The 284,509-nt window shown below is 50.6% G+C and overlaps 5 protein-coding genes and 1 long non-coding RNA gene across 17 annotated transcripts in view; 1 reads left to right on the top strand and 5 right to left on the bottom strand.

Moving 5' to 3' along the window:
* The window catches only part of CACNA1E (calcium voltage-gated channel subunit alpha1 E), a 134,784-nt gene extending 32,444 nt beyond the window's left edge, over positions 1–102,340 (bottom strand). For 2 of the 9 annotated variants that reach the window (XM_039730257.1, XM_039730254.1), the window contains exons 1-24: positions 79,296–79,658; positions 60,753–61,019; positions 52,445–52,550; positions 51,899–52,038; positions 40,804–40,907; positions 39,874–40,026; positions 39,177–39,358; positions 24,404–24,507; positions 13,198–13,313; positions 12,200–12,253; positions 11,738–11,863; positions 11,288–11,497; positions 9,920–10,032; positions 9,565–9,677; positions 9,321–9,452; positions 8,940–9,012; positions 8,464–8,581; positions 8,144–8,211; positions 6,438–6,535; positions 3,495–3,551; positions 2,093–2,677; positions 1,712–1,986; positions 930–1,089; positions 275–404 (exon numbers count right to left, since the gene is read on the bottom strand). In XM_039730257.1, the coding sequence (XP_039586191.1) occupies positions 275–404; positions 930–1,089; positions 1,712–1,986; positions 2,093–2,677; positions 3,495–3,551; positions 6,438–6,535; positions 8,144–8,211; positions 8,464–8,581; positions 8,940–9,012; positions 9,321–9,452; positions 9,565–9,677; positions 9,920–10,032; positions 11,288–11,497; positions 11,738–11,863; positions 12,200–12,253; positions 13,198–13,313; positions 24,404–24,507; positions 39,177–39,358; positions 39,874–40,026; positions 40,804–40,907; positions 51,899–52,038; positions 52,445–52,550; positions 60,753–61,019; positions 79,296–79,570 (3,759 nt within the window). In that variant the 5' untranslated portion in view covers positions 79,571–79,658. Of the gene's footprint in view, positions 1–274; positions 405–929; positions 1,090–1,711; positions 1,987–2,092; positions 2,678–3,494; positions 3,552–6,437; positions 6,536–8,143; positions 8,212–8,463; positions 8,582–8,939; positions 9,013–9,320; positions 9,453–9,564; positions 9,678–9,919; positions 10,033–11,287; positions 11,498–11,737; positions 11,864–12,199; positions 12,254–13,197; positions 13,314–24,403; positions 24,508–39,176; positions 39,359–39,873; positions 40,027–40,803; positions 40,908–51,898; positions 52,039–52,444; positions 52,551–60,752; positions 61,020–61,452; positions 61,934–63,270; positions 63,300–79,295; positions 79,726–102,256 lie in introns of those variants that run through there. The other 7 variants (XR_005629963.1, XM_039730262.1, XM_039730263.1 and 4 more) reach the window with 7 other exon arrangements.
* A 30,848-nt stretch (positions 102,341–133,188) lies between these two features.
* On the bottom strand, positions 133,189–134,516 carry IER5 (immediate early response 5). The gene is given in 2 exon segments (XM_039730253.1): positions 133,189–134,159; positions 134,162–134,516. Coding segments are annotated over 2 exon segments (585 nt in total). The 5' UTR covers positions 134,385–134,516; the 3' UTR covers positions 133,189–133,797.
* Positions 134,517–144,097: 9,581 nt separating this feature from the next.
* Positions 144,098–156,988, top strand: STX6 (syntaxin 6). The gene is made up of 8 exons (XM_039730323.1): positions 144,098–144,193; positions 146,415–146,584; positions 147,127–147,221; positions 148,909–148,971; positions 151,008–151,130; positions 152,364–152,470; positions 153,951–154,045; positions 155,530–156,988. Exons 1-8 carry the CDS (start codon positions 144,159–144,161, stop codon positions 155,604–155,606), a joined length of 765 nt encoding a protein of 254 aa, XP_039586257.1. The 5' UTR covers positions 144,098–144,158; the 3' UTR covers positions 155,607–156,988.
* Positions 148,615–152,349, bottom strand: LOC120512252. 2 transcript variants are annotated; one of them, XR_005629976.1, is made up of 3 exons: positions 152,028–152,349; positions 149,181–150,465; positions 148,615–148,951 (listed from the first exon to the last, which is right to left on the bottom strand). It is a non-coding gene; the product is annotated as an uncharacterized LOC120512252 (long non-coding RNA). The 2 variants fall into 2 exon arrangements; XR_005629975.1 differs by having other exon boundaries at positions 149,181–149,420.
* Positions 156,989–157,316: 328 nt separating the features above from the next.
* KIAA1614 (KIAA1614 ortholog) lies at positions 157,317–167,890 on the bottom strand. 2 transcript variants are annotated; one of them, XM_039730320.1, is made up of 10 exons: positions 166,042–167,890; positions 164,405–164,992; positions 163,851–163,914; positions 162,632–162,781; positions 160,858–162,080; positions 160,653–160,782; positions 159,863–160,067; positions 159,394–159,506; positions 159,102–159,286; positions 157,317–158,821 (listed from the first exon to the last, which is right to left on the bottom strand). In XM_039730320.1, exons 2-10 carry the CDS (start codon positions 164,985–164,987, stop codon positions 158,628–158,630), a joined length of 2,847 nt encoding a protein of 948 aa, XP_039586254.1. In that variant the 5' UTR covers positions 164,988–164,992; positions 166,042–167,890; the 3' UTR covers positions 157,317–158,627. The 2 variants fall into 2 exon arrangements, with proteins under 2 accessions (XP_039586254.1, XP_039586253.1); XM_039730319.1 differs by lacking the exon at positions 166,042–167,890 and having other exon boundaries at positions 164,405–165,300.
* A 5,161-nt stretch (positions 167,891–173,051) lies between these two features.
* XPR1 (xenotropic and polytropic retrovirus receptor 1) lies at positions 173,052–282,842 on the bottom strand. Of its 2 annotated transcripts, XM_039730322.1 has the most exons (16): positions 282,736–282,842; positions 275,644–275,695; positions 211,754–211,855; positions 205,423–205,646; positions 201,194–201,343; positions 200,579–200,662; positions 200,017–200,098; positions 196,967–197,154; positions 196,558–196,737; positions 191,893–192,058; positions 190,066–190,257; positions 177,125–177,291; positions 176,715–176,854; positions 175,028–175,249; positions 173,381–173,402; positions 173,055–173,279 (listed from the first exon to the last, which is right to left on the bottom strand). In XM_039730322.1, the coding sequence occupies exons 1-16, from the start codon at positions 282,802–282,804 to the stop codon at positions 173,277–173,279; spliced, it is 2,043 nt and encodes a 680-aa protein (XP_039586256.1). In that variant the 5' UTR covers positions 282,805–282,842; the 3' UTR covers positions 173,055–173,276. The 2 variants fall into 2 exon arrangements, with proteins under 2 accessions (XP_039586255.1, XP_039586256.1); XM_039730321.1 differs by having other exon boundaries at positions 173,052–173,402.
* Between the last annotated feature and the right edge of the window lie 1,667 nt (positions 282,843–284,509).

Genomic DNA, 284,509 nt, shown 5'->3' with positions numbered 1-284,509 from the left:
CTGCTAGCCAGGATCACCTGCCCCACACCAGCACCAGCATCTCCTCAGTCCCAGCCATTTTACAGCTGACCAGGCATCCTGGTCTCTCCCCAGGCTCCAACCCCCACGTGTGGGAATCTGGGAGTGACTCCCACAGTTCACAACAGAAGGTGATGGGGGAGAAGCCAGATTCCACAGCACGGTGCAAGTGCCACCACCAGCTGCCCTGATCCTACAGAACTAAAACCCTGCAGGAGCTCTGCCTGCACTGGCAGTGGGAGGGGGTTGCAATCACTTTGTTGCGGTCGGAGTTGGTGAGGACGGGATCCTCGGCGGCGAGGGCGATGCTGCTGGCAGCGATCACCAGGAGGATGCACATCTCGAAGTAGCGCAGGTTCACGATGTAGTGGCAGGCCCTCCTCACCCTGCAGGGACACAGCCCACACCCCACCTGTGAGCCCCTGGCAGGCCACAGCCACAGACAGCCCTTGTGCAAAGCCCACCCCATAATGCCACCTTCCAGGGTGGGGAGGTGGGCAGGAAAGCCTGAGGAGCAGAAGAAGGGAGCCCAAGGGGTGTCTGGGCTTGTTGATCCCTCTTCTCAGCTGCCTCAGCCCCACAGCCAGGCAGGGAGAGTCCCTAAGAAATTGGGGGGCTTACTCTTCCAGGCTGCTGGATCTGGGGAAGAGCTACAGAGTAGCAGAAAACTGCAGGTAAATATAACAAAGAAGGAATAAAAATCCCAGCTTAGCAATCGGCAGCTGAGAGAGCAAGCCATGTGCCATGCCACAGAGAGAGAGCTATGTGGGGCTTGGGGAACTCTGTGGCTGCTTATTAAGCCTGTTTGGGAGACACTCAGCTCCCTTCTCACAGGGATTCCCCGGTTTTGGTGATATCTGGGGTCCTTCCCCTTGCAGCCCTCCCCAGCCCCAACATGAAACACATCTCACGGGTTGGTGGTGCTGAAGATGAACATGGAGCTGTGCGGCACCATGGCTTTGCCCGTCTCGCTCTTTTCCTTCTTCCTCTTCTTCTTCTCCATTTCTTCCTCATCCTCTTTGGTCTCGGCCTCCTTTAAGGGGCTGGCTTCACCATCTGTCTTGTTGCTAACTGCAGGAAAGCGAGAGCCTTTGCCCGACCTTGCACCCAGACAACACCCTGGGGTGTCCCTGCCACCCAGGCAACCCCCCTCTGGATTCCTGCTCTGAACCCCTGTGCTGTCACAGGGAGAGGGACTAGGCAGGAAGAAAACACACCAGCTGCTGGGATGGAGCAGATGAAATGGGTTTAACAAGGCCAGTTTTCACCTTGCTGCTTAATTAATAACACTGTTTAAAGCAGCTCACCTTGACAGCTAGGATGCCGCTAAGGGGTTTGAGTGACAGTGAGCTGCCGGAGGCTACAGATGTTCCAGGGAAAACAGGGAATGCCAGAGTTTTGCCCAGGCAGAGAGGAAGGAGAAATGATGGATCCGAAGAAGAGGTGGTGGGAAATGATGGATCAGATGAAGGGGTGGATGGGAAGAGGTGAGAAAGGGACAAACATCCCAGGGGATGCTGGTGCATCAGCGCTTGGGCTCCCTGCAAAACAGGGGTGAGGCGCTGCAAGGAGCAGCACGGAGATCCCCCCAGCTGATGGATGCAGACAGGAAAAGCCATGCAAGCAGCTTTCCACCCCCACAGGGTCCCCGAGGGCTGGGAGGGGGGCTCAGGAAAGAGAGACGGGTCCTCACTCTGTACCACAGCGGAGTCGTGGACATCGATCATGATGGCCGTGCTCTCGGTGGCCTTCTCGGTGTTGGGGGTGATGGAGGAGAGGTCGGGCTCGCTGCGGCTCACGCTGCGGCTGGGCTCCAGCAGCGCCTGCTCGCTCGTGTCCGGGCTGCTGCAGTCCTGCTCCGTCAGGGTGCCCGTCTTCCCCTGGGAGAGCTCGGGCACGACGTGCGGGGGGCTGCCCTTCTTGGTGCTCCCAATCAGATCGGCGTCACCGGCAGGGACCCCGTTTGTCCTGCAGTAGGGACAGGGGGGAAAAGGAGGTGTGAGGAGCTATGGAGATAGGAGAAGAGAATACAAGGAGCTGTGGGGACGGCAAGGTGCCCTCTGCAGGTACCAACCTGATGGACTCCCCGCTCGCCTCTGGCTCCCCCGGAATCAGCGCCTCTGCCGCAGCCACGTCCCCACGCCGGTCCCCATCCTGTGTCCCCTCTGCGGCGCTGGCCTCCTCCAAACCCATCTCCTGGCTGGCCGAGCGGCTGCCCAGGATGCCAGCCGTGTCCTTGCCCTCCACGCGGGCTCTGCGGTGCCGGCTGCGCCGCTGGCTCTGCCTCATCCTCGCCCTGTCCTCCATGCTGCCTCCTGCCCCGTCCTGCTCTCCTGGCTCACAGTTCCCATGGCAAGACTTCTGCTGCCACACGTCCCGCTTGGCCCGGGGCGATGTCCTGTCCTCCCCACCGCCGGGGTTGGCCCCCGGGACCGGCTGCTCGGGTCCCTCGCGCTCTCCCTTGCCCTGCTCCTCGGCGCATTTCTCCAGGGTGACACCCTCCCCGGGTCTCTTCCTGCGGAAGATGCTGGCGTGGGGATTGATGAGGGGCGGCTCGTCCTTGTTGATGCCCTCCTGGCTGGACATCTGCATGTGCCGGCGCAGCTGGCTGGTGCGCTGCTCCCACACCGACATGTGGTGCCGCCGGCGACGCTCCCGCCTGCAACGGGGTGGGGACAGCGAGGGGTCACCATCCCGGCTGCCCACAGCATCCCCCCGGTGAACCACCCACCCCGGATTTCATCTGGGAATCCCAGGCAGAAGGAAGTGCCACCGCCTGGCTTACAGGCTGTGCTAAGGCTTCGTCAGTGTCATTCTGGTGCTGGGAGTGCGCTTGTGTCCCTTCAGAAAGCATCAGGCTGATGGGTGACCAGCCCCAGCAGCCTCGCTGCTGCCCTGAAGCTTTCAGGCAGCACGTCCAGCTTCTGGGAGCAGCCAGCATCCTGGTTTGCCCTATCCCAGACAGGCTGAGACCACCTTCTTCTTGTGTGACTGCCTGGGGACACCTTAAACGTGGATGGCCAAGCCCTCTTGCTGCATCCAGGGACCTCTCCTCGCCTCTCTCCCAGCACATCCCGGGTAGAAAGCCTGCCCTGAGGCTTGAGGAGCAGCGACTTTGAGGGGAAGGAGCTGCACTGGGCTTCTGGGCCCCGCCACGGAACCTTTGCAGCGTGGTGAAACAACACTTTGGAGAAGACAAGACGTGCCCTTCCCGACACCCCCGCGGCACAGGGAAACACCCAGGAGCACACAGGGGCACGGGCACTGCTCACACCCCACGGCACACCCACGGGCACAGCCGGGGGAGCACGGGGCACACGGATACAGCACACACACACACACACACACACAATGAATTCCCACTCCCGTCCCTGCCGGCCGGGCCGGAGGGGAGCGGGGTGTGCCCCGGCCCCGCGGACGGACGCACAGACAGCACAGGAGGCACAGACGGACACGCGCCCCCGCCGCCCACATACAGGTGGCTGCTGCGTGGCTCCCACATCGACATGTGGTGTCTCCTCCGCCTGTCTCTTCTGCGGAGGAAAAACAAACGGGTTCAATCCCCTCCTTCCACTGGTGTGGGCAGCGCACAGAGCTGTCCCCCCTCCCTGGGCAGGGCTCATCCTGGCCCTGTGCTTCCACAGCGAGCCCCCACGGGCACGCTGGTCATGGGCTGCCCACACTCACACTGGCACTCTGATCCCTGGGAGCCTTCCCCACAGGGAGAGCAGTGCAGGCTCCAGTCCTTCAGAACCTCCGAGACATCCTTGGACATTTAACCGCTGTCTCAAACTGCTCCAAATTCACTTCTCCCAAGAAACACGTGGCAATTGGAAAGAGGAAGCAATGCATCAGGCCAGCCCTGAGCTGCTCAGAGCCACCACCGTGAGCTGATGCTGCCCTGGGAGCACAGAGGGGAACGTGAACTTCCCCAGCAAACACAAGGCACAAGGCCAGGTTGTGATGCCACAGAGCTGCTGTCACCTGAGCAGCCCCCACACAGAGCAAGTTAACAGGGCTGGCAGGGTGAGATTCCAGGCTTTAACCTTTGCCTCAGCATAGAAAAGATTCAGATACACACAGCTCCAAGAACGCTGCCCTGAGGTTGTGCAGTCATAGAAACACAGAATATCCTGAGTTCGAAGGGACCCACAAGGATCACTGAATCCAGCTCCTGACCCTGCACAGGAGAACCCCAAGAATGCCACCATGTGCCTGAGAGCACTGTCCAAATGCTTCTCAAGCTCTGGCAGGCTCGCTGTCATGACCACTTCCCAACAGTTTGAAGGCATTCCCCCTTGTCCTATCATTTATCAAAAAACACCTTGTCAGAAGTCCCTCCTCAGCTCTCTCAAGGTGCTCCAAGGTCTCCAAGTTTAACAACTCCCAGCTCACAGGAGAAGTGCTCTCTTCATGCTGGTCCTCATAGTCTCCATAGATCCCCATGCAAGGGGAGGCCTCAGTGCCACCCTGGAGGCAGGGCTGGAGCTGCCAGCACCCACAGCATTCCCACAACAAGGCTGCTGAGCCTGCAGACGCATCCGCGCAGCGCATCCAGCACCAATGCATGTTGGTGCATTGCTCAACACACGCCACCTGCACCCAGGTGCAAACACAGAGCTCCCACGGGCACCAGGGCCACCCTGGCCACGTGGGAACACCCATCCATGCCCACGCTGCTGGCAGGAATGCCCCTGCCAGCCTGCATGCACCAGGTACCCGCGGGGAAATGGAGCCACAAAGGCAGGGCCTGGCTCTGAGCTCCCTGCTGGGCCAGCTCTGCTCTGCCTTGGCCACCACTGTGCTGTCCCTCCACAAGCTCAGCACCACCAAAAGCTGACCACACCATCAAGCCTAACCCGTGGCATCTACTGCCTGGGCCTGACCCCAATCCATCCTGGTGAGTGGGAGGAGCTGGAAAAAAGCCCCATGAATATCAATACCTCCCCTTTCAATGCCGCCAGAACAACAAGGAATGGTTGGAAAGATCTGTTTTCCCAACCAGCTCTATCTGGCGATGACTAGAGAGCTCTATCAGGGATGTGCAGTGTGGGCAAATCCTTCACTGCGCTAATATATTCCATCTCCCCCTCTTCCTCTCTCCTATCTGTCCATTCCTCAGCCTCTCCCGCAGCCTAAAGCTCTCTATTCCCTCACTTTATCCAACACATTCCCACTGGCATCCAGAAACAGAGCCAGCATACAGACTCCACCACCTCTGCCCTAAACCCCCCTCGTACTTGGGCAGACAGATTTATTACAAACACCCCATCAGCCCCAATCCAGGGTAAAATCTGTGGCTGCTGGGGGCATCAGACAGGTCTTTCAAGCACACCCCGTTCCTGCTGGCCCTAAAGCCATGCAGGGTGCAGGACCACAGCTTCCCACCACTGCCAAACCAGGGAGGGGGCCGTTCCCAAGGCTGCCTCTGACCCCCCCAGATCAGCACTCGCCTGAAGACAGCAGTTTCTCTCAGCAAATCTGCAAGAGATTCTGCCGTGCACAAGCTTGGCTGGGTTTCAAAGCATAACGAAACCTAAAATTCCCTGGGAAGGGATTCTATTTAAAAAAAAAAAAAAAATAAGAGGGGAAAAAAAATAAAATAATCCCTTCAGCTGTACTGAAATGTACTGTTTTGGGAAACAAATCAAAACGCCTCGTTCCAATGTTGACTTTGAAAGTTTTATGTGATTTAGACCATATGACACCGCAAAATAAAGAGAAAAAAGGCAGCTAGGAAGGAAAAAACAGAAATTTCTCCTGCTGAAATGCAGAGACAAGGCTTCTTAACACCATGCTGGAGGTTTATGTGGTTTGGGGCTTTTTTTTTCTCACCCAAATCAAATTTTTGAACAATCAAACATGGTTTCACAAACCCGCTCCATCTTTCCTAACTGCATTCGCTCCCAAGGAAGGAGCCCGAGGGAGATTTGTGACACCACGGCTCCCTTCTCCCCCAGCCCTGGCTGCTCTCCTGCAGCTCTGCCATGAAGAAACACTCCCCAGGAACAAATATCACCCCTCCTCAAGAATAACTTGAGATACCTTCCTCCTCCCCAGCCTCCTACCATCAGCCCTGAGTGCTTGAGCTCTATATTTGGGGCAGAAAGCCTCTTTTAGCATATTTTTGCCATGCCCAAGCACCGAGACTGCAGCTTGGTGTAGAGGTTGGCAATTTCAGGACCTCCCTGGAGAGCTGTCACCTCTCCAAAAGCACTGCTGCTCATGGGGAGCACACTCCTAGACCTCCATCCATCTTCAGGAAGATGCCCAGAGGGGGAGTCACCCCATGTGGGGACCCCTTTTTTCTTGTTGGCAGCCCCCCAGCCAGCCAGGCCAGGCTGTGCTGCAGCTCTGTGCCCTTCTAAGCCTGGCTGAGCTCGGGGGGGTCACCAGGGTGGTGTTGGGGAGTCACTCACTCGATAGCAGGCATGTTTGGGGCAGACATGGGGCTGACTTCTTTGGCTTTCTGAAGGGCGTGCTTCTGGTTAAAGGCCTCCTCTTCCTCCTGCTCGTCCTGCAGAGAAAAGAGGGCACTGCTCAGTGGGGTGTTGGGGCTCTGAGGGAGAGCTCAGCCACTGGGAGAAGTGCAGGGCAACCCTTGATGCCAAGGCTCGAGGGATTGAGGGGGACCTGTACTTCTGATGCCTTGGAATGGCTGCCTAGAACAGAAGCTAGATCAGGTTAAGAGGATAAAGTGGGTATTTATTGAAGGCCTTCAATAGGCACAGCTTGGGCAGTCAAAGCCTCCCAGAGGGGCTACACCCAAGAGGGACAATGGTCATGAGTTTTTCAGATAATTATCAGTTTAGTCCATTTACATATCAGGGGTTAATCCTCCAATTACAGCTTCAGGTAATGAAGACATTTACCCCCAGTTTGCTCCCCCCCAATTCACTTTTGTTCATACTTTTTGGTGCCTGAGGCTGTAGGGTATCCTTGAGTTTCAGGCCCAGAGGGATTATTTTATCTGACCAAAACGTGAAGACAGAAGCTAACATTCTGTATGGAGTTCAGAGTTATAACTAAAGCATTACAGGATTTGAAAAAAATATCCAATTTTAAGGCATCACTTCCAGAGACACTATTTCCTTTGTGCTGTGGGGATGCAGGTTCCCCACTACACCAGATCTTCCCCAAGGCATCAGTGCTGCTCAAATAAGTGAACCCAGCCCACTCCAGGCAAGAGCTGGGCTGAGCACGGTGGGACAACCCCAGACAACGCAGACCAGCTCAGCCCTCCTTCTTCACAGCCACAGGGGCCAGACAGGCATGCCCCAAACCGAGTGGGAGGGAAGGCATCCATGAATGACCCCGGTAGAGACCGGGTTGATTTAATGAGTATGGTTGTGTCTCCGGAGCAAAGAATGTCATTAGGAGTCATTAGCGAGCATTCAGCCTTTTCAAAAACTCAGCGCTCTCTTAATTGATGCTGCTGACACCCGTGGGGCTCTCCCATCCCTCGCACCCCAGCGGCAGCCGGCAGCCCCTGGAAGTGCCTTCTGCACCCTCCCAGCGTGGGAGGACCCCCGCACACAGCCCTCAGGCAAACCAGCACCGTGCCAGGGTCAGATTTACACCGGTGTGGAAGCCTCCCAGGGAGCCCCAGGGATGTGAGTAATAGCACGGGCTCCACAAAAATCTGGGCACCACAGGATCATTGGTCTGCTCCAGAGAGTGGCACTGACCCTTGCAGCTCTCTCCTGCTCACCGTTATGCAGATGGTGCCCCAACAATTTCGAGTTCCCCAAATATTCCCCAGCATGGTCTTGAAAGCAGCTGAGCACCAGCCTAAATTGCATCCTAAATCACATCTGCTGCCCTATAGGCAGATGGGGAATAAATATTGACACCACTGGAAAATGCTTCCCACTCCACATCTCCAGAGTGCTCGGGCAGATAAGAGTCCCCACATCAGGTCCCACCCAACAGATGAGGGTTATCTCCATCTGACTGATGGCAAACAGGACTGGGAACTTTACATGGAGAAATAGTTAAAGCCATGCTTGAAGTGTGGGTGTTCCTGGAAAGACCAGCAGGTTTAAGCGTTTCCCTAAATCAAAGCCTAAATGGCTTTGCCCCCCCTCTCTCCACGGGAGAAGGAAAAGGAGCAGCAGGAACGTACCTTGGTGAGCTCCTGAGCGTTGGCCAGGTTGTCCACGGCAATGGCCAAGAAGACATTCAGCAGAGTATCTGAGAGCAGCTAAGGATGCACAAGCCGTGTGTTAAGGACATGTGTATCTGCAGCTCCCAAGGAGCCCAGCCAAAGGCACAAACTCCTCACCCATCCCACAGCCCTCAGTGCCCCTCCCCACAGCTCCTCCTCTGCCTTTGGGGCACCCGCAGGCGCGTGGTGGGTGTCCCTCAGCTGGGAGGGGAAGAAGGGATGCCCCCAGAGAGGGTGAGGAGGTGTCAGCACCGTCAGCACGGCAGCCCAGTGGATACAGTTCCCAAACAAGGTGAGGACGATGAAGTAGATGGAGGACCACATCCCTGAGCGCACGCCTCCCTGGGAGCGGATGCCGTTGTACATCACCTCGTTCCAGTCCTCGCCTGTCAGGATCTGCGGGGACACGGGGCAGCAGCTCTGTCACCTGCACTGCCCGTCTGTGCCACCAACACGCAGGCACCATGTACAGGGACCCCCTGCAGTGGATAACCCAGCTCTGAAGCACCTCCGGGAGATCCCACTGCACACTGATGAGGATTTAAAGCCTCCTCAGAAGAGTTTTGAAACTCTTCTGTAACAGAAGTGGAATAGTTTCCACCTCCTTCCATGCACTTTGTTGTGTAGGAAAGGGAGGAAGTAACAGCGGATAGAGGGGAACTTGTGTGGTGCAAAGAGCCCCTCCCAGCCATGGGCGAGAAACCAGGTGGTGCCAAGTGCCTTTGCTTGGGTCTCCTGGCAGCCCAGCCCCTACCTGAAACACCGTCATGATGGCTGCAGGGAAGGTGTCAAAGTTGGCCGAGGGAGTCCCATCCATGAAGTTAAACCTGGAAAGGGAACCAGCTGGGTGAAATACCAAGGTCACCAAACCCTGGCTGCTGTGCTACCAGTTCTCTTGAGTTTAGGAGGACCTTTCCCCACTCTAGAAAAGGTCTCCCTGAGCATTTGGTGCCAGAAAACAGAAGGTCTCCTGGCTGGAAGGACCCGCACAGCCCAAAGGCAGCCCTCGAGCAGGGATTTTTGTCTGGGAGGAGACTGAGGGGGAAAGTACAGTCTTGCTGGGCCCCTGAAGAGGGTGTCATCACTTGGCTTTAACGCCAAGAAACTCCGGTTCCTCAGCCTTGAAATGACATACCTGCCTCCAAACAGCTGCATTCCCAGCAGGGCAAAGACCACAATGAAGAGGAAAAGGAGGAAGAGCAGACTGATAATAGATTTCATGGAGCTCATCAGCGAGACCACCAAATTCCTCAGGGATGCCCAGTACCTAGAAAACAGATATTGCTGGAGCACTGCCAGTGATGCTGGAGAGCAGGAGTGACTGGATCTGGGCTGCAGCCACAGTCTGAGGGTAACAGGCACTGCTGCTGGGTACGCACTTGGTTATTTTAAATATCCGCAGGAGACGAAGAGCTCGTAGCACACTGATCCCAAAAGAGGTTCCTGGTCTGAATATAGCCCAAACCACTTCGAAAATGCTTCCCACTGTGACCTGAGAAGCAGACACAGCCACAAGTCAAAGACAGGCTCAGGATGGGCTGCTGCAGGGAACCTTAACATCTCCAAAGACAAGGCACCCACCACCCCATCCAGGACCTGGTGTCTCAGGCTGTCCTAGCAGAAAGTGCTCCCTGCCCACTGCGAGGGCCATCCTGATCCCCCCTTGGTGCCTTGCATTGCAGAGCCCTGCCAAGCATCTCCCCCCACACCCACAGCATCCCTGGGGCCGCTCACCCCACAGTCGAAGCAGTTGAAGGAAGAGTGGAAGTAAAGGCGTGGCCCCATCCCGTACATCTTTAAGGACATCTCCAGAAGGAAGAGCCCAAGAAACAGGAACTCTGCATAGTCTGGAAGACAAAACCCAGGCGTGCTTGAGGCACTGAGCTGTGTGGAGCACACTGCTTGCGTGCACCAGGTGAGCATCCAGCACACCACAGAGATGGGACAAGTCAAGGACCACGCTGCATCCCCAAACTCTCAGGGTTTGGGATGAGGGAATTTGATCTGTGAGGAGCAAAACCGTATGTAATAGAGCATCAGGCCCATGAGTTAATCATTATGGGGAGATGCACCAGTGTCCCAGGGGACTGAGAGGACCAGACATGGCCAGCACAGAGCAGAGCAGTTCTTTGGCATTAAACCACAGTGGCTGAGGAGCCTACAAAGGCATTAACCACATGAAACTGTAAGGGAATACTATCAACCTGGATTAAAATCATTGCATGGCTGGAATTTGGCCAGGGAAACAGAGCCAAACAGCCAAGAGCCAGTGAAAAGCCTTTCCAGCTATTTGATGAACATTTAGCAGGCAAGAGCTGGCTCTTCACCTTTCCCAGAAGATGCTTCTCACCACGACCAGCTGCCACACCACGCTGCAGCGTGCTGGGAGCTCAGCAGGCCTGAGCCTACTACTGCAGATTTGGGTAGAGCTGGGGCTTGACAGGGACATTTTCAAGGTGAGGAAGAATAACATGTCTGAGAAAGCAGCACTGTCCCCATTGCAGCAGCTCAGGAGTGACACATGTGGGGCTGACCATGCTGCTCTGCAATAGCCCACACTGCAGTGCTTCCAGGACCTGACCTTGTGCCCTGGCCAATGCTGGGCTCAGGGAGGCTCCATAACTGGGAACCTCCAAGCCTGGGATTCCCTCACCATGCTCTGCACAAGTATTTTAACCAGGGTGTTCTGCCACGACCAGTCCCATCCCTGCAAATTTACACCTTTCCATCAATGGCTTGTGCACATTCAGAGGTGGTTCTCCAGCAAGCTTTCCATCACCACTGTTCATAATTTTGGGATAAACTCCACTGAGGCTGTCAGTGTTTCTCTCGCATGACTAACACACCAGACCTGAAGGACACAGAGCCTCCGTGTTTGCTCACAAGGCTGAGACAGCCCTCAGTGGCCATGAGGCCAAGGGCAAAGCTGAATTAAACACCTCTACATGGTCTTTTGTTATCAACAGTGGATAGAGCTGAGGTTATTCCCCATCCAGCTCCACACCAGCACGACTGTGGTGGGATTTATCCCTGTGCACATCAAGGCAAGCAGGGAGGGTGTGCTGCAACACTCTCCCACCTACACCAAGCCCAGGGACTCACAGAGGAAGTGGGTGAGCCAGGCTGGCTGGTTGTGATGGACGATGGCCACGCAGGCAGTGTTGAGAGCCACGAGGCTCAGGACGATCCAGTAGAAGACCTGGGATTTGACCATGTGGCGGACAGAGATGCGCAGGAGTCGCTCCTTGTGCCTTAAATAGGAGGCACCGTCCACCCTGGCACCTTTGAGGCCAGAGTGACTCGAGGGGTTGCCTAAAGGAAAAAGAAGGGGAACAAGGAGTTGGATGCTCCAGCCTCTCCTGTGATATGAGACAGGACAGATGGCTCACGGACATTGCTCTTATGGGGCACAACTCATCCGGAGAATTTTTATGTGGCAGCAGGAGGTTTGCTGCTAAACTAGCAGAGACGTCTGGTTTGTGATGGGTGGGATTCTGGGAACCCAACCTGCTGACAGAGGTTTGGGGGAAGCAAGCTGCAGACTGCACTGACCCAAGGTTGGATGGAGAGGTCTCCTCTGTGCCAGCCTCCGCTCGCCCACGGAGGAGATGTCGACACAGTGCTCGTCACCCGACATGGCATCCGTGCGGTTTCGCTTGATGGTGGCTCGCCTGAGCACTGGGAAGGCAAGAGGAACAGCTGCTGGAGTCTCAGTGGCCCAACTCTGCCAGTAGCCAGCCCACTGGATCAGGACCTGGTGGTCAGTACTCAGGTCTGGTAAAGGATGAAGACACCCAGGTGATCCTAGTCCAGAGCTATCCCTTGTGTGGGATCAGACACCTCCCAGCCTCCACGCTGTCTCAGGAGTTAGGGTGCCAATCCACCTCTCCTCACCCCTCTCTTGGGCTGCAGACCCCACTGGGGCCTCCCCATCACAGCTGGAGGGTCTGAGCCTCCAGCTCTAGCCAGGCAGAGGGAAGGGCAGGCAGATTTTAATGGCATTGCTGGTCTTACCTTCTAAGGCTGAGGTCCCCGAATTTTTGTTCTCTTCAGCCAGCATGACTTCCTCTACGCAAAACACACAGTTCAGCATCAGGAGACAAGGCACTGGCACATGTCACTGCCTGGTACTTAAGAACTTCCCCCAGCCCAGAGGCTGGCTCTAGGTTGCAAACTCTTACCAAGTATTGGTTAAGGGCCCAAAAGCAAATTCGGGAGGGTAACTAGTGGCAGCTACCAAACATCACATCAGAAAGAAGAATTACTTGTGATCAGCCCTTCTCCCTCCACTGTCATTAAGCTCATTAGAGAAGTTGAAAACTGTAAGCAGGTTGCTCAAGCAACCCAGCCCAGGGCTAAAACTGAGGTCTGGTGCTCAGGACTCATTTGAAGACACCCATCTTTTACAAGTCTGAATGTTGGATGAAAGTGTAAATCTTCTCTTCCTGAGCTGAATGCACTGGCCTCATTCCTAGGAGGAGCAAGCAAGGACATGGGCTGTGGCAGTTTGGGAACCAACACCCATGGGCTGTCATGCCTGGTGTCAGGAGGAAGCCTGGAACCTCCACCACCCCCAGCCCAGGTCCAGGAGTCCTGAGGTAGGAACCAGTAAGTTCATCCCCTCCAGATGGCTCCGGGAGCAAATTTAACTGGAAAACCCTTTTCCCTATTGACTGCTCTTCTTTCCCACTGCCCACCACTGCAGGGGACTCCAGCAAACACCGGGAGAGAGGAAACCATGGCAGAGCACAGCTGACAGCCGTGTTGCTCACAGCCTCCCTGGAGGTGTGGTGTGCTTTGTGCACAGAATGTGACAATTTCATGCCACAGAACACGAGGACACACCGGAGATTGGTGATGTCCTTGGTGGGACCAAGCTCACCCATTCACTCAACATCACCACGTGAGCACCTTGGACACTTCAGGACTCAGGGATTCCTTTCTACCCCCACCACCCCACACGACCAGCAGTGTGTTGTCCCCCCAGACGTCCCCTGGCCACCATCCTTTACCCGCTTTGTCTATCCACGCCCGGTAGCCGTTGAGCTCCCGCTCGATCTGCTGCTGCCGCCGCAGCTTCATGAAGGCTCGGCGGTTCTCCACGCGCTCTCTCTCTTTGGCAAACTCCCTGGTGAAGGGCAGAAGGGAGGGCTGAGAGCAGGCCCAAGGGGCAGCAGGATGCCCAGGGGGCTGGGGAGCCACGGCACAGAAAGCAGGGACCAAGGTGGTTGTTGGGGACGTGCACGGCTACCCCCAGCCAAAGTGTGGCCAGAGGATGGGTGAACAATCAGGGAGGAGAAAAGCAGGACTGGATGGATGTGAGCAGATGCTCTGCTGGATTGCTCAGTCCTGCATGCTCCAGCTGGGAGCTGCTGCCACTCAGGGAGGATGATCCCAGTGCCACCCAACTCCAGAGCCAGCTCAGCTTCAGGGAATAAAAGCTGGGCACTGTGAGGAGGCACTGAGGGGATGGAGGAGGGAAGGTCCTGTCCCTTGCCTTCACCTCCTCCTCTTAATCCTTTTCCTTTCCAGCCTCTCCTTGGAGTATTTTCCCAGAACTTGAGACATGGCTGTCCTCCTCTGGATCTCAGGGTCTCACAAGAGCTGTCCAGGTGTGATGACCAGCACAGAAACTCCCTGCACCTACAGAACTCCAACCCACACCCTCAGCCCCTTCCCAGTTCCAGGATGCTCCAAGGGAAGCGTGATTACAAAGAGCAAATGGCACTGTTCTCTCTGTGAGAGGAACATCTCTCTCCCCAGAGACCAGCAGCAATCTCGGGCCTCAGAAAAATAAAAACTATTCCAAAGAACGGAAAGAGCTGGTCTGTCTGCTGCAGAGAGCGTTCAAGTGCATTACCCCAGCTGAGCTATTACACCCTGATGCTGTGTGGGCTTTTGCATGTGTGTGTGTGAGTGTGTTTGTGTGGAAAGCCCGGAATGTTCCCTGCATCTCTTGTTTAAGATCCCCAGACAATTCAAGCGCTTTTAATTCCACCCCAGGAAGGTGAAGTTTCCTGCCGCTCTGGCATTAAGTGTCAAATGACTCCCCCTCCAGCCCTGGCTTTCAGACTGAAATGAGACTTTCTTCCTGGGGCAGGGAAGCGGGGCGGGGAAACAAAAGGCAAGGAAGAGAAAAGCAGCCTAAGTGAAGGGAAGGAGGGTGGGAGGAGATGGGGGAGAAGGAAGGACCTCCCCAGCCAGGAGTGAAATGCGCTCGCAGTTTTGGGCATGCCATGCCAAAGCACCTCCTTGCTCTAGCTGGAGGAAAGGCAGGAGCATTTTGGCTGTGCAATCACCCCCACCACCCTTTGTCTGGAAATTTGGGATGCCAAGGAATGAGAAAATGCTGTTTAGAGTCAGAGTTGGAGGGGAAGTTTCCTGTCCTCTGGAAACTCTGCCCCACAGGCCATAATTCCATGGCAGCCTTGGCAGCACTTTTCCCAGACCCCATAATACCAAATCCTAGAATGATTTGTGTTGGAAGGGACCTTAAAGACCATCTCATTCCTTGCCATGGACAGGGACACCTTCCACTACCCCAGGCTGCTGAGAGTCCCATCCATCCTGGCCTTGAACACTCCAAGGATGGGGAAGCCACAGCTTCTCTGGGCACCCTGTGCCAGGGCCCCACCACCCTCACAGGGAGGAATTTGTCTCTCATATCTAATCCAACCCTGCTCTCTGTCAGTGAGTAGCCATTCCTCCTTGTCTTATAACTACATGGCCTTGTCCAAAGTCCCTCTCCAGCTCTCTTGAAGCCTCTTTAGGCACTGGAAGTGGCTCTCAGGTCTCCCCAGAGCCTTCTCCACTCCAGGTTGAACAATCCCAGCTCTCTCAGCTTATGGGCAACTGGGAGAACTTGGGAAGCACCTCCTGATGTGTATCAGCTGGGAACGTGGCCACTCTCTGCTGCCTCCTGCTTGTCTACCCCTCTGTCCTCCAGCTCCTTTTGCTGCATGGCAAGAGAAACCATCAACACGTGCCCACAGTGGAAGCCACCCAGTGGAGCCTCAATCACCTCTTCCTGCAAAGGGAAATGGGGGCACTGGAAAAGGTGCTCATCAAGCAACGCTTCCCCCCTTTTCCTAAGGCAGCCCTTTTGCTCGTGGAGCACTAATTTACAGGAGGCTGGTGCCACACACACTCAGGGACAAGGTCCGTGCGGCTGCGGCAGCGTCTCCGAGGGAGCCACTTCCCACTCACTTGATCCCTAATGGAGCTTAATTGCTTTTGTCCATTAGAAGGAGGAAAGGGTGGCAGAAAGGGGAGGGGGGAAATAAAAAAAAGTTAATCTGAACTTAATGAATTATTACATTTCAGAGAGACACGTTCCCGAGCAGGGCAGCAGCGGGGGCTGGTGACATCTGAGAGTGGGTAGGCGATGCTGACAGATCAAGGATTGCTCAGAGCCAATTTGCAGCAGCGGGTAGAGATAATACTGTGTGTGAGTGAGAACAGGGCCAGCCATGGTGACTGACAACGCTTGGGAAGGCTCCAAGTCACAGGCAGGGCAGCCTGGCATTGCCCAGAGAGCGGGTGATGTCTCCCATTGAAGGGCTCTGCTCCGGCTTTCTTGGGGTTACATCACCAGGGACGGCCAAATTCTGCCCTGTAAAGAGCCCAGGGGTCCCTGCCCAAGATCCCAAAGCATCCCAGCAGATTGCACAGTCTCCACCAGCAGCACCTCTGCTTGTCCACCTGGGTCTTCTGGCCCCAAATCCCGATGGCTCCAGCTCAAAAACATCCACCCTGACAGCCAAGATCCGTGATGCCAACCTTGTGTCACTGCAGCCCCTCTCTGCCCAGCCTCGTGAAGCCAAAGACACCCAGAGAGCTCTAGAGGTGACTGCTGAAGGCCCTAGTGGGGTTTGGGGACCAATGTGCCATCGGTCCTCCTGCCCCCAAAGGCACCATTCCCCCACAGCCCGTGCCCAGCCTGCTGGGGCAATGGAGCACAGATGCTTCACTCCTCCTCTGCCTGCAAATTCTCCTCCACAGCCTTGGCATTCCCCTCATGTGGCCTGAGAGCATCTCTGCTCCTGGCAGGAGACCCTTGGGACACCACCATGCTCAGCCACATTCCTCTCCAGGCCCCCCCAGCCACCCTCACACCAGGAAAGAGATGGTTTTAGTCTGGAAAGCCCAGGCCTTTCAATGGGAGAACCGCTTGTGGAAGCATCCAGCTTGAAAACAGGTCCCCTCTTGAAGAAAACAAAAGCAAAACACAAGAAAACAGGAAAAAATCCCAAACAACCAATTACAAGAAAACCAAGAACCAAAAACAAGGTAAGAGAAAAGAGCATCACAGCCACTGTAATCCAATTTTTTCTACATTTTAGACCATTTTTGAGTTCAAAGCAGGTAAATAGTGCTGTTCACATCAATGTTGTGGCCTCCATGCTTTGCAACAACAAACCATCTATCTTCAAAGCCATCAATTCATCACCTCTTGCCTCTATTATAAAGATGATTCCAGCAAACCAGTTATCAAATCAGCCCTAAAACAGCTTGAGGCAGCAGAAAGGAGAGGATGGAAATCAGAGAAATACTGGATTACACACTGAGGATGTGGCAGCAGCACCACTCTGCTATGAAAAAACCCCAAATATAATGGGATGCATAACAAGAGAGACCATCTGTAAGACATCAGGTAACACTACTGCTCTCCTCGGGTCTTGGCTCGTGGCTCCACTTCAGGTCTGAGCGCCACAATCTGAGGAACACTGCCTCTGAGCTCCAGGAGGGTGTCAGAGGTGGTTATGGGACTGAACTGACAACAGACGGTGTGGCAAACACAGCTGAGACAGTTGCAAACGGGGGGATCAGATGGTATTTACCCAAGAGGTGTGCAGGAACTGAAGTGAGAGTGTTGAACTGACTGAGCAGTCTGTAACCTGGAGCCTCAGCTTAAACAGACGGTGACAGCAGAACTGGCGCTGCAGACTGGGATTATTGCACTGAACCCACGGCAGAGGCAGCAGCAGGGTGTCCAAAAGGCACCAAAACCTCTGCAGGGGTTAGGTGCCTGCTTTGAAGGAGACCACAAGTTTTCCTGTGAGGGTAATTGCTTGATTTAAGTTCACTTGAACTGCCAGAGCCAGAGAAGATCCAAGGCCAGGCTGGATGGAACTCTGAGCAACCTGGTCTAGTTGAAGATGTCTCTGCTCATTGCAGGGGGTTAGACCAGATGGCCTTTAAAGGTCCCTTCCAACCCAAACCATTCTGTGATTCCTTAATAAAGCTGTGCTGTCTCAAGTCTTCTCTGACCTTGAAGGACAAGGAACACAAAAAGAAAGACAAACAGCATCACCCCGTTTCTTGTACTGTCCACCAGCTCTGATCAGCCCCATGCACTTGGGCAGGAGCTCCTGTGTCACCAGGTGTCACCGTGATGTTTTCTGGAAAAATCCCTTTGCCAGGATTTCTTCTCCTGGGAAGCTGAGAAGCCTCAGAGAAAAATGAAAACTATAATTATCTGATTTGCTTTCCCTGTGTTTTGCTGCTTTGGGATGTGGTTTGGACAACATTTACCAACAGATGCATGTTTCATTGGTTGCATGTGAATTGTTTTTACTTATTGGCCAGTTATGGCCAGGTGTGTCAAGGCTCTGGCGAGAGAGTCACAGGTTTTTCATTAGTATCTTTCTAGCTTTCTCTCTGTATCTTTTATTCTTTAGTGTAGTTTAGTATAGCATTCTTTAACATAATATAATATAATATCATAAATTCTAAGAACACGGAATCAGATTCATCTTTCCTCCCTTTGACAGGGGACCCCGAAAATACCACAGCCAGGGTGTGACAGAGCTGCAGTGGGAGCGCACAGCTGACGCTGCTGAGGAGAGCACATTTATAGAGCGCTGGCAGTCACACGAGCTGGGGAAGGGAAAGCTGACAAGCTGTTGGTGACATGGGAGGGTAAAATGGGAAGGAGCTGGGAGATACCAGCCCTGAGATGACCCATTACATCACTGTCCCAGTTAAGAAGGGGCAGATGTTGATGGGTGCCTTCTACCTTGCGGAAAGTTTGTGGTTGTCCACCTGGATTTCTCCAAGGCCAAGTGGGCTGATACCAAACCGAGTGGGGAAGTGGAGACTTCAGAAGGGAGAGCAATCCTGCAGGAAGATCTGGGCAGGCTGGAAGAGTGGGCTACTGAGAACCTTATGAAGAGAAGCTGTGGCTGCCCCATCCCTGAAGTGTTCAAGCTGGATGGGGCTTGGAACAACCTGGTCTAGGGGAAGTGTCCCTCTCCATGGCAGGAGGGTTGGAATGAGACAACCTTCACAACGTCCTTTCAACTCCAGGCCATTCTCTGATTCAATTGTAAGGTTTTGGAGATGGGAAAACAAAATCCAGGAGGGCAGCACAGGCTGGGATCTACCCAGGTGGGGAGCAGCTCTGTGGAAAGGGACCTGCAGGTCCCGGGGACGAATTCAGTATGAGTGAGCAGTGTGCTGCTGCAGCAAAGAAAGCCAGGAGGGTTCTGGGCTACATCAACCACAGCAGAGAAGAGAGCCACAAACATTCTAGCTGTAGACTCTCAATTTCATCATTTTGCCAAGGATAACACCGCTGAGGTTTGCATCGCTGTCCCACTGCCCAGAGAACTCTGTCTGCAATGCTGCACCAAAGGCAGCAATAGCACGCTCAGCCCACGCTGCAAAGGAGCTGCAGAAGGGTGGCAGAGGGTCTGGCAGCCCCAGCAGCAAGGAGCAGAGATGGCAGCTCGAGATTGTGCTTCACTCTTATCAGGCAGGACTGGCATAAGCAGCACAGCTTCAATGCTTCAAGAGCCCCGGGCTTTGTTCACAATCACTCCCACTGGCTCATGCAGTGCTGGGAAAATGTCACTCCTCCCTTTCCCTCCTGTGCTCCAGTTTTTATCCCCTCTGTAAGCAGAGAACATCTTTATAGTCTCCTTTTGCATGCGACAGCAATCCGCAGATGAAAGGTGTGTGGTCAGTACTGCAGGTGAGATGTAGTACGGAAAGAAAACCCCACTTCAATTTCCAGCCTTTCATCACATTCACTTCCCAGGAGCTTCCAGCACTCCAGTCAACACCTTCTTCACCCAACAGCAGTGCCCAGCACCCCTTGCCAGGGTGGAGCTGCTCCTGGAGGAACTGGGCATCTCCAAAGCCATCCACTGGCTCAAATCGCTGGAGCCACGCGATTGCTGCCATCAACCAGGAGGACAGAAATTACCATAATCTGGAACAAACAGCTCCGAAAGCAATCTGTAAGCAAGCACTATCTGCTGAATGCCTTGTTGAGAGGATCAAAACGGAGCCTTTTCACCCACAGCCTGCAGACCACAGGCAGTCCACGGAGCAGATTTGCAAGGAGGCAGGAATAAGAGCAATTTTGAAGCAGCGGAGACATGCTGGCAAATAATTTGCCAGGACAAATCAAAGGGGAAAGTCAGCAAGTCATCTTTTTGTTGTGGATTTTTTTATTTTTTTTTCCTTCTCACCCAGCTGGCTGTAAGAGGAGTCATTATTCCCTGTAACAGCAGAGGATCCAGCACAGCAGCCACGCACGCCTCTTGTCAGGCAGCTTGTTTGCATGGGGCTTGGAGCCCTCAGCAGAAAGGTGGCCCAGCGAGCACGGCAGAGAGGCATGAATATGGATGCCCACCTGCCTGCTGAATAGAGATGAAGGTCCCCAAGGCTGCTGTGCCTGGCCTGTGCTCAAAGACCACGGTGATGACAAGGAGCTTCCCCAGAACCAAGTGACGAGCGTGGACGTCGCTCGTGGTGGTGCATCACTGCCCCTCCCTGTGACACCCACTCCTCCCTTAAAAAGGGGTCTCAGCTGCTGAGTTCCCAAGCACAACACAATTGCAGACATCTCACATCTCATCCCAGCCACGCCCTGAGATCCTACAACCATTCCAGGAAAAAGCCAACGTGATGCTTCCAAGCTTTCATACTTCCAACTCTGTATTTCTTGAACGTAGAAACACAGAGTCATTCAAGTTGGAAAAGCTGCAGATCCTCAAATCCACCATGTTCACCACTACAGAACATCCCTAAAAGTCACATCCACATGTTTTTTGAGCACTCCCAAGGACGGTGATCCCACTACTTCCCTGGGCAGCCTGGTCCAATGCCTGATCATTCTGATGGCGTAGAATTTTGTTTACTGAATCTTGTTGGGACTTTATGGTCTCCCCACAAGCTTTCCTGCATTCCTTGCATGTCCCCCACTTCTCCCTCCAGGAATCTTTGAGACATTGATCCTCTTCTCAACACTTTTGGCTTCAAAGCACCAGATCCCGGTCGAGCGTGTGGGGCCATTTTTTGTGTGGAGCTGGCAAAAAGAACCCTCTCTCCATTGAAAATGTACACTTGTTCCCTTAACACCCTTATTATTAATTGCTACAAAACTTAATTTTATTCATCGTTTGTTATGCATCCAAATTGGATGGGGAAAAAAATTCAAATTAACTGAAGTGAAAAGATTTCAGAAGATGGTACAGAAGGCTCCTGAAGGAACTGAAGAAAACTCTCCGGAGACTGGGAACGCAGTGCTAACCCAACCTGAAAGAAAGATCTTAAGACAAAGAAATCTTGCCAATTTGATCCTTTAATTATAACATTAGTCGTTTCTTTCAAAGGCTTAGTGTAAGAGCTGGGGGTGGGGGGCAGAAAAGACTTAAAGGGAGAAAAGACTTAACATCACCGGGATGAGTGGAAGCAATTAGGAGGATTTAAATTACTCTCTTGTTTGGTACAAGGCAGATAGATTTCATTTTTCTTGCCATCCTGCTCGACTTCTTGCTCTGCCATTGGCTTCCAGAGATCTTCTCCTTGGCTGGCCTGAGGGCCCAGTCTTCCCAGGTCAGGCAGCATCTCCTTCCACTCTGCACCCACTCTGCTGTTTCTGCAGACCAGTGACTAGAACAGCTCTGACACCCTGGAAAGGGGCTGGATGCACAAGACTGGGGATGGGGATGGAATCTCCCAGCTCTCAGCAGAAGGATGATGCTGCAATGAATGGAGGAGGGTGATTGCAAACCAAATTTTTTCTGCAGAGGCTGTGGAAAGGGAGGTGGGAAAGAGTCAGAACGCAGCCTGTTCGGTACTGAAGCTCTGTATGAGTCCTCAGGCTGTGGCCACTCCTGGGGTGGCACTGCTGCCACTGGCACATGACACCAGCAGCAGGGACAGAGCACTGTGGTTCTCGTCAGGTCTCTGCTGCTCCAGAGACAGAGCCCAAACACACACATTCAAATTGTTTTATGTGAGAAACAGCTGAGGGGGAAAAAAACCCCAAAACTTAACGATTTCACCAAAAAAAAGAGAGAGCAGATCTTTGCAAATTGTCAGCACATGCAATTCCTCAGGCCACAAGGCAGCTTCAGGTAGAAAATGGCATTCCAGTGGATGCTCCATCCTCACTGACTCTCCTCTGCCAGGATTATCTCAGTAGCTTGTGTAGCTTTAAAAGCTGAGCAGTCACATCTCCTTGGGCTCCGTACCTGCTCCCGAGGAGGAACGGGGCCAATTTTTTTTTCTTTTCCTGCTTTCAGTCAGAATTAATTGATCCGTAATTGCACCCATAGAGGGGGGAAGTTAATAGACACGGTGATAAATGCCAAAGCCACAGCAGAACTGGCTCTCCCAGACCCTGCCTGGAGGAGCTCCATCTCCTCTTAATAGAGTCTGCATGCGATTCCAGTGCGTGTGTGCCTGTTCGTATTTAGGGAGAAAAACTGAGGAGCCTGCTTATGATGAAAATCATTTCTTTTCCTCTCCCACATACTTTGTGCTTAAGGAGCAGATGGATCCAGGCTGTTTACATCACAGAGGTCATGCCTCAGCTTAACAGTTGGGGAACTGACTGTTGGGAGAGATGCTCATCGCAACCAGGAGACTGCTAAATCTGGGCTCCGGCAAACTTCTGCTGGTGGCAAGTGAAACACACAAATGTCCTCCTGCAGCCTCTTCTCGTTGGGGACCCACCCCGGCTGGTGGGCTGTTTCACCAAAGGGAGCCTCTGCTGAGACGAGGTGAGGGCAGAGGCAGCTCCTGAGCGTGAACCTTGAGGAGAAGGCTGGAAATCCCGAGTGGACCTTGTTATCCAGCGATGCAGATGGTGCAGTTTGCAAGATACATGGGACCAGCTTTCTGCAAGGAGGCTCCCAGTGGCCATGATTTCAGCTGAGCATGGCCTGGCTTCCCCAAAAGCTCTGGTGTAACTTCCAAGGAAAGAATTCCGTCAGTGGAGGTGTTTCCATGGAGCTCATTCCCAAAGTGACCATCTCTTCTCAGTTCAGCACAGCCACAAGTGGGGGAATCTGGCCAGGCCCTGCCTGTTCATTCAGCTGAGAGCTGGCAATGGAAAGGTCACACCTCCCATCCCCCAGCAGAGCCAAGTACTCTCTCCCAGCACAAGAGGATTGTGGTGAGTGCTAAAACAAGAAGAGCTCAGCAAACAGAGCAGGGAGCGGGGCCCTTCCTGCTGCACTCAAGCACTGGTGTGCACAAGCACCTTCTCCTGCCCTTAGGTCCTACTCCCCCACGGCTCCAGCAGCACCTCTGGGTGATTCACCCAGCCAAGGTGCTGCATCCACTGAGCCACAAGGATGTGGCCGTGTCCAGGGGACACCCACAGTGTCACAGGGTGGCAGAGCCCAGCTGGCCACCTGAGCCCACCTCCCTCAGCCCTCCGGGAAGCTGAGCAGTCCTGCTTTACCCTGGATATCTGCCACGCCACGAGAGCATCTCTGTTGCCAATTAGGCCACCCACCCACTTGCATCTTTCCCCAGTACAAACCCTACTAGCAATAAACAAACAGTGGAGATGCCAGCCGCTGCCTGGGAAGAGTGCATCCAACTCAGCGGGCATGGCAGCGGCTGCCTCGGGCAGCCCTGGTGCAGGGAAGCACCAAGGTGGGCCAGGCCATGGCCAGCCATTCCACCAGCCCCGCCGTGGTCCTCTGGCCAGAGTCTGGCTGGTGTCCCCAAGCTGCTTCCAGCATCGCCCCAGCACCAAAAGCACCACACAACACACAACACTGACACGATCCAACGTTGTAATAATGTTGTTCCCATCTTCCTAACTTTCCTTCTCCAGGCTTTTCTAGGAAAGCTCCTGCTTGACATCGAGACCCAGCTAGACTTTGCCCCAATGCCCAAGCTGGATGTGGCATAAGAAGTACAAATTCCACCCAATGCTGCTTGGATATCTTCATCCCCCACAAGAATTCCCTCTCTGCAAGGCAAAGTGAGGCCCTTCCTGCAGTCTGTCCCCAGAGCCCCTGGACCCAGTCAGGCCCCAGAATGAGAGCTGGGAAAATTCAGGCCAATAACAGACCCCAACTTGCTAGTCTAGAAACTCCTGAAACCACCACCATCACACTGGGACTTCCAGAGACACTCAGGAAAGGGACAGAGATGACCGAGGCCATTCTCCACCCTGACCCTTGCAGCTAAGGGCTTTCCATCTGGCCAAACCAGTGCTACGATGAACTTTGCATTTTGCCATGATGCATAACCAGCCAAAAAATGACCTGCTTCAGTCAGAACAGAGGAGCCCACATCTTCCCCCAGTTCAGGAGAGGGCACACTCTCACCATTCAGCAGCCCCTGCCAGCAGCTGAGGATGTGCTGGTGCAACCACAGTTCATTGTCATGGAGACAAGAAGAGATTTTGTCTCCAAACCCAGCTTAATGGCTTGGATTAAAACTGCCTTCCCCTTGGGAAGTGCAGGACAGGGACAGTTGCTTTGTCCCTACTTCCTTATCTTATATCTGGGCTCATCCACGTGCACCCCAAGCACCCCTGTCCTCACCAGAGCAGGGCACATCCTCCTGGTCACAGCACAGAGGTGCTCTGTACCACTCCCCAAACCCATCCCAACCCACACACACCCCACCACCAACAGCCTGGACTCAAACACATTGTCACAGACCCCCTCATGTCTCTCCCCTCTTGCAGAAGCCAAGCAGCCAGAAGATCCCCAGTGACCATTTCTCACACAGGAACCAAAAGCAGATCTTCAGCAAGGTGAAATGACAGTAAAAATAATTATCTTCAGGGCTGTCCCTTTCCCAGCTCCCCAGGTTGAGGAAGAACCAAGCACAGCCAGGGAGCAATCCCCTGCAGTGGGGCAGGCATGAATGGAAGGGATTGGGACACAGGGACCAGCCTTAGGTGCCAGGAATGTGTGACAGGCACAGCTCAGAAGGAATGACTGCTCTGCTTACCCTGACAGCACTCCCAGGACAAGGTTGAGGACGAAGAAGGATCCAATGATGATGAGGGGGATGAAGTACAGCCAGTTCCAGGTGGCTCCTAAGGCATCATTGGTCTGGAGGAGAAAGAAAAAAACCGTGTGTGACATCACCTCCAACACCAGCAACGAGGCAGAGGGAGGGTGTGTAACTTCAGTGCTCCAGGCTGACCACACCAGGCTCCTCAGGGTGATGTGGCCATGCCTGCCAAGCCTTGGTGGGCACCCTTCCCCACCACAAGAGCCCTGGCACCGCTCAGCACCCTGCCCCAGCCATACTCTCCAGTCTCCAGCTCTCATCAGGCAGGACCGCTCTCCCTCTCCTCCATCCCCTCCAACCATCCCTGCAGAGACTGTAAGGGATGGGTATAGCTGGAGGTGCAGCGTCCTGCAGCCCAAAACTGGGGTGCTGAGGGTGAGGGATCGCCCTGAGCATGTTTTCCCCAGCATTTTGGTTCAGGACTCCCATGCACATCCACCAGGATGGGGCAAAGCAGCCCCACGGCAGCAGGGCCTGCTGAGCACAGATTTATAGGGAAGGTGGCATCTAAAGAAGAGGCAGCCAGCGTTTGTCCCTTCATGCACGGTGGGAAACCTCCAAAGAGGCATTTTGCTGCTGGCATTATCACTAACACCTTGCAGACACCCTCCCACCACAGGCAACATCCCCCAGAGCCACGGAGCTGAGACCAGACGGGAGCTCTGAGCACAGGGCACAGCCCGACAGCTGCAAAGGCTCCTGATGAGCCCTGCCCAATCCCTCCAGACATTAATTCACCAGAGGTTCTAATAAAGCAGTGCCCCTCTGTCCCTCCCAGGCCCCATTTGTCCTCTGGTGTCAGGCACGGTGCGCATGACGCCGGGCTGAGGGTGATGCGGCAGAACGTGACTGTCTGGGGGAGGTGGTATCAATCTTCTTGCAATGAAAGACTCTTTCTCTTTTCTCTCTCTTCCCCCCTCTCCCTGTGCTAATTAAGCCCTCATCTTCATCTGAGTCATTGGCACCACATCTCCTGGTCGGCCAGTGCAGGAGCTGAGGCTCTGCGACGGGAGGAGCGCGGTTCTGAGGAGCAAAGAAAGCGTGTGCTGGAGCCTTCCTCCAGTGGGAACTTCAGCTGGGTGTCCCCGTCACCCTGACACCGAGCCCAAGGCAGGAAGGGTGACACCAGCCCAGCCCAGCCCAGGCATTGACCACAGCAGCGCTGGGACGGGGGATGTGGGCAGCGATCCCAGTGACAAGGCATGCAGCAGCCGTAAGGGCTCTGAAAGCAGCTGGAAGGACTCACTGCTCTCCCCCTTTGGCCCTGGAGAAACCACACATATCCTCCCAAGACCCTGTTCTTTCAAGATCCCAGTTCACCTCCAGCCCCTTTCTTTAGGGCCATGGGACTGGCAGGGACAGGGAGGAAGGAAGGATGCACGGGAATTCCTGACATCCAGTGATCACCACAGCCCTGCAGAGACCCCAGGGCACTGTGCTCTGCTCTGGCAGCACCATCTTCCATGGCATCAGTCTTCAAGGCATCGTGCAACCCTCAGCTCAAGCTTGGCAGGGCTTCAGCTCGCTGCCAAGATGCCACTGGGTACCTGCCACTCATGTCAGGATTGCTTGCCTTTGAAACTGGCTCCTGCCCAAAAAACACAGGCTTTCCCCGAGGTCTTTGTCACGGGGAATACAAAACAGAGGAGCTCCTTTCCTACACAAGAACAAGGCATCTTCCCCCAGAACTGGGCTATCACCATCCCTTCTTTAGCCATCTCAGCAGGAGAGAAAGAGGAGAATAGGAAAATAGGCAGTTTTCCCAGGGTTATCAGTGCCCAGATGTCTTCCCTCTCCATTTTTCAGGCACAGCAAAGCTGGTGGCACTGGGGGCCTGCAGCAGGGACAGCTGAGTCCTGCCTGGGGCTTGGCAGGACTCCGGTGGCGTGGGCTGACTGTGATCCCAACCTCTGCATTTGAGTGCCTGGCTCCCCTGGGGGTGGAGGCAAAGAGGGTTGGAGAGATTTTTAAGGGGATTTGGGAGGTCACAGCACCACTTGCACCCAGCAGCTGCAGGAGGGGCACTTCTAGGGCAGAGGAGGAGATGAGGAGCTGTGGCCATGGACCCACATACTCAAGGGGACAGCACTGGCCACAGTGAGCTCAGGGACGGTCCCAAGCACCCAGGCTGCCACCAGCAGCTCCAGGAACAGCACTGCCACCAGCAGCCACACGCGTCCCCCTGGCTGGTGCTAGCTTTGCTGACATCCCCAGCCCCAACGTGAAATCTCCCAGGGGACATCCCAATGCTCCCTACAAACCCAGGAACTGGTGATGCCCAGTCTGGATGCAGTGGCTCCAGACCATCATCTGGTACTTGTTCGGCCACTCAGGCTGCCAAAAACTCACTATCCCCACTGGAAGCCTCCTCAAGCAGATGCTCCAATGGCTGCTGCAATTTCCAGCCTAAATTTATTTGTGGTCATTTTCTACACCGCTCCATTCTTTTGCCAGCACTGGCCTTTGGCTGAAATAGCTCTTTTCCTTCCTCTTTCTATCCTGATCTATTTCTGGACAGCAATCACAGCCATCTCCAGCCTCTGCTTTGCTGGCCAAAGCAAGATTCTTCCAGGTCTCTCTTGCCCAACTGGCTCTCCTGCCCTGTTTTATCCAGTAGCCCCTTCCCTGCTCCAGCCCAGGCTCAGTTCGTCCTTCCTGGACAGAGGAGACCTGAGTGAGCAGTTTGAGGGGTCACACTCCATCCCTGCGTGATGCCACAGAGACTTCAGCACCTCCCCTGCATCCCACCATCCTCCCTCCTCCTTTGTGCCACCCCTGCCCTGCAGCCACCTCGTGGCCACCCTGATGTCACTATTCACCCTCTCCTCCTCCACGCCGCTGCTTCCCAGCCAACAAGACCTGAGTTCCAAGGAGAGATCTTTGCTGCTCCTCAGCAAGTGCTTGGATTTCCACTTCTCACTGCATCCAACATCTCAAAGGCCTCCCAGCCCAGGGTGGCAGCCTCTGTCCCTCCAGCTCTGGGAAGCCAGTGGATGCTGGAGGCAGGAAAGCCCATGACGGATCCCCAAGGACTCCACGAGTCAATGACATCCCCTTTGTCCCCTCAACACCATCCCAGCACTGCTCACTTCCCCACCAGCCTCGCAGAGCCCCTCATGGGGCGGCGTTTCTTGTTTGGACTCAGATGTTCATTAGTTCTTATCCATGCTGCAGTCTCACAAACCCTGAGCTCTACAGCACTTCACTCTTACAAACTCAAAATGGAGCCCTGTCTCTCTCTCTACAAGAACTTTTAAGGATAAACTGTCCAATTAAGAAATTACACCTAAATTATTTTCACTTTTAACCCAATAACCAACCACCTGTGCCCGCAATTGGGGACTTTTTTATCCAATTACACAAAACCACCCAGACCCATGGAGAAGAAGGTGAAGAAGGACTAGCCACTAAAACCTCCATCTTGCTTTATAGATATTACTATATTCTAACACCTTAAACTGTAAGTTTTACCCAGTGATATTACACACTTCTATTTAAACTACACATCTATAATACTAGTTTGGAAGCCTTTTCCATGGCCTCAGATCAAATGCAGAGTTCTCTTGGGGGTCAGTACCTGTCAGCACAGAAAATCTAAAATTCTCAGCAGCCAGGGTTCCAACACATCCCCTTCCCCTCTTCCCCTCCCCATTTCCACTCTCCCACAGCAAACCCTTTATTACAAGGAGCAGCCCTAGGACATCTCCAGGCCTGCGATGCCAGGTTAGCCCGGCGTGACCTACCTTTGACAAACCCATGATTCACTTTCCTCTCCTGCCTCCCAAACCTGTTCTGAAATGCCACGAGATCGAGGTCAGCCTCACAGTCCTATTCCTGCCTGCCTTACTTTTCCTCCCCTCCTCCCCCCGATTTTAAATATAGGCACCGCGTTCGCTATTCTCCAGTCAGATGGTGCCTCCCCCAACTCCATGGAGCTGTTAAAAATACTTGTTACCAGACCTGCCATTTCATGTGCCAGCTCCCTCCGAGCTCGGGGGGAAGCCATCCCAAGCACCCAGGCTGGTGGGCACGGGGGTCTCAGCGCTGGGCTTCCATGGCTCCCACGTTGGCCATGCCGTCGTTGCCTTGTCGTGCCTTTTGCTGCTCTGTGTTGGCCAAAAGCGGGGCTGAAATGTCCATCCGTGCCCAAATCTCTCCAGATGCCATTTCACTGGGCCTTGCTTCCGTCTGCAGAGGTGGGGAACTGCTCACTGCTCCTCCGGGAGGTCTGTGTCAACACAACTTTGCTGCGGCCCTCATTGCACTTCCCAGCTTTTTTAGCACCAGAATGTCGTTGTCTTGACTGAGCAGCCTCTTTTCCCGTTCCTTTGGGGCATCATTTCTTCTCGATATCCCTCTGTAGTTCATCATCTTGGTCCACTGTGCCTTCCCATAGATTTTTTTCCCCCTTTGTTGAAGGTATCAGGAGGTTGTTGCTTGCAGAATTCAGGGTAGACGCAAGAATTTTAATCCCTGAATTACACCAACTCCTTTCATGAAGAAATTCCAGGTTCCTGCCTTGCTCCCAGCACAGCTGAGCACGTCCCATCTCTCACCCAAGCACTTTGGGACAGGCTTTTAATATTTCCTTTGGGAAATGGAGGAGCTGCTTGGTGCCAAATCTTTGCTGCTTCTTCCCTTCCCTTTGAGAGGCCTCCTTCTCATTATGCACCCCACCATCCCCCAAACTCTTCTGTGGCCCCCAGACCAAGAAACACCACGCTCACATCTTGGCATGACCCATCCTGCTGCCAGGAAAGCCCTCTGAGCCTACAAATGGCACCACCAAGGCGTGGGAGCAGGACCCTCCTAAGGGAAAGAGCCCCCACCAGCTCCTGCTCCTCACCCCCCAGGCACAAGGTTATTCTTTAGGCAGCTCTTGTGGTGTTTGTTTGGGGTTTTTTTTTGGTTTTTCTTTTTTTCCCCCCCCAAAGGGCAGGAAAAGGCGCGGGAAGCTGCAAAAGCAGGTCTCACTCGGGGGGCCAGAAATCTAAAGAAATCTAAATATATCCTCAAGTTGAATGCACAGCACAAGCTCACAGCCCACACGTCCCCTCCCTCGGGCTGCGGCGCATGGGAACCTTCAGGATTTCTTTGCTATAGGGGAAGGGAGGGGGGAAAACCTCAATAAACCCCTCAAAATCAGTCTCTCCTGGCTAAAAATAAACAGAGAGCAGGTTCAGTCTTGTGCAGGGAGCCTTCGTGGCCACTCCATTGCTCACCAGGGAGCAGTTCCCTCACTGGGGAGGGGAACTGGGGACCTGTGGGCACCCAAAGCTTTCAGGGAGCAGCAGGGTGAGGATTTCATTCACAGAGAGGTTTGGGGATGATGGGAAAAGCCATGGATCCCAAGGATCTTTGCCCTGGGAGCTGTGCCTGCCTTCCCCAGCACTTCTCAGGTGCTTGCAGAGCAGGACAGCAGGTGCAAAACCATCACAGCTTCCATGGTTTGTGCTCCAAATCCTTTCCTTGGCAACTTCCAGTGGTCTTTTCCTGGTGGTGACACCCACCATGGCTGATGGTGTCCCCCAGCATCACCTCCCCAGCCCCTGACCTGCTCCTCAACTGCATCCAGCTGAGAATCACACACAGGGCAGCAGCCACAGCCTCACAGCCCAGCCAAAGGGGGAGAAAATGAATTATAAAAATACCTCTCAGCAGATTCCCTGGCCTAAGCAGCTCCCTGCAGACCCTGACACCCGCTGCTGCTCTCCCCAGCACAGTAACAGATCTCCCTGTTCCCTTTAATGGCAGTAATTGAATCTCCTGCATGCAGGGCCATGCTTCACTCCCTGCCTGGGATCCATCAGTGACCCTGGCACTGGACAAGATCTGAATGGAAATGCTTTGCTTTCCCAAATCAGGTTAATGAGGAAATGGGTGCATTTCCTCTGCAAGGGCCAGGGTGGGACACATCCTGCCACGGCCGAGTGTCAGGGTCTGCAGGCAGGGTGGGCACCTCCTGCCCCATGCCTCCCTCCAGCACTGCCCTCCACTGGCCCTGGGAAGCTCTGGGGTGCCAGGGACAGGCAGGAATAATGCCAGAGGAGGACACAAAGCTCAGCATAATCTTCTCTCTGAGTGTATGCAGGGAGGGAGGGAGCAGGGAAGCAGGAAAAGGACACGATGCATTTCATTTTTCTGTTTCCTAAATGGAATGCAAAAAATGCGCTGCTAGAAGCATTACTAAAAATCAAACATTTTTCCAAATATTTGAAATAGGCACTGAGACCAGTTTTGGTGCTGTTCTCCTCCGACCCACCAAGAAATTGCACCCAGATGCCCCAGCATTGATGCACAAACCCAGTCCTCGTGTGTGCCTCCTGCTCTGCCTCTCCCCACATCATCCCTCACTGTGATTTTGCTCCCAAACTTTCACTTTCCCCCCTGCCCAGACCCCTCCTGCGCCTTCCCCAGCACCACTCCTCAGGCAGGATGAACTTTTCCTGATGGAGCATTTGCAAAGTTTCACAGTTCTCTCCAGAGCAGACGACATGCCAGCACCACTGCCTCTCCAGCTGGACACTGCAGCAGGGCATGGCTTCCACAGGATCAGCTTTAAGGCTGTTTCCTGGATCCCTGCTTTGTTTTGGGCACGCTGCAAGCCCAGAGAGGCAGCTTGGGCCCCACAATATGATTTTCATTGTTGTATTACATTCCTACATGGAGGAACATCCCCAGCTTCAGCTGTGCTGCTCTGGGGCAACACACCCCTGCAGAACCTGACTTACAGACCCCAACACCCCACAACCCAGCCCTGGAGCACTAGGAGGTCTGGAACCAGCTTTCCAACACCTCACTGTCACATCCATGTTTTCTGAAAAATTCCTTCACCCAGGATTTGCTCCTGGGAAGCTCAGAAGCCTCAGAGAAAAAGGAAAACAATAATTATCTGAATTGCTTCTCCTGTGTTTTGTTGCTTTAGAATGTGTTTGGAGATTGTTTATCCCACAGGTGATTGTTCCATTGGTTTCATGTGAGTTGTTTTGACTCTTTGGCCAATCAGGGCCAAACTGTGTCGGGACTCTGTCAAGAGAGTCACGAGTTTCATTATTATCTTTTTAGCATTCAGTAAGTATCCTTTCTGTATTCTTTAGTATAGTTTAGTATAGTATTATTTAATATAATATAATACTATAAAGTAATAAATTAGCCTTCTGAGCACATGGAGTCAGATTCATCCTTCCTTCCTCCCACGAGGGACCCCCACAAATACCTCACCAACACCAGCACCAAACCTGCTAATGGAATTATAAATCCTGGGCTTATCAAAGATGAGCAAGGCAGCCCTGAGGCCCCCTGCCACCTCCCACCCTTGAGGCTGGAGCTGCCGGGTGATGCCAGAGCACCCGTGGTACCCCCAGCAGCCCCCTCAGCTCCCCCAGTGCTCCCAGACTTCCCCGTGCGGGCAGGGAGGAAGGTGTGGGCAGGGAGCTTTTGCTAGAACATGCCTGGAAGATGGGATCCAGCAGACACAGTTTGTTTCTTGCTGTGTCATTTCATTGCATACACACACACACACAGAGGGAAAAAGGGGAAGAAGGGAATTTAAAAAAAAAAAAAAAGGCAGGAACATTTGGCAAGCTGGTGAGGGTCTGGCTTTGCTGAGTGTGGGGAAAGAAAGTGCTCTGTTTTTCCAAAGGGAGGAGAGGGGAGAGCAGGCTGGCTGCCACACACGTGCCTGGCAGCACCCACGGCTGGCAGCACGGGCACCAACTGGAGCCATTTGGGGGAAAACAGCTCATTTTTTGAGTTCAGAAAGGTTTGAACCATTGGGGTGGAACCTGCAGCCTCCTTTGTGAGTCTAAGCGTGTTCAAGGCAGAATTTCGGAGCAGGGAGGAGGAAAGGGCTCTGTCCCACGGTGCCACAAGCACTGGGGACTTTTTGGCAGCCTCCATCCTGCAGCCGAGCCCATCCCACCAGGAATAGCTGCGGAGGCACCGCGGGCTCTGCTCGCTGCCGAGCTGCTCGGAGCTCTGGGGGCTGATTAAATTTTCATACCTCCCCGCCAGGATATTCTGTGTGCACTGTGTCTTAATTTCTAGCACATAACTCCTGTTCCCCTCGCTGGCCGGAGACCCTGGTGCCATCCCAGAGCACACAGAGTAAAGAGCTGTCACCATGATACTTTTATGAAAAATCCCTTCCCCAGGATTTTTTCTCCTGAGAAGCTGGGAAGCTTCAGCTTCTCCCTGTTTTGCTACTTTGGAATGTGATTTGGAGAATTGTTTATGCCAGCACGTGAATTGTTTTTACTTAATGACCAATCCCAGTCCAGCTGTGTCGGGACCATGGTCTGACACAGGTTTTTATTATTCATTCCTTTCCAGCCTTCTGATGTGCTCCTTTCTCTCTATAGTTTAGTATAGTTTTAGTATAGCACTTTTTAATATACTATCATAATATAATAAATCAGCCTTCTAAGGAATATGGAGTCAGATTCATCTCTTCCTTCATCCTGGGACCTACAAACACATCAACAAAGAGCCAGGTGGTTTCCCTCTTTTTGCCATCCCTCCCACCTCTCTCTCTTCCTCCTCCTCCTCCTCTTCCCAGCTCCTTGCTATGCATCACACTCCCAGCTTCCTGCTGTGCCGAGCTCCTCCAGCCCATCACTGCCGTGTCAGGGCTGGTTCTGGGATCTTTGCACCACCAGCAGAGCTCCCACAGCCCTTGGTGCACGGCTGGCACTGCTGCAGCTCTTGCCCTGGGACCCCAGGAGACAGACAGCAGTGTCCAGAGGATCTGCAGAGCTCCTGGAAGTACTGGGGCTCAGGGGAGGTTGCCAAGCTCATCTTAGGCCTAAGCAAACCCCCTAAAAAGAGGAAAACCCTCTCTGGTCAAGGCAATTTTGCTGCCTCTGTGGAAAGCCAGGCACTGTCCAAAAGGTTGAGGAGGAATCTCCCCAGAGCTGCTCCATGCTCAGGTCTCACTCACACTGCTCACACAAAGGTGCTTCAGGCAGGGCAGGTAAGGCTGAGCACCCCAAGGGATGGCTGTGAAACCCCAGAAATCAATGCCAACATGCAGCGAGCAATTTTGTACTCACACAGGTGGAAAAACAACTGTCCTGCAACAGATTCCTCCTCTGACCCCCTCCAAGGGTGACTGGGGCAAATGGGGCAGGAAGCAGAAGAGCCCAGCCTTGCTCACATCTCTGACCCATGTGCTCTGGCATGAACAGTGACACCAACACACCTCCCTTCCCCAGCATCCCAAAGCAGGCTGGCCTGAGCAGCCCCTGTTTCAAAAAGGATGGATGTACCACCGCATTTCTAAGGCAGCCTCCAGCAGAAGACCTTCAGTACTTTAATTGTAAGGAAGACGAGGACAAACATTTCAGCAGGGCCTGTTGTCACAGGACAAGGGGTAGTGGTTTCAATCTGAAAGAGGGTTGATTTAAATTAGATAGAGGGAAGAATTTAATGTTCTGGAATGGCTGCTCGGGGAGGTGGTGCAGGCACCATCCCTGGGTGTGTTTAACAAAGCCTGGATGTGGCACTGGGGGCCAGGGTTTAGTTGAAGGGTTGGACTCAATGATCTTGAAGGTCTCATCCAACCCAGTGATTCTGTGAATTTCTTTCCAAGGAGGCTGGTCTCACACTGGCACAGGCTGCCCAGAGAGGTGTTGGATGCCCCATCCCTGGAAGTGTTCAAGGCCAGGTTGGATGGGGCTCTGAGAAACCTGGACTAGGGGAAGGTGTCCCTGCCCATGGCAGAGGAGTTGGACTGGATGATGTTTAAAAGGCCCCTTCCAACCCAAACCATTCTGTGATCCTGTGATCTCAAGTTTGGTGCTTCACACACAAAACCAGTCCGAGCAACTTGTGCAAACCCAGCAGGAAATGCACACGGTGAGATTCACCAAAACCCTTCTGCACCCCACGCCTCGAGGAGATCCCAGACACCGAGGGGATCCTTCCCTCCTGGCCCCAGCCCCTCCAGCGTGCTGGATGCACGTGGGGGTTGAGTCACACATGCTGCAAACCCCCGCCCTTGCAGCAGCTCCTGTTCCCAGCCACTCCTGCAGCGTGCCCGCACACACAGCTCACACTTGGCACCCAACCCACGGCCCTGCAGCCTCCTGGCTCTCTGCTGCAGCTGCAAGACCCAGACCCACCTGCCCCGAGGCCATGGGCACAGCTCTGCCCATCACCACTGCATTTTGGGAGGTGTTTTTGGAAGCCATCAGCGGTTTGGTGTTCTTTCCCCCAGCAAACACTCCCCTCCTGCAGAAGCACCCAGAAGGCTCTCAGCACCCAGCCCTGGCATCCCCTAAGGCTCCCTGTGCTGTTGGACCCTCCTGCCTCCCTGTGGTGCCAATCCCTGGTGCCAGGAGAGGATGAGGAGTTCAGCCTGAGAGGCAGATCATGCAGGGAAGCACGCAGCAGGCTCAGGGCCTGTGAGCAGCGCCAGCACAGCCACAGCAGCGTTTGGGCTGGGATAGCCCCGAGGTCACCCAGGACAACCATTAACCCAGCACAACCAGAGCAGCGTTTGGGGTAGGAAAGCCCCTGAGGTCACCCAGTCCATCAGCCCAGCAGTGCCAGCACAACCAGAGCAGCGTTTGGGCTGAGAAAACCCCAAATTTCACCCAGTCCAACCATTGACCAGCACAACCAGAGCAGCGTTTGGGCTGAGAAAACCCCAAATTTCACCCAGACTATCAGCCCAGCAGTGCCAGCACAACCACAGCAGCGTTTGGGCTGGGGAAGCCCCAAATTTCACCCAGTCCAACCATCAGCCCAGCAGTGCCAAGGCCACCACTCAGCCATGTCCCCAAATCTGCCCATCTTTTAAATCCCTCAGTGTTGTGACTCCAGCGCTTCTCTGGGCAGCCCATGCCAGGGATTGACAACCCCTTTGGAGAATTTTGTCCTGATATCCAATCCTGCACCTCGCCTGGTGCAACTTGAGGGCAATTTTTATCACCCTGTTGCCTGGGAGAAGAGACCAAACTCCATCTGGTCACAACCTCCCCTCAGGGAGTTGTAGATGTGGTGGTTTTAGTTTGAAATTGGCTGGAAATGTTAATTTTATGTAGTGGTTTTGGGTTTTTAATTTTAGATTTTCTTAATTTTGAGATGTTTTAATTAATGTGTTGATGAGTGTGGTGGGTTCTAGTGTTGGTTAATTATTAGTGTATTTATTTTTTGTTGTGAGATAGGATTAGGAGAAAGGTAAAGAAGGTTTAAAATTTTTAAAGGGTATAAAGAAAACTTTATTAATAGTAGTTAAAAGGGCAGAAGTAGTAAGAGTCAAAATAAACTCTTTAGATTATGGTGGGTTCTAGTGTTGGTTAATTATTAGTGTATTTATTTTTTGTTGTGAGATATGGTTTGGAGAAAGGTAAAGTAGGTTTAAAGTTTTAAAAGGTTATAAGGAAAATTTTATTAATAGTAATTAAAAGCCAGAAAAGTAATAAGAGTCAAAATAAACTCTTTAGATTACTTCTTTTTTCCTTCTAATTTTTTCTTTTCTATTTTTAATGTGAAAAAATAAAACTTAATTTTTTTTGTTAGTTTACATTTAAAATAGGGGGTTTTAAATTTAGTTAGGGAGAGAAACTTTGTTGTTAAGGTTATGGAGATTTTTTTATAAGAGGAAAAAAACAGTTCCCTACCATGACAGTAGGGAAGTGAGAAAGTCCCCCCCTGAGCCTCCTTTTCTCCAAGGTGAGCCTTCCCAGCTCCCTCAGGAAATTAAGATTTCACAGGACAGATCAACAGGGGACACAGATCCCCTTTGCTTGCCGGGATGGTGGGAGCTGGGCTGAGCATCCGAAGCCACCAGTGTCACCTGTGCCCCCCTGCTGCAGCCCTGCCACCCCCCAGGCCCCAGCAGCACTGTTTGATGACAAATGCATCCCTGCCCCAGGCTGGCACAGAGGCAGAGAAGCAGGACAGGGAGTCCCTGTACTTCCCTCTGGTCCCTACAGAAACCAGGCTTGCTCTGGAGCCAGCCCAGGGAAGGGGCCTCTGCTCCAGGACAAGAAAACCAAAATACTTCTTAGCCCCTGTTTCAGACCACAGAGGCAGCCCCAAAGCCAAACTCCCCCCCAAAACAAACCAAAGCCCTCCAGGCTCCCAGGGACAGGAGCTGGAAAAGCAACAACACCCCACAATTCTTTTATTTCGACCCATACTGTGATTTTTACTTCATGAAGGCAAAGCTGACACAAAGAAAGCAAAAAGCAAGCACAAGGATGAAATAAACCATGTGGAAATTAGCTTGTTGTCATGCTGCCTGCAAATTCCAGGAGCCACACTGGCAGACCTGGTAGAATGGTGGAAAAACAGATCTTAAAATCATGATAATAGTCACACAGGGGAATTCTGTAGTAAGCAATTTATTTGAGAGATTGCTAAAGTGGTTTTCCTGCCATCTCCCTCTCCCCTGCAGCGTTAATCCACAAGGACACAGCCCCCCACCACTTTATCCCAGTGGGAAAGTGGAGCCCCCCAAACCTGGGGCATGGCCTGGGCATGGTCAGCAGCAGGAGCCTGCCCTGCCTCGCTGCTCCAGGTGATGAAGGCGATGGCAGAGCACCCCTGTGGTTTCCCAGCCCTCCTCCTGCATCCCCCAGGGACCGCATCCCTCATCTTCTTATTAAAACAAGAGAGACAAAAATCCATTTTTCTGTCTCCGAGTAGCAAAGGGACCGAGCACCCACAACCTCTGCAGCACGAGGCCCCCTGAGAGCCCCTGGGGAGGACGGGAGGTGCAGCCCAGCAGTGCTGGGAACTCCAGCTCTGGCCCCCCCCCGAGGTGAATCAGCAGCATTTAATGCTACCAAGGCCACAAACTCTCATTCAATTAAAAGCCAAGGAAGGTCCCTGCTCCTTTCCACAATAATTGGTCAGTAACAGCTGGTTCTTTGCAGAGGGACAGGGAAGGGAGAAACCTTATTTATGGTCCTGGGAATGTGGTGACAGAGTGTGACAGTGTCAGAGCAGCTCTGCCCAGCTCTGCTGATTGGGCTGGGAAGATGATTTGGATCCCCACAGGGGTCCCAGAGAGCCCCCAGTTCAGCAGCTAGGGGAGGGAATAGGGGTTCCTGCAGGGGAGGCACAGCTTTCAGAGCTCCCAGATCCCAAATGATGAATCAGCAAATCCCAGACACTGAAGGGATCAGCTCCAGCCTTCCCAGCAAGGACACCCCGAGCAGCAGGAGGCCAGACTCACTCAAACAAACCCCTGAGGTCCACCAGACCATAAACTGCCCATCTGTTCCCCATCCCCTCACGCCCCACCAGCAGGACTCCAGCATGGGCAGCACTGCTGCTGATTGCTGCAGGCTCCAAAGGCTGGGAAGGAGGAGACATGGAGAGCACTGATGGAAGAAGGTTTTGCAGGAGACAGACATCAACACAGGAGCAAGGCTCAGGGCAGGTGGCTGGCACCAGCCCCAGGCATGCCCAGGCTACACTGGCAAACCCCCTCCCCTGATGTACTCAATTAAACCTGGGCAACAGGTGCTGTGGGTGAGTCTCCAATCCCACTGACACGCCAGAAACAGACACAAAATTGAAGTTTTTTGGCCTGAACTCTCAGGTGGTTCAATCCTGATTCATTCCCCCACTGACACAGCAAGATCCTGACACTGCTGTCTCCTTCAGGAAGAGTAAAACCAAATCCTCGTGGAAAGGTCAATCCTTTGCAATGAACTCTCCCCTTTCTACTCCAGTCTGGGTTTCACAATCCATCTGTGCACACACGCCACCCTGCACCCCCAGAGGGACCCTGTGACAGAGCCAGCAAGGAAGGGGGCCCCAGTGCTGACAGGCTGGGGTTTCAAAACAGCCTTTCCCCCGATGCCAGCGTCCCTCCTGCAGCAGTTTCCCCACCACATGCCATCCAATTTGCCTCCCGCAGAGCAATGCCACTCTGCAAATCCCCGGGCGTTATGGGAACCAGGGTATAAAAACATTCCCGGCGCAGTGACGCCAAAATTGATGCTGAAATTAGGCTGGGAACAGAACAGGCACGGGTGCTTCTAGCCCACAAACTCAAGCATGCCTATATGGCCAGTCGCCCACGGCACTGTGGCACTCTGGGATCGCCTGGAGCTTTTTATCCAGCTTTGCCCTCAAGCTGCTCTCTGGGCACCCCAAGGGCTTGGCCATCAGCAACTTCCAGCAGCTGCAAACCACAAGAACTCAGCCCAGCCACTCCCTGCTCCATCAGCACAAAGATCCCAGCTCCCTGCTGGACGCTGAAATGCTGTCCCTGCCACAGAGAAGGGATCTGAGCCCAGCTCTGAGGCTTTCCCAGGCCACCAGACATCCTCTGCCCGCTCCGCAATGCCCAGAAAATGTGTCCGCTCTCACAGAGCAGCCCTGGGGAGCACAGCAGGAGCAGGCAAGGCAGGAAGCCTCCCCAGGCACAGCCTTCGAGCAGGAGGATCACTGCAGGACATGCCCACGATGTTTTGCTCTCTGAAGTGAGTCAGAGATGGGGACCAGGCCCTTAGAGCTCCCTTTGCCTGGAGGCACGGAACACACCCAAACTCTGCAAAGATTAACCCCATTTCCATGTCAGAGATGGGGACCAGGCCCTTAGAGCTCCCTTTGCCTGGAGGCACGGAACACACCCAAACTCTGCAAAGATTAACCCCATTTCCATCACGAAGGAAACTCTGGATCTTCTGAGCTTCCAGCACACAGAAACAGCCTCCAGCTGCCCAGCCAGAGCAGCAGTACTCACGTTGTACAGGACTGTGGTCCACCCTTCCATGGTGATGCACTGGAAGACGGTCAGCACAGCAAAGAGGATGTTGTCGAACTGCGTGATCCCGTCGTTGGGACCGATCCACTCCCGGCACTCGTAGCCCGGGGGGCAACCCTGCACCCCGCAGGGATGGGGAGGGTCCAGCTCCTCTAGTTCACCTGCAGCACACAGCAGAGAGCCCAAGGAGGCACAGGTGAGGGACAGCTCATCCCAGCTCTTCTCCACTCGTGGGATGTGGAGAGGGTGCCTGTCACATTCATATTTTCTGGAAAATCCTTTCGCCCAGGATTTATCTCCTGGGAAGCTCAAAAGCCTCAGAGAAAAAGGAAAACTATATTATCTGATTTGCTTCTCCTGTGTTTTGCTGCTTTGGAATGTGGTTGGAGATTGTTTATGCAAGAGGTGATTGTTTCATTGGTTTCATGTGAATTGTTTTGGCTCTTTGGCCAATCAGGATCAAGCTGTATCAGAGCTCTGGAAAGAGTCACGAGTTTTATTATTATCTTTTTAGCCTTCTGTAAGTATCCCTTTTGCATTCTTTAGTATTCTTTAATATAATTTAGTATCTTAAAATAACAAATTAGCCTTCTAAGAACATGGAGTCAGATTCATCATTCCTTCCTGCCACGAGGGCACCCCACAAATACAGCAGGTGCCCAGCCCTTGAGCCCACCTGAATTGTTTGTGTAGCAGGCTCGGTGCAGCTTCCCGCTGTAGAACTCCAGGCCGATGATGGCAAACATGAGGATTGCAAAAAAGAGCAGCAGGCCGATCTGCAGGAGAGGCACCATGGCCTTCATGATGGATTTCAGGACAATCTGCAAGCCTGGGAGAGGAGAGGAGAGAAAGGGCACAGCTCAGAGCAGCAATGCAAACCCCTTTCCAGGGACACATCCATCCCAAATCTGGCAGGAGGAAGATGGGGAGCAGAGAGGATGGACAGCCAACAGAGAGGTGCAAGAGGCCAGCACAGCCTGGAGGGCAGGACAGTCCTGGAGAAAAGCACCATTGCAGGGCAGGGAAAGCCAAGCTACAGAGCAGCCTCCAGCAGAGATTGTTCCTGGCCCCCACTCCAATGTCCTGCCTGTCCCACAGGACTTGGTGGGACATGGCTTGTGCATCTCTGTCCCCCTTGTTGCCCCCAGGGCATGGATCCAGCCCTGCCAGTGCCCAGGGCAGGAGGGGCAGGAGGACTGGTGCCAGCAGCAGCCTAGTTTCTTTATTTATCTCCGTGCCAGCAGATGAAGTCTTGCAACAAAAAGTAAAAAAAAAAAAAAAAAAAAAACAAAACAAAAAAAAAACCCACCACCACCAAGAAATCTCCTCTGAACAAACCCCAGTCCTGAAAGGATCCACCCACTGCCTTCTGGCCAGGAAAGAGAAGAGGAGCTGCCAGCAGGCTCTGCAAGGGACAGTGCCACCCAGGGACACCAAGTGCTGCCACCTTTGAGTTCCCACTGGATGGAAAGGTCTGTCCAGCCTCTGTTCTAGCTCAGCCTTCTCAAGGCATCAGGACAAGGTGGCACAAGGACCCCTCTTCCCCCGGGGACATCAGGGACAGATGCAGACACCCAGGGAGGAAGATCAGGAGCATCCAACTTACTGGGAATGCCCGAGACGAGCTTCAGCGGCCTGAGCACGCGCACGGCCCGCAGCGTCCGCAGGTCCACGTGGGTGTTGAAGTGTGTCCCAGCCGTGGCCAGGATGCTGTGGGCACACAGGGACAGAGCAGAGTTAGCCCAGGAAAAGCCCTTGGCCAGTTCAGTGGCATGTTGTCAAACCAGGCCACAAGCCTGAGATTAAGAGTGCCATGCTCTGCTGACTGAGCTAGCTGGGCCACAGCCCACCAAGGGGACTTTCTGAGTTTGTCACCTTTTGGGAGCAGCAAGACGTTTTATTGTTTAATATTGTTCATTTTTTGTGCTTGTGCCTGTTAAATAAACAGATTTTTTCCACTTTTCTCCAAGGAAATCTTTTCCTGAACCAGCTGGGGAAGCCATGAAGCTTCTCAAGCTTCTCAATTTCTGTCCCTGGGCAGGGACAGAGATTAACTCCTCCCAAAGGTCAGCGAGCCTCCTTTGATGCTCACACCCAAGTTCATGGGCAGCTACGACCAGACAAAGCCACACAGGGACCCCCCAGCCCCAGCAGCCCCCCATCAGTGCCCCCCACACCCCAGGATGGCTGGGGACAGCCCCACATCACCCACGGATCCCATTTGGGGTCTCCAGGATCGTGCAGGATCCCTCCCAGGAAGGTGGCACGTGGCCCAGGAGCAGCACCTCGGGGATGTGAGTCCCTCCCCTCCGTGCTCCTGTGGCAGCACCTCCAGCCATCAGCTGCCCTGGCTTTTTCCACACACGGAGCTTCCTCAGAGTCCCACCTCTGGGATTGCTGAGAAGGAGCCCAGAACCTCGCACACATTCCAAAATCTATAGTAATGAAAGTTTGATGACCTTGGAAGGCAACCAGCAGGCACAGGAAGGACTCCAGAGGTTTTCTTTTAAAACACAAAGATTTTTTTTTTTTCCCCAAGCCCGTCTCTGGAAAACAAATTGGGGCAAGGAGGGAGCTGGTGCACACCGAGTCCAGCAGTGGAAACTGCTGCACCTGCTCTGGGAACAGGGATGCTGCACCTCAGGGAAGCTGGCAGAATCCTCTCCCATCCAGACTTGGTCCCCAGGTGCTGGGTGAGGAGCAGAGAAGTTGCAGCAGGGGTGGGAGAGGAGGGGATGGGGAGGAGAACGGGACAGAGGGAGGCACCAACCTCAGGGCTGTTTGCAGCAATCCAAAAAACTGAGGGAAATTGGGTCATTGTTCCACTAATTCATCTAATTACAGGCCAGAGCAGCTCTCTGGCGTGCTGAGCAATTAGCACTCTTTCTCTCACCCTCTCCCTGAGGTACAGCAGGTACCAACCTGTCCCTCCAGAAAGGCGGCTGGGTTTCCTAGGATACCCTGGCAGCTCTCACATCTGCAAACCCGGAGCTTTCAGCTCCTCTCCCCAGCCTCCTCTTCCTCCCTGCCCCGGTGCAAGGCCCCAGCAGCAGTGGGATGCATCACCCACAACCCGCTGTGTATCACACAGCTTATCCCTGGTATTTACAGGGATCTTTTACCCTTGCTGGCACGCTCCTTTTCCACACCCAGTCTCCGTGCCCCAGCCCGTGCCCAGCCCCTGCTGCCCACAGGACTGACAGGAGAGCAGAAAAGGGACTCAATTAAGTCAGGAGCAGCCAGAGCTGTGCTGTTACATTGGTTGTAAGATCAAAATCAATAAGTATGATAAAGCACGGCCACTCAGCAGCACGAGGGAGGCAGAAGAGTCACTTCCCACCCCTTCACCCACCCTGGCAATGAGAGCAGGGTACCCCAGTGCTCCCCAAAATGCCAGCACAGGAGACACACCGTGCTGGAAACCCTCCTTCAGCTTTTGCTCGTGGTGTCCCAGCCCCTGGAGTGCCAGCAGCCTCCCAAAGGGGCAGGAACAGCCACAGCTGGGTCCAGCCAGGACTGAGCAGCTCCGGGAGGCCAGGGATGCTCCCGGGCAGGATGCAGGCTCCAGCCCAGCTGGAAAGGGCCCCAGCAGAGCAGCACTGGCATGGGCAGCTCCCTGCTCCCACCACGGATGGAGGTGGAGCCCTCGCAGCCTCGGCAGCCCCCGGTCCCCGGGGCAGGAGCAGCGCCCGGCTGCCAAGTCCTGGGCTAACCCAGATTTGTGTGAAGGGCTCCGGAGCGCCATGCTGAGCCTCCAGGCAAGGCTCGGGCGGTTTCAGGGCACTCCTTCCCCGCGCTCCAAATTAGCTGCTAAGAATGGGACTCCTCTGTGGCAAGGTGACATGCTCCTTGTCCTCTCCGGGGGACAGGGGACATCACGAGCTCTGTGGGAAGGAGGTTTGGACAGATCACCAGACCGAGGAGGTGGCACTCGGAGCTGTCACCCGAGCGGTGACACGGCTGACCTGTGACACAGGTGCTGCACATCCTGCTGCAGGGACACACGGCAGCTGCCCCCAGCCAGCCCAGAGCCCCCGGGCACGGGCTGAGCAGCCCTACATCACCCTTACACCTAATAAAGTGGCTGGGAAAAGCAAACCGAGCTTCCAGGCACGCCAGCCTGGCTGCTGGCTGCTTTTCCCAAGCCCTTCTGTAGCTGGAAGTTACACACATCCCCTCTCCTGGATAGCCAGGCTTCACTGGTAGGCACAGACAGCACTGCTAATTATAAATCCAGTGTTACAAACACACCATGCTGCTCTGGACTTCAGCATACCTCACCTGGCAATTGTTTATTAACCCTCCAACCATGCCTTCTATTAATTTATTTTTTTAATATAAACTCTGTCAGTCAGAACTTTCTGAATTCAGGTTTCTCACAGCTCCTGAGATGGGACTTGGGCTGTGACAGACCTTTGTGCTGCCACAGGGCAGCAGCCCTGGCATCTGTAGAACAATTTAAACCCTTTTCGATCACTTACAATATCCACGTCTGATGTGCTAATAATTATTCTTTATTTTTAGGCAAGGACCCAAACTAAAATTACATCTCACCATCCAAGTTATTTGAAAAAAGCTGCCAGATTTAGGCTATAAAAATCCCAATGATCTCATGCTTTTCATCATATGTACTGGAGGAAAAAAAGAAGGGGAAAAAAAAAAGTGAAGGCGTTTTTATAGGTCACCCAGGCAAAGGGGTTAGTTTTACTTCAGAGGAAAGGGGGAAGAGAGACTTCAGGTGGAGAAAAGAGCAGAGAGGAGCTTTTGGAAGGATGCAAATGAGAGAGGAGGCAGGATGGGAAATATATGCTAATCCCCCAAAGTATAATTGAATAGTGAGCAATCACCAGCAGACAAAAACACTCTTTCAGGAGAGGGGAAAAAAATAATAATCCATTGCTTTGTGTTTGCAACCAGGATGATTATTTGATTTTATTTATTTGGAGGCTCCGGGGAGGGGGGCGAGCTCCCGCTGGGGCCGCCACACCTGCGGGCTTGGGGCTGGGCAGAGCCGGGCTCAGCCCCCGGCGCCGCCCCAGCTCGCAGCCACTGAGCGGAGCACACGCCCTCGCCTCCAGATGAAGACCTGCACCTTTAGAGCTCCTCCCGCAGGGGTCAAAAGAAGGGGAAAAAACCCAAGAATAATCTCGTTTTAAAGGATTCCTGCTCTTTGGGACAGTGAAGAATAAAGCATGAGTGATGCTCGACAGCGGTGCCCACGCGAAGGCAACTCTGGATTCAGGCACTGTCCCACTCTACAGCAGCCAGAGTGGCCCCTATGCCTGTGTATTGCTGGGCTGCCATCCCTATCAACATCCCATCCCATCCTATCCCATCCCATCTCCATCATCATCATCATCCCATCCGTATCATCATCTCGTCCCAATCCCATCACCATCATCCCATCCCCATCATCATCCCATCCCTATTATCATCCCGTCCCATCCCATCCCTATCATCATCTCATCACCACCATCATCCCATCTCACCATCATCCCCTCCCATCACCATCATCATCATCCTTCCATCCCATCCCCATCCCAATCATCATCCCATCCCATCCCATCCCCATCATCATCTCATCCCATCTCACCATCATCCCATGCCCATCATCATTCCACCCCATCCTATCCCATCTCACCATCATCCCCTCCCATCACCATCATCATCATCCTTCCATCCCATCCCCATCCCAATCATCATCCCATCCCATCCCCATCCCAATCATCATCCCATCCCATCCCCATCCCAATCATCATCCCATCCCATCTCACCATCATCATTCCACCCCATCCTATCCCATCCCATCACCATCATCATCCCACCCCATCCGATCCCCAGCTCTCAGCCCTAAGGAACAGCACACACAGCTCAGAGCTTCACATCAGAGATTCCAAGCAAAGGCTGAACCCCAAATTACCAGTCTGACCCTCGATTCACCCCCCCGACCCCAAAGTGAGCCCCCCTGCAGCATTCCCCTCGGGGAGCACTGCTGAAGCTCACACAGACAAACTGTCCCAGCCAAGGGTGTGCTGGGTGGGGAGAGGCACAGGCTCAGACAGACTAATCTCAGCCCAAAATCTGGGGCAGGCAGGGTGCTGGCTGGCATGCAAATTAATATTTATAATTAAGTGGAAAGGCCCCTGAAGGCTTGCACTGCCACCTGACTCTATGAGGGAGAATGCTTCATAATTAATACACTGGTCAAACGGCTCACAGAAAGGGAGTTACCTGATGGGCTCACCCAGCAACTGCCCTGGCTGGGGGTGAATCAGTGGGGTGAATCCATCCCTGCCCTCTCTGCAGGCAGCATCACGTGCAGCAGGATATTCTCACATTTCTTGGGTGGCACCCGGGCTCGAGGCAGGGCCAGCAGGGTCAGGTGGAGCACTCTGAGGATGCCACAGCACAGCACAGCCTTGGGGACGCCAAGGGACAGGGACAGCAGGGCCAAGTCCCGCCCTTGGCACAGTTCAGAGCAACGTCAAAGGCTCCACCACCTTGGCTTGCTCTTTCTAGGTTTCGGGGCTGTGACCCAGGTGGATTGAGCTGCTGCACAGCTCCTGCCCCTCCCAGCAGCTTGGAGAGTGCTGGATGGGCACAAGTGACTCTCTAGGTTTCGGGGCTGTGACCCAGGTGGATTGAGCTGCTGCACAGCTCCTGCTCCTGCCCCTCCCAGCAGCTTGCAGAGGGCTGGATGGGCACAAGTGACTCCCTGAGCGGTGTGATGAGGATGAAGGACAAAATCTGCCTTTTTCAGCCTTTGATCTGGGGGCTGAGATGATCCCCCAAGGCCACCCCTTCCCAGAGAAGCCCCCAGGATTTGGGGCATGAGGGAGCATCCCCTGTCCTGGACCCTGCTGGTTGGCCAAACCCCACGTGTCCCTCCTGCCTCCATCCCCACACTGCCTCTCAGCAGATGCAGGATTTGCTGATAAAACTGCATTTGCACACCCAGGAGCTGGTGGAAACCTAAAGCCACCGACAGCAGAGAGGAGAGCTGGCCCCACGGGAGGAACAGGGAATGGGAAGGGCTGATCACAGCAGGGCCTGTCTGAGCTCGTGCCAAAGGAGGGGCAGGAGTCCCCAGAGCACCCAGCTGTGTGAGCCCACCTTCTCACCCAGGATGAAGAGGAAACAACCCCCTTTCCTCAGGCCATGCCCCCACCCCATCTCCCAGAGCAGTGCAATGAAGGCTTTACCCCCAGAGGACAATGAGGGCATCCCCCAGAGCAGGAGCTCTGCCAGGGTGCCGGGGTGCAGCAGGAGCCCCTGGGGACCACAGGGGTGCCTGGCAGGGGAGGCAGTGCCCCCAGGGACCAGCAGCCTCGTGGGAGGGACTGACTCACTCTGCGGCTTCAGGGTGGGAAGGATGGAGCCAGGGTGGGAAGGATGGAGCCGGGATCGCGTGAGCAGCACGTGGGCCGGATCCTGCACTGGGAAAAGGGGGTGCCTGGCTCCCCCAAAGCCAGGGCCAGAACTCTGCCTGCCCAGGTGATGCCTCAGGTTTGATTTTATATGTTTCAGATTCTCTGCTGCTTTAGTGTGTGAGTCTGGGCCACTTATTAGGGAATGGTGAGCTCTCTGCACAGAGCAGGGAGACAAAACAATTCCTTCTCCAGCTGGGGACCAAGGACAAATGATCCAAATGTCAGCCCAAGAGCACAAACAACGTGGAATGAAGAGAGAAAAACAAGAAGGATGGGACTTCACTGGCTAAACCAGTAATTAAACCATAAACTCCAATATGCAAACAGACCAAAACTTTTAAAAGTATAACACCCCGTGACCAGTTGTCCATTTTGTGGCCATTTTGGGTTGTGCTGCCCAAGGTGGATCCATTGAAGCCTCCTAACAAATCCCTACTTTATTCTTAAACTCCATCTAGTCCCTGTTTTAAGTCAACCTTCACAAGGCATCACAGGGATCTCCACACCCTATTTCCAGCAAAGGGAAGCTTTTTCCCCCACCACCAGTCTGTCTGTCCTCTGGCCCAGCCAGGGGAGTGGTGCTGCCCTTTGTGTGAGGTGCTGGTCCCAGGGCTGTGGCATATGGCACATGAATCATTCACCAAGCTGGGAAATTAATTATTCATCCAAACGAAAGACCAAACATTTTGCTAATTGTCCTGAAAGGAAAGAGCTGGGAAAGGGGGCAGGCATCAGGTTGGATACTGCCAACATTCATGAAAGGAAAAGTGGGAAAGAGGGGGGAAAAGGTCTTGTATGGTGTGATCAAAGTATTGCTGGGCTTTTGGGCTTGGGGCTGTCTCTTTGCTGGTTTATCCCCATAGCACAGCACTCCTTGCAGTGGCTCAGGACACCCACATCAGGATGCTTCACCTCTGCTCTGATTCCACACTTGTTCTCCAAACCTCTTACCCACTCCCCCATGCTTCCTCGCCTGGGTGTGCCCTGCACTCCCTGGGTGAGGGGAATGCAGGTGTGGCACTGTGGGAAGAGCCTGTTCCCAGCCCAGGTGTGCTCCCACACCTGTGGGGCCAGCACCCCAAACCACCAGGGCATGCAGCACCTCAATATTGCCTCAATATTCCATCTCAGGAACTCTAAGACTGAAAAGAGCATCCAAACACACAGAACTGGGCTTGTGCGAGGTGCACGAAATTCCTGAGGGCAAAACATCCCTGCCTCTCCCACGAGGGAGCTCAGGGGGAACTGTGAAAAGGGAACTTCCCAGGACAGTCGTCTCAAAATCCAGGCAGCATCAAAACCAGCAAAACAGCCAAGCTGCCCTCCTCATCCCTGGGCTCACCTTGCAACCCCGCAGCACAGCAGGGAACACCTTCCTTGGAATGATTCCATCCTGCTTCCCACCAGCCACAGCAAGAAATCAGGGCACAAACGTGCACAGGATTTCCCTGGGAGGTCAGAAAGAGACACCAGGCTCACAGCTGCTGCTTGGATTTTGGGACAGGGCTTGGAGAGCCAGGCTTTCCTGCTCTGGCCCTGCTAAGGGCATGGCTGGCAGTGCCAGCAATCCTTCACTCCCGCTTTCCCTTGGCCACGCTCCACCCCACAAAACCCTTTAATGAAAACCACCGTGCCCTAGGGCTTCACAAAAGGCACCCAGGTGCGGAGGGTTATTAAACCCTCCCAAAAACCCTGACAGCAGCGCTTCCTTTTAGTGACCCTGGTGTTTTTATCCAGCTTTTACAGTGGCTGCTTCCCCAGCTCCTGAGCAGAACAACTTCACAAGGGCCTTTTGATTCCCGTTTGGATTTTTTTCCCCATTGTGAGCAGCGTTCCCCCACCCCTTCACCTCTCACGTGTTATTGTATTGCTGCTATAAAAAAAAAGCCAAGGGTGCTTTGATAATGCTCAGGCACCGGAGTGTGTGAAGCACACACCCACCTGGATATTTGCAGAGGGAGTTTAACCCTTCCTGCTCCATCTGGCAGGGTGTAGGACAAAGCAGGCAGCTGTAGGGTCCCTGTGCCCCATTCCCAATGGCATCCAGGGAAATCCTGCTCCAGCTGCTGGTGGCTGAAGCTCTTTCAGCCTCACTTTCTCAGAGCCACCAATTAAGAGGTCACCAACCTTCCCCTGCCCTTTCTGACCATTCCTGAGCCATTCTCCCTTTTGGTCCAGGTCACACTGCACCAACCAGGTCCCAAATCCAGCCCAAATCAGCACCCAGCTGGCTCTGGTTCTCACAGAGACAAGGTGAGTATCCCCAAGCCCCAGGGGAAATGCAGATGTTCCCCTTGCTGGTTCTGCCTCAGAAAGAGTAAAGGTATTATATGCACACTTCATATTAAATTATTTTTAGCTGGGGGAGAACAGGCTGTTTTTTCAGGCAGCAATGATGATTTGGAAACCACAGGTTACAAAGAGAGCAGGTTTACAAATGTGACTATTAGTTCCCCGGTGGAAGCTTTAGCATCAGGGAGTTTTAGGTGGGTGTTGATTTCCACTGAGATGAAAAAAAAAAAAAAATTGATTTATTGACAGAAGAAGCAAACACTAGTTGAACTATAGTCAGTGCCATCCACTCCTGCACAAGGTCCCAGGAGGCCACTCATGGGAGAGATCCCTCATTAGGCTTGTTTACAGCAGGGAGAGGGTGAAGAAAATCCCACTGCTCACAGAAATCCCAGCATGGTGTCTGTCTGCAACCATGATGCCACCTGCACTGAGGACCTCTTCCATCAGACACACAGCAAAAAAAATTATTCCACCTGCACTAAGGACCTCTCCCATCAGATCCACAGCAAAAAAATAAGTCCAGAAAGGAGCAGTAACACCTGTGTCACAACTGGAGGAATGCTAGCTCCCTCTGGGTCAGATCCTGGGATGGGTCCTGCTCACATGGATGTTTTCTCTGGCCCATCATGGGATGCACCAGCATCCAAACCCACGAAGCACACCCTGAGGCAAGCACCACCCTGCACTTCTGATCACAACATCCCCTCCACCACAGCCACGGCCTTTCAGTAAGCCACAACAACATCCCCACGGCCACCAAATCTCCATCCAGACACTTTTGCATTCGCCAGGCAGAAAGTTTGAGCCGCAGAGGCGATCCCGGAGCTCCGCCGCCCGCCTTACGCAACCGACACAGAACGAGCCGCCAAGTGCAAACCTTCTCCCACAAGCTGTTTGCAAGGCATTTGCCAGCCAAGGATTATTTGCTGCAGGAATTTGCCAATAATTCAGCAGATTAAACAGGCTGAGAGTTTCCTGCATGGGAGGCGCAGCCGTGGCTCCGAGGAGCAGCAGATTTGGCAGCACCGCAGGGCAAAGGCGGGAGATGAGCAGTGAGAAGGAGCCCGTGGTCTGGTGCAGCTGATCCCAGTGACCCCAAAGCCAGCCCAGGGTGAAAATCCATGGGTTGCCTCCTCCACCCACCACAATACAGAATTTGCCCCAAGAGGCGGGTGAGGCAGGCAGCGCTGGGGCAAAGCCAGCAGGTGGAGGGGCATTCCTTGGGTTCCGCTCTGCTGGGCGAACATCAGGATCCCAGGGCAGGCACTGCTGGGGAAGCAGACCCTGGAGAGCTGCACCGTGTGGCTGGCAGTCCTGGGGGGCACACGGGTACCTCGTGCCGGGGTGGGCAGCAGGGTGCTCGCAGCCCTTCATGGGCAGTGGATTGCCTGGCACGGGGCCCGGCTCAGCGCGGCACCGAGAGGAGCTGGCGCGGCTGCTGCCAGTGAGTAATTGCTGAGCGCTGACTCAGCACCAGCGAGCCCAGAGCCCTGGGGAGGGCAGGAACAGGGCCCTGGTGAGCCCCTCCTCCCATCCCAGTGCTGCCCACGCCCCAAAGGATGCCCAGGTCAGGATGCAGGGGATGGGAATTTCCCAGCCCCGCACTACTTCCCGCACACTCAGCCCAGCGAGGCCAAGAGCCCCCACACCAATGCGTGCCCCATGCTGTCCCCAGGGATGCGAGCACCTTTGGAGCCACAGAACCCTCTCCATGAGTCACTCTGCAGATGTGGGAGAGCAGCAGCCTCCCATGTGAGAGCTGCACCTCCCACAGGCTGCCTGTGTGCTGCCCGTCAGAAGCGTCGCCCACCACCAGCACACCCTCCATTCCCAGGTGGCGTGGTCCCACTCCCCAGCAAGGCCACCCAGGTCCCCACTGGACCCAGGGAGTCAAAATGTCCCCAGCCATGCTCTCCTCGAGCCTCCCCTGGTGCACAGCCCCAGCCTGCACCCCCCAGCAGAAGCAGCCTCTGCATTCCCCCTCCTCCTCCAAACTCCCAACCAGGTGTCACATCCCACACGATGCCACCAGCCTGCAAGCCAAGAGCCAGGACTGTGCAGCAGGAAGCTCTGTAGAGACCCCAGGGGTCCTGCCTGGTCACCATGCCTCAGTTTCCCAGCCAGCCCTGCAGCTGCTCTGTGGCCAGCAAAGCTCACGGAGCACTCAGACCCCGAGGCTCCATCTGTTTTACACATCAAACCAGCTCCTCTGAGCGTGACATTTCCATCATCAGGCAAAAAGAAATAATTTTCCTGGTCTCCACACAGAGAGGGGCCCAAGGGGTCACCTTGGGTGGGCTTCTGCCCAAGCTGACTTCCAGTGCTGGCTAACACAAGCCCAAACGCCCCTGCCTGTTTCTGTGTCACCAGGACAGCCCAGCACACGGCAAGCAGGACTCCAATCTGGGCCATGTCCCCGGCAGGTGACACCACCAGTGACACGAGCAGCACACGTGAAGCTCTGTGTGCTACCACCCCCAGCAGCCCTGCTGTGTGCTGGGGTGCTGAGCAGCATCACCTGGGAACGTGACCCTGCCCAGACCTCATTCCCAAACCTCCAGCACCAGGGCAAGCCTGCAAAGTGCTTGGGAAGGCAAGAGGAGATGAGATTTCCACCTCCCCATGAGGGTTTGACCAGAATCTCTCCCAAATCACATCCAGTTCCTTATCAGGTCATGCCACCACCTTGTCCTCACCTTGCCTGGTATTAGGTGGGTGACAGGCCACCACCAAGTGAGGAAAGCTAGACATGGTGGCCTCAGAGCCAGCCCTACTGCTCCCACAGGGAACCTTGTCCCACCATCAGCACCCACAGCAAAGCCACCACAGCACCTCCAGCACAGGCAGCCAGTGTCCCCTCCCTCATCAGGACAACAAAACACCAGTGACAACAGCAAACCAGGGGCCTTGCCCACGTCCTGGAGCTCGTGTCCTCACCAGGATGAGCCCCCAAGTGGCCCCAGAGCAGCCACTCACCCGCTGAGGACCACGATGAAGTCCATGACGTTCCAGCCGTTGCGCAGGTACGAGCCCTTGTGGAAAACGAACCCCAGGGCCACGATCTTAATCCCAGCCTCGAAGCAGAAAATCCCAATGAAGTAGGGCTCTGTCTTCTCCTGCCAGAGAGAAATCAGTGACCCAGTGAGGGGGGGGAGGCTGAGCAAACACAGCACCAGGCATTTCACACTGACCCAGCTCGTGTCCCATCCCACCTCCCCCAGACCCATCATCTCCTCTGGGACCTTTCCTCAGCCAGCAGCAACCTCAGAAATAAACAGAGGGTGGCTATGACACGCTCAGGTTGCCCAGTCCTCCCCTACCCCTTTTTAAGGGGCTTCCTGAACCTTTTCCATGGAGAAGGAATACGTTACAGCAGCCCCAGGAAGGCTGGAGGAGCTAGTCCCAGAGGAAACCTCCCGTCCAGCCACCCCAAAAATCAGAAGAAATTGCCTGGTAGGACTGTGTGGCTGCCCTTGGCTCAGCCCCCAGCCCAGCAGAGAGGGATGGACGCGGGGTACTCACTAATCTCCGTGACATGGGCGTCTTGTCATCCTCGGGGAGGTGCTGCTCCAGGGCCAGCACGATGCAGTTGGCAATGATGGTCGCCAGGATCATGTACTCGAAGGGAGTGGAGGGGAGTTAAGGAGCAGAGAAGAGCTGGGTGACACCCCCAACCCTCCAGCCCACCCTTGGTTTCACCTGCTCAGCCTCTGCTGCTGCTTTCCCCACAGGAACACCCACACACGCAGCCCCAGGCAGGAGGGTGAAGCCCACCTCGGTGTTGTTTGGAAAAGAGAGAGGTGAGACCTTCCCAAGGCCTCCCTGCAGACCTGCTGGGCTTCATCACCTCCTCCCCAAGCTCAGGGGACATCTTTGTTGGGATGAAAACTCCCATGGGAGAGATGCTACTTGTGCAAGGAGCCCAGAGGGTGAGCACAAGGTTTGAAGCTAGACGACCAGGCTGGGCTTTGCCTGGAAGAAGGTTTGGCATGGTCCTTGGCAGGACCAGGGAGGCTCTCCCTGGCATGGCACGCTGCTGGCCAGGGCTGGCATGCCCCTGTTTCCTGCTCTTTTCCACCATCCCATCAGCAGGAGATGGGGCTCAGAAAGGGGAGGTGACACAAGGCAGCCCTTTGTCCCAAAACATCCCCATGGGATGCACCTGCACAGCCTGAAGAGGATGGAGCATCCCTTGCAAGTCCTGGGGATCTGACCTGGATCAGTCCACCTTGTGCCCTTGCCAAGCACCCTGTGGGCAGCAGGATGAGCCCAGGTGGCACTGGGAGCTGCAGAGCACTTGGCTGAGCATTCCCAGCTCCAGGCACTGATGGCACCTGGCTCTGAGCTTCGGCTCAGGCAGGGTGGAAACTCCCTGTGGAGATATCCCAGCTCAGCCACACCCCAGCAAGACCCCAAGAGGCAGCAGCACCTTGTCAATAGGACCTGGTTGGACCCTTATGAGCAATCCTAAATCCTACATCCACATCTAGGCCTTACACAACCCTTCTCCAGGAGCTGCCCTGAGAAGTGGCAGCAGGGCTGGTGGCTGAGGAGCTGAGGAAGGAAAGAGCAGGCTGATGCCCAGGAAAGCACCCCAAACTCAGCTTCCTCCTGCCTTTTGATTCATGGGATTGAGGGAGGGGCACGGAGTCTCTCCTGCCTGGCCCAGGGCCGAGCTCTGCAAACAAAGCACTTCCAAATGACAGCATGGCCATATCTTTCCAACTTCCCATCCATCTTTCCCAATTCTCCACAATAAAAGCCCTGTTGTCCTCAATAACTGAATGTGGAGCGATACAGCAGCAGGCAGCACACCCCTGATTCTGCTCCCTCCTTGCCAAAACAGCTCTGTTACTGTCACCACCGGCACCAGCAGCCACCCAGGGAGAGGACTGCCACCTTCCCTTGTGGAAAGGGGATGTGATCCCAGCTGGGATGGATTTGCCCATGAAGGAGTCATCCACACTCCCACCATCCCAAGCTGGCTAAGCCCCACCACACCAAGCTTCTCCACACCCTCAGACTGACATATTTCAGGAAGGAGGTGTCCAACACCCATCCCATCAGCTCTGGGAAAAGGGGTGATTTTCTTTTCCAACCTCACCTTTTGGCCACTAACAACAGTGAAATGCTTTCAACCAGTGGCCCTGGGCCCACAGGCAAGGGAAGACACCTCAGTGCCAACCATGAGCATGGGAAAAGGGAAAGCATGACGTGACCCCAGCCCGGTGACGCTGGGCACGCTGGCAAGGCAGGAGCAGGGATGGGCACAGAACCAGAGGGATGGCCAGGAGAGGCAGCCAGAGAGAGCCTGTCGGAGCTGGGATGTATTTAACCCAGGCAGGAAGAAGAGCCAGGAAAGATGCATCCAAGGCGTTTAAAAAGCCACTCAGTGAAATTAATGGTTGCTACGTTAGAGGCAAACCCAAAGGGAGAGGCTGCAGAGCTCCCTGCTGCTGGCTCAGACCTCGCTGCCAGCCAGGCACGGGGCAGCAGCAGCTCCCTGTGCTTGGGGAGGGGGGCCAGGCTCCAAAACTTTTCCTCTGAGGCTCAACACAAGCGAATATTTCCCTGCATGGCTCCAGCAAAGTCCTCTCCTGCATCCCACCTCTGGCCGCCCGCGACCGCGGCGCTTGGCCCTGCGCCACCAGCCCATTCGGGATCCTTTTGTAGCATTTTCCTGAAAGTCTGCGAGCAATTAGCACCGGCTTAAGAGGCAGACAGCGTGTTAGTGGGGCGGGGCAGCAGCTCCCCAGGCACCAGGCACATTTGCCTAGATGGGAAGTGCGGGAACGGCGCGGAGCGTCCGTCTGTCCGCCCTGGCGCAGCCCAGCATCCCGCACTGCTCCCTGTTCCCGTGGGAGAGACACCCAGGTGGGGAAAACACAACTGCAGCAGCGTCAGAAGGGCCTGGGGGGCTCAGGACCACCTGGCCACAACATCTGGTTGAAAGCACGAGGTCAGTGCACATCTGTCACAGCCCTGCACAGGACCACGCTCCTGCTGCACCTCCAGCAAGTGGGGGAACAGATGCCACCAAGCCAAGGAAAGAGCTGGAAGGGACCTTAAAGACCACCTCACTCCCACCTCTCATGGACAGGGATGCTTCCCACTAGGCCAGGGCGCTCAGAGCCCTGTCCAACCTGGCCGAGCCTAAAAGGGCAATTGCTCCCCAAAGCACTGACCTAAGGAGTGATCACTTTTGGTCACTGCCAAAAGTGATTCCCCAAACCCCGCTGGCCCAGTTTCTCCAGGAGTTGAACCTGGGTCGTCACATCCAGAGCTGTGTGAGACATCAACCCCATGGAAACCAGCCCCCATAGCTCCAGCTGTGCCAGGTTTTGAGTTCCAAGAGGAAAAGAACCTCCCAAGGGACAGCAGGAACATCTGGCTGAACTGAGGGATATTTTACCCCCGCTCTTTACTTTTCCCAGTCGGGGCCACTGGACAACCCTCTATCAGGGCTTTGTTTTCTCCCACATCAGATGAATAACTACAAAGCCTCTCAGCCACCCAAAATGCAGAGTAGCCCTCGCCTCCCTCCAGGCCAAGTAATGAGAACCCATCTCCCTCCAGCCTTCTCCTCCTCCTCTTCCGTCTGGCTTCTCCTGGAGGATCATTAGGGAGCCGATAAAAATAGGTTTTCTTATTGATTTATCTCCTTTACCCAATGCTCTCTCCCCTGCACCGTTGACTTGTTTCCTTAGCAACTGGGCTGATCCCTGTGCACGCCACACCTGCAGCTCCACGCTTCCCTCCCGGTGCCTCTGAGGTGGGGACAGTGACCCCAGGCCATGGAGGCATCCCCCAGACCACCTGGAGCAGGGCTAACCCCATGCCTGGAGCTCCTTGGTGGGTCTGTCAGGAAGATCTTCCCACTGTGACCTTCCTCTTCACCTTCCTCGCCAGCCAGAAGGCCAAACCAGCCCAGCCAGAGCACCCACCTGGATAGGGCAGGGAGTGAGCCCAGCTCCAGCCCCTGGAGGGGTTTGTGGTGCTGGGTTTGTGGTGCTGATGGGACATTGACACCCCAGCTCCAGCCCCTGGAGGGGTTTGTGGTGCTGATGGGACATTGACAAATCTCCACAGGAGGCTGGGTACAAGATAAATCCCTCCCCGTAGGCAGGCAAGGACAGGAGCTATGGAGAGATCCCCTCCATCCCATCCCTTCTCTCCACTCCTGGGCAGGCAGGTGGGGAAGGAGCAGAGGAGCCAGAGGAATGAGGCCTTGGGGAATGCTACCTTCCAGTGCCACCAAAAGAGCAGGAGCAACTCCAGCCCTGTCCATGCCTGCGTCATCCAGGTTTTCCAACATCTAGAAAGTCGTGTCTCTATTTCCCACCTCTCCCCACCCCTCCCTGGGGACCTGCTGCTCCGAGGGGCTTGCCCTGCTCCGAGATGTCAGGGAGAAAAAGCCTCAGTTCCTACACCTGTGGACTTCATCTTGCTGGTCCCACTCCCAGCACTGCTGCCTGTCCCACACGGACATGGCACGGCTGGACCAAAGATCCACATCTTCAGCACCCACCCTTGGGATGCCCAGTCCTCCTCCTCTCAGCTCCACACCCCAGCAGGAAGGAGCAGCTTCTCTCCAAGGCTGTTTTCAAAAAAATCACAGGGTGTTTTGTGTTGGAAGGGCATTAAAGTCATCTGGTTCCAATCCCCTGCCACAGGCAGGGACACCTTCCACTAGACCAGGTTTCTCAGAGCCCCACCCCATCAGACCTTGAACAATTCCAGGGAGTCCACAACCCCTCTGGGCAAGTGAGGTTTTTGGTTTCCAAGAAAAATCAAAAGTGCCAAGTAGAGCAAAGTCTGTGAGTGGCCCTAATTCAACTCTGGGATTCCCCATCCCCACAGTACCTCCCTGGCTTGTCCCTGAGGACACAAGGGATTTCCCTCCGCTGATAAGACTATCCAGAGAGTTGTGGCCCCTCCTGGCTCCCTCTATCCCTGTGTCCTGCCACCCATCCATGCTGGGGGGGGGATTGACAGAAAACAACATCCAGACCCCAAATCCTCCCCCTTGGAACACGAGCCAGCTGCTGCCTGCCTGCTACACAGAGGCTCAGGAGAGTGAACACGGGTTGTGCTTGTGTCCTGGAGCACCCAGCCTGCCTCAATCCCCCTGCAGGGACACAGGAGACCACCCTCCCTCCCTGCAGTCACAGCTTCCACAGCTCCAAAATGCAGCGGTGTGGTTTCCACCAAGGGTTAAACCGAAGGCAGTGACAGCCAGGAGTCCAACGGGGCAGAGCTGCCCACACACCTGCCGCTCCCGTAGGGATGCAGGATGCAGGATGTGGGATGCCTGCCTGCCACGTGCAAACAGCTCCATGGAGAAGCGTCTCCTTCTCCCCCACCTCACCCTGGAAATCAAATCTCTCTCCTCTCCTCCTCCTTTTTTTTTTTTTTTTTAAAAAACAAAAAAGGACCACATCATGTGATTTTCCTGCCTTAACATCAGTTTTTTAACTTTGGTTGCCACAGCAACAGGATGCAACTTGGCATCACCATGACAACAGCTGCCTCTGTTTAAATTCACCATCTGACAGGCAGCCTCGCTCTCCCCGGCTGTCAAAAAGATGGACCTGCCATTACACCTACTCGCCCCTCCCAAAAAAAAACCTTCTAAAAATCTGATGAATGGAGGGCACAGAAAACAGGCTGGGAGCAGGGGGAGGGGGAAATGCCCTTGGGGAGGGCAAGGATGGAGCTGCCCAAGGATGGCATGACATGGCACAGGCTCTTCCCTTGGGAAGGCGAGACCTGCTGGAATTTTGACCAGGGAAAAGCCCAGGTGCTTGGCCAGGTGGGGTGTGGCATCACCAGAGTCCCCAAGGGGCACTGCCCACGCAGCACCAGGTCACAGGGAGAGAGTCATGGTGAGCAAAACAGCTCAAGCCACTCACAGGTGTCCTTCCCATGGAGCAAAATCCCCCTGACTGTTGGGATGGGGCTCTGAGGGCGCTCCAGCTGCTCCAGGCCAGCCCAACACCAGATCTGGCACCCAAAGGGGACGAGAGAGGTGAAATCCCTCAGCACAGGGAACATGGACATCCTCTTCCCCTGCCACGCCGGGGGTAGGTGCAGTGGGCAGCCTGCAGCCAGATGCTGTCCTTGGGGACACAGCCAGAGCCACACAATGTCATCTGGCCTTCCTGGGGCGGGAGAGGGATCTTATCCAGGTCAAATGTGATTAAGCGGATGAGGAACGGAGCAGATATAGATGAGCTGCAGCCCATCTCGTATACTAACTGAATTGGAGCCTTCCAGGCAGCCAAACAAATGAAATCAGGGTGAAAGGCCTGGCCATCAGCAGGAGGAGAGCAGGCAAGAGGACAAGGCTGCGTTTCCCAAGGAGAAGAGAAGGAGATGTTCCCTACAGCCAAAACAGCAGCTGCCCCGTGGGTCGGGCAGGACCAGTTTTAAAAGAGCATCTCCAGTGGAGGTTTCCAGTGAGCTTTCCAGCCAGGAACTCGGCAAAGGCTTGCCTCCCGTGGAGCTGCATCCCAATCCCAGTTGCTCGTATTTCTCCTCCTTCTCCTCCATGCATCATCCCTATTTACACTGGGAAGCCAAACTGCAGAGGCTGCTGGTTATAATTACACAGTTACCCAGCAGATATCCAGGCCTGAATCACCAGATATTTTTAGCCCTATTACCTAGTCAACCAGAGCTGGATGAAGAAGAGCCTCCACTCGGCCCCGAGCTCCTCTCCAGCCCCTTTGGCTTTCCTCAGTGCTGTGCCCACCCTGACCCACAGCACCAGGACTGGCCCATGGCCCTCCCAGGGCCAGCAGCTCCTACTGACCATGGCCAAGATCCAGTGCTCTCCTCCCCAAAATGCCCTCACCAGGAGCGATGCCGTGGGCTCCAGGCCAGGCAGCTGAGGTGCTCACATGGTTTTTCTGGCCCTACCAGAAGGCACCAGCTGCCTGTGCCAGGCTACAACTACAAGGATGGGAAGAACTGGCCAGGCCAGCCTGACCAAACTCATCACCAAAAGGCCTTGCCCGTTCCCAAGCCCTCAAAACTCCAGTGGTGCAGAGAAACATGCAGGGTGGATGCGTTTTTCTGGGAAAGAGATGGCAGCGGGGCGGGGGACAGGCAGGAACACCGAGCTCCCGCGCCTGGAGCACGCCTGTTCCCAGCACTCACATGGGAATATGTCACTTACTTCTGGAAAAAAAAAAAATAAAAAAACCACAAAATGAGCCCATCTCCCTCATGCATTGCAAATTCCAGGGGAGAATAATGCTGGGGAGTTCTGCTCATGTGGTGGTGGTGGTGGTGGAGCTCCAGTCTCTAGGAGACAGCGCTGCCTGGAGATGAGACATCACGCCGGCACGGGACCCCAGCCCACGCCGCGAGCGCCGGGCCGGTGGCAGCACCCCAGCTCCTTCTGCCTCCCAACAAAAGCTGGAGGGGCGAGAGCCCTCCCACACCGTGCTGGAAAAGCACATGAATAATTTGGCATATTCTGGAAAGGCAGGCAGCCGGCCTGGCCGCTGCCCTGCAGGGCTCTGCGCTGCCACAGCCCCACGCTCCTGCAGCCACCCGCCCCAGAAGGGGCAGATCCGGGGATGCCAAGGGGAATTCAGCCCCTCCACGCCCAGGTCACCCCCTGGAGCCTGGAGGTGTCACAGGTCCCTGGGTTCCTGCTTGGCAGAGGCTTGACCTGACGCGTGGGAGCTGCAAAGGGACAATTCCCCTGCCACGCTCTGCAGGGAGGGTGACCTGTCCTGCACCCCCGGGCCTCACCAGAGGCTTTCCCCCGGGGCACCTGTTGCACCAAACCAAGGCGTTGCTGCCTGGCACCAGGGAAAGCTCTCCCGTGCCCACCGGAGGAGCCAGGAACTCCACCAACAAGTTGCAGGGAGAGAAAGCGGCGGCAGCAGGAGCTGCATGGAATCACTGCTGCAGAACACGGCACGGGGAGGCTCCTACAGCCACAGCGTGGCCACGCTGAAGTTTTCAGGCTCAGATCCTCCGTGGGGGCAAAGCCCTGGAGGTGTCTCGGGGCACTGAGCCCAGGCTGGCGTGGGGCTGAGGGCTGTGGTGCTGGGCAGCAGCCAAGGCGCCCGGGGGCACCCACAGGGAGGGTGGGAGGAGAGAGAGGTGCGTGGGGAGCTATGAGAGGATGGAGGAACACGGGAAGGAGTGGGAGAGATCTGCACCCTCCACCCTGCGCTAGGAGAGGGGTCCCTGGGATAAAATCGTGGCTCCCCTGTGCCTGCCTCCCCAAAAAAAAAAGGCCACGGGGCACAGCCAGAGGCTTCCAACATCCTTCCCTCTGCCGCAGGGAGGGGGCAGCCGGTTCCCAGAGCCACCGTGGGGGCCGGGGGCTGCAGGGCGAGGACGGCTGTGCCCCTGCCGGGCACGGTCTGCAGCAAAGAGGGCACACACAGCAGGGACAGAGCCACCACCCAGCAGGGACTGGAGGTCCGGGGGGCTCCCGGGGGGCCCAGGGTGACAAAACTCCACAAGACACCGAGGCACAGAGAAAAGGCCACTGCCTCCCAGCTCCCCAGGCGCACACAGAGCATCCCAAAGCACGCGGGGATCAGAGCACCCCATTAGCACGGGGATTTAATGAATCCAAGCCTCAGGAGGGGCTGGGGGACCCCCGGGAGCGGGGAGAAAGGGCTCGGCTCCTGTCAGGAGCAGGCAGGGAGCCGAGGACAGGAGGGGGAGCAGCAACAGGGAGAGGAGAGCATCCCCAGGGGCCGGGGCACCCCTCTCGGCACAGCTTACCTGCCCGAGAGTGCCACACACACGTGTCCTGGGCAGCCAGCGAGGCGAATCCCGGGGGCTGCAGAAAGGATATGGCCAGTCGATGAGCTTCTTGGCGTATTTCCTGACTATGTTCTCTTCCCCAAAGAGGAAGAGCGATCTGTTGACGGTGAAGCAGTTCTGCCGGACGGGGATGGGGTTGTACAGAGCCATAGTCCGGGCTCTCTGCGCTTTGGTTTGCTTGAAGGCTCCCGGGCTCCCTCCCGCAGGGGCAGGAGCTCCTTGCCGGCTCCGGTTCTGGTCGGAGCCCCCATCTCCGGAGCCCAGCCTGCCGGCCACTGCCTCCCCAAAGCGAGCCATCCTGGAAGAAAACACACAGGTGAGCCAAAGCAGCAGCACCGAGGCGGCGGGGTGGGGGGAGGGTGGGAGAGAAGAGGGAGGGGGTTGCGGGGCGCAGTCCCAACCACAGCCCCCTCCTCCTCGCCGGGTGATGCTCAGCTCCGTCTCTCCTCCATCCCCCCGGGGCAGCGGGGACCCGCGCGGACGAGAGGCGGAACGGGGGGCAGCCGGGCCCCCCAGAACGGCCACCCGGGCAGCGGGGCGGGCAGCGAGCCCTCCTCCTCCTCCTCCCTCTCCGTGCCCAGCGGAGTCCCTAAGCGCCTTCCCCCTGGAAGCGAGGGGTTGAAGGCAGCCACATCCTCCCCACGGCGGAGCCCCAAGCAGCCCCCCTGACCCCCCCAGCCCCCCGCAAGGGCAGGGAGCGCAGTCCCTGCGGCCACGGTCGGGAACAGCACCCAGCGCAGCAGCCGCGGCCGGGGGAACAGGTTGCAGCGCGGTCCAGCCTAGTTGGAGCCAAGTGTCCAACTCCTTCCTCCCGACTCCATCTTCAGCATCCTGCGGGAGCCGGGCCGCCCATCTGCCGGCGTGCAGGGGCAGCGGGCAGGGCTGGAGGGCCGAGCCCCCGGGCGGGCACCTGCGGCGGGCAGGGATGCCCAGCCCTCGGCGGCCAGGGCAGGAGCACGCTTCCTGCGGCGGCGGCGGCTTCCCGCAGGAGCCGGGCCACAAAATTAAAGGCTGCCGCGCCTCTGCAGCTCGGGGACAGCTCGCTTTAATGAAGTCAGTGGCAACACAGGCGCACACCAGCGCGCACACACGCGCAACACGCCCGGCTCGCTCCCTCGCTCCATCCAGCGCGTTCTTTTGGCAAGCACGGGAGCTGCCGCAAAGGAAAATCAGAGGCGAGGGGTGGGTCTGAAGGGAACAAAGGCAATGGGGGAGCCCCCACCCTGCCAGGAGCGCGCACACATCCCCCCCCGCCCTGGCTGCAGAGGGCTTTCCAGCACACGGGTGCTCCTGGGTGAGTGGCTAAATTGGGGAGCATCGGGGGGCTCCCCTCGCTGCATCTCCCCCTGCGAGCATGGCCACACGCATCCCCCCGCCCCCATCCCCGGGGCGCTTCGGGGCTGCCGGAGCCGCCCGGTGGCAGCGGGTGCCCGGGGAGTGCCCTGCTGCTCCCCCGCATACAGATGAGCTCCACTCCTCGGCGTTTTCCTCCTCTTGACACACGATGCTGTCTGGAAGGAGCAGCGGCTCATCCAAGAGGTGTAAACACCCCGGGCTGGATGTGCCCTGCAGGAGCTTCCCGGGGGTGGGGGTGACCCTACTGCACCCCTCCAGGCACCCCTTTAAGGGCAGGGGAGCGGGGATGCTGCTGGTGCTGCAGCCACGCGTGTGCCAAGGTCACCCCGGGTCCCCTGGGGCTCTGCTGGGCCGTGCCCCGGTGTGGGGGCTGCCTGCCCACCCACCCACCTTTGGGGAACCCGCCCTGCCCTCCTGGCACACACAGGGCACCCCCAGACCCCCAGGGATGTCCCCAAGTGCTCTTGGCACAGCAGGGCACAGCACACCCTGCCAGCTGCTCACACGCAGGGTCCCCCGCCCCTCCTGCTGAACCCCGAGGCCACACAGCTCCCCAGGGCCTGTGACACTCTCCACCTGCATTTCCCACAGCCACGGCTCCAGCCAGCAGCACAAGACATCCCGTGTCCCTGTCATGCTCTTCCCTCGTCCACCCCACCAACAACCTGCCCTGCAAGGACAGTGCCTGCTGCCCTGTCCCTCACACCTGCTGGGGGCAGCCAGGACTGCTTGAGGCATTTAAATTGTAATAAATAAATAAATAAACCAATCAAGTTCCTAATCACATGAATCATTGACTCATTTGGGCCAGGGCTTCTCCCTCTGTGCAGCACCTGACCAGGGACTTCCCCACTCTGCAGGCTGAGAGTGCCTGAAGGGCCACAGGGTTTGTTTTTTGGCCCAGGCTGTCGTGGGTGCACTGCCAGGAGCCCTTGGGCCGGCTGGGTGAGAAAGAGGAAGGGTCAGATCCTCCTCAGCAACATAACACTGGAGCGTTTGCAAAAGGGGTTGTGGGATCACTGCCCCAACCTCAGCCAGGCACCGAGAGCCCACCAGCTCTCCGTGGCACCCAACCCTCCTTCCAGTGATCCTTATAACCCAACCCTCCTTCCAGTGATCTACAACCCAACTCTGTCCTTCCAATGATCCTTATAACCCAACTCTGTTGTCATCTTATTGCAAAGGTTCCATACCCTCGCAGTGGTTTCTCAGGGGCAGCTCCTCACAGCACTGCCTTTTTCTTCTTCTCTGCACAGCCAACAAACTCCATTTCACCCCTCGACCAGCCAACCTGCGCTTTTATAATACCCCTCTTAACTGGATCCAGCTGTGGCCTATTAAGGGCAGGCTTGTTCCTAATGCTTGATAATTAGCACAGCTGTAACTCCTTAGGGGTGAGATTACCTTCACCACTATCTCTAGTCTCTTACCTTCTATCTATCCACACAACTCTGTCCTTCCAATGTTCTTTATAACCCAACTCTGTCCTTCCAATGATCTATAACCCAACTCTGTCCTTCCAATGACCTTCATAACCAAAGTGGGTTATCTGGGGGTGCACAACAAGCCCCTGGTTACCTCCCTACCACCCTGCAGCACAGAGTGGAGCAGAGGTGCTCAGATCCCTCCCAAAACACTTCCCAGGTCACCAGCCAGCCAGAGTGACCCTGGCTTTTCATTCCTCTAACATCAGGAAAGGAGGTGGCCACTGCTAATTACAGTCCCTTCACTCCAGCCCAGGCAAGACACTGCCCTGAACGAATCAATCATTATTTGGGGCTCACCCCACCTCCTCTCCTCCTCCTCCTCGTCACCACCACTGGCTCTTGCCACCTCTGAGCCCTTTGAGGCACTGTGGATGAAGCCCGAGGCTGGGCCGACGGCCAGGAGCAGATCCTCAGCCGTGCAGAGCTCCTGCTCCTGCTGCCCCAGCCCTCTGCCATCCCTGCCTGCACAGCCAGGCCTCGCCCAGCTGAAATTCAGCTCCGTGTGGCACCCAGGGCCCGAGGAGGATGGGGAGGGCTGCACCCAGCACTGCCCTCCATCCCTGCCTGGCTCAGGGCACGGGCTGAGGGGGAGGAAGGCAGCCTTCCTCCTCCATTCCCTGAAAGCAGGGGTGCAGCCCTTACCTGGACACTTCTGCAGGGGCACAGGGCTGTCCCCTGAGCCCAGAGCTGGCTGTCACCTCTGCCCTACACTCACTGCTGCAGAGCAGAGCTCAGGATAACCCTGCTGGGAGCCTCTCTCCTGCTCAGACAGTGCTAAAGGATGGGATATTTATGAGAAAGCAGCTCCTTAAGAGAAGATTGAGAGCCAAAAGGAAATCAAAAAGAGTCTCTGGCTATGCCAAGAGATGCAGGCTCTGTTTCCCAGGATGTTTATTGCCATCCTCGTCTTGACCCTCACCCAGCACGCTGGGATTTGTGAGTCAGGGAGAAGCGTGGCTGATGCCCACATGATTCAACATGGCACAGGGATTCAGAGCCAGCTCCTGGGGCTGTTTGGGTTTTTGTCAGGGGAGGAAATGGGAGAAGGCAGGGAACAGCAGGTGCCAGGACAGGAAGGCACTCGGGATGCGCTCGGTTTTACGGACACAGGCTAACACTCCTCTAGCTCCAGCAAGCTCCGAGGGGGAGCAGCTGAGGGAGCTGAGGGGGGGCTCAGCCTGCAGAAAAGGAGGCCCAGGAGAGACCTCACTGCTCCTGAAAGGAGGCTGCAGCAAGGTGAGGGCTGGTCTCTTCTCTCGGGCAACAAGTGACAGGGAAGGGGAAACAGCTTCCAGTCATCCCAGGGGATGTTCAGGCTGGATTTTAGGGAAGGTGCCTCCTCCAAAAGCGTTCTCTAACCCTGGAGGGGTCTTTTCTGGAGCAGGCAGCCCAGAAAGTGCTGGAGTCACCAAGCCTGGGAGGATTTGAAAGACGTGTGGCACTTGGGGACACGGCTGAGCGGTGGCCTCGGCAGCGCTGGGTTGATGGCTGGGCTGGGTGAGTTTACAAACCTTTTCCCACCTAAATCACCCCGCAGTTCCGTGACTGTCACACCAACACCGCCTTCAATCCCCTCCTTGCTCTTCCCGCCCCTCTCCCAGCCCAGCACGGCGGGGCAGGGAGGGGACACGGGGCTGTCCCCGCCGGGACCCCAGCCCGGTGTCACATCCCCCGCCCTGCGCGGCCGCCGCCGCTCCGGCATTGCCATCTAGTGGCTGCTGTCCCCTGCTGTCCCCTGCTGTCCCCTCCCTGCCCTGGGATGCTCGGATGGGATGCGGAGCCCCCGAGCAGTTCCCGCATCCCTTCGTGCGGCCCTCGGAGCGCCCCGGGATCTCCTGGCTGAGCGTCGATGGGCACAGGCACCCAAAAACAAACAAAAAAACCCTAACACAAAACAAACAAAAAAACCCCACCTAAACAAAAAACAACAAAAAAATCCTAAAGAAGAAAACATACCCAAAAAAAACAACAAAAAAAAGCCAACAAAAAATCCCAGCAAAACAAAAAACAACAACAAAAAAAACCTAAAAAACAAAACACACCAAAAAACCCACCAAAAAAAAAACCACAAAAAAAGCCAACCAAAAAAAATCCCACCAAAACAAAAACAACCAAAAACCCACCAAAAAAAACCACAAAAAAAGCCAACAAAAAAAATCCCACCAAAACAAAAACAACCAAAAAACCACCAAAAAACAAAGCACAAAAAAACCACAAAAAAAACAACAAAAAACGAAAACAAAACAAAAAACAAAAAACCACCAAAAAGAACAACAACAACAAAAAGACAATTTTAAAAAAAACCACAAAAAAAACAGAAAAAAAAACAAAACAAAAAAAATCAGAAAAAAAAAGCAAAAAAACCCCCAAAAAACCAAAACAAAAAAAAAAAAAACAAAAAAAAAGAACAACAACAACAAAAAGACAATTTAAAAAAAACACACAAAAAAACCCAGAAAATAAATAAATAAATAAATAGACCAGGGGGAAAAAACCAAAACAAAAAACCAAATCAACCAAAAAAATCCCAAACAAACAAAACAAAACAAAACGACCCAGGAAATAGTGTTAAAAGCATCCTCTGCCAAGCCCCAGGCTGCTCAGAAAGCCAGAGCTGCTCCTCAGCTTGGAGGGAGCACCAGGCAGGGCAGAAGTCCCTGAGGGACTCCCTGAGGGGAGGCTGAGAGTTTGGGGTTGTTCAGCCTGGAGAAGGTTCCAGGGAGGGTTTAGAGCCCCTTCCAGTGCCCAAAGGGACTCATGGGGACTGGAGAAGGACTTGGGCAAGGGCCTGGAGTGACAGGAAAGGGGGAATGGCTTCACACTGACTGAGGGCAGGGTGAAATGGGATATTGGAAAGAAATTCCTGGAGACAGGGTGCACAAGAAGCTGTGGCTGCCCCATCCCTGGAAATGTTCAAGGCCAGGTTGGAGGTGGTTTGGAATAACCTGGTCTAGGGAAGGTGTCCCTGCCCATGGGACCTTCAAACCTAGGTGCCTTCAAACCTAGACATTCTATAATTCTAATACAGGGTCTGGAGAAGGAGGACAGGCTCCCCTTCCATGACTGATATTCCCAGGAGATGTGATGGACTGCACTCATCTTAGAAAGTGGCTTTTGGCATCCTGATTTATTTTTAAAATATGGCTGTGCTGAGATGAAAAAAAATAAAATTAGGGGAAAAAAAAAAAAAGGATCAAATGAGAACCATCTCCAGTGTGCTCTGGCCAAATTTCAAATTGGGACTGAGTAGCTGTGACTCAGAAGGGTGTTTATAACCATGCAGGAATGGAAGGTTTTTTCCAGGAACAGTTTCATTACCTGCTGGATTAGAAGGAGGATGGGGATGCAAAGGAGAAGTCCTGCTGAGCCCAGCACCCCTGCAGCAGCAGGGACACAGAACCCCTGGGCTGGAACACACCAGCCTGTGCCTGATGCTCATCTGTGCAGGTGTTGGCAGCTGTGGCACAGGCCAGGACAGCCCTGGTGGCATTTCTTGTGCCAGCAAAGCCCTGCAGAGGCTCTGCAGCACCTCGGGGCAAGGCAGCCCTCACCAACCCAGGGAAAGGGTTCCTCTCTGCCACCTGCTCCCACCTCCTTCCAACAACCCCAGCAGGATGTGAGGTTCTTCTCCAGCCCTGACAGAGGTGGGCACCACCATCCTCACAACCACCAGGACACGTTCCCCACACCAACCCAGAGCTGGGATTTTCCGGGATTTATCCACTGAGGGGTCCGAGGGCTGGGAGAGAAGGGAGAGGCAGCAGATCTCACACCAGGCTGTGGATTCTGCACTCCCTCACCTCCAGTGTCACACAGCAGCTGTGGCAGGAGAACTTGGGTGTGTGGGGCTGGAATTATCTGTGTGCTGCCATAAAACATCCCCATGCTCACAGACACTGCTGCTTTCATCACCAGGACCACGAGGCCAGCCTTGGCATCCTCCAAATCAACAGGAAAACAATCTTGTAAAGCTCTCTTTTGCTGGGATCAGGGGATAATTCTCTGGGAAAGGAGATTTTGGTGTCTGTACCTCCCCCCAGACAAGCTTTTGCAGGTGATGGAGACACAGGAAAAGCAGTGCCAGAACAGCTGCCCCCTGCAGCCCCTTCCCAAGACCCCAGCTGCAGCACACCTTCACTCCCACCCTTTTCCTGACCTCTCTGCAAGTGTGTGCCTGGACAATCCAGCCCAGAACATCCCTGGTCCCACCTCTTAAAATGCCTGCCAGCTCTCAGCTGCTGAGCAAAACACAGCACAACACAAACCCGAAGCAAAATGCCACAAAAACACGAGGGCAGCAGGTCCCACCCACGGCTCCCAAGCCCACAACATCCCACCAGAACCCACCAGGGCCTCCAGCTAGCCTAGGGGTGAGAGGCAGCCCTGGGAGCATCCATCCCTTCCCCTCCTCCCAGTCATCTGTGGTGACATCTTTCTGTGCAAGCCAAGGGGAGACACATTAACGCTGTCTCTGATGTCATTATGATTTTTTTTTAATATTTTTAGTGGTTTTAACATGCATATTTGTAAATTTTTCTAATCATTGAGCATAGTTTTGCATTTTGTGAAGCTAAAAAACCAAACATCTTAAAAACTTCGCAGTTAGAAGCTAAAAAGTCTTATGTTACTTTGAAAAACTAAAGTTTCTTTTAAAGTACATCTAAAAAGTCTCATGTTACTTTGAAAAACTAAAGTTTCTTTTAAAGTACATCTTATAAATTAAGGTTAAACTCATTTAAGGGAGATGTGGCCCCACACTGCACGGCTGTGGGAGTGGGGCAGTTCATGCATCAGAGCTACTGATGCAGCAGAACATTAATTAATTAATTAATTAAAGGTGGATTTAACAACAAAATGGTGGGACCACAGAATGGACTGGGTTGGGAGGGACCTTTAAGGGCCATTTAGTCCAATTCCCAACCTTCAACTAGACCTTTACATGACGGCAGGCTTGCTAAAGGACAGCAAAGGAACCTCCACTCCTTATGGGGCACTTATGGGACACAGCAGGGATGTGCATGCAGCCCCACACAACCCACAGGAGCTGGTTTGGGTGTCCCTCTGTCCCTGTGAGGCTCAGTGCCTGCACCAACCCACCCCCAGAGGCTGCTCAGCACTTGGCACTCCCCCAAAACACCCAACCAAAACCCAGAGCCGCCTTTGTGGGTGCATGGCAGCATCCAAGCAAGCTCAGGGGGGTTGTGGATGATGCTTTCCCCAGCCTGACACTGCCTGCTCTCCCCTTTCCACCCCACTCTGAGAGCTCCTGGCAAGGCAGAGCTCCTCGGGCTAGCCCTGCCTTAGCCCTGGAGGCTTTGTGGCTCAGCTGAAGGGCCCTGCAATAATCAGCCATTAATAAATTGCCTGCAGTGCCCTGCTGCTGTGTTTAGCTTTGCCAGCCCGGGCTCTAATTGGCGTTTGCAGTCACATCCTGGCTGCTCTGGGCAGGCATGCAGCAATCCCCCCTCTCAGGGAACAGCTGCCCACCCTCCCCTCTTTGCCATCACACTCAAGAGAATTTCCAGCCCTGCTTCCAACCCCCAAACCCCTCCACACAAGCTGTGCCCTCAGCCAGAAGCTGTGGAGCATCTCCGTGGCAGGAGGTGAGATCACAGCTCTCCACTCTCCTCCATCTCACACAGGTCCAGCCTTGGGCAAGAGAGGTCCACGTGAGAAGATCCAGTGGGGGAAAAATAAGGATAGTTCAGAATGGCCCTGCCCAAAATATTGGGACTGAGCAGCATGGAGAAAGGGAGAGCAAAGAGATGGGGAAGGGATGGAGCAGAGACCCGGGGGATATTCCTCTTCTTGCCTCCAAAGAGCCAGACACCAAGCTGCCAAACTTTACTTGTGTGTGGGAACAAGCTCAGAAAATACATCCTCAGAGCCATCCACAGACAGCCAACAGCAGAAAACTTATTTCTATGCTGTCAAAGGGCTGGAGAGGGATTTCTAAAAGCATTTTTTCAACTGCTGCACTACCCACAGCAAAAGGAAGCCCCCAGCATCCTCATGATCTCTCTGGCACAGCAGTGCTAGCTCCTGCCAGAGCCAGCAGGAGATTTCTTCTCCCTTTGACCCTTTTTCTTCTCCTCTTCACCCCTCCAAGAGGCAGGTCCATGCCTGAGGAGCACCCAGTGCCTCCTCTGATCTCTGCCCACCCTGCAAGGCTCGAGCTGGATAAACCCAGCAGAGCACCCTCTGCCAGGGGTGGGATGGCAGAGGAGCCTCCTTCCTGCCCTTGGGCTGCAAACACCCCCTGCAATAAAAAGAAAGCTGGACCAGAACTCCACCAACTCCACCTCCAACCCAATGCAACCAAACTCACAGGCTCAGCTTTCTCCAAAGCACCCTGCTAGCAAACAGGGGTGGCTTTGACAAAACCACGTTGTCAGGACAAGCGCCAGGAGAAGACAGAGCTGTTGAAATTTTTTTTATTTTTTTTTTTCCAGCAGGTCTGAACTTGCACTGAGCAGCTGATGCTCAAGACAGCCAGAGAAGCCCCATCCCTGGCGTGCAGCCAGGAAGGAGATGCTGCTTCCCTCTCCCAAACCTGTGAAAGAGAAAAGGCCACGGAGCAAAACCTCTCTCTGAGAGCTCCTCAGTGCTGGGAGGTGTGAAAAAACGTCCCCCTTGCTGCAGTGACAGGCAGGCAGCTCAGCAGCCTCCCTGAAGGCAAACACCCTCAGCAGCCAAGGCTGAGCACGGCTCCGAGACTCCTCAATGGGGAAAAAAAAAAAAAAGTTCATTGAGGAATTTTTAGGCTTAATTCCACCAGGGAAAATGCAAGGGAAAGGAAGTTACAGCATATCAGGTGCTGTCTCACGAGTTGTGGAGGGGTGGGGGGGAAAAGTAACTCCTGTGAGGCTCCTCTGGTGACAGATGAAGGAGTTGGGATTTGTAGCAGAGCTCGTGGAGATGTCACAGGGTCCATCACAGCATCACCCACCATGGTGGGGCGTTCTGAGCTGCCAGGAAAGCTCCTTCCCACCAAAAAAGCTGGTTGGCATCACCCAGGGAAGATGGGACAACACCAGCTGGGATTTCAGGTGGGTTTTGGGAAGGACAATGTCCCACTGACCTCCTTCCCCACGGCTGGGATAAGCACCAGAACATTTGAAAGCTGCTTTAGTACAAATCCAGGAACCTTCCTGAAGCTTTAAAGAATCATGGAAGGGTTTGTGTTGCAAGGAACCTTAAAGATCATCCCATTCCAACCCTTTCCATGGGCAGGGACACCTTCCACCAGACCACACTGCTCCAAGCCCCATCCAGCTTCCAGGGATGGGACATCCACAACTTCTCTGAGCAACCTGTGCCAGGGCCTCCCCACCCTCAGTCGAGAAAATGCCATTTTGGGAGTGCCCAGTGAATGATCAGTATTTTTAAATTGATAATTTGAGTTAAATGAAAAATAAGTGATCGTCTGATCAAACTAGATACCTGCTGGGGTCCCTGAATTAATCTATTACACTGTCATCCCTGAAATTCAAACAGTGGGTGAGGGTGGGAGGGGCAAGGCAGGTACTACACTCATTGAAATTGAGAGTAAATAACATTAACCCTACAAATGGAGAGGCTGGAAAACACCTCTGTCACAAACAGCAGCCAGCCTCCCGTCAGAATCACACAGGGACAGCTGGGGGCTGCCTGCGAGAGGGGAAGAGGATGAATTATTCCAGGGGAGGGAAAGGACGAGGGTGGAAAATGAGGAGGAAATGTCAGAAGTTTGGGTGCTGCACCGATCACGCTCTGCCAGGGCAGGGAGATGCTGGAAAGCAGGCAGTGCTGAAGCAGAGGGCTGTGCTGCCATCCAGAGGGACTCAGCAGCCTGGAGGAACAGCAGAGGAGCAGCGTGGAGCTGGAAACACCAAACCCTGCACTTGGGGAAGAACGAACCCATCCGGGAAGGGCTGGGCAGGGAGAGCCTCAAAGATCATAAAGCCAACCCAGCCCCAAGCCCTCAGCTAAACCCTGGCCCCCAGTGCCACATCCAGGCTTTGTTAAACACACCCAGGGATGGTGACTGCACCACCTCCCCGGGCAGCCATCCCAGAACTTTATCACTCTTTCTGTGAAAAGCTTTTTCTTAATATCCAGCCTGTATTTCCCTTGGGCAGCTTGAGGCTGTGTGCTCTGGTTGTGTCAGTGCTGCCTGGAGACAGAGCCCAGCCCCAGCTGAGCACAGGCACCTTTCAGGAGCTGTGCAGAGTGATGAGGGCACCCCTGAGTCTCTTTTTCTCCAGGCTGAGCACCCCCAGCTCCCAGGTTTGTGTTCCCAGCCTCTCACCAGCCTCGTTGCCCCCTCTGGATGTGCTCAAGCATCTCAACATCCTTCCCAAACCGAGGGGCCAGAACTGGCACAGCACTCAGGGTGTGCCCTCACCACTGCCAAGGACAGGACCCAAGGGACCTGGTGGCCACCAGCACTGTGCTCTTAAAAAAATGGGCCAGCAGCCCCCTGGGATGTGTAGGCAAAGCCAGTGGGTCGAGGAGGTGGCCTGTCCCCTTCCTTTAGCCCTGATGACACATGCAGAGTGCTGTGCCCCACAGGACATGGGCTACTGGAGCAGCTCCAGCCAAGGTGACGAAAGGACAGGAGCTGGCAGGGCTGGGGCTGCTCAGCCTGGCTGGGAGAGGCTCACAGAGGATCTGATCCATGCACAGAGCACCTGGCAGGGGGGAGAGGCAGAGCTCCTGTCTGCAGCACCCAGGGATTGGACTTCAGTCTTGCCAGAGCTGCCCCAGCCCTATTGCCCAGCCCTCCCAAAGCCCTGGGATCAAGGCAACAGGCACAAAATGCAATAAAACAATGCCTGGACAGAGGAATACACTTTTTCACAGTGAGGGCAACTAAACATTTGGGACAAGCTACCCAAGCTACCCCATGGACTCTCCATGTTTGGAGATGCTCAGAACCCACCTGGACATGCTGCTGGGAGAAATTTGGAGGACTGTGGAGCCTGCTCTAGGTGACCCTGCCTGGGGCTCTTTGCCACTCACTGCCTCACAATAATTCTGTTTCTGAGCCATGGCCAGCCCCAGGCCAAGAGGGAAGCTCCTTCCAAAGGCTGGCTCCTGGAAAGCACAGACCACAGCCTGAACACTGCTCCAAGAGGTGCTAACAAAGCTTCCCAACACCTGCAGCTGGGATTCCAGTGAGGGAAGCAGGAGCTGCCAGGATGCAGTGGCAAAACACAAGGCAGCAGCTCCTGAGTGGAGGCATCTCCTGGGAACCACCTGAGGAGCACCCTGGAACCACTTCTGAGCCTGCATTATTTCTGAATAAACACAAGAACAATCAACCTTAACAGAAATCAATCTTAACGGGAAAATGCTCTTAATTAACTCAATGGAATAATAAAACATAACACTACAATGAAAATAACAACATGAGAAATTTCCTGGAGAAACTAAAAAGAGTATAAAAAGCATATTATGGTTTTAGGAGATTCTGTTTTGCTGGCAACCACTTGTGGCTTCATCAAAAACAAAGCAATCATTGTGTTCTCTTTTGTCCATATTGGTCCATATTAGTCTAAAAAACTTTTTCCATTCCATATTTAATGATTTTGTTCTGCTGGCAGGACTCCTGTCTCCCCCAGTCTGCAGAAATAATAATTAATGCCTCCTGGGGGGCACCTCCTGGGAACCACCTTGTCCTTCCATGCTCAGCTCCTGAGGAGCTCCCTGGAACCTCCTCTGAGCCTGCAGTGGCTCAGCCACACGGGAAGGCTCAGCCTGTCCCACCCCTCTGGCAGCCCTCGGGAGGCTCTGCAGTCCCTGGAATTAACTCAGGGAATTCCTGCAGGGTGTGCCAGAAACCCAGGCGTTGAGGAAATTGGGTGAAGGATGCTGCTATTTCCATGCTGTTGCCAGGATATTCAGTGGAACTCGAGCTCGTGCCAAACTCCTGCCCAGGATGCCAACCTTGATCTGCACTGGAGGGAGCAGGGGCAGCACAGGCAGGTTCCTTTTGGAGAGATGTTTCTCTGCTGCTCAAGGCAAGGAGCCATGGCAAAAGCCACATTTCAGGGCACTCATTTCCAGGTTTGGCATGCCCAGAGTCCTTCCCACTGCCTGCACTGCTCCTCGTGCAGGGTGAAACCTAGGCAGAGCCCCGTTAACAAAGAGACACTCGTTAGGCTCAGAGAAGTTAATTGCTTTGCAGGGTGTTGTAGAAGACTTGGAAGCATGGGTGGATGCACAGGAAGGATGCTCCCAGGTATGGAATTCCCAGCATCACCTGCCACCGAGGTCTCAGGGCTGCAGAGCCCCCAGAGCTCCTGCCTGAGCTGCCCCAACCTCATTTCCCAGCCCTCCCAAAGCCCTGGGGTGATGGCAACAGACATCTGAAGAGGAGCCCGTGGTGGGGAAGGACAGACCCAGACGGTGCTGTGTTGGAACCCTGGCTGCTGAGAATTTTAGATTTTCTGTGCTTACCATCTCTGACCCCCAAGAGAACTCTGCATTGACCTGAGGCCGTAGAGAAGGCTTCCAAAATTGAATTATAGAACTAAGATTATAGATGTGTAGTTTAAATAGAAGTGTGTAATATCACTGGGTAAAACTTACAGTTTAAGGTTTTAGAATATAGTAATATCTATAAAGCAGGATGGAGGTTTTAGGGCCATGGTTGGTTCTTCTTCTTCACCTTCTTCTCCATGGGTCTGGGTGGTTTTGTGTAATTGGATAAAAAAGTCCACAAAGCAGGCCATGGGTGGTTGGTTATTGGGTTAAAACTAAAACTAATTTAAGTGTCATTTCTTAATTGGACATTTTATCCTTAAAAGGCCTTGTAGAGAGAGAGAGACAGGGCTCCATTTTTACCTTGTTAAAGTACTGTAGAACTCACAGTTTGTGAGAGTGTAACATAGATAAGAACTAATAAACCTCTGAGCCTGAACAAGAAATACCATCTCATGCATGTAATCCCAACCTTGACAGAAAATGAAGCAAAAAAATCGACAGTGCTGGGAAATATGCTGGGAAACAGCGATGGAACTGGCAGCCCAGCACACACCAAAAGGGCCCTTTGTCTCATTCAGCACCCGTAAAAAGAATTTAAAAAAAAAAAAAAAAAAAAAAAAAAGGGGGAAAAACCCTCAGCTTCATTTGTAATCTGGGATGCAGAGCGTGCACATAACCAGACAGAGGCTGCCAAGTCACAAAAAGCCAGTGAGATCTGTGAGCAGCCTGTTCTGTTCTCCTTCCCATGCAGCCACACGGAGGCAGAGCTGCAGAACACCCCAGCCCCACGGGAGCAGCACAAACCTCCCTGGAGCAGGGATTTGCTGGGTCTGCTTTTCCTGGGGGATCCCTAGGCTCCCAAGAAAACACACCTTGCAAATTCACAGCACAGAGACACTAATTGAGATGCTGCAAGACAGGACATCACTTTTATTTCCATTACCCTTTGGGTCACTGTTCTCACTCAGGGACACTCAGACCCTCCACCCATCACTCAGGGTTGGGATATTGGGACACACAGGACAGATGATGGACTTTGGGCCTGGCCAGCATAAGAGATTTGGTAACAGGATGCCTTGGCAAGAGCAAACAGAACTTTGAGGATTAAATCATAGTTACAAGGAGATTCAATCACACAGGTTTACTGGAAAAAGAAAATTGCATCATGACTTCTGCAAGCAAGAGATGTTTAAAATGTGTAAGTTTGTTTATGTGATGATCAACCCAATCACTGCAGTAAAACATTACTAGCCTTCCTAGAATCAGTATAAAAGCAGTTGTACTCCACAGTAAAACTGGATACTTTGACCACCTCAAAGTCTTCCCCATCTCTGATACCTCAGGTGCTCAAAGGCTGAATTACAGCGTCCCACCTTCACTGTGCCACGGGTCTGCTGCTTTCCCCCCAGCTCCTCCACTCCCTGCCCAACACCTGCCTGGAATCAGGTTTTTCCATACATCCTGCCTCTAAACATCATCCCAAAACGAGGGCACAGCTTGCACTCCCCAGACTGCACAAGCCAAGCTTAACAAATCCCCGTGCACACGTGGGTTTCAGCCATGCAGAGCAGGGTTGGGTCCTGTGGGCTTCAAATTCAGCCCGAAGCTTTTCTGGGATGTGCTCCCCGTGTGGCTCTGCCTGTCCTTACCATCAGCTAAGGAAGCAGCTGCTGCTCCTGGAGAAGCCACAGGAGGTTCCCTGTTTGCTTATTTTGATGAGGAGCTTTCCTTCTGAGCTGTCTCTAAGCTCCACACTATCCAAAGGATGCTGCCAGGCATCCAGAGCAAAGACAGCAGTGATTCTACCTTGGAGCACTGCAGATCTCTCCGGGTACCTCCATCCTGACCCCAAGGTGTGAGCACAGGGCAGGGCAGCAGGCTGGCACTCTGGAAAAATGGGGTTTAGTGTCTGCCCTGGGCTGAAGCCCCTCAGACATGAACAAGGTGGGCTGGTATATTCATTTTTCACCACTGCCCCACAGGCACTTTGTGTTTTTTGTTCTCCGCCTTGGTTTCCTCTTGGGAAAAAAAAACAAAAAAACAAACAAAAAAAAACCCCAAAAACTCAAAAAGCCAGGGAAAACAGCATTTTTACCCTTCCTATTCTTATTCTACCTGTGGAATTGCTTCCCTGGCAAAAGGCAGCAGAGATGGAGGTTTAGTGAGGGTCAGACCTGCCAACACTGGTGAGCACAAAAAAAAAGAGCCTTTCTTCACTACCTCAGAGCAACCCAGATGGAGAGCAGCTAAGCCACATCTGGCTACACACCAGCAATGCCACATCTGCAAGGACAGGGGAGCAGGGAGCTCAGGCAGCACAACAGAGGCACAGGCAGCATCTTTGGCTGTGCCCAGCACCCTGCAGACCACCCAGCCACTCAGACATTTTCCATGTTTCCCATGTCCCATTTAATGCCCTCCCCCATGCTGGAGCTATGGGAGAATACCCTCCCCACACCTAACCAGAGCCAGACTGCTCCAGTGAAAGCCCCCAGGGTGATGCAAGGCTTGTGAGATGGGCCCTCTGGAAAATGAAATCACAGGGAAATCGCATTATTACTAATAAAATTACACATAAGGAAATTAATTTGCTTTTTCTCACCCATAGGGTAGCCATCTATTCCCAGAAAACATCTCTGCTGCTGGGGTTGCTGGTTCTGCACACCTGCCTGGGCTTTGGCAAAGCTCTTGGGGAGAACACTGATGGCTTGTGCCAGAAGGATGGAAAGGTTTGGATTGGAAGGGACCTTCAAGACATCTTGTTTGAGCCTCCCTTCCACCTGACCAGGCTGCTCCAAGCCCTGTCCAACCTGGCCTTGAGCACTTCCAGGGATCCAGGGGCAGCCACAGCTTCTCTGGGCAGCCTGTGCCAGGGCCTCCCCTCCCTCACAGTCAAGAATTCTTAACCTTAAACCCACTCACTTCCAGTTTAAAGCCATTCTCCCCCATCCTGCCCCTGCATTCCCTCATCAAAAGTCCCTCTCCTCCTGATGTTTGATGTTAAATCAGGACCCTCTGGCACGTGGTTTTTGTGGGCTGATGGGGTAGCAGGGTACAGAAATCTGGGAAAGGAGCAGACCAAGCCCCTTGGTGCTCACCAGCATCCCAGGAAGGGGCCTGGCAGAGGCAGGCAGTGGGGCTCTGGTGCTCAGTGGGACATGGGGTCTGCAAAGCCCCCAGTCCTCCCCAGGCTTCCAGAAAACCATCACAAAGTGGGATGAAATCACAAACCCAACACCCAGGAGCTGGGAAATGCAAAGACAGGACCCTTCCAGCCTGGGGGAACATCCTCTTAAACCACATTGGGATGGCAGCACTTGGCACTGCTGTCTGAGCATTCCCACTGTGTTAAAAACAGAAATATTGGACTTTGGGGCTTTTTTTTTAAATATTGGGTTGCTGGATGGAGCAACTGAGGGCAGCCAAAGGTGGGCACATCCCACCAGCAGGAGCAGGAAGAGCTCCAGCTCCACGTCCCTGCCACCAAGCAGAGCTGGGGAGCTGCAGGCCGCTAATTAGAGAGCCGGCAATTAACGAGGCCACCCCTCAGCTTCCTGCCCCGCTATGATTTATTCATCTGGCACCCCCAGGGGGCTGCAAAAGATAACGAGGCACCGAGCCCCTGCCGAGCCCATATGGCAATTTATAATTTCCCTGCAAAGCCGCCTGAGTCAGGCCAGGAGTTTCCCCGGGCACAAAGGGATGAGCAGGGCCAGGGAGAGCCCAGCCCCAGCCACGGGCTGCTCTCCAAAAACAGCAGGGCAGCCTCAGCCCTATCACAAGTGTTTTATCATGGAAACCATCCCAAAGAAACCCTACCAGCCTCACACGAGCGGAGTGCTGACCTAGATCTTGCCAAAGCAACGTGCCACATCTAATTAATTCGGGGGCTCCCCTCTCCTTTGGGTGTTTTGTTAAACTTATTCCCCAAATCAGGTTCTGGAGGCAGGGAACTGCTCCAGAGCAGAGATAGTGGAGTAGGATGTGCTGCAACAGCTTATCCCAGGCTGATTGCTGGGCAGGCACAGGGAGGGGAAGTTTATTAATAAATATAAATATAAATATAAATATAAATATAAATATAAACAATTGTTTTATTAGTATATCATTAATATTGATATTATTATCATTAATAATACTTATTTTTGTACTTTTTAATAATCTTATGTTATTTCAATGTGGGACTGAAGCACGTGGCCACAGCCTTGTCACACAGTGAGCGTGGGGTGAGAAAGGCTAATCCAGGACCTGGAGCTGGGCTTTTCTCACAGCACCAAGGCAAACCATGAGAATGAGTTGATTAAAGGAAAATAATAAATAAAACCTGCAGGTCCTAGCTCTTGTTTTCTCAAGTTTGTTGATGTCCCAGCTTGCCCTGATTCAGGAAGACTTGGGTGCTTTTTAGAATTGAACACAAATCATGGAAAAAAACTCTAAGATCAAGTCCAGCTGTTAGCTCAGCACTTCCAAATCCCACAAAAAATGTCCCCAACCACCATATCTACAGATAATCCCCTCTCAGCTGGGTCAAGCCACAGCAAAAGCAGAAAGGCAACAGCCCCAAACATTATCTAAATACCCAGACACAGCCAAGGGAAACTGCCTGGAGGACTTCCAAAACAGAGAGCTTCCAACTTTTGCCTACCACCCCCCAGTTTGGGGACACGCCGTTCCCACGGGATGTCACCCTCCAGCTCAGAGCCAGGAGATGGAGCACAGCTGGCCCTGGCTGCCCCACAGGGAGCCGAGAGGACACCCCCAGTCCCTCCGAGGAGCCCCGCACAGGAAGGGAATGCTCCCACTCCCCCCAGCTGCCCACCTGGGCTGGGGGCTATTCTATTTGTAGGGATGCCCCGATGAAGGCAGGAATGATGCATCTGACTTTATGTTTTTAGAAGGTTAATTTATTATTTTATTATACTATATTATATTGAAGATTTCTATACTAACTATAGTAAAAAATAGAGAAAGGATACTTACTGAATGCTAAAAAGAAAATAATGAAAACTTGTGACTCTCTCCAGAGTCCTGACACAGCTTGGCCCTGATTGGCCAAAGAGTCACACGGGAGTCCAACCAGGCAATCACCTTTGGATAAACAATCTCCAAACACATTCCACATGAGCACAACACAGGAGAAGCAAATGAGATAAGAATTGTTTCCCTTTTCTCTGAGGCCTCTCAGCTTCCCAGGTGAAAAATCCTGGGTGAAGGGATTTTTCAGAGAACACGAACACCACACGGGGCTCTCCGGTACTTACTCCCACTCCTTCCTCCGCGCCTGGGGCGTGCTCTGCATCTTGTGTGCCTCGTGCGCCTTGATGATGTCCCTCTGCTCGATGAGCCCTCCCCGCCGCCGCTTGATCACCTCGGGGCTCACGGCCACCAGCTGGGCCAGCCCCAGCTCCACGGCGCCGGCCGCCTCGCCGTCGCGGCAGCGGGAATCGCACAGGGCGTCGAAGGAGGCGGCGCGCGACACCAGGGCCTGGGCCAGGCTCTGGGGCTCCAGCAGGTTGCAGGACTGGGTGTTCTGCATCAGGCCCAGGCGGTGCTGGCGCCACGTCTCCTCCTCGGGCAGGGCCAGGATGCAGCGGGACGAGGCGGCGTCCAGCTCAGCCGCCCGCGCCGGGGCGCCCATGGAGCACGTCCCGAATCCCAGCATGGCGGCTGCTGCTGCTGGGGCTCATCACTCTGGAAGGGAACAGCACAGGGAGGCTCAGGGGTTTGCTGGTTTTGCCCCACGATTCCCTCCATTCTCCCCACATCAACCAAAAGTCCCTTTTGGCCTTGGTTTGTTGGGCTGCAGTTAGCTGGTTTTGTCCCATTATTCCCTCCATTCCTCCCACATCAACCAAAAGTCCCATTTCTCCTTGGTTTGTCAGGCTGGGGTTTGCTGGTTTTGCTCCACAATTCCCTCCATTCCCCCACATCAACCAAAAGTCCCATTTCTCCTTGGTTTGTCAGGCTGGGGTTTGCTGGTTTTGCCCATGATTCCGTTCATTCCTCCCACATCAACCAAAAGTCCCATTTTTCCTTGGTTTGTCGGGCTGGGGTTTGCTGGTTTTGCCCCATTCTTCCCTCCATTCCCCCCACATCAACCAAAAGTCCCATTTCTCCTTGGTTTGATGGGCTGTAGTTTGCTGGCTTTGCCCCATTATTCCCTCCATTCCTCCCACAGCAACCAAAAGTCCCGTTTGGCCTTGGTTTGTCGGGCTGGACCCTCTCACAGCAGGACACACATCACCGGATCCCCACGGGGCAGCACCTCCTGCCTCCCTCATCCTTCCCAACTGAACCTTTTGAACCTGCAGCTCCCTGACCCTTTAGCCAGCCCTCCCTGGAGCAGCACAGCCCGATGAGATGGAGAAAAGGATTTGGGATACATGGATCAAGCCACACCGGGCTCCTTCCATTTGATTGGTTTTCCTCTACCCCTGGCTGGAGCATCCAGATCCCCCTCCAGCCCCACACTCAAGGGATCCCTAGAGACAGGCACCTGATGGGGCTGGATGGGGAAATACCAGCGTGGCTGTCAGCTGGGGGCTGCACAAGGGAACCAAAGGCAGGGGAACAGTGCCAGGAACACCACACGGAGCAGTGCTCTGCTCCTTGGCCAAGCAAAGCAGGTGATCTCCTGTCTCCCTACAGACAGGAGATGCTCCTGAGCCAAGACTACACCCAAAGCCATGGTGAAATCCTTTATTTTCATGTTGGAAAAGCTCTGTTCAATCTATTATTGGTGCAGGAAAGGCTTTGATTTGGCAGTCCCAGAAATTCCCTGTCTAGCATTCGCCCGTGATGAAGGTGGAAGAGGGGATGAGAGAAAGCAGCAGGCAGCCAAAGCCATTGTTCCCCTCCTAACTCCATCCCTAATGCAGGAGAAAGCAACCCAGCAAGGAAAAGGAGGATTTGAATCCCTCAGTCATGCAGCAAGCTAAGCACATCTTCATCATAACCCCTTCCCAGGGCATTGTTTGGAGATACCTCCAGCACAAACAGGGAGGTGAGAAGAGAGGATGGGATAAAGGCTGGGGAGCACCACACCAGAAGCAAAAATAAATTAAATATAGGGGGGGAAAAATACAGTAACTGAGGGGACAACATGGCCACAATACTTGTCAAAATAAGCCTGCCATTCCTCACGAGGGGAAAGGATAATTCCCTGGGGAATATCCCATTTCCTTCAGGTGATGCCCTGTAAATAGAAAGCATCCAAAGTCACCCTCAGATTTAAAGCAGTCCAGCCCAAGGGGCACTCAGCCCTTGGCGAGCTCTCCGGAAAGAAGAAGGCAACTGCCAGCAAGAGCCTCAGCAAATTAATTAGCACATTGATAAGAGGAGTTTGGCTGCTCCCACTGAGAGCTATAAACGGATCCTCCACTCCACTACTTTGCTTACCCATGCGACTTTTTTTAGGAGCATTAATTACTTCTTCAAGTCAGTTCTGGACACCTTCATCATATCTCATTTCCACCAGCTTCTGCTTTTCCTTTTCATATTGCTCTGCTCATTCTCAACCCTCCCCTTTTAAAGTTTAACTCCAGGTTTCTTTGGGTTTTGGGGGCTTTTTTTAGGTTTTGGTTTTCTTTTTCCTGTGGTTGGTGAGCTTTCTGGTTTGGTTTTTTGTTTGGTTAGGTTTTGTTCAGCTTCTGTTTGTTTTGGTTTTTTTTAAACAGCCATTAGCCCTGTTCCTTTCCTAAACATTTCCCTGGCAAGGACAGGAGGATTTCATGCACACCACGCGTGAACACTCCAGGTTTCAGCCATGCCTGAGGACAATTAGCCAAGAGCAAATGAGGATAAATCCCAAGGGCAGGTCCAGCACCCCCACAGACCCTGGCTCTGCTGATGCCTCCCAGGGCATCTCCCACTCCAGCTGACTCCCAGGCTTGGGGGCAAGAGGGAAAGCTCAGGAAGAGCCCTCAAACAAAACACTGAGAAAGTTTGAGGAAATAAACAGAAATAATTAGCTCTGCCTCCGCCCGAGCAAACAGGGCTCACGCTGCCAGCAGAACGAGCCACGTTCCCTCTGGAGAAGTGACAAGGAGAGAAGGGAGGATGCCAGAACATTTTGTTAAGGAAAGCTGACGAGGTTTCACGCTAACGAGGGATGCCACATGCCAGGTACAGAGCATCTGGCACCAGGGCACCACCTCTTCTGGCCTTTGGACCCCTCCTCACACACTGAAAACAAACACTTTATTTTTACCCAAAGTCTGAATTAATGGGAAAAACACCACATTGGCTCACATAATTTGGTTTCTGCTGTTTAAATGCCAGCCCTGCCCCTGTTGTTGGGGACCCACAGCTTGGAAAGAGTCAGGGCCAGAGCCAGGACCACGGAGCCAGCCAGCAGCCCTGCCTCGAGCCTGGCTTTTCTTAATTACATAGAACTTATGTGTGTGTGTGACAAAATGCCCTGGGTTGGGAAAAAAACTTTAAATTCATCTTGTTCCAACTCCCCTGACAAAGGCAGGGACACTTTCCACTAGACCAGGCTGTTCCAAGCCCCATCCAGCCTGGCCTTGGACACTTCCAGGGATCCAGGGGCAGCCACAGCTTCTCTGGGCACCCTGTGCCAGTGCTTCACAGGGCAGAATTTTCTCCTAATATCTAACCTAAACCTTTTCTGTCAGTGTGAAGGCACTCCCCTTTGTCCTGTCACTCCAGGACCTCAGAAATAATTCCTCTCCGTTTTTCCTGTAGGCTCCCTTCAGGTTTCAGTGCCTCTGAGCCCTTCCAGCTGCAAACCAACCCTTTCCTGGGAATAAACCCAGATTGTCACACAGCTCCCTGTTAACAGCCGGGCAGAAAATGACTTCACACCTCCACTAATGACAATTAGGGGCTAAGAACAGCACAGGAAAACAGCATATCCACCTGTACTGACGCCCCTGTGGTCCCACATGTGGTTTCCCAGCCCCTGCCACAGGAACAGGGATGTCACTGCCCAGCTGGTCTGTGTTTGATACAGGAGACCCAAGGAACCCTGCACTGTGACACAAATCACGCTTCCAATACATTAAACTGAAGCCTCTAGAAGCTCTCACTTCCCAAATTTCATTCTAAAAGCAATAAAAGTCGGGAAAATCACTGTTAGCTCCTGCTGCAAAGAAATCATCTGGACAAAACCATGGCCATGGGGCACTGAGAACGGCCAAACTGAATCAGAGAGGGGATATTCAGCTACAAAAACATCGGCACTTGTGCTTTTCCTCTCCTTCCTTCTTTCCTGGAGCCCATCCTTCCTTCCTGGAGTCTTTCTTTCCTGGAGTCCTTCAGTCCTTCCTGGAGCCCATCCTTCCTAGAGTCCTTCCTTCCTTCCTTCCTGGAGTCCTTCCTGGAGTTCTTCCTTCCTGAAGCCCGTCCTTTCTTCCTGGAGTCCTTCTTTCCTGGAGTCCTTCAGTCCTTCCTGGAGTCCTTCCTGGAGCCCATCCTTCCTGGAGTCCTTCCTTCCTTCCTTCCTGGAGTCCTTCCTGGAGTTCTTCCTTCCTGAAGCCCGTCCTTTCTTCCTGGAGTCCTTCTTTCCTGGAGTCCATCCTTCATTCCTGGAGTCCTTCCTGGAGTTCTTCCTTCCTGAAGCCCCTCCTTTCTTCCTGGAGTCTTTCTTTCCTGGAGTCCGTCCTTCCTTCCTTCCTTCCGTCCTTCCTTCCTTCCTTGGAATTTCCACAGCCAAACCCCGAGCAGCCCTGGCCCCGTGGCCTGTACATCAGTGTGGGCTGAGATGGGACAAAAAAGCAGCACGCCCACCCCACAGACCACTGAGAAAAGGCTTTTTCAAGCACAGGACCACAAATGATGGAAGAAGAAGCACACACAGATCCTCTCTAGAGCATCCTTGAGAGACCCAGCCCGTTATCTCAACCCTGTTATCTCAGCCCCAGCCACGTGCCACAGCCCCAGCAGGCAGGAGGAGACCCAGAGATCTCACACCATGCTTCATTTTTCTCCCCCTCTGGCAGCTGATTAACTAATAAAGAGCCGCAGGGAGGAGCAGGTTCGCAGCAGCAGCGAGGAGGAAATTCCTTTTAGGGTTTTTCTGTGCGGGTGTTTGTGTTACAATGGCAGCAATCAAGCCTTTAGCCAAGTGGAAGGTGTATTACCATAATAACTACACTCGGCACTTAAGGCGCTGGGTGAGCTCTTTGCTTCCATTAGCTGAACAACTTTTACCAAAACCCCCGGAGTTAAAGCTAAAGATGTGAATGCTGTGCTGCTCCACAGGGCTGAGCTTCCCCGGAGAGCAGGGAAGCAGAAATCCCTTCCCAGAGAGGGCAGCATGGACAAACCCTGGCTGCGGTGTATTCCACAGGCAGCCAAGCTGCTCAGCAGCCTTCCCTGGGAATTTGGAGGATGATTTTGACAGCAGCATCAGAGCAAGAAGCTGTTAAATATATGTATGCATGAAAAATGTGCATGATACTAGCTATATATACACATCATAGAAATCTGTGTGAGAGCATCTAGGATGCTGCTCCCAAGCACCAGGGGACACCTCAAGTCAGGAAAGGATTCTCCATTTCACCAGCCCACAGGAGCTTGGCTGGTGTCCCTGGGAGCTCACGTGCTGGGACATCCTGGCCTGGTTCCACCTTCCCGAGGCACAGGGATGCTGCCCTGCTTCTCCCCAGGTCAGGGCTTGGCTTCCAGGACAATCAAGAGCCTCCCTCCACCCAGCCATGCTTGCCCCGAGCTGCTAATTACCAGTCCCTGCTAATTAGCAGCCCCTGCTCCAAGGGGGAAGGGGAGCTGAGGCAGTGTGGAGAAGCAGAGCACCGAAGCTCTGAAGAATTTCAGCGTGGGGCCCTTCCAAACAGAGACAGATGGGCTGCGAGAGAGGCTGATTCATCCTCGTGGCCTTTTCCTCTCCTGCCACGTGCACTTCCCCTGGCAGTGACATGGATGCTGGGGTGGGCAAGCCCTGCCCGGGTCAGCTCTGGGCCCCCCTGGGTGCTCCAGCCCATCTGGGGCTCTGCAGAGCGGTGCCAGCTGGTGAGTGGGTTATTTTTAGTCATTTGATGCTGGGTGAAGGTTTGTGGGATTAAACCCCCCTCCCAAAGCCCCCAGCACTGGCAGATCTGCAGTGGTTCTGCTGGGAAGAACTGCTCCCAGCATCCCTGGGACCCAGTGAGAGCTGGGGCTGCATTCCAGCCTTGGGAGCTTTGTACAGCAGTAACAGAGGGATTTAAACAAGGTGGAAAGGAAAGGAAAGGAAAGGAAAGGAAAGGAAAGGAAAGGAAAGGAAAGGGAAAGGGCTGATTTACAGGCAGAGGTTTCTTGCACAGATTTAGTCCTACACACAGCAAAAGGTGTGGATGAAAGGATCAGGTCGAATGTACCAAACTGGGTGAGTCAGGAAAAGCAGGATCACATGTGCCAGTGTGTTGAGGGCAGAGGGACATGGTGGAATCAAGGAAAGGCCACTTGGCTCAAAAAACATCATTCTCTCATCACCCACGTGTATATTACACACTATTTTCTGGGCCATAGTGACACCAAAACAACACAACAAAGACTCCTGGAGCACCTGCAAAGATCAGATGGAGGAAAGAGCAGAGCTCAGAACACCCAGGAGCTGCTCCAGGCTGGGAGAACCTTCAGCAGCAGACATCAGAGAACCTTTTGTCTGGGAAACAGCTTTTGTTCTGCCACGCCAGCATTGTCAGAGCTGGCGTGATGCTCCAGCAGCAGAGTCCACTCCCCAGGGCTCAGCACCACTTCTGCTTCCCAGGAAAAGCTGAGCTGAGCCCGGATGGAGCTCAGGCCCCATCCCAGGTAGGAGGCATCTCCAAGGCCAGCGAGCTCCCAGCAGGTTTGAGGGCTCACCTTGGGGGGCACAGCACTGAGCACAGAAGCCTTCTTACAGAGCACCCCTCCCAGGGGATCAGCTTCAGGAGTACCAAAACATGAAATCATCTCCTCTCTCCTTTAAGAGCAACTGTTAAACACCACCACCAACTATTTATATAAATGCACGTCAAAGAACTCAGCGCAGAGAGCCAGGAGAGACAGAGACTGCTGGGGAGCAGGAGCCTGTCCCCAGGAAACAGCAAAGCCCAGCCCCAAGGATGCTTTCAGAGCATGGGCAGGCACACCCCTGCTGCAGTGGCAGTGAGAGACGGGGCTGTCTGGGCTGGCACAGGGGCAGAAGCAGGCACAGAGATTGGGAACACCCATCCTGACAACCCAAACCTCTTCCAGCACCTCCTTTGAGACAGCCTCATCTCAACCCCTCTGCCTGCAGGGCAGGCAGCTCTCTGCATCTCATCACACATCCAGCACACCTACAACCTGCCAGCCCCAATTCCAGCTCCACAGCAGCATCCCAAACCCCCAGGAGAGCAGAGCAGAGGCAGACAGACAGGCAGACAGACCTGAGGGGGTGTGTGCCATCCGCCGTGGGCAGGAACGGGGAAGACGGGACAAGCCTGGCACAGCTCAGCGTTCCACGTAGAGCTCTTCCACCAGCAGAGGAGGGGGATTGCTCCTTTGGGAGCAGCTCTGCAAACAGCAGGGACCAAGCTTGGCAACAGGAATAATCCAGGATGGGAAAGCCAGAGGGATCCGTGCAGCAGCAGTGTCCAGAGCCCAGCAGCGCTGAGCACAGGCAGGGAGCGCGCCCTCAGGAGCTCGCTTTCCAAAGAAGGGCACAGCCAGGGACTCCTGAAGAGAATTTCCAGGCCACCCTCCAGGAATTAGCTCTGCTCCTGCATCGGAGTACAGGCTGTCACCCCTGTGGAACCACGCTGCTCTTCTCCCTCTGCTCCCAGCACGAGGAGATTCCCCTTGGAGAGGCTGAGCAGCCCTCCTGGGCTCCCTGCTTGTGTGCCCAGGGCAGGGCACAGCAGCCAGGGCAGGGCACGGTATGGGAACAGCCTCACGCTGTCCCCTTGCCCAGCCACAGGCACAGGGACAGTGCCATCTGCACGGCCCAGCCGTATTCCATGGATATTTGGTGATCCAAGAGCCAGTGCGTGCAGGAGGCCATGGGCAGAGCCCCACCACCACAAGGACAGCTCAAATCTACATTTTTTTTTAGTGCACAGCAGCAGCACTGACTCTGCAGATCACACCTCGGCTGCTCCCACACCCAGGGAATGGGAATATGGGAAGCAGTGCTGCCAAGCCTGGTAACTCAGCCTGAGCTGGCACATTTCAAAGGGGACGAGAGAACCTGTCACTGTCATATTTTCTAGAAAAATCCCTTTGCCAGGATTTCTCTCCTGGGAAGCTGAGAAGCCTCAGAGAAAAAGGAAAACAATATTATCTCATTTGCCTCTCCTGTGTTTTGCTGCTTTGAAATGTGTTTTGGAGATTGTTTAGCCAACAGGTGGTTTCATGTGAGTTGTTTTAACTTAATGACCAGTCACAGCCAAGCTGTGTCGGACTCTAGAAGAAAGAATCATGAGTTTTCAGTGGTGTCTTTCTAATTTTCTGGTTGTATCCCTTCTGTATTCTTTAGTATGGTTCTATTCTTTAGTATTATATAAAATAATAGCATTATTTTATATAATAAAGTAATAAATTAGCCTTCTAAAAACATGGAGTCAAATCCCTTCCTTGCCTCGCCTTTGTCGGGGCTCAGACAATACAAGAAGAACCCACAAAAAATCAGAGCTCAGCATCAGTCCCCATCCCCCTGAGCCCTAAAGCAGCTGAAGGATTGCCAAGGTACAGAGAGGAGCAGGAGCTGCCCGCACGAGCCAGGGTGTGTTAGAAGTTGCTGTGCAACAGGGAAAGAAAATGCTTTAAAAAATAAATAGAGCAGCCTCTGGGAAGCACTGCTGGCAGAAGGCAGCCAGCCCTGGCTCACTCCACCTGGAAGGAGGCAGCCTGCAGGAAGGAGCTGAGAGCAGGGCACTGCTGCTGCTGGGGGACATCAGGCCAGCTTGAAACCACAGACATGAAGAGGATTTGATGCAGGTGGAGAAGGAAAAATAGGGAGCCACACATGAAGCATTCAGTTCTCCTGTGCACTGCCCTGGGAAAAGTTTGCTTGCCCATATCAAGGCTGAACGTGTGTGGTCCCAGGATCCCACAATGATTTGGCTTGGAAAGGACCTTAAAGTTCAAACTACCCTGCCATGGGAACAACAATTTTTTCCAAATATCCCATCTAACCCCACCCTCTGTCAGTGTGAAGCCATTCTCACTTCTCCTGCCGCTCTGTGCTCTTCTTGAAAGCTGCTTCTTCTTGCTCTTCTGGATCTTCTCCAGATCTCTTGTAGCCTCTTTTAGCACTGAAGGGGCTCTAAGGTCTCCTTGGGGCAGGAAGGACACCCAGCTTGGATGGCAGCATCACAGGGGGTGGCATCCCGTGGCCACGAAATCAATGTTTGACCTGGCAAAGGCAGGGAAAACAAGCTCTGATTTCCAACAGTGCCTTGGCTGAGGTGACTCACGAACCACAATGTGTGTCAGTGCTTAATAGACCTGCACAGGTAATTACTCCATCCTGGAAACAGCAGATTCCTGGCAAAAGGAGTCACAGCACCCCTGAGAGGGGAAAACAAAGGGATGCCACCAAGGTGAGCGACAGCAGGCTTTATTCTTCTCTGACTTCTGCTCCCATTACGCACAAAGATTTGCTGAAAAGGTCTCATTGTTTGTGCAAAAATGAAGACGATCTCTTGCACAAATTTCGCAGTGAAGAAGGGAAGGGGATAAAGGAGAAGTCTGGCCTGCCATGCTGGGCAGGAAGAAATTCCTCCTGGTGAGGGTGGTGAGACATGGGCTGCCCAGAGAGGTTGTGAATGCCCCCCCATGCCTGGAAGTGTTCAAAGCCACTTTGAGCAACTTGGTCTCATGGAAAGTGTCCCATGGGGCTGCACCAAGATGATCTCTAAGGTCCCTTCCAACCCAAGCCATTCCAGAATTCCATGGAGAGCACGTGCTGTGCATCCTCCACCACAGGGCCCTCACCAGCAGCTACAGCCACAAGCACTAGGACAGAGCAGAGCCCTAAATCCCTGGTAAACAGAGCAAAACCTTCCTGATCCCACCTTAAAGGAGGAAAAGCAGGCCTTCCTTTTGCTTTTGCTCTTTACCACAGAGAACAGAGTGGATTTGCCTTATCCTGGCGTGAGCAGGGTTGGGACAAATGGACAATAAAAAGAAATTTCTTGCCCTGGCAGCATCACACATGCTGAAATCAGGCCCTGAGGACCCTTCAGCAAACAACCAGCTTCCCTACGGGCTAGGAAAGCATGTCCCAGGACACTCTGCTGCTTAGGGCCAACAGCCTGGACCAGCCCCTCCCCTTCCTCATCCTTCCCTGTTCCTGCCATCCTCAGCCACTGCAAGCTGCCACACACCCCCAGAGCTCATCCTTTGAGCCCAGTCTCTCCCACACTTTGGGAGATGGGAACAAAACAAATAAATGCTATTGTGGAGCTAAAAAGAACATTTCAGCAATCCTGCTTCTTCCACCAGGACTAATAACCTGGCTCAGCAAGCACACAGTTCTCACCTCCTACTCAATGCACACACTCCCAGGAAGTCCCAGGGGCCCCTCTCCTGCTCAGGGGACACCAGCAAATCCCTCAGGAAAGCCTGGCTGCTTCCTCTTGGCTGCCAAAGGCTGGACCCTGCAGAGGGTCTGAGCCAGCCTGGCCACGAGCCCAGCTGCTTTGCTGAGGTGTCTGTGCTTCTGGAAACCATCTGGGCAAGGAGACAGGCATGAAGCACAGCATTTGGAGGCGCTGCTCTTTCAGATACACCCAGCTGGACCCCAGCCACCATCAGTGGCCTCTTCTCCCTCCAGCAGCACAGCTCTGCCCCAGCTCTGATGCCAGCTCTGCTGCAGACCGCAGCCCCAGCGGCGCTGATCACCCCCATCTGCCTTGCTTCCTCACAGCCAGCAGCTCCAGCACCTCCCTTTGGACCAAAGCCACTGATTTATCCTTGGGCTCCCTCCTCTAAATGGTTCTTTTCCCAGCAGGAGCTCACCCAGCGCTGCTTTCCCTTCTTTTATCCGCTCGCTACAATCGCTGGCACCGAGCCGTGACTGCCTTCCCTCCTTCTCCTCTCTGTGGCATTATTTCCTCTCTGCTGTTCCATCCCTCTGAAGAACGTTTCTCAGAATAATTCCTGCCACAGCAACCTTTCAGCCAGACAGCTGCTTTGTGGCACACTTAAGCACGGTGCAAATGAGCTCAAATTTAGGATGAGACTAATTTGTGGAGGAGAAGAGGGCAGGCACAGCCAGGAATAACAGCCTAGCCCCAACCTCCAAGCTCAGTGCTGCTCCAAGCTGGAGCCTGGGAAGGTCCAGCAGGAAAAGAGCAATGCACATCCCATTTCTTCTTTGTATAAGACCTGCATCAGTCCAACCCAGCATTCTCCACAGCCCTGGCTGAGCAGCCAGCCCAGGCACGGAGCTTTGCTCCGACCCAAGCTGACTGCTGCACTCATCAGCTCCATCTCCCTGCTGAAACGATGCCCCACAGTTCCTAATCCACCAGATCAATCCCAATTCAATCAGTTCCTAAATCCACCAGGGAACGGGCCCTTTTGCAGCAGCACGTGCCCTTGGAGCTTGGACTTCACCATGTTTGTGGTGCCTCTCACGCTGCGCTGGCTGCTCGCTGGTGGCCCCCCATCCATCCCTCTCCAGCTCTGGAGAGGCTCCAGACGAGGCTCCTCCACAGGCCACACACACACACACAGCTCTTTTTACACCAGGGGAGCTGCCATCTGGAACTTTTAGACATCTCCAGGATGGCGGAGGCCCGGCGGCGCGAGACTGCCGGCGCGTGCCGCCCGGCCTGCACGCACCACGGGGCTCTCCCCAGCCTGGCACTGCCCAGCTGGCACTGCCCAGCTGTCCAGCACGGCCCTGTGCTCCCCACCAACCCACAGTGGACACCAGCAGAGCCCACTGGCTTGCAGCCCCTGGGCAGGGCTATTTCTGGCAGCGTCACTCCCCCTCTCTCTCCTCTTGCCCACTCACTCCTTCCTAAATAGCTTCGCACTGCTGATTTTCCCCATGCCAGCCATGCACCGTCTGCCAGCAGGATTCAGAGCCCCAGCAGCACGTCTGAGCTGGGGAGAACCAAGCAATCATCCTTCGTGGCCCCCAGCCCCCACCTGCACAGCTCAAAGTGGCAGCAACCAAAATCCATCCCTCCCAGAAGGGACCGGGCTGACACATCCACCCTCCCCAGACTGGCACTGATACATGACTGCCATCCAACATTTTGGGTTTAAACCAGGTCGTTTTCTTGCTTTGAACCTTGTTTGTGTGTCAGCTGCCAACTGAAGCGCTTGTGAGGGCTCCAGTGTTCCTCCAGGCTCTGTGGATCTGCCTGGGGTACATCAAAACTCCGTCACAGCAGCACAGAACCACCATTTGGGAATACCACACTCGTGTGGTGCTGGGTTTTACACCCTTCCCTCTGCCTGAAACGGGCTGGACAGTCCCTAAGAACAGTCCCAAGCTGAAAACAGGGGGTGCTCAAAGCCTCTGAGCACCCAGAGGGGATCCCCCACCTCAGGGAGTCCCTGGCTCAGGGTCCACAGGGTCAGCACTGCAGCCAGGACCAGGCACCTCCAGAGAAACCAAGGCTTGCCCTGAAGCTGTGGCTGCCAGCACTGAGTTTATGGCCTCTCCAAGAGCTGCTCACAGGCTCTGTCACCCTCCACAGGCAATGCTCAGGTGGTCACCCCCCTGCAAGTGACACCCAGCTCATCACTGCACTGGGGCTCATGGAATGGTCAGACCCAATAAATGATTTGGGCTGGAAGGGACCTTAAAGATGATCTTGTTCCAGGCCCTGTGCCATGGGCAGGGACTCCAGGGTGCTCCTAGCCCTGTCCAGCCTGGCCTTGAACACTTCCAGGGATGGAGCAGCCATGGGTCCAGGCAAACAGGTGAAGGAAAGGGTCTGTCCTGGTCCTTCTTCCTGGGAGGGAACAACTCCAACATGCCAGCAGGGAGTTAGCAGGCCTTGTGTCCAGAACCTTGCTCTTCCCTCCTGCCCTGCTTGTGAATGCCCTGGAGCCCCTGGAAGTGTTCAAAGCCACTTTGAGCAACCTGGTGTCATGGAAGGTGTCCCCCCATGGCAGGGGTGCCAGACCAAGATGATCTCTAAGGTCCCTTCCAACCCAAACCATCCCAGAATTTATTGAGGAAGCGCCAAGTGGACACAAAGACATAAATCTGCCACATCTCCTCCCAAAACACCCTTGAGCCAAAGCACTGACACCTTCAAGCTAAAACCACTCCTCCACATGAGCCAGCCCATGACAGAGCAGATCCCTCACGTTTTTCCCACCTCCTACAGCCCCTCGGGAGGGATCCCCAGCCTTGCACACTCAGGCTGCACCTTGGCTCATTCCTACCACGCCCAGGTTTATTTTGCAGAGAAAACCTGGCCCCAGAAGCTCAGCAGGGAAGGTTTCCAGCACCAGGGAGTGCCCAAGGAAGGTGTGGAGCCACCTAAGATCTCCCCCAGCTGCCAGCATCCCTCCAGTGCTGGGAGGCACAAGACTCAACAAAGCCTTGGCACCTAAGGGACCCTTCTGGAGAAGCTTTTGGGAAGCAAGGATAATCCACAGTGGTTTAAGGCTCTTTGCAGGCACCTTGGACCTCCAGCAATCACCCAGAGCCTGGTGGGGATCCAGAGCAAGCCCAGGTACTCAGCTCACTTCCAAGGGTGTCCAGGAGCTGAGCCAACACCTCTGTCCAAGATCCCTTCACTTCCAGGCTTTGCTTTTCCCACGTGGAAAGCAAAGCACCACAGCACAGACCCCACCACACAGCCCAAACCCCAAACAAGCCTTGGCTGAGGGTGCTGCACACCCAGCAATGCATCTCTCAAAGAGGTTTGGGTGCTTTCCACATCCCACAGGAGCTGTAACACTGAGTGTTTCTAAAAATCTCAGCCTGCTGAGAGACGTGGAGCCCCGTGGATGCAGAGCCTGCTTGAAACGGCTAACGGATTGCATTTTTCCCAAGCTTGCTATTTCCATATGCCAGGAGGAAAAAAATAATAATAGAAAAAAAAAAAGCCCTAAATCAGAGCAGTGATAAATTTATAAAGCTGTTGTAGAAAAGGAAGGGAAAAAATAAAATCACCAAACCTGTAGTAGAAGCAGCCTCCCAGAAATTCCCCTGTGCTGCAAATGGCAAATTAAGTCAAAAGGAAGAGGAGGGGGAAAGCCACTTCCATAACAACATATTGTGGACAAAAGGACAGCAGCAACCACGGTCTGTCACTGCTGCCATCGAATTCAGCATTCACTGCAGCAGCTCCTTATTTAAGGAGTCAAACCTGCACTTTCACCCCAGGTCCAGCAGGGCATGGAAACACAGGCTGGCCCCACACTGCCTTGGGAGGGTAAGAGGCATGGGGCCACCAGGCTGTCACCTAATGGGACTTGGGGAGGAGTGGCAGGGATGGGAGCTCCCCCTAAACCCAGCAGAACTGGCCTGATTTCACCCTTGCTGCTGGGCTTCCCCCCGAGCCCCAGAGGCTGGTGCAGAGAGCTGGCACATCTCCTGTGCCAGGCGCCTGCTCTCACCCTGCACGGCAGGGAACGAGGGGCTCGACCCCTCATCCAGCCTGCACAGAGCCCCCCAGCACCCCCAGGGTCAGCTCTGCCCCAGCTGGAGGTCTGCCATCCAGGAAAGGCTCAGGCAGTGAGATTGCACTCCCAGCATGACCCAAGCTCAGCCCCCACGTCCCTCCATGGAGCTAAAAACTCGGTGCCACCTCAATCCACCACAGTGCACCCTGCAAACCTCGGGATGCTTTGGTTATTTATGGGGTCTGCAGGCAGGAAATCAGGGAAAATTCAGCTCGCTCGAGGGGAAAGGCTGGCCCAGCCCAAGGTGCTGTGCCATGGAGATGCAATCCTGGCTCAGAGCTGGAGGAACAGCAGTGCCTGGCAAGTCCCAAAGCAGCCCCAGCCACTGAGGCTTCAGGAAAACACACACCAAGCAAGCTGCTGATTTACTGAAGAGTCTAGAAAAGACGCATGATGTGGAAAAACATGAGTTTGGGGAGGAGATGAGAAATGCAGTTATTTGGCATTCACAAGAGGAACTAGAGGCAACAGCCCCCTCAACTGCACCAAGCATCGCTGAGAGGCCACCAGAGTAAAATGTTCCACAACCAAAATAGGGCTGGACCAGAAATCCCCCCAGCCCTCCCTCCTTGTGCCCAGTTTCAGAAAACAGACAGACCTGAAAAAGTTAATGCGAGAAGCCAAGAGTTCATACAAGAAGCTAAGAGTTAATACAAGAAGCCAAGAGTTAATACAAGAGCCAGTGTTTTCCAGCTATTTTTTTTTTAGGTGACAAACTAAAAGCCTCACACATTTCTATATCCCAGTGCAATGTTTACATTCCTCGGCTGAAGGGAGCAGCAGGATCAGCCCGGAGCCTGCAGCACTCAACCTTTGAATCCACAAAGCTACAGATCCGCTCCAGAACAAGGGGAGAAAAGGGATTAAAAAGCCAAACAAAGACATTTAATGCGGCCAGCGAGACCTTTTCAAGTCACCCACAGCCTCCAGCCCTTTGGACACACATTAAGCAGTCCAAGACAGATTTTCTATATCGTGCTGGGAACCATGCATGGCCCGAGGGAGGTGATTTGTCTTCTCCCCACAGTGCTGCACAGCCACAGCCACGCAGCCAGGGTGATTTGAGGGGTGCAGAAGGTGCCCCAAGGCACAAGAATCACACAGGCAGCGCCTCTCTCTGTGGCCACATCCACCCAGCCCAGCTTCAGAGGAGCCCCTAAAGCTGAGGCAGGGGATGGGGAGGTTATTCCCACCCCAACATGCCACTGTGAGTTAGCCCATCACACCTGGGCAGATGGAAACATTTCCCAGTGCAATCCCATACAGCAATAATAATAACAATGTGCTGCAAGACAGGGTGATCAATTCCTGGTGTAGGGTACTTGTGTTTTCCAACAGCAAGGATCCAATATCACCCAGAAGGGAGAGCTGTCAAGGCTCAGTACTTACTCTGTAGCTCCAGGAGCCACATTCCACTCATTTGCCAAGTCTGGTCTGTTTAATATAGAAAAAAACCCACTTGAATTATTAAAGGAACTGAGGAATAACAGAGGGCGATGAAAACACCTCTCCAATCTGATTTTTTTTCCAAGCATTTAAATCCTCGCTTTGACTCTGCTCCTGCTGCTGGGCACTTCATTCACAGAGGAAGCCTTTATTAGTAAAATACATATTTGAGCCATCACAGCAGCTTCAGCTTTTCTTTTCATCACCTCACCCCAGCTCATCCTGCAAAGAGCTGCACGGTGAGGAGAGCAGGGAAAAATGCATGCAAGAGCTTAACAAATTCAAAACAAAGAGAGCAGCCCTTGGGGAACAGAGCAGCATAATTAAAACATTAATTCAGGTTACAGCTTTTGCTCTGGGTGAGCTCCAGCCACCCAAAAATCCCAGCAAGGGACAGCGCCAGGTCAGAGCCCAGCTCTGAGGCTCAGCCACAGCCCCAGGCACAGCAAAGCCCTCTCCATCACCCCCTCTCCGAGGCAGAAGCTGAAAAACCACCTCCCTTCAGAGGGAATCGTAGGGAAAACAAGCTCCAGCTCTCAAGAAGCAAATTAAATACCTGGAATAACAAGTAGGAAATAGGTGACGGCTTCGAGGCTAATAAACGCTCTGAGCAGCACTAACTGCTCCCTGCATGAGCAACACAGCCAAAGTGACTAAAACAAAGTCATGACAGTCACAGGCGAGCCGAGGGAGATGTGGCAGCCACAGAGGGAGGTTTGGCAGGTGCCTGGAAGCAGGGCTGGAACAGGAGGCAGGCAGGCACACCGCAGCATCCCCGGCCACGCAGCGCGGGGACAAGGGAAACAGCACCCCAAAGGTCCAGACCCAGAGCCTGGACCACCCCAAAGGTCCAGACCCAGAGCCTGGACCACCCCAAAGGTCCAGACCCAGAGCCTGGACCACCCCAAAGGTCCAGACCCAGAGCCCAGACCATAACTCAGTGGGATAGGGGAAAAATCCTGCAGGAGAGTGAGGAATTCTCCCTGCAAGGTCTTTAATAGCACACACAGGTGCTGCCTGCCAGGGTGTGGGGTGGTAGCCAGGCACAGGGCAGGAGAGATCTGCTGGGGGCAAAAGTGCCAAGATGGGGGGACAAGAAAGGAAAAAAGTCATTTTGTCTGGTGGAAAGTGTCTACTCCAACACAGCAGACACACTTCACTTCAGTTTTGCTTTTTATGTCACATCCACCACAGGAAAAACAGCACCAGATTTAAAAGATGGCTTTCAAACCTGAAGCCTCCAAACCTTCAGCTTCCTATTGCATACACCATTAGATTTGGATGATTTTAAAACTTCTACCCTCTTCTCAACCTTTTTACTGGCTCTCATGATTTTGCCTGGTGCAAACCAGCCTCACACCACAGAAGCATTTCAGTTTCTACCAAACTGCTGCTTCCAAGGCTGTGGGGACATCCCTGTCCATGTGTGCTGGTTTTGCACCCTGGTCCAACAAACAGGATTCCCTGGATCACCCTGAGGAGATTATTTCCTCCCTCCTTGCTCAGCATCACTCCAACCCACAAAAAGGCATTTAAGGGCATTCCTCACCCCCTGTGACACTGCAAAGTGCTCCAAGACCCAGCAGCACTTCTGATGCTCCAGGATCTGCAGAGGGCATGGCCCTGGGACAGCTCCAGGGGTGACAGCTCCGGGACAAGAAGGGCTGGAAGGGGAAGGAGCCTCTCCCAGAGCTCAGGATGCAGGAGAGAGTTTCCAGGACAGCAGGCTGATGTACAGGATGCAAGGCTGGTGCCTTTCCAGCCTGGATCAGAAGCAGGCTGGAAGGAGAGGAAGGGGCTCCACAGACAGGTGTGAAGGTGAACCTGGATAAAGCAAAGCTCTCCTGGCAGGACCAGCTTCCCACAGCTCCAGACCAGCTGCCATCCAGCCCATTCCTGCTGCCTGTCCATCCCAACCAACCCTGGACACGGTGCAGCTGCTCCCAGGCAAGGAAAAGGGCTGGAAGGACAGGCAGGGACAGGCAGGGACACCAGCAACCCAGAGCAGCCTCCAAAGATGGAACAGGGAGGCAGCAGCACCACTGAGCACAGAGCAAGGAGGACCAAAAGAAAGGACAAGTAGAGAGGAAGGATCCATAAATCCCCACGCAGATGTGGAAGAGCCACGTGAGCAGAGGACGCTGGTGGAGCAGCAGCCACCACACAGTGGCACAGAGCAAGAGATCAACCCATTCCCCTCTTCCTCTTCCTCCTCCTCCTCCCAGGAATCCGGCACCCTGGAAAAACCTGCCCAGCCTTTGCATTCTGCAAACCTCAGCTCTAAAAATAACGCTGGGTGCAAGTGACACATTTCGCTGGGAGCCGGCGAGCGCAGCCCACGGAGCCAGACAGCAGGGACAGGTTTTGTAAACAGGGCTTTTTTAAGGTTTAGGGAACCAGAACCAAACACCCAAAGCCAGCGTTGGGTGGGGCAGAACTGAAGGAGGGACCCCATCACGGGGAAAAATCCCACAGGGGAAAGCAGGGAGGGGAAAACTCAAGGGCTGCCCCTGTTTCCCAACACGTCCCATCTGTCTCTGCTCACACCCGTAAGATTTTGGGATGGAATTTCTCACCCTGTATCACACCACAAGAAGGGTCCCAGCTTCAGCCATGCCCACAGCAACAATACTCCCCTCACAAGCTGCTTCCAGAGAGAAAATCTCCTATTTTTGAGGAAAGCAGAGGCTCAGGATGGCCAGACAGACAACCCCACTGCTGGGTGTGATCCTTCCCTGGCTGCTGCAGCCACTCACTCCCCAGGGGCCAGGATGAGAGGCAGAGCAGGAGGAAGAGTAGCCCAAAGTGTTGCTCAGTTAATCACAGTAATTAGCCACCATCTTGAGCGACTCCCATTCGGTACAGCCTGATTTGCTCAGGCACAGGCAGCACACGAGGTTTCAATTAAAACTCATCTCAAACCCGACGTGGAAGTACCACCCTGACCCACCACGGGGCTCATCCAGGACACGGGAACATGACTTCACATGAGCACAAGAAGTGCTCTTTTGCTTGAAGGGCCCAGTTTAATTAATTTTAAACCAGGTTATGATTTCCCAGCCCTGCTTGGGAAGCCTCAGCACCTTCTGCCTGCAGCTTGGACAAACAAGGCAAGGGGAATGCAAATGCTCTTGGCTGCACCAGGAAACTTCACAAAAATATTAGCCACAGCTTAATGAGCCCTCTCCAGGGATGTGCTGTCAGGGGTAAGGCTCAGGCCTGCCCACACCTCTGTGCTTTGAGGCACCTTTCCAGCTGGTTTGTGCTTATTTATAGGCAGCAGTCCTTGCAGAACCACGGGATCTGAGTCCCTTCTCCTGATAATTTTGAGTTTTCTGCTGCCTTTCCTTCAGAGATCAGGCTCAGACATCTCCAGTGCTGGTGGGCAGGGGCTGCACACCAGGAGTTTGGGGTGTTTTTAATGGGATCCTCCATTCCCTGCTCGTTAAGCGAGAGGAAATCTAATGTTTTGGCACTAAAGAAACAGAACAATAACCCAGAACCAGAGTGGGAAGCACAGATGCCTGTGGAAGGCAAACTGCAGAGCGGGTGTTTGGTGCCCGTGCTGGTTCCTTTAAACAACTGCCTGGAAAACCCAATACTGGATTTAAATCCACAGCAGGCAGCCTCTGAAGCAGGGAGCACAGATCCAAACAGATCTCTGCCAAAGAAGAGGAAGAACAACCCTTCTGAGCCAATAAACAGCACGATGGGAGGGTCGCCTTGACATGGGAATTTTGGGGGGAGAATCCCACCCCCCTCACTTTGCAGATGCCACATCCCAGCATCGCTGGGGAACTGTGCAACAATTGGTACCAGGGATCACCTGAGCCAACCTGCTGGCTGAGAGCAAAGCCAGGATGATGCCAGAAGTGCCAGAAAGGGAGAAAGCCCAAAGCCTTCACGCCAAGGCCCTGGGCTCCCGCCTGCCCTGATCATTCCTCAGCCTGACAGAGAGCTCAGCAGCCTCTCCCCAGGCACGAGGCCTCACGCCCGTGACTAATGGTATGTTTTGACATCCCTGAAATACTCCAGCACTTCATTTCAGCCGCAGGGAGCAGGAAGGAAGGAGGGGACCTGCTGGTGGGGAGCCGGCACCGGGAGGGGAGGATGGAAAGAGCTTTCGCAAGAGCAACAGGCAGGGAAAAAGCAAAGCAGCATGGAAAAGTCTCGGGAGATGGATGAGGGGCAGGCTGAGACCTGGAAGGCACCTGGGGAGCCTGACTGGTCTCCTCTGCTCCTTGGCTGTGCCTTCCCTGGAGCTCTGTGGTGCTGCAAGGCACTGGATTTATTTATCATCTCCTGCTAAACACACCGCTGGAGTGGGGACACAGGGATGCTCCACTAACCCCCAGCAAGCCTGTGGGTGGCTGGGGAGGGATGCAGGATGACTGGAATAACTGTCTGTGACCAGGGAGAGATGCAGGGTCCCTGGAATCCCTGTCTGAGGTTGGGAGGGATGCAGGGTCCCTGGAGTCCCTGTCCATGGCTGGGGAGGGATGCAGGGTCCCTGGAATCCCTGTCTGAGGCTGGGGAGGGATGCAGGGTCACTGGAATCCCTGCCCGTGGCTGGGGAGGGATGCAGGGTCACTGGAATCCCTGTCCATGGCTGGGGAGGGATGCAGGGTCCCTGGAATCCCTGTCCATGGCTGGGGAGGGATGCAGGGTCCCTGGAATCCCTGTCCCTGGCTGGCTCGCTGGAATCCCTGCCCGGGGAGGCAGGAAAAGGCAGCGTGTCCCCAGGCTGCTCCTTTGGACTGCCTCCAGCAGAGGCAGGAAGGTGACAGCCAGCGGCCCCCGGGGAGGTTAATTAGCGAGTCTCTTTTGAGTTCCAAGGCACCTCCGGCCCCGGGGGAGCGAGCGGAGCCAGGGCAGCCGAGAGCAGCGCCGGCACCAGCCGAGCTGGCCACCGCCATCTGCCAGCCACCAGAGGAGCAGCCGGAGCCAGGGGGGATCTGGCGCTTTTCCTGACAGCTCTTGCTCATCACCAGCTGCTCAGCCGGGGCTCAGGCAGCGCTGCTGCTCTCGGGGGCTGGGGAGAGCCCAGAGCAGGGGCTCTGCGTGGGGCTCCACACCACCGAGGCAGTGCCCGGAGAGGCAGAGGGGGAAAAGGGAGCGGTGATGGGAGAACCAACCCAAAGGCACCCCTGGCCTGAGGGAAATGAAGGCTGTTCCCTCGGGCTCAGAACAACACCAGAGTCACCCCAATCTGGCAAGCAGAGCACAAGAGTCACCCCCTGACTGCATCAGCCCAGTGTCCACCCATAAATGCAGCCACGAGCATCCTCGGTGGCACCACGGATCCAGGCAGCCACGGGATGCAGGAGTGAGCAGAAACTCCGGCTGCCATCACCAGAGTGCCGCTCACAGGAGTTTCCTTGGGTCACCGGGAGCCCGTCTGGCAGCAGCAGAGGTGCTGGGGGAGCGCCGGGGGGACCGGTTTCTCTTCTCAGCTGTCACTAAAGTCATCGGTGTGGCTGTGAGTGATTCACGGCAGTGCATGAAAAGCTGTGAGTCACACGCTGGATGCAGTGGGTGGGTGCATTGACTCAGCCACACCGGGGATGGGGCACGGGGGGCTGCAGCCTCACACGGCCCAGGGGACGGGGCTGCTGGCCGGGGTCACAGCACAGCTGTGGCCTCACACACATCCTCAGGGCCCCCTTAGTGCCCTCAGCAGTGTGGGTGAGCCAGAGCATCCAGCATCAGCCTGCCGCCTGCCCCAGAAAGGTGCCAGGGTGCCAAGGGCCGTGCCCTCACCCAGCCTCCACTGGCAAAAGGTTTGCACTGCCCTGCGTGGCAGCAGAGGAGGAGGAACCCCCCCAGGCACTCCAGGGGTGCAAATGCTTCCCAAACTACAGCGAACAAACTTTCCAGGTATTCCAGGAGCGCTGAGGAGCAAAGCAACTCTGCCAGGCAGCAGCAGAGAGCAGAGGGGAGCCCAGTGCCAGGGCCTGATGCCACCACCACCTGTATTCCTGTAGTGCCCATCCAGGGGAGCTCAGCCCACCTGCCTTGGGCAGAGGGGCTGCAGGAAACCCTCCCATTTGGTGGCACTCGGTGTCTCCCGTCACTCAGAGGCAGCAGCAGCCGAGGCTGGAGCGCCTCCCGTGCCGCCCTGCCTCCTCTGCCAGGGCAGACCGGGGCCAGCCCGGGGCATCCCCGCACCCGGGGCACGCTGAGCCCGCTGTGCAGCGCGGAGCGAGCCCCGAGATCCCCCGGGGGACATCTCGGGAGGTGTGACCCCGGGGACACGGCGCGGGGAGGGTGCGGGTGGCACCTGTCAGCCCGGGATGGCGGGGATGTGACATCCCTGGCCCCGCTCCAGCCGCTGGGGCCACGAGCACCCAAACACAACGCCAGAGGAGCTGGGAGAGCTGGAACAAGGCGGCAAACAAGCCCTGATTTAGGAGCCCGCTGGTTCACCACTGTCACCAGCGACACCCAGGCGCTCGGGAGCAGCACCTGACCCACAGAAAGCAGGGAATGAGGAGAGAGAGGCACAGGGAGGGAACAGGAGACAGAGCCCTGGTGCCGAGGGCAGGCAGAGGAGAGGAGCAGAGAGATCCCGCACATCTGGGGAGCCCTGGGCTGGAGCCGGAGCAGCCCTGAGCATCCCAGCCAGGGCTCCCAGGGCACCCGAGGCAGGGGGGCAGAGGGGTGACACCCCAATGCGGCTTCACCCGCTGGGGCATGCACTAACACACGATCCCTCCCGAGGGTGGCGGGTCCCCCGGGACCCCCAGCCCCCCAGAGCACCCCGAGCAGGGAGCCGAGCCTCCCTCAGTACAAACTTTGCCAGAGCCGATCCCCGCGCCTCAAAAACCTCGGGAACGGGAAAAACAGGGAGCCGGGCCCCAAACTTGGGGTGTCGTCCCAAAGCCCTGCCGGAGCCCCGGAGGTCGCGGCGGAACCCACCTGTGGCCGCTGCCTGCCGCCGGCTCCTTCCCCCGCGCATCCCGGAGAGCGGAGACAGGAGGGAGGGGAGGAGGTGTCCGCCGGGAATCGCTCAGAGAGAGGAGGAGGAGGAGGAGGATGGAGGATGGAGACAGCCCCAGCTGGCGGCTCCCGACCGTCCCCAACAGGTAGCAGCGAGCGGGGGGGGGACACACGCGATGTCCCCGCGGACTTTGGCAGAGCGAGCGGGAGCTGGCCCAGGGCCACCATCCCGCTGGGCATGGCTTACCTGGGCACGGAGGCATGGATCCGACCGGGGGTTGTTCCAGAGGCATGGTTTGTAATGGGAAAGGGAGGGAAAGAGCCGTGGGGAAGGCTGTGTTCTTTTTTTTTTGTCTGAAAAAAAAAAAAAAGGAAGAAAATAGAGACAGTTAAAATCTGTCTCCTGCCCACACAGTGAAAAAGAAATTTCTGACAATCGGAGGAAGGGAACTCGCACGTAAACCAGAGGGGGCAGACGGGGGATAACAAAGGAGGGCAGGAGCCGAGACAACACACGGCGGCAACTGTCCGGGCACACAGCCCCTGGCACAGCCCCGGGGCAAGGACGGGGCACACAGCCTCCCCTCTGCCCAGCCAGGCTCAGCACGGCCCGGCAGCAGCGCCCCCAAACCTGGCAGGGGCCCCCCACTGCCCCCCAATCCCTCCTCCTCCTCCTCCTCCTCTGTCACCGGGGCATGGTGACCGTGACACCCAGCCAAAAGAAGGGCAGCTGTGGGGACAAGGGACACGGATGCGTGTCCCCCACCCCGCTCCCGATGGGCCAGGAATCGCTGCCGGGAAGGGGCTGTGCATTCCAGGCTCCCTCTTCAACCCCATCTGCTGAGGTGCATCTCCTCTCCTTCTGCTTGGGCTCTGCTTGCCTTTCCCAGGCTGGGCTGGAGGTGACACAGCCGCTCCGTGTCACTCCAGGAGCCCCCAGCACTGCCACAGATTTCTTCTATTCCCCCTGGCCCAGCTCAGTACCAGCCCAGCTGCTGGGCACGGCAGCCCCCAAAATCTCACCGCTCCTCTGGGAGACCACAGCCTGCAGGCTCCTTTGGGTGGCCCACAGCACCCTGTCCCTTTGCCTGGGCTTTTTCCTCCCACCACACTGCAAAGTATCCCAGGAAACCTGCGTGCCTTGGCAACACCCAGCAGCATCCTGGGCTTTTAAGCTTCCAGGGCTGGCCCCAAAGCTGCCCCTGAGCCTGGGCAGGTGCTGCTCCGTGGCACACACCCCAGGGCTGGGACAGCACTTCTGTTCCCTGTGCCTTGCCAGGACACCGTGTGGCTCTGCAGCATCTCTGCCACCCCCTGACAGGCACACTGTGCCACCCAGCCTGGCTGCTGTCTCTTTAAAGCCTTCACCCCCAAATCTGAACGAGGAGAATCCTGGAGACGAGTGCTTCATCTAAACATCCAGCACTCCCTTCGTTCATTCATTCATGCTCCTGCCAGCACCTCGGGGAGGAAAACCTACATGTTCCCATTCTCCTTGGGATGGATAGAAATCCCTCAAACAGCTCCCAGGACCCTGCACACCAAAATCCAGCCCGAGCAAGGCCATTCTGGCACATACAGAAGGGTGCAAATGCTGCCACAGGGTCCACTCCTGTCAGTAATCCTCCCACGAGCTGGCACTGGTGGGATGAGAACATTCCCAGTTAGAGGGCATCCCTCCAGCTCCCCGGAGCAGGGGCTTTGCCACCATCTCACACGCAGCCCTGCCTGCACGCTGCTCCCAAACCCTGCTTTCCGTGGCCTCTCTGAGCTGGGACTCACGCAGGTGGGAGCCAGCTCGAAGGCTCCAAGAGCACAAGGCCAGGGTGTGTTTATTTAAATACACACGTGCTGTTCCTCGGGGAGCCTGCCTTGCATTCAGATGTCTCCATGGTTACCTGCTCACGGTGGGAGCTGGGGGTGATTGGGCTCTGGGCAGTTCACCATCCAGCGCCCGTCTCCCTGTCCCCCTTCCCTTCTCCCGCTGCTCCCAGCTCCAGCGGGAGGAGAAGCCAGGTTCTCCCCAGGAACTCGTTACGTGAATAATTCTGCCGGCTCCGTGGATGACTGAGCACGAATGCAGATGAGCTTCCTCATCCCGAAAGAAAAGACACTCCTGATCAGCGCCGAGACAAAGCTGAGCATCTCCTCCCACCAGCCGGAGCCAGACAGGAGTGAAATGTGGAGCGACAGCACCGGGAGCAGCACCGACATCCCAGCGCCGAGCTGCTGCCGTCCCTGGGGGGAGCAGCGGCACTCCCGGGGAGCTGCAGGAGCCTCCCTCAGGGGAGAGCCCAAGGAAAAGAGCAAAAAAAATGCAGGGCTGCAAAGCCCAGCTAGGCTGGAATGAGCGTTTGTACATCCAGGGGTGTCTGAGGTTCCTGGAAGAACCTGCAGGCTGTTGTCCAAAGCACTTGGACCTGATCTGTTGTACTTCTGACACTGATCCATGGGCTCTGCTGACCCTTTATCCCCACCCAGCAGCACTGTGCAGAGCAACCTCAAGGACCTAACCAAGGTTCTAACCCACAGCACAAAACCCTAACTGGTTTTCCTCCTCCTCCTCCTCCTCCCCACACCTACAGCCACAATCATTCCAGGTGCACACTAACAGGGGGCAGCTCAGAGGGCAGCAAAACGCAACTTTCCAGGGGAAAAATTGGCCTGGAAGAATCGGATTTGTCTAGTCTGGGAATCAGAAGAGATTTGGTAGCAGTCTTCAATTATGTAGAGTGTTGCTGTGAAGGCTGTGGGAATAAATTGTTCTGCATCCCCACAGGGAACAGGACGAGGCTGTAAATTGTAGATTAGACTAAAATAAAAAAAAAAAAAAACACCTCAGTGGCAAGGATTATTTAAGCTGTGGGATAGACAACAGGGAAGCTGCTGGGATTTGAGAGCAGGGGAGACAAACACCAGTGAGGTGGGCTGGAGGAAGGGACCCCCATGCAAGGTCTGCTCTTGCCCAGGCATTGCAGCACTCAGTGCCTACTTCAAGCTGACTTTTCGCTGCTTTCTGCCAAGCAGGAGTGGACCAACAGCTTTTTTGGGGGTGATGCCCCCACCTTCTGCAGTGCCCATGCTCTCTGTCCATGCCTAGGACCCACAGCACATCAGGGAACACCACTCAGGGAGCTCCTTCCCTCCCAGGGAAGCTGCAGCAGGATGGCATCACCCCCCCTCCACTTCCCAGCAGGAATCAGTGGTGGGGTCCATCTCCTCACCCTCTCTGGGGCCATCAGGACCTGTAAAGTTGACCAGTCTGGATCAGAAACTTGTGCCTCTTTTGAGTACCACACTCATGCCTTTCAAGCTGATCTGTGTGGTTTTTCTACCAAATAAACCTTGGGGATTTTAAACAGAGCTAAAGAGACAAGAGGTGAAGCCCAGGGCCAGCCGAAAGCATCTTTAAATACAAAGAAGCCCAGTGTATTCAGCAAAACCTCCAGCCCAAATTGCCTGCTGCTCCCATCAGGTGCTGGGAGCAGGAGAGACCCAGATAACCACAGATTTCCATCAGGAGCAAGTCCTGCTGCCCTGGAGAGAGGAAGCTGCAATTGCCACAGGGAAGGGAAATTGGGCAAGGGGTGCTGTGTGCCTTCCACAGCTGGCAAATCCTCAGAATTCTACTTTGGGGTGAAAAAAGCACTTTCTAGTAAATGCCACACGCTCACACTAAGGTTTGTTCCCAAGCAGCTGCCTGTGCCAAACTACAGAGTTCTGTTTAACAACAGGAGAGCCCATGGAGCTTGAAACATCTTTAATAATATTTACTCTCTCGCAATAATATCAACGTTAACAAGGCCAGAGGAGGAAAAAAAAACATCGTTCTACATCTCAGGATGTTTATGTAAAGTGAGACTAAACTTTCCTGAAGTAGGAACTTTTCCAAAACCAGAAAATCGTCCCTGGAAAATTAAAAAAAAGAAAAAATAAAACTTTTCAGTAATAAATTTATGAGATGAGGTTGCAAAAAAAAAATACCAGAGTGCTGTGGGAGACAGACAAAAACATGGATACTTCTCTTTTGGGATCTTACTTCTGGGCAGCTGAATCACAAGGAAGCTGCATCCTGAATGGGATGATCCAGAAGCACTAAACTTGTCTGAAAAAACCTCCTAAAAATCTCATTTACCCATCAGCTACTGCAAGAAAAATATCAGCAAATAAAAATATCAGCAAATTTCCCCCTAAATGCTCTGGGTGAATTTTGTCACCTGGGTTATGACCAAACAGGCAGCAGCTGCAGCCTGTCACTGAGACCTGAGCACAAAGGAGAAGCCTTTGCCCTGCCTGCTGCTCCACCTCAGACCCTCAGTTTATTTCCATTTCTGAAACAAGTGCTGTTCTCCACTTCCCAGATCCCACCTTTCAGCTGGAGCACAGATTTTCCTGGCACTCGTTCTGCTTCGCTACCCATCCTCCTGTGTTTAAAATGTCTGTGCCATGTGGGAAGCACACAGGGACCTGTGCTCTTCCCCTGCTCCTCTGCACCTGCAGGTGCCTGCATTTCAGCACAGAGGCATTTTTATCCACTTCCCCACCCTCCCCATCCCTGCCTGGGCTGTTTGACTCAAATCTGAGCCATTTCTCAGGGTCTGTCTCACAGCCCAGTCAACACAGAGGAAACGGGTGCCAAAAACCCATTTCTTTCTGATCTGATTGTTTGTTTTCCTGCCTTTCCAGTTTGGGATTTTTGACAGGGAGCCATGTGAAACCAACTGCTCATTGTTTACTGGGAAGCCTGCGGCAGCGTTTTAGTCATTTCGCTCGCCAGAGGACCCGAGGAGATGATGGAAAGTCAATTAGCTCCCTGCAAAAACCTCTTTGGCAAAGCTCTTTGGTGTCCACACACACTGAAAGTCCAACCCAAACGAGTGGCCAGGCAGGACCAGGGCAAAGCTGCTGCCCAGTTTCCTCCTCCCCTGCTCCTTGTCCAGGGCTGATCCAGAGGGTTTGGAGAGAGGCACAGCAGGGCAAATCCTGTCTCTTTAAAACCTTCATCCCTAAATCTGAATGAGGAGAATCTTTGAGATGAGTGCTTTGTCTAAACATCTCACCCAGCACTCCCTTTCTTCATTCATTCATGCTCCAGCATCTTCCCAGCTCCTCCAAAAAGCTCCTCGTGCTCAGGCAGGATGGGCAGGACCTCACCCCAAAGCTCTGGTGGCAATCCAAGAGTCAGGTCCAGCCAGCCCCTCCCTGAGACAGCCCAGACACACCACCAGGTACCTTGGCTGCGTGACACTTCTCCCCACAAACCCTCAGCAGTCTTTCTTTGATTCTGCTCCAAGGCAACTTCTCAGCATCCTCCTGACTGTGAAGCAGAACAGGGTGTTATCCCAAGAGAATAAATAAAACCAGTAGATTTAAAATAGGTGTATTTTTAACATGTTCCTTGGCACCTGCTGGCAGCTCCTCCCCAACCCCAGGGCTCAGCCAGGTGGTTTTAAGCCAGGCTTTGATGGATTTTTCAAAGCCCCTACTCCTCTCCAGCCACTCTTTTCCACCCAAGTAGTGCAACAGAGTGCTCCAGATTCCCAAACAGCCAACAGCAGCAGCATTTTGTCCTCTTCAGCTCGTCCACCCAGCTGCAGACCTCACCAGCAGCTTTGTTGTGTTTCACATTATTAAAATATTAGTGAATTACTAAAAATATTTTTAACGAGCACAGCTTAGGGCTGGGTCCCAAATGGTTCCAGAAACAAACATCTTGTAATGCTCCTGCACTTACAGTAACACTGAAATGGACCAGCAAATGTTTTACTCACTGCAAGTTCTGATTTCATTCCTATCCAAGTCAAGCAGAGCTCCAAAATCACTGCTTTTGTCTATTATATTTGGGATGCTATCAGCTGTATGCCCTTCCCTCATAAAACATTTACCTTCACCAGATGAAGAGAGGGTTCAGCACTCCAGCTGCAGTAGGCAGCCAGTTTGTCACAATCTGTTCTAAAGACTCCAAAAAAAGTCAACATTTAACAGTTTTGCCTTTTCCATGCTGTTTGTAGATGCCAGAGGATGAACAGGGCCTTTTGAGAGCCCTGTCAAGAGCAGCACAGAAATCCTGCAGGCTGCCAGTGGGAAAAATATTTTAAAGGTAAGAAAAAACTTTTAGAAAGTTGAAAAAGTAAGTTTTAGAAACACAAAGAGTAGCAAAACATAGAATTAGTTGTAACTGTAAAGTTTGGAGGTAGAAAAAGTTATAATAGCACAGCAAGCAAATATATGAAACAATAGTTTGAGTTTTAAGCTAAGATAGACCTTAAGACTACAGAAAAATCTGCCTGGCAAGATAGTAGAAAGTTTTAAGGTTAAAATGGAGAATTGTGTATTGTTAACAGAGAGCAGACGAGCAAGCCTTGTGTGAAGCAGGTGTATGTGTGCTTTTAGTGACTGGCTAGAACAATTGTCTGCAAGCTTTAGCAATGTGCTGTTGGCTGGAAAGTTTTTAAAATCCTCTGTAACAAAGAAATCTTCGGCTGCTTCTGACAAAACATGAGCTGATATATCTTTCAATTGTCTCAACCGTGTCATGAGGCTGAGACTGCAATAAAATTCCAGAAAAGTATCCCAGCAGCCCTGTCCCAGCTGGGCAATCTGCCTTCATCTCCCCCATCTTCTCCAGCCTGGCCTGGGCAGAATCAGGGGCCAGGCACAGTTTTATCCTCACCCCAGCTCCCAGAGCAGGGAAGCCCAGGAAGCTCCAAAGCCACCTGATATTCCTGTTCCAAACACACTGAGCCAACAGGCTGGGCCTGATCCACTCATTTGGGATGTCCTGGGCCTTGGCAGCTCCAGCCTCATTCACCTGCTTGGATCAAGAGGAATTTAGCACAAAACATCATGGAATGGAATCACTTAGGTTGGAAAATGCCCACAAGATCATCAAGTCCAAAGGAATCTGTCTTTTCAACCCACTTTGCTCTCCAGAAACAAACAGGATTTTATTCCCCAAGCCTTCAACCAATGGATTTACAAAATGAGTGCTCCCCCAGTGGGATCTGACCCACAGATTTGATGCCAGAGAACTGCAAAATGACCTTAACACTGCAGAGGGGGTCACTGCACAGCCCAGCCACGTGCCAGCCTGCCCCAGATTTATCTGAACACACCAAAGAGCTGAAGACCCCCTGAGCAGAGCTGAGAGCTGGGGATGGGCATCCCCAGGGAGCCCCAGTGCTGTTTGCATGGGGGTGATCCTGCCCAGGGAGCAGGGAGGCACACAGCGAGGCAGCCAGAATCCCCAGGGCTGCTCAGGCTTGCAGGCACAGCTCCAACACATGATAAACAACAATATTAGTGAAATAATGTCTAAACAGAGCCAAACAGGATCCTCTTGCCAGCAGGCAGGGAGGGAGCCTCACTGCAGGAGGCACCCAGAGATATATATACAAGGGAAACCTAATCCTGAAGAGCTTCTTTTTGGCTCCTCTCTCCTCCTGGTGCAGTTTTTTCCCTCAATCCCAGTCTCTGAGCAGTCTCTCCTCTACACCAGAGTTTTTCCTTGCCCCATGGCACTCCTGGTGGGCCACTCAGGACTTGTACGGATGCAGAGTCACATCCTCAGCGTGATTTCTGCATCCCCCTCCAGACAGCTGGCCTGCAAAGCCCCCATTCCAGGGAATGCTGTATCCCATCCCTGGAAGGGCTCCAGGCCACACTGGAGAGGGTTTGGAGCAACCTGATCTAGTGGAAGGTGTTGGCAATGGGGTGGAACTGGATGGTCTTTAAGGTCCCTCACAACCCAAACCATTCTGTGACTGCCACCCCTGCCCAGAGGGAAATCCCTCTCTTAGCCCCAAGGGTTCCAGCTTTGGGCAAACCAGGCCCCAGAAAAACAAATCCTGAATGCCTCCCCTCTCCTGGGCATGATGCCTTGTGAAGGGTGACCTAGAACAGAGACTAGACAGAGCTAAAGAATAAAGCAGGGATTTATTAAGAGGCCCCAGTGGATCCACCTTGGGCAGCACAACCCAAAATGGCCACGAAATGGACAACAAGTCACAGGGTCTTATACTTTTATAAGTTCTGGCCTATTAGCGTGATTTCTGCATCCCCCTCCAGACAGCTGGCCTGCAAAGCCCCCATTCCAGGGAATGCTGTATCCCATCCCTGGAAGGGCTCCAGGCCACACTGGAGAGGGTTTGGAGCAACCTGATCTAGTGGAAGGTGTTGGCAATGGGGTGGAACTGGATGGTCTTTAAGGTCCCTCACAACCCAAACCATTCTGTGACTGCCACCCCTGCCCAGAGGGAAATCCCTCTCTTAGCCCCAAGGGTTCCAGCTTTGGGCAAACCAGGCCCCAGAAAAACAAATCCTGAATGCCTCCCCTCTCCTGGGCATGATGCCTTGTGAAGGGTGACCTAGAACAGAGACTAGACAGAGATAAAGAATAAAATAGGGATTTATTAAGAGGCCCCAGTGGATCCACCTTGGGCAGCACAACCCAAAATGGCCACGAAATGGACAACAAGTCACAGGGTCTTATACTTTTTTAAGTTCTGGTCTATTAGTGTATTGGAATTAATTGCCCAGTTACAGATTTAGCCCATCAAGTCCCATCCTGCTTGTTTTTCTCTCTTCAGCCCACGTTGTTTGTGCTCTTGGGCTGAGATTTGGATCATTTGTCCTTGGTCCCCAGCTGGAGAAGGAATTGTTTTGTCTCCCTGCTCTGTGCAGAGAGCTCACCATCCCTTGATATGAAGCCCAGACCCACACACCAAAGCAGCACAGAATCCAAAAAATAGAAAAGCTCAAACCTGAGGCACCAGGCATGCAGCACTGCCCAGGGACAGGCGGCTGGAGCAGGGTGAGGATCTGCAGAGCCACAGCTCAATGCTCCAGTGCTCCCACCTAATCCCCAAGCTGCTCACCTGGAGCCAGCACAAATCCTGAGCCCTCCTGCCCTGCCCTGATCCCTCTGCTTGCTGCAGCCACTGGCAATGGGTGTTAAAGCCTTACAGGAGCAGCTGTATTTGTGAAAGCTTGAGCTCTGAGCCAGCCCTTATCAGCTTTAGTACAGCTCTCCCCATGCGTCTGCCAGGAAAAATGAGGTTTCAAGGGGTTTGTGAGGAAATTTGGATCCAGATAATTCAGCTCAATCCAGGGGAAGCTGATAACACCAGAGGAAAAACATCACCTGCAGCACACAGAAAGGCAGCACAGCTTTCCTCAGATGAAGGCCAGTGTCCCAGGCACTCCCCAGGGGCCAGCAGGATGCTGGAATGTCACAGCCCAGCTGTGAATTCCTCCAGGACAAACCTGGAGTGGTGGAGTTGGCTGTGCCAAGGAGAACCTGCAGTCCCAAAATCATGTGAAAAAAAAAGAAGATTCTAAGAATCAGAGGAACACAGAAATGAGGCCTACATGTACCAGCTCTGGGCACAGCCTGTTACACCCAGCTGATGTGGAACAGAAGCTTCTGCACTATTTTTAAAATCTGGAAAAGCAGACCTGGGTTGAGCAATGGAATAAGGGGGGAAGGAAATGGTTCTCATGAGCTGGAGCTGAGTCTCCCTGCTCTCACCTCCCCTCCTTGTGCAGGAGCTGCTGGGCTCCCCCCGGCCCACCTCACCCGGGCAGGCTTCAGAAAGCTTCTCCCTGTTCCAGGGTTTCACCTCAGGGCTGCCTGATGGGAACGGTGCTCCAAAACAAGAGCTGCAGCTCTGAGGAGAGCAAGGAGAAGGTTTCAGCTCCTCAGGCCAGGATTTCAGCAGATTCAGCTGCAGTGCCTCCCCCCTCGCCTTCCCCAGAGCTCACATTTGGGCAGCTCCAGCTGAAGGCAGCCAGGAGCTCAGGGAATTGTTGCTGGGAAACTGTTCAGGAGCCCTGGCTGGAGCAGCACCTTCAGCACAGGGCACAGACAGCAAGGCTGGCCCCTGGATCCAGGCACTCCCAGCCCAGGAAGCTGCAAATCACACCCTTGTTTAGGATGCTGATGGGATCAAATCAGACCCTTATTTAGGATGCTGATGGGACCAAATCAGACCCTTATTTAGGATGCTGATGGGACCAAATCAGATCCTTGTTTAGGATGCTGATGGGATCAAATCAGACCCTTATTTAGGATCCTGATGAGACCAAATCACACCCTTGTTTAGGATGCTGATGGGATCAAATCAGACCCTTATTTAGGATGCTGATGCTGATCACAAGAGCACATCTGCTAAGCAAGCAGGATGGGGTGTGTGGCCTGCTGGATCCCATTAAAGGGTTTCTGGTGTTTGTTTTTTCCCCTCAAACCACTCCAGGGCTGGGGTGAACTTGCTCCCCCTTGGTCTCCAGGTGCCTGGAGCAGCTTCTCCCCTCTGGCTCTTTTCCAGGGTGGATCCACGAGCACTGCATCCCTCTGCCTGGGCACAGCTCACTGCCACCAGGGACACCACCCTTTGTCATTCTGCAGGCTGGAAATGAAGCCACCACCCTGGAATGCCCACCTTTGTCCTACCTGGCACATGTCAGAGCCTGTAAAGAGCTCTGCTCCTCTGCCACTGCAGGCCTTGGGGATTTGGCTGACTGCTTCCAGCCTCACAGAGGGACCCACAGCAACCCAGGGGATGCGGGAGGCAGCTCCCTACATTCAATAATACTGTTTCCAACATTAAAAAATATGATTTCCGACATAAAGAAAGCCTCTCCTTGTGCTGTCTTGCTGAGTAAACTGTACTATGTAACACTCCCAGGCACAAGGTGTGAATTTTGGGACTGTGCAGGGCCAGCAGTTGGGCTCGATAATCCTTGTGGGTCCCTTCCAACTCAGGATATTCTGTGACTATAAAATCTGTATTTTGCACAAGATGGATCTCTTCCATTTCATTATAAGCACACACAGCCCTACTGTAAACCTGCCTGCTGAGCCCCACCAGCTCCAAAGCATTAAAGGAGGACATGGAGGGTTTCACCCTCCCTTCAGGGTGGGTTTCTGCCTGCCCTGAGCCCAACAGGACCCACCTCCAGCCTGCTGCCACACGAGACAAATGTCTTCCACTCCTGCTCCAGCTCTGCTCGCTGCCAAACTCATCCAGCACAGACAGCAGATGGTTAAATAAATGTTTGCTGCACAAGGCACGGCCTTGAGGTGCTCTTTTGAGCTCCAGCCCTTTCCCCAGTGCCCAGTGTGGGGATTATGGAGAGCAGATCCCTCCTTCCTCTTGCTCTGAGGCTCCCATTGCACAGCTGGGGTGCAGCCCAGGGGACCTTGGCTCCAACTGCTGCAGCTCCCAGATCCAAACCTGGGAGGTTGAGGGCAGCAGATGACCCAGCAGCTTGTCACAGGCCCAGCAGATGTGATGGAAAGAGCCAAGCACGGCTCCAGAAGCAGCAGGAGCGTGCAGGAATGGAGAGTGATTTATAGAAAGCTGTTTGTGCCCCCCAGGGAATCACTCCCATTTCTGGGGAGGATTCAGGAGGAAAGCTCAGAGCAGCAGAGCTGCTGCCCCATGCCATGACCTGCTTTCCCTGCAGGTGGAGGATGCTGCTGGCCTCCTCAGTGCCCCTCCCGGGCCAGGCTGAGCACGTGTGGGACCCAGATCTCAGCTGGGCCCCGAGCGCTGCCGTGCAGCTCTAATAAAGTGGGATGACAGCAACTGCAGGGTGAATTAAACATATGAATCACTTCCTCTCCTGGCTTTTCCTGCTCCCGTTGTTTCTCTTATCCCCTTGGTTGGAGCTCAGTGAGAACATCCATTTCCTGTGCCCCCCTCTCTGCAGTGAACGCCAAGGGGGGTGATTTTTGGCTCATGGTTTCCAGCTGGCAACCAGGGAGCTGTGCCAAGGCTCCCAAGGCCATTTCTCCATCACAGGGCAAAGCAGAACCCTCAGCCTGCCCTTGGCCCTGCCATCCAAACCTCACCTGCCTGTCCTGATGCAGCCTGGGGCTCTCTCCACTCATGCTCTTTGTGCAGGCTCCACGTTCCTGCAGGATGGGTGCACAGCACCCCCAGACCTCTCAGCTCTTTACAACACCCCTGGATGGGGCTGGGCACAGCTGCCGCCAGCCTTCAAGGCTACCCTTTGGAAAAAAGAAAAAAAAAAGCCAGAAGAGCATTCCCCCCCCCCCAAAAATGCCATTTCTCCCCACCAGCTCAGCCCCAGCCTGGCACCAGGGCATCAGTGGCACAGCAAAGGACAGCTCCAGAGCCCTGAGGTGGCTCGTTTGCAGAGGACACTGTGCCCTGCTGCCATCTCCCCCACCCTGGCAGCAATCCTGCCAGCCCAGCCTGTAATGAGGAGCAGCAGAGAGCTCAGGCAGCCCTGGGGGGGGTCTGGTCCCCCCACCCTGGTGGCACATGGCAGCACCAAGGTCCCCTCCCCTTTATCTCAGCTGCTACATGGAGTGCTCCAGCTCCCAGCTAATTACTGCCTGCAAGGAGCTGCTGCCAGAGAAACCAGCCAGGAGGGACGCCCCGAGCCAGCAGAAAGCCTGGCAGGCACAGATGGGCACAGGACATCCTGCTGCAGCTGAAAGGCAGAGGGATGCAGCCAGCAGCACCCGGAGTGCCCATTAAACGCCTCTGCCCACGGGCTGGGGAAGCAGCACAGCAGGGAAAGGCTTTGGCTCCAGCTCTTCCTCCCACTCCGGGGCTCCTGGGCTGTCCCTCCTCGCCTGGCTGCCAAGGAAGAGGATGCAGAGCTTGCAGAAGCCCCAAGCCAGGCTCTGGTGGGACCAGGAGGCTGCAAAGTCCCTTTGGGTTGTCAGGGAGCCACGGCCACTGCAGAGGTGCAGGAGGCCAGGAGAGACAGAGCCCTCCTCATCTCAGCACCAGGAGCTGCCCCAGGGACATTTGTGGCGTGTCTGGGGGTCTTCAGTGCACACCTAGGAGGGCACTGAGGGTTTGGGGTGGCAAATGAAGCTGCAGGTCCCTGTCCCAGCAGGCAGAAAACAGGGCCAAGGCTCCAGATCAACCTCCCTCGCCGTGATGGTGCTGAGGGGAGAGATGCAGCTCGGGTCAAACACCTCAGTGCACCAACTGGGAGCACTCCAGAGCCCAGCTCTGAATTCCCGTGCTGAATAATCACCTTTCCTTTGCTGTCTGAGACAGCTGAGCACTGAAGCACTGCAATTTCCTAGTGGGGAAAACTGTTTTGTCAGCTGAAGGAAGACTAAATTGGTGCAGTCAGAATTTTCATCCACCTCCCCTCAACGTGAGCTCCTCCTGTCCCCCACACAAGGCAGTCTGAAGGCTTCCAGCACCTCGGGTGCCAAGCACAAGAGTTCCTGCCACGATCCATAAAGAGCTAAGGAAAAAACTCCCCAATTCTCAGCTGCAAAGAGGGGGTCACACCACGGTGCCAGAAGATGCTGCCACCACCTGCGTCTCTAAGAAAGGTCAAAGCAACAGCAGAATAGCTCCATTAAAGCAGCAAAAGCAGATTTAATCATAAAAGGACGATTTTACGAGTCCCTGGGGGATCCCACAAGACACACAGTGATGATTCCGTGTTGCAAACACTTCCCAAGCTGCAGGGAGTTTGCAACAAGAATTCCAAGGAAGAATTCTTCCAGCTCCGTGGGAGACAGGGAGGGGCAGACCAGGACATCAGGGTGTCTGCAGAGATCCCAGCCACGGTGAGACTGAGGAGAGCTGGGATTCAGGAGAGAGCAGCACTGGGATGAGAGGTGGGAGCTCACAGTGGTTCATCACAACCAAAACCAACAGAAACAGCCCTGAACTCATCCCAAAGCACAACGAATTTAGAGCAACAGACAGATCATCTCCTTGGTGTTTGGTTTGTTGGGGTTTTTTTTCCTTTATACACAAAAGCAATTAACCTGTGGGATTCATCAGCACACAGCTAATTGAGAGTGATGGCTGGAGGGAGCTGCACAGAGAGCAAGCAAAGAGCACACACAGCAAAGAGCACCCATGCTGCCTGGGGATGGGATAAAATATCCCTCAGGGTGGTGCTCTGGCTTGGTTTGAAAAGCCAGGTGTCTGCTAAGGAAGGCTGGAGCCTCCCTTGAAATAGAAAATGTAAACCCCTCCCTCCAAATTATTATAATTTTGAAATTAAGGAGCTCTCAGGCAAAGATATGGGAGTAGGAATAACAGTTCTGTACTAGGAAAACTAAAAATACAAATGCAATAGTACAAACAAAAAAAATAACCAGTGACAGAGTCAGAACAGGACCTGACACCCTGCGGGTCAGGGTGTTGGTGACAGTCCTGTTCAAAGCTGTTCCCAGAGGAGCAGCTTTCTCCTGCCCTGCATTCCCAGAGGAAGAGCAGGCCCATCTCCAGCAGCCCTGGGGCTCCAGAGGAAAACTCCAGCCTTGTGCAGGATCCCTGCTCCAGCAGAAGCACAGCTGGCACTGCAGGAGGGCTGAGCCCCCATGGGATGGGGCTGTGCCACCACCCTGACCCACAGGGGCAGCTCCTGCTCTGACTCTGACACTGGCTTGTTTTCTTTTTTTCTTTCTTTTGGTACTACTGCATTTGTATTTTTCATTTTCCTAGTACAGAACTGTTATTCATACTCCCATACATTTTCCTGAGAGCCTCTTACTTTCAAAATTATAATAATTCGTAGGGAGGGGGTTTACATTTTCCATTTCAAGGGAGGCTCCTGCCCTCCTTAGCAGACACCTGTCTTTTCAAACCAAGACATTTAGTCAGATCAGAGAGAAATCAAGGAGAAGTGAGTCCATCTCAGCCAGGGGAGGTTATGGTGGCTTTGGAGAGGGCTGGCACAAGGAAGGGGTTTGCCTTTCCTGGCTAAGCACTGGCCATCTCCAGGGGCAGACAGGAGGGCAGGGAGCTGGATTCCCCCACATTTGGGGCTCAGGGATGCATCCAGCCCTTCTCAGCCCCTCTTTGTACACAAGGGGATCACCAGGCAAACCCCAAACCTCCCCACGCTCCTGAGGAGCTCCTTGAGCTGCCTGTCCCACCCCAGACCCCAAGCACTGCCAGGGATGAGGATGAGGAAAGCAAACCTTCCCAGACATTTCTGCAGGGAAGTTCACTCTGCCCAGCAGCCAGGAAAAATCAGTGCTCAAATCCACTGCAACTGCTGCCAGGGAGGAGAATTGTTGAGAGGGGAAAAGGGTAGTGACCCACTGCCTCACCCCCTCCCATCCCCTTCCCTGTGCTCCAGAAAGGCACAAACCTCCCAGTTTGCCTAATTACATCCCCAGTTAAACCCCCCTAATGAGAATTAGTTTATTCTACTTGCAGCACCATTGAGACAGTCCCAGCTCCACGTGGGGCGATGCCATCACCTCTCGTGGCCCTCCCGGTTCTCAGAGCCTGCCAGCGTGGTGGCAGAGCACAGACAAACTCATTTTTATTTCATAGCCCTCTGTAGTCTTCCCTTTCCAGACTTTTTCACCACCTGAGCTCAGAATTAGTTTGGTTTTTAAGCACCCACAGCTCCATGAATCTGGATCCTGCTGCTCCCAGCTGAAGCCCCTTAGACTTCACATGAAATCCAAAATCCAGCCACTCCCACACCCCCTCTCTGAGTCACTGGTGATTTCACAGAGAAACAGCTCCAGGTACCCCCCAGACCTCCTTTCCCTCAGCTCAGAGGGTACCCAGCAGGGAAGCTGGTGGCAGCAGGAATCTCCAGCATCACGGCTCAGGGAGGAATGGATCTGCCAAGGAGACCTGTCCCAAACCTCCTCTGCCTGCCAGAAGGAGGCAGGACGGGGCCTGGGGCACTCCTGATCCCCTCCCAAGAGCACAGCAGCAATGCTGACAGTCACCTCCCAGCTGGGCCAAGTGCTCTGGGCCATTCCTCAAGTCCCTTGGAGCAGAGCTGTCCCCAGGGAGATGGAAAGCATGAGGAGAACAAGGAGCCAGGAGTGACAACGCCTGGGAGAGGATGTTTTACAGCTCGAGCCAGGCAATGAGAAAACCATTCATCTCCACCAACTCATTCAGCACCCAGGAGGTTTTTATTTTATTACTTTGGAGATGGCTGAGGGTGATTTATTGATCAGAGATGCTGCTGAACAATTAAAGTGAAAGCTGCATCTGGATGCTCACAGGACATCTGGCAGGAGAGTGCCAGGGATGCCTTGTGCAGGCTGAGCTAGAGCAGAGGCTGGACAGAGCTAAAGAATAAAGCAGGGCTTCATTAAAAGGCCTCAATGGATCCACCTTGGGCAGCACAAGAGCCCAGCCAGGGCTGCACCCAAGATGAACCAAAATGGTCACAAAATGGACAACTGATCACAGGGTCTCTCACTTTTTTAAGTTTTAGTCCATTTGCAGATTGGAGTTCATTGTCCAGTTCCAGCTTTAGCCCATGCAGTCCTATCCTGCTTGTTTTTCTCTCCTGGGCCTGAGATTTGGATCATTTGTCCTTGGTCCCCAGCTGGAGAAGGAATTGTTTTGTCTCCCTGCTCTGTGCAGAGAGCTCACCATCCCTTTACATGAAGCCCAGACCCACAGACTAAAGCAGCACAGAATCTGAAAATATAAAAGCCAAACCTGAGGCATCAAGAGGAGCAGCCTGGAGTGCAGTGCCAGGAGATGCCTTTGGAGGCATTCAGAGCAGGGAAGAAGCCAGGGGAACATCCCAAATGGCTGTGGGGTGCTCAGGCACAGCAGGAGCAGAGGGGACAGCACAGGACACGAGCATTCACCCACAGGGTCCTCCTGACCTAAACCTCCCTCTGGTTCATCAGAAGTGCCTAGCTGCAGACCACTTCTGTTTTAAAAAAGGACAAGAAGGTTCCAAACAGACAGCAAATCCATGCTCTGGTGCCAGAGCATTCTCTACTCCAGCATTGTCCTGACCTGAGCTCAACCCCCAGCCCAGGAAAAAGGAAAAATAACACCAAGACTTGATAACTCCCTGCAGAAATCCCACATTTTTGTACACCTCCACCACAAGGATCCCTCCAAGGGGAAAGGGGCCCCCAGTGCATGGCCAGGAGCAGCTCAGAGGTGGCTTGGGGCCAGGCTGAGGATTCCTTCACCCCAGGTGTGCCCAGGTGTGTGACCAGGCTCAGCACAGCAAGGAAAGCCTGGAGGAGATGCCGAGTTCAGCTGCCGTGATACAACGAGGAGGCAAACACAAAAAGCCTGTGCAACGAGGCAAAAACTCTCCAGGAGGGGCTGGGGTGGGGAAGCATCCCTGGGGCACCCCGGCAGCGCCTGCCCGGCTCTGCAGCCTCCTCTGGAGCAGCTCGCCGTGGGCAGGAGCCCCATCTGCCGGCTCGGCCACGGAGGATGCACATTCCAGCTCGGCAGGGCCAGGGGAAACCTCCAAGGCACACAGCTCCGAGCTAAACAGGCAGCAGGGATGCTCCGAGGCAAGCAAGTCCACGTCCAGCCCTGCTTCCCCTCTGCACTCCACCAGAAAACCAGCTCCACCAGGCAACCCAAAAAAAAAAATCCAAAAAATCTGCAGAAGAAACCCAAAAAAATCTGCAGAAATCACCTGCTGCCAAGCAGGCGCAGCAAAGCTGGGGGCTGCTTTGCTCCTCGGACACAGGAGCACAGAGATGCACCCACTCCCCACCAGGATGCAGCATTGTACCCCCAGCAGGGTGGAAGGCTGCCCCCAGAGCCCGAGGAACAAGCCCCTGCTGGCAGCAGCAGAGAAGGTGGGCTGGGAAAACCAAGAGGCTGCTGCCAGGGGAGCAGAAACACTAAATATTTACACAGCCTGCCATCAGCCCTCAGGCAAGGGGGTGGCAACTCTACAATTTGAGAATTTAAAATTGCAGCCAGCATAACAATTTTTGCATCACTAAAAGTGCAAGAAAATTACTTAAACGTACCCAACAGGGGGAGTTAAAGGCAGCCAGGACAAAGGGAACCAAGTGCTTAAGCAGTGCAAAGAAAAATCCCAGCTCCTGAGGGTTTGATGGGGTTTGCTGGTCAGGAGGTACAGTGCCTGAAAAACATAAAGGAACTTCTCACCCACCACCAGAACAGAGCCAGAACTGGGGTGGGAAATCGCTCAATATTGTCAGCAGCACCAAAGGGGTTCCCAAGGAGGAAATATCCCCTTCCCTGGGTGCTGCAGGAGAGCAGGGAGGGAGATGTGTCCTGGTTTGAAAAGACAGGTGTCTGCTAAGGAAGGCAGGAACCTCCCTTGAAATGGAAAATGCAAACCCCCTCCCTCTGAATTATTGTAATTTTGAAATTAAAAGGCTCTCCTAATGATGAGGGAATAACAGTTCTGTACTAGGAAAATTAAAAATAGAAATGCAATAGTACAAAAAAGAAAACAAGCCAGTGTCAGGGTCAGAGCAGGAGCTGACCCTGTGGGTCAGGGTGGTGGCACAGTCCCATCCCATGGGGGCTCAGCCCTCCTGCAGTGCCAGCTGTGCTTCTGCTGGAGCAGGGATCCTGCACAAGGGGGGAGTTTTCCTCTGCAGCTCCAGGGCTGCTGGAGATGGGCCTGCTCTTCCTCTGGGAATGCAGTGGGCAAAGGCTGCTGTGGTGTCCCAGAATCTCAGATTGTATCCAGGTAGGAATGCTTGGCTCCTCCCCTGGGCAGAGCATCTCCCAATGGATGATGGAATTTGATCAGCCATGCAGGGACACTCACTGGCCATGAACAGAAGATGATTAATGTTCCATGAACAGCAGAGATCTCCTGGAGGGAGGACAGGTTGTGGAAGAGGTAAAGAAAACTGCCCCATGAACAGCAGAGAACTGCCCCAGCTCTGACAGATGGGAACAGAACACACAGCCCCAGACACATCTTGCAAGCCTGGATGAGATGCTGTTCCAGTCTGTTCCACACCCCTGCCTTCACGCACCAGGCAGGGCCAAAGGGAGCCTCAGAGGGACAGAACAGCCCAACCTCCCCCAAAGAGCCAAACTGGGACCTAAGAGCCCTGGGCTGAGCTTAAATGCAGCCTTTGGCACAGGGTGTGGGTGGGATGCCCAGGTGGGAGCAGTTGGGAGCCAGCTTTGCAGGTGTGAGAGGTGAGAGCAATGTCCCATCACCCAGGGGCCACTGACACTGTGACACTCCCAGGGGAGCCAAGACACACTGCAGTAAATAAAGTGTCACCTTGGGAGTGTGATGGGGGACAGGACAGGAGTAACACAAAGCCAGCCCACGTCCACCCTCTTGCACCTCCAGGAGGAATTCTGGGCCCTCAGTTTGGGAAGGATGTTGAGATGCTTGAGCACGTCCAGAGGAGGCAACAAGGCTGGTGAGGGGCTGGGAACACAAACCCTGTGAGGAACAACTGAGGGAGCTGGGGGTGCTCACCTGGAGAAAAGGAGACTTGGGGTGACTATCATTCTGCACAGCTCCTGAAAGGTGCCTGTGCTCAGCTGGGGCTGGGCTCTGTCTCCAGGCAGCACTGACACAACCAGAGCACACAGCCTCAAGCTGCACCAAGGGAAATACAGGCTGGATATTAGGAAGAAGTTTTTCACAGAAAGAGTGATAAAGTTCTGGAATGGCTGCCCGGGGAGGTGGTGCAGTCACCACCCCTGGTGTGTTTAACAAAGCCTGGATGTGGCACTGGGGGCCAGGGTTTGGTTGAGGTGCTGGGGCTGGGTTGGACTCGATGATCTTGGAGGTCTCTTCCAACTTAGTTAAATATTTTTTTTAATTGCCAGTGCCTCCTGTAGGAAGGCAGAGAAGCCATTGCAAAGCAGTGTCTTCCCCATCCCAGTGTATTCCCCACTCCCAGCCAGCACATCTGCCCCAGCAAGGCTGAGGGTTGCTGGTGTTCATGCTGTACCTTGGCTTGGCTTCATCTCTGAGCCTATTTTCTGTCTGGCCACCCCACAAGAAGTCGACACCCTGTGCTGCTGGCCCCAGGGAATTATCCCTGCCAAGGCTCTGGGGACGTGCACGGGGTCAGGGGCTGGGGCAGACCCAGGCAGCAGCAGCTCTGGAACAACCACACACTGTGCCACCCTGGCATCCCTGTGCCAAGTGCCACAGGCTGGAGGGGGTCCTGTGGTGTCCTTGCAAGTGTATAAAGAAAGCCAAAGTCACAACCATTTCCCCCACCTTTATTTTCCCTTTTTTCTTTTTTCACCCTTTGAGGGTTCCAGGTGCCAAGCATCTCCAACACAGCCAAGAGAGCAAGTTCAGCAGCTCCCTGGAAAAACCTGGGAATCCCCATGGGACGGAACACAGCCACACAGCGCTGAGGTGCAGATGGGCACCTCAGGGGTGGGATGGCACCTCTGGGTCTGTCCCACCTCCTCTGAGGCTGGGGTCCCGCGGGGACAGAGTGGCAGAGAGCAGACTGCATCCCCGGGGAGCAGGCAGCACATTGCAGCAGCCAGGTTTTCCCTGGCAAGCTACTGCCAGCCTCCACGAGAGGGCTTTGCTGCACAAGGAAAGGAAACGAGAGGAGCTCCTGCTTCCAGTCAGCTCCTGCTTTTTCCCCACATCTCAGCCAGGGCTTAGCAGGACACAGTCACCAAGGATTACACCACACTGGTATGGTGGTGACGGTATTGACACTTTTTTTGGTCACTGAAGCCTCTCTTTCCATGGTGAGCTGCATCCCAGCGTGGCCGCAGCTCAGCTTTCCCGGGGGACTCTGGCACTGAAGCTGTCCCCAGAGCAGGGACACAGCCCTCGGCACCCCTGGCACAGGAAGGTGGGGGGCAGCGGGCTGTCACCGAATCCCTGCGGGCAGAGCCGGGCTGGAATCCCTGCCAGCCATGCCCATCTGCTGATGGATGGGCAGCGCCCCTGTTCCCACGGGGATAAGCACCGCTGGCCGCCGCCGTGGGAACTCGCAGGGCACAGGAGGAGCAGGAGAGAGGATGATGAGTCTCCTGCCCCCGGCACGGCCAAAAGGATTCACCTTGATTTCCGTGCTCACTCACTGGGCTCGAGCAGGAGACGTGAATCACGGCGCAGGTACGTGCAGGGACAAGCCAAAGGCCACCGGCTGCGGGAAATGACAGCGCTGCACCTGGTCTGGGCGTGTCCTTCCATCACCAGCCCCTCACCTGAACAGATGCAGCTGGGGCTGGGTAGATGAAGATCTCCCAGACCGCCGAACCTCAAAAGCATCCCCAAAACGGCGAGGTCTGGGCTAGCACAGCCACCGGCGCTGAGTTCCACGAGGCTGATCCCTTGCCAGGCTCTCTCCAGGCTGGCTGGAAGCACGCAGCATCTCTCAAGGTCGCTCCAGCCTGCTCCACCCGCATCTAACACGGATGGGAGCCGCAGGGGATGCGCGGCTGCTCCTGCCGAGCAGCTGAGTCCCTCCAGGGCTGTGCTGGGAGCAGAGCACCGGGCGAGGCATGGCTGAGCCCCCGGCCGAGCTCCCCCTGCCCCCGGAGCTTCCCCGCAGCCCGAGGAGACACGGGCAGCGCCAGAGGGACAGAACTGCCCAGCCTCCCCCAAAGAGCCAAACTAGGAGCTAAGAGCCCTGAGCTGAGTTCTAAACGCAGCCTTTGGTACAGGGTGTGGGTGGGATGCCCAGGTGAGAGCATCCCCACCGAAGCGGGATTGCCGGGCTGCCCTGGGAGCCGGGAGGGAAGGAGCGGGCTGCGGCAGGGACAGGGAGGCACTGGGGTGACCTGGGAGGGGACGGACCTTGCCAGCATGGCAGGGCTGGGAGCAGAGCCCGGCTCTGTGCTCGGCTCGCCAGGCAGCACAGCCGCTCTCCTCCCTCCTGCCGCTTGTCACCGTGTTTATTTTGAACAGCCCTCCCTCCTGCCTGGGGCTGAGCCCCCCTGAGAAGCGTCTCTCGCAGAAACAGCCCTGTGGCACTCTGCGAGCCCAGCGTGGCCGGTCCCTCCCCACCTGGCCGGCGACCAGGGACATCGCGTCACACTCTGCCGAGCTGGAGGCAAGCCTCGCTCCCTCGCTGTTTCCAGGAAGGGAATTTCAGCGAGCCCGGTGCAGGGAGCGCTGCCAGCGCCGAAGGGAGACAAGGTCAAGCACGAGGCATGTGTCACCCCGGCCACCACCCTGCACATTGGCCCTTTAACACAAAACAATTCCTCCTGGGAAACCACAACAAGGACGAGGCTGGGAGAAATTCAAACTGCAGCCGTCTCACCAGTGCTGTGTTCTAAGGACAGAGCCACGCTCCGAGAAGGGATGGGAGAACAACACCACAAATGTCCAGGGGGTTTATAGCCATCCTTCCATCCAGAGTTTACACCCTGCTGGCGTTGGCTTTCCACTAACAGCAAAACCCAGGGCAGGGACACAGCAGTGAAGGAAGTGGCACAGGCTGGCTGCTGCCACGGCCCTTGCCAGGTGCCATTTGTATGAGAAGGTGAGTGTGGCATGGGGTAAATCCCTGCTTGAAAACACCACACAGGGTTTGGCAATTCTCCCTGGCCACCCGTGCCACACCACAGAGGAGGGAATCATAGAGTAGTTTGGGCTGGAAGGGACTTCAAAAGATCCAATCCTCCTGCCATATATATCCATGACACTTTATCTCAGGTTGCTCCCATCCAGCCTGGCCTTGGACACTTCCAGGGATAGGGCATCCGTTTATCTGGGAAACCCGTTCCAAAGGACAGGAAGAAAAGTCCCGGTTCCCTGCCCTGTCCGTCCTTCCGTCCCTCCTGCCTTCCCATGGGAGCTGTGCCTTCCTCCGGATGCGGCTCCTCCCAGCCTCCCCACCACGTCCCGGGCTCACGGGGTCAAACATTCCCAGAGAGCACACAAGGCTGCAAAGTGGCCAGCTCTGCCCTCCCCACACCCTCGTCCTGAGGGGTTTCCATCCACTCAGCCCTGGCTGGGGACAAGTTTGGGCTCCAGGGGTTTCTCTCTCACCCCACAGAGGTGAGGCTGTCTCACAAGTTGCCCATTCCCACAAGACTCTAGATGCTTGTTGACATTGCATTCTGACTGCTGTAAAACTGCCCTGGGCCAGTTTTGGGCCAAAAAAAAAAAAAAACCCACATCAATTCCTCCTGCCTTAAAAAACAGCAGTCCCACTGCCATGGAGCTGGAGCACTGCACTGCTCCCACAGCCTCCTTGGTGGAGGCAAGGCAGGGACACTTGGTGCCCTTGGGGCAAACCTGCCTCCTGCCCTGGCTCCTGGCGTGGCACTGCCACCAACACACACTGCCACCAGCGTGGTGGATGGAGCAGCTGGCACGTAGGACATGAAATAACACAACGTGGACACGCAGCTCTCCCAAGGTAAAAAAGCACTTTTAATTTCTGGCTCCAACATTTATAGGTTTCCAAAAGTGACAGTGGATTGGAGGGTGAAAGTGCCACCTCTCCAATGACACTGGGCAAACCAACAGTCCATCAAATCCCTCTTCCTCTACTAAAGAATGCAAAACAGTAAGTTATTTACATAAAGCGTGAGAGAAAGTTTGTTACAAGAATGTAAACATCAGAAGGCTTAGAAAAACTTATAAAATCAGATGGATTTTATGGAGAAGCACGTGTGCTGGCAAAGCCCACCTGCCTGCACTGCTCGATGCCCAAGTTAGCAGGAATAAATCTGAGGAACTGAGTGGGACACACTGAAAGCCACTGCCTCCTTTTTTTCCTAGTGATGCTCCAGCTGGGACCCCAGCAGGAATCCTAGTGATCCTCTGCTGCTTCCAGGAGGGGAGCAGACCCCCACAGCACTGCCACAGACCAAGCACTGCAGCTCCCACCTCTGCATCCCACTCCGGCCACGCTCCCTGCCTCCTGCCCTCTCTCCCCCTCCCTGCCTCTCCCAGCCCACCCTCCAGATTTCCGAGCCGGCCGTGTCCTTCCTGCCCTTCGGAGCAGGGCTGTGTCCCATCCTCCCAGCCAGCCAGGCTGCTTCTCCATTTCCCTCCCTGCTCCCCATTCCCTGCGCTCCCTGAGCCGGACCGCAGGGCTGCGCTGGCAGGGCGGAGGCTGGGGCTTGCCAAAGCAAACAGCACACAGGAGGAGGAGGAGGAGGAGGGCGAGGGCGGCCGAGGCCGGGGCAGGCAAAGGGCAGAGTCCAGCAGCGGACCCTGCTCTGTGCTGGGCAGGTTCCTTCCCCTGGCTCGGCTCCCAGCAGCCGCAGCGTGGCAGGCAGCCTTGGCTCAGCAGAGCCCGGGGTGCTGAGCACCTGTGGGAAATCAATTTGTATTCTCTATTGACCTTTAAATCACCTATTTACCTTAAAATTATCTATTTACAGTTTTTTAAAAAATGGCCTTAATAAAACTGAAAAAATTCAAAAAATTTACACCCTGGCTCAGCAGAGCCCGGGATGCTGAGTGGCAGCTCAGAGGGCTGAGCATCTGTGGGAAATCAATTTGTATTATCTATTTACCTTTAAACTATCTATTTACTTTTAAATAATCTATTTACCTTACAATTATTTATTTACCTTTTTTAAAAATTACCTTAATGAAACTTACAAAATTCAAAAAATTTACACCTTGGCCCAGCAGAGCCCGGGATGCTGAGTGGCACCTCAGGGGGCTGAGCACCTGTGGGAAATCAATTTGTATTATCTATTTACCTTTAAACTATCTATTTACCTTAAAATTATCTATTTACCTTTTTTAAAAAAATTACCTTAATACAACTTTACAAAATTCAGAAAATTTACACCTTGGCTCAGCAGAGCCCGGGATGCTGAGCAGCACCTCAGGGGGCTGAGCACCTGTGGGAAATCAATTTGTATTCTCTATTTACCTTTAAATTATTTATTTCCCTTTTTAAAAGAAAATTACCTTAATACAACTTTACAAAATTCAGAAAATTTACACCTTGGCTCAGCAGAGCCCGGGATGCTGAGCAGCACCTCAGGGGGCTGAGCACCTGTGGGAAATCAATTTGTATTCTCTATTTACCTTTAAATTATTTATTTCCCTTTTTAAAAGAAAATTACCTTAATACAACTTTACAAAATTCAGAAAATTTACACCTTGGCTCAGCAGAGCCCGGGATGCTGAGCAGCACCTCAGGGGGCTGAGCACCTGTGGGAAATGAATTTTTGTTCTCTATTATTTACCTTTTTTAAAAAAATTACCTTAATAAAACTTTACAAAATTCAGAAAATTTACACCTTGGCTCAGCAGAACCCAGGATGCTGAGCGGCACCTCGGGGGGCTGAGCACTTGTGGGAAATGAATCTGTATTATCTATTTACCTTTAAATCATCTATTTACCTTTAAAAAATGAAATTACCTTAATAAAACTTTACAAAATTAAAAAAATTTACACCTTGGCTCAGCAGAGCCCGGGATGCTGAGCGGCACCTCAGGGGGCTGAGCACCTGTGGGAAATGAATTTTTGTTATCTATTTACCTTTAAATTATTTATTTACCTTTTTAAAAGAAAATTACCTTAATACAACTTTACAAAATTCAAAAAATTTACACCTTGGCTCAGCAGAGCCCAGGATGCTGAGTGGCACCTCAGGGGGGCTGAGCATCTGTAGAAAATTAATTTGTATTCTTTATTTACCTTTAAATCATCTATTTACCTTTTTTAAAAAATTACCTTAATAAAACTTTACAAAATTCAAAAAATTTACACCTTGGCTCAGCAGAGCCCGGGATGCTGAGCAGCACCTCAGGGGGCTGAGCACCTGTGGGAAATGAATTTGTATTCTCTATTTACCTTTAAATTATCTATTTACATTTTTATTACCTTAATAAAGCTTTAAAAATTCAAAAAATTTACAAAATACATGATTAAATTATTCTTAATCCGACGAGCACCCTTTGTGCCATCCCTGCGTGGGCCTGGGGTGGTGGCTGAGCTCCACGAAGTGCAGGAGGCCGAGGGAAAGCTGATCCCGGCTGGAGTTCTCCTGCAAGCAATTTAAAGCCAGGTCTTTTCCTCCCGCTCCGCTCGCTGCCAGGAAAAGCAGCAGGAAAATATTTCCCTGGGAATTGTTTTTGTTCCTAACGCATGGAGCTCTCCTCCCTCCGCCTTGGACATGCCTCAACCTGTCCCGAGGCTCGGATTAATCCCCTGCACCGCCAGGGACGACAGCTGAGGTCAGACGCTGTCAGCACAGGCCAAGAGGAGGAGGAGGAGGAGGAGACCTTCCCCCTAGGAAACCACACTCGTTCCCAGCCATGAAAAAAGCCAGCCCTGGCTGCCTCTCCCGGGCGGGAGTCACCCTGCCACACAGCAGCACACCAGAGCATCCCGCAGGACAGGGACACCTCGCTGCTGGCACTGCTGCAGAGCCTAAGCCCGGCTTAAGTGTAAGGCTGGGCTGAGCCGGGCTAGCTGCAGGCAGGCAGGTCGCAGCCTGGCACTTTTGGGGCATGCAGGTGCCCGAAAACAAATCGGTGACAATGGGTAGCTCTGCTTTTCTGCCAGCCTGGGAGAGGTCTGGCTGGCCTCCTTGGCTGTGGCTGCAGGAGAGGGGAAAAGGATGAGGTGTCACCCCTGGCTGAGCTGGAGAGGAGAGGGCAGGGCCATGAGAGCCAGCCCAGATGGCTGCAGCAGCTCTCAGCACCCCACTGCCTCGGGAAGGGAGGAAAAGTGGGAAAACCGGGATAGAGGGAGAGGGCATCCACCTGAAAGCTGGTCCTTTGGTGTGCAAAGTGCTCCAACACCACCTGGGAGCAGCCGGGAGAGCCCAGCTCCGGTAAGTGATGCTCCCCAGCCCTGCCCAGGCAGTTCACCTCCCTCTCCTCCCTTTTCCCCTTGCCTCGCGTGAGTGCTTGGGAAATAAGCGATGACTATTTGCCTGCAGCTCCAAGCCCTTCCCTCCCCCTCTCCCCAGGCTCCATCACCAATAAATCACCCCGCTGGGAGAGAGGGCCAGAGGAAACCAGAGGCACAACTCAGGGGGCAGAGCTTTTTTTTTTTTTTCCCTTTTTTTTTCTTTTCCCTGCTCTCCCAAGCAGCTCTGCATTTCATTAGGCGGCCAGGCCAGCCCTCGCCCAGCTGGGGAGAAGGAGGGAGGGGAGGGGGCCCCTCAGGGTTTGCATGTCGGGAGCAGAAATCACAACCAGAAGGCCGAGAGAAGGGAGCTGTTTGTGTTTGTCGCTCATCCCGGTGCTCGCCTGGCCCTGACCCTGCCTCCAGGAGCCCGTGCTGGCCTGCAATAATTCTCTTTATTGGGTTTCCTCCTTGCCAAGGCAGCTCTGGGCACCTTCCAGCCATCCCCTCACCATGCCAGCCCCTCTCTCTGCCCCGCTCCAGCCTCTCAAAGGATCCTCCTTGGAAGAAGCCCTGGAGTTTTCCATGAGGTTTAGCCCTGCCGGGAAGCTCCACCGCCTTCCCCCTCCCTCCCCCTGGGCTGGACCACCCTGCCCAGGAGAACACGGAGCCTCTCCCTGCTCCCCTGCCAGAGCCCCCCGGCCCTCTGGGGACCGGGGAGGGGGTTATATCGAGGGTGGGTCCCCCCACCCACCCTAAATATATATTGGCAGAGCATCACTGGCAAGCACAGTACATTGGAGACAGATGCAAGCCCTGCAGCAGCACGGGAGATCCAGGCATGCCTCTCCCCAGCCTTTGGAGCTGTCATCTAAGCACGCAGCACTGTGCCACAGCACAGCCCCACCCCTCCTTCCCCCAAAAAAAAAACCTGTCCTGGGGTTTAGCCTTTGGAAAAACTTCCAGAGCTGTTCTGCTGTCCCCGGGCTCCCCAGGCAGGGAGAGACCCCCGGAGGTGCAGCCCCCAGGGATGCTCCAGTCCCTCCAGGCAGGGAGAGACCCCAGGAAGTGAAGCCCCCAGGGATGCTCCGGCACCCCCAGGAAGGGAGAGACCCCAGGAGATGCAGCCCCCAGGGATGCTCTGGTACCCCCCAGACAGGGAAATTCCTCAGGAGGTGCAGCCCTCGGGGATGCTCCAGTCCCTCTGGGCAGGGAGAGACCTCAGGAAGTGAAGCCCCCAGGGATGCTCCAGTCCCTATGGGCAGGGAGAGACCCCAGGGGGTGCAGCTCCCAGGGATGCCCCGGTACCCTGGGGCTCTCCGAGCAGGGAGAGGCCCCAGCAGGCTCAGCCCCGCTGCTGGGCTGCCTCCCGCCCCCTCCCTGCAGCCTGCCGGATTCCTGAGCGCTGACACAGGATGCTACAGCAGTGAGTGTGCGGAGCCTTCCTCCCCTTCCCATGCCGCAGGAGATGGCCGGGTTGCATCAGGCCAGGAGGGAGCGAGAGCAGCCAGAGTGAAACGTGGAGCTCCTGCGAACCCCTGGCTGCCCAGCGGCTCCCAGCCCCGAGGCGGTACCCTGGGGCTCTCCGAGCAGGGAGAGGCCCCAGCAGGCTCAGCCCCGCTGCTGGGCTGCCTCCCGCCCCCTCCCTGCAGCCTGCCGGATTCCTGAGCGCTGACACAGGATGCTACAGCAGTGAGTGTGCGGAGCCTTCCTCCCCTTCCCATGCCGCAGGAGATGGCCGGGTTGCATCAGGCCAGGAGGGAGCGAGAGCAGCCAGAGTGAAACGTGGAGCTCCTGCGAACCCCTGGCTGCCCAGCCCCGAGGGAACCCCCCTATCCTCGAGGGATCCCCCCAGCCCCGAGGGTCTCACCCAGCCCCGAGGGCTCCCCCCAGCCCCGAGGGTCTCCCCCCAGCCCCTGCTGGCACCTGGCCCGGCCAGACACCTTTAAAGGCGGGGATGATTCACACCTTTGACCCTCCCTTACCGGGAGTCATTCCCTCTCCCCAGCAGGTATCCCCGAGGAGAGCCGCAGCCTGGGATTGCTCCTGGACGATTACAGCAGGAGAAAAGTGAAAGGCTGCTGCTGCCTGCCCTCCTTCCCAAGCATCACCCCGGCAGCCCAGCTGCCACGCTCCCTCTGCCAGCATCTATCCCAGCCTCCGGCTGTGCTGGAGGATTTTCCCAGCACTTCTCCTCTCCCACGGGAGCTGACCCGAGCTGGGGGAAGGGCAGCAGCCGAGGCCAGCGCTTCCAGCAGCTCGTTGCTATTCTAGGAAGGGTAGGATCCTGCCATCTTCCCATTAAGTCATCTCCTCCTCGACCCGGTGAGGCAGTTTCCATAGGAGTCACCCTCTGTCCCCAGTGATGGAAGTTTTTTATTTTTATCTGGCTTATTTATGCGCTTCTCTTCCCTCTTTCATCATTGGCCTGGGCAGTGAGTTTGGGTCATTAGCCTCGGCTTGAGCTCATTGCCTGTCCTTGCTCAGCTGTCCCCTCTGTCAGACTCATTTCTGGCTCTGTGAGCAGACGAGAAGTCCAGGGGTAGAAGCAGCACAACAGAACAGAGATGAACAAAGGAAAATAAACCCAGCTTAGGTAAAAGTGATTATAGGATTGGGAAGAAAAAAAAAAAAAAGGCAGTGAGCGAGTAAAAAATAAAATAAAACAAAAAATCCAAAAGCAACACAGTGCCATTATTAGGGGTCTTTTCGATGTGAGGCTGGTTTGGCGCAGAGCTCACCAGCAGCTATCACATCTCTGTTGTTATTTTTTCTGTCCCCCTCAGCCACAGCAGCCAGAGGCTCCCTGGGGACACGCACGTCGCAGGGAGCAGACCCCACAGGTAAAAACCCAGCCACGGATCAAACGAGGCGTGTGGCAGCACAGCAGATGGAGCTGGGCCGGGTCTTTCGGGGACACGGCTGCGTGGCCATGAGCTGGGAGGGGAGAACTCCACGGGAGGTCACACCAGCCCGAGGGAGCTGCGTGGGCATCCGTGGGCATTCTCTGCCCTGCTGGCAGAGGCCAGCAGCAATTGAGGTGTTGCACAACTCTCCTCTGGAAGACAGAGTAGATCCGAGCGCTGCTGGGTGCTCTGTGCCAGGGGGAGGTTGGGTCTTGTCTGTCTGGGGACACCAGGGCCACACCAACCAGCAGGATCAGGTGATCTTCCAGGGGCTGGATGCTAGAAAACTCTTGGAAATGCCAAGATCAGGAGTGCCCCCATCCCATTTTCGGGATTTGGAAGGTGGGCAAAATAATTCACTTCCGTGGAGATGCTGCTGGTGGACAAGGAGCAGGACTGGAACCTTGAGAAGGAACCTGTGCTGCTGCAGGAGCTGGAGGCTGTTTCCATCCTCCAGCTTCTGACCTTAAGAGCAGGAGAGCTGGGGGAGATATCTGTGCAGCCATCCTCCTCCTCCTGCTATTCTTTCACTAGAGAGATCCTCCTCACCTCCCTTGAGACAGGAGTGAGTGTGGGGCTCTCCTGGAGAGCACTTGTAGGAGGGAAGCAGGGACAGCACCTTCCCATCACCTCCCAGAGGTCAGTGAGTGAAAAGAAATGTCTCATCACACCCATTTCCTTGTGTCAGCTACCAGACTGAAATTGTGTCACCATTAGGTGCAATTACCTAGAAAATTCAGATGGCAGGACTTTTGCTTTTACCTAAGAATGAGGAGCTATTAAATTGCACACCAAGTAGCAGGGCTGCCTCAGAGCCACCCCAGACCAGGCAGTTTCTCCCAATCTCTCCCATCCCCCTGCTTTGGGATGACCCAGCCCAACACCTCCAGTTTCTCACAGGCCCAAGGTGTTAAAACCTCCACGTTGGTAATTTCTCGTGCCCCCACCACAAAACAGGCTCCCAAGGTTCAGCCAGATACCCCAGGCTGCATTTCACAGCACACAAACATCTTCAACTTGCCAGAGATGCAATCCCCAGTCGAAAAGTTCATTAATTAGGAGCAGAGAAGCCTCTAGTGAATCTTCCAGCAAGAAGCAAGGAAAGAAAAAAAATTCCCCCACAATTCAGTCTAATTACAACGCCTTGGGGCACTCCACTCACTGTGAAGCCGAGGCCAAACTTTTCTCCCCACCCCTAACAGCAGGAACTTTAACCCAGTTATAGTTTTACTGATAATGAAAGAGAAGGGAAAAAAACCCTCCTGATATTTATCGTTTGAACTATTCTGCAAGTAACAGCAAAGCAGAGGCACAGAATCACTTCTTGCAGAGCAGCAGCTGTGTTCTACTGGGTAAAACCCACTCGCACAGCCCCAGTCCAGATGTGTGAGCAGGCACTGCTGGAGGCCAGTGCTCAGCCCAGCTGTGCCACAGGCCGGGTCAGGCTGCACCCAGCTGCTCCTCAGGGATTTAGCAACCGCTTCCCACCCACAGCCAGTGACTCTGCACATCAGGTACTTTCAGAGAAAGACCTCAAATGCCACGGCAGCTCCGGCGCCGAGAAGAGGCTGCAGCCAGAAGAGCAGTGGGAGCACCTGGAAGATCCCGGGAAGGACTCCAGGCACCCTGACATAAGTTCCCTTTCTTCCCCGGCTCCCAGAAGAGCTGGACTCCAACCCACCCCAAGCCTCTGGCGAGGCTGGGTGGATCCAGCCACAGACATGCAGAACCACACCCCGGCTGCTGCCTGCCCTCCTCCCCCTCGAGCCAGCGGGGCACAAACAGGAACTAGGCTCATACAGTTGAAAATATTTAATACGTGTTGTACACGTAGAAATTACATTTTATACAAAACATGATACATCACTGAAGGAGAACACTGTACAAAATTCCCTACGGGAGCCCCAAGCCTTTATACAACAAAGACCGGGAGTTACCAAGCCTAACAAACAGGCTCAAGGACTTTCCGTCAGAGCGTCTGTAAACTTCGTTCCTCTCAATAAACACTTTTAAAAAGCACCATGTAATAGTTCTGACCTAAACCTTTCCAAAATAGACACTTTATTTAATAAACTTAATACTTTCCAAACTTAAAATATCACCCGCCGGGGGCGGCCCCGGGGTCGGCGGCAGCCGAGGAGCCTCCCCCGGGCGCCGGGGAGGGCGGCGGCTCTGCCGGGAAGGGGAATTCCGGGAGGGCAGGGCCGGGGGCGCTCCCAGGGCGGGCGCCGGCAGCCGGGACCCGCCGGGGCACGGGGAAGCGCTGCCGCCGCTGCCCCGCGCTCCCTCCCGCGCGGCGGCCAAGGACGCCGGGTCTGGCCGGCGCCGGAGCCCCGCGGCGCTCGGTGGGTGTCACCTCCGGGCCCCCCGGCCCGCGGCGGGCAGCCAGTCTCTGCGGCCGGGGCATCAGAAGGCCACGATGGCCGTGCTCCAGGGGTTCAGGGTCCGCAGCACCGGCTCGTCGCAGCAGATCTGTCCCGGCTCGGCCGCCGCCTCGGCGGGCGCCGTGCCCGCCGCCGCCTCGCCGCCGTCCAGAGGCGGTCGCCGCCGGCCCTTGGGCTCCTTGCTGAGCAGTCCCGAGAAGCTGGAGCCGAAGATGCTGATGAGGCTGGCCACGTTGCCCGTCTCCATGTCCTCCTGCTCGCCGGGCGGCGAGGGCGGCGGCAGCGGCGGCGGCTCCTCTTCCTCGCGGCGGGGCTTCTTCACCGGGGAGCCCGCCTGGCCGCGCTCGCCGGCGCTCCGCTTGCGGGGGCAGTGCGGCGGCGGGGGGGCCCCGGCGGGGGCGGCGGCTCCTCCTCAGCGGGCCCGGCGGCGGCGGGGGGCGGCTCGGGCGGGCAGCCCGGCTCGCTCAGGTAGACCTGCCGGGCGCTGCGCAGCACCAGCGACACCAGGAGGTTCTTGTGCAGCTTCAGGCCGCCGCGCTGGCCCCGCGCGCTGTAGATCTTGCCCAGCGAGATGCTGACGATGCGATGAGCCTCCAGCTTGAACTCCATGGGGAAAGCAGGCGGGCGAAGGGGGGGTGGTGGTAAAAAAAATTAAAAAAAAATTAAAACTCCGGGCCGAGCGGGGATCCGCGCCTCACGCCAGCTCCGCACGCCGCCCCTTCGCGCCGCAGACTGAGCGAGCCCACGCGCCCGCCCGCCTTTTATACGGCCCCCGCCTCGGCCAATCAGGGCTCGCCGCCGGCCGCTCCAACCGCCGGCTGGCCCCCGCGCGCGCGCCGCGGCCAATGGCGGCGCAGGGCAGCGCGTTCGAAAGCTCGCCCCGCGGAGAGGGCTCTTAAAGCGGCAACGCCAGCGCGCCGCGCGCGGTGGGGCCCACCGCGGCGCCCCCGGCTCGCTGCACCCCAGGCGGGCAGCGCGGGGAATTCGGGCCTTGGAAAGCGATGGAAACCTTCCTCGGGGAGAAAAAAACCAAACAAACCCAACAAAACAAATCAAACCCAGCGCAGGCTCCGTTTGGTCAGGTTTCCTGCAATTTCAGCCCCTTGTCTGGGGTCTTAGAGAAGGAGCTGGTGGTGCTGATGGCTGGAGGGCGAAGCGTGTCTGTGAGGATTTCAGGGAAAATCTGCCCTGATGTGGAGCAGAAAGCCGTGCTTGCCCAGCTGCCAGGCGGAGTTCTGCTCCAGGGGTCTGGCAGTGGGGCTCTCAGAAAGCCCAGGGCAGAAAGATCCACGAGGGGGCTGGGAAGGGCCACCGGAGGACAAATAGGGCATCTCCAAGGGGATGGGCACCACGGCAAGCTGGAGCACCTTGGCTGGCAGCTGGAACATCACTGGGCTGTAGCTGTGAAAGCTGGTGGCAGGATCGGCAGGGTGGCTGGGGGACACAGCGGGTGACACTGTCACCCCCAGACACAGCTCCAGGCACCAGGAAAGCCTCCAAGAAAGTTTCAGAGCTTGGAGTGCAGATCCTCCTCCTTCCACCAAGGGCTAACCACCATTTGCAAGCAAGAAAAAGAAGTGAAAGGGCCAAAAATTAAGGAAGTTCAACGTGCTGCCCCAGAGTACCAGTTTCCACTCCCAGCTGACACACGACAGCTTGCTTCCATCCCTTTTTTCCCAGGGGATGAACCCACAGACTCCCCCAAAAGAAAGCCACAGGCTGTCATGACATTTTGTTGGCCTGTAATCCCGTCCTGGCATTCTAGAAGGGCAAAAGGGTGGCTGGTCTCAGAGGTAACAAAAAAAAGGGTGAAGATGAGGCCACACCAACGCATAGTTGACATAGCAAGAGCCTTCTCCAAAAAAAAGAAAAACAACCAACAAACCCAGGCTCAGGACAAATGTGTGTTTTCCTCCTGGTCCGACACAGATGGAAAACCTCAAAATGCCACTCTCTGGGTGTCAGACACAGCAGCGTGTCAGCCTGGGTGATGACACCTCAAGATGCCAGCCCTCCTCCACCAAACCTCCGCGCTCCGTCCGGGGCACGCTCAGCCCCACGGCCAAAACAGCCGGGCCAGCTCCCCCCGCAGACAAAAAGCGCCAGAGGCAGGAGGTGCCAGGCGAGCCCCCAGCAGGGAGAGCCTGTCCCGGCCCCAGGAGCGGGGCTGTCCCCTCCACACCCGGCGTGGGAGGCCGCAGGGACGCCGGCTCTGGCGGTGGGAACCGGGGCTCTCCCGACCTGCCAAACCTGCTCCCCGCACCCCAGGGGCCAGCAACACCCTGTCCTAAGCCCTCAGGTCAGCCCAACCAGCCAGGGCGGGTCTGGGCTTGCGTGCCTGGGACGGCAGTCACGGCTCTTCACCCACATCTGCCCACCACCAGTGTCCCCTTGGTGATCCATCGCCGGCTCCGGGATTGCTGCTTGCCAGATCTGGGTGCTTGCATCTTCAGCAGAGGGTCAGAAAGTCGGATTTATACACCCCAGCTGGGCATATCCCAACTCAGGGGCAAAAAGCAGCAGTGCAAAGTCACCGCACCAGCTGGGAAAAGCCCAGGGCAGGTGGAGGAGGCAGAGCGTGGGAGCTCTGTGGGGTGAAGATGCCTGGATGCGAGCAGACTGACCTGTTCTGCTGCTCACCACCTCACCCTGATGGCACGAGGTGCAGGCACTGCCTTTTGGCTGCTACCCTGCCTGGGAACAGGCGGCCCAGCAGCCTCTCCCGGCCCTGGCCAGGGATGAGCAGGACGGGGATGGGGACTGAGTGAGCCCTCATCCCCCTCAGTGCTCACACAGAGCACCAGCAGGGAGGAGCAGGGGGGCAGTGCTGGTACCCAGCAGCACGAGTGTCACCCACCAACACCATTCCTGGTGTCAGGCACAGCCATCAGCACGTTGTTCCTGGGCCACCAAAGCCCTGCCTGGACACCTGCCTGCTCTCTTTGCAGAGATGGAGTGATGGTTTTCCCTTTTCCACAACAACATCTCATCTCAGAATCATGGTCCAGGACGTCTGCCAAAGCAAAGGTGCATGCACACTATATTTATTATTATCTGAAGTGGGCTGCTTCACAGACACATTTAATTCTCATCCCTGGGAATGACCTAAAGGCTGGCTTTATTTGTGTGTTGTCAAAGCGATCTCTTTCATTTGTTTCCTAGCAGGCACTACCTTGGATGGCAATCATCCTCGGGGGGATGCAGGGAGGAGGCGGGCGGGGGTCTCCGAGCGGCAGAGGCGGAGGCAGAGGCAGAGGCAGAGGCAGAGGCACAGGCAGAGGCAGAGGCACAGGCAGCCGGTTGAAGGCAGGCACTATTTTGGTGGCAGCCCTGCCGCTCCCTCCCAGGCTGATGTCATGCTTTAGTAACTTTGAGGCAGAGTCACATGGCAGCTTCTGAGGTCAGCGCCCGGGGTGGCTTTGTCTGCCTTCCTTGTGCCTGCCCCGAGGCTCCTCCGTGCCTGCACGGCCCCCTCCGGCGACCCCCGGCTCGGCATCCCGGCGTGCCACAGCTGGGCACAGCTGGATCCGCCCCTGCCCTGCGGTGTGCCCGCGGCGGGGACGCGGCCCCGGCCCCGCGGGTCAGGGGGGGATGCGGCAGGAGGGAAAGGGTGTGAGCGGCCGCTCTAATCTCCTCATGTGATCCAGCGGGCTTGGAAGGGGTTTGGCGAACAATTAACAATCCTCCGGCTCAGCTGCTGTTTCCCGAAATAGCTCTGGCAGCAGCAGCAGCAGCAGCAGGAGGAGGAGGAGGAGGAGGAGGAGGAAGGGGAGGAAGGGGCGGCCGGGCTGGCTGGCAGGCAGACAAAGGTGGCCTCTCCGCGACAGGCACGGTGGCCAGGAGGCAGCCCCGGTGGGCCACCTGGAAAGGAAAGCAATGCGACACAAAAGCAGCTCGAGGGAGGGAAGGAGGGAAGGAGGGAGGAAGCAGCTTGCCGTGCCGCTGATAATGGCAGGGGGCTGCGCGCACACCGCCGGCTTTTTTTGGAGGCTTTTTTTGGAGGCGTTTCAGCTCCGAGCAGAGCAGGTCGGCGCCGGGATGCTGGCCGGGGATTCGGGAGCGGGCCGGGATGCTGGGGAGCCCCGGCCCGGCCATCTGGCTGCCAGCGGGGCACCCCGGGAACGAGGATGTGGTTAGCGAGATCCTGCTCCTGACCCCCTGCCGCCCCCCTCGCTGTCACCAAATGTGCGGGCCAGGCCCCGGGGAGGGGGGGGCGGATGCGGTAAAGAGGTGGAAAGCCCTGGGATGGACGGTGAAATTCGGGTCTGAAGCACACGCTGGAGTCATCCATCACCAGTGCCTCTCTCTCCTATCCAGACCAGGGTTCGTGAGTTAGACCCTTCCTGAGAGGAGGATGGGAACAAAACCATCAAAAACCCCTCACCAGCAGCGGTGCTGAGGCTGCCCGGAGCAAAAACAGAACTTCAGGACGGCCAAAGCCCCCGGGAGACCCAGGCACGTCCCCCAGGGATTGCTGACGTAAACCAAACAGGACAGGGAGGAACATTTCCAAATGGGAATCTATCCGCAGCTTGAGTCCATTTCTGGATGGGAATAAACACCTAAATTGCAAGGCACCCACGTGGAGCTCGGGAGGAAGAGGAGGAAGGTTATCTGGGGTTGGTTTTTTTTCCCCCCAGAAAAATCAATGATTCGTGTGGATGCGGCCTGGACCTGCCACAATCAGATATTGGTAACTAATCCCCCGGGCTTCCCAACTGCTCTGCTTTATCCTTGCTTGGAGATAAGGTCAGAAGAGCTGGGAAACATCCCAAAACACAGCCCAGAGAGCCAAACGCTAATCGCTGATGAACGAAAGCCAAACACAAGTGAAACAAATACAAACAAATCAATACAAACCCAAACCCAAAGGAGAGGAAGCAGCTCCCTCGGCTTCTGAGAGTGCTGAGAGACCCGCCCCAAAACCACAGTGAGGTGTGAGCCTGCAGCACAGCCATGCACTAGAAAGCAAAGGGGTTTTCCAGGGTTAAAACCCTCTTCCCATGGCAGAGATCACAGTGCTGCTCTCCCAGGCAGGCAGGACTCTCTCCTACACTTTATTTTTTTTTTAATTTTCACCAGTGATCTGGGATTCCTCCTTCTCCCCCTGCACAAATGGTTTAAAATTTCCCTTCCCTCCCTCTGAGCCACTGGCTTGGGATTTCCCTCAGCTCTCCTGCAGAACAGTGACCTGTCCCTCTGCCCATCAGATATCCTGCTGCTCCTCCAGCAGCCTCTCCAAACACAAAGAGAGGGGGAAAAAAAATCCCACTCCCAGCTATCAGCTTCTTCAGGCAGCTGTTTCCCTTGGAAAAAATGTGACCCCGACATCTTTCAGTGGGTTATGGTACCGGCTTGGGTTTCCTGGGGAAAAAATGCATTTATTTGTCTGGGCTTTCCTATCAGACAACCCTTCTATTGTAGTCCACCTTCCTGTATGTTTTTTGCCCTCTCTGATACGCCTGCAGTGGGTCCTGTGCCACTTCCAAAGGCTGCCTTGTGTCCAGGGCAGAAAGAAGCAGGCCAGCCCTGCCATGCAGAGCCCGTGTTTTTTCACCGGAGTGATTTTCTCCCCAGCAAACTCTGAGCTCAAGCAGGCAGCAGCCTCGGTGACAGGGGCTAAACATCTCCAATTAATCACAGGAACTCCGCAGCTTTGTCTGCCCAGAGGAGGCTCTGCCTAATTATCTTTTCCCCCCTCTCCCTGCATCTCAATGTCACCTTCCTCGTAGCCATGGGGCAAATGACAGCCGCGTTCCCAGAGTGCAGATGTGTCCTTGGTGCCACTGCTCCCCGCTTGGGCGGGGTGGGGAGGTGGCACAGGGATGCTCGGAGCCACGGAGCTGCCTGCTCTGCTTCCCTCTCCCTTCCAGGTCCCCCAGGGCCACCGGGGACCTTGGGACCTGCTAGAAAATCACACCACAGAGGAGCAGCCATCGCTGAGAGCAGCAAGGGCAGAGCAGATCCTCTGCAAGGGCAGAGCAGATCCTCTCTGTGTCAAATCCCTCCTCCCACCAAGGGGAACTGAGAAATGGAACATCTGTGCCTGGCAGCAGGGGTTGGTGCCTCGGCTCCTGCTGATCTCTGCCCCTTCCCTCTTCCTGGCACTACCTTGTCCTTCTCGTGGTTTGTGGAGAGCCTGGAGCCATGGATCACCCATGGGCACAGGGATTATGAGGAAGTTTTTAGGGTTTAAAAGCTGCCTGGGAAAAGTTCCTTCTAATTTCACCCATAACAAGGACCCTGGCAGTCCAGCACCTCGCTGCTTCTGCAGCTGAACAATCTCTTTTTGGATCCATGTAAGACATCAGCAATCCTGGCACCCCACGGCAGGCAGTCCCAGGGATTCATCCTGCAGAAAGCAATGCTGCCTTTCCTCAACTTCATTTTCCCGTTTCATTCCCCAGAACACTGAATATTTAACTCCAGACCAGTGTTTTGCATCGTCATCTCTGCCTTAATCCTCTTCAAACCACCACTGACAATTTTCAACTATCACTAAAAACGAAAATGAGGAGGAAAACCACCAAAGCATCCGAAAACCTTTATGGCTTCTTCCTTTAGCTGTCAAACCTTTTCAGGGGTGGGGAGGGGAAAGTCCCCTCTACTTTTATAAATCCAAATTCAAACCAACACAGCTTTTCCCTGAGAAGAAAAGGCACATCTTCCACACCAAATGCACATTCTTTGCACCAAGCCAGGATGGGATCACACCCCCCCCCCATGCGTGTAAACACATGCCACAAAGATTTTCCTGATAAAAGTTCCAGGGAGCCCAGCTCTTCCCTGCAGACAGCTGGGATTCTGATGAGTTGGCACTTTTCACGGCGCAGAAATGTTTCATCAGATCTTTCCTGACCAGTTCTGCAGCTGTGTGCTCTGCACCCAGCTCTCCTCTCCCAGCAGGAATTGCTTAGCTGAGCATGCTGAAGAGCTCCCAAAAAACTCCTCGCTGCCTCCAAGCCCCAAATCAGAGCTTCCCTTATGGAACAGCAAAAAACAGCCTGGTTCTAAAAAATATAAACCACAGCGTGGTTGGAGTGGCTTTCAGGAGAAAATGTAAATTATTTACTACATCACATAAATTAATGTCTAGCATCAAAGACCAGGCTGTCTCTTTTATCCCTTGAAAGTTTACAACTTCCCTAGATTTTGGTAAAAATCCTTATTTTCCTCAACAGCTCTGTGAAGCTTTACACTTTTTGGAAATGGACTCAAAAATCTTAGGTATTTTCCAACCTAAGCGATTCTGTTAAAAAAAAACCAAAAAATATTTTCAAATAAATGAATAAAGCATTCAAATAATTTATTGAAGGATTTCTGAAAGTAAAATTCTAGGTAATTACTAGTAAATTCTAAGAGGCAACAGGACATTTCCCCTTTTCCATTCTCAGTGCAGCAAAGGTTTCAGGCACAGGTGGAAGTCACAAGAGGATCATGAGGTTTTGGGGCAGCACAAGGTCTTTGTGGGACAGGGACAGACAAACTGGACCAGCGACTCCTTGGAACTCTGTTTGTTCCTGGAGGGAACCTCCCATGCTAAGCATGCCTTTGGCAGGGACTCCCCAAATCCTGCCAGCGTGGGAAAGTCATCCCAAACTCAGCAAGGAAAGGCCAGCAAATGCCAGCCCTAAAGCTTCCACCTGTTGCACCACTCCTGGCGTGGGGCTGGCCAGAGCAGGAGGTGGATTTCTCAGCCCAAGAGCTGCAGAAACCAGTTCAACGTGTGCCACAGCCTTCCCACCCCAGGGTGAGCGTGAGGAAAGCTGCTGGGATTGCAAAAGCTGGCTCTCCTGTTCCCATGCTGAGGAGGCACCTCTGCAAACGGGGTTTGTGCCTCTGCCCTCCTTTGCTCGGGATGCTGACTGCCACCTTTGGGAAGGGCAGGCCAGGGTGTGCTCTCTGCTTAAAATTTGGGGGATTCACAGAATCACTGGGTTGGAAGAGACCTCAAAGATCATAAAGTCCAACCCACTCCAACACCTCAACTAAACCCTGGCCCCCAGTGCCACATCCAGGCTTTGTTAAACGCCCCCAGGGATGGTGACTGCACCACCTCCCCGGGCAGCCATCCCAGAACTTTATCACCCTTTCTGTGAAAAACTTCTGGCCAAGCCTCTGCAAAACCAGCCCAGGTGGGAGTAAGGCAGGGACAAGCACTGCTGAGTGTGTATGGATGGGGACATCTCCAAGAGCTCAGCTCCTAAAGAGCCCAGAGATGTGGGAGAGGTGGGAATGAGGGCTCCTGACCCAGGCATGGACAACATCCAAGCCCCGGAGGGCCGTTCTCACCCCTGACAAGGCAGGAGGAAGGAAGCAGTGCCTGTGCCTGTGCAGGGCAGGAAGGGCAGCAGGAGCCGAGCAGACTGCCTGTCGCTCCCTCCTGCTTCCTCCCTGCCTGCCTGGAGCACAGCCTGCAGGGACACAGCCTGCAGGGACACAGCCTGCAGGGACACAGCCCCACACGGCCAAGGGTTTGGTGTTTTGCTCCATGGAACTGGCTGAAGAGGGCTGGCTGGTTTATGTGAGGTTTGAAACGCTGCAGATCCTGTGGGAGGGAAGGGGTTTGGTCTCCTGGCTTTGCACAAAGCACAAAATTCCTTCCCAACACAAGAGTCTGACATGAGCAACACTGCTGCTGACTGCAGGTGTGTGAGGAGATGCTGCTTCAATGCCTTACCTCACTGCCCCTCTGCACTGACAGGCTGCTTGTAGCTCTCTAAAATAAAAAAAAATATTTTTAATCCACATAATGGATATTAATCCACATAACCCATGGAATGGGACACACAGCCCCTTCTGCACGGTGCTGCTGGGGGCACAGTGGTGCTAAGGACTGTGGACCACTGTGGGAAAGCAAAAAGTACAAAATTTCTCTTGGGTTTGGCAAAAAGCACACAATTCCTTCCCAGTAGAGGACTCTGACATGAGCAACACTGCTGCTGACTGCAGGTGTGTGAGGAGATGCTGCTTGAATGCCTTGCCTCACTTCCTCTGCATTGAGAAGGCTGCTTTTAGCTCTCTAAAAGAAAAAAAATAATATTTTTAATCCACATAACCCATGGAATGGGACACACAGCACCTTCTGCACGGTGCTGCTGGTGGCACAGTGGTGCTAAGGACTGTGGACCACTGTGGGAAAGCAAAAAGCACAAAATTTCTCTTGGGTTTGGCAAAAAGCACAAAATTTCTCTTGGGTTTGACATAAAGCACAACGTTTCTCTTGAGTTTGGCAAAAAGCACAAAATTCCTTCCCAATAGAGGAGTCTGACATGAGCAACACTGCTGCTGAGTGCGCTGTGCTGAGAGCAGAGTGTGGGGTCAGCAGTCCTGAGAGCCCTTCTGGAGTGCTGGGCTCCAAGGACGGGGTGCCAAGGATGTGAAAAATGCCAGTTGCTTGCTTTTAACATTTTAGAAGTTTAATAGGAATGAAATGGTTATAAAAATGGCAATGTAATTAGAGGAATAAAAATTTGGACAATTGAGATTAGGACAAGACAATAAAAATTAAAGAGTTAGGGACAGTACCAGGCAAAATAAACCCAAAAAAGGTCACAGGTTAACAGAGGATTAACCCTTAAAAACAACAGCCTGTTGCATATTCATACATCTCATACATGGTGCATAAATTCCATTCAAACCAAGGATTCTGGCTGGTCACTGTCACCTTCTTCCTCTTAATCCTTCAGGGCTGAGCGAGGTGGGAAGATGTTAATTTCTTCTGATAATGGAGCAATAAATTCTCTTTCTCTGAAAGATTTAGGAGTCCTGTGGCTGCTGTCTGGTGCAAGTACCTCATTCCTTTTTTAAAAATATCCCATATACATAGTTTCTATTTTAACACTATAACCTAAAACTGTATTTAATAAGAAAATTAATACAGCATAACTTCCTAATATAGCACAGATAATAACAATAATTTTAATATTTGCGAAAAGCCAATCCTAAAATACACATTTTTCACAAAGGAGATGCAGCCAGACTGTGCTCGGGTCTGCCAGCCACCAGGAGGTGAAAACATGGGAGGGAAAGGATGGGAATCAAGGCAGAGAAGCTCCAGCTGAACAGAAGGAAGAACTTTTCAGTGTGGGAGAGACCAGGTGATGAAGAGTGTGCCCGGGAGGCCGCGGAGTGTGTACGGACACAGCCCTGCGGTGAGAGGGGAGGCGGCACTGACCCACCCCGTGCGGGCAGAGCTCCCCGGGCAGAGCCGGGACAATGCCGGGACAGGGCCGGGACCAGGCCGCGCCCCTGCCCTCAGCCGCGCCGCCATCATGGCCTGACGTCACCGGCCCCGCCCACCCCGCGCGGAGGGGGCGTGGCTGTGTGGGCGTGGCCCGATGGAGGGGGCGTGGCCGGGCGGCGCGCGGCGGCGGCAGCGCCATGTCGATGGAGGACCCCTTCTTCGTGGTGAAGGGGTGAGCGCCGCGGGGCTCCGCCGGCCCGGGGGCAGCGCCGGTCCCGGGGGCACCGCCGGCTCGGGGGCACCGCCCCCTGCTGAGGGCCGGGCCGGGCCCCGCGGGCCGGGGGATGGATGTGCGCTCAGGGGGCGGCTGCCCGGCCTCCGCGGGCTCCGTGAGGGGCCCCGGCCGCGGCTGCAGGTGCGGCTCGGGGCAGAGCGGGGCTGGGGCTGGACAAGGGGGAGAGGAGCAGGGAGCGAGCTGGGGGACAAACAATGGCCGTGAGAGGAAGAGAACGCAGGGAAATGCCAGCTGAAGGTGGCCAGAGGAAAGTTGTCATTAATAGGGTGGAAGGAGCTCTGTTGGAGGGTCCAGTGGAGGGCACAAAGATGGTTTGGGGTCTGGAGCATCTCTGGTGAGGAGAGGCTGCAGGAGCTGGGCCTGTTTAGTCCAGAGGGGATCTCATCAGTCCGTGTAAACATCTCTAAGGCATGTCAGGAGGATGGTGCCAGACCCTTGGCAGCAACAGGGCGAGGAGCAGTGGCCATAAACTAAAACACAAGAAGTTCCACCTCAAGGTGAGGAAGCACTTCTTTACAGTGAGGGTGGCAGAGCGCTGGAAAAGGCTTCCTAGGGAGGCCATGGAGTTTGCTGGAGACATCCCAAACCCATCTGGAGGTATCCCTGCTCTAGGTGATGGTGCCTTGACAGAGGCTCTGGACTGCATGATCCACAGAGGTCCCTTCCAACCCCAGCAATTATTCTGTGAGAGCAGCTCCATCACTAAACACTGCCCTCGGGCCACCTTCGGCTTGTGCTGGGGGCTGGTCTTCTGCCCCTTGTCACAGCAAAACAGCCCTGAGGAGCAGCAGGGGGCTCCTGGAGGGGTGCTGGGGGGAGCTTCGAGGAGAAGAAGTGTGGGGAAGGACAGTGGTGCAGCAGGGAAGGTGAATCCCTTTCCCAGGATAAACTGTGCTGAGAGGAAGGTGTAGGAGTCGCCATGGGTGGGGAGCAAACGTCCTGTCAAACTTTCCAGAGATGTTCCTGCGGCGTGTGGGGAAGGGCAGGGAGGGGAAGGGGGATGTGCTGCCGCTCCCACAGGTAATTATTACCTGCCAGGTCCGAGGGGCTGCTGTGCTGCAGCCACCAGAACTGCTGCCTGTTTGCTTTCCTGGTGTCTGGAGCTCCTCCCATAGGGGACACCCAGCTCTGCCTTGCATTCTTGCTGTTGGGGACTTCCACAAGTGTGGAAAAAAACAAAACAACAAAAAAAACCAGCCAAACAAAACCAAAACTTGTGCTGGCAAGTAGAGGAGGGAATGAAGTTTTCAGATGCTCAGTGCTGGCTTTGGGGCACTCAGAGTGGCAGACTGGGAGCTGTAGGTGGAGAAGAGCAGGGACATGCATCAGAGTGCTGAGAACCTGCAGCTTGGACAGCAACTGCAGGGCTTCAGGCCCTGGGGGAACTTAGAGAGCTGCACTCCTGGCACCTCAGTGCATCTGCCCTGCTTTCCTTCCCTGGGCTGAAACATACACTCAAGCTCATGGTGGGCACAGTCTGATCTCATCCCAGCTCCCTGTGAACCTGGGGGAGCAGTTCCCAGCTCAGGACTGCAGAGTTTGTAAATGCAGGTAACCCCACTGAGGGTCTGTGACCCGAATTCACAAACCTGCTTGCCCCAAACCAGGCTGTCAGCACTGCCTTCCCCTGCTGTGAGTGCACTCATCCCCAAAAGAGCTTAGAGCAGCAGAAAAAACTTGTGCTTCCTAAGCCAGCATGGTAGGCCTGTGTGTTTTTTCAAATGCTGGATTAAAATAAACAGTTCTGCACTCACCAATCTGCCTGGCTGTGGAGTGGGGCAGTTCCTGTAACTCTGTGTGCCCTTGGGGTATCTTACATGGGTAGTTAAGGGCCTGGAGAGGAAAACTGTTGGGAGAGGAATGCCAAGTGTGGATTGCCAAAGAGCTGCCTTGTTCAGACCCTCTGCCCTGGCTTGCCTGGGTGACACCCAGCAGCTCCCCCTGAAGAAATATGTCCCTTCATGAGTTGCTTCATGCTGCAGAGAGGTGCAGGGCAAATCCTTATTTCACAAAACAAACATGGAGTTGTTGGAAGGAGACGTGGCTGGGAGGAAGCTGTGGCAGCCCTGCTGGGCTGGACACGGGGCTGTCCCAGTGTCACTGCTGCAGGGCAGCTGGTGGTAATTCTTGGCTTCTCTTCCCTTCCTGCTGGCTGCAGGGAGGTGCAGAAAGCTGTGAACACTGCCCAGGGGCTCTTCCAGAGGTGGACAGAGCTCTTGCAAGATCCCTCCATCGCCACAAGAGAAGAAATCGACTGGACCACCAATGAGCTCAGGAACAACCTGCGGAGCATCGAGTGGGACCTGGAGGACCTGGATGAAACCATTAGTATCCTTTTTGTGGCCCTTTGGAGGTAGCTGCAGGTTGTACTAAATAGCCAAGCCCCAGTGCTTGTCACTCTTGGCAAAAATCAGGACTGCCTGGGATTGAATTTTGTGTTCACATTGGCTTTTCTCAAACTGCAAATGAGAAATTAAGTCAAGGATTTTCCTTTTGTCTCCCTTTTTGCAAGCTATATTCTAAGGGGCTTTGTTCTAAAAAGCATACTGTGTTGTGTGAATCTGGATTTCTGTGGGGTCAGTTCATTCTCCAGGCTGCCTTCCAGAAATACTCCTTTTCCCTTGTGTTCCTCTGAGTGCTCCTGAAATCTCTGCACAGCATCACAGAACCAAAAAAACCACGTGGAAAAGAGAAACCTTGTGTGTGTGCGTGCACTGCCGTGTCTCCTTTTCCATCCAGCCTGCTGCTCTTTGCTGATCCCATTTTGGGACCAGGCCCACCACCACAGTGGCCCCCTGGCACCCTGGGGGTTTGTGTGTCCCTGTGTGTACCCAGCCCTGCTTCCAGGGACTCCTTGACTCGGTGCCCAGGCATCGTGGAGGCAAACCCGCGGAAATTCAACCTCGATGCCACAGAGCTGGGAATCCGCAAAGCCTTCATCACCAGCACGCGGCAGGTGGTCAGGGTAAGGAGCCTGCCCTGGGGCTCAGGGCCTGGGGGGATTGGTGGGTAAAAAAGGACATCTTGGGGCTGTTCTGTGCTGGGCTGGAGCGCAGAGAGTGAACCTGCTACCTGCTGAGTCTCAGGCTTCCTCCTCTTCCCCGTGCGTTCCCTCCTGGAGCTGCCCAGAAGGGTTTGGGGGTGCAGGTGCCCCACGGAATTCCCTCCTTTTATGCTGCTGACCCTTGAAGTCCTCACACTGCTCTGGCAGCAGTGAGCTGGGAGCCTGTGGTGGCAGGAGGAAGAGTGAAGACCCAGCTGCAATGTGGAGCCTCCCTTCAGAGTTGAGGGAAATCTCTACAGTCCTGAGCGTTTGTAGCACTGGTTTTCAGCAGCAGGGAGACCACTTTGAGCACTGCCAGATGGTTAAAGCCTGCTGTTATTGACATGGTGACTTCCACTTCCTACCCCTGCGAAATAGTCCAAACAACCACTGGATTTATTTTTAACTTGAGGAAGATTTTTTTTTAGTTTAGGCTTACGCTTGAGAAGTAAAAAGGGGATTGTAACAACTTGGTGGTAACAAATAGAGAAGAAACATCTTTCCAAAAGCATCACTGCCTGGTAACAAGCTGCTAGTTAGGAACTTTCTGTCTATTAATAGCTACACTGAGGTTCTGCTGCCCCTCATGACTCTGATGTTCCTGCTTCACAAAATGCACTGGTGTGGCTGGCAGCAAGCCTGTTGCCCCACCTGCAGTCCTGTGGTCTGGATGCAGTTCCTAAGGCTTGCTGCCTGGGAACTGATCCCAAAACCACACTGGCCCCAGGTAGCAGGCATGTGCTTGCTGCCTTGTCCTCAGTGTAGTCCGCTCCCTAATGGGCAGGATCAGGCAAGCCTGCTCTCTGGTCCTCTCCTCCTGGCTGAAAAATGCTGGGGAATGGCTTTTGGAGCAGTGTCTCCTACTGGGAAATGAAATTTGTAAGTGGCCCTGTGCAGCTGGCCTCCAGTTTCCATGGGGGAAATTTGTGATGCAGACAGTGAGAGTTAACCAAGTGGGATGTGATGGTGCTCTTCAGTGATGTGTTGCACATCTCTGAGCAGTAAAACACATCTGGATCCTCTGGTGGCATCAGAACTGCTGGTGGATCTGCCAGATGACGTTGACTGCTTGCTAATTTATAAAAACCAGGTTATGTTACATTGTGATGGGGAGCTTTCTGTGGTTAGTGACCTTCTGCAGGAACTCCACAGCAAAAATTCATTGGTAGGAGGGAACATTGACACAGTCAGAGGGGATGGGCACAGGACAGGAAATCTGCCTTCTACTGTGGAATATAAAACCAGATGCAGCTGGGAATGAAGCACAGGAGGTTATAGGCTTCAAGGCCTTGACAAACACTTCCTTACATTCTGTCAACAGGAACATTCTTTTATTGTACAAATCAATGTGGTTCTGGTTATAGTGGAGAAAAATGAGTAGTAAATGAGGAATATTTTCAAAATACCCCAATGCTGTTGATTCCAGTATTAGTATAACAATGAAATTTCTACAGTATGTTTCCAGACTCTTCAAAAGTGTGGGTTTTCAAAGAAAATCTCCCTTCCCTCTTTCCCCCTTGTAGAAGCTTTGCGGGGTATAAACAGCCCTGAATTTGCCTGTCATCTCAAATCCAATGCTCACATGCTCCTTCTTTTGTTGAATGAACAGGACATGAAGGATCAGATGTCAAACTCATCCATGCAAGCACTGGCTGAAAGAAAAAACAGGCAGGTGAGAGCCAGAAGGGGCAATGTATTTCTGCTACAATGTCTATCCTGTGTGGAGTCCCTCCCCTTACAATCCTTGGGTGTGGGAAGGGGCTCCCAGGCTGCAGCCAGGCTGTGTTTGAGCTGTGTCCATTTGGCTGCCCTGGGAGAGCTGGTTCTCACAGGCTGCCAGCCTCTCCCAAGCCTCTCTCAGAGCAGTAAGTCAGCACTCACCATCTGTCTTCAGAGCTGGTTTACAGCTGTCAGCATTGCGCCATCCCATGGAAAGGGAAATCTCCCTCCTCCTCCTCGGGGGGAAGCAGCTCAGAATCCATGTCAGTGAATGTAATCCTGCACTCTGCTGGATTTAGGAGCCAAGATGGTGCAATATCCTTTCATGCAGCTCCTTCTCGTAATAGCCGTGTAAGAAAATGGAAGGAGCTCCAGGAGTCTGGTGTTGTCTGCACTTGTAATCTAAGGAATAGAAATAGATGCAGCTCGTGCTGCTTCCTGGCTGATGGAGAGGCTGTAAGGAGATACTGCAGCTGACTTCCAGACCCACTCCAGTAAAAGCTGGTGTGTGCTTCATACACTTAATTGTCTGTACTGCATCAGCCTCACCACACGTGGCAAAAACAACAAACCGGGAAGCACAGAACTCATTCCTGAGCTTGTCACAGGGTTAATTGACATGCTTGGCAAACACTCCCAGCAACAAAGTCCCTGACACCCTTGCTCAAACAAGTCTGTAGCTTTCCCTGCGATTTGCTGCTTTCCTTTGCATGAGGTTCCTGAGAGCTGCAGGAGATCATATGGCCCAGCTCACACAGTGACATCTGGTCAGGAAAATCAACTTCCCCTTGCTGCCTTCCTCTCCCTTCCCAGCCCCTCACCTTCATTCCAGACTGCAAGGCTTGTGCTGGGCTTTGTGTCTGAGGGGCTGGCTGGCAGTGACCTGACCCTCACAGCCCAGGCTGCCAAACAGGCCTTTTCTATTGAAGCTGCAGGCAAAGCTAGAGCACTGCATTAAATAAAAAGGAGCTGCCCTTGCCACAAACTGGAGGGACCAGGAGCTTGCTCAGTGTCTTGGGGGCAGAAAAAGCCAGATGTCCTGCTGGCTTCCTGCATGGTCAGTCTGTCAGCTTTCCTCACCCCTCCTTGAACCTTATAAGTCAGATGCACCCTAGACACAGTCTGGTTTTCAGCCTGACAGAGCAGCCTGGTCATTGTCTTGCTGTTCTTCACAAATACTCATCCTGCCCACAACCAGCAGCTGCAGGATGGTCTCATTACAGGTCAGCCTGGCTTCCACACTGGAGGGCAGAGTCCCTAACCCTTCCCTAGTGCTGCAGGGTGCAGCTCATGTGCAGGTCATGTTCATTCTCCAGCATCTGTCGCTTGGGTTATTCCCCTTTCAGACATATTTGGCTGGAGAACACATCTCTGCAGGCTTTGCATGAGTTTATCTGTTCAGGTTGTAGGCAGGTAGCAAGAGTGACTTTGCTGGCAGCTGAAGAGCCTGCTGGAGAGACAGGCAGCCTGGATCACAGAACACAAGCATACAGCACTGCTCTGGTTATACATTGCATTATTTTACTGTCAGCTCAACTGGTTCAGTACTTTATCCAGACCCTCTTAGGCCCCTGTCATTAGCAGCAGAGTGCTCAGATGGAGCTGTACATCTGTTAACACAGCATACCCAGACACTTTCCCAGCTCTCATGTCCTAGCACACAGTGCTGCCTGTTGAGCAGGCCTCTGCCAGTCCTTTGTGCTGTGCAGGCCTCCTGCACACACTGCCAGTCGGCCACACTCCAGCTCTCCTGCTGCTGGAGAGGCATCTCTGCAATTCCAGGCTGCAGAGGCTTCCCAGGCTGGCATTTTGGCTCTGTGTTGGTTTAGTTCATGACAGCACTTTGGCTGAGTAGCAGCAGAGCAGGAGGGAAGGGATGCTGTGTGCGTGTGTACACGAGCGTTGCCTTGTCTGCCTTCCCACCTCACCCTGCAGACGGGCTGTGAGCAGACACAAGGGTGTTGCTAAGAGCTCTCTGCATCTGTTCAGGCACTGCTGGGAGAGAGTGGGAGTCAGAGTTGGAGCTCTGGACCTGACAAGTACAGCCGTCTGGACCGGGAGCTGCAATTAGCAAATTCACATTTCATCGAGGAGCAGCAAGCTCAACAACAGGTAAGGCAGCTGGCATCACAGACTCAATAGCTTTGCTTGCCAAATGGGTGCCAGGGGGGCTGGTCTGGCTCCAGGAGCCTGACAGTCCTCCTCTTTGCTTGTGGCATGTGTCTGTGCCTGCATGTCCTGTGCAGCACAGCTTTGGGTGATCTTGGCACAAGGTTCTAACCCTGGAGGTGTGGGGCTTCTGCATTTAGGAGGCAGTTGGCACAATCTGGAAGGTGTAGCACACTAGGATTTAATAGTGCAAGGATTGTTGAAATCCTTGGAAGAGTAGAAACACTGCAAAAAGAAAAGGGCCCATTTGTCTTATGCAACTTCCCCTGGTTAAAAAATGTTTGGTGTTGTTTGTGTGCATCTCCCATCAGAGCGGGCTGGGGGCAGGAGCACGCGCCTGCTTCCTTTTCCTGCTTTTGTCACCGTGAGATCAGTGAGAAGGGCTGTGTGAGGCCTTGGGAGAACCCCTGGAGAGGCACTTCCCAGCTGCACTTCCAGCTGACAGGGGAGTTTGCCTGGAGAAGTGCCCAGGCCAGGCACAGCCTGGAGAACTGCAGGGCCTTGACACAGGCAGTGACTTGGAGGTGGCAGACTCTGCTGAAGCTCCTGGCCCATGGTGCCACCTCGGCTTCCAGACACGTTTTACCTACTGACTCCAGGGGGATAAATAGCTTCAGAAATAGGTAACTGGGGTAAAGCTAATCCTTAGCGTGACTGTGCCCTGAAAATGACTTAAAACAGCAGCAGACTTATTCCTTTGGCACATTCAGAGCCTGGCTGGCTATTTTTAGCTGTAGAAGCTGCAACAGCCTTCTGCTTGCATTAACCCCTTGTTAGCTGCAGCACATTCCAGGTGGCATTTCCCAGGCACAGCATCAGTGTGCCTCCCTGCCTGCTCACCTTGCCAAGGTTTTGATGACCTTTGGAGCTTTCCAAAGTCACTTTAGCTGTGCATGCAGCGTGGATGAGCTGAGGCTGGATTTGCAGGGATGTCTGGAGGCTGCAGCCCGCTGTGCCGTGGGGATGCCATGCCGTGGAGTCTTTCCCTGGTTGTCTCCTCTCCAGCATTTCTCAGGAATGCAGTCCTCATTCCTGGTGGCTTAGGTCTGAGCCCAGGTCTCACAGCTGATGTTGGCTGAGCAGCAAGTGCCTGTCCAGTGGATGGGCTGGCTCCAAGCCAGCTGCAGGCAGCAGATCTGTAATTGCCCACTTCTCTTCTCTTCTGTTTGGCCCCAGCTGATTGTGGAGCAGCAGGATGAGCAGTTGGAGCTGGTCTCTGGCAGCATCGGGGTGCTCAAGAACATGTCCCAGCGCATTGGCGGGGAGCTGGAAGAGCAAGCAGTGTAAGTGTGGTGGCAAAAACCTGGCACAGGGCTGGCTGCAACATGGCTGGGTGTCCTCACACATCTGTCTGCCTCTGGTAGAGCCTGGAGTTCACTGGTCCCTCAGGCAGCCTCTCCCTGCCAGCCTGTGGGAAGCATTTCGTACTGCAATCTGCAAGGATCCCACTGCAACCTCCTTCCTTTAGAAGCCTGCATCTAGGGCAGGCCTGACTGCCACCTCACCTTTCCTCTCCTTTTCACACACTCCCCCTCAGGCAGCCAGCAGATAAGGGAGGGAGGTGCTGAGCAATGCAGATGCTGGCTACTTCTCCACTCTGCAGGGTTTGTGCTGCCCCTGGACAGCTGCTGGGGCCAGGAGCTCTCAGCTGTGCCCTGAAACGCACAGCACAGAGCTGCTCTTCATCACTGGAGTTAAAAATAACCCTCACCCACGCAAAGGGTTAAAGGGCAGCTCACCAAGTCATTTTGCATCCATCCATTTACATATAAATTAGATTTCTTTCCCAGTTCTTGTCCTTTGCAAACAAGTTCCCAGTTGTGCAGGCTAACAGCAATGCTTCCAGAAAGGCCTGAAGGGCTAAAACCCCTCCTTGTTTGGCTGGTAGGAGTCTGGAGGGCCATGTCCCTTATGAAGTGATTTCATCTTGGATGGAGAGGAGGAACTTTCAAGCTCCCTCCTGTGTGAAGGTGTGCAGCATGAGAATCCTCTGCCCTCACAGAGGAGATTGGTGTGGTGCGTCTGTTTCTAGATCATCACACTTGCACGATTAGCTCTTAACTACCACAGTGAGGTTTTCCCCACTGAATGAAGGTTTAACAAGTGCCCTGGCACTCCAAATGAAGTAGTCTGTCCTTTTAAATGCATTAAGCTTTAAAGTCCCACTGGCTGGAGACAATTGGATTAGTACCTTGACTCTGGATGCGCACTGGCGTTGACAAAGCATGGATTCAGGAAGGCTTTCAGATCCATTACAGTCACTGTGTGGAGGAAGTAAAAGGGTAACTTCCATGCAGAGCTTGAAAAGCACCTTAAAAGCAACTGCAGATCTCATTCCCACTTGAGACATGACTGAAACAAGATTTTAGTTTAAACTGCAAGCCCTGAACAAGAAAAGGGATTTAAAGCCCAAGCTGATACGTAGATGCTAATCACAGATTATAAATGAGACTTTCCTTTTTTAAGGAGGAAGCCCCTCCCCCACTCCTCACCTTGCAGATGTGTGTAGAGTTCAGCCACAAACACCCAGGGAGGATCAGTCTGGCAGGAATCCCGAGTTACTTCCCACCAAAGCAGAGCTGCTGTTTCAGCAGCTTTTCCCCCTCCCTTGGGTGCTTCCAGGAGAGGAGGCCACATTCATTTTGTCTGCCAGGGTGTGATACTCTGCTCACATCAGTGTTTTGATCCACATGTGTGAACATGGTGCACAATTCCCAAGGGATGTGCCACGTGCTGAGCAGTGCCCTGCTTCTGTGTCCTCAGGATGCTGGATGACTTCTCCCACGAGCTGGACAGCACTCAGTCACGCCTTGACAACGTCATGAAGAAGCTCGCCAAAGTGTCTCACATGACGAGTGGTAGGTCCTGGGAAGTGGGATCCAGTCCTGGAAAGGGAGACACAAGCCCTTGGATCTTCAGGCTGGGACACTGTGCTCCCACCCACCCACCCAGGCAAGGGGAGGGAGCAGCTCTCAGTTCTTGAAAGAAGGGGAAAGTTTCCAAGCCCGGCAGCTGCTCCTGCCCAGACACTGCTCTGCTGCCTGTCCCTCCCTTTGTTTTATTTACAGATGCCTTTCTATTTATGCTGCTGCTGCTGGGAAAATCCCCCTCTAGCTGGTGGGAGGGGAAGCTCTGCAGCCTCCTGCTCTGCTGCAGTTTCCCGGGCTGCCTGTGGAACAAAAGCTGTCAAGGTGCCATTAAACACCCGCCACGTGTGTGGCTTGCCCCGCACCAGAATGCCTGCAGCAATCTCCTTCCCAAATCCCACCTGCCCTGGGGCTCCTGCTGCCTGCAGGCTGTTGTGGGTCCCATCTCTCTCAGCTGGTGGAGGAAAGAGCTGAATTCTGTGCTGCAGCCACAGAAAAGTCCTTATAAGGCTGTGCCTGAAGCCGGGGCGCTGCGGGCAGAGCAAACAGGAAGCCTGGCCTGGCTGCCGGGAAGTCCCACGCTGCCACTGCCTCTGAGCCTGGCACCGTGCCCAGCAGTGCCTCCTCACACCCCTCTCCCCCGGGTGCTCAGGAGAGCAGCAGCCTGTCAGGAGGAAAAGCATTCCTGCTCTGCAGGATTAGGCTGTCCGAGGGATTTATGAGGTGGTGGGAATACAGCCCTAGAGAGACCTCTTGGAGTGCTGACAGTGCTCTTTGGGTCAGCAGTAGCTCTGCAGCAGCACAAACCCTGTGTCTCTGCCCTTTCCTCTGGGAAAACCCATGGATCTCTGCAGAGTGTTTCTGAGTGTTGTGAAAGAGCTGGAATTCCTGCTGGAATCACCTATGCCAGGGAGAGTGGGAGGGCTCTTTCTGGGGTAGCTACTGTGTCTAGGAGTTGAGGGGGTGCCAGCAGCCCTGTCCCACTGCTGCACCATCATCTCATCATCATCATCATCTCAGGGGGAATGTGGTGTTGAGCCAATGAGGTGTAGAGATGCCCAGGGAAACCTGATTCCTGGCCCTGTCCTAAGGGAAGCCTCCACAATCTCTTCCTGGCAGAGCTCCTCAGGGCAGCTTTCACCAGATCCCTTCTTGTTCCTCTGGCAAACAGATTACTCCACGAATGAACAGCAAACACAGCAGCTCTCTGCTTGTTCTCCCAATTGCTTTTGAGCCAGCTTTTCAAAGCTGTTTGAACTTGGTTGGGAAGAAGCCTCAGAATTCCCACAGCTGTTCCCAAACCCCAGTGTGTCCTGGAGGAGAATGCCTCACTGCAATATTCAGCGCCACAGCTTTTCTCCCACAGGAACTGTTGTTTCAGCTTTTTGTAGCTTAAGCTTGAATTTGGTTCCTAGCAGAACCAAATTTTCCTTCCCCACTAAAGCAGGAAGACTGATGCTTCCTTTTCTTTCCAGATCGACGGCAGTGGTGTGCAATTGTTGTCCTCTTCGTCATCTTGCTAGTGGTGCTCATCCTGTTTTTTGTCCTGTGATGACAAAAACTGAACTTCCTGGGACGCCCCCTCCCCGCCCCCTGGCCCCGGCAGCGCGGGGAAATGAAACTCTCCCGATTTCCGTCCGCCCACAGCGATCCCGGCAGGAACCCCCGCACCCAGCTCTCACCATCCTGCTCCAGGCCTGCGGCTCGGCGTCCCCCCGGCCCCGGGGAGAGGGGGCAGCGCTGGAGCTGCCTCTCCCCTGCTGCGCTGCAGTCTGGATCCATGGAGCTGGAGGGGACCTGAGCCCCGCGCTGCCACCGCTGCAGGTAGGAGCCGTGAGAGATAGATGGACACAGCAGCGAGCCCTGGGGACGATGGGACGGGGGAGGAGTTACTGAATTCACCGAGCATCACAAACTGCGCTGCCAGTGCCAGCCTCAGGCATTACTGGGAACGGTGAAACCCCCCAAGCCGCAGCGAGGGAGGGGAGCCCTGGCCCTGCTCCCCGTGCCCCTCCCTGCCTCCTGTGGGCGGGCTCTGTAGCAGCAGTTCACTGCCGAGAGAGCACGGTGAGTCCTGCCAGAGCTTTCCTGCCCTCTCCCCGGGCAGAGGGCAGAGCTGTAGGGTCTCATGTCCTGCCATCGGCCACCCAGGCCCCCTCAGACACCCCAGAGCTTCAAACCTGGGGTGCTGCACTCCGAGCGCTGGCAATCAGCTGTGAGCCAGAGAGGGAGAGTCTTGAAGCTTTTAAACTTGCCTCCCTCACTATACAGGCCTCTAAAGCTCATTGACTGATGCTTTCTTTGCCCTTGTATAACTGAGTCTCTGCTTCTGTTTAACAGCTGCTTCTCTTTGGCAAGTGATTTGCCAAGTCTAAAATAACTTATTTTTTTTAAGAAAAAAAACTTTAAAGATTTTTTTGATGACCATTAGAGCCACGTTCTCTCTGCGGGTGCACGACACACATGACCAGAGGAACAGTGCTCAGTGATGTATTTTAAGTGTACATGAACTTGTAAATAGGATGTCTTAATTTTTCCCAACCGCTATTTTTTGGACGCCTCCGTTGTAAGCAACCAAAAGGCAGGAGATTCGAAGCTAGGATCATGTTTCCATATTCCTTCCCAGTCCTTTTGTCACCTCCCAGTTGTTTGTCACTCCAGTTGTCTCAGCAGTGTTGGATTCCCTGCAGGGAATGTGGAGTAGCCAGGTGGGCAGTACCAAAAATGTGGTGAAAAAAGCTCACCTGGGCAGAGGAACGGGCAGAGGGACCGTGCTGCAAGCACCAATTGTGGGATGGGGGGTGACTCTTGAGGAAAGCAAAAACGGTTTCTTACTCCAGTCTGCTCCCATATTTTGAGTTGCAAACATGAAAAGACTCAGCACAGCCTGGCTTATGGCTCCCAGATGGGGCTGGGGGAGGAAGTTAATTGGCACTGACGCAAAGACTTCTGCTGAAATTGCAAATCACCCCCAAAATCATCCCCCCCCCGCCGCCTTAGAATCTTGCCACCGCACGGCTTTACCTCCGGAACTGAACACTCCTCCCCCCGCCGCCTTCGCGGCTCCCTCCGAGGTCTGCTGGGCCCCCCTGTCCCTCCCGCAGGCGCTGCCTGCACAGCCGGCGGCTCCGTGCCTTCCGCAGCCGGGCGGGGCCGGACGGAGCCTCCCGGGATGGATCCTCCCCGGACGGAGCCTCCCGGGATGGAGCCTCCCCGGACGGAGCCTCCCCGCCTTCCGCAGCCGGGCGGGGCCGGACGGAGCCTCCCGGGATGGATCCTCCCCGGACGGAGCCTCCCCGCCCGCGCCCGGCTGCTCCTCAGTAACGCACACGTGGTGCCTCGGCGCCCACCCGCACTCCCGAGTCCAGTGGCTCCTTATCCTTGCAGAGCACCCCTGCAGGGCATAGGTGGGGTCTGCTTTCCGGGGCTGGCTGTAGCACTGTCCGTGCCACTCCGTGGGTCTGTAGCTCTCCAGGAGCAGTTCCCAGCAGCACGGGTCTGGGCAGGGAGCAGTGCTCGCTGCTGGCTGCTGTTTGCACACCTCTGATCCCCGTGTTAATTCCAGCGTGTTTGTGCATCCTTCGGGAATGACTCCCATGTAGGAGGGCTCCTTTGGTAGTCCAGGGGGTGGCCCAGCTGCTGACATCACCTCAAGCCACCCGAGTGTCTCTGGTCCCTTTCCTCGTGTACATTTGCTTTTCTGTCGCTGGTGGTGCCCTTCCCTTTAACACTAAATAAAGGTGCAGCAGCGTAGATCTCCACTCCTCCTTGCCTGACTCTTGCTCCCGGAACAAGCTCGGGGTCTCCTGGCAGCAGGGAGTGGGAAAAGCTCTCCCACCAGCATTTGCCAGGCATCACCATCCTGGTTTTTGAGGCATAAGCAGCATCTGCAGTTTCTGGGGTCACCTCAGCATTGTGGGCAGCTGTGCCCAGATGTGGAGCACCACTGTGCAGAGGGCAGCCATTGCTGCTGGAAACACTCCAAGGATGTGTTTTGCCTTCCATGGCTGGAAAAAAGAGCCCCTCAAAATCCCCAAGGAGCCCTGCAGGTGGCTGAGCCCCCCTGCCTACCTGCCCAGGGCCCCCAAGGCCACAAACGCCACCCCAACCCCTCCATGCCACAAGCCAAGGGCACTGTTTTGTTATTGCAGAGATGTATTTTTGGGTTTCAGTTTGAAATAACTTAAAAGAACCTCACCAGCCCTCGAGCACAAGGTGGCAGTGCTGGCAGGAAGCCCTGTGTCTCCTGGGGTCATGGAGATGGCGTGTCCCCATGCTGGTCACCCCAGTGCCCAGCAGGACAGGCCCACCCGGCTCTGTTGGGGCCAGGCTGTCCCCTGTCCCTCACACCTGGGCAGCTCCTGCAGACTCTGGGGGGTCCTTGGTCCCACGCTCTCCCAGGGGCACAAAGAAAGCCACTGCAGTGGAGCCGGGCAGGTCCTGGCGCTGCGAGCCAGCTTGGTCCATGCCATGCCATTCTGCAGCACCCTGGGGCATCACTGGGCCATGCTCCTCCTCCCATCACCGGGACATCCTCCTCCTCTCTTGCCGGCCTGGCGGGAGCCGTGCCAGGCTAGCGCGGCGCCGGGCGCTGCCGGAGCACGCGCAGGGCCAGGCTGTCGGCCTGCAGCAGCAGCTGCCGGATGCGGGCCAGCCCCAGCCCCGAGACGGCCGCGCCGTTGACCTGCAGGATCTCGTCCCCCACGCCCAGGAGCCCCGCGTAGAGCTTGGCCGTGCCAGCATCCGCCATCTCCTGCACGTAGACACCTGCGGAGGGAACGGGGATGGGTGAGAGCCCTTCCTGGCCCGGAGCGCCCAGGGGCTGCACAGAAACAGACCTGTGATACACAGCCTTTGGCGTGGGCTGCGTGTCACGAGCCGAGCGCTGAGGGACACACAGGACACATGGCAGCATCCCCCTCCTGCATCACTTCTGCAGCAACGGAGCAACCCCCTGCACCCGTGCCCGAGCTCGCCCTTGGGGTGGGACGAGAGCCGCCACGGAGGGATCAGAGTGTGCCGGAGCTTTGGGATGATCCCACAATACCTGTGTCGGGCCGGCCGTGTCCGGAGGTGACGGAGAAGCCGAAGGCGCCGTGGGGCGGTCGCTGCAGCTCCAGCTGGCTGGTGCCATCGGGGAACACCTCAACCACGCGCCCCACCGCGCGCAGCTGGCCCGGCGCCCCGATGTCCTCCACGCTCAGCGAGCGCTGCGGCCCCGAGCTCCCCTTCCTGTGGGGACAGGGAGCATGGGTGAGCGGGGACAAGGGACGTGCTGGACACCCGGGTGATGCAGCCCAGCACAGCAGCATCCTGGGATGTGCCAGCCCCCATCCTACCTGTCAGCCGTGCTCTGGGGCAGGAGGTAGGCACTGGCACGAGATGCCTTCCCCAGCTGGGGATGCAGGCTCTGGATAGAGGCAGCTTTTTGGGGCTGGCAGAAGGGTGACACCTGGGGAGAAACACCTGGCTGAGATGGGGACAAACACTGCGCAGCACCACGGTGCCGAGGGAGTGGAGGAACTGGGACATCCCATCCCCCTGGAGCATTCCCCAACTCACTGCTGAGGAGGGACAAGCTCCCTTGTCTATTTGCTCTTCCACTACCACCCCTCTCCTTCCTTCCCCCTTCCACTTCCCAGTTGGCTCCGGGGCTTTTCAAACGCAGCAGGTTTGGAGTGGCGCATCCCCCCACGCCCCCTCCAGGCCTGAGCCACAAATCCACACTCAGGAACACTTCATCCCAGCCCAGCATCCTTTCCCCTGTGCCACGCCGGTCTCCCCGCGTGGGGCGATGCCCAAGCTCACCAGCTGCAGCGACTGCAGGGACGGTGACTTCCTGACGCCGGGGCTGCCCTGCGGGGAGCCGCCGGGGGCCGGCAGCTGCTCCATGCTGTAGCAGCGGAAGCGGCCCAGGCGCTGCTTGGTGCTCTGGCTCAGGCTGCACAGGAGCTTCTTCAGCGCCGAGGCCGAAGCGCTGCTGCCCTTGCGGCTCACGGGCCGGCCCGGCTCCCTGCGGGAGAGGCGTGGAGGTCACACACCGAGGGGCTGCGGGACCTGCACCCGCTTCGGCAGCCTTGAGAGCTGCAGCACGGTGAGAGTGACACGTTTGTCACTACCCAAAGTGACCCGAAGGGCTCCCTCCCTGTTTTCTCCGTTATTTCAGGGGTTTGACACATCTCAGAAGTCCCCTGCTCTGCCACAAGGGATCGCATCCTACCAACGGGCTCAGAGGACCCAGCACCACCTTGGAACTCTCCTGCCAGGCTGAGAGAGGCAGCGCCAGGCACAGGGCTGGCAGGATCGCACTTGGAAAGCTGCAGCGCCAGGCACAGGGCTGGCAGGATCGATTTTCCCCAAGGCAGCTGATTTTCCCCACCTGACACCAGCGAAACACCTCTGCTCCAACATGCCCGGCAGAACCAGATGTGGGGAAACGCAGCTCCCCCAAACCCACAGCAACACACGGGCACACTGTAACCCCCACACTGTGGTTTCTGTGAGGTTTTTGGAGCCAGGGAGCTGAACCCAGCAGTGCCCAGCAGGGAAGCTCGGGGCCGCAGGGTTTGGGATGCCGTGGCCGGCCCCGCTCGCTCACCCGTGCACCGCGTTCCCGGCCGGGAGCCGCTGGGGCTGCGCTCCCGACATCCCGGCACCTTCCCCGGCAGGATGAGCAGCCTCCGGGGGCACGGCGGTGACAGCGCTGCCAGCGGGGTGTGACAGTGTCCCTGCAACCACAGTGAGACAGTCACACGCCTGTTTCATCGGGGACCCCCCCAGCACTCCACGCGCGGGTCTCTTACCTCTGCCCGCCCCCGGGGCGTCCTGCCCGTGGGTGTTGTTGCAGTTGTTGGTGGACAAGGCACGGAGGGGGCTCCCCGGGAGCCAGCGGGGGCTGCAGGGACTCCGCCGCCCGGCCGGCCCCGCCGTGCCCCCGGGCTGCGGTGGGGCTGCGCTGCCAGCAGCCGGCTCCGGGCCCCGCACTCCTTGGCTCGGCGCCTGGCGGCTGCCGATGGAGAACAGGGCTTTCCTGCAAGGCACCTGGGCGCAGGCCTTCTTGGTAGGAGGGGGAGCAGGGACGTGGGTGCCTGGGATGGGCGTGCTGGTCCTCAGCTGCGAGGAAGGCTCCAGGGGCTCACTGGGCTGCTGCGGGGGGCGAGCTGCGTTCCCCACTCCCCTGCTGCCCCCCAGGTGTTGATGGGGCTCCCCATCTTCCCGGCTGCTGGTTCTTCCCGGTGCTGGGGGGCAAACCGGCCCCGAGTCCCCGTGCTCGGGGCCCCCGCTGGGCACACCCGATCCTTTCCTGGCCCTGGTCTCCGGCTGCGGGGCAGCGCGGGCAGTTCTGTGCCCGCGGGCGCGGGGGTCCCGGTGCCCCCGCAGGTGGGGGCTGCGCGGTCCTGCCTCCTCGCTGTCCGTCCGGCAGCCGTCCGAGGTGTCGGTGCTCTCCAGGGCCGAGTCCACCTCGTCGATGTAGGTGACATCCCCGATGTAGGTCTCCTTGATCTTCTCGGTGTGGATGCGCTGCCGGGAGGGCAGGATCCACAGCGGGGACCCTCCGGGGCCCAGAGGCCTGATTTTAGGCTCTGTCTGGGCAGCGCCCGTCCCTCTGCTATCCCCCGGAACGCTTCTTTGTGCCGCAGGGCTACTTTTGGCCGGCTCGGGGGCAGCTTGCGTGTCCGTGCCCCGGCCGGCGGCAGCCCCGAGGAAGGAGCCGCAGGCGCTGCACTTGCCCCCGGCCACGAGGTCGCCGCTGCGGGCTTTGGGCTGGCCAGCGCCGTCCCCCGGCTGCCTGCTGCCCGCCGGCTCCGGCGAGGCGATGGCCGAGCCCAGCGCCCGGCGGTGCCGCAGCTGCAGCCGCTCCAGGTACCGCACCTCGGCGTCCCGGGCCGACTCGTCCTCGAAGCGGACGCGGGACGGGGACGGTCCCCGCGGCCGCCGCGGCCGCCCGCAGCTCGAGTCCCCGCTGGACGAGTCGCTCAGGCTCCCTCCGTCCCGCGGGGCGACGCTGGGCCTCCCGCCGGGCTCCCTGCCACGGGGACAGACAGACAGACGTCCTGCAGGCTGCTCGGCAACCCGGGGAGAGCGGGGCGGGAGGGGGAAACGCGGGGCAAGGAGGAAAGTCCGCCCGGGGATCCCTGGCTGTGCACAGCCCTGCTTCCCTCCAGCCTGGAGCCGAAACCCGGAGAGGCTGCGGCACCTCCCGCCTGCCACGGCTCGACCTCCATCGCCCCTTCCGTGCCCGGGGTGTGTGGTTAATCATTCCAGGAACAGCACATCGCACATGACCCGGCGAGACGCCGCTGTGGTGCAGCTCCAGCAGCGAGTCTCGCCCGGGACAACATTCCCCATCAGCTGGGAAACGCCACCCTCCCACCGCCGATACTTCCGTGTGATCATAAACCACAATTACCGAAATGTCTCCCAAGCACCGGGAAAGAGGCCGGGCACATCCAGGGTATGAGCCAGCGGGTCGCATCCCGGCTCCGCACGCGTGCCTGCACACGTGTGCCCGCCCCAAACCCCGTGTGGATGTGCCCCAAACGCGGCTGCGGGCCCGGGGGCTCGGTGGGCACTGACCTGGGCTGCGGGAGGGCGGCGGGCAGCAGCAGGATGTCGTGGCTGGCGCGCAGCGGGTTGGTGCGAGCCTTCATGCGGGCGCGCTGCAGCAGCTGCTTGGCCTGCTCGTGCCGCGGGCTCAGCTCCAGCTCCTGCCCGGCCACCGAGGCCCTGCGGCCCCGCAGCGGGCAGCGGGATTAGGAAAAAATAACAGGGATTAGACGTGCTTTAACAGTGACGACGAGGCTGCTCTGCCCAGGGAGAGCGGGGCTGGGCCGCCACTCAGGGGCGGGCTGGCCGTGCTGGGGATGGCCGGGTGGGCACCCCGCTCCCCCGGTGCCAGGTGAGACTCTGGGCAGGCTGAGCACCCCCACAGCTCGGGCACAGGCTCCCTGTGGACAGGGAAACGAGGGCAGGCATCGCTTGCCACCCCTGTAAATCCCACGGTGGTGGGGAGGCAGGGATGTTTGGGGTGGCCCCCTGACCTGTCTTGCTGCCTTGCCTTCCTTGCAGGGGGTCTTTGCCCGCACCCCCAGCCCCTCTGAGTGCAGGGTGAGGGACCTGACAGCTCTCCCTGCTGCACCACTGCCTTCCTGGTTGGCCACGGCCCTAATCCTCCTGATTAAAATAATCAGCTCAGGCAGTCTCCCCGGGAAGCCTGGCCTTAACCTCTTCAGTGCAGCACGGTGGGCACACGCTGCCCCCAGCAGCACCACGGGAGGCCCAGGGCTCCCCCAGGCTTTGGCTGCCCTGCTCACAGGAGGTGCTGCATCCCCGGCTCTGCCCTGCACCCCCATCACTGATCCAGCTGCCAGAGCAGAGCAGAGGCAGTGACCACCACACTGGGGGGGTCTTTCCCCACTCACTGTTCTGCCCTTTGCAGCCCCCAGCCTCTCACCTGCCTCTGCCACCTCCTTATTTTTAGCCCGTACCTCTAAGGTTTTTCATTAGCCCAACAAGATTACACACTCCTGCCGCCTCGATCCTCTTAAGCACCTGGAGCAAATTTCTGTCCCAACCTCTTCCCCAGCTCCCTTCCTGCCCTGGCAGGGATGTCCTGAGCTCAGACACCAGGGGGACACCCAGCTCCTGTCCCTCGTCCCACCGAAACCCGGCCACACTCCCTCACACTCCCCCACAGCCCTTCCCAGGAGCTGCTTCAAAGGGTGCATTTAAAATACAAGGCTGGGGAGTGGGAAAGAGGGAAATGTCCATTTCTGCCACGCTGGGACTGACCTACCTGCAGCCCTCAGCGTCCTGCAGTGAAACCCCCGAGTCCCAGTCCCCATCGCTCGCTGGCATCTCTGAAACACAGGACAGGACAAGGCATTAGCCTGGCTGGATGGCAGCCCCCACATATCCCACCCCAACACCCTCCACAGGGCTCTCCCAGACATTTGGCTCTGGGAGATTCCAAAGGAGCGGAATGTGGAGCAACAGCACCTGGCTGTAGGTGTGGGACTGTGGGGATGGGGGCACGGGGTCACTGGGGCAGATGCTGTCAAAGGAGAAATGTATTCTCTTTTCTGATGGCAGCTTGCAAAGGGACAGTGACGCCCACAGGCCTGGCGTGTCCCCGAAATTTTCTTGCTCTTGCTTTCAGCAGTGAAATTCCTCAGCAGGACACCAGAGGGGACTGACAGGAATCACCCAGAGCGTCCCGTGAGCACCTCCTACAGCCCGGCGCAGGGGCTGTGGGGCCGCAGGGGAGCTGCACCTGCAGCGGGGAGGCTGCAGGCTGGCCTCATCCCAAAGGTTTTCCTGAAAGAGCCACCACCTTCCCAAAACACCCACCGGGAGCGGCGAGGCCCAGCACCTCCTGCAGCAGCCGCCGGTTCCTCTCCACGCGCTCAGCCAGCGGGAGCCTCTCCCAGCTCCGGGCCGCGGGCACAGAGGGACGGCCCCGCTCCCGCTCCCGCTCCCGCAGCGGGCTCCGCGCCTCTTCATCCAGGGAGGGTCTCTCACGGAGGGAGGCACAGCGCCAGGACCCGCTGCCCTTGTCCGGGGGAAGCTCGGCCCCCCCGGGCACATCTCCCCCGGCTGCCGGGAGCCTCCAGAGCCCCGGGGCGGGCGGGGGCTGCGCCCCGTCCAGCAGCCCGTCCGTCAGGTAGGTGCGGAGCTGCGCCCGCGGCTCCTCCGCGCCCGCCTTCCCCCGCCGCGGCCGCGCCTTCTTGGGCGAGGGGCGCTCGGGGGCGGCCGCGGGGGTGCCCGGCCGCCCGCCCCGCTTCTCCTTCAGCGCCTTCACCTTGCCCTCCAGGACGGCGTGCGGGCCGCGGGCCTCGGGGCGCTCCGGCGGGGCCGGGCTCCGGCCGCGCTGCGGGTGCGGCTTGGGGGGCCGCGGCAGGCGCCGCGCCTCAGCCGGAGGGCTCCCCTCCATGGTTCCTGCAGGGATAAAAGCCAGGGAGTGACCCCTGCGCTGCCCTCGCCCTCCCCAGCGCCCGCGCACCCACACAGGGCATCGCCCCACCTGCCCCGGGGGGTGAAAGCGCGCAGTGCCACCGGTGTGTGCCTGGAGAGGAGGGGGACAGCGAGGTGACAGCGCGAGGCCAGCCATCCACCCAGAGCACCGACAGCCTGCCAGCATCACTGGGGAGCAGGAGGAACGGGGCAGCAGTGAGGGAGCAGGAGGAGTGGGGCAGCAGTGAGGGAGCAGGAGGAGTGGGGCAGCAGTGAGGGAACAGGGGGAATGGGGCAGCAGTGAGGGAGCAGGAGGAGTGGGGCAGCAGTGAGGGAGCAGGAGGAGTGGGGCAGCAGTGAGGGAATGGGGCAGCAGTGAGGGAACAGGGGGAATGGGGCAGCAGTGAGGGAGCAGGAGGAGAGGGGCAGCAGTGAGGGAGTAGAAGGGAATGGGGCAGCAGTGAGGGAACAGCAGGAATGGGGCAGCAGTGAGGGAGCAGGAGGAACAGGGCAGCAGTGAGGGAGCAGGAGGGAATGGGGCAGCAGTGAGGGAGCAGGAGGAACGGGGCAGCAGTGAGGGAACAGGGGGAATGGGGCAGCAGTGAGGGATCGGTGTTTCCCCAAACCGGGCGGCCAGGGGCTGGGCAGCAGCGCGAGTGCCCCCCACACTGTTCCAGGCGCCCTGGGGCACCCAGCGAGGAGGCCGGGAGGGAATTGACACTTCCTGAGCTAAACCAGGGCCCAAACCTCGGCGGAACACACAAATCCCTCCCGGCGACAGCCGAAGGTGCCCCCGGGGCATTCGCCAGCCCCGCTCCGCCCCGGGCCACACGTGGCACTCGCCCTGGAGCCGCTGCCCTCCTGCGCCCCGCCGGGAGCATCCCGTCCCGTCCTGGCCCCGCTGGCACCCTGCAGGAGCCGGGGCTGCAGGAGCATCCCCGGGGCACCCCCGGGCCCCATCGCTGCCCGCAGCCCCTCAGTGCCCCGGGCTGAGCGGCACGGGGCCGCGGGCGGGATGCGAGGGCTGTCCTTACCCCCGGAGCAGCATCGGGAGAGGGCTGGGAAGAAGGAGAAGAAAGCGGAAGAAGGGAAGGAAGCAGGGGAGGGGAAAAAAAGAAATTAAAAAAAAAAAAGCGGCCAAACCAGCAAATCCCAGCCCCTCCAGCCGAGCCCGAGCTCAGCCGCTTGGCTGGGCTGTGGGGCCGCGGCTGGCCCTGCCTCCCGCCTCCTCCTCCTCCTCCTCCTCCTCTCCGCGCACCCGGCCAAAGCCGGCCCGGGACCGCCCGGTCCCCGCAGGGCCGGGCCACCGCCACGCTGGGGACAGCGCTGCCACCCCGGGAACTCCACAGGAGGGGAGCCCCGCGGCCCGGGACGGAGGGATCCTGCCCTGGCCTCCCTCAGGAATGTCCTTTGTCTGCCCTGCCCGGCTGCGGGGGGGTCCCGCTCCCGCATCGGGGCCATTTCTGCAGCCGCAGAGCCCGCCGGCTCTCGGCACCTTCCTGCGAGCATCGCACGGCTGCAGCTGTGCTAAATTCTGCTTTCCGGAGGCCAGATGCTGCCTGGACCCACGGCGAGCCAGGGCCGTGGCATTCCCGGGCAGGAGGGCGGTGGGAGCCGAGCTGGGCGCATCCAAACACATCCCTACTCCAAACCCGGCATGCCACACGTGCCTGCCCCCCAACACCCCCATCCTGCACCCCAACACCCCCATCCTGCCCCCTTCCCGAGGCCCTGCACCCCAACACCCCCATCCTGCACCCCAACACCCCCATCCTGCACCCCAACACCCCCATCCTGCCCCCCACGCAGGACGGGGGTCCTGGGTGGGCAGCGCTTACCCGGAGGTGCCAGGGCTGCCATCCCTGAGGGTCTGAGGGGGCCCCGGGCGTCCCGGCCCCGCTCCGGCTGCTGCTTTAAGCTGTGGCTTTTGATATTCGTGATTGGTTTCATAATCCCGATCAAAAGGAAATCACCAGGATTATGAAATTGTTTTAATCCTCCTGGCTCTGGCCGCACCGGCCCCTGCCAGCACGAGCAGCAAGAAATCACTTTTATCTTCTTAAAATGTCCCCGGCCACCCCGGTGGCCATGGGGCCGTGATCACAGCCAAATGTGAGCCCACAGGGGTGACAACGGGGTGACTCCATGGGGGACAGAACAAGCACCTTCACTTGGCTGCTTCCAGGCAGGAAGGGCCAGCTGAGGGCTCTGTGGAAGAGCCCAGGGCAGAGGAACCACCCTCACCCTGTCCCCCAGCACTCCCCTGGGACACAGGACCCATCCTTACCTGCAGGCCGTTCCAGAAAGGGATCCTGGCTCCTTTGCCTGGGCTCTGGAGGTGACATACGCCTGGGAGACGTCCCCATGGAGCTGGGGTGAGGTGCCAAAGCAAGGGCAGCAGGAGGGCTCCTGCCACCAGCCAGGAATGCCAGCAGGGAGCCGTGGCTGGGATTAAACCTCCGGGAAGTGGCTGCTGTGAGCAGCAACAGGCTTAGAGTGATTTCAAGGCTCTGGGCTCTCTTCTGGAGAGAGACTGATTGCAAGAGGCAATGAAGAGATTTAAAGAGCAAAATAAAAGCACAGACCCCAAACAACCCAGGGCTGGGCTGCTCAGCCTCTGGTGCTCAGGACACCACCTTGGACTGGAGATCAGCTGGAGAGAGGCAACCAAAGGCTCCCAAAAGCACCACGAGCCTTTGGCCAGCACAGCACAGTCTGGGCAGGAGGTTTCCCCCAGCACCAGCCCCTGGCATGCTGGGTGTGAGCTGGGGGGAAACCTGGGCTGCTCCAGCGAGCCCCTCCAACCCCTCCTCAGACATCTCCCTCCTCCAAGCACCTCCACCTCCTCCCAGGACATGGATGTCCTCCACCTCCAGCCACCAGCGACATCCCACAGCTCCCAAGAGAGCGAGAGCAGCGGGAGCCAGCGCTCCAGGGGTGGATGCAGCACGGGGGGGGACTTGGGAAGACACACACACAGACCAGGGACAAAAGAGCCATCAGATCATTGGAAAACAAAGAGCTTGTAATAATGAAAAAAGGACAGATTTCGTAACCAATCACTTTTTCCTTTGAAAAAACACAATCACAGTAACTTTGCTGTATACAACCACCTAGAAACTATGAAACAGTATCACATTGTGCAGTATTATTTTTTTTTAAACCTACTTATCAAGAAGGGAATTCCACACTTCAAAAATTATATCCATTTGGGGAGGAAGGAGGAGACAGCTAATAGCGCAGTCACAGATACATCATGAGTCCAAGCAAGCGGCAATTCTTTGTCCTCACCTTTTCCACTGAGCCAAAACAGAGGAGTGGAGAAGGGGATAGCAAAAGAGAAAGGAGGGGGGAAGAAAGAAAGCACCCACAGAGGACTAATCACACTCCATAATTACTTTTGACATCTACAGGGCTTCATAGAAAGATCATTTAGACCAACACAGCGGGGAGGGGGAGAGGAAGGCGGCAGCGGGGCCCGGGGGAACTTTGGCATTTCCACTCCGGGCCCTTCCGAGCGCCGATCCTTGGCCACGAGGACCTACGGGATGGAGAGGTCATGGCAAGTTCTGCCAGGATGCCCAATTCCTCCTCTGGAGTGAAGAGTTTGCAATTTGGTTTACAGAGCTTGAGGGACTGTCAGGCCACAGAGCACTGTGCCAGGGCTGTGCCCGGGCCAGGAGAGCCTTTGGCTCCCACCAGGAACGGGGCTGGGGTGTCAGCATCGGGGAGCTGCCCGTGTTGTGTCCCTTCCCTCTCCTTTTCCTGGGATTGAAGCCCCCAGGGATGGTGACACCCCAGTTTGGCCCACGGTGGCAGCAGGGGACGCTGGCCCCAAGGTGCAGAGTTTGGGATGGGGTCATGTAAAGGAGGCAAGGTCTGATGAGGTGACAGCCACTGAGCCCAGCCGTGACTGCTGCAGAGGTACTGTAGGGATTTCCCACTCTTCCCCCAGGAGCCCCAGCCCCTCTTTTCCAAGGAGACAAAACAATCTGATTGCCTTCTAGAATAGAAACTCAAATTAAAAAAGAAATAAGAATGCTTAAGGCAGAAGATCACCTTCCCCCTGCGAGTGTGAAGCAGAAGGGCGGAGGAGAGGACAGAGGACACGGAGCTGGGATGCAGCATGTGAGCAAAGTGGCTTTTGTGTCCCCAGCTTGCCAAGCCACGTCCCAGCCCCAGGACACTTCCCAGCACCTGGCCTGAGCTGGGGACACAGCCCCTGATGCCTAGAGAGGAGAGCAGGGCAGCATCCCTGCAGGACAAGGCCAAAGCCCCTCGGCCGCTCAGAACACAGCAAAGGCTTCACGCTGTCCCCACTGGAAGTAAAATCCCCAGGGATTGTTATCTCCTGAAGCAGGAACGTGCTTTCCCTCCCTGTCTGCCACACTGGAGCTGCAGCTGAGCACCAGAACAGAGGCAGAACGGGCAGCACAAGAGTTTTTAGGGAAGTAGGGGCAGCAGGATCCAACTCTGCTGAGATTTCCCCCAGAGATCTCTCCCATTCCAAGATGTTCATGCTGAAGGCTGCTTTCCTTTCATTGGAATCAAACAGCAAAGACACTGAGAGAATGAGGAGGGCCAGGAGCAGGGCTGGGAAAGGCATAGGATGAACACAGCTGACTTTGGGAATGCACCTGGATGAGAGAGGTAGGAGCTTACTGGATACATGCAGGCTGCAGCCAGGAGTGCTGCAAATGCATTTCTTGTAAAACCTGGTGGGACAGCATCAGTTCTCATTGGAGAGCCCCCACTCCTGCTTGCAGAGTCCAAAGATCCCAATCCTGCCCTGCTGTCCTGTCAGGAACACGCCCATGGCACATGGCAATGCCCTGCCCAAGCAAGGGACCTGGTGTTTCTGGTGACACTGTCCCAAAGCCACAGAGGGAACCCCAGCCAGCAAATAAACTCTGGATGCTGCAACACCTCACCCCCTGCAACCCCAAAATCCCCAGAGCAGAGGCAGGATGGAAAGCAGGAGGGAATCAGCATGGAGAAGCAGGTTCAAAGGCAATCTCCAAAAGTCACAAAGGCCACAGGGTGGCATCTCCTGTCCTTAGACTGCACCATCCATGGGTTCCACCAGACCAGACCAGAGCAGCTCCACACCATCCTCAGAGCTGTACAATCCAACCTCCACTGAACCACGAGGCACAGCCCAGCACCTGAAATCCACAGCTTAGAGACCTTCCTCAGCTTCCACCTCCCATCCAGCTGCATCCCAACAACAAAAGCAGTGCACAAACCCCTCACTCCCAGCTCCTTTTAAAGCTGCTCTGTCCTTCTGGACTGCCACCCTGCTGCTCTCCCTACAGGAGCGTTCTCAAGCACCCACGAGCAAAGCTCAGCCCAGGAAATGCCAGCCTGGGAATGTCCCCACTCCCCTGGCTCCTGCTGCTCCCAAGGAGCGACAGGGCTGTTTTCTCTCACCATCTGTTCTGCTTCATTAGGTCTCCCTTTATTGGCCAGATGTTCTCGTAGACGTGGAGCCATCCCGGCTTTAGGGCTCGCTCTCAGGAGGAATCTGCACGCCTGATTTCTCAGAAATCTCTGTGAGGGAGGGAGGGAACAGGCAGATGCAGGGCTGGGAGCTAGGAGCCTTTAAAAGCCACACTTCTGGGAATTCAGGCTGCTTTCCCCCGAGACAGCATCTTCACTGCCAAAAGGGACCATGTTTTATTTTAGGAGATAATGTTTGCTCCTCATAGCATGTCACTTCCCCCCCCCTTTTTTTTTTTTCTCCTTACTTCTCCTGCCAGCAAAGACAGAAAAAGGGAAGAGAAAGAGCAGAGCAAGGAGCAGAGCAGACGGACACACTGAATTCTTGCTTCCCATAAGGATTTGGATAAACTACAGAATAAGAATTTAATCACTTGCAGCCCGACCCACCCGTCACGTTGGGAAGCAGAGGGTGGGACGGTGCAGCAGCAGGATGGACAGATGGACACAGCCCACCCAGCCATGCCCTGCCCTCCCCAGCCCAGCTGAGGAAGGCAGGGTGCTCCCAGGGGACTGGCATCACTTCCAAATCACAGAACCATGGAATGGTTTGGGTTGGAAGTGACCTTAAGGACCATACAGCTCCAACCCCCTGCCAAGGGCAGGGATACCCTCCATGAGACCAAATTGCTCACAATGTCTCTCTGCACTTTTAATTTCCTTCTGAAAGGAAGATAATTACCAGTAAAGCTCAGATTCTGTGTATAAAAAAACCCCACTTCTTTAAGTAACACCCAGTGGTGTTACTTGATTTGAATGAATCCAAATAATTTTGGATTGCCTCCCTCCCAGTGCAGCTGCCCCCCCTAAGCTCCCCAGGCAGGGATGGCTCCATTCCCCACTGCTGGAAAAACCCACACGTGGTCTGGACATGGCACCAATGCAACTTAGGAACCTGAAATATTTTAAGGGGCTGAAATATTTTAAGGGGTTTTATCCCAGACCCCACTTCCATGGGAATGCTGTTTTAAGTATGAGCTGACCTAAGGGAGGCAAAGGGGGGAGATGGACAGATGGACAGCACAGCCCCTGCCCATCCAGCTCTGCTCCCACCAGAGCAGCCCCACACGGAGGGAGGTGAGAGGAGCAGCACCACGACAGGGTTTTAATCTATTTAAAGGCTTTTAATCTATTTCCAACTAAATGAAGAGAACCAAGTTTCCTTCTTCAGTTCCTCTGGGCAAGAGGCACAGCAGGCAAACTGAGGAAATGCAACATTCTGGCTGTGGGGAACACGGTGCTGATTAAGGGAAACAACCACCAAACAGCAACTGAGGAGATTCCTGCCATTCCACTGCCCAAACTGTCACCAGCCAGGTGAGGATCCTCCTTCAGGAGTTTCACCCTTCCCTTGCAGACCCAGGGAGAACAAGGGAAGGACCACAGGACTCTGAGGCTTCCAGGGCTCCCTCCCAGGAGGAGGGGAGACCAACGAGACCACCGAGTCCACATCTCTCTTCCAACATCTCTCAGCTCTCTCACACCTTTCAGCTCATTACCCAAATCTGCTCAAGTACCCACTTCCCAAACTGGGAGCATGAGATGAGTCAAGGGGCAGTGACCAGGGCAGTGCCCAACTGAGGCTTTGTGCTAAACCAGAAGAGCTGTTTTCCATCTCACCTTCCCCACCAGGTGGGCACACCACAGTTCTCTCCATGCTCCCTGAAGCCACTCCCAAGCCCCAGCCCCTCTGTCCCATGAGAACTGTCACCTCCTTGCCTTGTCCCACTTTGCTGGGCTGCTGGAGAAAAGCTCCCTGCTTGGACTGAGATGCCCTCATGACACACCCAAGGCTTGGAAAAGTACTTTTGGATCTGGAGAATGAAGTTCCAAAGCCTTTGCTCGCTCAGTGTTTTGTGCTGTTGGTGGGAACCAACTCTCCTTTCCTTAGGATCATCTGTTCTCTACTTTCACACATGGAGAAGTTGGCTTTGAACTGGCATGAGAGACATGCCCAGAAGCAGTAGCAGCAACTAAAAAAATATCAGAAAGAGAAACTTTGGTTTAAAATAAAATTGGAAAGAAGTAAAAGAGAGAGAAGGTACACACAGGTGCAAGTTGTCTCACTAAAGGGGTATTTGCAAGGGCATCACCCCACAACCCTGGAGATGGAGATCTACATTCCCCACTTTGTTTTACCATTACAACCTTCATTGCACAGGACTCAAAATCACTCTCATATGGTTGTTAAGTTTCATAAATAATGTGAAAACTATATGCAACAGATACATCATATTTCCAAAAAATTATAAGAAAAGTTACATCAAATTAAAAAGTAGCTTCATGAATGAAGATACTGCTCTAAGTGCACTTTCCCTGCAAGTGCAGCCAGTGCCTCAGCGCTGGATATGAAGGAAAAAAACAAACAACTGGAAAAAAACCAACAACAAAAAAAAATCAGATTTAAAAAGTCCGGTTTCAACCAGTCAAAACCGGGCCAAGCAGAAAGTGAGTGTGCTCTTGGCACTGTCCCATGAGGGAGTCCCTATGATGCTTCGTTATCCAGATAAGGTTTGTATGTCCTTGTTGAGACTGTAAACAATCCTTCTTTCCTGAACTGTCCTCTTTATTGGCAAAACAAAGTAAAATATTTTATTTTTTTGTTTGGTTTTTTTTTTTTTGTTTAAAATAGAACATTAAAATTAACCCAGAAGAAAAGAAATGAAACACAGTGAGCTTGTTGGAGTCCATAGGATCTGGTCTGGAAGAGCTCAGAAAACGTGTTCAGTGTTTTCTCCTGTTTTCAGCTGGATCTGTACCAGAGCTCGGGTTACTTGGGGAAGAGGGAAACAGAATGAGAAAACAAAGGATGTGGAATAAGAGAACGTGGCCATCTCATGTGTTCACTTCGTTTGCTAGGTCCTCTATCAATACCTTTGTGTCAGAAGCCTTGGACCTGGAAGAAAACAAAACAAAAAACACTCACTGGGGAGAAAGAATTCCTGGAATGACGTGCAGACAGCAAACCCACAGCGCACTTGGGGGAATAAAAAAAGAGAAAAACACGTATTTCTTATGCAGAGGGGGAATAAACAATCCACTGTTTCACTGTTTCACACCCTCCCACTCTCCCTGGGAATAGCAGAGCCTTGTAGAGATGCCCCAGCTGTCCCTCAGCATCCTCCTCCTGTGGCACTGCCCACTGCACATCACGCTGGGCACACTGCCCATGGCCAGTGTCACCTGCCAGGCTGTGACATGGCTGGGGACACTGCACTGCTGGATGTGGGCACCTGCCCAGCCTCCCCACACAACTCCACCAAACCCCTGCAGCATCCAGAGGAGTGTTCCTGCTCCAGCTCCTGCTGGGCTGCAGGAAGGAGCAGGAAGTTCTTTAGGGATACGCCTGGCACATCTGCACTCCCTGCACGTCTGAGGGATAAATGGGCATGGCTGGAGGGAATTCCAGCAGGCTTTGGCTCACATTCCCTTTGCATAGCATTTTTCAGTCTCTAGCAGCCACCCAAAGGCTGTTGGTATTGGTCCCATCCGTGCAGGGATAAGAGCCAAGCACAGCCCTGAGGCCAGAGCACAGCCTCCTCCTCCTCCCACCCCTCCCATGCAGTGCTGCAGGGATTGCACAACACTCCTGACCCGCTGTGCCTCGGCATCCCTGAGGAGCCTGGCCCTGCTCCCTGGCCAAAGGGCAGGGCTGCACAGCTGTGCTGCCAGGGCAGGGGGGACACAGGACACCGGAGCAACACCGCAGGGAAAACACACAGGGGACAGGTTCAGGCGCTGGGGGGCAGGGTGGGGAAACATTTGGGGTGCAAGAATGATGGGTGGGAAGAAAAAAATGTATGGGTTTGGATTTGAGAGAGAAAGGAGTCTGAGATCTCACGTATGAACCTTAACCAAAGAATAACTGGAATCATACAGAGTCATGGAATGGTTTGGGTTGGAAGGGACCTTAAAGATCATCTGGTTCCAACCCCGCTGCCAGAGGCAGGGATGTCAGTGACATCCACAGACTGTATTGCTCTGGGCCAAATCCAGCCTGGCCCTGAACACTTCCAGGAATGGGGCAGCCACAGCTTCTCTGGGCAGCCTGTGCCAGGGCCTCATCACCCTCACAGGGAAGAATTTCTTGTTAATGTCTAATGTAACCCTGCCCCTTCTGTCACTATGAGGCATGAATCTTCTGTCACTACGAGGCATGAAGAGTCCCTCTCCCTCTTTTTCATGAATGTCTGCTTGAGGAGAACATCTCCCCCAGTTTGCATTTATAACCTCTGGCAGACTATTTCTGCAGGAGGGGAGCCTCGTAAAAAGGGAAAGTAAAAAGGGAACTCCCTTTCCTGATGGTTTACCAGAACCCCAAATGCCTAAAGGATGGATTAATTCCCTGGCAGAGAACGGCATGCTCGTTTAACTAACTGCACCTGCCCTCCCTTTGATGACTGAAAACCTCTGCACGCCTTTAAAACCTTTGCACCATTCCCATCCGGGACTCCCACCCAGACTCCCAGTCCACAAACAGCCGGCAGGCAGCAGGAGCAGCCCCAGGCAGGGTGCACGTACTGTGAGGCGAGGCGAGGCCTGCGCAGGGACACGCTCAGGCTGCGCTTCCACTGCTTGTTCTTGCGGCGGTTGCGGACGCCGTCCTCCTGGTCCATCATCTGGTCCAGGAGCGTCAGGTCGTCGGCGTTGAGCGGCGCCACCGAGATGTCCCTCACGGCCCGGAACTCGCCGCAGTTGTTCAGGTGCTCGTTCTCCAGGCGGAAGAAGTTCCACACAAACCGCCTGCGTGGAGGGATGGGATGGGATGGGATGGGATGGGATGGGATGGGATGGGATGGGATGGGATGGGATGGGATGGGATGGGATGGGATGGGATGGGATGGGATGGGATGGGATGGGATGGGATGGGATGGGATGGGATGGGATGGGATGGGATGGGATGGGATGGGATGGGATGGGATGGGATGGGATGGGATGGGATGGGATGGGATGGGATGGGATGGGATGGGATGGGATGGGATGGGATGGGATGGGATGGGATGGGATGGGATGGGATGGGATGGGATGGGATGGGATGGGATGGGATGGATGGATGGATGGATGGATGGATGGGTGGATGGATGGATGGATGGAGAGAAAAACAGAGAATCACCACCTGAGTTCCCCTTTTACAGGCGTTTCCTGCATTTCACAAAGCACTGGAGAAACATCCCGTGGCTAACTGTAGCTATGATATTTTATGAAAAGTCCTTTGCTAGGATTTTTCTCTTATTTTAGCTGAGAAGCCTCAGAAAAGAAATGTAAACAATTAATCTGCTGCTGTGCAATGCAACAGGTGCACCTGTGATTGGTGCATGTTGCTGGTTTCTAATTAATGGCCAACCACAGTCAGCTGGCTCGGACTCCCTGAGAGTCACAAGCCTTTGCTATTCATTCCATTCCTATTCTTTCTAGACTTCTGATGAATCCTTTTCTCTCTATTCTTTTAGGATAGATAGATAGATAGATAGATAGATAGATAGATAGATAGATAGATAGATAGATATTCTTTTAGTATATCATTTTAATAGATATCATAATATAGTAAATCAGCCTTCTGAAACATAGAGTCAAAATTCAGATCTCTTCACTCGTCCCGGGAGCCCTCATCAGTTCAACCACAGCTAACAGCAACATCTTTCCTCTGGAGAGCAACAGAACCTGTCAGTTTTATTCCCTATCCTAACATGGACAGCCATGGAGGTACATTGTCAAGCTTTACAAGCATTACAAGCCAAAGGCCACCTCCAGCACCTACATGAGAGAGGGTCAGCATCAAGTTCTTGTGGGGGTGGGTTTCCAGCTACAGGAAAGGTGTTTAAAAGTTCTGGAAGCTTGCAGGATCCAAATTGATGACACAGAATACAAAGAGGTTTGAAAATTGGAAACTTGAGAATCAAGTGAAGTTTCAACTGGAAATTTCAAGAAATTTGGTAAAAACTAATCCCTTGAGATTATGTCACGTTTCAGAAGGAACTGCAAACACAGTGAAGGATTCAGCTGTACATTGTGGCAGGGCTCCCTACCCTTTTCTTCCCTCAGCACCCTGTTTGGATTAAATATTCCTGTTAATCCTGGTCTCCTTGAAATAAAAACCAGTATACTCCACGTCCAAGGATCCAGGTGCTTCCCCCCCATGCTGATGTTACAGAACAAAAAAGTGAAAACAAGAACAGGAGACATGAGCTGCTCAGCCCAGCAGCCTTACCGGAACACCTCAAGTGGGGCAAACACAGTAGAGATGATGTCTGCAGCGTAGGGAAAGATTTGCATGGAGGTGAGGGAGATCTGGATGGTCCACGCAAAACGCAGGATGACATCTTCTACAATGGCACAATAGTAGTATGCCTGAGGAGCAACAAGAACAAAACAGCTCAACAAACACCTTCTGCATCCAAAAGACCTCATCAGGTCTTTGGGTAATACAGAATCTGCTGCTCAAACTCAAGCAAAATGAACACAAATGATCTCTTGGAAACAAATCAGCTCTGCTGCTGGAAAATCCCAGGCTGTAGCATTGAAATGCTGCAGTGGGCAACTGCAACATGCTCTAAACTCAGCAAGTTTGGTTAAAGGGTGACAAGCCTGTCCTAAGGTAAGAGCAGGCTGCATACGCACTTTCTGTGGGTAGACAATTCCTTCTCGGAGAAAGGTATTTTCACCAGCATTTTTGTCAAAGAGACCCCAGTCCATCTTCAGGTCCCAAATGAGGGTATAGCAAGAGCTGATGAAACAGAAGATAATCCACAGGTAGAAGAACACTTGGGTGTCACTGTGGTTTTTAGCTGGAAAAGAGAAGAACAACACACTTCTGTAGAACTGAGAGCACATTCCTTCTTAAAACTGCTACAAACTGCCTCACCTGAGCAGTGGAAATCACCTCTTCTACCCAACTTCTGGGAAAATACATCAAATACTCATCTGAGCCAAACCAACAGCCTTAGCAGGACCTGCTTTATATTGTTATTTGAATTCCACTTTCATCTTGTTCACCTTTCAGCACTTGGGATTGAAGTTTACATTAATATTTGAACAGGCTCCCAGGGAATGGTGACAGTCCCAAGGCTGCCAGAGCTCAGGAAGCGTTTGGGGAGCATCCCGAGGCACACGGTGGGATTCTTGGGGATGGTCCCATGCAGGGCCAGGAGCTGGACTCGAGGATCCTTGCGGGCTCCACCTCAGGACATTCCATGGTTTTTATTTTCCTGGATTCAGGGCAGAGCTGCCGTTCTGGCTCTGAGCAGCAGGTGGAAGCTGCGAGCCGCGTTTCGCACAGGACACGGGCTTGTACAAAGGATACAGCACTGACGCACAGCTCGCTTGGGAGGGTTGGTAAGAAAATATTTGAGTTTGCATTAACATTAACAACTGTGAATTCGTGCACTAAAAGCCTGAGGAGCATGGGCAGTACAGGAATTATCCCCCATGGGCAATACAGGAATTATCCCCAGGCATTTCAGAGCTTGTGGTGGCAAGGGAAAAGGCAGCAGTACATTAAAATGTACAAATCCTAAAGCAGGCTCTGTATAGAGTTTTAAATGCCCATACAGGGCTCCTCTTTGGAAACAGGAGACTGTGGGTCCACCATCTGCTCAGCTGGGGATAGTTTTTCCAACGTTTTGTTTCCCACTCCCCCCTGAAAAGGTTACGTTGCTCTCAATTTGGCTACAATTCCCTACATCAGCTGGCTGGGGAAAACCAAACAGAGCTGGTATTTCTGTTTGCTTTTGGAAAGCTGGCTCAAAAAATTCATGCAAATAACCCCATTATGATGCTTCAGAAGGCTGAGACGTTTTGCACCTGGCTGCTAGCAGGAATCTCTCCTTTCTGTGCAGCCTCAGCAATTGCTCATTCACTGATTTCCCTCTAACAAAGCAAACAACATTTCCAGTATAAAAAAAAGATGTTTTCAGCCCAAGCCCCGTGTCACATTACACGACAGCACCTTTTTCTATTTATGTGGCTTTAAAACAACAGAATCCCTGCAGCTGATCAGCCAGGGAGCAACAAGACAATTTGCCCTCTCCTTCCCTCTGTATTTCCAGCAATTACAATTAGATGTAAGGCGGCGATCCGATAAAATTAATGGAGGTGAAAATGAGAGTACATTCCTCCCATTACGCCTTTCAGGGCTTCCTGAACATGATGTGCAGGATATAGGTCAAACCCACACGCTCCTTCCCCTCTCAAAACACCCCCCTAAGGCAAACCTCTTATGCAGCAAAGCCCAGTTTTGCACAGGAAAAGGGCATGGGATCACTGCAGCTCCCAGCTCTGAGCAGCTTTGGGGCAAGGCTGGAAGCCTTTCAGCACACCCCACACCTTTAAGCACTGCCCACATCCTCAGCTTGGCCAGAGAGGGGTCCAGCACTGCATTCCTGGTCCCTGCAGAGCGCTGGCGTCAGCCGGGAGCAGCGCTCATGGATGCCCAGGTACCTCAAACCAGGCTGCTGCTGCTGCTGCTGCCTGGAAACAGCCTCTCCCAGGCTATTTTTAACGTGCAGCTGCCCACAGAAAGGGACACAGGTGAGGATTTTGGAGCTTAGCAATGAGGGCTGCACTGCCAGGTTTCATTCCTCCCCCCCCTCAGCTCCTCCAAAGCTTCCACAACATTATTTCATGAAGAAAAGGCAGATGCTGACATTGGGTGACTCATGAGACACTAAGCCTGTTCTTTCCAGCCTTATTTTTAGCTCATTAGATCGCCATGTTTAGTTCCCATTACCAGACCCTAAAGGGTAATTTGGAGGCAGTTCATGGGTTGTATATGCTTTCAAAGCACCTAAAATGCTCCAAAACACCCTGTGATGCTGCAGTGCTTCCTCTCACCTTAGGCTTGAACCTTACATCATGCTGCTTTGGGTTGGGTTATTTTATGGGGCTTTTTTTCCCCTTAAGGACAGAATTCAAATAAACTGAGTCTTATTCCACTCCTTCGTGGAGCAGCCAGTGCAGCCAGGACCATCCTGAGCCATGCCCTGCAGGAGCAGGCAGAAGAGCAGGGAAGCATTGCTGGGCAGCTCTTTTGGGGTTCCATGGTCATGGAGGGGCCACTCTGCCCCCTGATTCTCATCTCCAAGCACACAAGGGGAGAACAAAACTCTATCCTGAGTTGGCAGTTACAGAGGAAGGGAATTTCAAAGGTTCTTGCTGCTTAAACCTAAATCCCAGAATGGCTCAGGCTGGAAGGGACAGTGCTGGTCCAACGTGTCTGCTCAAGCAGGGTCCTCCCAGAGCATGTGGCACAGAGCAATTACAGAGAGGAGAACTGGGAAGAAAAAGGCCCAAGTGAGAACTCTAATCTCACCAATCTCTAAAGGATGTGCTTGCTTTCAGTTAAGTTATCCTGGGCTCAGTTCCCCTCTCCCTGCCTCTGTCTTTGCAGCAGCCTTTTCAGTGGCACCTGGGGTCACACTTGCTCCTGCTGCCTTTCTCACCAACCAGCTCTGCAATGCATTCAGCTCCTGAAAAAAATTCATTAAAACCCCAAATCACTCCCTGGTAAAATGCCCTAATCAGAACTAGCCCATTGTCTTCAGTCTTGGCCTCCAAGTCCTTCCTTTAATCACTTATCCTCCTTTTCCTCCTGCCTGCAGTTCTGTTTGATACCTTCCTTCCTTCTGTCCTCATTGGTATTCAGCTGGTGTGCAGAAATATGTTACTGCTCCAGGCAAGCAATTATAGCTGGGTCTCTGCTGGCTGGTCCTAGCAGCCCTCTTCACTTCTGCTCAGGGGGAGAGAAAATCAAGGCATTCATATTCTGCCCAGAGGCTCCATCAACTCCTGGCCTGCCGGTTTTCCAGGAGCAATACAGAGCTCTGCATATTTATGATGATGTCAGGGTCTATTTAAGCAGGAACTGTTTCATCCTGTGTGTTTTTTCTTTGTTTAATGAGGTGCTAGAAAACACCAAAAACCATGAGAGAGAGGCTCTGGATGAGAGAAGCACTCTGGCAGATCTCAGGCTCTCCAGGAAGGAAAAAAAGAGGAAGTTTTCAGTAGCCCATGGCACCAGTGACATCCCCCCAAGGGAGGCAAGAAGGACCTTCCTGCTCCAAGCTCCAAAGGGCACCACCACAGAGCAACCTCCTGAGCTGCTGTTATTCAAAGCAGCACGTGCAGGACAGAACAGCAGCAGCACAAGACCTCTGAAGCTGCAGGTGCAGCTCCGAGCCTGAGGATGGGCTGATTTCAGTGCTCACACAGCCTGGAGGTGTGCAGTTATGTCAGAGGCTATGTGAGTCCACAATGCTCCTCCACTTGCCACAAAGCCTGTGGGATGCAGCGTGCCTCAGGAGCTGTTTGCAGCCTTCACCACAGAATTTCCATTAGCATCCTCAGTTTACCCTGTAACATGCAATTCCAGCAGATCCTCTGCACAAATACACCTCAAATTGCTCCAGAAGGTCAACGAGATAAATAATGGATGGCTTCCACCTTTGAACTGGAGCTGTGAATGGCCACAGTCCCAGAAAACAGCCAAAGGCACTTGCAGCAGCAGAATTTACTGCCTGCAAAAACTGCTGATAGGCAATATCCTGGATCCCCAGACCAGCCCCAGGGGCCACAGAATCTGACTGGCATTCTGAGGGAGCACTGCCCCGCAGAAATCACAGCCCCTTCGAAGCACAGGCAAGAGAAAAGGCTGCTTTCCATCAAAGAGAGACAGCGAGTGCTCTCCTGAATGCTGTTAATATTGACTTTACCTCCAAAGAATTCAGCTGTTTACCCTGCTGAATTATTCTGGGGAATGTAAACACTATATAGCATTCAACACAGCAAAAATCAATGCCATGTATTATTGAAGGGCTGGATAAGAGCACAATGGCCCTTGATAAGCATTCCTGGCGTGTCACCCACCGTGGGCTGTGCTGATGGGGAGCACTCTGATAACAGCTGGAGGTTATCAGGGAACACAGCCAGGTAAGCCCTGCTACACAGAGCACCAACCCAGCCACAGCAGCTCTGCCAACTAAACAATGCCCAGCCCAGGCCTGCCAAAGGCAGCCTCAGTCACAGATTGAAGCAGAAGCAAAGCACAAATGTATTTATTTAGTGTGCAAGGCAGCTCTGAGCAGGCCTAGGGATGGTGTGTGCCCATTAACTCCATCCCAGCACATACAGAGCAGGGTGACAGCTAGAAGTGACTTATCTACATAAGAAGTGCCATCAGAGTGACATCCCCAAGCATTTGTCTAACATCTCAGTGCTCACAGCGCAGCATTACCTCTCCCCTCAGTAATTAGATCTCTTAACGAGCGGGTAGCGCTGCCTTTCTGCCCAGCCAGCACGTCCTGCTGTTTAACCATGATCAATGGCACAACCAGGACCTGACAGGGGACTTGATGCAGTTAAAAGGCAAAAATAACCCACAGGAGCACAGGCAGGACTCGCTGTGGAGAGCTGCTGGGCCCTGCCAAACACCGACTCTTCCCTAAAAACCTTCCCTTGCACTGTGCAAACCTCTGCAGCCGCCTCCGGGCACAAAACAAGAACTGTCAGGAGGCAACATCTCATCTCTTCTTTTAGCCAAGAGTCTGCATTGGCAGAGCAGGGAAATCCCCAAATCGTGTTTGGATTAAAAACCCTCTGCAGGTTTGCATTGGTTTGTGTCTAATTTCAAGACGTGGCAGCAAACTCCTGGCTTGTACCTCACCGAGTGACAAGTGTGATTTAGCTGCCAGCAGGAGGGAGCGTATCAGTCCTGGCTGAGATCTGAGCTGGTTCTTTCCTGGTGCCTCCTGGAGCTTTTGAGAAGTGCTCTTAGGGAAAGTTTAATCTCTGCCTTCAGAAGGATGGGGTTTCCAATCAGAGCATTTGCCAGAAGTCTCACTAATAAGAATATCTGGATTCATGATCAGAAATGAATAATATGGGAATGGGGACACAATGTCACCTGCTACCTCTGTAGTCCTTTGACATCCAACAACAGATTCTTTCAAAATTTACTTTTTTTAAAAGCAAAAGAGAAAAACTGTTAGATGACTGCATCTCCTACATTTCTGCACCACACAGACTCCAGACCTGTGTGTATCTGACAGGAAGATTGCTGGTAATGCAGCCACTTGCTTTCCTTAAAATGTTCCATTAAAAAAAGGGTCAGGCTTCCCACCTTAAGTGCCTGTGAAATTAAGAATCAGTAGGTCACCCTTTTAACTTACACCTCATTCATTAGCACTCCCATTTCCCCAGCCACCTTTAACACAAAGGCATAATAAGTGACGTTTGTGTTATTCTAAAAAAACAAAAGCTACTTAGAGAGCTATAAAAATTTTAGTAACAACCAGTCATAAACAGCTAAAAATGAAGAAATTATTTAAATTATTAAAAAAGAAAGTTTCCAATAATTTAAGAAACCCAACAAAACTAAGTAAAACAGAGTGTACTCAACCTATCTTTATACTCCAAGACTTTTAAATTAAAGCAAAAAGTTAAAATAAAGTAACAAAATAAAATTTTAGTAGACACGGGGGCAATACCTATTCAATATTAAATAAAACTTCAATACCTGTAACAAATAATTATGTTATAGTAAGAGGGCAATTAACCAATCTAAAAAAGCTTATTTTTACAAACCATCAAAATACAAACTTAGAAAACAAGTGAAGATTCATAAGTTTTTATATATACCCAACTCTCCAAAGGCACTGTTGGGTAAGAATTCATTAAAACAACTAAAAGCAAAGATCACATTTAAAAATAAAGACACTATTTTAAAAGTAAAACATCAACAATTTGTAAAACATACTAAACTTAATATTAACAATTAGTAAAATTAAAAATAAAATGTGGCTGCTCCTGCTGCAGCATTCCAGGGATGCTCCTGCAGCATTCCAGGGATGCTCCTGGCCCCACCCCAAGCACCATCACTGGGATACTGGGCTGAGTGTCAGCAATCAGCTGAGCTAACAGGAAACCAGGAGAAAGCAGGGCACCACAGAGCCCTGAGGAGGTCAGGGGCCAGGATGAGAAATGTTTGCCCATGGCAATGCCTCCAAATTCCTCACTAATGACACTGCTGCCTCTCTGATGGAAAGGATCAGAAAGACTGCCTAATGAACACAACTCATTACTGGAGGCCTCCTGGGCACGGGATGACAGGGTTGCAGACAAAAATTCATCCTAGCTCCCAGCAATGTGACAGACTGTGCATGTTTTGGCTCCAAATAATCATCCTGGTGGAGTTGCCAGTGTGCCGTGCTGAGGGAAGGCGTGTGAAAACGGCAAGTATTAAGAAAGAAGCCAGTTAATCCCATTACAAAGTTTGTTTTACTTCAAGAGGTCAATCCAAGCACTCTATAAGGCTCTTGTGACACCTAAATCAAATGCTGACAGCTCTTTCAGTGCTGAGGAAGAGGGGGAGAGATGGGAGGTCTTGTACCAACACAGAAGTGAGTGACAGCTCTTTCAGTGCTGAGGAAGAGGGGGAGGTCTTGTACCAACACAGAAGTGAAGGAACAGGATCTCACAAATGCTGCTTGCTTCACTCCTTTGTGATTTTAAAAGCTTTGTGCTTACAAAAATTCTACATGTTCATTTATTTTGCCTTGCCCCACCCCCTAAAAATGAACTTCTCTAGCTCAGCTGGGGGACTGTACACTGCTGCACTGCTGTGATTTCAGTGCCAGCTCTCACATCTCACTGTCTCCTGCTGTAAGCATGCAGGATCACAGCACTCTACTGTCCCACCTACCAGCAGCCTCACGCCACGGGGCTGCCACCTGCAGCTTCTAACACAGCAATGACAAGGGCTAAGTGACACAACCAACCACCCAGAGAGCTCAGGTGCAGCCAGGTACCTCCTGCAGCCCCTGGTGGCACAGCTGGATGTCACCATCAGTCACCTCTAGTCACCATCAGATGATGCTGATCAGAAACCTCTGCAGTCGCCTCCCGGCACAATTTAACCAAAGCAGCAGTGAAGAATTGTCAAGAGGCAACATCTCCTATCTTCTTTTAGCCAAGAGTCTACATTTGTAGGGAAGTCAGAGGCCCTGCAGGGGACAGAGTGTGGCAGAAGCAATGACCTGTCCCAGCCTGACGTGGTGTCACCCTGGGAACGGCCAAAGCCATCCTGATTAATGAGGAGTGGGCAGCAGGGAGACACCTGGGAATCTTCCACTGCATTTTCCAAAAGCTGCACATTTCCCATTCATCTTCCTCTGGTCAGACCTGTTTGAAGCTCTCTATTAATAAGGGATGGTCCAACACCTTCCGTTAATCGCAGGATGGCTTTTGCCTTGACACTCCACATCTCTATTCCTTGGCCCTTTTCTCTCAGGGCTGCCTTTAAAAATCATAAATTAGACATTACTGCAGAGGAGCCTCTTTCTGAAGTGATGGGGAGAGCACAGACAGAAGCACTGCCCTTCAGAGACAGCTCTATTTAGTTAACTTCCGTATTTTTAATTACTGCCAATTTCCTGCGCTGTTTAATGAGAAAGTGCATGGCAGTTCCATTATCTTAGACTGACCTAGGGCTCTCCAGGGCACCCCAAGCCAATGGTAACTGGTGTTCAGCAGGCTTATTTGGAGTACCTGGAAAAACCATGGGAGCAGAATGGAAAAAGAGATGCTTACTCAAGTTTCCAGGTCATGTGGATTAACTTTGGAATAATTCAGAGGTCAATAAACAGCAGGAATCTACTTAGACCACAAGGATTTCATTGAATAAGGTGTGTGAATCAAACTGACAACGTCCATAAACCACCCTGCCTTTCAGTTAAAGGATAAAATCCCACACAGCCAACAGTGAAGTAAACAAAAAATGGTCACACTGAACCAGCAAATCCCACAAAACAAGAAAATTATGGAAGAGAGGCACTCAAGAAGCTCAGTTCTTCAAGCACAGAAGCTAAATCTATATTTTGGTATTTCCAATGATACCATGTGAGCAAGCTGCATCAAGGTGAAAAAACTGTCAGCAGCAAAACCATGTCTCATTTGAAAAGGAGTAAAGTTGGAGCATAAATCATGACTAAAGCTTCAGATGTGACCAGCATTCCTTGAGCAGTACAACACAACTGTTTCTTAGAAGAGCTAAACACCTAAACATAACAACCCTATCCTACACAGCCTGAGTCAGGTCTGAGTGAGGAGTGAAACCAAAGCTGGCTATTCCAGATATGTCAGCGTGCCTTCTTTAATGCAAGCACAATTTATACAAGAAGGGATGCCTGTGGATTTCCCTCTCTGGGATCCCCTCAGTGTTAAGGAGGACATGGTGTAAGGAGGACATAGATATGTCAGCGTGCCTTCTTTAATGCAAGCACAATTTATACAAGAAGGGATGCCTGTGGATTTCCCTCTCTGGGATCCCCACAGTGTAAGGAGGACACGCACCTGCTGGAGTGAGTCCAGAGGAGGCCATGAAGATGCTCAGAGGGATGAAACACCTCTCCTGTGGGGACATGCTGAGAGAGCTGGGAGGGTTCAGCCTGGAGAGGTAACTAGATGGCTCTGGTGAAACCTTAGAGCCCCTTCCAGTGCCTGAAGGGGCTCAAAGGGAGCTGGAGAGGGGCTTTGGACAAGGGTCTGGAGTGACAGGACAAAGGAGAATGGCTACAAACTGACAGAGGGCAGGGATAGATTAGATGTAATGAAGAAATTCTCCCCTGTGAGGGTGGTGAGGCCCTGGAACATGTTGTCCACAGAAGCTGTGGAACACACCCCTGCAAGTGTTCAAGGCCAGGCTGGACAGGGCTTGGAGCAGCCTGGCACAGTGTAAAGTATGTGTGTTGGAACTCCATGATCTTTAAAGTCCCTTCCAAGCCAAACCACTCCACGATTCTACAAATGCTGTGATAACGTGGACTGAAGTGGGAGCCTCTTTCCTGGTGCACTTGTCAAGCAGAGCACATCTGCTTTTGGCAGAGTGAAAACACAGCAGAAAGCAGTTGCGTGTCAAAACAGCGCCGCGCTCGGGGTGAATATTCCGCCGCAGGCTTGGCCTTAATCATCTGCTTCCCCAGCAGCACGTAGGTTTCCCTAGGGATTAAATAAGGCAATGCAATACTCTGTTGGCTGGCTATGGGGAAAGCTACTCAGCACTGGCAGGGAACTTAATGCCAGCACTGAGCTCCTTAGTGCAAAGCAAGGGTGGGAAAGAAGGGGACAGAGCGAGCAGGGACCGGCGGCTCCCCGGTTGCCAGGTAGCTTCGAGTTACAGCCATGCCTCATTTGCCTGAGCAAACACACCCTGCAGCACTATATTTACAGAACACGGCCTTTGCTTCCCATTCCTTTGGGAGAGATAAAAATACTGAGAATTCCTCCTCTGGGAACTCAGCAACAGTTGTCCTCGTGTTGTTGCTGTTGTCCCTGAAACGTGGCTGTGCTTGCGAGCCGTGCTGGAGTCTGCACTCGTCTGTGCCACCACTGCTTGCTCCAAATTATGATCTGGGGTAGCTCCTCTCCCGTTTGCTTCACTAATCCCAGTGATTCCTGAATATCAAGATGACAGCTTGGAGTTACCCCTGTAAAGGTGGTCTGGTCCCAGACCAACAGCATTGCAAGTTTCGGAGCAAAATCCTAACAGAATTCACTTTGCTCTCTTAGCGGTTTGACATCCAAACTGCAATTAGCAGAGAAAATTGCACCCTGCATCTGAATCCAAGGGAAGGAAAGGAAAGAAATGGCTTCTCCCAGGGAAGAAAGAATCGGAATTATGCACTGCCTGAGCAATATGAATTATTAAACAGGGATATTTTGGGGAAACAGATACTTGTCAGAGCCCACAGTACATGGTGCTGCTGGGGGGATCCTTCACTAGAGGAGGTTTGGAGAAGGGAATACCATGGATTAGAACAGAAACATGACTTAATAAGGTGGCATTTGTACATTTGTTTAGTTTGAGTTGTTTTCCAGCAGCAAGCCCAGGAAAACACAGAATGCTGTCAGTGCACTGTGTATGCATTAGCTGCTCTCCACAGCAGCAAACCCTGCCAGGCACACAGCCCATCTTCACAGGGCACCTAAAAACTGACCAGTGTTCAAATGAAGGGAGGAAGATGAGACCTCTCAGAGGGCTGTGATGTCCCCAAGCCTCCCAAGAGGAGAACAGGCACTGGTGTCCATTACCTGACCTCCCAAGGAAAGAGCAGGGATTGCCCTCTTCTCCTTGGCAGCCAAAAGATGTCATTCCAGAGGTGTAAGTCATAGGCTTGCAAGAACAGGCATGGAAGACTGTTAAAATAAAACTTGATACCACAGAAACTAATGGGTTTGTTACTGAAATTTAGAGCAGGTCTGAGGAGCAAGGATCTTCACCAATTTGACACCTGTTTTGGGCAGCACTTTCTTCAGAACACACAGCTCCCCCCAGCAGATGTTTAGGAGGTAAGAGAGGGATGTTTGCTATCCTTGGGCAGCCACAGAGAAGGTGTGGGTGAGCAGCACATCTGTTTTCAACAGTAGCATCATAACTTGATAACAAACATTCTCATTCCAAGTTCCAAACAAACTAGCGATCTGTGTAAAGCACTTTGATAAAATTGGCTTCTTAACAGGTACAGCACACAGAAAGTGCATTTGTGGCAGGATGGGAACAGGCCTACAGGCCTGAGGGGACATGTCCAGGGCTTTAGGCAGCCCTCTGAAAAGCCCAGCACAGTAACATTTACAAATCTCTGCTCACATGTAATTTCCAAAGGCCACCAAGCTTCCAAATTTTTTTTTATGACACCAACAATGATGTGCCACTGACAAAACTGGACAGACAAAAGCTGGGAGTCAGCAACTGGAACAAGGCTCATAAACACCTCATTACAGCCCACTCCCTGCCAGACTGGGAAAGGGGACACCAGTTATGCGTGGCAATGACCAGAACCGGGGGAGCAACACTGGCACGGATCAAAGCTTCAAGGGCAGAGGAAAGAGATCAAATTCTTCAACAGGACCTTTTGACAGAGGCTGGTTTTCCTCCTGGTTCCAACCTGTCCTGGGTTGTAGGATTTGTGTGTGTTCTGTTCCCATCTGCCAGAGCTGGGGCAGTTCTCTGCTGTTCATGGGGCAGTTTTCTTTACCTCTCCCACAACCAATCCTCCCTCCAGGAGATCTCTGCTGTTCACGGGACATTAATCATTAGTTATCCTCTGTTCATGGCCAGGGAGTGTCCCTGCATGGCTGATCAAATCAATTTTCCTAGTACAGAACTGTTATTCCTATTCCCATATCTTTGCCTGAGAGCCTCTTACTTTCAAAATCATAATAATTTGGAGGGAGGGGGTTTCCATTTTCCATTTCAAGGGAGGCTCCTGTCCTCCTTAGCAGACACCTGTCTTTTCAAACCAAGACACAACCCTACCCCAGCTGAAGGCTCTGGCAATGTGTCCCTCCCAGAGGCAGGCAGAGGCATTAGTCAGCCTCCCCAGAGCAGCTCTGGCTACAAAAAATGTAAGCAGTGATTCTGCAGCCAGGGAATCATCCCAGGCTCTGGCAGTGGTGACTAACTGGACTGAAGGGCTGCAGAATGTCACTGAGCAAACAAGTTAAAACAGGAATGAGCTTCAGGGACAAGGCAGCATGGAGGAGATGCACAGGGGATGCTCCCAGAGGATGCTCCCACACCAGCTCTGGATACAGAGCCCAAGTCCCAGCCTTCAGCCAGCTTGTGGCACTGCCCCTCCCTGCCATTAGAATACACTGACAAACATCATCAGTGTGACTCTGGGCCCAGCTATGTCAAAACAGACATTTCTTGGCTGCTGGAATTTTTCTGACAACCCTGCCACCCCTCCAAAAAACCCAGCATGTTAACTAGAATCATGCCTTCAACACTTCTCCCTGCCTCACCACAGGAATATTCCAGGCTAAGTAATTGCTCACGACTGTGTGTGGTTGCTAATTTCTGGGAATATAGAAGGAAGATATTCTCAAATGAAAGAATACAGCTTTTAAGGCTTCAGAACAATGAAAGGCAGGGCAGGGAGATTGCCTGAAGTGCAGAAACTAAAAGCTTTTTCCTTCAGAACAAGAGTAGAATCGAGTAATTGTCGTTTCCAGGGAGATGAGGAACTTCAGGGATCAGAGCTCAATCTGCAGTTAAATGGATTGGAAACAACTCCTTACCAGCTGCTGAAAAAACATGGATAGAATCACACAGGAAAATCAGAGAGAGCTTTTTTCCCTGGCACTGTGCACATGCCTTCACATTTAGGAATGATGGACTGATTATTTAGATGATCCAGGTTAAATATTCATGAATGTTAAGGGAAAAGTATTTGCTGTGCTATCCCTTTCCTCATCTATCTCCCTCCCATTCACCTCCCTTCACAGCAAAACCTGACAGGTATTTCAGCTTTTAAAAGACAAACCTAAAAATTCCCTCCCCCGCTGCCTAAGTGCAACTCTAAGCAGACCAGGGATGTGAAAAACACCTAAAATAAGATCTTAAAACACTCTTTACAAGTTGGGCAGGCCCCTGCCTTTCCCCAGAGATGTTTCACAGGTGCCAAAACACAAGAAGCTTGCGTTTCAACGGGATGCCAGATTCTGAGCTTCTCTCGTGTGAAAAAAGCAAACCCCAGGAGCTGCACAGGATTCTCCAAAATCACCAATACCTTTGTGAGTGCTGTAGAGGGCTGCAAATGTCACCACGAAGAAGGTGGTGGAATATTTTCCAGCGTTAACCAGATGAAAGGCCCGTTTGTTATCGCGGTAACGGCGCAGGCACTGGATGAATCGCAACCAAGCAGGGATGCACTGGACAACTGCTCTCACTCCGTAGGAGTAGCTGTTACAAATCTGATTATCTGCAAGAAAAACAGGAGTGGAAGCTGTTAAGGCAAAGAGTTAGTAAGTTTAAGAACTGCTGTTGTCTGCAGTATCACTTCATGGCAGTGATTCCCCACCAACAGCTGGTACCGAGGCACACAAACAGCAACCCAAAGTAGCTCAATATTCCATCTTGGAGGTGTTCAGGTGACGTGATATCAATAACACATCCAGACAGATCACCATCTAACTCTCTCATCCTGCCAGTATAACCAACATGCTCATTAGAAATGATCTATTTTTAAATGTGCTCAGCGCTGTTGGCGGGACTGTGAATAATCAAATTAAGGATGGAATTGCAAAAGGCCTTTGACACTGGATTTTTGTGCATAAATGGGAGAGCACTTAGAAACTCTGCAGGACAGCTCTAAAAGGCTACTTTGCCAAAGATGTCCTTGACCTGTTTTCCTTGTGCATTGTAATAGGAAAAAACACATTTCAGTATGGGACTGGGTTTAGCGTTTTTCACTTTGTTTTTTAAAAAGCAAAGCCAAGGCACAGTCTGGTTTCAAAAACGGAGAGGAGAAGCAACCACACCACAATGCCATTGTGTCCCCTCCTCCATGTTTGAAGGCCTTCTTTTTATTAAGGCAATGACCAGGAAACCCTCAGCTTTTCCTGGAACTCCCCAAGAGCTCCATACTCTTCTGCTGTCTCCGCACATCTAAACCAAACACCCTGCTGCCCAACATTCATTTGTTTCTCATTCACACTAAGGGAGACACTTTATTAGCTGATATTTATCCCAAAACACCGTGCTATCATTCCACAGCTCAGATTGGAAGAGGACAAATTGTTAGGCACACAGTTGCTTTATGTATTTTAATTTTATTTTTAATAAGTCAATATTTAGCTGCTCGCAACGCTGCCTTTTAAAATGAAGGGAAAGATCAGACAGATTGGAAGAACAAAGTGAACCCTGATGCTTATTGAAGCATACAGCAAATTCTCTCAGCAAGTGTCAAAACCATCAGACAATATGATTTGCCAGCAGTCACTGCTTGAAATGGAAAGTCAACAGTGAGGAGACAGGTACTGTTTTGCCACTGGGAAGGCCAAAGTCAAAATTCACATTCCAGCTCTGTGCTCCTTCTGGCTAGAAAATAAGGGAAGACAGAGCATGGACAACCCTGACAGAGCAGCATCAACTCAAATCAAGTAAGAGGTGGCACCAAGGAGCTCCTCCATCCTCTCTTGCTTTGGAATGGAGCCCATAAAAACCAGGCTACAGCACAGACAGCTGTGCTCAACAAGCTCAGGATTCTCATGATGAGCAACAGGAAGAGGCTAAAGGCATGGTTAAACTACTATGAAATAAAACAACAATGCCAGAAAAATGGATTTCTCTTTCCAATCAGGAGTGCTGTGTCTAAATTCTTTGATGGATATAGACATTGGGCCGAATAACTGGATTAGGAAATGAACACTGATGTGAAATTCCATTTCTCCGAATGGAAGTAACAAAGAGGAGACTCTCTCTAATGTCACGTTTACAAGAAATGCCAATTATTTCTGTTTCCTGTACTATTAATAACCCTCTTTAGAACAGACAATTAGGAAGCTGCCTGGCTCAGTGTTTCTCAGGTCACTTTGACCCCATTCCCATACTCTACCTGTATTTGCCAGAAGTCCAGCATTGTTCTCCCACTGAACCTCAAAGCTGTAGAAGCAGATCATGTATTCCAAATCCATAAGTATCACGACCAGGCTGTTGAGCTGATCAGCCAGCCAGAAATCTGCGAAGCCTACCTTGTGGAAGGGAGCAGTGAATACTCGAAACTGTCAGGAAAAACAAAGCAGGAATAATTCATGGCTGTGTCAAAGGCATCCAAATGCAGTGGCAGGACATCACAGAACTGAACAAATATGGAAAGAACAGAAATGCTTGAAGATTTATTGCTGACCTTTTGCTCCTGCTGACAAAAAAGGATAACTGTCTCCTCACTTGCAGTACAAAGAACATTCCTGCTTTCCTCCTCCTGTATGCATCTATTCCTGTGCCCCCCCAGCCTTTTGTTTTTTACTGGCAGAACAGCCCAGTCTCCTCTAACCAAGCTCTTTCCCAGAAAATCCCAGAGTTCTACACAGCTCCATTTCCCTCACTGCCCCTCACTTTGATCAGCACTTTCTTTCAGGCACTTACATCGTGTCCATTGACATCTTCCACGTTTACCTTCCCCCTCACACTTAATGTCAGTTGGATTTAGACCCTCAGCACAGCCATTAGTCTGGTCATGCCTTGGTTTACTTAACTCATGAGTTGTTCTTTGGTGTTAGAAGTTGTGACAGTGAGGATTCTTACTGGGTCTGCCAATGCCTCCAGCAGGGAAAGGGTGAAAGAAAAGGCAGAGGAAATCCTATTGCCTGTCAGCTGGACTCCCCCTCAATCCCAGTCCACTTTCCCTCTAAGCCTGAAGAGCAGTTTGGCTCCTTCCAAAGCAGACAGTTTTCTGCTCCATTACCTTTGATTACCCCTCTCCCTACCCAGTTAGTTGTAGTTACTAATGGCCAATTTCTCACAGAGAAGGCACCAGCACCATCCGGTCATTCTGGGATTTATGAACCTTTAAATTAATGAAAGCACAGGCTAACACTGATCTTTTATACTGCTCTCCTTATTAACCTGAAGAGTGCACAGCTGCAGAAAGCCAGGAAAGGACTGGCACATCCCCATCAGCCTGTAATGCAGATTTAAGGCTCTGCTCCTAAAATTTCAAAGCCAAATAGGGGATTAAGAGTTAGTGGCATAAAGCAGATATGGATCTTGACCCAGCAAGCTCTGTGCTCATGTTGGATGGCACCTATTCCCAGGGGTCAAACAAGGCCAGCCTTTAGGGAGGGCTGTCTTCAAAGGTGCCCAGCTGCAGGACAGAGGTCAAAAACCACACCAGCCTTCCCTACAAAAGCTCCTTCCTCCCTTTTCCCAACACTCCCTGATACTGTCTTTATCTGTTTCATCATAGACCATTGTTTTGTCCATGAACAAAGACTAGCTAAGCAAATGAAATGTGAAAATAGTTTTACAGACATATTCCCTGGGAAAAAAAAATTAAATAATAATACTCTTGTTATTTAATTTAGGGAGAAATACTTCAGCACTGCCAGGTATCGTATTTGCAGGGACTCCCCTGGCAGGGAGGAATGATGAACCTGACTCCATGTTCTCAGAAGGCTAATTTATTACTTTATAATACTATATTATATAAAAGAATACTATACTATACTAAAGAATACAGAAAAGATAGCTACTGAATGCTAAAAAGATAATAATGAAACTTGTGACTCTCTCCAGAGTCCTGACACAGCCTGGCCCTGATTGGCCAAAGAGTGAAAACAACTCACAGCAGAATCCAATGGAACAATCACCTGTGGGTAAACAATCTCCAAACACATTCCACATGAGCACAACACAGGAGAAGCAAATGGGATAAGAATTGTTTTCCTTTTCTCTGAGGCTTCTCAGTTTCCCAGGAGAAAAATCCTGGGTAAAGGAATTTTTTCAGAGAATGTGACTGCTACAGCCAGGTGACAGCATAAAACTTTTAAGAGAGTAGAAGTTTTCCACCTACAGGTTATAGCTGAGGAGGAGTCAACAGATAGATCCATGACATATCTGGCACTGGGATCTGAGTCAACCCTCCTCCAGAGCCTGAGCTGCCATCTGAACCCTCCCAGTGCCATGTGCCAGGCACTGTGGCTTTGCCTGCTGCCCCAATTCCAGTGGAGGTACCACAGCCAGCTCCTTGCTTCCCAGCTGAGAAGTGTCTGCAACATCCTCCAGATAAAGATAAAGTCATAAAGCACCAGAGCTGCACCTCAGTTTCAATAACCACTTGCAATTCTCTATCAACAACTCCACAGCCTGAGCACAGACTTCCTGGTGCTGATCCCTGCACTTTCAATTGGTGCTGAGATGCCAGATATCTGAGCTGAGCTGAACACTTGCTAGCTTTTCACCTCTCCCAGACAGGCTCCCTGCACTGCTGTGGCCACTGAGCTCCTGCAGACAGCCTGGGCACGGGGACATTCCCTGGGCTTGGATCCAATTCCTCCCTGTGAGCTGCTCTCCCCAGCCCACACAAGGGCACTCAGGGCCTTCTCATCTGGCAGCAAAGGCACAAAGAATGCTCACCTAAGCACTCAGGCAAGAAAGAAGAGCCTGGCAGGGAAATTAGACTTTACTACAGGCTAAATTACTTTTTTCACTCAGAGGAAGATCAGTTCTGATGTTTTGCTATCCCTCAGGGATTAACACAAGAGATCCCACCCTCAACCAGCAGTTGATGTCGGTCACAGGGGAAGGCAGGAACCTCCTAGATCTATGAGGAAATGATACAACACACTCAAGCATGCCCCTGATTTGGTTCCAGAAAAACTGAAAGTGCCAGTAATACTCTGCTATACCTGGTATGTCAGATTTTGTTTTGGTTGGAAATGAAACATATGAAGCATGTGAAGAAAAATGCTCACCAAACATAATTTTGTGTGAGCAGAACAGTTCTAAGACTTGTGCTATTTAAACCTCCTTTCACCCAGAGAGCTGCTGGCAGCTGCATGGAGAAATAAAATACACCCAGCTGGTCAAGTACACACAATAAAAGCTGCTCTTTATGTGGCCTGGTCTCTTCTTTCCCCTTCCTCCTTCCACATAATGCACACAAGCACATTGTCATTTCCCACCATTAAGGTGATCTTGCATTTTGACCAAGCTTTTTTCCCCTAGGAGACCGTGGGGTGAACTGGCCTCTGCACACTCAAGGTGCTCCAAGAACCTTATGGATGGATCCCTTCCAACTTGAGATACTCCATGGTTTGGTGGAGAGAGACTGCTTACAAGGGCATTTAGTGACAGGACAAGGGGGAATGGCTTAAAACTGATAGAGGGTAGGTTTAGATTAGATACAAGGAAGAAATTCTTCCCTCTGAGGGTGGTGAGGCCCTGGCACAGGTTGCCCAGAGAAGCTGTGGCTGCCCCATCCCTGGAAGTGTCCAAGGCCAGGCTGGACAGGGCTCAGAGCAACCTGAGATCATGGAAAATGTCCCTGCCTGTGGCAGAGGGGTTGGAACTCAATGATCTTTAAGGTCCCTTCCAACTCAGGCTATTCCAAGATCCTACAACTCTATCTCAGACTGCAGCACAGTCTGGAGATCACTGGGACAGGGCAGGAGCTGCAAACAGCCTTACAGCTCTGTGGAGACTGAGAACCTCATCCTGGCAAGATATTAAGGTAAATTAGCAGAGATATTGCTCATGGTTAAAGCACACCCAGTGCTTCCCCTCGCACCGGGGGACAGCAGTCAGACTAATGAGGCTTGGGACTAAAGGTACCTCTGTGAGGGATGGCTGAGTGCTGGAAGGCACAAAGGAAGAAGCTGGCATAGCAGCAAGCCAGCAAATCAAATAACAGAGGTGAGCTCACAGAGGTTAATTCACTGTGTGTATACCTGCATGCACATCCTCAGAGCATGATGCTGTGTCTCACCTTTGCTGTGTTCCAGATAAAGTTAATTGTTTTAATTGGCATTGAAATGATTCTATGAAGAAAACCAGCCAGCCAAACCCTCTTCTGCCCAAAGCTCTCAGAGAAGTGCTAGCAAGAAGAAGGTGTCAGGGGAACCAGCTTGATTAAAGCCAATTTAGAAGGGTGCACAGGGTGGGGAAGAGCATGTGAAACAGTCATTTGGGAAGAAACTCATGAGTCACCCAGCAAGTCTGAAAACTGCTCTTTCAGAGCTCCCACCTTTAACTGGAATACTGAAGCAGCACACATATAGACAATGAATTTACCAGACTTATCTTACAGGAAAATAAAGAGCTCGGTCTCAAACAAAGAGTTGAAGAGCACAAACAGAAAAAACCCCACCCATGAACATAATTTTATAGGCAGTAACTTTTCCAAAGGTGAACCCTCTCAATGTTGGCACTATCCCAGTTTGGGCTGAGGAGCATCCATGCAGCCTTGCCTTAGAGCACTGGACCTCTAACCAATCTGTTTCACTAGATTAAGGAATAAACAAGCAAGACATCCAAGGGTTTCCATACATGCCAAAGTTTGTAAGCAGCTCTCTATAGGAAGGTTAACAAGTCAACTGGTACAGGAAGCAGAATATGCTTCTGCAAACTCATTCTCAAAAACTATCTGCAGTCAACACCTGATCAGGTCTGCTCTATAAATCACTGTGGCATAAGCATCCCCAGCATCCCTCTTTCCACAGCTACGGCTCAGCCACAGCATTTAAACAAACAATTACTTATTTCAACCAGCTTTGACACTTACCAATAGTTTGAGCAGCCAAAAACGGGACTTGTAATATAAGGTTTTGGTAGGGTTGATGAGAAAAAGCAACATGAAGCCGTACAAGATGAGTGGGTTCACCTGCATGGGGATGTAGGTGAATTGACCATATATACATGCCAGCAGGCTCAGGCACCACAAAACACCCAGGAAACCAGCAATCTGCAGGGGAAAAAAACAACAAACAGACACCTAATGAAAACACAGCCCTGAAACCTGCAATGTGTTCTCATTAGAAGAAAAGGGAGAGCAGTGCTCAATCCTGTAATCTAATCAGACTTCAGCAACTTCCTCTTCTAATTGTATTAGGAGTCCTTGCCAGGAACTGGTGCAGGATTTATCCTGCTGATCCTCAGCATGGCTCAGCCACTCTAAAATCCCTCCTGTTCACCTCAAAGAGATGTTGATGGGACAAGTTGCTGCGGGGGTTGAGCTCGAAGATGAGGACGTGGTTGACTCCAGCCTGCCTCCAGCCATAGGTGTTGATACCCAGGAGAAAGAGGAATTCTATCAGGAGAAAGCCACCTCGATAGATTCTCACCAGTGGCCACACATTTGGTCCATCTATAAAAGCCACACCTGGCAGAGACAAAAAAAAAAAGAGAAAGGATTTTAGGGATAACAGAGGTCGTGTCACAAAGCAAGGCTTTATCCTGATCTCAGATGTTTGGCTGTACCCTGAGAAAACAGGGTACACGTGTACACAACTGCATGTTCCAGCAAGTGGAGGACATTTTGCCTGGCCTGCCAGAGGATTTAGGAGTATTCTGGGGAAAATTCCCTTTCCAGCTGCTGTAATCGAGTCATTAGCAGCGTCCCTGCCTCACACTGCAGGCACTAGGGACAGCACCAGCATAAATCTGACTAGAGGCACTTAAATATTCTGCTTTAATAGAGATGAAATCCCAACAGACAGATACACAAACACTTCAGCTCCCCACAAAACCAAGAGGAACCATTTACAGCATTTAAAACAATGCTAAACCCGCCTAATCACCGGACTCAGTACAATGGTAATGCAATACATATTCATGGCCAGCATTACAACACCCAGCCCCACCCTAACAGAAATCCCAGCACAAGGCAGCAGGGCTGGAAAGCCTGTTGCTTCCTTTGTTCAGTTTTCAGGGGTTTGGAAACAAATATGCTTCATTTCAAACAATGAACAGCCATATACAGCAGCAGCTTTCTGCAGCATAAACCTCTCTGCAAAGGACTGGTCACTAGGCACAGGTTTGATAAGAAAAGCATAAATAAAATACAGTTATTAAATCCTCAGTTTTAGTTTCATTGAGTTTCTCACCCACGTGCTATCCAAAAGGGGTAAAAGAAAGAACCTTTACAGAATTGAGGCTAAGAATTTATTCCCACTGGACTGCCTAAATTACAGCCCCAAGTTCTTCAAACTTTTTCTCAAAAAGAGAAAGCAAATCCATAGGGAACTTCATGTGTTCAGCATCTACATTTTGTACTATGTAACTTACAGAGAAAAAGCCATGTATTAAAAAATTACTCCAAAATTGCTGCTTTATATTTAAAACTTTAGACTCTTGGATTCAGGCAAAACAGAGTCAACTTTTGGACAGAAGTTACACACCCTTCAAAAAAGCTGAAAGAAATTACATGTCTTAAATGTGACATTAAGTCTTAAATGTGGAATTGCAAAGAAAGGTTTTCACATTTTTACCTGAAAACCAAGGGAAATTACAAAATGGGTAAGGTTGGAAGAAACCACAACGGGTCATCTGGTCAAAACTTCAAACAGGGCAGAGTAGCCCAAAAAACACTGACTAAGTAAATTGAAAATATCCCTGGTGACAAGTCTAATGGCAGCCTAATTCTCAAACAAGAGCAGGACCACAGTAAGGGCTTGAGATTTTGCATGAAACCTTGCAGGTTTCTGGTTAACAAAACAAATGCAAATTTCTGTGAAATTCCAACCTCACTTACACTCTAGCCTGGCACCTAGGGAAGCCCATACAGAAACAGTGAAGCCTCAGAATTTGTCCTCTTTAGGGTGACACCCTCCTGGGATCCAATTGTAGCTTTGCAGCCTTTCACAGACCCCAAGTGCTGAAGAACTCATCTCTGTAAAATGCTGCTGCTGTACTTTTCAAATCAGGCAGCACTGGGTTACTTGCAGGAGCCATGTTCTGATGCTGTTTCACAAATTCTCCACATAGAACACTAAAATCCTATCTTAGCTGATCAAATCACACAAACAATTTGGCAAAAGCAGCTGAGAGGTTAACGAAGTATGGGCCAATTACAAACACCCACTTTGCACTTGGAATCCAGGTTTTTGCCCAATATCTGCAGTCATGTTCAGCTATCAGATCATGCCTGCTGATACAACACACCTATTACCCACACTGGGTTAGTAACACCTGCTCTAGAGATCTAATCATTTTTATGAATTCCTTCTCACAAACTGCCTCACTTTTTCATTCTTAGCACCGAGAAGGAAAGCAAACACAACCAGCTTCAATCATTTTGCATCTCACACAGAGATCAAACGTTTAAGTAACAGAAATTATGAATAAAGAACAGTTTCTACACATTAAACGGTGCCTTCATGCAGATGGGTCAGGAAGACCAAATGGGAAGCTCTGCAAACAGCTCCTCAAACAGAGGCATTTGATCCCAAGAGATGGCTGGATCCAATTACAGAAACATCCGATTAAAAATTCTTTTAAGTCATAAAAACACAGACATGGGCTTTCCCTAATGCAAGAGCTCCTAAGTTGATTTGTTAAGCCTTTTCCTTTGTACTGCTTAAGCAAGTTACAACACTCCAGAAATCACACACACAATTAGTAAAGCCGCTTGTGATTAAGCTCTGTGTCTGGATCTGCAGTACTACTCTAATCAGGGGCCAAACTCAGAAGGCACAAACCAGAATAAAGCCAGGGCCTGAGAGATGCACCCATTAACTGTAGCTTTTAAACATTCTTGCCAACTACTACCAATAAGAAAAAGTCAATTAATTCCATTAGCAGACTCGAGGCATTGAAATTCTAGGAATTTCCAAATGAATTCCTGATTTCCATCCCGAGTGGCATCTGGCCACATGGCTCTGTGTCTGGTGGTCTTTTCTTTAGGGAGTCAACACCATGCAAAGCTCAAGTTCTACAAGCACCTGTCTCAAGGTGGGCATGGGCTGTGCATTCCCAGAACAATAACTAAAATCTGTTTTTACACATAGATGTTGCAGAATATCCCTCAGAATATCCCTCCAAAAATAAGGAGGACACCAGAAGAAAAGGATTTTTGTCTTCAACACTGACATATACAACATGAGAAAAACCACAACCTACTGCTGAGCAGAACTAGTAGTTCACACCAATGTGCTATGGCTCTGATTTAACCCAGAACATCCAGGTCCAGGCTCTCCCTAAGTGAGGAGAATACACCCAAACCCAGGCATGGCAGGACACCTACCTGAAAGTATGACAGTGACGTTCAGTGCAATGAACAACCCGCAGAACAATCCAACCCTGAATGTAGTCCAGGCTGGTACAGGCTGTCAACAAAGCCACAGCAGAATTAAGGTGAGGTAAACAGGTTATCAGCAAAGTCAGATTAGTTTGCAAAGCCAACTTAAAATCACAAACACAAGCTCCTGACCCCTGATTGCACTCTTGCTTTTGAAGTGAGGTTTTTTTAAACTGAAAGTGCTGTGTAATATTCTTGCCATGTTGAAACAGAGCTTGGGAGTCTCAGTGGCCCCTGAAAAATATTCCAGACCACACAAACACTAAGCATATTGCTTATATTAGTACAAATTTCCTTTTAGCATTTATCTCCTCCCTTCATTACCTTGTCTGCATGCATTAGGAGCAGTAACCTATTTCCAAACCTTCCGGAACTAAAGCAGATTATCTGGCCCTGCCCCACGCACACTCACATCAATTATTTCCACTGTTTCCTTCAGATGTTGAATCTGATTTGGCACCCTGACAAGTTGGAGGAGCAGCCTCTCTCCACAACCCTCATGTCTCACCTGAGCTGCTCCTAAGGGTGGAACACGCAGACGTTTCATTGCCTTCTGTCTGTCTCCATCTTCCAACTCGTTGGTCACCACTTCCTGAGGAGACAAAGACACACACCACTGAAGGTCATCTGGATGATAAGCACGTGGTCAAACCAAACCAAAAGGTTGGTTTCCATGTTAGAGGTGATCCCTGGCCCAGTATTCTTTTAATAGATAGATGTGAAAAGCTCAGCATGCTGCATCAAGCTCCTTCATGGCAGAAGTTAAGGCTGCACTAGGCTTTGCCAAGGGAAAAGCTCCCAGCTGAAGAGAACATACCCATACTGATGTAAGCAGTGCCAGAAGTCAGTGGCATTTCAAAATCAATTATTACCCATCTTGGTGGTAAATACAAGCTACAGAGAGGGCAAAACATTATGGGAATTACGGTGTCATAGAACAGTTTGGGTTGGAAGGGATCTAAAGATCTTGTTCCAATCCTCTGCCACGGGCAGGGGAGCTTTCCACTAGAACAAGTTTGCTCAGAGCTCCATCCAACCCATGCTTGAACACTTCCAGAAACCAGCAGTGACCAAGACCCCGTTTTTGGGGGATTTTTGGCAGTGCCCAGGCCAGCCTCTTCACCTCTGTTTCGGAGATAAGCTGGTTGATCTTCTTGCAGGTGTAGAAGGGAGCCACCTCCACCTCGGCCACCCTCCACTCCGCCCCCCGCGTCGTCTCCAGGTTCTTGTCATGCTTCTTCAGGATCTTGCGGAAGCCGGTGAAGTTCAGGTTCTGCAGGCAAGGGGAAGAACATGCTGGTTTTTAAACCCCAGCCATATCTTAAACCCCAGCCATCTCTTAAACCCCAGCCATCTCCCAGGAAAAAGAAATGGTTCTCTCCCCAGTGCTAGCGAGAAAGGAATCATTAATAAGACTCAAAATGATTGTGTTTATTGTCAGGAAGTTTCTGAGTTCTTACTTTATTATAAGGAATATATAATCCTAGAAAATAAAATAAAAAATGTGGCATAAAAAGGGAGCTACCTAAAGCTATTTATTTCCTGAAAAGCCAGATCACTTCCACCTTCCTGCTTTATGCAAGAAGTGACCTGATGCTACCTTGAAGACAAATAACCCTTAAGGGATTTTCCCTCCTGAAAAATCTGAGCTACTGACTTCTTTAAACTTGACACTGGTTTCAAATCAAGTCCTCCAGTTAAATTCATTATAGAAAGGAAATTTTTGTATGAAAGTTGTCAGTGCTGCAGATTAAATCCAGACAAGTGCATCCCCACAGCAGCATATTTTTTCCAGAGCGTGTTGCACAATGACTGCAAAACCAGCTTAGGCTTGCAGATGTGGGAGATGTAATTCTCCAGTCTGTAGAGACAAGCACACAATGCTTAAAACAAGAAGCAACTGTTGATTTCCAAGTTACAGATGATCCCTGATTCAACACAGTACCTAAGACAGGCAGAGCTCATCACACAGCAGCAATTTCTGTGGCATGATGTATTTACAACCCCGCATTTCACTGTGCAGGAAGTGCTGCCTAAAAAACTCAACGTTCATTCAAGCAACAGCAGAAACACAGAGACTGTGGCAAGACTCACTTCTGGAAAAAGTTTAGAAAGCAGCTTGGAAAGAAAACCAGAGAAAACAGCAAAATGTAATGCCCTGGGGAGAGGCACCAACTACTCAGTGAAATTATTTTCAATGTAATTATGCTTAGAGTGATTTAATGCCAGACCATCCCATCTAGGTGGGAAATGAGGCTGGGGAGACAGGAGCAGGAAGCCAAAGCATTAATGACCTGCCTCATTGCAGACAAGAGACTTTAATTATTTTCTATTGGAAAAGCCATCATTGCACCCCAAGGAGAGCAGAAATTTCACATGAAAAACTGCAACAAAAGGATGATTTTGGCCAGGGACCTTTCTGTGACCTGAAATAACATCCCTTCATCTGCCATGGGTACAAACCCAGCCTAAATCTGGGATGCCCTGGCTGGTTGGGCTATGTTTATACCAGACACCCTAAAACCTCTCCAGTGGCATTTCATCCTCTGGCTGTAAAAATTCTGCAACCTCCAAGTGCATGATAAAAGCATTGCTGGTCACAGTGATGTTTCTGACAAGGAACACACAGTGATGGGACTGTGGAACAGAACAAACATCATTTATGCAGTCTGATATTTTGCTATTCTTGCTGCTTTTATTTGGCAGGGGGCCTTCTCCAAGCCTGACCTCCATTTCTGCTGCATTTTGTGAAAACAAAAAACCCAAGGAAAAAGAAAAAAAAACCCCAAAGCCCCCAAAAAATCCCAAAACAACCAAGACCCTCCACAAACAACAAACAGTGCAACCTAGGCAATAATATAATGCAACATCAAGTAGAATCAAACAGGGGACTCAAAAAAATCTTTGCTCATATATATCAGGAAATGCACAAGCAATTTAATAAAACTGCTTCAGCCTCTATTATTCACCCAATAAATGCACTAGATTATATACAGAATATATAATCTTATATATTCTAAATCTTATATGATTAATTTCTCAGCATTTGTTTGTCCTAAAACACAGCATTTCAAATAGCTAGATTTTTTAATGTATGTACACACTCTAGAATAATATACAGCTGGTAACAATAAATTAATTTTATCAGAAGTTTAATCACTGATAAGTTAAACATGCAAAAGCTGCTCTGGAGACTGCTTATAGCTTCATTTGATGTTTGGTTTGTGTACCTCAGGAATGAATGCATTTGTTCACCCCTAAGAGACTGAGAAATTTGCTTCAGGTGGATTTTCCTTCCTCTGTAACCCAACTCAAGGCATCAGCATTTCATCAAAGCCAGTTTGATACTTATAATGCTGCTGTTGATTTCATTTTTTTATCTCCTACATGAAGGGCTCATCATCATCCCACCAGGTTATTGTTTTTTCTTTTTTCCAAAACTGCAAGAGCTTGAATATTCCTCATTGTTATACTCTAAGCTCAAGAGTGATTAACAACAGTGGTACTCTGGGATTTAGTTTTATGTCTGTTTTTGTGTTTGTATTCCTTGTCCTCAACTCCAATACCAATTTCAAGGAATTTTTCTCATTCTCTCTCTGGAGTTATGTGGTAGAAAGCAGCTCTGCTGCCTCTACAAAGTGTGAAAGCTATCAAAACCAGATGGGGTTTAGATCAATATTTAGTAGACTTACAGTGGGTCTGGACTCATGGAAGCAACAAGCAAAAATATTGCTGTGCAACCTGCCTTTCTTCACTGAGGAATAGTAGGAAAAGATTTCCCAAGGGAATGATCAATGTTAGCCCCTATTTAAATTCTTCATCAAGCCTCAGAATTGATTTTTTTAAATTAAAAGTATAGCTGTCTCCTGTTAGAAAATAAATGTAAGGGAAGAAATCACAGCAGGTAATGCTGCTTTACTCTATTCCTAAAAAGATAGAGATACTCCACCTTTCCCAGGAATTTGCACTAGGAACTACCACTAATAGTTAAAATATTTTATTAAGAAACTCAGAGTTTCCAGACACATGCTCAAAGATAACATCACTGCAGGAGAGGTACAAATATCAGAATTTTGGGAGACTAAGTTCTGTCCATACAGCAGAGTGGTATTCAATTTATTCTGACTGTGAATTTTGTTTAGTAAAATTCTGCAGTAAAGATCTGTCAAAGATCTAAATAAACCTGTAGTCAATTTAAGCTCCAACATTCTCAATTAACAAGCTAGAGCCTCTCATAGTAAAACACTCAAAAACATTTCAGAGCATTTAACTCCAGAAGAGGTAGCCAAGCCAAAAATATATTAACAGTTTCAGATTTTTATTTCAAGATTTTTGGAACAAGATCAGCATCTTCAACCAAGCCAAAAATCCAAGTACAACTAAAGATTGGTTTGTTTTCATACCTCAAGGCAAATGAGCCTGTATCCTGCAGAAATCAAAATATATATTTTTTTAAATTGATGTTTTAGCAAGAAATTCTGATACAGCAAGGTCACAGCCACTACCATGGTAACGCCAAGAAGAAACAGTACATTGGGATTTCAAGTTTCAGGACAAATATAAGATAAAAGAGCTTCTTCCCCAACCTGCCCTGCTTAGAACAACACACTACAGAAGGAAGAGGTCCTGCCTGGACAAAGGTGCTGGGGTCAGCCAGCCCAGAAAAGGAAGAGGGAAAAGTCCAAGTCCTTCTGCAGGTCAGCTCAGCACTTCTAGCTCAGTTAAAGCAACCAGGTGTACACTGCTACCTGCCTTTTCTTCAGAAGTGTTTAGGGTCCCCCAAAAAGGAAAAAAATGAATTAAAAGCTGAGTGAGGCAACTCAAGGTGATGCCTTGTGAAGGCTGAGCTAGAACAGAGGCTGGACAGAGCTAAAGAATAAAGCAGGGATTTATTAGGAGGCCTCAATGGATCCACCTTGGGCGGCACAAGAGCCCAACCAGGGCTGCACCAAAGATGAACCAAAATGGTCACAAAATGGACAACTGGTCACGGGGTCTCACACTTTTGTAAGTTTTAGTCCCATTGACTCCACTGGAGTTAATTGTCCAATTCCAACTTTAACCCATGCAGTCCCATCTTTCTTGTTTTTCTCTCTTCAGCCCACGTTGTTTGTGCTCTTGGGCTGAGATTTGGATCATTTTGCACTTGGTCCCCAGCTAGAGAAGGAATTGTTTTGTCTCCCTGCTCTGTGCAGAGAGCTCACCATCCCTTTACATGAAGCCCAGACCCACACACTAAAGCAGCAGAGAATCTGAAAAACAGCAAAGCTCAAACCTGAGGCACCGAAGGACACACAAAGCACAGAGACATTTACGCACAGCGCTCCGCGGAAACGCGGCCCGTGTGGGTACCTGATAGTTCTGCAGCAGGATGAGGCTGAGGTAGAGCTCGCTGAAGGCCAGTTTCAGGTCTCGGATGTTCCTGTGCTGGACCCGCTCCTCGTGGGACAGGTGGAAGACGGGCTTTCGGCGCCGCGGCAGCGTGGAGGCCCCGCTGGCCTCCTTCTGCGCGTCCAAGGTGGATTGCAGCTCGGTGCGGAGCGTGGTGAACCTGCGCTGCGCTTCCGCGAGCTTCTCTGTGGGCAGGGACAGGGAAACGTCACCCGGGAGGGTCACACAGGGCCCAGCCAGCCCTAAAAACAGCCCTAAAACCAAGTGACGTGCCTGGGGGTGCAGTGTGCTGTAGAGCACGGCCTGCCCCCTTCACAGAGTCAACTCAAGCACTCTGTTCACAGGATGGAATCACAGACTGCCTTGAGTTAAAGGCCATCTCATTTCAAGCCCCCTCCCATGTGTTCCTTGTCCAACCCGGCCTTGAACACCTCCAGGGACTGGGCAGCCACAGCTTCTCTGGGCAAACCTGTGCCACGATCTCACCACCCTCACAGCGAAGAAGTTCTTCTTAATGTCTAATTCAAACCTGCCCTCTGTCACTGTGAAGCCATTCCCCCTCGTCCTGGCACTCCAAGCCCTTGTCCCAAGTCCCTCTCCAGCTCTCTTGGACCCTTTGTGCACAGGAAGGGGCTCTAAGGGATCCCTGGAGCCTCCTCTTCCCCAGCTGAACAGCCCCAGCTCTCCCAGCCTGTCCCTGAGCAGAGGAGCTCCAGTCCTCTGGACCCACCCAAATGGGGCCATGTCCTTTTGTGCTGTGAGCCCCAGACCTGCAGGCAGAACGCCAGATGTGGTCTCACAGGGGCAGAGAAGAAAAGGAAGCTTTCCTCATTAAACCTATGTAAATCTCGCAAGTTCTCAAGAAAAAAAATAAATTAATAGGGTCAAAATCAAGGGGCTGTTGCTTCACCACAGACTAAAGCAGCATTAGCCAGGAACTGAGAGCTCTCAGCTTCCATCCCAGCTTTGATTTCTAGAGGATGCTCAGTCCAGCACCACACAAATACCTGTTAGGGATGGAAGAGGTCCAGCCTGTACCTGGGGACTGCAAACCAGCACAAGGACAGTGGGGCAGACATCCCCACACTGGCTGGACCCTAAATTAATTCTGCTTAATTTAGGGTCTCATCCAAATACCAAAGCACTGACCACACATCTACTCTGAGCACAACAGAAAAGCTGCTCCTCTTTCCCACATAAATCAAGTGCAGCAGGAGCATTAGAGAAAAATCCTGTAAGACAATATTATGAAACATGACAGTGAGTAAGCAAAGCGTTTTTCAGATCTGTGCACCCACTCCTGACTACGTGTTTACTATCTTTTCATGTGACAGTAGGGAAATCAAAGAAGACAAACCCCACACTTCAAATGTGACACTGAATTTTGTTGCTCAGAGAGCAGCACAGCCCCTCTGCCAAGCTCCCAGCGACAGACAAACACAGCTCTGCTTTGATCAGGAGTTACAACACTGCTGGCTGCTGTACATGATCTGCTGCAATAATTTATCCCTCTTTTCCTCACTTTAGAAGCATTGCCTCGTTATTTACTGGTTAAAGAGGCCATCAGCCTGCACTTAAATGCCATTTTGATGTGTTTTCAGAACGAGTCTCTCTCTTACATCTCAAGCATGAAGAAGGTGTGGTGCTCCTTTAAACATGCTGCTTTATGTACTCTCAGAAAACAATATTTTTGGCTAAATAACAACCTTTTAAACCTCAAACCAGCATAGTTAAGACTGTCATCATCTTCTTTGTTCTGTACAACTGGTTCCTTCCAGGCTTTTTTTCCCCTGCTGAGCTTCAGTCACAGCTTTGGCATCTCTGTTGATAAGCAGGGTCACAGAGCACGGGTGCTGGTGTTGGTCAGGAAGATGCTGACCAGGTTCACAGTGCTGGAGCCACCTCCACACAGCAGGACACCCAGCAGTGCACGAGAAACTACACAAAGCTCTGCCCCAACAGCCTCCTGGATGTCAGTATAATTCTCTTCATTAGTATCTTACATAACTCAGTGATGATTCTCAATTGTTCCCCATTCAGATTTGCTCTGATTTACTCTTCCTTTTCCTTTGTCTAACTCAATTGTGCTTGACTGTAAGAGCAAAACTACTCTATAAATAATTTTACAGTGCATAAGGTATTTGCCAGAAGGAGAATGCCTTTCCAAACAGAAAATGGGGATCAATATAGGAAATCAAGTACAGAGGAGCCTGAAACTCTAAACTTCTTGCTTATAAACTTTAATAAAGGAAGAAGATTTAAAATGCAGGAAAGGGCAACTTGTCTCTGACAACTTTCACAGCTGCAAGGACTCCAGCAAACAGAGGCAATGCAGCCCACAGTGAGAATTGTCTGCCCACAACCTACAACCACATTATATTCACCACAACAAGATCAGACTGCCAAAACAATAATCCCTCCCCACTTTGGGAACTCCCTCGGGAAGAAGGAACAGATATCTGTTCAAATCAAAAGCCTTCATATAAATAAAGCTCAAAAGTTCACTCTCTATATTGAAAACATTTATTAAACCATCTGTGATACACTGAAATTTCCTTTAAATCAAATCAGTAGATATGGAAGAGCTTAAATTAATATTTTCAATTGAAAGCACTATTCCATTGTCCCTATGTCCAGAAAAATCCTAACATACATCAGCCTAATAACACCATATTTAAAGAAAATACAATGCCTTGAAATATTTATGACTGTAGCTATCCATAAAAAATGCCCCTCCTGAGAAACAGCCATCCTGTCACCACCTTCTCTCTCCTGCACTGACTCTAGTTATCCCATCCACAAATCATTTCATCTTATTAAAGTATGATTTTTTTACCATCGAGACTCAATGCAGAAGCAAAACAAAACAAAACAAAGTGTGCTGCAGTTCTGAAAACCTCCTAGGGAATCGCCCAGGGAAACAGCAAAGCAGAATAGAAATCAATTTCTCAGTTTGCAGAGTACTCCAAAATCACTGAAGTGTCATATACCACTATCACTAATTTAGCACTGTCTATCACTAATTTAACATTCTGAAAAGTGACTTAAAAAAATATGTTGCTCAAGAGAACTAAAAAAAAAAGCTTAGAAACTGGAACCACTCTTGTGTTGCAGCATTTTGCATGACCTGATGCCCACAGAGCCCTCAGCTCAAGTGCAATTTCATGGCCAAGACTAACAAGAAATCCAAAACCAATAGTGGCAGACTTCAACAAAAGTGCTTGCCATAAAGCAGCAGCTTGGCCCAAAAACTGCTGCTAAAATCCTGACTAAAAGAGCCTCAAGAGTTATCACCTCAACCACGCAGCTCCAAGCTGGTTTTTGACTTCATTTTCCAAGTTTAAATGGAAGTTCACACATAAGGATGATGGAAAAAAGACTGTTGCACTAAAGAACCAGGAAAATTTCCCCCCAGATTCCAATTTACATGGGCATGGGAGTGATCAAAGCCTGTTCCACCAGACAGGAGGTGATCAACAGCCTGAACCTCCTGCCAGATACACATTTTAGTTTTAGCATTCCTTCCCTTCCCTACTTGTACATTTTATGTTCAATATTTTGCTTCCCAATTTAAAGCCAGTATTTCCTACAAATTAAAATTCCTAAATTAACCATGGAAATGTTGCTGGCTACTGTTTAGCCAAGTCCTGATGACTGTGATTTAAAATATAACAAACCTGTCATCTAGAAAATCCCAAACATAAACCAAAACTGGCCACAGATAAATCTTTAGCACTTGAATAGTGTTTTGGTTTAGGGTAAATCTGGGAGAGAACCTCTGAAGGGGTTTTTTCAAAAGTAGATTTAATCAGGTTTTTTCTTAATTGGTTCAGGAAAAATACTTAGAAAGTCTTTTTTTGTGGGTTGTAGCTTGGCTTATTTAGTCTCTTATCAGTCTCTTCAGTGCTGTAAATGTGGCTCAGGCCAGCTTTGTAATTTTGTAAATGGTTGTGTAGGGTTTTATACAGTTGTTTTCTACTTTTATTTTATTTCTATTAGTAAAATAATTCTAAAAAATTAGAACCATTAGTAAAAGGAGTGTAGGCATTTACTAGGCATTCCTCTGCTGGAAACCATCTGAAAACTTTACTGCAATTCTCCTATCTTTCAGCTGGGGATGGATCTCCTTGAGCACAGTCAAAAAAATTGCAAATTTTTTATCAATCTGATTTAGGTAATGGCAGTTTTCCTTTCCACTGAGCTGGGGTGATGGGCTGAGGAATTAAGGGAATGTTTGAGGGGAGCACACAAGGAAGGGAAAAAGAAAAGCTTTTGCTTTTCCACTCCAGCTCTGAGTGCTCCATGGAGGAATTGGGCCACCCCAAGAGGATGAGGTTATTTGTGCTGTGGGTGATGCTCACTGAGAAGCTTCAGCCTAGGGAAAGATGATGAGGAAATGAAGCAGAGATCAACAGAAAATTTGATTTTCTTGAAAAATGAACAATATTTACTGTCGTAAAGACAGGGGTGCAATAAGCTGAGTAATAAACCTATAATAAATAGGATGTGCCAGGTCATAATCCAAGCCAACACATGCCTGGAGTTACAATAGGGTCCAACATGACAAATTTCTGACAGGACTAAGGGTAGGAACCACTGATGGAACATTTCTTGCTGCAGCTCAATGCTAATAACCCTAATAACAGGGTTTCCATTCTATGAAAGTCACGTGCTCTTCTGCAAATAAAAGACTTATTTTAATCTTATCACAGGAGATTTTCAAATTACATGTATTCTCTCCTGGAACCTTTTGAAATGACAGCTAGCTGAGGAAAAAAGCCAACCCTACTCTATGTTATTAATGCCATTTTAAACAATGCTGGAATGGGTGTGTGTATGTGGGTGCACGTGTGGCAGCAGGTCCTCATTAGGGGAAATTATAAATCTGTATTGTGCACCTAAATTGACAGAACTTCCTGCACAGAGTCTAGCTCGCAGTGCACAGGATCTGATATGGCTCAGAAAGGAAGTTTCTGAGCATAAAACCCTCAGAAGATCTGGGATAGAACAAGATGTTCCAGGGAAACAACACAGAGCAGTGCTCTGAGTTAGGTATGTATGAACTGTGTGCAGAAAAATGCCTACAAAGTAAAACCCAGCTGACCTAATAAAAAAATATCAATTTTACCTAAAAAACTGCCTCTTGTCCTGACACCCACACTGCTCCAGGGAGCTGGAGAGCAGCACAGCCAGCCCCAAGGAGATTTACTTCCCTAGATGGAAGCTGAAGAGAGGGGAGCTGCAGTGCTCAGCCCCTGCATCCATCATGCTTTCAGCTCTCCTCAAGCTCACAGCCCAGATCCTGGCTGGCAGTAAAAGAGCCAGCAATAAAGTCGTCACCCAATGGTTATGAAAATATTTTTGCACAATTCAGCTGTGCCTTTGTTATCAGATTAAAATCAGAACTAAAAAAGGGTACCATATTGTGGTGCAAATCCTGTTTATAGCACCAAGTTAATAAATCAACATGAAGAGGAAGCCAGTGCACTGCTGTATCTACACTTAAATGCTTTTCTAGTTCAAGCCCCATTTTAAACCTCACCAAAAGAGGCTGAAAATCATCTGAAGTGTAATGGCAGGAGGAGCCAGAGCACACCAAGCCTTTTGTAGCAATTTTACAGGGTGAATTTCCAATTAACCCGTTCTAAAGTTGTTTTCAAAAGACAGGGTGGGAAGGCAACTTTTTCAGAGGAAACAACAAAAGCCAGCACTTGGTATACGACACCTAGAAATCCCCACTCTTACCATGACAACATTTTTACTCAAAATACACAGCCCATGGCAATTGCTGCTGGGTTTTGTACTCCAGAAAGCTGCAGGGATTTCAGTGAGAGCTCAGTGTTTAAAAACTTGTTGGACCCATCAAGATCAAGGTACCACACACAGGCAAGCCCATGAGAGCTGTTCCTGCAGAAGCTCAGCAAACACCAGCTAGGAAGCTCAGCACACCTAAATCATGGCCAGGAGATTGTAAAAAAAAAAAATAAAATTGAAAGACTGGGCCCTTTAGTTTGAAGAGCAGCTCCATAAAGTTCAGCAGGACACCTTGAAAGTTCAAAGAAATGAAATCACCTGCCATTCATTCTCCCTCCAGCCAGGCTTAGCCAGGTTAATACCAGGGTTGAACTCCAGATCTGTGATTAAACCAGAGCAGTTTTCCACACAAACCCGCCCTCTAATTACCTGATGGTAGACCTGCATCACCACTGTGCTTATCCTCAAAGTTTGGGACCTTCAGGCCCTTTTTCTGTGGTTGGATTTTCCACAAATACACACAAAATAAGCACCTTACCTGAATAGAAAATGTTGATTTTGGCAAGTTCTTTCTCACAGGTTTGGAAGAATTTCTCTTCAAACGTGGCAAAACATCTTTTCACCGTGTCCTCATCTGTGTCTACAAAACAAAACAGAAAAACAAAGAAGTTGTGACAGAAGGACATAGGGACAATTTTACAAGTGGCTGCCATGGAAATAGTTCTTCAGAGCAAATCCATCTTTGTCATGCAGAGGAAGAAGAACAACCAAGTCCAAAGGGCTGGAGGGAACACATATTTGCTTGTAAAAGGAATTGCACCAAGACAGAGAAGGACGTGCTCATAACAGCACCCTGACCAAAGTTCCCCAAAGTTTGATCCTTCAAACCTCACAACCCCAGACCTCACAACTCCACTTTTCCTTCAAAGACCAAATCTGACCCTAAATGTTCACTCCAGCTTGGCAAACATTTGTGTTCAGAAGGAAAACACCAAGTTTTTAACTGAAGCCTCCACCTGATCTTCCAGGAGGACTCGCTGGCTTCAGCCACCATTGCCACCTTCTCACCAGGCTAATCCTTCAAACACAAACATAGCACCATACACAAATCCATAGAGAAATCCATACAGAAAACTGTATGGAAGCTTCCCTCCTGGAAAGCAAAAGCTTTTCTCACAAGCAAAGTTGAAAGAAAAAGGCCTTGTGATTGTGATCAGATCCACAACTCTCCTTCACCCCACTGCTCTGGAACAGTTTTAATTATTCTTCAAGAACTACATACAATTCCATAATTAAAGTCAAAACTTTAAATTAAAGCAGCTATTCAGTCACCTTGTTGTTATAAAAAATATAGAGCAGAATCTCAAAGACAGAATGCATTTTCTAGTAATTAAGAAATTAGTTTAATGAGTAAAAAAAAAAATCAAGACAGGCTATAATTACTAATTTCAGTACTGTCAAAAACCAAATGTTCCTAATGCTGAAGCAAAGCAGACTCTTCCTACCCTCCCATAGTTACAGCCCCTGAATCTTCATGCACTCTCACAGATTGCAAGGGTTAGTGTTAATGAAAACAGGAAAATTAAGACTTTATTATGGTCTCAACAACATTGAGAAGCAGACCACAGAACCACAGAATTGCTTCAGGTTGGATTAAGATGAGTGAATCCAATCATTGGCAAGCCCACCACTAAACCATGTCTCCAAGTGACACATCCACACGTTTTTGGAACACTTCCAGGGAAGCTGATTCTACCAGATTCAAACAGATGTTGAAATAAATGTTATTAAATTGAGAACACAAATGACTACATTGAAATTTCATTCACTATCACATACACATATTGGACTGTCATAACCAAGAAACTCTTTCTTTTAACATTAATTTCTACGTAAAACCAACCTCAAGAGAGTATTTAAATACAAAATTCCAACATTTAGATTTTTCTGGTTTGGCTCTGATATTAAGCCTACACAAATGTCAGTACCATTTTTAAGACATGGCATGGAAAGAGCAAAGAACACAACGCAAAACTGCAGTGCAGGGGCAACTTTGGAAGCAGTCTGTTTTCTTTTGGAGTCTGATGATGCTTTGCAGAGTAAACAGAGAGAAAATAACCAGTTCTGCCTGGTGTTTGTAACTCCACCACCCAAGGGCTTGTAGGGAAGGATTCTCTAGCCTGTTCCAAACTCCAGGCTTTGGCTCCCAGGGTTATTTTCTCATCCAACCATTATACTTGCAGCTCTGTGGCTACTCCTGAGGATGAGGACTCCCTCCCTGGAGCACACAAACCCTGGGATGAGAGAGCTTGGGCTCCTCTTTGCTGCAGGAGAACTGCTGGAGTGTCACTCCAGCCCTGCTGCAGGGCTCTGGACCAAGGATGAGCAATCCCAGAGGGCTCCCACATGGATCCCTCCTCGTGGGCAGCCTGAGCACCACAGGCACAGAAAATCAGAAAATAACTCTGCTTGAGGGCTGCTGAGTCCTACCAGCAGAGTCCCCACAGCTGCAACACCCCAGCCCTCCCAGTAAGGCTGATCTGAACTTGCCTCCAAGACTTCCAAATCTCTGACCTGAGAGCAAAGCACAAACAGGGGAGGGGGTGAAGCAGCAGAAGTTATTATGCAATACTAAAAATGCAGAGATTTTATTCACTAGATGCCTGAAACTTTGCAAGTAATAGGAATTAGGAGGTACCAAAGCAGAGGTGACTCTTGAGGATGGACCTGAAAGGCAAATTGTCCAGCAGAAAGAATTTATCCATGTCTGGCAGAAAAGTTTATCTGACATGGGGGAACCATCATCTCCTGCACTCAAAAAATAAGTAATAAAGAAATAAAAGCACACAGGCTTACTGCTTTCCTCCTGTGGAAACACCACATCTCTTCTGCCCTTGCTTGTTTTTATGTTTCAGTATACTCACAAAATAACAGTAAGACCAAGCAAGTTTTTTAACTTCTGGCACTACCAAAGGATTAAAAAAAAAATAAAAAAGAAAATCTCTTTAAGCATGGAATATATTTTTTATCCATAAAGTCAAGTTTGAATGTTTCTGTGCAAACAAAACAGCACCTTCTAAGAGACCAACAAGTTCAGTAAAGCAACCCAGAGGTGAACTAACATAATCAATGCCAAATAACACAATTAATGTCTTGTTTTGCAAATTATTCACTAGTTCAAGAAATTACAAATAAGTGTGTTGAACAGTTGGTCATAATCTAAAGTTTAGAAGAGGAAAATGGACTTTGAACACAAACCAACTCCTACTGGAAGCCCTTCCAAAACCCTTGAGATTAGGAATTCAGGTCTCTATCTCAACCTCAAAACACTGCTGACTCAGAGAAAAGCAAGTTCTACATAAACTGTTCAAATTCCTTCTCCAAATGTCAAATGCTGCCTTATAAAAGACATTTTGCTGACCAGGGTAGATGCCAGACTCAAATAAATAAATAAATTACAAAATCAGGAATCTCTGTGAAGAAAAGGCTTCCCTTTGGTCCTGGTCCCACTGCAGTTCAGTCATTGAGCTGCAATAAAAGACAAGTGCTGCCAAGGCTACTGCCTTTATTTATTTATTTATTCATTTATTTATTCCCCCCCAAGGCTAGGACAGGACAAGGCTGTTTTGCCATGAGAAAATCACAGTGCCAGACCCCTGGCCTTGGCTTCAGGAGCTCCATGACAACAGGGGATGTTTCTAAAAGGCATCCAGCTCTAGCTGCCAAGGAGGGCTGGCCTAACCTTCCTTTTGTTCCTTTTCTATAGCCTTCATTCTCCATTTACCCTCAGCTCCAAGCAGACTGTCTGATCAATACTGCACCTTCCAGACCTCATCCTCCTATGGATTCCCTGTCCTGAATTAGAAAAAAAAAAAACCACAGGAAGCCTGCAAACCTCTTGCTTTTACTTGCAAAGCCCAAAGCAGCAGCAATCTGGATATACTCCCCCCTGCTACATTTTAAGGTTTGCAGAGAGCTCAGATGTTGGCACACCTAAAACAGAACCTGAAGTTGAAAAATTAACATCCAAATTACATCCCTAAGTTGTCCCAAGCACTCATTTCTCAGTGCTCCTCTCAACTTTTTCATTTAATTTCTCATTTTTTGCAGCTGTAGGATATAAACAATGATCAGCACCCCAGGCAGCTCTGCTCACTCACTCCCTTGCAAGAACACACCAGTAAAATTTTTATTTTAGAAAAGAGCAATGCCCTTTAAAATAATCATTTTAATAAGTCCTCTACTCTTTATCATGCTGAATTTTAAAGAGCATTTAATTTAAAAAGATTAATTAGCTTTGTTATGAGATGAGCACAGGTGTGGTTCTCTGAATCACCTTCTGTTTGCCACAAAACAGCTCTGAGTAATATTATTTCAACACTTTAGCTACAGAGGAGGAATCTCATTTATGAGGAGGGATCTGAAATCTAGTCAGTGAAATAAAAATAAAAATCAAGCTCAACATTGGCATTAAACACATCAAATAATACTGAACAGGTGATCACAAGTTTAACATCAGCACCACTTTGAATACACTAATTTTTTTTAATTTTTCCATACCCCGTACCCAGCACTCAACCAGGACTACAGCAACAGATCTGTGTTATGAAAAATTAACAATATTTAAAGGGTAATTTTCTTCTTTCTATAAAGACAGTAACTGCTTGTACTTCTAGGGCCAGTGGCACACCAGGGGGAAAAAAAAAAGAAGAAAAAGCCACTTTTATTGCTACTGAGAATGCGAAAAAGTGGATCACTATAATGAAAACATGTATCTGTCTCCAAAATCCCATCAGCTTTGTCTGTCTACTCAACCATCACAATTCTCTCATACCCTTGACAGATCTGCAGCACCAAAATTCTCATTTCCCCAACCTTTTTACACAGCACAGTGAAACTCTGCATGCAAAAAGAAATCAGATTATGAAGTTCCTTAGTGCAAAGACTGAGATTATTATCTTTACACTGCTGGTGTTTATTGGGGTATTTTTCCAAAGGAAAAGTTTTTCCACAAGGCACTCCCTTTCTCACTTGGGTCAGCTGCAAATTGGATTATTTACTGAAACTTTCAGTAAATTAATTATTCACCATGAACTTTTATGTCCCATCTTGGGACAAAGAAAAGTTTGTTTGCACAGACTTTTACATGCTTTAAGTACAGCTAAAGAAATGTCTTCCTAGGATTTATTCTTGCTTGTAGGAAGAAGAAGGAAGCCAAATAAATAAAGGAACAAAAAAAATTCTGCTTGCAAAGAAAGGAACATTTGTGTTCATGTTATTCCACCCTAACATCTGAGCTGTGAGCTGCACATGTAATGGTGTGCATCTCTTCTGGAATTTATTCCATCCACCAAAAGTGGACCTAGAATTAAAATACTGTCAAACCATCAGGGAAGAATCTTCTTGAGCTAGCTGATATTAAAAATAATGTCAAGAAAATTCAAAGCAGGCTATACCTGCTTTTGTGAGCCAGCACAGAGGAGCTCGTCAGCTCTCCACTGAACAAATCCTTTAGCCCAAATTAGATCTGGTTATTAAATTACTGCCTTAAACCCAGCAATAAAAAATGACCACTCAGGTAGCAAACGAGGCTGGCATTGCCAGGGTTTATGGGTGGGCAGGGGAAGGAGGGGACCAGAACTGCTGCCAGTCACCAACACAAGTTCTCTCAGGTTTTGCTTCACTATTTTGTTGTTTTCGCCAACTAACCCAGAGTGAACAAAACCTATTCCAAAATACCTTTAGAAATTACAATTTTCAGATTGACAAAAATCATGCTGCCTTAGTTTTTAGACTCTATCACTGAAATCTTACAAGGAAACCAGCCAGATTCTTACAGCTGGTTTGTTTAGCTGGAAAGAAAAAGCAAGATCCACACCATGCCTACGAGCTAGACATCCAAGCAAGTGTCTACTATGAATTATTTATAGTAGTGATGTTCTCTGTAAACACAGATTCCAAAGCAATGACAGCGTCCTGCCATGAACTTCAGGTGCAGAAAAACCAGGCCACAAAGGAGCCAAATGTGAGAAGACAATCCCAAGTGCCAGGTTTTGCAGTTTCCAGGTGCTTTTCTTTAAACAAGCATCCAGCACTCACAACCAGTCCTTCTGAAGCAAGGAAGGCAGTGCCAGGCTTTGTCAGCTGTTCCAGGAGAGTCACTAATGCCTCACTTCTGTACCATTCAGAGATTCACTGCTCCCAGGAGAATCAGAAAACTGAGGCTATGTGGTAGAGCTCAGATTTGAAGAGCAGCTAGGCAGAAACTTGTGATAGAAAAAAAATTAAATTAAAGAAAAGCAGCATAAATGCCCAGCAGTATTTCAAAACTTACCATAAAAATACTGCTAATAAAGGATGACAGACCTGGATGCCAGGAGACATCACACAGGGACAGCACTCAGTACCTGCTTTCCCTGGCTAACAACCACCCTGACATCTCTCTCTTTCCAGGGAAAAAAGTGAAGATTTATGTGTGTTTTTGCAGAAGCCTCCCAATAAGCTAGACCAGAAACCCTGCCACACACCCCAGGGTGAAGGAAAGACAGTCAACAGGAACTGAGAGTCGGATTTCACACTGACCTTTACTCCAGGACAAAGAAAGGAGAACACCAGGCTTGAGTTACGGGGCTGGTACATCCTGGAGCCTGCCCAGGCCACGTCTGCTGGGTGCTGCCAAGCTGCCAGAGATCCCACAGCTTTGTGGGATCACCAGGATCACCCTGGGACATTCCCAGCTTGCATAACACACCTGCACCTTCCTCCAGCTGCTCACCTGCTGCCTCCAGCTCTGCTGTGCATTAAAGCAAGCCAAGAGAGCAGCAATTGTGGTTGCACAAAAACCCTGAACCACAGCTTGCACACCAGAGGTGAAGGAAAGCAGAGATATTCCAGCCTCTTACGGGTGAGATCTGATCCCTGCACCTCTGGCTGATGCTACTTGAGACAACAGCTCAGCACTGCCATCCATTCCTGCTCACTGAGGATTTTAGATTTTCTGTGCTGCCAGGCACTGAGCCCCAAGAGAACACTGCATTTGACCTGAGGCTGTGGAGAAGGCTTCCAGAATGGAATGATAGAACTGGGATTGTGGGTGTGGGGTTTGAATAGAAGTGTGTAATATTACATGGTGGAAAACTTAGTTTAAGGTTTCAGATTATAGTAATATATACAGCAAGAAGTTTTAGGGTAGAAACTAGTCCTTCTTCTTCACCTTCTTCTTCATGAGTTCAACTATACAGCAAGAAGTTTTAGGGTAGAAACTAGTCCTTCTTCACCTTCTTCATGAGTTCAAGTAGTATTGTATAATTAAATAAAAAAGTCCACATTGCAAGTCACTAGTAGTTACTTATTAAATTAAAAATAATTTAAGTATCATTTCTCAGCAAGAAGTTTTAGGGTAGAAACTAGTCCTTCTTCTTCACCTTCTTCTTCATGAGTTCAACTAGTATTGTATAATTAAATAAAAAAGTCCACATTTCAAGTCACTAGTAGTTAGTTATGAAGTTAAAAATAATTTAAGCATCATTGCTCAATTAGACAGTTTATCCTTTAAAAACCTTGTAGAAAGAGAAATACATCTCCATTTTAGCTTATTAGAATGAAATACTATAAAACTCATGACCTGTGAAACCGTAATAAAGAATTAATAAACATCTAAGTCCAAACAAAAAATACTATCTCACACATTTAATCTCAACCTTAACCAAAACAAACAAACAAAAAACCAAAACAACAAAACAAAACAAAAAACCCTCAACATTTAGTGGTGCCCTATATAAGGACGACACCTATGAGAGTTGGGATCTCCCTGAAGAAACAGAGTTATAGAAGCAACTAGAAGCTAGAAAAGTCCCCAGGGAAGAAAGAAGAAAAAAACAAGAAGAAAGAAAAAATTCCATTACATTCTCTCTTAATCAACCTTTAATCTGAGCAATGCTGCATCCAAGGTGATATTTTTTCCCTTTTTATGAATGACAGGGCCACCAAATGAAAAATTTAGCAATAGTTGTTCATGCTTTTAAGATCCCCTGAATCTACCTCAAAGAAATAGCACAGCTGTGTTTTATAAAGCTACAAACCTGTCTGGAAAACCTTCCTTCTGCTAAAACACATGGATGGAAAGAAGGACACTGCCCTAAGTTGCCCAGTTTGTTCCTTAAACCAAGAAGATAAATATAAAAGAAAAGCACACAGCAGCATGGAAAACCAAGACCAGAATTGCTGGTATCACATCAGGGGCTCAGAGTTCAAACTGAAGTTTTTCTGTTCAGTCACCTTCCCACCTCTCCCTTCAGCCTGGCAAAGCTCAGTGCAGTCAGCAAACCCTCTGTTGACTGTCAGGACAAATCTCCCAACAATTAAACAAAAATAAATGTAGGCTCCAGGAAAGGTAAAGAAAAATCACCCCAAGCTGTGGAGTTCTGGGCCAGCCCCCAAAGCAGGGATGGAACTCTGGGGACTTGCATGGGGAGAAGACCTTGGGGACTGGAAGTGCAGCAGAGCAAGAGGAAACCAAAGTAAACTCAGAGCTGAATGCAGCAGAGATCCATCACCCTAAAATCCACAAATATTCTTTCTCTGCTCCATCTCCTGAATGAAGGTGGAAGGTGGCACAGAAAGAGATATAAAAGGAAACTTGCTAACTTTCTTTAATGTACATTCTTATTTATCAAGAAAGATTAGTTTGATATTGTGAATATTTTAATCAAGCCAAAAATGTTTCTGTCAGGAAATAAAGCTTCATAATAAAATGACTGTTTATGCTCCTTTTATTGAGCCTCCAGCTTTCATAGTTTTACTTCCAGAATTTTACTGAGCAGCAACAATTTCCTTCTCATTAAAACTGCACAAAAACTGTCAGAGCATCTGACATAACCAAAGGAAGAAAAGAATTAAAACAAAACTGAGATTACAGTCAGTTAAAGGAACATTGATACAGTGCACTTTTTTACGTATATATGTATGAAGTTTTTCCTAGGAAAACCACATGGAGAAGGAGTAATGGGGAATTTTAGCAGCAGTTGTGGCTGTCCTTTATGCCCTCTCTTCCACACACACACACACGATGCCCTTTTCCTTGCTCTGGTGCTGCTGCTTACCCAAGACCACAGTGAACCAGTTCAGGAAGTTAATCTGGTATTTAAAGAACTAACCAGCATTAAAACTGAAAGGCATTAAAAACCAAACTGATCAATAAAGTAATTTCCTGTGGTTTAGCCCTCTGAAAGAACTCCCTGCATGCAGGGAGGAGGTGGTGAGAGCGAGATTCCTCCTCTGGCAGCAGAGTCAGGCTGATTTAAATGGAATATCACATCACCTGCTTGGACTCCTGGGATGGGAGGTGACTCGAGGCACTACCCCACAGCTCAGCTGACAAGGAGACACACTGGAGAGGCCAACAAAACTCTCTGGAGCTGGATTCACATGCCCATACCCTTGATACCAGCACAGGCAATGTCTGGATTATTGAATTAAAACAGATTTAACTCATCCAAGCTTTGGTCTCTCTCTCTCTCAGCAGCATCTCCACTCCACGTGCCTCCAGCCCTGCCTTCTCCAGCTCTCCCATGACACCTTTATGGGGAAAAGCCATCCTTATCCTGGATGCAAACTGGCTGGTTCTGTGTCCTCCAGCACAACTGATGTTCAGACATTTTTGGGATATTTCAGTCTGCTTTAAGCTATTTCACATAGAAATAAAAATCACAGAGTTGCAGAATGATTTGGGTTGGAGGGGAGCTTTAAAGGCCACCCCCTGCAATGAACAGGGACACCTTCAACCAGACCAGGCTGCTCAGAGCCCCATCAAATACCTGTGGTGTAAAAATGTAAAATGCTCAAAAGAAGAAATAAACTGGAACATGAAATAAATGGAGAATTTGCTGTGATGTGGCGTTGCACAAGTGATTGCAGCAACATTTCATTCTGCAAGCTGGATGTTTGAAATGGGCAATGCCTTGATCAAAGAGCTCTTGGACAGGATGGCCTCTGTCCCCTCCACAGATACCCTCAGGTATGTCTTCTGCTGGGTCTGATGACAGGCTTGAACTGTCACCCACACATCTGATGAACAAGGTAAATGCAGGACAGAACCATCAGAAATCAGAGTTTTAGTCTCGTTCCTTCAGTGCTTTCTCCCCATTTTCTTTCTCTCCTTCCACCAATACACTGTGCAGAGTACATGTACATTTCACTTTTCTTTTTAAATTGCTGTCAAAAATCAGGTTGTGCATGAGCAAATGCAACAAGAGAAGTGCTAATTTATGCCCAAACAAGAGGCCCAGATCCCATCAGCACTTTCCCAGTGATAAAGCCATCCCTGCAAATGCAGCCTGACAAGCAGATCACCTGTGCTGCACCACCAGCCACTGCCCCTGGCCATGCTCATCCAGACTGAGACTGGGAATTCCAAGAGCTCTGCTCTTCATCAGTGTGAAAAACGCCAATCATTTGTTTCTAAAATTTTAGAAGTTTAATAGTAATAAAATTGTTATAAAATAATAATATAATTAGAGTAATAAAAATTTTGACAATTTGGATTAGGACAATATGAGACAATAAAAACAAAGAGTTACGGACAGTCCAGGTACCTCTTAGTGGGCAAAATAAGCCCACAAAAGGACCCATGTTAACAGAGGATTAACCCTTAAAAACAACAGCCTGTACCATATTCATACACCTCATACATGGTGCATAAATTCCATTCAAACAAAGGATTTTGGCTGGTCACTGTCACCTTTTTCCTCTTCATCCTGACGGTGTTTTCAGGGCTGAGCGAGGCAAGAAGTTTGTTTCTTCTGATAAAAGAACAATAAATTCTCTTTCTCTGAAAGATTTAGGTGTCCTGTGGCTGCTATCTGGTGCAAGTACCTCATTCCTTTTTAAAAGAATATCCCACATACATAGTTTCTATTTCAACATTATGTTATAACTTAAAACTATATTTAACACACTACTTAAGAAAATTAATACAGCACAACTTTCTAACATAACATTTATAATATTCATTTTAATATTTGCAAAAAGCCAGTCATAAAATAAGCATTTTTCACAATCAAGACTTGCAGGTGGTGACCAGCAGGATACACAGATATCCACTTTTAAGAAATGCCATATTTCAGCATTAAAACCATGCCCTGTGTGCATGCTGTAGGACCAAGTCCAGCTCAGTTTTCTTGGGGAGGGCTTAAACAGCTACAGAAGCTGGACCCACCCTTCCTGACTGATGAGTAACACAGAAGTAGAGAAGTAGGTTTTTTTGTAAAACCTAATCAAATTGGGTTTTACAAAACCCTGCTCTGGCCTCCAGCACTTCATGGAGTCCTTGCACACAGCAAACACACGACCATGAGCTGGAAAAGGTGAGCCTCAAGCTCCTCAGCTCCCTGCTGGATTCTGTTGGGCTCATTTTAATGAATTAGGGGCCAAGAAAAGGTCTAAAACAAGCAGCAAGGTCACTTTGAGGCAGAATAAGAAAAGTGTAGTCCTCCAACTACAGAGGAAGTGTTTAGAGGGCTTCAAAATATTTCTTTTGAGAGATGAAGCTATTTGAACACAGTTACTTCATCCTGTTGCAGACAATTCGGTGATTCACTGGCAAGCCAGAGGTAGCTCTGTTTTGAACACAGGAATCTTTTCCATACTAGGCAGAAGGCAGGGACCTCTTCTCTGCATTACCCAAGCAAACACCACCACATCCACCATTCTTTTTCTGCAAAGCCTCCATACAACAACTCTTTCTGTCAGGAAACTCCTCTGCTTTCTCCTTGCTGTCCTCTGCCACTGTACAGGATCATCATGGAATGGTTTGGGTTGGAAAGGATCTTAAAGACCATCTCATTCCAGCCCCTTTGCCATGGGCAGGGACATCCTCCACCACACACAGAGGTGGGGATCTCAGAGCCAGAATCACCTCAAGGCTTACAGGAACACTTTGGTCAGTGCTCAGCAATTCTTCTGTGCAAAGGTATCACAGAAATTGCCTTTTCACATTTAGCCATCAGTCCATCTAGCAGAGCATCCCCCTCTGGTGGGTACCAGAACAGAAAAAGCACTCCACTACCTGCCATGGCTCTGCACAGCTCAAGGAAAAGCTTCACACCTCAGGGTGTGGCCATTGCTGACGGCCAAATTGTGGGATTATAAAGATGGAGTGAACATCTCCTCCTTTAAAACACTCCAAACTTCCAGGGAAATGGCGTGGTTAAGAGTATTGTAACTTTTGTAAAACATAAGGAGCAGCAGAGTGTGCTTCCTGATCCTCAGGCTGCCAGGACAGGATGGGCTGTGGAAGGGGAAAGGCTCCAGAAAAGCACACTGGTGTCCCTGGAGAGACCCTGCTCAGCTCCCTGTGTTTGAGGGGAGGCAGGGAAGGGAATTACAGCTAATTGAAAACATTTTGCATAATTGGAGCTGATAAGAGACATATACCCATCACTCCAGGAAACTGTTTGCATCCTTATAACAATTACAGCACATATAAAATTCAGATGCTAAGCAAATAATTAGAAACATTAGCATTGGTGGGAAAAAGAAAAACCCTAAACAGGTGAATAAATGGACCATCACCATTAAAAAAGCAACAACAATGCTACTTTTAGAGCTCTTTTCAGACACAGGAGAACATGTTCATTGGAGATATTGAGGGCAGGAGTAGCAGGGAAATGACAAAAGGAAGATTAACAGAACTGTCTTGGGAAAGACTTCAATTAATATTAAGAACAACCAGAAAGACAAAACAAATGATGCAGAAACAACAACAGGCTCCCTGTATGGAGTGCAGTGAGCACATGGTACAAAGACAAACCTACTTCAAACGTGCTCTCAATGGTTTCATTTCCCCCCAGGGAGCCAACACTACTCAAATTCATCTTTCCTTTTTTATTTTACTAGCTAATGAAGGCAAACAGTTGGCAAGAAGGTAATAAGCAAGCAGTTATCAGATGAAGAAAAATATATTTTTGAGCTATCTCAGAGCAATGACACACAACTTGAGAGTGGTCTGTGCAAGATTTTACCAGAGGGCCTTACAGTCAGACCATGTTCAGGAACAGAACAGATTGTTAGTTCTCATAAATGTTTACAACAGCATCCTCCTAAACATTTTGCACCATTTAAACCAATATTTTTCTTTTAAAATTATATTGTTCCAGCTAAAACACCAGCAAATTAACATTAAGGTAGCTGCTTCTCCACTCAGGGCAGCAATTCTTCTGCTTTAATTCTTACATTATTACAGCAACAGATGTTGTAGGATCCTCTCCACAACACTCCAAAGCCTACCCAAGGTTATATTCCTCCTTGCTCATGCAGTGCACAGCCACCCAGCTGAGCCCTACCCTGCTGTATTAATTAAACCACACAGACTGAAACATGCCTGGAGACACTGTGGTAAATTCAAGATAAGCAGAAGCTCGCCAGTGCAGGTCCCCACAAGTTTGGAGCTGTTTTCTTCCTATGCTCAGGTGGCATCCCTTGCCTTCCCTTCTTCTCAACCCTGCACTTAAAGGGTTTGTTTAAATCCAATTCAGGCAAAAGCAGCATTCCTGAGATGCCACTTTGCTATGATTTAAGTACATGGAAGGAATAAGCTCCAGTTCAAATGTCCTTCCTTCAAAGGGAGAAAAGACAGTCTTTCCAAGGGATTGATTTGAAATGCCCACTTCAACTCCTCAACAGAGCTACTGTGTTCCAGGGTAATTTCAGTTTAAGATTAAAATGCAGCAGAGATCAGGACTGCACTTGTTTGTTTGTCTGTTTTCCAAGTCAATCTCTTTCATTTTGCACAGCACAAGTCCCCAGCCAGAAACCACACAGGCTGGGTATCTCCTCTTGGAGCATCCCTGCCAGACTGGAACTGGAATGAATCCTCCTGAAAAGGATTTTTATACCCCAAATGAGGAGAAAGATTGAGAGGCATGTGATTTTCCCTTCCACATCTCCCCAGGCTCAATGCACAGCACTGCTGGCACTTGCTAAATAAAAAGGCAAAAGGAACTATTCAGTAATTTCTATTACTTCCCAAACAAAACCTGGTGGGAAGGGAATACACAAACTGCAGAAGTAACTGCCAACAGAAAGGTTTTGCATCCAAACACAAACTCAGAAGTATGCTGAGGGTAAAAATCTCAATGGCCCAACTTCCTAAGTCACTTTTTATTTACATTTCAAAGGACATGTTACAGAGCCACCACACTTAATTCTATTTTACCCCCATCCCTGACTGTGGCAAAAAGCCTAAACTTGAGTCCCAGTTGCAGCATCAGCTGTGCAAAAGGACAGAACAACAGGACTTGCAATAAAATTGAACAAAAAACCATCTATGGAATATCTTTCCAAAGAAACCTGCGTGCTGGACACAGCAACTTTGCCAGGCAGCAGCTAACAAGACACTGCCCACTTTGAAGCTGTGCTTGACTTGAAACCTTCTTCTTTGCAAAACCTGCAAAATTAAAGGCTGATCTTTATTTGAGAAGGATGGTGATACAACTAGAATGGGAGAGACAAGCATCCCAAAGTGCTGCTGCAGGAAGCAGGGAGGAGCTCAGAGTTTTGTCCACCAAAGCTTGGAAGTGTTTCATCCACCAAAGCTTGGAAAGCTTTTGCCGTGCTCCAGGAAAGCTGGAGCCAGCCATGCACGTTCCAGCCAGACCCCCCAGAGCAGCAAGCCCCAAAATGGATATCCTCACTGCCCAAACCGTGCTTTGAGCTCTGTGGTTGTGTCCTCACAGAAGAATTTTATCACAACAGATGACCGCAGCATCCAGAAGCACTGCTCATGTAGCCGGCATGCTGCTAATCAACAGCCAGAGCAGATGGAATGCAAATCTCCCAGGGAGGGGGGACTGTCACCAGCCTGCTCCCACCCTGTAAATGAGCTATTATCAGTTAGGAGCTAAATTCAGACAGGATTTTGGTGGAAGGCAACACTTCAAGGTGTTTACAGGGGAAATCCATCTGTACTGGCTAAAAAAATCCAAGGTTGTTCTGGGTGGTTTGTTCGTGCACCAGCACAAGTGGTTGTTGTCCTGGTTTCAAGCCCTGCAAGGATTTTAATTTAAGCTTTAGGCAAATGAATCCATCAAGAACAGTGAGGATGGCCCTAAAGGTAACGTTATTTTCTTCTCACCAGAATAAATTATTTTTATTTTTGGCAAGTATTTCAGAGGTGGGAATCAGCTCCTTTTCCACAAGGGAGGGGGAAAAGCCTCATGTAAAAGTCACACAGAAATGAAGTTTTGTTACATCCAACAAGGCACAAAGAACCAACCTCAACAGACTTGGGGGTTAAGCATGTAAGGTTTGGGGGTTGGTCCTTCAGCAGATTCAACACAAGAAGAACTGAAGCTGCCCCAGTTCATTCACTCAATTGATTCACTAACTGTTCTGAAACATGAATAAATATGTGACTACTCTGCTCTAATTAGTGACATTCAGTGACTCTAACCACAGAGCCCAGACCTCCAAGCCCTTGCATTTAGCTCTCAGTGCCTCTCCCCTGGGAACTGAATAGCAATCAGGTATGTAATGCAGGGATGGTTGCTTTTTCCCCTTCACATTTAGGGTGGAAAATAAGAGGGTGGGGCACAGGCATGGAAAATAGAATTAAATCCTCAAATCCAGGCAAGAGGTCTAAACACATTTAAAGAACTATTTTGAGGGAGAAAATAATTAGAGAAGAAGAAAAAGCAATAAAGGAAAAATGAAACCGAGTGCAATTGCAGAAAACATGAAGCAGATGATGCATTTCCTATGTGATAGCTTAAACAAGTCCCAAGGCACACCTCCTCAGTCCATCAAACACCACATTTACATAAAATCATTAATTCATTACAGTCATGAAAGAACACAGGGATGGGTTAGGAGGGACAGGATGGAATGAATGAAATGGAAATATAAGCCGGAGACACAAGCAAAATGTCCACAGAGCCTCCTGAAGGACAAAGCTCACAACCAAGCTCAAAGAAACATCTCAAACTGAAAAATCTTTGTGTTTGTCAACACTAAACCACCCTGGCTCCAATATACAGACAAATGTATATGTATTTATATTCCTGATAGTAATGCTACTCGTGTGCCTGCCCTCTGTGGCTCTCTGGAGGGAAGCTGCTGATGCTGCCAACAAGAGTTCCTTGCTTCTGGTTTGGTCTCCATTACCCTGGGTTAGAAACACAACCTCTGTTCCTGCTAAAAAAGGTCCCAGTCACCTCTTTTGACCCACTGGAATCAACTCAGCTTCTCATGAAGCTTCTTGCCCTTCCTCTGAAATAGTGGTAATTTTTAACCAAAAAGTAGTCCAAAAGATTAAAGCCCCCCCACCCAGCAAACTTACACAGAACATATGAATTAATTTTCAGGTTTCCTGGCTGTTTTATCACTTGATTCACACACACAGAGCCCGAAACTGCAATTCTGTAGCTATCAATCTGCCTCCAGAGACAGTGTTAGCACGGCAGTCCCCCCACACAACACAAGTGGTCTTACAGACGGCAGCACTATTTTTAAAGCAGAACATGGATGTATTTTCCTCTCCTTTGCCAAACAAGTACATGAAATGTGCCACATGGCAGGTAGCATGCAGATGACAAAACAGTCAGAATTCAGCAGAAATACAAGATGGGGTTGCCAGAAGGATTCCAACAACTCTTTGTCAAAAAAAAAAAAAAAAAAAAAGCCCCAAACCATACTGATAGGTGCTCCACCAAAAGCTTTGTCACATCTCTGCTCTCCAGAGGTGAGAACTTCCATTACTGTTGTCATCTCAAATTCAGCTGCATGAAGGAAAACTGCATCTAACACCAAAGGAGATTCCTGGGACTAGGAGGAAAACTTAACCAAGTATCTGTTGTCGTGTCTGCACTGAACTCTGGGACACGGAAAGAAGTCATCCTGAATTTAGAGACCATTCCAAGAGGAACTGCTGGCACAAAGGAAATAACCTGCACCAGAGGCCAGGCCAGAGTGTTTCTGTAAGGGACAGACCCGGGCAGAATGAACACACAGTTCATTTTCAGCTTAGGAGCTCACCTGACAAGCACTTGCAGGCTGTCACACACACACCTAACACTGGGCACAGCAGAACCAAGTCTGGAAAAAACCTCTCTCGTTCTTCATACACACAGGGAGTCCAAATAACATTACAAATTTGTAACCAGGACTGAGGAGAGCATTTGTTATAATCACCCTGACATCTGAAAGGTCCATTTGGTGTTAATATACCCAACCTATGAGGTTTGCGTGGCACAAGAGAACACATCAACACAAGGTACCAAAGGCAGCGAGAAAAACTGGTACAAAATAAAATTCAAATACATTTGAAGGGAGCTGTAAAAATTACTTGGGAAAAAAAGCAGGTTTCCCTTTCTCAGGTGTGTATGGACACCTGGAGCAGCCCCAGAACACTGGGCTCAATTCTCAGTTACAGGGGATTTTTGGAGGGACACGAGGACACCCACAAGGCACAGAACACTATGGCACACAGACAGCCTCCAAACAAAAGTCACTGAACATTAAATCAGTCTTGCTTCTTAAGAACAAGCTTGAAAAGACTAAACTGAGCAAGTGGCTGCTGCTGAGCTAAGGGGTATCATTTGTGCTCATTGTAAAAGAGCAAATTCAGGGAATTTATAGCAAGTGACATTTTATGCGAAAGCATTTTTGCAGCTAAGAGCAAAGAATTTTATTATTTTGGGTTTGCTTCTGCTGTTTGCAATTAAAGACCCACCAGCACATCCACGTAGTGTGCCTTATTAGCACGTTGTTTAACACTACTTAAGAAATTACCTGCCAATTGTTCTTTGGATACCCACAAACTATGTATCTCTCCTCATCAGCAGCTTCATTAGCACTGAAAGATGAAAAAAAAGCTCTTTCCCTGCAAATGTAGTATAAATACATGCCACCTCTACAACTAGCAGCAAAGGCTCAACAGCAACAGCCTATGTTTAAAATATTCACAACAAAGTTTCGAGTGGGCAAATCTGACAAGACTTAAACTGTGTTCCATAGAGGTGATGGTGTGCTCAGACACATTCAGGAACGCTGCCAGTGCTTAAAATAAGGTTTGCAACACTGTGCAAAAGAGATTTTATAATTTTAAATAATTGCTTTTTATTTTGAGTGCTAAAATGTTTGCCAAAGCAAGTGTTTTTATGAACCATAGCCTACTGCCCTAGATTCCTCTCAGAAAATTGTAATTATTTTATTATAGTAAAATAGTTACATCATTTTCAGAGCCTGAAATGGTAACGCTGTCAAAAGACATATGCTGATAGATATTGCAGTGCCATTAGCAATGAAACCTGATTTTCTTTAACAAAGTCTCTATGAACCAACTTAGCCTCGCTGCAGGGTTCATTAACGAGCTGGGCTGAGCCGCCTCCAACGCTGCTGAAACACAAAAAGCTCTGAGCAGCTGTGGTGGGAGTGTTTGCATCCCTTTGAGCTGCTACCCACAAACCTGTGGGTAACCACGGAGCTCACACAGCTCCCACCCTTATTTCAGCAGAGGTCAGGAAAGCAGCCAGAGGAGCAGAGCAGGCGCTGAAATGATGCAGGAACTGGAAAAAGGAGCCCACTGCTGCATTCACCTGACAGACAGCTGCCAGATGCCAGCAGCAGATGGATTCAGATGCACTTGGATCTCTCTGCTAGCTGGGAAGCCCTCACTGCTGCTATCCACGGACACAAAATCTGTGTGAGAACTAAACCACAGAAAAACCATAAATGAGAACCAATAAATGCGTTCTGCATCAGACTGAGCATTACAGCCTTACAATGCTATGTCCCAGTCTGAGCAGAACACCAAACAAGAGACATACAAACATATCCCCAAATATTTATTGTGACAATAAATATTGTCACAATATCATTGGCAATAAATAAATAAAACTGCTGTGCAGAGGGATGAGGCAAACCCTGTTCACTTCTGTGCTAAGTGGAGGATTGAGAGACCTTGGGACACCTTTCCCAAGCAGTGGGAAGGAGAAGTTGTGGAGGTGGATCTTTTATTTACAGGAGTTAAAAATAAGTTTCCCAGAGAAATGAGCTTTTAAATAACCAGAAAGAGCCTCACTTTCCAACAGCCAGAAAAAAGGTTCTTGCAAACTCTCCTTTTTTTTTTCTTTTTTTTTTCTTCCTTTGCATATGCAGCTCATTAATGGGTTCTCCATCTGCACTCACAACTGCTCTTAACATTTGCACAGCCCAAGACAAAGATGTTCTGGGCAAGCCACAGCCTCTTCTGACAACTGTCACAAATGAAACGCCAAATCAGTCTGGTGACATCTTTGACCCATGACAACACTGCAGCTTCTTGGAAGGAAATTCCTGGAAGAAATCGATACAGTGCTATAAAACCCTGTCAGTTCTGCTATGGCTCAACAGAAGGACTGCATCAGCAAGACAAAGGCGACAGAAAATGCAGTCCCAGGATAGGGAGTAGGATGGAAAAGGCTGGGCTGCTACGGCTGCAGGAGCAGTGGTGGCTTCAGGAATACAACCCCAGTGGCACCAGCAGGGAATGTATGGCAAGAGGAGGCTGCAAGGCAAGCTCTGCTCCTGAATCTCCTGAATTCCTGCTGCTGGGAAACTTGAAAAGCCTTCCTTTGGAAAAGAAACACCGTGCTGTAATCTATAAACAAATAAACATATCATGTAAAGAGCCACTTTCCTCTCTTATTTTAGCTGCTCGCTGCCCAGCTCCCACACATCCTGCCGCTGCTGATGAATAATTCCCTTTTAAAATCAGGGCACACAAACAGGGATCATGAATGCAGAAGACTTTCTAACAAAGAACACTCTGCCATCCACGTGGGATGGGGGTATTTTACTATCATCTCCATCACAACAATCCACTCGGTGCTACAGCACGTCCCCATGGGCTGTTCTCAACTCACGCGAGGACGCTCGGCACGCACGGCAGCCACGCAAGGAGCAGCACGCAGCCCAAAAGCCCTGGCAGAGCACTTTCCCCTCTTTCCCCTTTCCATCTTAATCCACACTGGCACATCCTGACTTCTGTCAGTTTGGGGAGACTGCTCACAGTTTTTATGAGAGGTTGTTAGGAGGGCTGCAGGCACCCTCCCCACGCTACCAGCAGCACGAGTTCGCGATCCTCCAATGTTCGCTATTGTCTCTGCTCCCACTTGTTTAAAATTCCTGTGGGATACTGACATATCTCAACAGGGCTTTAATAATAGCCTAATAATTGCTCCAGACAATAACTTACATTGTATTGAGCGCTTGCCTGTCGGGGGGTGGGTAGAAGGGTTGCCTTGGTAACAACGAAAAAATCATATGGCAAATAGAGACGTGAAAGGACACAAGCTGATCCATTTGCTCCCTGCTCAAAAATCCGTGGGAAACGGTGACATTGGCATGAAAGTAAGGCTCTTCTGGTCAGAATGTGTAAATAGCATAAAACCCAACTTATCTGGAGGTTTAATTAAGGCTTAGGTAAAGAAGATGTTATGAATTATGCAGTACGGGCCAGAGGTAGCAGACACTACAATTTCAGTGTGCTGTCAAAGCCGATTCTCAGTTGCAGGAAGATGGAATTTTGTCATCTAAACAGCTTAATTTAAAGTGCTGGAGACAAGGTAATGAGGTCAGTAAACTCGAATGCTCTGAGCTTGTGTTTTGTCTTTGCTCTGCTTTGATCAGCTCTCTCTGGCAGCTTTCTTTCAAAGACATCAATATTGTAATATATAGCAACTCAGGAATCAGTTTTTAAAACATGGCAAGAATTGCTGCTATGTGCCTGAAAATAAACATGCCCAGACTACATATTCCCACATTTGTCCTACAGAGCAGGCAAAACCACCTCCTGCAAGCATCACCCACCTGGCTCACCCATCCCTTCCATCCTCCAAGCCTGCAGAAACAGTAGCTGCACACCAGGAAACAGCACTCAGAGAGGCCTTTTTGGTTATTAGTGGCATAATGGCTCACAGGTTCATGCTCCACGTTGGGAGCTGACAGCAGCAGACAGAGCAGCCAGCAGCTCCCCCATCCAAGAGGAGTTAATGGATATATTAAGAGCAACCTGCCCAGCAAATGGCAGAGGCACCAGGCGCAGCAAAGCCGCCGCGGGAAAGGCTCCCCTACGACTTTTTCATTAGTTATCTCAAATTAAATTAATTTTCCAAAGCACAAGAACAATGATAACTAATAAAATTCCAGTCCCATGATGCCATTTTATGCCCATCTGTTTCTGGGGAGCTAGAGATGGCTGGACATGCTCACATGTACCATCATTATGTACTGGGGGAAGCTGGGAATTCACACGGCTTTCTCCTGGAATCACAGAATTGTTTAGGCTGGAAAAGCCCTGCAAAATCATTGAGCCCAGCAGTGCCAAGGCCACTGCTAAACCCTGTCCCCAAGTGCCACATCTATGTAGCTTTTAAATCCCTCCAGGGTTGGTGATTCCTCACTTCTCTGGGCAGTCTCTTCCAGTACTTGACAACCCTTCTAGTGGGTTTTTTCCTAATATCCACACAAAACATCAACTTGAGGTAGTTTCCTCTCATCCTGTCACTTACTAGCTGGGAGAACAGGTCTTCCCTCATCTTCCAGCAACTTTCAGGTGGTTGTAGAGAGCAAAAAGATGTCCCCCCAGCCTCATTTTCTCAAGGCTGAGCCCCTCCTCATCAGTCTTGTGCTCCAGACCCTTCCCCAGCTCCATTCCCTTCTCTGGAGGCACTCCAGCCCCTCCAAGTCCTTCTTGTCACACAGGTCCCAACCTGGTGATCACACATAAGATCACTGGTGAGAGTCAGGGCTGACAAGAGAAATTCAGGGACATGGTTTCTGTGCCAGTGCTGATGGCCAAGACGCCCCACGCCTGTGGATGAGGAGGCTCTGGGCACTGAGCAGCAGGGATGGAGAGCAGGCAGGAGCAGGGAACGCCGTCCTGTGCCAGGAGGGAGCTCTGTCTCACCCCTGTGGAAAGGCCACCCCATCCCAGCACTAATGAGGCAGCTCAGGGAGGGACACAGTGGCCAAGGAACCTCGCTGTGCTCGTAGGAGGCTGTCAGAAAGGCAAAGGACAAAGAGCTCCTCTTCAAAGGAAAAGGGCACAAGCTGATAAGATGGATTCCTTCCAGCACGGCGTTTTCTCCCCAGCAGCCAAGTAAAGGGGCTGGGCTTTCTTACTATTGCCTTTGGAAACGGGACCAGAATACAGATATTTAAAAGCATGTTCTGGCACAGGCCCAGTTTCCTTGCCAGCAAGATTTTCAACCTTTAACACCAAGCAAAATCCTACTAATTGCAGAATTGTTCTTTCTTCAAAGAGTCGTTCCAACAAAGCTTTGCGAAACCAATGACAGCAGATGAGGCCAGTACTGCTTGTTTATTCTGCAAAACACTTCATGGCAGAAATTTAAAACTACAGGGATGAGAAAAGAAGCAACATTCTGTACTAACTCCAGAGACCCCTTTTCACTTTGAATTTCAGATTTCAAGCTGCCTGCAGAAAGCTGGAAGAGAAGCTGTTCGCTTCCACCACGAGCTGGAAACAAAGCAGCGACAGGAGAAAAAATGGGGATTGGAAAAGGGCTGGAAAGGTGAAAATCCCCTGTGACATCCTGATCATGTTTTGCTGCATATCACAGGATACCAGAGCATCTCGAAAATGGAAGTGACAGCCTCCTCTGCCATAAGGAGCATTTATCCCATGCGTTCTCAAACATGGGAAGAAAGCAGACTGAGGATACTGCAATTTAGTTCAGCCATCCAAATTGACAAACCAAACTTACAGCCATGACTAAAAAGCCTGGCTTATCTACAGCAAGTACGTGCAGAATTTTTCCTGCCAGAAAACATAAGGAAAACTCTACAACAGTCTTGTTATCCATGTTCCTAGATAAGTACTTAAGCCAGTTGTCTCTATCTTTGACACTTGTACTCCTAAATTACAGATGCAAGAGCAAGGGTCCCAGAGGAAACAGGCATTTCTTCAGTTAAATGGTTTTCTTTCAAAATAAGCCAAATAATCTCCTCAATACCCTTCAAAATCCTTTTGCTATCCCAAACAAGAAAACTTACCAGGAGTAAAAGACCACTTTGAATAAATCCCTAAAGACAGACAGATACACACACTGACTTAAAACTTTTTTTTTTTAAATTAAAAACTCTGAAAACCCTTTAGACCAATCTCAAAGGGAGAGAAGAGATGAGAGGCAACAGGGCTCGGCTGTGAAACAGCATTGTGGATACTGAGCATATACTGACATCACAGTGAGGGGAGAAAAGGTTAAAAACAAAGCAACACAATCTTTTAATAGGTTCAAGGCTAAGTTGACATTACTAAGCACATTAAACAGTAAAAAACCAAGACATTAGACTACAGGAGTGTAAGGGCAGGATTAACCAATTATGATGCTTTTGCAACAAGAACAAAGCACGCTGCAAGGCAGTCTGAAGCAAAACCAGGACCCCCTAGGAAGCAACAGCAGTTCCTTGAATATTAAGCAATTCAGAAAAATGGACACAGGGACAGAAAAGCTTGTTTAGGAAGGAATTTATGCTAGAGCAGGTCTTTTCCATGGTAGCACTATAAATGGAAAAAATTATGAAGAACCAACATCCAATTGATTCAGTTATGAAATTTAATGAGATCTGCCTGGGGGGTTGTTTTTGTTTTCTTAAAACATTATTATTTAAGGTGAGGTGCTCAAAGAAATTAAGATCTAGCTTAAAAATGAAAAAGAAAAAAAAAAATCAAGTGTTCTCAGCTCTTAAACATACCATGAGCAAATATTAGAATTCCCACACCTTGTTTGCAAATAAACTTGTGTTATAAAAAGTCTAGGCAAATATAATTAACAACAGAACTGGCAAGGAGCTCTGGGTTAGTTCTGAGAGTACAACCATTACAAGGAACCTGTTAAAACCACCTTTTTGACCTTCCCACCTCTGTGCCCCAGGTCTTTGCCCCAGTCCTACTCCTTCCAGTCCAGCATCTGCCTGTATTATTTCAGCCCAACTATTTACAAGGTTGAGCTCTGAATGGGAGAAGTTTTGCCCTGTTCCCTATGAAATAAATAAATAAATAAGCAAGAATGCTGCATCTGCCAGGAAAAAAAATAGAGAAGATATTTTGGGTGTTCAACATCTTTCCTTACTGTGACTATACTTCTGAAAGACACATTAATATACATTAATGAATACATTAATGTATATTAATGTATACATCAAAATCATACAGGTCTAAAAGAAAAAGTGTTAAGTCTTTAAAAATCCGTCTGAAAGTACAAAGAACATCTTCATTTTAGAGCAGAACTTTATTTCTAACTGTACAGACTGAATGCAGTGGCAATACTCAATTATTTTGGATACAAACAACCTGTCTGGGAGGTCACTGAGTTCCTCTTGAGCTGGACTTAGAAATGAAACAACATAAGGTAACTCATGTCTGCAAAGGAAAGCTGTTGAGATTCGTAATGTGGAACAAGAAAGGGAAGTTCCAGCAGTCTTTTACAAATTGGTACTTTACAAATTGGTACCAGTGAATGTTTCCTTTCCTCTCAAAAAGCAAGGAATCAGCTGAAAGGCCCAAAGACCTCTAGAGCATCTGCATCTCTCACAAAAACATCCAATATTGCCAAACTGAGATAACCTGAGGACCAGGTTTATCCAGCACTGAGATGATCCATGACAAAGCCCTTCTGCAGCTTTGCAATCAGAGGGTACAGAGAAGATGGAGCCAGGCTCTTCCTGGAGGTGCACAGCACAAGGACGTGATGCAATGGACAGTACAACTCAGGAAATCCAGCTAGGGAAGATGTTTTCACCGTGATGATGGTGGAGTGACAGTCCAGAGGTGGTGGCATCTCCATCCTTGGAGATAACCAAAGCTCTGTTAAATGAGGCCCTCACCTACCTCATCTAGCTTGCCTTGCTTTGAGCATGATCTTGGACCAAAGACCTCCAGAGCAAGAAGAAAAGGTGGCATTGGAGAGGTCTCAAAGGTACTTAAAGCAAAAAGGAAATCCATATACTCCTCTATTTCCCCAATCTCCCCTCCATGGTAGGTCCTCTACATCCTGTAGAACCTGCATGAAGAAAAGCAGGAAACCACCTTCCAAATGCCCTTCTGCTTATCCAGCAAAGGATCTGGAGTACTGCTGCAGTCATAAACAATATCTTGTTTTTTTCAAAGTTAAATTGCCTTTCCTTGTCTTCAAAAGTGCTTTATGGAAATAATGCAGGGGATGAAAAGTCTGTTCATTTAGGATCAAAACTCAGAAATCTAAGCTGAAGGTTTAAAATGATAATCAGAATGACGAAGATGTTTATCTACAGATGTTGATGCTTATCTACATCATGAAGAAAAAAGCCAGTGTTAGGCAGAGCTGAAGGCAGAGGACATGCCTCTGGTCCTGGCAAGGCTGAATTCCCACTGCCCACGGATCTCCAGGACAGAAAAGCTTTGCCATGACACTGAAATAACACTCGTGGTGTTGAGATGAGTGTGCATGGAGCTGGACACTTCACCAGCCTCCTTGCAAGACTGTGCAGAGAGTCACAATCTAATTGCTTTAATTCGCTGAAATAAACTCCCCCTGCATGTTTTAAAATAATTACCTAGAGAAATGATAATGAAATACATTGTTATCCTCAGGCCAGCATTTATAGTACTTCTTAGACAGTATGTGTGGCAGTTCTGCTAAATCCATCTCTCAAACCCCAGAATTAGAGCCTTGTCTCTGCCCAGGGCTGCAGCACACAATTCAGAGTGAATGCTTGGATAAATGTGAACCCAGTGCTGCAGGGAGAGCTCTGATCCAGCTCAGCACATCACACCCATCTCCATCCCAAACCTCCAAGTTATTTTTCCATTAGAAAATGAGGGTGACTAGGAATAATCTGATTTGTGAATTGAAGTGCTGGATGAAGTCCCACGGAGAGAGGAGAGTATGAGGAGTATCTCTCTCTCCTTTTAGCTTGGGACTTCCCAGAGGTGAGGGGTGTCTCCAAAAACCCCTCAATTTCCACCTACAATTGAGAGCAGCGGGTGACTCCACATTTTGGAAGGAGGCAAAGCCACCTACCTGGCAGGATTCCAAAGCTGTGCTTTGAAGCTGGGTGTCAGCACTGCTCCAGCAGTGTGGGTGGCACAAGCAATAGCCCTGGAGCTGCTGCCAGCTCCACACTGCCATCGAGGGCAATGAAGACTCCTTTTTTCCAAGCTACAGAGCCATTGCTGAAAGCCAGGAAAAGCAGGAAATCTAGTCTCTGACCTCACTTTTACTTTTGGAAACAGCAAGTCTGAGTAGCAACCTGTTTGATTAAAAACCTATAAATCAACTTCACATTTATTGGTCCCAAACCTGATTAGTCCTCTGCAAGTTTCCCATTCCCAAAGTAATCCATATGTTGGGCATTTCAATGCATTTGTTACACTCTCATGATGAACTGCTCTGCTGGAGGCATTTCCACACTGCAGGTAACAACAAGGCACCAATCCTGAAGGCTGGAGGCTTTTGGGGGCAGAAGGAAGTGCACCCAAATCACCCAGGGCCTACAAAATCACAACCAAATAATGATAATTAAATATATAACACAGGACAGGCACTTTCATCTCCTGGCCACCATGTGAGCTCCATCTGCACCCTAACACAGAAAAAATGTTCCACGTTTCTACTCAGAAAGCAGAGGCACTTCTGGAGTTGATTTTTGCATTTTCAACCCATGAGTCCTTACTTTTTAGGAAAAAATTTGCAGGAAAAAATTGCAGGGAAAAAAAAGTGCACCCTAACACAGAAAAAATGTTCCACGTTTCTACTCAGAAAGCAGAGGCACTTCTGGAGTTGATTTTTGCATCTTCAACCTGTGAGGTCCTTGGTTTTTAGGGAAAAAATTGCAGGAAAAAAATTGCAGAAAATAAATTGTGCACCTTTAGAGAAAGGTGAGGTAGAAGGAAAGAAGCAGAGTTGAGTTGAGGGCCTCCCTCGTGGTGGAGACATCTCCAGAGATCACTGAAGAAGGCAAAAAACCATGACCAGGCAAAGTAGAAATACAAGAATTGCATTTCTTGTGAATTCCTAAAGCAAGAACTATTTATCCCTTGTGGTTAACAAGGCACAACAAGGCTACAAAAATGGAATATAAACCCCCCAACATTTTAATGTGTGAGAAGAGCAGCAGTGAAGGTCTGGACTGCAAGCAGAGGAAACTCTGCCAAAGAATTCATGTGCCATACGAAGGCTGTGACATCAATAGCCTCTAAAAACCACAAAGGAGGATGGGAAGGAGAGGGCTTAGCCAAAGCAGCACATTTTAAAGCTGTCATCTTATTATCACTATGTCATGAGTTGGAACAATATATGTGTTTGAGGCATACTGGAAACTATGGGTTTAATTGAATATATTTATGGAGGATGCTTCTGAGGTTTCCAGAGTACTTTTTATAGTCCTAATGCTGCTGACAAGACAGGAAGTGATACTCATATCACAAAAACACCAAATTCAGTGTGTGAGTTGGAACCACAGGATCAACCTGGTAAGGAGTCAAATAGAAGAAAGAATCAGAATTCATATGGAGGGAAGAGGAAGGGCAAAAAGAGAGACAGAAAAAAACCAAACCACTTAGACACAAGAAGCAAGAGAAGGGCTAAGGGTCCTCTAGGGATGTGAAGGTCACCACCAGCTCCTCACCTGCCATTGGTGTGGCCTTTGACTCAAACCTGCAATAATTTCACTAAGCACTGCTGCTCTTTTAATTACAGAATCATGGAGTGGTTTGGGTTGGGAGAGACCTTAAAGATTTTCTCTTTCCAGCCCCCTGCCAGGGGCAGGGACACCTTCCAGTGTCCCAGGCTGCTCCAAGCCCCATCCAGCCTGGCCTTGGACACTTCCAGGGATCCAGGGACAGCCACAGCTGCTCTGGGAAACCTGTTAATCTCCAAAAATTCTCCCTAATCCTGAGAAGAGAGTACAAGACTGGTAGAGCCTTGAAAATTTAAGCTATACAAGCCACCTACCAAAGCCATAACCTAAGCGATAAGAGACAAGTTCACCAGTTAAAATCCCTGCTCTCACATCAAAAAGATGCAACCCAAAAAAAGAGCACCAAATGGCTGGGTACAGAGGTTGTTCCAGAATTAATTCTATACTGAAAGTGAGCAGAAACATCTCACTTCACACTTTGTTATAAAAGCATAGAATGTAAAACTGGGTCTGATTATCAAGGTAGAAATTATTAAACCCTCAATGTCCACAAACTCACATTACAAACACATAATAATTGAGCAAATTAACAGAGCACCACAATGGCGTGAACTGGGAAATATACCAAGCTAGTCGGGCATTTTTCTAAAACAACCAAAAATAGTTTAAGAAGGGTATTGGTACAAGATGTTCCCACATCCTTAAATATGCAGCACGTGGGGATTTCTACCAGCCCCAGAAAAGGATAAGAGTTTTAATAACTAATAATCTTTAAGGAAAAATTCAGATTAGCATAAGAGAAGATGGGCTTACTTGATACTAAGGAGAGAAAACTGAATACATAACAACATTGCTGTTTAAGTGTTTACAATTACATCCTAAAGACCAAAATATTAAAGCTTTGATTTCTTCAATCCTAATTTCCAATGCAAGCATTCAGTTCCCAGGGTGAGCTGTGCTTATTTTGATCAGAACTGCCACATGGAGTCAATACTACAAAACCACCACCTCAGTTGAGATTCTCAGTTGGCAAGCCACAACTTTCTGATGAGTTTCCACTTCAGAACCAAAGCTGAACTTGGGCCAAAAAAAAAGGAGGAAATCAGTCAGAAAAGGACACTGAATGCTGCTTCTGTAGGAAAAAGACAAATATTTTCCAAGAAGAGGCAAGCTACATGCTTGTTAGGGCACACATAACAGTCATAGCTTTAAGGTTCAGACAGTAGTTCCCCATCACCTCTTAACCAAATATTTACATTTTTCTTTTTTACTGGATGTGTTTCAAGGTAAGGAAGTTACAAGCAAGAAGCAGCTCCAACAACCCAGGTCCTCTAAAAGCCTGTAGCAGCTTGGATCTTGGGTTATTTCTGAGTATACAAAGTCTTGTGCCATTCATCTTTTAGATGAATTAAATGTCACTTGCTCTGCATCTTTTGTGTAAGAGCACACAATTCAGGGGGAAAAACACAAGCAGAATTTTAACAGCTGCTGGAAATATCACCAGTTTAATACTGACTTGGAAATTTAAGGCTAAACAAACATCTTGAGGGCACCATGTTACCTAAATACCAATCTACTGAGAACTCTAAAGGGAAGAAGAGCAAATGCATCAAAGCAAGAAAGCACAAATCACTGGCAGTAGCAAAGAGCTATCTAAGAGCGAGGAAAAAACCATATACATTAACATTTCAAAACGTCCCCTGGGCTTAGCTAATTGCTATGATCAATTCTAGTTTGCTCACAAAAGCCTGGACAGCTAGCCAGAGGGGGCAAGGAGGGAACTGGCAATGGGAGATGCAACTTTAATGAGCTTTTAAACAGTGGCAATCCCCATGGACATGCAGGTGCACCGAGCCCTGGGGACCATCCTGGCTGAGCACAGCTTCCCACCTGACAAACCAGGGACGTGAGCACGCATCCATCCATCTCCTGTGCCAGCCCTGCTGAATTAGAAACACCTCATTTCTATCAGGCTGCACGGGAACAGGCTCTCCCCAAAGGCAGCAGCACTCCCTGACTGCTGCCAGCTCTGAACAGGGCTGATCAGACAGGCCAGCAGCACCCAGCATTAAAACAATCAGCACAAAGCTGAATATTTAAATATCCCATCTCACCTACATTATGCCCAACGCATCAAGAGAGAGTTTTTGTATCATCAGATGTCTGTAATCAGAGCAGACAAAGACTATCAGCAGCCCTTGTGTGTTCAGCATCTCACCAAGAGGAGCAACTGGCTAGTGAGACAAGTTATCCCTGTTTTGGGGATGGGAAAGAGCTGGAGAGCCCGTGGGGATAACAGTGCCACATCAAGTGATGGACAATGTCTCATTACCAGATGCTGTATTAATAATAATAATAATCACCATGATCATCATAATCTTATACTGCATTATATATAATATATTTTAGTATTGTATATTATATATAATATATATAATGCATACAATAGAAATATTAAAAAATTATATGTAAATGAATAAATTATATATAGATATATATAGAATATATATAGTAATAATATAATAATTCACCCTTCTCCAGAAAGGAAGAATTTCCAATAGCACTTATTAAACAACTCCTAAAATACTGGGATTTACTTGAGGAAATGGCTCACAATGATTGCCAAATTTCTTGTGTCCACAGGCAAGAAAGCTCGCCATGTCAAGTGACAGAGCTTTTACAGTGCTTAACATACCTTTTTAAAGATGTCATTTCTTGTTTCTGATTGCAGAAGACACACTAAAGGCACGCCACAGACCAGCCCAGAGTAAACCTCACCATGCCTGCAGATAAATCCCGTGCCTTTATAGCACTTGGCTGCTTTGCCAAAAGACAGAGTAAAATTAATGTACCATTCCCAGACACAGGCACTGACATCTGCCCCACCATATCCCTCTCTAATTTAAAGCAAGCAGAGGGGTGTAACAGTCCCACCCTTTTCATTAATAACTTCCAGGAGCTCTAACAGACATCTGCCCACACAATTATTTTTCCTGTTTTATACAAACAGATGCAGTTAAACCCCTTTTTGAGATGTGAAAAGAAGCCTGCACATAAATTAAAATGTGCAAAAAGGGACACATTCAGAGGTCTGCATTACCAGGACACCCTAGTAACAAGCAAATTTTACAGATCCTACATGCTCTCATATAATAGGAGGAGCACTAATGAAGTAACCAAAACATCAGACTAAATACTCAAAGATTGCTGCAAGACATCTCACAATAATTAATAAAGACTTCTTTCAACCTTTATGCTTTGACTTGAGAAAGATGTGATGGCAAAAACTGTGCAAATGAAGCTTCCTCTAAGTAACCTTTCCAGAAGTAGCTATTTATGGTCAAGGGCCTTCCAGAGCTTAAATATATTTGTGTCCAGTAGAATTTGCTGAATCCCTTTTTGATCTCACAGACTCCTCCTAACACCCTCTACACCTGCACCAGAATTAGTTACTCCTGCCCTGCATCTGGCAGCTGCTCCTTCCCTTTGATGTCCCCTAGTTCTTGTTGAGAGCAAACCTCTCATGTTTTTAATCACACACACCTCTCTCAGTTCTCTTATTCAAGGCTGAATAGTGCTAATGAACACAATCACACCAAAGCCATTTTTATTCATCCTTCCTGTCCTCCTTTGCACCTCTCCCAGCTTTGTCCAAACCTCTTGAAGAGGGATACGCAGGTGGGGAAGAAGAGCAACACCACAACTGCACAAATCTGGTCTGCTAAAAAAATACCATCTTTTTCCAGCACATGTTCACTTTTCCAGCCCCTCAGCCAGCTGTGTCCCTCTCAGGTACAAAGTAAAGGACTGTGCATCAAGGCCAGCTCCCACTCAGAGCTCAGGTGCATTTACACACACATTCACCCACCACGGTGCATTTACACACTTCACTCCAACCCTGCATGCCCAAGAAGAAACACACAGACATTCAACACAACTAAAGACCAGACAAAGAAAAAAATAAGAAAAAAATAAGACCAACTGTAGATAAAACCAGGAAGGACTTATTTGGTACCCATGCTTGTCATGTTATGAGTCTCTAGGGGTCTCAATCAATCCTTTGAGCAGGCTGTCCTCGATAAAACATCAGCCAAAACTGTGAAAATGATATGCAAAAAAGTTGCTATAATTTCTTGATCTTAATTTCCACAGTTGGGTAACTATTATAGCAACATTTTGTTCCTTCACGGGGATGCGAGAGACAACTTGCATAAAATTCAGCTCAGTAAGATTAATAACCAAAGTGATAAATCAACACTGAGCAAGAAGACAGAATGCTGAACCCACTTTGGGTCCTCCTGTTCACTCAATCAAAAGAAAACGAAGCACACAGATTTTGTTAATTATTCACAGACTCCCCATACACACACCTTTAACATTCAGCACAAAGCACTCAGACATCAATACAAAGCACTTAGGCATTACAAAGCTGTAGCATCCTCCCAAATCTACCATTAAACTTCCAACTGGAATTCTTGTATTTTCTGAAACAGTTTAGAAACTGGCATATAAAATGAACAACATGCAGAAGTATTAAAGAAAATATGTATTCAAGTAACTGGCACAGCACAACATTAAGTGACTCCACTGAACACATCTCCACGTCTCAAGTGTAAAAAGCCTGGATCTTTCCATGAAGTGCTGCTGGTGCATTCAGAGAGCAAGGAGAATTCAAGGACAGAGGCAGGCTCAGGGGTGGGAGGCAATGCAGAATCTGCAGTCAGCTCACTGTAAAGCTCAAGGAAATAGAAAAAAAAAAAATATATATATATATAAAACACCACAATCTCAAAGACAAAAAAATGCAGCAACAACTGCTACACTGAATGCATGGTTAGTATAAGGAAAGTATATTCCTTTTCAGGTGTTTACTAGCTATACAGTCAGGTAAACCTCCCAGTCCCTAATAAGCTTTTCCTTTTCCTAAAACCTGCTCCTCTGTTACTTCTGTGACTGCTGTTCCAATTCCTCAGTTTCCAGGGAGATGAGAGCAGATCTATAACAAAAGACACATCAAAAAGAAAAATAAACTCCAATTTCAGCCCACGCAAACGTCATCCTCACCATCTACCTGTGCCTGGAATCCAGCTGCCATGAAAAGATTCCCTAGCTCCTCTTTCTCAAGGATTGATAACAAGAAGAGTGCAGTGAATGCTTTCACATTTTGGTTGCAAAAACAAAACTGAATGGAGAAAGCCAAGACACTAAGTCAATTCTTTGCTGCAAAACAGGAAATCCAAACACTTAGCACACTTAATGGTAAAGAGATTTTTGCTCCTATGTCAATTCTTACAAGACATCTGTCCTTGTAGATCATTTTCCTGCAAGTATTCATGTGGAAAGACTCTCTGAAAGGCATTTGTGGCTGCAAAGGACAAGACTACTCACTCCTCTGCCTAATTCCTTTAATAAAATTATCTCCAATATCATGACCAGTTCTTGGAATTATGAGAATCACAGAACCAAAGTATCAGTGATTGGAGAGACAGGGAAGACTTTGAGATGGTCAAAGAATCCAACTTTATTGTGGACTACAAATGACTATGTACCATTTTAGGAAGACTAGTAATATTTTACTACAATGACTGGGTTAATCATCACATAAACAAACATATACATTTTAAACATCTCTTGCTTGCAGAAGTCATAATGTAATTTTTTTTTTTCTGGTGAGCCCATCTGATTGAATCTTCTTGCAACCTTGATTTAATCCTCAAAGTTCTGTTTGCTCTTGCCAAGGCATTTTGTCTATCAAATCTCTTATGCTAGCCAGGTTCAAAGTCCATCATCTGTCTTGTGTGTCCCAATACCAAAGAATCCTAGAATGGTTTGGGTTGGAAGGGACCCTAAAGACCACTGGGTTTCAGCCTCCTCCCATGGGCAGGGACACCTCTGCCAGGGCCTCAGCACCCTCCAGGGAAGAATTTCTTCCCCATATCCCATATAACCCTGGCATGTGTCAGCCTGAAGCCATTCCCCCTTGTCCTGGCACTCCGTGCCCTTGTCCCCGGTCCCTCTCCAGCTCTCCTGGAGCCCCTTTAGGCACTGGAAGGGGTTCTGAGGTTTCCCTGGAGCCTCCTCTTCCCCAGCTCTCCCAGGCTGTCCCCAGAGCAGAGGGGCTCCTGCCCCCTGATGTCCCTCCCCTGTCAATGGCACAGGGCTCACATGCCAGGCTGGAGCACTACAGATTTATTTCTTTCCCTCTCTTGGGTTATCAAATGCGAAATTTTACAACATCTGAAGTCAGAGTGGAAGTCTCTTCACTTTACAGCATTAACTGCTTTTGATTGCTGGAGCAGTTAGATGCAGTAACTCTGTTCTACAACCAGTAATAAAATAAATAGGAATCTCCGTGGCCCTGAGCAGTCATCAAATGTGATCTGGCTTCCTAAATCCCAGCTGGGAGAAAGATTCAAAATAAGGCATTCAGAGTTCCTATCTTCCAAACCAAAAAACATTAAAACCATGAAGTGACAGGAAAGCACCAATATTAGACCAATTTAATTTATTTTAAACACCTCCTTCTCCAGCTATTCTGAACCTTTCAGCCAGCTCCCAGCAAGCACAGCCATAAAACATGGAGGAATGCATCATCATAATCATCGTTATTATTATTAAATTATTTACATTATTAACTCGAATTCCCATGCCAGGTGTCTTACAGTTTTACGGAAAGAAAGGGACTGTTTTCTGACAAATCCAAATTTTCCTGTTATTTGGGTTTATCCTTGGCTACCCTTCTGCCCTCTGACAGTCTCAGAGGGTTTATGTCCTTTACCAAGGACACAGATCACACCCATCCATACAGACATGAAAACACTTTCTTCCACAGAATGCAGTGGGTTAAATATTTAAACATATGTAAACGCACTGCTAAGGTCAACCAACAAAGCCTGCATTTTCTAGGAACACAGCCAAAGAGAAGGATGTGTTCTTTCACTGTTTCCCAATAGTTCTTAGAAAGGAGTTTCCCTGTTCCTGAAGGTGGCTTCCACAAAATCTCTTCCATTCTGATTGAGGGTTTTTTTGACAAATATTTGGAAAACACCCTGAAATAATAATTAAGGGTGATGCTTGCTAGCATTGGGCAGACTGGTTTCTTAAGGTATTTCCTCTGTTTCTTTTCCCAGTGAAAGTCAGTCACTCCGTTGGGAATTCCCCATTCCCAGCCCCTTCCGGTATTCTGGAGCTAAAAGAATGTGATCCAGAAATAAGCTTTGTTTGCACATGACTTGCAGGCATCACGTAGGTATCGATTTCACATCTGCTTCTACATGAGCTTTGGGTAACAGCTGTATCAACAGTGATGGGATATCCTGGCCATGGACATATTTACAATTACATGTAACACATTTTTCTGAGAACTTTACTTCTCCAGGTCGAGAGGAGAGCTGATAGTTTTAATTAAAGGTTCCTTGGGTCAGGTTCAGGCTGCTGAAAAGAAGTTGTTCCATCAATCACCAGCAGGATGTTTCAGGAACTCTCCACAACAGGCACAGAAACATGCCATGTTTCCCAGAGCATTCTCCCCTCCACCCCAGAAAACCTGTCCAAGTGGAGTGAAGATTCATTTGTCCAGGAGCTGCAGCCAAACGTGTAGGATGCTTCCCACAAATGCTGAACTCACCACTTGTTTTACTGCCCACGTGCACTGACAAACACAGAAGATCTGATGCATCTTGAACAAGCAAAGCCTGAAGTTGTGGACATTAAGTGTGGATACTAATTTCTGGCTTGAATTACATCAGCCAGAGCAGAGGTAGGAGAAGCTGGAGGAAGCTCTTATCTAAATGAAGTTCTAAAGCAAGTGGGAAAACACATACTTGCTCTCAGGATTAATCAGACAGTATCTGTGTTAGATCCCATCCCCAACACCACTCTATCCTGGGTCTCTGGGGACATTTTTAAATGATGGAAGTCTATCATGATACTCCCAAAGGTGATTTCAAAGGAAAAAAGACTAAGAAATTTTGAGGATCCTCTTCCATGCCCTGTGGAAGCTCTCAGGAGCTTGGTACTGTGAGCTACATCTGAGCCCTTCCACGTTACACTTTACTAAAATATATTCATTAAGAAATTCCTGGTGAAGGTCTGCCTCCAAAGATCACAGTCTAATGTTGTTTCTGGATACACCCCCTAACCTTTCCTCCCCAGTTTTGAGAGTAAAAAGTCTTTTTATGTCAAGGTATTGATATCTCAGCCTTGACAAAACCACTTAAAGATCCTCCAAGTCACCTCCCCACTGCCCACCCATCAAACCTGAGTGTCAGGCACAATCTGCAAAGGGAGCTGGGCCTGATGATATTCTGGAAGAATAAACACCAAGTTTTGAAACACTGCACACTCTGAAGGGTCTCCCTACACCTTCCATCCTCACCCCACCCCACGGCTTCATGCAGCCCACAGACACTGAGATGATGAAAGCAGCAGCTCTGTTGGCCTCAGTAAATTCCACCATGAATAATGCCCAGTGACTCAAGGCTGAGCAGCACTCGATTCAATAGTCATGGGGAAATGGAACAAGAAGTGAGACATGACTTTTCCATCCATGCCTCTCATCTGTCCACAAAGGACAGCAAAATCTGCTGCCAGGGCCTCATTACAGACAAATCCCTTGGCCATTCCATCACCTCTATCCCTCTAGTCTCACAGATATAATAAACTCAAACTTAAGGAGTTCCTTTTAGCAACTATATTCTCTTGCTGCTAAAGTAAAGATCTAAAAGCTTTTAGGGAAATCTTTTTCCACAGCCAAGATGTGCTTCAAGGACACATCTATTCCTAACTCATCATGGAGGACAAAAATTATAAAAATTTTAAAAATGGCTGTCTCCCCAAGGAGCTGTACCATGACCACTGTAACATGGGCAAAAGAACCAACAGCATTTTCCCACTACAGTCACAACCCATCTACACTTCAGAATCACAGAATTCAAGAATAGTTTGGGAATGGAAGGGACCTTAAAAATCATCTTGTTCCATGGGTAGGGACACCTTCCACTATCCCAGGCTGCTCCAAGCCCTCTCCAGCCTGGCCATGGACATTTCCAGGGATCCAGGGGCAGCCACAGCTTCTCTGGGCACTCTGTGCCAGGGCCTGCCCACCCTCACAGAGAAGAATTTCTTCCTAAGACACAAGGAAAATATCTTCAATTTTCAAAGCCTCCTGCCTCTCTTTTCTTCTAGCACAGTACCAAAGACTGGCTCAGGTATTCCTGAACCCCAAGATCACAGGATAGGCACCAACAAGCCAGAACAATAAGACACACCATTACCAGGACATCTCAAATATCAATTTCCAAGGGCATTATAAACACAAGCATTGTTAACTTGTGATCCATTTCTGTGCTGAATGCTGTAATTTACCTTCATTTTGGTTATGGAGGTGAGCCAGGCAGCCACAACAGCATTACAGAATTACACAACTAGCCAAAGCCAGTCTCAGTAATAGCTGTGTCAAAGCTGAGGGCTACAAGACAAACAGCCTGCTTGGAGCTCTTCACATTTAGTGGCTCATAAAAGGCATGCTTGTACCTGCTACACGCTCCTGTTACTGTGTGTGGAACTTGGGAATATTATCCCTCCAGTTACTGCATGGAAGAGTAACTCAGGGTAATGGTATTCTGGAGAAGCAGTGCTTCCTTGGCTGGCTGTGCCAGCACTTCTGGAGGCCAAAGGCACAAGGATGATAAAAACCACCCCAAAACAAGGCTGCAAATGGCATTCATTACTGAATCTACCATGAAAAGTACAAGCAGAGCAACTTATTGTAGCTATGAGCAAAGAAACATTAAACAACAGAAATTAAGGCACCATCCCATCCTCTACCAATGTATATTTTACATTTCCACAAATGTTTTTACCCATGTCCACAGTGCCTCCACAACATCTGATGGTTAAGGATGCCCTAAAGAAATTCCTGTGTCATAAACACCAAGGGCTCAAGACACAAAGATAAAAACAGAGCAGGTAAACTCAAAGTACAGCACTGCTGGGTTAAAGTAAATAGATCTGGGTGATTGTGGTTCATAACCAAATCTCACCAACAGCTTTCACACTTGCTGCATGCAGGTTTTTGTGGCTGAAAAACACATTGTGCTGCCAAGTCTCAAGGCAACACTTTGGTTCCAGCATTAACTCAGGTGCAGTTTCCATCTAGCTTCACAGCTGATAGGGAGAACAACAACTTCCATCCATGGGAGAACACGAAGCTCCTCGAGATGAGCTTTGTAACATATAAAGCACAGTGATATTTTATTTCTGACAAAATTTACTATAATTAAAGTAAATAGGAGTCAAATATAGAGAACTTTTACTCTGTTCCATCAATTAAGAGAAGCCAAATTACTAGGTGGGAGGCTTAGGTGGACAAACTGGGCAGTTAGAGCTTTGAAGCTGGCACCAGGGACAAGACGACAACATTACAGAGCCAGAGATGTTCAGAAGTCAAAGACCACATCAGTCCAGGGAAACAACTTTGCAATAAATACACCAGCAGTGATCTCTGCTCTCTATTCACTCGCTCAGCCTGGAATTTTACCAGCTGCTTCTCAGAAAGATGAACACAGATTTCCTAAAGTAGCTCAGCTCACGCTACATCATCATAAGCAAAAGGAAAATTACCTTCTTTTCCACTTTTATTTCACAACTATTGAAGAAAAATCCTCTAACGTTTATATGGAGAATATCAAGACAAGACAGTTAAATAGTGACCAACAAAGATTTCTTGGTTGGAATATTGAATTTTTATTATTCATGGTAACCTGGTTCCTAGAGGATCTTAAGAAAAAAACAGCACGGTGTGTGTGGATCTTGATACAAATCCAGAAGGGCACCAACTTCTAAGGGGCAACAATTACAAAATACCACATAGAGTTTTGCAGCACCAGACAAATGCAATAAGAACAAAAACTTCTCTAAGCCAGAATAGGCTGCTCCACATCACCAACTTTTTGACAGCATCTGGTCTCATGGTATCAGTTCAGAAAGGTTGTGCCGGAAACCTCAGAAAATTGGTGGAAAAAGCTTCAAGTTTTCTTAATATGCTGCACCATCACACTAATAATTCCACATTGTGCTGTACTATACACAAAACCATAATTTAATTTAAAAATTCTGAATTTTCATCATGGATACCCATCGTATGAACCTCACTTTGTTGCTTTAGTGCATGTTGCATTCACTGACCTTTCATTGTGGGTCAGGGCCATTACCTTGAAAATGCATTTCTGAGTAAGTGGGAATGTTTTCTCACCATCATCTGAGGCAGATTCACAACTTGCATCAGATGCAGATCTGGCCTGGGGAGTTACTGCATAAAGGAGTCATGGCAGAATCATGCTTGAAAATGGGGGCAACATCTACAAAACATCTGACTAATCTGCTTCAGCAAAGTTTCTACAAGTTATTTGTTCTTTACTCTTCTCCTGAGTGAACTGTTGTTAAATCCTGACTGCTAGCATTATTTTATGCCTGGATGTGGTTTTTAAAGTAAACCACAACCTGGTACCCAAATCCTATTTCATCTTCCAAGTCACACCAGTTTCCTGGACAAGCTCTGTGCCTCAGATTGCTCTGTTTGGTGTTTTTAAAAGCACGTGTGGCCAGCAGAAGTGAGGTCAGGCTCCAGTGACCCATCAGGAAAGCACATAAAGCAGGAGACAAATCTGAGTGAGGCTCACTCATCTGTGTCAGCTCATTCAAGAAAGAATTCCCCTTGTAAAACACAGCTACTTTTATTCTGTGAGGGCATTTGTAAGGTGGGCACAAGAAAAATAAAGATTAAAGAAAAACCCTGAAGAGGAAATAAATGGGGGAGATGGAAAACTTCAGATGACCCTAATAGGCCTCCCACAAAATGTTTTGATTCTCTATTTCAGAGACCTCCGCTTAAATACTACAGGAAAATCAACTTTGCAGAATAATCCATGCTCCACTTCATTAAGCTTAAAGTTGTTTATTATGCTACTTGTGCTAGACCTGATAAAGAAATGCTTGCAAAAATATGTTACAGAATCACCTGCAATGTAAAAAAAACTAAAGTGGAATCTTCCTGAAAAAATCCTCACTGGGCAGACTTCTCCAAATGAGGTCTCTTTTTGACTAATGGAGCAATTGTCACTAAGTTACAACACAGCGGTGACATCTCCTTAGGGAAATGTAGGAATCTACAGGTGTAGCAGTGCTTAACCCTTCAGCAAGTCTCAATTTCAACAAGCCATTTCCTTGCTAATGAAGCTGCTGCAGCTATCTGTGCTGCTGGAAATCAATCAGGGCAGCAATTAGCAAGTCAGGTGTAGGTAACAGGAAGGCAGACACATCTGGAGATAAGGCACTGTGTGGATACTGAACAAATCAGCTGTTCAGGGGTCTACATGAGACAGGGTTTAGTGTGGAAATAGAGCCAGAGAGCAGAGCTGGGAGCACTGCCCAGCTCATGGCAGAAGTGGATGTGGCAGCTCTGGGAGGCTGTGAGCCCTGGCAGCAGAGAGCAGAGCCCTGAGGGAGATAACGGGGTACCTGGGTGTGCTTGGAATGCAGAAACTCTGCAAGACTGCACCTGCCTGTGCAGGTCTGTACGGAGCTCTGATTAAGAAATGTTACTTAGTTTGATGCCTCAGGTTTAGCTTTTATATTTTCAGATTCTGTGCTGCTTTAGTCTGTGGGTCTGGGCTTCATGTAAAGGGATGGTGAGCTCTCTGCACAGAGCAGGGAGACAAAACAATTCCTTCTCTAGCTGGGGACCAAGGACAAATGATCCAAATCTCAGGCCCAAGAGCACAAACAACGTGGGCTGGAGAGAGAAAAACAGGGTGGGACTGCATGGGCTAAAGCTATAACTGGACAATTAACTCAAATATGAAAATGGAGCAGAACTCATAAAAGTGAGAGACCCCATGACCAGTCATGCATTTTGTGACCATTTTGGTTCATCTTGGGTGCAGCCCTGGCTGGGCTCCTGTGCTGCCCAAGGTGGATCCATTGAGGCTTTTAATAAATCCCTGCTTTATTCTTTAGCTCTGTCCAGCCTCTGTTCTAGCTCAGCCTTCTCAAGGCATCAAGTTACATAAATGTTATGGTTGTACTATTTTGAGCTATAGCTGAAAAGGTGCATAAACTCAGCTGTGTGTATCAATAAAAAGCTTCATGTGTGTAAATCATGGAGGGAGACCCCATCTCTTTACCAATCTCCATCAGTTTAGGCCCAGAATGTGTGACCATTTCAGCCCATTTTCTGCACATCTGCCTTCCAGGGATACCTCTCTCACCCCTTGCCCCAAAGTTTTGTCAGCACCTTCCTCAAGTAAGACGAGGAAGTAGGCAGACAGGAGAGAATGAAGCTCCCTGGAGGCCTGTTCAGACATGTTTCTGCCTTAAAGGCACTTGTATAGAAAAAACTTGGGTGTGAGCTTGTACTAGTATCAGACACCCAAATCACCACTTGGGAAACATGGGAGAGGAAAAAAAAAATCTCAGTTCCAGAGCCCAGGAAGCAGCTCATTCCCAAAACAGGGATTTTTTTAAAAAAAATTTTTAAGAGTTATGTAGTAATCCATCAATATTCAGAAGCTGGAGAATAATGGGTCTATGGGCCAGATTCAAACACACACATTCCAGTGTGTGACAGCTGCCCATGAAGGCCACCCAAACCCTACTGAGGCAGCAACAGCTGAATCTCAAATACATCAACAATTCAGCATCATCAGCCTAGGTTTTGCTAATGAGACACCCAGAGTGACTCCAGCTCAGGAAAGGCAGCATAAGGCACCACATCCAAAGGCACAGGCAAGTGGAAATAATCATTCATGACAAGACAGCAGAGCTGAAAGCCATGAGCCAGGAAGGTTTCCATGATGGATTGAGGCTATCAGATAGCAGGGGTGGTGACCAAGCCAGCACACTGAAATAAGACACCAAGGCTCCAAAACAGATTTCAGCTCCTTAACTCTTAGCACCTGAGAAATATGAAGTGCTGAACCTCCAGCAAAAAAAACCCAAAGTTTTTTATGATATCTGAACAAAGGAGTGCCAGGAGAGAAATTCTTGTCTATTTCTTTTCAGATACATGGGGTCTTACTGCTATCAAATAATCTCAAAAATGGCAACAGAGGTGAGACTTAGGGCAGATCTTCATACCACAGCACAGGTTTTCCCCTCTTCTCTTTCTTTCACTCCAGTTAACATCAGTATTTCCTACCTAGAAAAGGAATTTTCTCTCCAAGAGGGATAAGGCAAAGACACTTCTTGTACTTTAACAGTATTTGGCACAATTGTTTCTTCATTCTTTAGAAGTTACTGAAAATTGTGCTTTGCTGATCACCAGAGAAGACACTTCAAGCACCAGAATTTTTCAGACACTGGAGGCTAGAAAAGACCAATTTTCAAATAATCCTTTCTGACAGAAATACATTTCAAGCTATCTTGCATTACCACCCAATCCAAATGATCAACCAAGTGGAGAGGTTTTGTTTAAAAAGAGTTATGAGGTTTCACTAGCTTGTGCAGCATTGTATGGATGCTAAAAACCCATCACTTCAAATGCTGTAACAGAGAAGATATGTTCTCATTATTTCAGCAGCTTTTAAGTCTCAGATGAGCACAGAGATTAACTGGAGATCATGTCAGCAGCTTTCCTTAACTTGACTACAGATAGATAAAACAGCTGATTGCTCACTGCCGTGGACCTGAAATAAATCACCAGCTATAAATGCAAAATAAATACTGGCTCGATTCCTTCTATTTTTCAATGAATAGCAATCTGTTTTTCTCTCACCATTCTAATTTAAGCTATTCCAGTTTCTGATGTCTCAAAAAAACCCATCAAACAATACATGTTAAAGTTAGAAAAAGCATCCCATTTAATTATGATGTTGTGGCAGTGTGAGCTTCAAAACAGAAAGAGGAGTGACCTCAGGAGATGTTCATCTAAAATAAGATGAAAGTTGTTGTGAGAATGCATTCCAGCTTCTAAAGATGTCTAATTTCTATGTAGGAATCAAATTTAGATTTAAAGTTCCCTGTGTTTGAAACAGCACTAAATAATAAGTCCCAAACTCTCATGTGATGAAAAGCCTGTGGATCTGCCTGCACCAGACCTGTTACCAAATATTCCTCTTTGAGCAAGGTTTTTGGTTATTTTTAACTCATCTTTCAGTGAAAGATGACCCAATTTCTAGTAGAAAATTAACAGTTTTGCTGTTTTGTCACAGTGAATTCTCACATGATCCAAACTTTCAGAAAGTTGGAGATTCCTGGGCTCAATACAAGTCATGTTTTTGAAGCATGAACAAAGTCCCTTCAGTAATTGTGCAGAGTACAGAAAAAAATCCCACATTTTTCTGGGCTAGGAAAAGTCTATGCATTCCTCAAATAACATTTTTATGGAAGCCAAACAATTTTTTTTTAATGCCACACAAAACCTTCCAGGCTGCCATCCACTCCACCTTCCTCCTGACTCTCACATTACATGACAAGCAAGGAGTTCAACTTGTCTGCAAATGTACAACAGAAGTACCTTGGAGGGCATTTGCCAAAAAACTGCCCACAACACTAACAGAAACCTCAATTGTTTCATGTCAATCTGAAAGCATCTTAAAAAACCTGACATCGTCTTCTTGATGGTAACATGAGCTCCAAAAACCTCAATTTGGCTGCAAGAGTGGTTGTAAGACAAAAATCTCACCATTTGCTGGCCCACCTCACCCATGTGAAGCTGGTGGAACCCTGGAGAAATCAGCTGCCTTTCCACCAGCCCCAGTTTACCATCAGCCATGGGAAACCAGTGATCTGAGGAAAGGGAACCATGGAATTAATGATATTTATATTATTAAATATATATCATGAACATGCAGCTCCCTCCTACAACTGAGTAGAGTGTTCTGGGGGTATAAATAGGAATTAATTCTCCTAGGAGTACTCTCTTCTGTGTGCACACATTCTAGAGGTGGAGAAATACCAGCACAGGGGGAAACTGGGACAGGATAAGCCAAGCTGCAGTTGCAGAGGTCCAAAGAACTGAACCATCAGACTTGCTCATGGGCTGTGTCACAAAACCACAGCCCCACTCTTTCAGCTAGATTCGAGTGGCACAGGAATGCCAGCATTTGTGACAGCACAAAACTCAATTTCTCACCATTCAGTCCCTTAAAATGCATAGTTTTAAGCAGTTTTATAGTAGTAACAAAGATTAACAGAAGAAATGCAAAAGTAACCAATAATTGAGATAACAGAACTTCTAACCCTCAAACCTATCCCCTCCACATCCCAAAACACCAGGTCTGCAAGTGAATCCTCAAGCCTGGATTGCAGAGATAAGACACTTGGGCAAATGGATGAACATCACAAAATTAACTTGTTTGAAGACAGTAAAGCAAAAAACCACGGGACTGAGGAAGCATTTTTCTTTCTTTGAATGCTGCTATCTGAAGGCTGCTGAAACAGATAAGGGATGGCTTGCATTGGACAAATGCTATTTAATATCCATTGAAGCTGGAGCTCTGTAAGGAAGTTTCAGAAAGTTTCCTGGAAGTTGAGAGACCAAAAGCATCCCGGGAACATCAGAGAGTTTCAGACAGAGGATTGTAAAGCAGCATCAGGCTTGCTGCCATGGCAAGAGCAGACCTGTGTCCTTGTGGATGTCCAAGCATTTACAGAACTGACAGCACCAGCAGCATTTGAGGAGAGGTTTATTTTGAAGTAAATCAGAGTTTTGTCATTACCTTAAAGAGAATTCACCACCACTGCACACCCTAAGTAGTATCTCCTATAAAACAGTCTTCCTGCTGTAAAGGATTTTAAAAAGTTAATTTATAAATCTTTTTGTCTAAGCCTGACGTGTTATAACAGTAAGGGTTTGTGTTTGGTGGGGTTTTTTTGTTTGGTCTGTTAGTTGTTTTGGGTTTTTTTTTCCGCTGAATCTTCAGTTCACGTGTGTTTTTCATAAGAGGTCAGTGTCTTGCTCTCAATTGACTCAAACGAAAACATACTGAGACTGAGAGTAAATGTTGCCACAAGTCTTTCTCCCCTGATTAGTTTCCACAATCAACTGAACAGCATCAAGAATACCCTGCAGACTCAAACCTGAAACATCAATTTACAAGATGTAAACAACCACTTTTGATACAATTAGGAATGTGAAGATAATCACATACTTCTCTAACCAAAATGCATGGGTGGATGCATCTTATCCATCATTCTGGAGATCAGCATTGCCTTACATCAATATTTTGGTCACTGCAGTCATCTTCACCTTCAGTATTATTCTCCAATAAATTCAAGCAGTGTCTATCCTTTTAAGCCCATTGTATTTTTACTTTAAGCAGGTATTAATATTATTCCTGTAAAAGATGGTGGAAAAGAGCTTTTGCAAAGTTTCACTGTAGCTCTCACTGACATTTTGCCTAGGTTTTAAAAGACTGCCTTCAGTTAGCAAGTCCATTTGGGCACTTATTTCCACTGGACTGGAGTCACTCAAATCAGTCACATGAAACCCGTGGATCATCTGGAACATTGACTGTGCTCATTTTCCCCTCATCTTTATTTTCCAAACCCAATGAACTGTATGTGAAATAGTTTAAATAAATAAGTTTTAAATGAGTTCTCATGTGGATCAACCTGACACGAGGCCAAAGTTACACCAGATGATGATGCACTGATTTTCCCCTTTCCATATCATGCCTTCCTCCCTCCTACTTAATAACTTTAATAGCATTAATGACACACTCTACCTAAGTCAGTCAACAACAAGAGAGTCAGCATTATTACAAGTTTTACCAATAATTAAATATTTTCATAGGTGAGGGAGCCATTCTACATGCCTCTACCTCAGCACTGAGCTGCTCACAGAGCAAGAGTTTAACAATTAGCACAGGGTCATGGCATGTTAATGGATTTTACTGCAGGCTACCCATGCTGGTCTTTGGAATGATTAATGGCTGAAAACCCCGTTAATTAATCATCTTAACAAGCCCGATTGTTTCTCTAAAGGAAAAGCAAGAAGACCAGTTCTTGCCCACAGCTGGACAATGTGTGCTGTCTTCCACATCCCTCTCTGTATTGTTCAAGTATCCCGTGGTTACTGAGCCACCACAACCCATGGCTGGCTCCAGAATCCAACAGCCCTGTTTTTCCTAGGAACACTCTGTCTGTGTGAGAAATGTCACTGGGGACTTCCCATCCCAGCATGGCAGGAAAGAAAGCAGCAGAAATATAAGCCACGAGTGGTGGTGGTGGCTCAGTGTTTGGTTCTCAGATCTGATCTGCTTCTACAGCTCTAATTTCCTACTCATTCCAATGGGACCAGTTCTGTTACTCCCTGTGGAGCATTCCAGGCTCCAAATGATCACTTCCAGACCCAGTAACAGAAAATTACTTTTAGGTTCAATTTCAGGTTTATTTTCAGTTTACAGCTGTACCAACAAGATAACTTCTCCCTCCTCATTCTGACACAAAAGGCAACCTTCCAACAAGCACTTTCCAGAGACATGCTTGGTACTACAATTCATTTATAACAGACACTAAAACTCCATTTGGGCAAATCTAAACAAACTCTGTGGTGCCAGCTTGCCTCTCTTTCAGCACTTGGTGACAAAGCCCAGGTGAAGCCAGTTACCAGCCAAGTCCAAGGGAATTCACTGCTCAGTGAAAATCCACAAGCAGCCAAACTCCTGCAGGATTACCAAGACAAACCAGCAAATACAACTTCTCTCAAGAAGCTGTTTTTAATCTGTTCCTGACATTATGGCTTTTGTTAGATGAGCTGCTTCTCTTCTACCTTGAAAAACTTAAACTTCTGTTGTTCTTGTTTCCAGCTCCTGATGTTTTACCCCTCCTGAATCACAGACTCAGATTGACTGCTCTTTAAAAAACACTTTAACAAATTACCACTTCCTTTCATCATTGCTGAAACGTACCTCTGTTAGTAAAATTAACTCATTTTAGCTCACCTTTCTGACATTAAATGTAGGAAGAGGCCTACAGCAGCCTTATCTACACGTCCACTTCAGAGAAGCCACCTACAACAGAGATGTCAGAAGCTGCCTGCAGTTTGAATTTCAAATGCCACCCCTATCAGCCTACATCCATCACAGGAAAATATAGATCTGTTTGCTTGTCTGGGAAAAGATCTTGGCCTTTGTAGGTGTTAAAGAAAATTTCTTAAAAACTGTCTCTATTGATTTTAACAACAGAACACCAACAAACCAAATCCTTCATTAACACTTGGGAGAAAATACTGTGCCAAGTCTTTTAGTCCTGAAAAAAGTATCTGACAAATAAAAAAATCCATGTACATGGCCATCTATCACCACCTGACCTACCACTATATTTTGTTCCTTTTTTTCTTTCCCCAATGTTTTTAACAGTCACATCATCTGTCCAGATGCATTTAAGGAGAAGCCTTCATTTCTCTTCTCATCAGCCTCTTCTCCCAGGTAACATGAGACAGGACAGGAGAAAAAGGCTCAGCCAGAGGAGGTTTAGATTGGGTATTACAAAATACTTCTTCACTGAAAGGCTGGTCAGGCTTTGGAACAGGCTGCCCAAGGAAGTGCTGGAATCACCATCACTGGAAGAGTTCAAAAAATGTGTGGATGTGGCACCTGGGGACATGGTTTAGTGGTGAACATGAGTCACAGTTGGGCTCAGGAATCTCAGAGGTCTTTTCCAACCTTAACGATTCCATGTTTCTGCAATTTAGGCCAGGTGTCATGTATTTGTCATTATATCTGCTTGCCCTGAAGCACACAGGCATGCCTTAGAAGTCACATAATTAGAACAGTTAATGAATGATTTTAACATTGCAAGTCCTTAAGGGTCCTGGAAATTCCACCAGGTTTCATGAATTTCCAACTAGGTGTGAGGAAGTAATGCAAAAAAAAAAAAAAAAATCTAGATTATTAAAGTTTCTTCCACGGGATAAATTTACTCATTATAAGAAACCACACTTCCAAGTTATTCAAATGAAGTACCAGCATCACCAGGGAACGTTCCAACACACTTCCATACACAAACAGCAAGAACAGAGAGAAGTCACAGAATTTTTTTTTAAACCCTTAGGCTTCTCCTGTGATAAAGTTCTTAATGCCACACTGCTGATTAAAGCTAAACACTGATTCCAAATCAAACAAATACCACTTCTCCCCCAACAGGAAAAGAAAGATGTAAAGTGGAACGTTAAACAGGTTAAATATAAAAAACTAAAATGCTAATGCACATCACAAGATCTGAAATTCCACCAGACCCATGGCAGAGCAGGAGATGCAAAACCTGCAGGTCTCACACCTCTGGTGAGGGGCATAAAGCAGCAGAGAGCAAATTCCCTCCTGCCCTCTCTAACCAGAACATCAGATCCTTGCTCTCTGCCAGCACCAGCTGCTAGAGGAAATTAAAATGAAGTTCACTGTAAGTAAATTTTGACACCAGAACCAGCCACAGCAGTGGATCGTGGATAAGGTGCAACCTGGCTGTCAGGGAAGATGTCCTGCTCACAGCCAGAACAGGAATGACTGGCATAAGATGCCCACAAAACTAAATTAGTGCAATCACTACACTGAAAGGATCATTTCAAGAGAAAAGACATTAAGGGGAAAACTCAGGAGAGTGCAGCTCATGGAAAACAGAAAACACCCAGTGGCTTAACTGAACAAATGCCACAGAAGGCGATTTTGAAGCAAAAATAATTTGGGAACAAGCTCCAATTTGCTCGGGGCAAGCACCAAATCTCTTTGTGCTTCTCAATGATGGCAAACCCCACAAGCCATTTTTGGCAGCCTTGGTCTACACTGCTCATGGTTTCTAGGAGAACGTTCCTGTGCTCTTTCAGTGGCCTCCATTTACAGGCAATAATGGTGATGTCTAACGAGGCTCACATCAAAAACTGCCTTGACAATCCTACAGACTCATACCCACACTTTCAACAACACTTCCATAAAATTCCACAAAAAATGTTACAAGCAACAGCCCATACACCAAACCAGCGAATTTAACTTCAGAGGCAAGGCAGGACAGACCTTACCCCCAGAACTGAGTTTTCCACAGGAGATGGAAAGATACGTTTAAGGTAGTCTGGCAGGCTTATTTTAACAATAACAAGGAAAAAATGTCCTGTATCAACAATGTAGTGAGGAAAAGGCTCTGAGCTTACACACATTATCTTACTCTCCTCTGTAAGAAACTGAGTCACAACTCCAACAATTTTACAAGGTTTAGCCAACACAAGGAGTGGAAAAGCTCAGGACCATCAGTGCTGGTTTTCCCCCTTGCCCAGTGCCGTGCCTTCTGCAGGAATTCACTCCTTGCCCAGAAAGCAAACCACACTTTTCTGCTTCTTCCTCTTCCTCCTCCACTCCCCAACAGCAGCACATAATCCAAGCTCAAACGCTCACACTGAAATTTTACAGAATACACAAGTGTCTTCAGTTACCAGCTACTAAATTAGGTACCCAAAAAATAGAAAGAAATAAATACTGTAATCGATAAAAATAAGACGCAGCCAGACTCAAAATGAGCTTGTCAAAGAATCAGACACCAAATCCTATTCCAGACGTAAAACTCCTCTCTATACAGTAAGAAGAAAGCTGTAATAAAACGAAAATGACAAGGGAAAGCTATTACAAAAATCTGCCTTTAAAAATGATCCTGTACCACAAATGCTACTTGTACTTTGAGAATGTAACCAATTTGACAGGAGCAGTAAGTGGAAACAGATTGTAGTAGACACACTGACGTATTTCTACTCTTGATTTAACAGGGAACTCTGACTTTTTACTGGTTTCTAACCTGAAATAAAACAACAATGAAAGAGAAGAGACAAGAACCTCACTATGCCCCAAGAGAGTCCACAGCTGGTAGCAGCTGGTTTAGCTCTTCCACTGGCTCTTTCTAGACAGGGACAGTGGCATTTCCACAATAATTCCAAAACTACTAGATCAAAGTTTGTGCTGTTCATTTATTTATTTTATTGCTTAATGGGAACCCAAACTATATAAGATTTGCATAAACTTCAATTCAACCTAAAAAAACATTTTAAAAAAACATTTTAAATGCTTACGTGCAGAAAGTGAAAACATTTATTTGTTCTAAAAGCTGTTTCTTTTTACATTAAGATGATTATATGGGCTCATATCAAGTACTTACTATGCATAGAGGTGCACTTTAGATGAATAAAAAGCAGTAATAAAGAGGAAACAAAAGGACTGCCTTTGAACAGGGCTACCTAAATAAATGTCATTTAGGTGAGAATATCTGGTGAATTAAAAAAACAGAAATGTGGGGAGGGGAACACAACCTGACTTCTCATCTAAAGCCCAAAAGGCAAGGGTAATCAATGACATATTGCTAATTTCCTGGTCTTCTCCATGTCTGAGATAAATACGCTGCTTTATAAGACAGACATAAGAGTATTCATGCAGGTTTTAATTCAGACAATTATTACATGTGTGTGAACCAAAAGCCCTCTTTATAAGAAAAATGTTTGGAAAATCCACACCCACAAAGGATGCCCTGCATTTCTTACAGCTTGGTGAAGATAAACTTTGCCCTGCATGTGGAACTGTGTGCAGTGCAGCTTTCCATCAGGAGTAACCCAGTTTGTCACTATTATATTTTCTGAAAAATCTCTTTGCCCAGCATTCTTCTCCTGGGAAGCTGAGAAGCCTCAGAGGAAAATATAAATAATAATTTTCTGATTTGCTTCTCCTGTTTTGCTGCTTTGGAATGTAGTAAGTGACTGTTTCATTAGTTTCATGTGAATTGTTTCACTTAATGACCAACCACCATCCAGCTGTGTCGGGACCCTGGAAGGAGTCACAGGTTTTCATTATCAATCTTGTTACACCTTCTGTCTGAATCCTTTCTCTATTCTTCTAGTATAGTTTTAGTATAGTATTCTTTAATATAATATTGTATGATAATATAATAAATTAACCTTCTAAGAACATGGAGTCAGATTCATCAATTCCTCCTCTGTCCTGGGACCCCAGAAATGACCACACCAGTTGTTTGGGCTTTGAAGAGCAAATATCCCACTAGAAAGAACAGCACCTCTGTTAAAACCAAACCAAAACAAAACCCCAAATGATTCCCATTATCCTGTTGACAACAAAGCCTGTCAGTTCAGGTAGGTCTGCTTCAGAGCTGCTATTTATTTATCCCCTCCTCAGCAGCTGAATTCCACAGGAGCAGCCTAATCCTGCTGCTTTGATCAGCTGCAGAGCTGCTTGTTTGGAACAGACGGATGCAGTCACTCATCCCGTGCAGCTCCCAGCCTGGAAGTGAGCACCAGGCAGCACGGAAAAGAGCTGCCTTCCTTAATTACAGACCAGGAATATTTGTAAATAAATAAATCTACAGAATGCTTATTAAATAGGCCATTTCTTGGTAGGATCTGAGCAGATAGTTTTTCTCCCACGCACTGAAGAGAAGCCCAGGAGATGAATTTAAGGGCGTTGGGCAGAGCTGGGTGGATTCTGCCTCCTCTTTTCCTCTTCCTAAAAACAGCTACAGGCTTTGCATCCCAACTGGGAACTTTCCTCCCCACCAACAAAAAGTTTCCCCAAGCGTGGTTGCAAGAGCAGCACCAGATAAAGCAGAGAGAACTGGCTCTCAGATGGCACACTCCCTGCTCTGTTTAGATCTCAAATAGCTATTTGAGCCTTTGTTTTCAGTTCAAATAACCTCTTGTCACCCTCCAAAAGGGGAAACTGAAGGTCTAGATAAATCAACTTTCCAAGGAAGCTCATGGCAACGTTATGCAGGGCAGAAAGAATTAGTGCTGCTCAATCCAAGTACGAAGCAGCTGCCCTCGCTTCCAACATAGCAGAACTGGAGTCAAACTCAAAATCCAGAAGTGGGATTCAGTATTAAAACACATCAATAATGCCAGTCTTGAAAGATTAAAAGCTGAATGATGACCCAACACAAATCTGTATCCAGCCCCTTAAAAAGAGAAGTTGTCAACTCTGACCATACATAACACTCAAGCGACTGAGCATTGCAGATGAAGCACTTCCTTATTTTTGCTAATTTCTGTAAATAAACGTAAAATTGAAAAACAGAGAATGACAAAACACCAGCTCCCAAGCAGCCCAAGATGTATTGCCTTAGCCTAGCCTATGGACTGGAAAATGTAAAGGTAAGAATGGGAAGAGAAGTCACAGTGGCAGTTTTCTCCGTTCTGTTACAGCTACCTACTTTCATCTGACAAAAAATAATTAATTAAAATAATACCAGCTCTCTGGGTTACAGTTACAAGGAACTCTTAAGAGGCAAAAAGCTGCACTGACTTCAGATATTATTCTGAGAGGTTTGGTTTTACTTCCGCTATTTAAAAATCTCCCAACAGCAGAATCGCATGAGGACTGCAAGGTCTGATACACATTTGCAAAAGAACTTAAGGAAGTTGTGAATTTAGCACTATGTCTAAACTTCTTCCCCCTCTTTTTTTTTAAATTTACATTATTTCAAGTGGATCTTCTGCAATTAGTATAAAGTGATGATACAGCAACATTGCAGCAACAGAAACTGAACACTTCATTCCCTAGACTGTGTTCTCACAAGAAGACCATTTTCAAACACCAACATGACCTTGGCTGAAGGAACTGCAAAATATTCAGAGCAAGGAGTGCAAGTAAAAAGTTCCACAGAAATCTCGTCTGCAGTGCATGGAATAAATCCCCCTGCAATATTTTTATTTTGCACTTCCAACACAGTTCAGTATAGGACTTAACAAAAATAAAGCCCTTTGGGTACCAGAAAGTTAATGCAAACTTGAAGCTAAATTTGGAAGGTACTATTCAGTATTTAAAAATAAATAAATAAATGTGAAAGCCCACAATAACAATCATTATCTTGAAGTTCTTGTGCCACTTCCCCTTGCTACAGCAGAGAATCACTCATTTATCTGCTACTGCATGTGGTGCTTGTCCAGCAAAGGTAACAGAAAAATTAAGAGCTTGGCCAAGAGCCATAATGGCAACTCCCCAAGGGATTGGCATAGCTGGGAGTTATGCTGGGGAAATTCAGAAGGCAGGAAAAGAATAATGATAGAAGCCTTTTTTAACCACTCTAAATACAGAAACAGTGCATGTAAGTGAAAATCTCAAATAGAGGTTGAGCTAATTATGTACAGAACAGCACACAATTACAGCTGTAATTCCCCTTCCTCACTTGAAAAAGCTTCCAAACATCTCAGAAAATAATTATCACACATGAGAACAGCCACCATGAGCCACGTGCTACTGCTGAATGCAAAACAAGAGAGGAAAAATAAACCAAACCAAAACAAAAAGAGAATTGTGGCCAAGGTGGTACGAGGATGACAGAGCAGAAACACCTTTTCCCAAACTCACCCCACTGTGACCCATATACCTCAGTAACCATGAAATCACTCCCAAAGCAGATGGAGATGGCAAAACCCTCTGGCAAGCCCTGCTGAGCACACAAAAAGGACCCAATAAAATTGCTTCACGTGTAGAAGACAGCAGAGTTGTCTGCAGTTAACAGCAGGTTTGCAGTTAACTATCTCTGTAGGTTAGGTAAAGAGACCACAAACTTGCCATGAAGGACTCGTGTTACTACTGAAATACCAAATTAAAGAATTGGCAACTGAGCCTCAATATATTATATTACCAAAAGGAGGGGGAACCTTCTCAGCTGGTGAAGAGTTCCTGCATCAGCAATTCCTGACTGACAGCTGGGCTGTACCAGCCTCCCTCTCCATGTCCCCAGGGAAGTGAATTCTCTGCCTGGTGACTAATTCATTACATTATTTGTGCTTAGGCAAGTCCAAGCCCAGATCAGGCTGCTTCCAATGCTGGATTCCTCCTGAGCTGGAAGAATATCTGCTCCATCTCAGGCGCTGCCACCACATCAACCCTGAGACCAACACTTGGAACTAAACCTGGAGGAGCTGCCTGAAAGTAGAAGAAACTGAAAGTGAAACTGGTATAGATCAATTCTAGCTGAGCTGCATTTGGATCTCTAAAACGGGAAGGGAAGATTTGAAAGCTCTTTTGTCAGGACTTTTGGAGCCTTTGAGGCTTGAGTCAAAAGTCCTGTTTAAACCACTGGTAGCAAACTGATCTTCCCCTCCAAGAAGACATGGGTGCAGATAACACCAGAGGCAAAATGATCCACCAGAGCTGGATGATCTACTCAATAATTGAGCCTTGCACCGTGGTGGAAAGATTTTCAGATTTATACCTGTGCCTTGCCTGCTCCAATGCACATGGAAGATGATTGACAAAGCCATCAAAGGAGCGTTCTTGGTGCAAAAAGAAGGGGGAGATGTTGAAATCAAAAATGCAGGGAACTCTCAGAACTTTGGGCCTGTGAGCCAAAGCTTAGAATTAAATATGGGACTTGATTTGAGACCTTGAATCCACCAAAGGCAGGGAACTGTGCCCTCACACCATGGAAATGTGAGCCAGGCAGCAGGAGTGGAGCCCTGAGCAGCTCCTGCCATGCTGGCTGCACACAGATGAACCCCCCACTCATCACCTTCCCTTCCCAAGGCCTCACCACCAAAAGGAAATCTGCTGAAGGGAACAGCAATAAAGCTGTGTCAGGCTCCCTGCTGCTGATATATTGCTGAAACTCACACCTGATGCATGGGGTATTTTTGCAGGATCTGAAGTGCTGACCAGAACCAGCAGTCACTTTTCAGCAGGATCAGGACAGCAGATAGGGCTGATCAGGTGTGGTGAGCCCTTTGAGCTCAGAATCCTGTCTCTATCCTCTCTGCCTCAAACTGCTCAAAATTCCATTTACAATCTACATTTTACTGACTTATCCTTTGAAACATGAAGCTTTAATAAACTAATCTTATTGCTGTCGTAATAATTAAATCCACACCATAAATGACTGTCAAAATCATCACTGCCAGCATCCAAAACACAATCTCTATATACACAAATAGTATGATTTAATCTAGTCTGATCACAGACGAGCAAAAAGTATTTTGATTTTTCCTTTCCTTCATCCTCCCTGAGAAGCTTTCTTGTCTCTGGCTGATAGTGAACTGCAGTCTCCCCAGGGCTTCAGAAGCACATGAAACTTCCAAAAGTTGTTTTCCTGCACCTTTGTTCACCAGGGTGCAGCCCCAACCAAGGTTTCTAATGGAGAGGTGTGTTCTCCTGTGGCTGGGCAGGGGAGAAAGTGAACCTTTGCCTTGGACTGCTGCAGAGCTCCAGGACCATGAAATAACATGGAATACCCCATCAGGCTCTCAGATTATTTCTCTCCTCACTTCCTGATTGCTACTTCTGATCAGGGAAGACAAAGCCACACCAAACCACTGAAGTAAAAGCCAAATCCCATTAAGTTCTTTATAGAATTCACTTTATAGGTCCATCAGCCAATTCTGCTCATTATTACCCCATTTTACTGCCTCTCCTCTGACTCACTCCTGCAGCTGAGCCCATAAAGGACCTGGGTTCACTCTCAGCAACCACACCAATGCCCCGACACACAGCACTCAAACCAAAGAAATTCACAACAAACTCAGACAAATGATCAAACAGCTGGAACAGGAGAGAATGAAAATGAAAAATGGGGGTTTAGACTAGCAGTGCCCATTCTTCCCCTACAGCTGACCCATGGCAGGACTGACAAGCAGAGAGGCTGGCACTGAACCCTCTGAGTCTCAGAGATGTGCAGGCTCGGGATCCCAGCAAGGAGGCTCCAGAATAGCAGCCTTGGCCACATGTCAGAACAAGTCTGCAACTGTGGGACAAGACAGATCCCAAGTTATCAGCTCACCCACACTGATCTTTGCAGCTCCTCTGCACTTTGCCCCACAAAGACATTAGGAGCATTTATAAAAGCATGCAAAAGCAATTACAGTAAAAATAAAACCAAGGTTATAAACACAGTCTGGATGGCAAATTTGCCTCTTTTTCTATTTAGAGCTGGCATTTCAGCATGCAGAAAATTCTCACTCCTCCTCTAAAACGTGTGCTTGGGGCTATATAGCACATGCAAAATAAATTGCATTTATATTGGTATTTATATTCCCCTCTTCTTGGCCACACTGCCTTGCCTCTCTTGTTTAGTCAAATAGCCTGCCAGCTTCTCATCAAGAAGTAGAAATTGGTTTTCCATCTCCTAGGAGATAAACAAGGTTTCCCCCTTGCAGAGGGAAGCCAAGCTGCTGAGTGCACAATTTGAGAACAGTCAGTGCCCAGAAAGGCTTTGCACCATCCCAGGGATGTCTGTGCCCTCTGTGATCCCAGTCACCACCCTGGACAGAGAAAAACCACTTTAAAAAGTAAATTTATGTCTTTTCAGGCAGTCTTCTTTGTGATTTTTAGTTAAACATAGACAGCTCTGACTCATGGTGCTGCTGCCTTACAACTAAGGAATTTTATGTACTCTTGTCATACCAGAGGTTACTAAAATATGCTTTATACCTCTCCATGGTCTCCCCTTCTCAGTTCCCAAAAGAACTGGACTATAGAATCAGGCTTTCACACTTAGGCTGTACTAATTCAGGGAAAAAAGGTTACCACACTCAACAAAGGCAGCATAAAACAATCTAAAATATCTTAACTACATGGCCATGCAATAAATAGAATAATATAACAATTTTTGAAGTAATTTTTTAACAGCAGCTTTGTAAAACCAAGATGCTGTAGTTCCGCAGTTTTAAACTGTAACTAAAGTTAAAGATTATGTATTTACAAAGAGCACATTTTAAAAGGAATCATTTATCTGCCTGATGTCAAGCTGTAAGGCTACAGATACAATGTTAAAAAAACAAAACCCAACACAGGTGAAATGTGCAACTAGCTTTCATTTTTATTTCAGCAATCAGGAGTCACCAGGACTGGGTTGACTTTTGCCATGTTATTGCTAGTTGGAAAATTACCCAATCAAAGAGACAGACCTTCTCACCTTGAGAGACCAATGGTGCAAGGCTCACAGCAGATAAGGGAACACAAAGGACCACTCCAGGAAGAGGGACAGCCTTTGGTCCTCCACCACATCACACAGATGTCACCCCTCCGTGGCCACTGGCATGCTGGCCATTTTTCTGAAGCATCTTACAAGCAGCTGTGATGTAGAAGAATGAGATCTCCTTCCAGGGACACTCTGCTCATTCCCTTGGCCACAGCATGCATTTTTAAAGAGAGAGAAAGCAATCAACCTTAATTCATGTTGCATTATTCACTGAGTAGCTACAGTCCCATCCAAAAATCCTAATTGTCTAATAATTCAAGTCACCTATATCAAACACAGCGCCAAAGGAATGACTAGAAAGCCAGAGGCTGCCTCACACACACACTAAATCTTGCTGTTAAGATGTCTAGAGAAGCCTTTTTTTGAAACAAAGCAATAAATACTGGCTTCTTGCATAAACATGTGCAGTGCTCTCATGTGTACAGCCACTGTGCTGCCTGGTATCTCACTGCTGTCTCAGGAGTGCTGCCTGTCCATCTTCCAGCATTGCAAATCTACTTTCCAACCCTTGAGTTCTGACCATTAACATGAAACCTGGCACATTCCAGCTAAATTACAAGCACTGTTAATTCCTCTAAGCACAGACTGGCATCTCAGTGTATGGGAAAGCAAATGCAGGAAGGAAAAAAATAAAAATAAAAAGGCACAGCTGAGCATTTCTGATGTTGCTGTTACCCTACACACACCATTAAGGAATCATCTACACCCCTCTGCAGCAGAAGGTTTGCAGACCTGCCAGGGAAGCCTGGCTCTAGGTGCAGCCCTTTCCTGTGGGTCAGCCTGGACTGCCAGGTCCAGCCTCCACCATGGCCTCCTGCCCTTCCCCAGCTCTGGGTTATCCTGGTTTAACACCTCTTAGCACCAAAGCATGCTGAAGGAAAGGAAAAAAAAGGGCACAGGACAAAATAACAGAGCAAAATGGTGTGGGGTCTAGAGGGGAAACTGAAGAGAGCTGAGGGTTTGTTCAGGCTGGAGAAAAGGAGACGCGGCAGAGTCCTCAGCTTCCTCATGAGGGGAAGGAGAGGGGCAGGCACTGATCTCTGCCCTCTGGTGCCCATGACAGGGAGGGAATGGCCTGAAGCTGTCAGGGCAGGGTTAGGCTGGATATCAGGAAAAGGTTCCCCATCCAGAGGGTGGCTGGGCACTGGAACAGGCTCCCCAGGGAAGTGTCCCAGCATCAAAGCTGACAGAGCTCAAGGAGCATTTGGCCAGAGCTCTCAGGCACACGGTGTGACTCTTGGGGATGGTCCTGTGCAGGGATAACAAGAGCTGGGAGTCCACGACCCTCCCAACTCAGAACCTTCTATGATTCAATTAACTGCCTCTTCCTAAGCTTTGAGTTCCTTGGTATGCTCAGGACTCGAGTTCTTCACTCGGCATGAACGTGTCAGAGCAATCTGAGCTGCTGCTGAAGCTGCACAGGGAAAGGCTGAAGGCTTCCTCAGCACCAACACACCTTTCCAGGCTTGAACACACACATGAAGCAGAGAATCAGCCACGAGCTGGCCGTGGGGCAAATGGAAAGGGTGAGGAAGTCCAGCATTTCCACTGACTGCAACCACAAGCTTCCTGCATAAAGAAATGGTGATCAGCCTGCTAAACCACCTACCCCCATGAGCTTCTTGGTTACCCTGTGTGGTCCCACAGCACCCCAGGGAGGCTCCCCTGGCTCCAGGAGACTTTCTGGTTTATAAGAAGGCAGGACAGGACCCTGAGCACACCAGCAGGTCCTGAATGTAATCTCAGACCACAACTTGAGGGCCTGAGGTCTGTGGGACAGTAATGACATGAAACCTTGTGTTGGCTGGTTGTCTCCACAATCAACAAGTCACTTTCAATCACCCAGCTGGCCTGCAGACAGACTTTCTAGCAGAGCTTGTTGTGTGAGGACAGGGGGTGATGGTTTTCATCTGAAAGAGGCTCAGTTTAGATTACATGTAAGGAAAATGTTTTTTTCCACAGTGAGGGTGGGGAGGCCCTGGCACAGGCTGCCCAGGGAGCTGTGGCTGCCCCATGCCTGGAAGTGCTCAAGGCCAGGTTGGACACAGCTTGGAGCAGCCTGGGATAGTGGAAGGTGTCCCTGCCCATGGCACGAGGGCTGGACTAATGACCTTTATAGGTGCCTTCCAACCCAAACCACTCTTAGATTCCATTCTGTGACTCCAGCTCTGCACCTCACCTGACCTTTACTGCACATCCACGTTACACTCCTGGCTGGTTAAGCACAACTCGGCCTCTTGGTGCCATCACCCAGGAGGAAGTCACTGCACCAGCAGCGTGGGCTGCTCTGAAGGACAGAAAGTGGCAGGGCTGGGTACAAAGCAGTCTCTGTGCTGACTTGCTGTGAGCACTGAACCACTCCTGACAGCAAAATGACTTTTACATGAACACACGGTACTCCACGTTTTCACACAGGCATCTGTGCTCCAAATATTTCAGTGAGCATCCAGCTGTTCTCTCTGGACCCTACTCCAACCATATGCACTGTTTACCTTTCAAATTTTATTGCTCCAAGGGAAGAGAAACCAGACATCATCTCCTCCTCTAAATGCTGGTACGCTGCCAAGCTCTCCTCCTGTCCACCGCTTGCACACTCTGGGAGCTAACGTTTTCCACAAGCCCAATAACCTATTTTTTACAGCTAATCCACTACCTGGCATCAGGTCTCCAACTGAGAAGAAGATTGTCATGGGATTATATTTTTTTTGTTAGTTTACATACTAATTATAAATGCAGAGGCTGAATTACAGCCTAGAGAGAATCAAGGACCTGCATCTGGAGTGTAGGACACCAACCCCCATGTCCTCATGGGTGTGTGACAACATGCTGAAATAAAGACAAAGCATTAATCTCTTTGTGACTGCTTCTGATGTGCAGCACTTCTGTTGAAGACTCTTTTAAGCCTTAAGCATTCCCATGTAAACAAAACCTCAAGCCGCTACAAAGTGAGCTTGTGCAATTGGAAATAAATGTTTATTTTGAAATAAAAAGAAGGCATCTGCATATATACAGACAAATCATAAGCCTTTGATCAACCCTACAAAGCATGTCTGCATATAACAAAAACTGTCAGGCTCATAACTTCCTCTGGAAAGAAAAAGAATGTGATGTCCTACACCCTACTTATTCACCAAGATTATTTATGCCCCTAAAGAGTACTCTTTTGTTTATTCAGTAACAGAAATAAATCCAAACTAAAGATCTGTAGCTGTCAGTTAACAGGGCAAGTGCTTTACAAATGAAAGCAGAAACAAGGGTGGGATAACATGGGACATGCTGCCAGTGCTGGCACTCTCACAATGTCCCAGACTTGCATCTCTTGCTTTCCTAATCCATCACAAGTAAACAGGCAACCACAAAGATTACAGGCACCAGCAGAGGATGGATATCTGTCACCACAAAGCTTTTCCCCTACCAACTGATGTTGCTTTAGCACCACCTCTTACTTTTGGGTTTGAATTCTGCCCTAGAGCACCCGTACTCCCCACTCCTTCCCTGATACACCATTCCATCCCCACAGAACCAGTGTGATCCTTGTTTGAAAGGTGCCACTGGAATTCAGGATTGGGATTAAGTAATTTCCATAACAGGAGGATACAACAGGACGCTCTTGTACTATTTGATATTACAGCAACGATGTTTGTCTACACAAGTTTTAAAGGAAGGATAAATTTAAATATCTGAAAGGCAAATATTCTAGGAAATAATATTTAGAGTGGGCCCTGTCCATTGGAGCAGCTAATGAGGATGAATAATTTACAGCTGCACTTTGGTGGCCGCTGCAGCCGAGGAGAGCAGTGCCGTGAGGAGCTCGGGGAGATGCCGACACAGCTGCTCACCAAGTGGAATAATCAGGAGCACTCCCAGCAACAGTGGTCCACTAACCTGCTTTACTTGGGTGACAAATGGAACAGGAAGCAGTGGGAGGACAAGGAATCAACAAAAAAAGAAAAAAAACTTAAAAAACCAGCATGCTCTCAGTGATGTCAGAATTTCATGCTTTTGCCGTACTGCACATTCTGCAGAGGAAAAGCAGAGCTATGCTCAGGTTTAGCCTCTAAATCATCACAGATTCTTGCTAAAGGTATCTTAGGGTCAAAAATAGGTGCCTGGTTTGGCACACTTGCATTCAGGCCTTCCTGCTGTGCCACAGGGAGCTGGGAATGACATCCTGGGAGCAGCATCCACTCATCCCCCTTGTTCTGGTAACAGTGAGCAGAAGGCAACAAACAGCTAACGAAGAAAACACACTCCAAAGAACTCTCCAGAAAGCCAAGCAAGGCTCATCATACTGCTGGGAATCCAGTATCATTTGATACCTCTCCCAGTGATGTGCACAGAACTGAATTAACAGACTGAACACTAATTTAGTACAGATGTTGCTCAGGTGGAAGGATGGTGCAGGTTTCATCAGGGGATTGCCTTGTAAAAAGATGAAGAGCATCTGGAGGAATAACACTGGCATAAAAAAACTGTCGTTACAAAGGAGACAGATGGATGAAAAAAATGTATCTTTGAACAGATTAAAGAAATCTATGTGTACAGCTAGGAATTGCCAGAAAAGACATGCTACAGTCTGGAATAACTCTCATGAAACACAGGGAGCCACAGCACCTTGCAATTGTGTCAGGGGACAGCTTTAAACAACCTCTCCCTACCATACAGCCTTGATAGGTTTTGCTTATCCACCTCTACAAGGTTTTTTCTTAAAATCACAGTCCATTTATTATCCAAAAATAGAAAAAAGCAGACAGACATAGGTGTGATTCAAAGTAGCACAGAGAGAAGGGTCACCATAATAAATAACCACAGAGTAAATGGCACAATTTAGAGCCAAGACCCTCTTCCCAGCAGCAGCACTTTGTCCACTAAAGTAGCTCAAGCAACTATCCCTTGCAAAGCTTTAAGAGTCATGCTGAAGTTAGGTTTGTTTACCCATCCACAACCACAAAATGCCTAAATACAAACCCAAAGAAAGCTGTTCATGATGGATGGCTCACCTATTACCTGCCTTGCCTAGTATTTACAACATGCCTTGGCTGGGTAGCATTTTTTTTCATTGTTTTAAAGAATTTCCAAAGTGCTTTCAGCATTCTACTAAGCAACAGGAAGCATTTCTGTCTATACACAAATTTTACAGACTGACATAGTAAGCTGCCTGCAGCAGAAATCTAAGAAATCCATTCACAAATGCCAGATCACACATCCAGCCAAGCAGAATAAGAACCAGGAACAGCCTCAGCTTTACTGTACAAAACTCCCTTGTCTTCACAATCCAATATATTATCCAAAGATTAGCTTACAATTCATGCAAGGTAAATCAAAGCCAGCTCTGGAGCTCTGCAGCGTGTGTGTGATCAACGAGATCAATTAGCAAATGGATTTTAGTTAGACCAGTCTAAAACGAGATTACACTAGGCTCATACTGGGAGGCTGGGTTTCAATAGCACAGCCCTGTAGTCTCTGTGCTGAGCTCAAAACAACACAGGAGTATCCATTGCAAAATCCATATTAAACTGGAAACAGGCAGGCCAACGGCCAGCCCTGACAACAGCTACTCCATTCCCTCCCAAAATGCAAGAACTCCAAAATGCAGGGAACCTGCTCCATCTCCTGTGACAGGGACTAGAGCAGGGTTCTGGGCATGGTTTGTGTGCAGTCAAGTACTAAAGCTGGCCTAAAGTTTCTATGAACAAAAGCAGAAGGGCTTAAAAAAGAGAAGGATTTAAGCCACAGGGATGGGAAAATGGTGTTGATTCATTTCCAGCACAAAAGGTGAAGGAATTAGTGGAACTGCTCTGCACTTAAGGGCAGGTCAGGCAGGCAGATTTAAATAGGAGTGGTTCAAAACTGTTTGGATTATATTCTCTACAGTACGGAGGAAAACACCCAACCCCTCAAAAAATCAACAGAACATTGTTCTACTGATGGAAACTGTCTTAAGCCATTGCTTTCCTTTTGTGGAGGCTTTTAAAGCATCAAAGGAGGCAGAAGCACAGGTTAAAATTCTAGCAGTGTTTAAAAGAGCATTAATATAATATCATTTTATTCTTCACCTCCTCTTGCTTTGCCAAACAAACATCACAGCACATTACAGAGCACCGTTGTAACACAAGCACTGAAAATATAGAAATCAAAATGCTGAATTATAACACTTTACAAATGAGCAACTCAAGCCCACCTTGAAATCCCAGATAACCCTAGCCAAGCCCAGGAAGTCACATTCCAACATCAGACTACAAAGTTCCATTAGCAGAGACACCATTTGCTCACACTGTCAATAATAAACTAATGGACAGAAAGAGAGAAAAAAAAAAGAGTCTTGCAATTGCTCCAGTCTCCCAATAACATTAGTAAGTTGATTTTCATCAACATTAGTAAGTTGTCTTTAAAAGTTATTATAGTCAGTTTGGCCTACACTGATAACTTCAGTTCCTCTTAGTCTGATGCTGTTGGGGAGAGAGGTTTGTGGGTGGGTTTTATAGAATTTTGCTACTTTAAAATAATAAAGCAAGACTTTCCTCTTTGCCAATGTATGTTGAGTTTTCCAAAGATAGCCCTTAGACTTTGGATCCTAGGACCATAACTTTTAGAAACCTATTCCAGGACCTGTACTTTAGAGGAAAGTGTGATTCTTTTAACAAAATCAGCACAATGAGTTGAGTGAGCTACTAAGTATCAGGTAAAATTTAAAAATTACACCTGCCTGAGCATTGCTTCCACAGTTTTCAGCTTGGAATGCACCTCTGGAGAGTTTAAGGACAGGCTGCCCCATCCCACACACACTCTCTTCAACTATTAATTATTGTAGCTGTGGTTTTAAAATTCTAATCAAAGAACAGGTGGAGTTGAGTTGAATTTTTTAAAAAATCAAATTATATTAACTACGTCACACCCCATTTCCCAGTTCTAATCAACAAAAGGAAAATAATTAATGGCCTAACATTTAGAGTGACCAGCATTACTGATGTTAGACAACTGACTACACCAGGAGCAGCACTTGCCCTCCTGCTCTATAAATATACAAAAAGCCCAGAGCCATGTTCAAAAATGAGTAATATTAACTCTGCAATAAAAATGGAAATAATAAAGGTAAGGAGGTTATAAAGCAGTCAGAAATTCACATGAAGGGCAAGAAAGTAAGGAGTGAAGCAACACAGAGGCTTCAGTACTTTAAAGACAACAAAAGGATGATACAGAAAGTAGAAGACTCTATTAAGAAATTTTGCAGAGATCATCACTTAATTAAACAAACCATTTAAAATTCAGTGAGCTTAAAACCAAACACCTTACTAGAATAATCTAGAGTAGTCAGAAGGCAATAAACACATGCAAAGAAGAAGATATACTCATGCCCACATGGGAGAGGCAGCACAGCATTCAGGGAGGACACAGAACAAAAGGATGAGGCTCTTCCAGCTCAAATCACCAGCAACAAACCAGGAACCAGTGTCTCTCCAGCACAGCTATCTCCCAGAGTGGCAGGCTCTCACAGCAAAACAAAGCTCTATTCTCAAGCAATGAAGAAATACTTCCACCACTGAATGACCTTATAAGCAAGAGGAATCCAGCTGTTGCTGTCTCAAACTATACAAAGACATTTATTGTCCCAACAAAAGAGGACAAAGAGTTCCAACAATCAAATATAGCATGCAGGCTGTGAAAGGCCAGGCATTTGCCCATCAGGATATTAAGTTTACCAATTTAGGAGGACTAAGGACAGAAAAGTAGCAGGACTACGTGTCCAGCATCCAGTGCCAAGAAAAACACAACTGTGGGTTACAATTTGCTTACCTTCTATAGAAGGGGCCTGGTCCACAGCTGCATATAGCATCTCTTTCAGAGCCTGCAAGGGAGAGGCAGAGAACAAGGAACACAGTTAGTATTAAAAGAGAAAAAAAAATTACGCTGTTTTGATATGCCTGTTTGAAAACAAAGGCAATTAAAGCCCTTTCATCCTGCAGGCTGGCACAGAAAGCTATAGTGTGTGATGTCAAGGCTATCACACATATTTCTGTTCACAAGTGAAACAGGTTCATGTTTACTGACTGCTTTGTCCAAAGCCTGTTATCCTAATAATCTATAAAATTTATTCCAACTGTACATTTCAACATCTTCCTAAGGAAAAATGTTTCCCAGTTGGTAGGACGCTAAAGGCTTTACATTGAAAAAAATGAAGAAATAACAACAAAACCTGAAGTGTTGCGTGACACAGAGGAGTTTGTCAAGGCAAATGGAGGAAAAGCAGCCTCAGGGATTTCTCATCACTGTTATATAGGATCACAAAAATACACATACATGCTAAAAGCTGAAGGCATCATGATGAAGGAGATTAGGGAACCAAGGGTGATGACCTTCTCTAGAAGTGGGAACTGAAGAGCAACATCAACACCAGCCAGAATTAATTAAGTAATCAGGTTTCAGGTCCTGGAGGCACCATGAGCTGCCTTGCAGCTCCTTTCTGGAAGCCTCTTCCCAGGCAGTTGTTGAGGTGCTGGCATTACTCCAGGCACAGGTTAAAGATTTGCTCACTCACATCCACATAAACTGAATTCTGATCAATGGCTGAGGGAACGAGGGGAGCTCAGGGGAGGGTCACAGTGAGGATCAGAGGGTGCAGCACCCCTGCTGTGGAAATAGGGTCGAGAGCTGGGGGTGTTCAGCTGGAGAAGGCTCCAGGGAGCCCTTAGAGCCCCTTCCTGTGCCTAAAGGGGCTCCAAGAGACTGGGGAAGGACTTGGGACAATGGCCAGGAATGACAGGACAAGAGGGAATGGATTCAAACTGACAGAGGGCAGGTTAGAATAAAATATTATAGGGAAAAAATCTTTACTGTGAGGGTGGAGAGGCCCTGGCACAGGTTGCCCAGAGAAGCTGTGGCTGCCCCATCCCTGGAAGTGTCCAAGGCCAGTTTGGACAGAGCTTGGAACAGCCTGGTCTAGTGGAAAGTGTCCCTACCATGGCAGGGAGTGGGAATAAGATGATCCTAAATGTCCCTTCCAACCCAAAACATTCTAGGACTTTATGAATAACCTGAGCCATAATTTTGGAACTAAAAGCCACGGGGAAGGACCTATTCCTACTGCACAGTGATTTGCTTATATAGACCTCACATCTTAATGCCCATACTGAACGTGAGTACCCTCCTCCGCCATCACAAAAAAATGACCTTATTCCCTCATTTTTGAACCCACAAAAATCTAACACAAATAAAGTAATTCAGGTCTTCTTAATTCCTTTCTATTCTGCCTGATTCTCAACATATCCCATATTTCCACAATCCTGAAACATAACAGAAGCAGAGTTGTGTGTCATAGTGCCTCGGGAGAAAACCTCCCAGGTTAAATGACAAATCCCTCAACACCCTGGAGGTAAAAACCATCAGCTCAGCAGCTGGGAGCAGAGTGCTGTTGTAACACATTGGGTAAATACAAGGTCTAAAGGACAAGTCTGTTTATCACAAGATACCCAAGGTGGCTGCCTGCACCGGCAGCTCTGGCATCTCTCAAAGGTCTGGCTCCTGAGTCCACACAGGTCTCAGCAAAGGTCACTTGCATAATTGTTTTCCCAAGTGAGCAACTGCTGGATGATCCTCATGCCAGCAGCACAGCTCTCCTCTGCTCTTGGTGCTTCTCTGAAACCCCTCAGGAGCACTGGCCACTTCAGTCCTTTTCTCCATGACTCACTGGGCAGCAGCACATGATCTGTCTCTGCACACCAAGTAGTCAAAAAATCTTCCTCCTTTTCCATCCCAGTCGTCATCCTCACCTACCTGTAACTTTTTCCATGAACCACAACCAACATGTGACACAGGATAAACAAACCAGAAGAGACAACACATTGAAAGTCACTGTAGTAACAACTCATCTCTTAACCCACCCAGAGGTAAACCCAGTGTAATTCCTATCTCTAGTTTTATCAGTCATTTAAAAAAAAAAAAAAAAAAATTAAAAAGGACAACATTGACAGTCCTGCACTAAACAATCTTGAAAGCTGAAGGTGTCAGTCCTCTCCCCATGCAGACTGACATAGCACAATCTGGCAGCTGCAGGGCAGCAGATTTTGTTACTGCTTTCCTGACCTATAAAAGTAAACCAATAACCTCAAAGTGAAAGACTCAGTGCTCCTTCACACCTAAACTATTTAGTCCTCTAGATTACAGAATTTTAGAACCGATCGTTTACAAAAGTTATCCATCACTGTCAATGTGAAACACTTAACAATTACTCTTTCTGCCCTCAAACTAAACAAAATGGGTTATTTCCCTGCTTTAGACTGCGCCAGACCTTGCACCATCAGTAAACTTGTGTAAATACATATGAGAAAAAAAAAAAAGGCAAAAAAGAAAATGAAAACGCAACTATCAGACTTTAACAGTGAACAAAAACAAGGACAAAAACCTTAAAACACTCAAAAAAAATTCCACTGTTTTAAAGGAGTCTTTCAAACCACTTAAGCTCTTCTAAGCTCCTCTGCTAGCAGCCCGAAGGACAAATAGTGAAATAGCACAACAGATTTGTGTCAGGAGGTGGCAAGCCTGGGTGTGAACTGCCTATCATGAAGCTGGGTTTGACGAGCAGAATTGGCCAGCTCCCAAAAACTGAAAGGCTGTTTCTGCAAGAGACACTGAAGGCAAGCAGGCAACCTCGGCTATCCTCTCCCCACACCCACTTCCTGCTGCAGGTGGTGTCTGGGAGAAATGATGCTCGAAACTTAGCAACCTGTTTCTCTTCTGCAACAGCAGAAGGACTTAAAACCTGGGGTTTTAAGGACTTCAAACCTTGAAAAAAGGGAAGGGAGGTCACCTGCTCACACCTTTACCCACCTCTCCCATGAACTCTGCACCTGTAATAACTGTTCTGCTCCTCCTCCCTCCACAGTTGTTGGGATGTCAAAGGTATTATGTGCTTTTTCTACAAAAATACCATCAGTTTACTGCAGAGAAACAAATTCAGGCCAGATTAACTGCAACCAAACAGCCATCTGGCAACTGTACAAGTGAGTTGTACAGTTCCATCAGCTGGATGTGCAGATCCACATTTACATTTAGAAGTCTGAGCAATGCTCTCCTCCTGAAAGAAATCCAGAGAGGGACATGAAAGCAAAGGAACCCAGGAGGGTTTGTGGATAAACAGAGGACTAACAGCCCCAATATTTCCCTGCATCAAAAATGAGCATTATATGCAGCAGAACACACACCCAGCCAAAAAAAAAGAGCATCAGCTGAAATTCATGCAAGTTACCTGAATTTGTTCAGTGCTATGCAGAAATGACAATTCAGTCATCTGACACAAAAAGTTGGGATTGTGTTTGTCTTCATGTTTTTCTTGTTTTCCATTCTTTCCATTTTTATATTTTTCCAAAGGAACTGAGGGGTAAATGAGTGGCCCAGAACTTTTAAGGCAAAATGAACACTGAAGCAGTGCATATCACAGCTGCAGTTTAACAAGCTAGGAAAATGTGACTCACTCTACAGAAGAAAATGCACTGCCAGAGCCCCTAAAACAAGGTGAGCAAAAGCCTTTCACTGCTGCTGCCAGGGTGAGGCACATCCACATCATTTCATGCGATCTTTAGAATGGAAATTTGGAATAGAAAGCCAAATCAAGTCCATCATGGCTTAAATCTCCACGTTCATGTTTGCTCAGTCATGGTAAATGTCTTTAGGAAAAGCTGAATGAAGCAGAAGAGCATTCACTGCCATTTTCCCTTTTTTCTGTAAGCCTAGCGCGCTTTCTCAAAAAGCTTAGATGTAAAGTAATGGTCACTGCAGAGCTTTTGCTGAAAGAAAATAAGAATCTAAATCACACTTATCAAACTATATCTTACTCTTACCTGTTTAAAGAAAATGAATGTTTTTTTCTCTCACCCTGACTACCAGCCCTAAGCCCAGGCAACTTCCATGCTTCCCACAAGCACACTTAGAATACTTAAACTGATTATTTTTGGAGGGAAAGAGCATGTGGATGGAGCATGGTAAGAAGTTCTGAGCACTCTCAAAGATTGTTAAAGATCACCTGAAAGTAAAACTACATTTTTAGGTATTGAAAACACAACAATCCCACTCCCCTTTCTGAGGCTATCCCAAACAGATTACACCTGGTCTGACAGGCAAAGCTCACTCCAAATCCCATCGAAGGATCTCACAGGTTACCTGGGTCCTGCCCCACTCCAGGAATCACCTGCTCTCCAGTGGAAATAACTACAAACACCAGAGGAGAAAATTAAGATGAGTGCATGCAAGTTTTATGATACAGAACGACTTAGAAAAAGCAATTTCTGCATCATCTTTTAGTCCTCTCATGGGCAACAGCTTCAAAATGAAAAAGAGCAGGGTTAGATCAGATATTAGGCAAAAAATCTTCCCTGAGGGTGGGCAGGCCCTGGCACAGGGTGCCCAGAGTAGCTGTGGTTGCCCCTGGATCCCTGGCAGTGTCCAAGGCCAGGATGGATGGGGCTTGGAGCAACCTGGGATAGTGGAAGGTGTCCCTGCCCATGGCAGGGGATGGAACAGGATGATCTTTAAGGTCCCTTCCAACCCAAACCATTCCAGAATTCCGTGATCTTGAACGTGACATCCTGGAAACAGGAAGAATCTTTTCAGAGTTAAAAACCTGCCCAAGAACATCTCTCACTCTGAGAGGGTGGTTCCTGAATTAATTAAGAAGAAAAAGACAAACTGTGAAGTGAAGAAACAATATAACACTATTTAATACACAAATAATGCTTTCAAATGTTACTGTGACACCTTCTATAAGCAGCACTGCACACAAGTAACGCAGGCAAAGTTTAACCTCAGATTTCTAATCGACACCTGGGAATTTTTCTGGACAAAGGAGGGCTGGGTGCTTTTTGCCTCAGGTACAATCAACAAGTAAATGGAGGTAGTGCTGGGCTTTTGTGCACTGCACCCACTCGACCACCAGTTACTGAATAATAAATGCCAGGCTATTCCATCACTGTAATATGCATGAGCAGGAGGCTGACTCACACCCAGCCAGCTGCAACAAGGCAAACAAAGAGTTTGAAAGTTGTTACCGAAAGGGAAGGTGAGGTTTGGGTTTTCCTTCACTCCACATTAAGCTGTCTATCCAAGGAGGAGATTACTTGTGATTAGAAAGAGTAACAACTTGAAGGAAGTTGGTTTTACCGAAATCTAAATTTCAAAGTGGGCTGGAGGAAGGGAGAATGACATAATAATAGTGCCCTAGTTAAAACAGCTGAAAATTAACCTCCCATAATGAAAACAGTGGCCGAGGAGCAGCAGAGCTCTTCACACATTAATCGAGGTGTCGTAGTTCACTGGGTCTCCTTCCCCTCTCCCCACAGCTGCTTGCTCAGCATGCAGCCAGATCTTTCACCCTTTTAGTTCCCCCTCCAACACACCTCCAAAGCTGCTCTTAGGAACATATCCAAGTTTTCTTGTTTCAGGAGCAGAAGACAACTCTCACAGGGATAACCCATTAGAGGCACGATGCAGAACTAAGCTGGCCCTCTCTTTTATCAAGACAATGGTTTTCCTCCTCCTCCAAGACTGATGGCATCATTTGGCCATCTAGCTCTCCACATCATTCAAGGAGATCACAATATTGTTGTAAAGCCAAATCCAACTGCAGCTTTTATTTAAACATCCCTTCCTCTGCAGTCAGGTAAAGGAAAACAAAGGAAGAGTGAAAAGGGTAGATATAAACTTCTCAAGCTCAACATTACAACAAAGCAAGCTAAGATAAATGTGGTTTTCCTTGCAAATGCAGGCAGATTAACATGGACAGCATAAATAAATTGCTATTATAGTTTCAGGGAGAAAATACAGGCCCTCAAACAATAACAAATGTTGCGTGGTTTTAACTGAGTCAATCAGTCAAGAAGTTTTGCTGATCACGGCTGTCCTATAATCAGCTTTCCGTTGTCAAGATTTAATTATTACTTGTGGAAAAGACATCGCTGGCACCTGCCACTTTTACTGCTGACACTGACATAGGAAATGGTTTTACTACAAATAACCACCCCCAGCCCTGTCCAGTTCCAACCAAGCCCAGAATCGGTGTGATAAATCTGAAACGAAGCAATCAGCGTTGATTTAGCAAGGCTGGCGTGATAAAGCCCAAAAAAAGCCGTGTTCTGCAGATAATTCACGATTAATGCAGCAGAACTTGCTGCAAACAGTGCTCACAAACGCCCCGACTGGAGTGTGAAACCGCGAGCTGCAGAGCCTTACTTAAAAACCATCATAAAACGGGAGCTGACAGGGGTCTGGAGCCCTGCTTTGGGGGGCTTGGGGGAGTTATGGGGGTTCAGAGCCCTGTTTTGGGGGGCTTAGGGGAGTTGGCAGGGGTCTGGAGCCCTGCTTTGGGGGGCTTGGGGGAGTTATGGGGGTTCAGAGCCCTGTTTTGGGGGGCTCGGGGGAGCTGACAGGGGTCGGGAGCCCTGCTTTGGGGGGCTTGGGGGAGTTATGGGGGTTCAGAGCCCTGTTTTGGGGGGCTCGGGGGAGCTGACAGGGGTCGGGAGCCCTGTTTTGGGGAGCTCGGGGGAGTTATGTAGGTTCGGAGCCCTGTTTTGGGGGGCTCGGCGGAGCCCACAGCGGTGCCGGTGGCCCCGGCAGGGCAGGGCGGGCGCCGGGAGCTGCCCAGCCCGGCGGGATCGCCCTTGGGAGGCCGGGAGCTCTCAAAGTCACCGGGAACCGGGGCTGAGCGGTGCCGAGCGTGTGCCCCGACCTCCGTCCGCCGGCAGGGCGGTGATTAATTCACTAATTACGGAGCCGGCCAGCCGAGGGGAGCCCGGCGCCGCAGCCGCAGCCTCCCCGCGCTGCCGCTCCTTCAGCACCGCGGCACGGCGGGCACCGGCAGGCGCGGGGGCCCGGTGCCCGCAGCCCTGCCCGGGGCCGTACCTCATACTGGATGTACTGCTTCCGCCACTCGGGGGTGATGTGCGCCGCGAGGTGCTCGGCGAACTTCATCCTGCCGCCGCCGCCGGCGGGCCGGGGCGCGCCGGGACCGCACCGGGACCGCACCGGGACCGCCCCGGGACCGCCCCGGGACCGCCCCGCGGGGAGGCGCCGTTACCGCGCTCGCCGCCAGGGGGCGCCGCGGCTGGAGCGGGTTCGGGGCGCGGGAGCGGCGCCCGCGACCCCCGGGATGGGCGGGACAGCCCCGGGAATGCGGGCTGGGATGGGAGAGATGGGACGGGAACGGGAACGGGATGGGAAAGGGGAATGGGAATGGGATGGGAATGGGAAAGCAAATGGAAATGAGAATCGGAATAGGATGGGAATAGGGGTGAGATGGGGGTGGGTTGGGGATGAGGTATGGTGGGATGGGATGGGAACAGGAATGGGAATGGGGATAGGAAAGGGAATGGGATGGGAATGGGAAAGCAAAGGGAAATGAGAATGGGAATAGGATGGGTATCGGGGTGAGAGATAAATGGGGATAGGGGTGAGATGGGGGTGGGTTGGGGATGAGGTATGGTGGGATGGGATGGGAACAGGAATGGGAATGGGGATAGGAAAGGGAATGGGATGGGAATGGGAAAGCAAATGGAAATGAGAATGGGAATAGGATGGGAATAGGGGTGAGAGATAAATGGGAATAGGGGTGAGATGGGAATGGGATGGGGGTGAGATGAGGGTAAGATAAGCTAGGGAGGAAATGGGAAAGGGATGGGATGGGAAGGGAATGGGAACGGGAAAAGAGTAGAATGGGACGAGATTTGCATGTCATAGGCTGTGGAAGGGATGTGATGGAAAGGGAGTGGGGTGGAGATGGGGTGAAATGGGAAGGGAGTGGGAAGGGGAGAAGTGTAGCAGGGAGAGTGGTGGGCATGGGGGAAAAGAAGTGGCAGGATGAGGAGAAATCAAGGAGAGGAAAGACAGAGAACAGACAGGGGAAAGAGTAGGAGAAAGTGCAGGATTGAGGCAGGAGGGAAGCTGGTCTGACAGGCCACAAAAGACCAGGAGAAAGGGAAAAAAAGATAAGAGGGGAAAAGAAAAGGGGTGGGAGGGGAACAGGAAAATTTTCCAAAAGCTGCGTGATCTCCACAGCCTTTGCTGTTGTCCTGCCCCCAGGCTGGGACAGGGGGAGCAGGGAGTCCAGGGCAGCTCTTGGAGCAAACTCATCAGCACAGGGCCGTGCCTGCCCTGAACAGACACCCCTGGGGCTGGGAATTTGGTACCCACTGGATCATGGCCCGAGGGACCAAACTGGAGCTGCAACCCTTGGTAATCCCAAGGAATTCTCAGTCACCTGCCCCTCCCCACTTCCTTGCTTTTGGAATTTGGGATAATTTTGGTTTCCTTGAAGCCCCCCAACCTTTGGTGTGACAGTTTCCAGCTTTTTCCCACCCTCTCAGGGCCGATGCCATCCCCTGGGCAGCAGCAGCAGCTGGAGCATCCCTCCCTCCCCCTGATCCCCGCAGGGCTCGTTTGCAGCTGAGATTTACGGGGGTCCTGTCCCAGGATCCCCGGGCATCCGTGATTTGCGAGGGCTGAGATTCGCCTGGCTCTCGCTGATACCATCTCTTAATTATGTTTGCGGCGAACCCTTTAACGAGCAGAGCTTTGGTGCCCTTGCTGCGACACTTCACAGCAAGCACAGCTTGACTTCACATTTCGCAGGTCACCGGCCTGTCAGTGCCTCACCTTGGCATTGTTGTCGCCCCGGGGC

Source organism: Passer montanus, unplaced genomic scaffold, assembly GCF_014805655.1.
Source record: "Passer montanus isolate IOZ18808 unplaced genomic scaffold, ASM1480565v1 scaffold71, whole genome shotgun sequence".
In the NCBI taxonomy this organism is placed as follows: domain Eukaryota; kingdom Metazoa; phylum Chordata; class Aves; order Passeriformes; family Passeridae; genus Passer; species Passer montanus.
This window is presented reverse-complemented; position numbering and strand designations above follow the sequence as displayed.

Coding starts and splice junctions, on each gene's coding strand:
- STX6 (XM_039730323.1), top strand. CDS start 144,159: ATGTCGATGGAGGACCCCTTCTTCGTGGTGAAGGG. Junction 151,131..152,363: donor AGCAGCAAGCTCAACAACAG/GTAAGGCAGCTG, acceptor GTTTGGCCCCAG/CTGATTGTGGAGCAGCAGGA. Junction 152,471..153,950: donor GAGCTGGAAGAGCAAGCAGT/GTAAGTGTGGTG, acceptor CTGTGTCCTCAG/GATGCTGGATGACTTCTCCC.
- KIAA1614 (XM_039730319.1), bottom strand. CDS start 165,194: ATGCTGGCAGGCTGTCGGTGCTCTGGGTGGATGGCTGGCCTCGCGCTG. Junction 162,782..163,850: donor CAGGACGCTGAGGGCTGCAG/GTAGGTCAGTCC, acceptor GCGGGGCCGCAG/GGCCTCGGTGGCCGGGCAGG. Junction 159,287..159,393: donor CCCCAGAGCACGGCTGACAG/GTAGGATGGGGG, acceptor CTGTCCCCACAG/GAAGGGGAGCTCGGGGCCGC.
- XPR1 (XM_039730321.1), bottom strand. CDS start 282,804: ATGAAGTTCGCCGAGCACCTCGCGGCGCACATCACCCCCGAGTGGCGG. Junction 211,856..275,643: donor CCAGGCCCCTTCTATAGAAG/GTAAGCAAATTG, acceptor TTTGTTTTGTAG/ACACAGATGAGGACACGGTG. Junction 197,155..200,016: donor CGTCACTGTCATACTTTCAG/GTAGGTGTCCTG, acceptor TGTCTCTGCCAG/GTGTGGCTTTTATAGATGGA.